The 288,358-nt window shown below is 35.9% G+C and overlaps 3 protein-coding genes and 1 long non-coding RNA gene across 7 annotated transcripts; 3 read left to right on the top strand and 1 right to left on the bottom strand.

Annotated features, from left to right (window-relative positions):
• Window positions 1-107,321: 107,321 nt before the first annotated feature.
• On the top strand, window positions 107,322-239,230 carry LOC138858218 (Na(+)/H(+) exchange regulatory cofactor NHE-RF1). Of its 4 annotated transcripts, XM_070112762.1 has the most exons (3): window positions 107,327-107,468; window positions 107,650-107,703; window positions 238,258-239,230. In XM_070112762.1, the coding sequence occupies exon 3, from the start codon at window positions 238,308-238,310 to the stop codon at window positions 239,052-239,054; it is 747 nt and encodes a 248-aa protein (XP_069968863.1). In that variant the 5' UTR covers window positions 107,327-107,468; window positions 107,650-107,703; window positions 238,258-238,307; the 3' UTR covers window positions 239,055-239,230. The 4 variants fall into 4 exon arrangements, with proteins under 4 accessions (XP_069968865.1, XP_069968863.1, XP_069968866.1 ...); XM_070112764.1 differs by lacking the exon at window positions 107,650-107,703 and having other exon boundaries at window positions 107,322-107,468; XM_070112765.1 differs by lacking the exons at window positions 107,327-107,468; window positions 107,650-107,703 and adding an exon at window positions 107,716-107,800.
• On the top strand, window positions 107,467-275,058 carry LOC106626301 (Na(+)/H(+) exchange regulatory cofactor NHE-RF1). The gene is given in 3 exon segments (XM_070112767.1): window positions 107,467-107,665; window positions 273,007-273,476; window positions 273,479-275,058. Coding segments are annotated over 2 exon segments (735 nt in total). The 5' UTR covers window positions 107,467-107,665; window positions 273,007-273,061; the 3' UTR covers window positions 273,799-275,058.
• Window positions 141,297-151,194, bottom strand: LOC138858027 (uncharacterized). Its single transcript, XR_011397305.1, has 3 exons — window positions 151,085-151,194; window positions 146,528-147,501; window positions 141,297-141,533 (listed from the first exon to the last, which is right to left on the bottom strand). It is a non-coding gene; the product is annotated as an uncharacterized lncRNA (long non-coding RNA).
• Window positions 166,686-167,369, top strand: LOC138858091 (uncharacterized protein PF3D7_1120000-like). Its single transcript, XM_070112557.1, has one exon. The coding sequence runs from the start codon at window positions 166,686-166,688 to the stop codon at window positions 167,367-167,369; it is 684 nt and encodes a 227-aa protein (XP_069968658.1).
• Window positions 275,059-288,358: the final 13,300 nt, after the last annotated feature.

The raw sequence follows: 288,358 nt of genomic DNA, 5'->3' as shown, positions 1-288,358 counted from the left end.
GGGGGATGAAACATAGTGCATCACCTAGAGCACAGTCGGTTCTTCCATTATCACCACCGGCCACTCGCCTACCACCTCCAGGAGCGTGGCAATCCTCTACAATACAAAACGGTAGTTTTGCCCTGCACACAGGTATTTTGCTACACTACTGCGACATCTAGTGGCCGGAGTATGTAAGCTAGGTGGGTCAAGCGAATTGCATCGTCTAAAGGGCACTCAGGGCTTCCATTTGTCTAGCGCCCGGAGTATGTAAGCTAGATGGGTCAAGAAAATTGCATCGTCTAAAGGACACTCAGGGCTTCCATTTGTCTAGCGCCGGGAGTTTGTAAGCTAAATGGGTCAAGCTAATTGCATCGTCTAAAGGACACTCAGGGTTTCCACTTGCATCATCGATCTCCGCCTGGCACCACTAGTGGCGTGGTAATTGATCTAAAAATACTTTGCAATTTTACGTCGCACCATTCGGTGGCCATTGGCGCCTAAATAGGGTGAACTAGATGACGCAAACTATTAGATTCATGTACCCGCACAGATGTACGTTAATTAGACACATCAATCACCTATATATAATATTTATGTTGAACAGCTGAGCAGCAATTAACAAAAAACAAACAATTTCTTTATGGTATCCATCATGTTTTTTTTCATTTCCGCTAAGGGGTTGGGGAGATGAAACAAAGTGGATCACCTAGAGCACAATCGGGGCTTCCTTTATCACCACCGCCCACCCGCCTACCACCACCAGGAGCATGGCAATCCTCTAGAATACAAAATGGTAGTTTTGCCCTGCACACAGGTATTTTACCACATTACTGTGACGTCTAGCGGCCGGAGTATGTAAGGTAGATGTGTCAAAGAAATTGCATCGTCTAGAGGACAACCAGGGCTTTCATTTGGCTAGCGCCCGGAATATGTAAGCTAGATGGATCAAACAAATAGCTTAGTTTAGAGGACACTCGGGGCTTCCATTTGCTTCATCAATCACCCGCCTAGCACTAATAGGGGCGTGGCAATTGACTTAAAAATACTTTGCAATTTTGCGTCTCACCATTTGGCGGCCATTAGCGCCTAAATAGGGTGAACTAGATGACGTCAACTATTAGATTCATGTAGTCGCACAGATGCACGTTAGTTAGAGACATCAAACAAATACATATGGTGAACAGAAAAATATTTTCAATAAGGTATCCTTCATGTTTTTTTTCATTCCAGATAAGGGAGTATGGAGGCGGGGAAGGATGAAACAAAGTTGATCACGTAGAGGACACTCGGAACTTCTATTATCACCATCAACCACCAGCCCACCACCAGCCTGCCACCACGAGGAGCGTGGCAATCCTCTAGAATACAGAATGGCCGTTCTGCATCGTCTAAAGGACACTCGGGGCTTCCACTTATATCATCAATCACCCGATTAGCACCACTAAGATCGTCGCAATTAACCTAAAAATATCATGTAGCCGCACAGATGCACGTTAGTAAGAGACATCAATCACCTATATATGTTGAACAGCTGAGTAGCAATAAATAAAAAAACACACACATTCGATTAGGTATCCATCAGGTTTTTTTTTATTTCCGCTAAGGGGGTGGGGGGGTTGAGACAAAGTGGATCACCTACAGGACACTCGGGGCTTCCCTTATCACCACCAGCCACCCGCCTACTACCTCCAGGAGCGTAGCAATCCCCTATGATACAAGATGGCCGTTTATCATCGTCTAAAGGACACTCGGGACTTCCACTTGCATCATCAATCACCCGCCTAGCACTAGTAGGAGCGGGGCAATTGACCTAAAAATATTTTGTATTTTTACGTGTCACCCTTTGACGGCCATTACCGCCTTAACACAATGAACTATACGACGAAACCTATTGAACTCATGTAGCCGCACAGATGCACGTTAATTAGAGCCATCAATAACCTATATATGTTGAACAGCTGAGTAGCAATTAATAAAAAACAAACAAATTTGATATGGTATACAAAAGGTAGAGCACACTCGGGGCTCCCATTATCACCACCAGCAACCCGCCTATTTTTATCTGCAATTTTACGTGTCACCATTTGGCGGCCATTAGCGTCTAAGCAGGGTGAACAAAATGACGCAAGCTATTATATTGATATAGCCGCACAGATGCACGTTAATTAGAGACATCAATCACCTATATATGTTGAACAGCTGAGTAGCAATCAACAAAAAACAAACATTTTCAATATCCATCATGTTTTTTTTCAATCCCGATAAGGGGGTGGGAGGGTTGAAACAAAGTGGATCACCTCCAGGACACTCGGGGCTTCCATAATCACCACCAGCCACACGCCTACCACCTCCAAGAGCATAGCAATCCTCTAGAACACAAAATGCCCTGCACACAGGTATTTTTCCACAATACTGCGACGTCTAGCGGCCGGAGTATGTAAGCTAGATGGGTCAAACAAACTGCATCGTCTAAAGGACACTCAGGGCTTCCATTTACATCATCAATCACCCGCTTAGCACCACTAGGGGCATTGTAATTGACCTAAAAATACTTTGCAATTTTAGGTGTCACCCTTTGACGGCCATGACCGCCCTAACACGGTGAACTATACGACGAAACCTATTGAACTCATGTAGCCGCACAGATGCACGTTAATTAGAGACATCAATTACCTATACATGTTGAACAGCTGAGTAGCAATTAATAAAAAAAACACACACATTCCATCAGGTTTTTTTTCATTCCCGGTAAGGAGGTGTGGGGATGAAACAAAGTAGATCACCTAGAGCACACTCGGGGCTTCCATTATCACCACCAGCCACCCGCCTACCACTTCCAGGAGCGTTCCAATTCTCTAGAATACAAAATGCCCTGCAAACAGATATTTTTCCACACTACTGCGACGTCTAGCAGTCGAAGTATGTAAGATAGATGGGTCAGACAAATTGCATCGTCTAGAGATAATTTAGGGCTTCCACTTGCATCATCAATCACCCGCTTACACCACCAGTGTCGTGGTAAATGACATAAAAATACTTTGCAATTTTACGTCTCACCATTTGGCGGCCATTACCACCTTAACAGGATGAACTAGATGACGCAAACTATTAGATTCATGTAGCCGCACAGATGCACGTTAGTTAGAAACATCATTCACCTATATACATATGTTAAACAGGTGAGTAGCAATTAACAAAAAACAAAAAATTCGATATGGTGTCAATCAGGTAGAGCAAACTCGGGGCTTCCATTATCATCACCAGCCACCCGCCTACCACCTCCAGGAGCATGGCAATCCTCTAGAATACAAAATAGCAGTTTTTGCCTGCACACGGGAATTTTTTCACTCTACTGCGACGTCTAGCAGCCGGAGTATGTAAGCTAGATGTGTCAAACAAATTGCATCGTCTAGAGAGCACTCCGGGCTTCCGTTTGATTCATCAATCACCCACCAAGCACTAATAGTGGCGTGGTAATTGACCTAAAAATACTTTGCAATTTGACGTTACACCGTTTGGCGGCCATTAGCGCCTAAATAGGGTGAACTAGATAACGTCAACTATTAGATTCATGTAGCCGCACAGATGCACGTTAATTAGAGACATCAATCACCTATATATGTTCAACTGCTGAGTAGCAATCAACAAAGAACAAACAATTTCAATATGGTATCCATCATGTTTTTTTTCATTCCCGCTAAAGGGGTGGGAGGGTTGAAACAAAGTGGATCACCTAGAGGACACTCGGGGCTTCCATTATCACCACCAGCCACCCGCCTACCACCTCCAAGAGCGTGGCAATCCTCTAGAATAAAAATGGCCGTTTATCATCGTCTAAAGGACACTCGGGGCTTCCACTTGCATCATCAATCACCCGCTTAGCACCCCTAGGGGCGTGGAAATTGACCTAAATACACTGTGCAATTTTACGTGTCACCCTTTGACGGCCATTACCGCCTTAACACGGGGAACTGTATGACGCAAACAATTGAATTCATGTAGCCGCACAGGTGCACGTTAATTAGAGACATTTATTACCTATATATGTTGAACAGCTGAGTAGCAATTAACAAAAAACACACGCATTCCAGTAGGTATCCATCAGGTTTTTTATTATTCCCGCTAAGGGGGTGGGGAAATGAAACAAAGTGGATCACCTAGAGCACACTCGGGGCTTCCATTATCACCACCCGCCACCCGCCTACCTCCTCCAGAAAATACTTTGCAATTTTATATGTCAACCTTTGACGGCCATAAGAGTCTAAATAGGGTGAACTAGATGACACCAGCTATTAGATTCATGTAGCACAGATGCACGTTAGTTAGAGAATCAATCACCTATATATGTTGAACAGCTGAGTAGCAATTAACAAAAAACACTCACGTTCGATTAGGTATCCATCAAGTTTTTTTTATTCCCGCTAAGGGGGTTGGGGGGATAAAACAAAGTTGATCACCTAGAGGACACTCGGGGCTTCCATAATCACTATCAGCCACCAGCCTACCATCATCAGGACCGTGGCAATCCTCTAAAATACAAAATAGCAGTTCTGCCCTGCACACAGGTATTTTTCCGCACTACTGCGACGTCAAGCGGCCGGCGTATGTAAGCTAGATGAATCAAACAAATTGCATCGTTTAAAAGACAACCAGGGCTTCTAATTGCATCACCGATCACCCGCTTAGCACCACTGGGTGCGTGGCAATTGACCTAAAAATACATTGCAATTTTACGTGTCACTCTTATCGGCCATTAGCGCCAAAACAGGCTAAACTATATGACGCAAGCTATTGAATTCATGTAGCCGCACAGCTGCACGTTAACTAGAGACATCAATTACCTATATATGTTGAACAGCTGAGTAGCAATCAACAAAAAACAAACACTTTCAATATGGTATCCATCTTGTTTTTTTCATTCCAGATAAGGGAGTATGGAGGCGGGGGGGATGAAATAAAGTGGATCACGTAATGCAAGCTAGATGTGTCAAACAAATTGCATCGTCCAGAGAACACTCAGGGCTTACATTTGTCTAGCGCTCGGAGTATGCAAGCTAGATGGGTCAAAAAAATTGCATCATCTAGAGGACACTCGTGGCTGCCATTTGCTTCATCAATCACCCGCTTAGCACTACTAGGGGCGTGGCAAGCTATTATATTAGATTAATGTAGCCGCACAGATGCACGTTAATTAGAGCCATCAATAACCTATATATGTTGAACAGCTGAGTAGTCATGAACAAAAAAAACACACACATTCGATTAGGTATCCATCAAGTTTTTTTTATTCCCGCTAAGGGGGTGGGGGAATGAGACAAAGTGGATCACCTAGAGCACACTCGGGACTTCCATTATCACCACCAGTAACCCGCCTACCACCTCCAGGAGCGTTGCAATCCTCTAGAATACAAAATGCCCTGCACACAGGTATTTTTCCACACTACTGCGACGTCTAGCGGCCGGAGTATGTAAGCTAAATGGGTCAAAATAATTGCTTCATTTGGAGGACACTCAGGGCTTCCACCTGCATCATCAATCACCCGCCTAGCACCACTAGGGGCGTGGCAATTGACCTAAAAATACTTTGCAATTTTACGTGAGACCCTTTGACGGCCATTACCGCCTTAACACGGTGAACTCTACGACACAAACTATTGAATTCATGTAGCCGCACAACTGCACGTTAATTAAATACATCAATAACCTATATATGTTGAACAGCTGAGTAGCCATTAATAAAAAAAACACACACATTCGATTAGGTATCCATCAAGTTTTTTTTATTCCCGCTAAGGGGGTTGGGGAATGAGACAAAGTGGATCACCTAGAGCACACTCGGGGCTTCCATTATCACCACCAGCCACCCGCCTACCACCTCCAGGAGCGTTGCGATTCTCTAGAATACAAAGTGGCCTGCACACAGATATTTTTCCACAATACTGCGGCTTCTAGCAGCCGAAGTATGTAAGCTAGATGGGTCAGACAAATTGCATCGTCTATAGAACAGTCAGGGCTTCCACTTGCATCATCAATCACCCGCCTAGCACCACTAGTGGCGTGGTAAATGACCTAAAATTACTTTGCAATTTTACGCCTCACCATTTGGCAGCCATTAGCGCCTAAAAAAGGTGAACTGGATGACGCAAACTATTAAATTCATGTAGCCGCTCAGATGCACGTTAGTTAGAGACATCAAACAACTTCATATGGTGAACAGTTGAGTAGCAATCAACAAAAAACAAAAAAATTTTAATATGGTATCCTTCATGTTTTTTTTCATTCCCGCTAAGGGGTAGGGGGGGGTTGAAACAAAGTGGATCACCTAGAGGACACTTGGGGCTTCCATTATTACCACCAGCCACCCTTCTACCACTTCCAGGAGCGCGGCAATCCTCTAGAATACAGAATGGCCGTTTTGCATCGTCTAAAGGACACTCGGGCTTCCTCTTACATCATCAATCACCCGCTTAGCACCACTAGGGTCGTGGCAATTAACCTAAAAATACTTTGCAATTTTACGTCTTGCTATTTGGTGGCCATTAGCGCCTAAAAAGTGCGAACAAGATGACGTCAACTATTAGATTCATGTAGCCGCACAGATGCACGTTAGTTAGAGACATCAAACAACTTCATATGGTGAACAGTTGAGTAGCAATCAACAACAAACAAAAAATTTAAATATGGTATCCTTCATGTTTTCTTTCATTCCCGCTAAGGGGGTAGGGGGGGGTTGAAACAAAGTGGATCACCTAGAGGACACTCGGGGTTTCCATTATTACCACCAGCCACCCTCCTACCACTTCCAGGAACGCTTCAATCCTGTAGAATACAGAATGGCCGTTTTGCATCGTCTAAAGGACACTCAGGGCTTCCCCTTACATCATCAATCACCCGCTTAGCACCACTAGGGTCGTGGCAGTTAACCTAAAAATACTTTGCAATTTTACGTCTTACTATTTGGTGGCCACTAGCGCCTAAAAAGTGCAAGCTAGATGACGTCAACTATTAGATTCATGTAGCCGCACAGATGCACGTTAGTTAGAGACATCAAACAACTACATATGGTGAACAGTTGAGTAGCAATCAACAAAAAACAAAAAAATTTTTATATTAAGCCGCACAGCTGCACGTTAACTAGAGACATCAATCACCTACATATGTTGAACAGCTGAGTAGCAATCAACAAAAAACAAACAATTGCAAATTAAATTATCCATCATGTTTTTTTTTCATTCCAGCTAAGGGGGTTGAAACAAAATTGATCACCTAGAGGACACTCGGGGCTTCCATTATCACCATCAGCCAACCGCCTACCACCCGCCTAGCACCACTAGGGGCGTGGCAATTGACCTAAAAATACCTTGCAATTTTATGTGTCACCCTTTGACGGCCATTAGAGCCTAAACAGGATGAACTAGATGACGCAAACTATTAGATTCATGTAGCCGCACAGCTGCACGTTAATTAGAGACATCAATCACCTATATATGTTGAACAGCTGAGTAACAATCAACAAAAAACAAAAAAATTCAAAACGGTATCCCTCTTGTCTTTTTTCATTCCAGATAAGGGAGTATGAAGGTGGGGGCGATAAAACAAAGTGGATCACCTAGCGGACACTCGGGGCTTCCATTATCACCATCAGCCACCCGCCTACCATTTCCAGGAACGTGGCAATCCTCTAGAATACAGAATGGCCGTTTATCATCGTCTAAAGGACACTCGGGGCTTCCACTTGCATCATCAATCACCCGCTTAGCACCCCTAGGGGCGTGGAAATTGACCAATACACTGTGCAATTTTACGTGTCACCCTTTGACGGCCATTACCGCCTTAACGCGGCGAACTGTATGACGCAAACAATTGAATTCATGTAGCCGCACAGGTGCACGTTAATTAGAGACATTTATCACCTATATATGTTGAACAGCTGAGTAGCAATTAACAAAAAACACACGCATTCCAGTAGGTATCCATCAGGTTTTTTATTATTCCCGCTAAGGGGGTGGGGAAATGAAACAAAGTGGATCACCTAGAGCACACTCGGGGCTTCCATTATCACCACCCGCCACCCGCCTACCTCCTCCAGAAAATATTTTGCAATTTTATATGTCAACCTTTGACGGCCATAAGAGTCTAAATAGGGTGAACTAGATGACACCAGCTATTAGATTCATGTAGCACAGATGCACGTTAGTTAGAGAATCAATCACCTATATATGTTGAACAGCTGAGCAGCAATTAACACAAAACACTCACATTCGATATGGTATCCATCTTGATTTTTTCATTCCAGATAAAGGGGTTGGGGGGATAAAACAAAGTTGATCACCTAGAGGACACTCGGGGCTTCCATAATCACTATCAGCCACCAGCCTACCATCATCAGGACCGTGGCAATCCTCTAAAATACAAAATAGCAGTTCTGCCCTGCACACAGGTATTTTTCCGCACTACTGCGACGTCAAGCGGCCGGCGTATGTAAGCTAGATGAATCAAACAAATTGCATCGTTTAAAAGACAACCAGGGCTTCTAATTGCATCACCGATCACCCGCTTAGCACCACTGGGTGCGTGGCAATTGACCTAAAAATACATTGCAATTTTACGTGTCACTCTTATCGGCCATTAGCGCCAAAACAGGCTAAACTATATGACGCAAGCTATTGAATTCATGTAGCCGCACAGCTGCATGTTAACTAGAGACATCAATTACCTATATATGTTGAACAGCTGAGTAGCAATCAACAAAAAACAAACACTTTCAATATGGTATCCATCTTGTTTTTTTCATTCCAGATAAGGGAGTATGGAGGCGGGGGGGATGAAATAAAGTGGATCACGTAATGCAAGCTAGATGTGTCAAACAAATTGCATCGTCCAGAGAACACTCAGGGCTTACATTTGTCTAGCGCTCGGAGTATGCAAGCTAGATGGGTCAAAAAAATTGCATCATCTAGAGGACACTCGTGGCTGCCATTTGCTTCATCAATCACCCGCTTAGCACTACTAGGGGCGTGGCAAGCTATTATATTAGATTCATGTAGCCGCAAAGATGCACGTTAATTAGAGCCATCAATAACCTATATATGTTGAACAGCTGAGTAGTCATTAACAAAAAAAACACACACATTCGATTAGGTATCCATCAAGTTTTTTTTTATTCCCGCTAAGGGGGTGGGGGAATGAGACAAAGTGGATCACCTAGAGCACACTCGGGACTTCCATTATCACCACCAGTAACCCGCCTACCACCTCCAGGAGCGTTGCAATCCTCTAGAATACAAAATGCCCTGCACACAGGTATTTTTCCACACTACTGCGACGTCTAGCGGTCGGAGTATGTAAGCTAAATGGGTCAAACTACTTGCTTCATCTGGAGGACACTCAGGGCTTCCACCTGCATCATCAATCACCCGCCTAGCACCACTAGGGGCGTGGCAATTGACCTAAAAATACTTTGCAATTTTACGTGAGACCCTTTGACGGCCATTACCGCCTTAACACGGTGAACTCTACGACACAAACTATTGAATTCATGTAGCCGCACAACTGCACGTTAATTAAATACATCAATAACCTATATATGTTGAACAGCTGAGTAGCCATTAATAAAAAAAACACACACATTCGATTAGGTATCCATCAAGTTTTTTTTATTCCCGCTAAGGGGGTGGGGGAATGAGACAAAGTGGATCACCTAGAGCACACTCGGGGCTTCCATTATCACCACCAGCCACCTGCCTACCACCTCCAGGAGCGTTGCAATTCTCTAGAATACAAAGTGGCCTGCACACAGATATTTTTCCACAATACTGCGACGTCTAGCAGCCGAAGTATGTAAGCTAGATGGGTCAGACAAATTGCATCGTCTATAGAACAGTCAGGGCTTCCACTTGCATCATCAATCACCCGCCTAGCACCACTAGTGGCATGGTAAATGACCTAAAATTACTTTGCAATTTTACGCCTCACCATTTGGCAGCCATTAGCGCCTAAACAAAGAAAAAAGATGACGCAAACTATTAGATTCATGTAGCCGCACAGATGCACGTTAGTTAGAGACATCAAACACCTATATATGGTGGACAGGTGAGTAGCAATCAACAAAAAAGAAACACTTTCAATACGGTATCCATCTTGTTTTTTTCATTCCCTCTAAGGGGGTGGGGGATGAAACAAAGTGGATCACCTAGAGCACACTCGAGGCTTCCATTATTACCACCAGCCACCCGCCTACCACCTCCAGGAGCGTGGCAGTCCTCTAGAATACAAAATGGCAGTTTTGCCCTGCACACAGGTATTTTCCACACTACTGCAATGCCTAGGGGCCGGAGTATGTAAGCTAGATGGGTCAAACAAGTCGCATCGTCAAAAAGACACTCAGGGCATCATCAATCACCCGCCTACCACCACTAGGGGCGTGCAAATTGACCTAAAAATACTTTGCAATTTTACGTCTTACTATTTGGCGGCCATAAGTGCGAACTAGATGACGTCAACTATTAGATTCATGTAGCCACACAGATGCACGTTAGTAAGAGACATCAAAGAACTACATATGGTGAACAGCTGAGTAGCAATCAACAAAAAACAAAAAATTTTAATTTGGTATCCTTCATGTTTTTTTTCATTCCAGCTAAGGGGGTGGGGGGGTTGAAACAAAATGGATCACCTAGAGGACACTGGGGGATTCCATTATCACCAGCAGCCACCCGCCTACCACCTCCAGGAGCGTGGCAATCCTCTAGAATAGAGAATGGCCGTTTTGCATCGTCTAAAGGACACTCGTGGTTTCCACTTACATCATCAATCACCCGCTTAGCACCACTAGGCTCGTGGCAATTAATGCTCGGAGTATGCAAGCTAGATGGGTCAAAAAAATTGCATCATCTAGAGGACACTCGTGGCTGCCATTTGCTTCATCAATCACCCGCTTAGCATTACTAGGGGCGTGGCAAGCTATTATATTAGATTCATGTAGCCGCACAGATGCACGTTAGTTAGAGACATCAATCACCTATATATGTTAAACAGCTGAGTAGCAATTAAAAAAAATACACACATTCGATATGGTATCCGTCTTATTTTTTTCATTCCAGATAAGGGGGTTGGGGGGATGAAACAAATATGATCACCTAGAGGACACTCGGGGCTTCCAAAATCACTATCAGCCACCAGCCTACCCTCACCAGGACCGTGGCAATCCTCTGGAATACAAAATAGCAGTTCTGCCCTGCACACAGGTATTTTTCCTCCCTACTGCGACGTCTAGCGGCCGGCGTATGTAAGCTAGATAGGTCAAACAAATTGAATCGTCTAGAGGACACCCAGGGCTTCCATTTGCATCATCAACCACTCACCTAGCACTACTAGGGGCGTGGCAGTTGACCTAAAAATACTTTGCAATTTTATGTGTCACCCTTTGACGGTCATTAGAGCCTAAACAAGATGAACTAGATGACGCAAACTATTAGATTCATATAGCCGCACAGATGCACGTTAATTAGAGACACCATTCACCTATATATTATATGTTGAACAGCTGAGTAGCAATTAACAAAAAACACACGCATTCAATTAGGTATCCATCAAACAAAGTGGATCACCTAAAGAACACTCGGGGCTTTCATTATCACCACCAGCCACCCGCCTACCACCTCCAGGAGCGTTGCAATTCCTTAGAATACAAAATGGCCTGCACACAGATATTTTTCCACAATACTGCGACGTTTAGCAGCCGAAGTATGTAAGCTAGATGGGTCAGACAAATTGCATCGTCTAGAGAACACTCAGGGCTTCCACTTGCATCATCAATCACCCGCTTAGCACCACTGGGTGCGTGGTAAATGACCTAAAAATACTTTGCAATTTTACGGCTCACCATTTGGCTGACATTAGCGCCTAAAAAGGGTGAACTAGATGACGCAAACTATTAAATTCATGTAGCCGCACAGATGCACGTTAATTAGAGACATCAATCATCTATATATGTTGAACAGCCGAGTAGCAATCAACAAAAAACAAAAAATTTTAATATGGTATTCATCATGTTTTTTTCCATTCCCGCTAAGGTTGTGGGGGGTTGAACAAAAGTGTATCACCTAGAGGACACTCGGGGCTTCCATTACTACCACAAGCCTTCCTCCTACCACTTCCAGGAGCGTGGCAATCCTCTAGAATACTGAATGGCCGTTTTGCATCGTCTAAAGGACACTCGGGGCTTCCACTTACATCATCAATCACCCGCTTAGCGCCACTAGGGTCGTGGCAGTTAACCTAAAAATACTTTGCAATTTTATGTGTCACCCTTTGACGGCCATTAGAGCCTAAATAGGGTGAACAAGATGACACCAACTATTAGATTCATGTAGCACAGATGCACGTTAGTTAGAGACATCAATCACCTATATATGTTAAACAGCTGAGTGGCAATTAACAAAAAATACACACATTCGATATGGTATACGTCTTATTTTTTTCATTCCAGATAAGGGGGTTGGGGGGATGAAACAAAGTTGATCACCTAGAGGACACTCGGGGCTTCCAAAATTACTATCAGCCACCAGCCTACCCTCACCAGGACCGTGGCAATCCTCTGGAATACAAAATGGCAGTTTTGCTCTGCACACAGGTATTTTTCCACACTACTGCGACGTCTAGCGGTCGGAGTATGTAAGCTAGAAGAGTCAAACAAACTGCACCGTCTAGAGGACACTCAGGGCTTCCACTTGCATCATCAATCACCCGCTTAGCACCACTGAGGGCGTGGCAATTGACCTAAAAATAATTTGCAATTTTAGGTGTCACCCTTATCGGCCATTAGCGCCTAAACAAGCTGAACTAGATGACGCAAACTAACGTATTCATGTAACCGCACAGGTGCACGTTAATTAGAGACATCATACACCTATATATGTTGAACAGCTGAGCAGCAATCAACAAAAAACAAACACTTTCAATATAGTATCCATCTTGTTTTTTTCAGCGGGGGCGATAAAACAAAGTGGATCACCTAGAGGACACTCAGGGGTTCCATTATCACCACCAGCCACTTGCCCTCCACCTCCAGGAGCGTGGCAATCCTCCAGAATACCAAATGTCAATTTTGCTCTGCACACAGGTATTTTTTCACACTACTGCGACGTCTAGCGCCCGAAATATGTAAGCTAGATGCATCAAACAAATTGCATCGTCTAGAGGAAACTCTGGGCTACTATTTGATTCTAGAATCACCATCCTAGCACTACTAGGGGCGTGGCAAAATACTTTGCAATTTTACGTGTCACTCTTATCGGCCATTAGCGCCTAAACAGGCTAAACTAGATGACGCAAACTAATGAATTCATGTAGCCGCACAGCTGCACGTTAATAAGAGACATCAATCACCTATATATGCTGAACAGCTTAGTAGCAATCAACAAAAAACAAACAATTACAAATTAAATTATTCATCATTTTTTTTTTCATTCCAGCTAAGGGAGTGGGGGGTTGAAACAAAGTTGATCACCTAGAGGAAACTCGGGGCTTCCATTATCACCATCAGCCACCCGCCTACCACCTCCAGGAGAGTGGCAATCCTCTGAAATACAAAATGGCAGTTTTGCCCTGCACACAGGTACTTTTCCACACTACTGAGACGTCCAGCGGCCGGAGTATGTAAGCTAGATGTGTCAAACAAATTGTGGCTGCCATTTGCTTCATCAATCACCCGCTTAGCACTACTAGGGGCGTGGCAAGTTATTATATTAGATTCATGTAGCCGCACAGATGCACGTTAATTAGAGACATCAATCACCTATATATGTTGAACAGCTGAGTAGCAATCAACAAAAAACAAAAAATTTCAATACGGTATCCGTCTTGTCTTTTTTTATTCCAGCTACAGGAGTATGGAGGTGAGGGGGATAAAGCAAAGTGGATCACCTAGAGGACATTGGGGCTCCCATTATCACCATCAGCCGTTATCCTACCACCACCAGGAGCGTGGCAATCCTCTAGAATACAAAATGTCCGTTCTGCCCTGCACACAGGTATTTTTGCACACTACTGCAATGCCTAGCGGCTGGAGTATGTAAGCTAGATGAGTCAACCAAGTCGCATCGTCTAAAGGACACTCAGGGCTTCCACTTGCATCATCAATCACACGCCTATCACCATTAGGGGCGTGGCAATTGACCAAAAATACTTTGCAATTTTACGTGTCACCATTATCGGCCATTAGTGTCTAAACAGGCTGAACTAGATGACGCAGACTATTAGATGCACGCACAGATGCACGTTAGTAAGAGACATCAATCACTTATATATGTTCAACAGGTGAGTAGCAATCAACAAAAAACAAAAAATTTCAATATGGTATCCGTCTTGCCTTTTTTCATTCCAGATAAAGGGGTATGGAGGTGAGGGGGATAAAGCAAATTGGATCACCTAGAGGACATTGGGGCTTCCATTATTATCATCAGCCACCAGCCTACCACCACCAGGAGCGTGGCAGTCCTCTAGAATACAAAATGGCAGTTTTGCCCTGCACACAGATGCTTTCCACACTACTGCAATGCCTAGCGGCTGGAGTATGTAAGCTAGATTTGTCAAACAAGTCGCATCGTAAAAAAGACACTCAGGGCATCATCAATCACCCGCCTAGCACCACTAGGGGCATGGCAATTGACCTAAAAATACTTTGCAATTTTACGTGTCACCTTTATCGGCCATTAGCGCCTAAACAGGCTGAACTAGATGACGCAAACTAATGAATTCATGTAGCCGCACAGCTGCACGTTAATAAGAGACATCAATCACCTACATATGCTGAAAAGCTGAGTAGCAAGCACCAAAAAACAAACAATTACAAATTAAATTATCCATCATGCCTTTTTTCATTCTAGCTAAGTAGGTCGGGGGGATGAAACAAAGTGGATCACCTAGAGGATACTCGGATCTTCCATTGTCACCACAAACCACCCGCCTACCACCACCAGGAACGTGGCAATCCTCTAGAATGCAAAATGGCAGTTTTGCCCTGCACACAGGTACTTTTCCACACTACTGCGACGTCTAGCGGTCGGAGTTTGTAAGCTAGATGGGTCAAACAAATTGCATCCTCTAGAGGACACTCAGGGCTTCCATTTGTATAGCGCCCGCAGTATGTTAGCTAGATGGGTTAAACAAAATGCATCGTCTAAAGGACACTCACGGCTTCCACTTTCATCACAAATCACCCGGTTAGAACCACTAGGGGCGTGGCAATTGATTTAAAAATACTTTGCAATTTTACGTGTCACTCTTTGGCGGCCATTAGCACCTAAACAGGGTGAACTAGATGACGCAAACTTATATATTCATGTAGCCGCATAGATGCACGTTAATTAGAGCTGCAATCACCTATATACATATATTGAACAGGTGAGTAGCAATCAACAAAATACAAAAAATTTTAATATGGTATCCATCTTTATACCTACAATATTATTATTATATATTATTAGGTGTGTGACGAAGTTTGTAACACCCAGTAGGAAACGTAGGAGACCCTTTAAAATATATGTATAAATGATCAGCAAAATGAGCTGAGTTGATTTAGCCATAACCGTCTGTCCGTCCGTCTGTATATATGCAAACTAGTTCCTTTAGTTTTTAAGCTATCGATCTGAAATTTTGTACCTGCCCTTTTCTCACTAAGAAGCTGCTCAATTGTCAGAACGGCCGATATCGGACCACCATAACATATAGCTGCCATACAAACTGAACAATCGGAAGCAAGTCCTTGTATGGGAAACTTTTTTATTTGACGTAATATCTTCACGAAATTTGGCATGAGTTATTTTCTATGGTAACGATGTAATTTCCGAAGATATTGTTTTGATCGGATGACTATAGCATTCAGCTGCCATACAAACTGAACGATCGGAATCAAGTCATTGTATGGAAAACTCTTTCATTTGACGAGGTATCTTCACGAAATTAGGCACGAGTTATTGTTTGAGGCAACAACGTAATCTCCGAAAAACTTGAACAGATCGGATGACTATAACGTATAGCTTCCATATTAACTGATAGATCGGAGTAAAGTCCTTGTATGGAAAACTCTTTCATTTCACGAGGTATCTTTCCGAAATTTGGCATGGATTATTATTTAGGGCAACAATGGAATCTCCGAAGAAATTTTATACATCGGATTACTACAACATATAGCTGCCATATAAACTGAACGATCGGAGTAAAGTGCTTGCATGAAAAACTTTTTCATTTGACGTGGTATCTTGACGAAATTTGGCTAGATGGTTCAAACAAATTGAATCGACTAACGCCTAGCACCACTAGGGGCGTGGCAGTTGACCTAAAAATACTTTGCAATTGTACGTGTTACCCTTTGGCGGCCATTAGAGCCTAAACAAGATGAACTAGACGACACAAACTATTTGATTCATGTAGCCGCACAGGTGCACGTTAATTGAAGACATCAATCACCAATATATGTTGAACAGGTGAATAGCAATTAACAAAAAACAAACACTTTCGATATTGTATCTGTTAACGATTCATCATAAATTCAATTAACTTGAGAGATTTATGCTATACAATTTGGCAGCACCATTCTCTAGGTACAATCTGGCATCTTCATTATCAGCTGACGCATTTTAGGTTCGGCATTTCTACCGTTGTTTGGGTCAGACCATTGTGAAGCACACAAGAACAACAGGAATCACCATTATCAGGTGATGCGTTTAGGCATATCTTACCATTCTCTAACTTTGTTATTTTCGTCGGCTCGCTTACATACTAATTTTCTATATAAGCATAAGTTAAGCATAAGATTAAGTTCAGTTGTTTGTCAAAGGAATTGGATGGTACTTGGAGCGTACCAAAGAAATAGTGAAAATAATAAAATAATAAGATCGTGGTTTTATTGTAGTGCAAATCCGCCATTAGAACATTGAGTGTTTAGTGCAATCCTAAACATATTTGGTGACTCCTGTGAGGATTGATATATAGCATTCACAGTGTTAAAGTGAATTTTGGAGTAATATGTCGGCATTAAACTTGCGTACATCAGCGCGCACCTCTATTTTGCGCATCTGGACGCAACTTCAAGCGGAAAACTACCATGTGTCGAAAGTGAACAGCTCTTGGGTAGTGCCTGACAGCATTTCTCTCGTTTTATGGACAACCATTTTGCACTCGTTTCCAGCGCACATGGAGGCGAGTTGGCAGAGCATGACGATTTGCTCGCTTCAACGAAGGAGATTTTCAACAACATTTGCATCAAATTAAAACGTAAAATGTCAACATCTAGCGAGATCCCCAATCAATTGTACAGTCAGGCTCCAGACGTGCGGTTCGATCCCGCTTCAATTCCAAGCTTTGACGGACAGCCGTCAAACTGGTTAGCGTTCAAGGATATGTTTGAGACACTAGTTCACAACAGAAGTGACTTACAGCCCACCTATAAACTGGGAAAACTGCGACAGTATGTGAAGGCAGAAAATGTTCCATTAGTAGGTGGCTTGTACACAGGTGTGTACAAAGAAGTCTGGGCTGAATTGAAACAACGTTATTACAACCCCTGTACTCTTTCGGAGCACAATGTAAATTTTGTAGATAGTGTTCGTAATTCGTTTAGAGCGCTAGAAATGATGAATGTGCCAGTAAAACAATGGGAAACTATAGCCGTACCATTGCTATTACCGAAACTACCGGTTGTTACCCGAACCGAGTAGAACATTGAGTGTTTAGTGCAATCCATATTGTTTTTTTCATTCCAGATAAGGGAGTATGGAGGCGGGGGGGGATGAAACAAAGTGGATCACGTAGAGGACACTCGGAACTTCCATTATTACATAAGCCACCAGCCTACCACCACCAGGAGTGTGGCAATCCTCTAGAATACAAAATGGCCGTTCATCATCGCCTAAAGGACACTCGGGGCTTCCACTTGCATCATCAATCACCCGCTTAGCACCACTAGGGGCGTGGAAATTGAGCGTAACAATCCTCTAGAATACAGAATGGCCGTTCTGCATCGTCTAAAGGACACTCGGGGCTTCCACTTACATCATCGATCACCCGCTTAGCACCACTAGGATCGTCGCAATTAACCTAAAAATACTTTGCAATTTTATGTGTCACCCTTTGACGGCCATTAGAGCCGAAATAGGGTGAACTAGATGACACCAACTATTAGATTCATGTAGCACAGATGCACGTTAGTTAGAGACATCAATCACCTATATATGTTAAACAGCTGAGTAGCAATTAACAAAAAATACACACATTCGATATGGTATCCGTCTTATTTTTTTCATTCCAGATAAGGGGGTTGGGGGGATAAAACAAAGTTGATCACCTAGAGGACACTCGGGGCTTCCAAAATCACTATCAGCCACCAGCCTACCATCACCAGGACCGTGGCAATCCTCTAGAATACAAAATAGCAGTTCTGCCCTGCACATAGGTATTTTTTCTCACTACTGCGAAGTCTAGCGGCCGGCGTATGTATGCTAGATAGGTCAAACAAATTGAATCGTCTAGAGGACACTCAGGGCTTCCATTTGCATCATCAATCACCCGCTTAGCACCACTGGGTGCGTGGTAAATGACCTAAAAATACTTTGCAATTTTACGTCTCACCTGCATACCACCTCCAGGAGCCTAGCAATCCTCTAGAATACAAATTGGCAGTTTTGCTCTGCACTGGTATTTTTCCACATTACTGCGACGTCTAGCGGTCGGAGTATATAAGCTAGATGGGTCAAAAAAACTGCATCGTCTAGAGGAAACTTAGGGCTTCCACTTGCATCATCAATCACCCGCTTAGCACCACTGAGGGCATGGCAATTGACCTAAAAATACTTTGCAATTTTACGTGTCACCCTTATCGGCCATTAGCGCCTAAACAGGCTGAACTAAATGACGCAAACTAACGAATTCATGTAGCCGCACATTAATTAGAGACATCAAACACCTATATATGTTGAACAGCTGAAATGCAATTAACAAAAAACAAACACTTTCAATATAGTATTCATCTTGTTTTTTTCATTCCAGATAAGGGAGTATGGGAGCGGGGGCGATATAACAAAGTGGATCACCTAGAGGACACTCAGGGGTTCCATTATCACCACCAGCCACTTGCCCTCCATCTCCAGGAGCGTGGCAATCCTCTAGAATACAAAATGCCAATTTTGCCCTGCACACAGGTATGTTTTCACACTACTGCGACGTCTAGCGCCCGAAATATGTAAGCTAGATGCATCAAACAAATTGCATCGTCTAGAGAACACTCAGGGCTTACATTTGTCTAGCGCTCGGAGTATGGAAGCTAGATGGGTCAAAAAAATTGCATCATCTAGAGGACACTCGTGGCTGCCATTTGCTTTACCAATCACCCGCTTAGCACTAGGGGCGTGGAAAGTTATTATATAAGATTCATGTAGCCGCACAGATGCACGTTAATTAGAGATATCAATCACCTATATATGTTGAACAGCTGAGTAGCAATCAACAAAAAACAAAAAATTTCAATACGGTATCCGTCTTGTCTTTTTTCATTCCAGCTAAAGGAGTATGGAGGTGAGGGGGATAAAACAAAGTGGATCACCTAGAGGACATTGGGGCTCCCATTATCACCACCAGCCACCATCCCACCACCACCAGGAGCGTGGCAATCCTCTAGAATACAAAATGTCCGTTCTGCCCTGCACACAGGTATTTTTGCACACTACTGCAATGCCTAGCGGGCGGAGTATGTAAGCTAGATGAGTCGAACAAGTCGCATCGTTTAAAGGACACTCAGGGCTTCAACTTGCATCATCAATCACCCGCCTAGCACCACTAGGGGCGTGGCAATTGACCTAAAAATACTTTGCAATTTTACGTGTCACCATTATCGGCCATTAGTGTCTAAACAGGCTGAACTAGATGACGCAAACTATTAGATTCATTTTGCCGCACAGATGCACATTAGTAAGAGACATCAATGGCTTATATATGTTGAAGAGGTGAGTAGCAATCAACAAAAAACAAAAAATTTCAATATGGTATCCGTCTTGTCTTTTTTCATTCCAGATAGAATACAAAATGGCAGTTTTGCCCTGCACACAGGTACTTTTCCACACTACTGCGACGTCCAGCGGCCGGAGTATGTAAGCTAGATGGGTCAAATAAATTGCATCTTTTAGAGGACACTCAGGTCTTCCATTTGTATAGCGCCCGCAGTATGTTAGCTAGATGGGTCAAACAAATTGCATCGTCTAAAGGACACTCACGGCTTCCACTTTCATCATAAATCACCCGGTTAGAACCACTAGGGGCGTAGCAATTGACTGAAAAACACTTTGCAATTTTACGTGTCACCCAGGGTGAACTAGATGACGCAAACTATGTGATTCATGTAGCCGCATAGGTGCACGTTAATCGGAGACATCAATCTCCTGTATATGTTGAACAGGTGAGTAACAATCAACAAAAAATAAACAATTTCAATATGGTGTAACGAAGCTTTTTACTGCCCCTGCTTCTTGTGATTTGCTGAGGTAAGCGCTTCCCTTGAATAGCTCTTATACGATAGCGTATTCTACTCTACCGCGCTCTGGGTGTGCTAAGCGGCTTAGGATGACTTACGTTTTGTGTCCTGTGGTGATGATGGCTTCGACGCCGATTCTACCGCTTCGTGAGTTGAGGCTCGTGTGTGCTACGACGACGACGCTCAGATGTTTTCTGCCGGCGCTCGTGTAGGCTTAGATGACGATGTGCTGCTACGTGTGTTGGCACTCGTGTGTGCTACGACGACGACGCCCGGATGTTTCTACCGGCGCTCGTGTAGGCTTAGGTGACGATGCGCTGCTACTCGTGTAAGCTTCGATGGCGATTCTGCCGCAGCTTGTGTAGGCTTCGACGGCGGTTCGGCTGCTACCCGTGTAGGCTTCAATCCCTATTCTGCCGCAGCTCGTGTAGGCTTCGACGGCGGTTCTGCTGCTACCGGTGTAGGCTTCGATCCCGATTCTGCCGCAGCTCGTGTGTAGCCGTGAAACGTAATACCGGACCACAGAAGACTGTTTTGGTGACCGAAAGTTAAGGGTTGAGTCGGTCAGAGGATCAACTCACTACCGATCTCACCCTAAACGAACTGCGTTCACAACTTAGGACACTACGACTAGCCAGAGGATCGACTCACTGCTAAGTCTAGTGTCACGCGTGTGATCGCTGTAACAGTCCTGTGCTGACACACTGATGATCGGCCTCCTTGCTTTCCGCCAAGCCGTGTGTTGCTTGCTCGCCCGTTCGCAACATGTTGTTTTAGGATGGCGTGTGTTGCTAGAAGTAACGTGGTTTTCCCGTTGCAGCCCAATACTTGTTGTGTTGTTTACGTGGCGTGGTTTAACTATTGTTTCGCAACATGTTGCTTTAGGATGGCGTGTGTTGCTAGAAGTGGCGTGGTTTAACTGTTGTGTATGAGAACTTGTATACTCGCAGTGTTGTATTTATTTACCAGGGTGCGTCGTCATGCGTTGTGTGGGCTAAATTCCGTACGAATATTTAGTTCTCACAATAGTATCCATCTTGTTTTTTTTCATTCCAGCTTTAGAGGTATGGGGGCGGGGGGATGAAACTAAGTGGATCACCTAGGGGACACTCGGGACTTCCACTATCACCATCAACCACCGGCCTACCACCATTAAGAGCGTGGCAGTCCTCTAGAATACAAAATGTATGTTCTGAATTGCACACAGGTATTTTTCCACCCTACTGCGACGTCTAGCGGCCGGAGTATGTAAGCTAGATGCGTCACACAAATTGCATTGTCTAGAGGATACTTAGGGCTTTCATTTGCATCATCATTCAGCCGCCTACCACCACTAGGGGCGTAACAATCCTCTAGAATACCAAGTAGCCGTTTTTCCCTGCACACAGGTATTTTTCCACCCTTCTGCGACTTCTAGCGGTCGGAGTATGTAAGCTAGATGAGTCAAACAAATTGCATCATCTAGGGCACACTGAGGGCTTCCATTTGCGACATGGTCTTGTCTTTTTTCATTCCAGCTAAAGGAGTATGGAGGTGAGGGGGATAAAACAAAGTGGATCACCTAGAGGACATTGGGGCTCCCATTATCACCACCAGCCACCATCCTACCACCACCAGGAGCGTGGCAATCCTCTAGAATACAAAATGTCCGTTCTGCCCTGCACACAGGTATTTTTGCACACTACTGCAATGCCTAGCGAGCGGAGTATGTAAGCTAGATGAGTCGAACAAGTCGCATCGTTTAAAGGACACTCAGGGCTTCAACTTGCATCATCAATCACCCGCCTAGCACCACTAGGGGCGTGGCAATTGACCTAAAAATACTTTGCAATTTTACGTGTCACCATTATCGGCCATTAGTGTCTAAACAGGCTGAACTAGATGACGCAAACTATTAGATTCATTTTGCCGCACAGATGCACATTAGTAAGAGACATCAATGGCTTATATATGTTGAAGAGGTGAGTAGCAATCAACAAAAAACAAAAAATTTCAATATGGTATCCGTCTTGTCTTTTTTCATTCCAGATAGAATACAAAATGGCAGTTTTGCCCTGCACACAGGTACTTTTCCACACTACTGCGACGTCCAGCGGCCGGAGTATGTAAGCTAGATGGGTCAAATAAATTTCATCTTTTAGAGGACACTCAGGTCTTCCATTTGTATAGCGCCCGCAGTATGTTAGCTAGATGGGTCAAACAAATTGCATCGTCTAAAGGACACTCACGGCTTCCACTTTCATCATAAATCACCCGGTTAGAACCACTAGGGGCGTAGCAATTGACTGAAAAACACTTTGCAATTTTACGTGTCACCCAGGGTGAACTAGATGACGCAAACTATGTGATTCATGTAGCCGCATAGGTGCACGTTAATCGGAGACATCAATCTCCTGTATATGTTGAACAGGTGAGTAACAATCAACAAAAATAAACAATTTCAATATAGTGTAACGAAGCTTTTTACTGCCCCTGCTTCTTGTGATTTGCTGAGGTAAGCGCTTCCCTTGAATAGCTCTTATACGATAGCGTATTCTACTCTACCGCGCTCTGGGTGTGCTAAGCGGCTTAGGATGACTTACGTTTTGTGTCCTGTGGTGATGATGGCTTCGACGCCGATTCTACCGCTTCGTGAGTTGAGGCTCGTGTGTGCTACGACGACGACGCTCAGATGTTTTCTGCCGGCGCTCGTGTAGGCTTAGATGACGATGTGCTGCTACGTGTGTTGGCACTCGTGTGTGCTACGACGACGACGCCCGGATGTTTCTGCCGGCGCTCGTGTAGGCTTAGGTGACGATGCGCTGCTACTCGTGTAAGCTTCGATGGCGATTCTGCCGCAGCTTGTGTAGGCTTCGACGGCGGTTCGGCTGCTACCCGTGTAGGCTTCAATCCCTATTCTGCCGCAGCTCGTGTAGGCTTCGACGGCGGTTCTGCTGCTACCGGTGTAGGCTTCGATCCCGATTCTGCCGCAGCTCGTGTGTAGCCGTGAAACGTAATACCGGACCACAGAAGACTGTTTTGGTGACCGAAAGTTAAGGGTTGAGTCGGTCAGAGGATCAACTCACTACCGATCTCACCCTAAACGAACTGCGTTCACAACTTGGGACACTACGACTAGCCAGAGGATCGACTCACTGCTAAGTCTAGTGTCACGCGTGTGATCGCTGTAACAGTCCTGTGCTGACACACTGATGATCGGCCTCCTTGCTTTCCGCCAAGCCGTGTGTTGCTTGCTCGCCCGTTCGCAACATGTTGTTTTAGGATGGCGTGTGTTGCTAGAAGTAACGTGGTTTTCCCGTTGCAGCCCAATACTTGTTGTGTTGTTTACGTGGCGTGGTTTAACTATTGTTTCGCAACATGTTGCTTTAGGATGGCGTGTGTTGCTAGAAGTGGCGTGGTTTAACTGTTGTGTATGAGAACTTGTATACTCGCAGTGTTGTATTTATTTACCAAGGTGCGTCGTCATGCGTTGTGTGGGCTAAATTCCGTACGAATATTTAGTTCTCACAATAGTATCCATCTTTTTTTTTTCATTCCAGCTTTAGAGGTATGGGGGCGGGGGGATGAAACTAAGTGGATCACCTAGGGGACACTCGGGACTTCCACTATCACCATCAACCACCGGCCTACCACCATTAAGAGCGTGGCAGTCCTCTAGAATACAAAATGTATGTTCTGAATTGCACACAGGTATTTTTCCACCCTACTGCGACGTCTAGCGGCCGGAGTATGTAAGCTAGATGCGTCACACAAATTGCATTGTCTAGAGGATACTTAGGGCTTTCATTTGCATCATCATTCAGCCGCCTACCACCACTAGGGGCGTAACAATCCTCTAGAATACCAAGTAGCCGTTTTTCCCTGCACACAGGTATTTTTCCACCCTTCTGCGACTTCTAGCGGTCGGAGTATGTAAGCTAGATGAGTCAAACAAATTGCATCATCTAGGGCACACTGAGGGCTTCCATTTGCGACATGGTCTTGTCTTTTTTCATTCCAGATAAAGGAGCATGGAGGTGAGGGGGATAAAGCAAAGTGGATCACCTAGAGGACATTGGGGCTTCCATTATTATCATCAGCCACCAGCCTACCACCACCAGGAGCGTGGCAGTCCTCTAGAATACAAAGTGGCAGTTTTACCCTGCTCACAGGTACTTTCCACACTACTGCAATGCCTAGCGGCCGGAGTATGTAAGCTAGATTGGTCAAACAAGTCGCATCGTAAAAAAGACACTCAGGGCATCATCAATCACCCTCTAAGCACCACTAGGGGCGTGGCAATTGACCTAAAAATACTTTGCAACTTTACGTGTCAAACTTGAACTAGATGACGCAAACTAATGAATTCATGTAGCCGCACAGCTGCACGTTAGTTAGAGACATCAATCACCTACATATGCTGAAAAGCTGAGTAGCAATCACCAAAAAACAAACAATTACAAATTGAATTATCCATCATGTTTTTTTTCATTCCAGCTAAGGGCTTATGGGGCGGGGGGATGAAACAAAGTGAATCACCTAGAGGATACTCGGATCTTCCATTGTCACCAACCACCACCAGGAGCGTGGCAATCCTCTAAAATACAAAATAGCTGTTTTGCCCTGCCCACAGATATTTTTACACACTACTGCGATGTCTAGCGGTCGGAGTATATAAATTAGATGGGTCAATCAAATTGCATCGTCTAGAGGACACTTAGGGCTTCCACTTGCATCTTCAATCACCCGCTTAGCACCACTTGGGGCGTGGCAATTGACCCAAAAATACTTTGCAATTTTACGTGTCATTCTTATCGGCCATTAGCGCCTAAACAGGCTGAACTAGATGACGCAAAGAGGGTGGGGTGTTGAAACAAAGTGGATCACCTAGGGGACACTCGGGGCTTCCATTATCACCACCAGCAACCTGCCTACCACCTCCAGGAAAGTGGCAATCCTCTAGAATACAAAATGGCAGTTTTGCCCTGCACACAGGTACTTTTCGACACTTCTGCGACGTCTAGCGGTCGGAGTTTGTAAGCTAGATGGGTCAAGCAAATTGCATCCTCTAGAGAACACTCAGGGCTTCCATTTGTATAGCGCCCGCAGTATGCTAGCTAGATGGGTCAAACAAATTGCATCGTCTAAAGGACACTCACGGCTTCCACTTTCATCATAAATCACCCGGTTAGAACTACTAGGGGCGTAGCAATTGACTGAAAAACACTTTGCAATTTTACGTGTCACCCTTTGGCGGCCCTTAGCGCGTAAACAGGGTGAACTAGATGACGAAAACTATGTGATTCATGTAGCCGCATAGGTGCACGTTAATCGGAGACATCAATCTCCAAGTAACTGAATTAAGATATGCTAAGATTCCAATTAATAAAACAAAAAATTTAAATAAAATTTAAGTTTATGAGTTTCAGGATTCGATCGTAAAGGCTCGCATTTGGATTGACCTTAACTCCTTCACGCTTACAACCTAAGCTACCAGAAATCTGGGAACGTGGCCGCGTAGCCATTGTTTTATTGTGATTCTTTGCCTATTATTATTAGTTTATTTTAGCCTCTTATAAAATTTTAAGGATTATTTTAAATTACAAAAATTATGATTTTTTGTGCAAATGTAAATCAGCATGCGCATAATTTATTTCAGAACATTCTTTGCGTCTATTTATAGCCTTTTCCTCGTTTCCCTCTTGTGAAAAGCTCAAATTAGAACTTCTTAACATCTGCGCCTTCTCTATTTACGAGTATTAGCATTCTCTGCACTTACCTCTTCTACTGGAATTACAACAGAAACGCTCAAAATTGCGGAAATACTTACCGCTTATTTTGCATCGGTTTCTTCAGGTGAACAATTTTCATGTAAATACTTTTCAGCGAAAAATCATGACCTCAAATCGGTATACTATAACTTTCATTTTCTTTTGCTTAACGTCGAAATTCGACTTCATTCGTGTGAGTAATCAGATAAACATAAATTAGATATAGCTGACAAAATTTTTCAAGAATTTTATTTTATTATTTTGCATCGGTTTCTTCAGATGAACAATTTTCATGTAAATACTTTTCAGCGAAAAATCATGACCTCAAATCGGTATACTATAACTTTCATTTTCTTTTGCTTAACGTCGAAATTCGACTTCATTCGTGTGAGTAATCAGATGAACATAAATTAGATATAGCTGACAAAATTTTTCAAGAATTTTTTAATTTGTTTTCAAATATACTCAGCGACTAGTTTTAATGTACATGGATTATTGCGTTTAACTGACTACGTAAGACGATTTGGCGCAATTAATAATTGCTCCGCATATAAATTTAAGAATTATATACAAACTTAAAAAAAAAACAAGTAAGGAAGGGCTAAGTTCGGATGTAACCGAACATTTTATACTCTCGCAAAGTCAAATGGTATACTCGTTTGAGATTTCATTGTGGATTGACTGATATTTTTGGTAGAAGGTCAACTATAGGCAATGGGGTCCATATTTTAGTACTTAGGGGTTTGAACAGTTTTGGTTCGATTTAGACAATTTTTGGCCGCAAGGTGGCAAACTTTAATTGCATTATTCACGCAAAGTTTTACCCCGATATAATCATTGTTACCTGATTTGCATAGTGGAAAGTGAAAGAATCAGATGGAATTGAAAATGGTGTTACATGGGAAGTAAGCGTGGTTGTAGTCCGATTTCGCCCATTTTCGCACTATGACATAGAAACATGAAAAGAACGTTATGTACCGAATTTGGTTGAAATCGGTTGAGCAGATCTCAAGATATGGGTGTTCACCTAAAAGTGGGCTGTGCCACGCCCACTGACTAATTTTGAACGCGGTTCCTATAAAGCCAATTTATACCATCTCAGAGATAAAATTTAATGTCTCTGGCGTGTTTAGTGCTTGATTTATCGCGCTTTTAGTAGTTTTTAACAGTACCGTTATACGGGGAGGGGCGGAGTTGCCACCCGATTTCAACTATTTTCACACCGTCAAAAGAAGTGCTAAAAACATTTGCTTCTAGTGAATTTTGTTAATATAGCATTAGCGGTTTAGGAGATATGCACATTAAACCTATTAGAGGCGGGACCACGCCCACTTTTAAAAAAAAAAGTTTTAACTGCAGATGCCCCTCCCTGATATGATCCTGTGTACCAAATAACAGTCTTGTATCTTATTGCGGAGCTTAGTATGGCAAGTTATTTGTTTTTGATTAATGGCGTTTTGTGGGCGTGGCAGTGGTCCGATTACGCCCATCTGCAATACCAACCGTCTCACGGTACCAAGAAACATGTCTACCAAGTTTCATAAAGATATCTTAATTTTTACTCGCTTGCACGGACGGACGGACGGACGGACAGTCACCCGGATTTCAACTCGTCTCTTCATCCTGATCATTTATATATATATAACCCCATATCTAACTCGATTAGTTTTAGGTGATACAAACAACCGTTAGGTGAACAAAACTATTATACTCTGTAGCAACAGGTTGCGAGAGTATAAAAATTATTAAAAAGCCAGATAAAATATTTGAGCAATTATAATGTAGATACAATGAGAAAAAAAATATGTTTGCAGCTTCCAGTAAAGTTTCGAAGTTTGGGATTTTGTTTATTACATTAAAAAAGATAAGATAGGTTTTGTTATTTAGATAAAACAGGGCCAATAAAAATTATTGGCGAATTAGATGAGATGTTTTTAATAAACCTTCTTTTATCTGAGACTATTGATTATTTTCCAGAGCCAGTTGCTTCTGCAGATTTAGGTATACTTCTAACTAAACTTTCGGAAAATGGGGTAGATTTAAGTAGTGTAGATATTAAACATATGAATATTTAAATACCTTTTGATAAGTTTCAATTAGTGTCAATAATTCATGAACTTTTCAGCCACGCAGGTAAGTTGAAAACATATTGTGTTTGCTTAATGAAAAATATACATATATATCTATTTCAGAAATTATCCACAACCTGGGCGTCAATGCTATCTTCTTTAAATTTATCTATTTTGGGCAATACAACATCCTATTAACAGAATAAAATGCCCCCTGGGTTTCATTAAGGTACCGCACATAATATCATCAACATATACTCGAATAAAGTAAAAGCAACCGGATGTTTGGATTTGGATTCTGCGATTAGTTAATTGGGGGATAAGGCAAGTTTTCGCCATAATTTACTAATTTTAGGCACGAAAATGCAATATTATAAGAAAAATACGTAAACTTAATTTTATTAAGATAGCTCACATATTGGCCCATATATGCGGTATGTAGTAAACCGAAAGTTCGAAAATATTTCGATAAGGACTAAGTGACATATTGACCCGATTCAATCCATTTTTGACATACAGGCAAAATATTAACAAAAAAAAAACTATCTCCGAATAGTAATATTATACCGTTATTACCGGCAAAAAGTTAACACCAGGCACTGGGGTCTCCTTACTCGCTAACTTATGGTCCGATTTTGACAATTTTTGGACTATAGTATATCTCAAAGGCACTGTTGGTGCAAAGTTTTGTAACTGTATATTCTTAGGTGCTTGATTTATGAACTTTTTAAGAATCGAATTGATTTATCGCACTTTTGGGTGATATAGCTTTGTTGATTTAGGAGATATATGCATTAAAATTATTAGTGGGCGGAGCCACTAATATTTGGCATTTTATTAAGTTACGAATATATTGTATGCCATAGACTCATTAAATTTTATTGTTATAATTTAGTTCGTGTCAGCTAAAATTTTATTAAAAACATCTTCAAATGAGATATATTTGATACTATAAACTTAACCGAAGAGGCTAAATATATTGAGATAATGTAGGAAACGTCAACCAAAGGATGGGAATTTTTTATATTAGGTGTTTAAACTCCCCCCTCAAAGTACAGCGCTCCACTTGGAAAAGAAATGTCACACCCTAATATTATATTACACACCACACCACACAGGACAACACAACACACCACAATACGGCACCTGTACACCACCTTATAACCAGAGACTGTTAATGAATACAGAAGGCGCCAATGTTAAGAAGTACTAATTTCCGCTTTTCACAAGAGGGAACATCTAAAAATACAACTTCGAACCTTAGAAATACACCACGCAATAACCGAAACGGGGAAAAGGCTATAAATAGACACAAAGAATGTTCTTAAATAAATTATGCACATGCTGATTTACATTTGTACAAAAAATTTTAATTTTTGTAGTTTAAAATAATCCTTTAAATTATATAAGAGACTTAAATAAAATAAAAAATTTTTAGATAAATTCTTCAACACATTTTTGTGCGTTGCATGAACAATATGTAGTAGGCAAAGAATGACAATAAAACAACGGCTAAGCGGCCGCGTTCCCAGTTTTCTGGTGGTTTAAGTTGTAAGCGTGAAGGAGTTAAGGTCAATTCGAATGCAAGCATTTACGATCGAATCCTGAAACTAATGAAACTTAAATTTAATTTAATTTTTTAGTTTTATTAATTGGAATCTTAGCATATCTCAACTCAGTTACTTAAATAGCATATTTTACTCACCAAAATAATTAGAATATTTCAGGAATATACCTTTGTTTATATGTTTAGGTTTATTGAATATTCCTTTATTAAAGCATATTTATACAAATGTGAAAATCACACATTCATTCATAAGTACACGTACACTTTTCCTTGCCTCGCACAAACAAAGACCTTTTCTTCACTTTTTGAACGATCGCAGGCAAGGAGGGGACAGGGGGTGCACTGCCACATAATTATATCAGATATTTCTTTATTAATCGAATTTATTTTAAAACATTTAAATAATTCTACATTTATGGGTACTTATATTTTTACGTAAATATTATATTATTATTTATTATTATGAAAATATTAGTATTATGAAAATAAGTCCTAAGATGTCAGATTCTCTAATGTGATATAAATTCTCCGTTGAAACACCTCTGTTCTCGGGGCGGATCAAAAAATTAAGTTCTGACAAAACGTTGAAAAAAACCAAATGACAACTTTGCCGTCAAACATGCATACTTACGAACTCGCATACATATTGTCGCCGATTATGTTGTCGCGTTTGCCCTTTTTGCAGTGCTTTGCTATTGAAAATTGACTTAAGCTCCTTTGAAACACTACGACTACCGATTGTGCATTTTTATAGCGTCGTATTTAGATAAAATGGGCTAAATCGAAAAACTATGAAAAAATGATAATAAGTAAACATATATAAGTACTATATGCAGTGTGCTAAGAACATATGTATAATATAAAAGTAATTAAAGATTTCTTATGAATAGCAATTTTGTATAAATTTTATAATATATTGTCATATATAATGAGTAATATGAAGTAAATTAAAAATATATTTCAAATCGCTAATAGAATGTTGTCAATTCTCCTTTCTAAAGGGAACTTATCTGAATTCTTCAATTTCTGATTTTTAGCATCGTCATGAGGAAGGAGCTTGTGGGCAACATGCAAATGCCAGGGGAATGGTAAGATCAAGTGCAAAATTAAAATTTAGCTGATTCTTCAATTTTATACCTAAGACATTAAAATTCAATTTTATTCATTTTATTTAAACTTCATTTTCGTGCATTTGCAGCCGGAATTCCATATGAAAACCAAATGTGGCTGATCAGGCGCACAGAAAAAAGAGCGTAGTGCAGAATTATTAACGATCTCATCTTTTTGTAGCATACGAAATATTATATATAAATAGCTATATGAAATGTTTTAAAAATATGGCGCGAACTTGTTCGAATCTTATTGGTCGCTGATGATGCGTCCGCGCTTTTCTTGCCGCTTACGCGAATGTTTGATTTGTAACAAAAGGCATATTAAGGAACATACATACATACATATGCACATATGGGTACATATATGCAAATATATTTGGACATGCGAATGAAGGAATGGCAATTTGAAAAATATTAATCTACAAATTGGTCATTTGAAACAAGTAAACGACGTTAGCTGATTCAGTCAACATATTAGACAGCTAGGTTAAAATAGTGTAGTGCTGATTGTATAGCACAGTTCCTTATTGCAAATTTACATCAAATATTTTGCCTAAGTTCAAACCCTATCACAGATGTAGTTCTATTCCTTTTTTAATTTTTATATACCATTTTTACTTAATTTACTTTAATTTAATTTTAATTTTTTCCTCATTATATAAATGTCCTTAAATGTCTATTATTTATTTTTGCTATTTAATTTTAATTAGTACGTACACATGGCAGAAAAAGTCTGCGTTCACCCACTCTATTTAAGCATTCACCAAAAAAATATATGCAACTTAAAAGTTTCTTTAACTTATTTTGAAGACAATTGTTTGGTGAGTGTATGGGTAAAATTTTGTAGAATTTTAGCTGCGTCGTTCTGAGTTAAAAGTGCGTTCACTTTATATATCGATGGTTAGTTGTATAAAAAGTACAAGGTTTTTAGATCAATTTTATTATAAATGATAAACGATAGTTAGCGCGGTTAATAACAAGTCTAAAACATATATAATCACAGGAGTTCTTCTTCTTTTTTAATATGCACCAAAAGCGAAAAGAAATAGATATCGGCGAAAGAAAAATCTTTGCTGGATTGTGGCAAAATGGCAAAAGTTATCGAGAAATCGCGAAAACTGTTTTAAGACAGTTCTCCTCAGTCCAGAGAGTAAAAAAAAAAATACAAGCAAACAAAATGTCATGAGTCCAAGCCACGTTCTGGACGTTAAAAAAAACTAACTGAAAGAGAAGAGCGCAATATAACTTCTCTTGTGAAGTGTAATCCACGACTGACAGCAAGCCAAATTTCAAAAGACGTAGAATTTAAATACCGGAAAAAAATTGTGAAGCTGTGGTTGCTCTATAATATTCCAAAAAAACTTCGTACACCCCCGAAATCACCTAACCTCAACCCAATTGAACACTAATTGGACCTACTAGAGAGAACAATTAGGCAGCGTGTTATCACCAGCAAAGAAATGCTTAAGTACACGCTTAAAGAAGTATGGGAAGCTATAAGTCCAGAAACAACAATTAGTTGGTTTAATTAAAAATCGCTTACTAGAAGTCATTAAAAGACGTGGATATCCAACTAGTTACTGATTTATTTACTTTTTAACCTTTAGCCTTTTATTCCTTTATTCTTGAAAGAAAATTATTTTGAATTCAATTACGTTATTGGTATGGTAGGTGTATGTAGGTATATATAAATGATCAGCGTGACGAGCTGAATCGATTTAGCCACGTCTGTCTATCTGTATGTCCGTCTGTATGTCTGTATATACGTGAACTAGTGCGTATTATAACATATAACTGCAGTACAAATCGAACGACCAAATCAAGTTCTTGTATGGAAAACTTATTTATTTGACAAGATATTTTTAAGAATTTAGCACGGATTATGGCCCCAGCAAACGGTGCAATCTCCGAAGAAATAGTTCAGATCGAGTCAGTATAGCATATAGCTTCCATACAAACTGCAAAGGAATTAACGCTTTTTCTTGTTTTTAATCATATTAAACATTCTGTAACAAGCAGAAATGTTGAACGTGATTCAAATACACATTTATGTACACATTTATTGATGCACAAATATTATCTTTTTATACATAATTTTGGGGCCTTACTGCCTACCGCATGCACAATTCTCTTGTATTTTTAGTATTCTGGACATTGAAATGCCCATTTATGTAACAATTTATTGATGCACCAGAGAACTTAGAAGATCGAGAAGATTCAGGTGCGTACATATGTGCATGCATAAATTACTAATTTTGTAGCAATTGAAATTATTAAAAAAGTAAAACATATATTTTTTGAATAATATTTTATCAATTTTTCATCATAAAATTCGTTTATATAACAAAAAACAATCACGAATATGTGAAGTGGCATTTGTATTTTTTGTTCAAAGTATTTCAATTGTCTCTTTATGTTGGTAGATACGTATTTCTGCCAGAGAACGTTGTTATAAATTTTCATTTCTGCTAAATAGCAGCGAATACCACAGAAAATGGTGAACTTCTTGTACTTGCAGAGAATGTTAATAAATAGAGAAAGCTCAAATGTTAGCTGTGCTAAAATGTAAATTATTAAAAGGAAACATCGAAAATACCCTAATTAGAAAATTAAATTACACCACGTCAAAAAGAAACCTTCCCCTCATGATAATCGAACTCAACAAACTACACCACTCTCAGTAGGAACCAAGCAAATTTTCAGCACTTTATAAGGGAACGGCAAATGTATGCATGCGCAGATGTTCTTTGAAATGCGTAGTAAAGAAAATTAGAATAAAAAAAATAATTAAAGAAATTTAAGAACTTTTATTTAACAAGGGAAAAATTAAAATAAAAGTAAATTAAAAAAAAGGTTAATAAAAATTAAGAAGTAAGGAAGGGCTAAGTATGGATGTAACCGAACATTTTATTCTCTCGCAAAGTCAAATACTCGTTTTAACAGGGGCATGAATAATTTCGGTAGCCAATTTTTGGTCACAAGGTGGCATAGTTTAAACACATTATTCACGCAAAATTTTACCCCGACATAATCATTGTTGCTTGATTTGCATAGTCCAAAGTGAAAGAATCAGATGGAATTTAAAATGGTGTTATATAGGAAATAGGAGTGGTTGTAATCCGATTTCGCCCATTTTCTCACTATTACATAAAAATGTGAGAATAATTTTTTGTACCGAATTTGGTTGAAATCGCTTAAGTAGATCCCAAGATATGGGTTTTCAATTATAAGTGGGCGGTGCCACGCTCACTGTCTAATTTTGAACGCGATTCCTATAAAGTTATCTCATACTATCGCAGAGATAAAATTTATCGTCACTGGCGTCTTTAGTGCTTGATTTATCGCTGTGCTATACAAGCAGCACCACAAACATCATTTAGACGTAGTAGTCTAATATGTTAACTGAAACAACTATCAGTTTTAAGTTGTTCCAATCGGCCAATTTGTATGTGAACACTCTCGAAATTGGCTTTCCTTCATGCTCATGTTCAACTACATGTACCCATATGTATGTACATATTATTATTACACCACGTTATCAAGGAATATTTACCACACTTTATGAGTGAACGCAACATGAGCTGTATACTCTGAAAGGAAACAAGTAAATGAAACTCATGATGGAACGGATTCTGTATGAAAGAATCTGATGAAAGAGATTGATCCTGATTAGTTATATTTTAACGGACATAATACAAATACAGCTACTATTTGATGAAAAATTGCGCAAAAGTACAAAAGAGAATGTCCAATAATTTCAAATAAGAAAAGTGAAAGGGAAATGGAATGGAATTTCAATGTTGGAATCAAATGCGCATATGTACCTGTGTATATATTTATATTTTTATAAATGAATATAAATAGTAGTAAAGTATTAAAATATAGCTTAAAAAATTATATAAATGAAAATAAACTTAAAGAGATAAATAAATTTTTCGGGATGTGGGTGGGAAATTGAATAAGATATTAAAATAAAAAATTCTAACTAGATCAGAAAAGCGAAATATTCTAATCCATTGATGGAGATCCCTCCACCTGTTGACTTAATGACATGAATGGAACTAAGATAATATTCAAATTGGGTAAGTACGATAACAGAGAAAAGGATATAGCAAAGAAGAGAAACAAAAATTCTAAACATTAGTTGTTAAGAAAAGTCCTTATTGTGGGGACTTGAAATGTGAAGTAATTTTAAAATAAATATTTAAAACATTTAAAAATGTCGCGAGTTCGCAAGTGTTATGTTGTGTGCGCGAGTGTAAAAACGACAACAAAAGAGCAATTTGTTTATTTGGCCGAAGAATAAACAAATTGCAATAAAGTGGTGCCGACATTTAGGCTTCGAAGGAAGTACAATAGCCCTCTCAAACATTTTAGTTAGCTTTTTGCATTTAGAGAATTATAGATTGGGGGGCTAAAAGATTAAAACAAGGAGCTGTTCCAACATTAAATCTTGGTAAGTTACAAATTTAAATATGTACATGTAATTGTTTGATGATATTGCTGGGGTGAAAGCATATGCATATACTTTTGTATGTGTGTCCTTATGTATGTATGTGTGTGTGGTATTGTTTGCTATTGGGGGTATTAATTTCGAATGAAATTTTGTGTATATTCACATAATATGGCTAAATCACCAAACATAATATGTTATTAGTAGAAATAAATAATATTATTTTTATACTCTCGCAACCTGTTGCTACAGAGTATAATAGTTTTGTTCACCTAACTGTTGTTTGTATCACCTAAAACTAATCAAGTTAGATATAGGGTTATGTATATATAAATGATCAGGATGAAGAGACGAGTTGAAATCCGGGTGACTGTCTGTCCGTCCGTCCGCTTGTCCGTCCGCCCGTGCAAGTTGTAACTTGAGTAAAAATTGAGATATCTTTATGAAACTTGGTAGACATGTTTCTTGGTACCGTGAGACGGTTGGTATTGCAGATGGGCGTAATCGAACCACTACCACGCCCACAAAACGCCATTAATCAAAAACAAATAAATTGCCATAACTAAGCTCTGCAATAAGATACAAGACTGTTATTTGGTACACAGGATCACATTAGGGAGAGGCATCTGCAGTTAAATTTTTTTTAAAAAAGTGGGCGTGGTCCCGCCTCTAATAGGTTTAATGTGCATATCTCCTAAACCGCTAATGCTATAATAACAAATTCACTGGAAGCAAATGTTTTTAGCACTTCTATTGACGGTGTGAAAATAGTTGAAATCGGGTGTCAACTCCGAGCACTCCCCATATAACGGTACTGTTAAAAACTACTAAAAGCGCGATAAATCAAGCACTAAACACGCCAGAGACATTAAATTTTATTTCTGGGATGGTATGAGATGACTTTATAGGAACCGCGTTCAAAATTAGACAGTGGGCGTGGCACAGCCCACTTTTAGGTGAAAACCCGTATCTTGAGATCTGCTCAAGCAATTTCAACAAAATTCGGTACATAGCGTTGTTTTCATATTTCTATGTTATTGTGCGAAAATGAGCGAAATCGGCCTACAACCACGCCTCTTTCCCATATATCACCATTTTCAATTCCATCTGATTCTTTCACTTTCCACTATGCATATCAAGCAACAATGATTATATCGGGGTAAAACTTTGCGTGAATAATACGTTTAAGGTATGCCACTATGTGACCAAAAATTGTCTAAACCGAACCAAAACTGTTCAAGCCCATAAGTACTAAATATGTGGACCCCAGTGCCTATAGTTGACCGTCTACTGAAAATATCAGTCAATCCACAAAGAAATCTCAAACGAGTGTACCATTTGACTTTGCGAGAGTATAAAATGTTCGGTTACATCCGAACTTAGCCCTTCCTTACTTGTTATTAATAGAATTATTATTTTAAATATATATTATATTTATGCATATATTACATATATTTTATATTAACATAATAGGAAGTTCTGATGATCCGGTACAATAATCGGTAAGGAAGAGTAGTGAAGACAAAACCTGCTGTGTTGAATGAAAAAAAATCCATCGGATGAAAAAAAATCCTGTTTTCATTCCCTGATGTTGAGATTGCCTTCAACAACCGGGGTTTAGCCTTCAAAATAAGTGCATCTTACTCCGACCGTAAAAAGTTATTTCTTTATGACCGTCATTTTGACGCCTTCATCGTCCTACAGACTCCTTCAGCCTATTAAACGTAATTATTCATATAGTAATCAGATAGGGGGGAAGATTAAAGCTTTGAGGAATTCGAATTATATTCGGATCTCGAGGAGAAGCGTAAGCCATACAATGTTTCCTTCACCCTCGATTCCTCAAATGTGACCGCGAATCTTGCGCTCGGATTGCGCGTTCTTATCAGCAGAAAGCTCATATGCAAAATGTACGCATAACTGCGCTCAGGCAGGAGAAAAAGATTTTAAATAAAAACTATTAGACTTAGAGAAAAGGGCAATTATTGCATCCAAAAATGCTACTGAGGATGCAATAAATTTTGCTAGAATGATCGTCAATACAAGCAATACCTATTCTGAAGATCAGAAAAATTTAGCGGAAAATATTAATTAAATGTCAACGAAGGCATATAATTTCTTGAGAGATGATCTTCAGTTTGCACTGTCACATAAAGAATCTCTACTACGATGGTGCCCAATTAGTTATGTTGCGGCAGGGATTAATCCTAGTGTTATAGGAAATTAAAAATCTCTTGTTGGGGAAATGTCCGAACATGAACGGATCTGCGCAATGCTATTCGACGAAATTGCAATTAAAAAAGATCTTGTTTATAATAAAATTAAGGATGTAACCGATGGTTTCGTTGACAAGGCGGACTGCAAAAGGGAATTACATGTTGCCGACAAATGCTGTTTTTCATGGTGAAAGCTATAGCAGCTAATTGGAAATACGTAATTTCCTACTATGTGGCAAAAGGAAGGCTGTCCGCAGTAGACTTCAACATAGCAGTCAGGCAAGGATTACTGGGTACGAATGAATATATAATATATCGAAATGCGCCAAAACGACACAAATGTTTGTGAAACTCATGAACGACTTGTTCGATGAGCTTGACTATAAGGTGCTCAACAGCAAGAATCCGTTCAAGTGTACCATTTGGCGAAACTGTAAGTACAGCGGTATTACGCTGGATACTCTATATACCGAAAACTTCTCTCCAAGTCCAGATTCGATCACTGTACAAAAGAGCTAGTTAAAACTCAAGGAGACTTTTAAATGTTTTAAATATTTATTTAAAATTACTTCACATTTCAAGTCCCCACAATAAGGACTTTTCTTAACAACTAATGTTTAGAATTTTTGTTTCTCTCTTTTGCTATATCCTTTTCTCTGTTATCGTACTTACCCAATTTGAATATTATCTTAGTTCCATTCATCTCATTAAGTCAACAGGTGGAGGGATCTCCATCAATGGATTCGAATATTTCGCTTTTCTGATCGAGTTAGAATTTTTTATTTTAATATCTTATTCAATTTCCCACCCACATCCCGAAAAATTTATTTATCTCTTTAAGTTTATTTTTATTTATATTATTTTTTAAGCTATATTTTAATACTTTATTACTATTTATATTCATTTATAAAAATATAAATATATACACAGGTATTATGTCCGTTAAAATATAACTAATCAGGTTCATTCTCTCTCATCAGATTCTTTCATACAGAATCATGAGTTTCATTTACTTGTTTCCTTTCAGAGTATACAGCTCTTGTTGCGTTCACTCATAAAGTGTGGTAAATATTCCTTGATAACGTGGTGTAATAATAATATGTACATACATATGGGTACATGTAGTTGAACATGACCATGAAGGAAAGCCAATTTCGAAAGTGTTCACATACAAATTGGCCGATTGAAACAACTTAAAACTGATAGTTGTTTCAGTTAACATATTAGACTACTACGTCTAAATGATGTTTGTGGTGCTGCTTGTATAGCACAGCGATAAATCAAGCACTAAAGACGCCAGTGACGTTAAATTTTATATCTGCGATAGTATGAGATGACTTTATAGGAATCGCGTTCAAAATCAGACAGTGAGCGTGGCACCGCCCACTTTTAATTGAAAACCCATATCTTGGGATCTACTTAAGCGATTTCAACCAAATTCGGTACATAAAATTATTCTCATATTTTTATGTAATAGTGAGAAAATGGGCGAAATCGGATTACAACCACTCCTATTTCCTTATAACACCATTTTAAATTCCATCTGATTCTTTCACTTTGGACTATGCAAATCAAGCAACAATGATTATGTCGGGGTAAAATTTTGCGTGAATAATGTGTTTAAACTATGCCACCTTGTGACCAAAAATTGGCTACCGAAATTGTTCATGCCCCTGTTAAAACGAGTATTTGACTTTGCGAGAGTATAAAATGTTCGGTTACATCCATACTTAGCCCTTCCTTACTTCTTAATTTTTATTAACTTTTTTATTAAATTTACTTTAATTTAATTTTTCCCTTGTTAAATAAAAGTTCTTAAATTTCTTTAATTATTTTTTTTATTCTAATTTTCTTTAATACGCATTTCAAAGAACATCTGCGCATGCATACATTTGCCGTTCCCTTATAAGGTGGTGAAAATTTGCTTGGTTCCTACTGAGAGTGGTGTAGTTTGTTGAGTTCGATTATCATGAGAGGAAGGTTTCTTTTTGACGTGGTGTAATTTAATTTTCTAATTAGGGTATTTTCGATGTTTCCTTTTAATAATTTACATTTTAGCACAGCTAACATTTGCGCTTTCTCTATTTATTAACATTCTCTGCAAGTACAAGAAGTTCACCATTTTCTGTGGTATTCGCTGCTATTTAGCAGAAATTAAAATTTATAACAACGTTCTCTGGCAGAAATACGTATCTACCAACATAAAGAGACAATTGAAATACTTTGAACAAAAAATACAAATGCCACTTCACATATTCGTGATTGTTTTTTGTTATATAAACGAATTTTATGATGAAAAATTGATAAAATATTATTCAAAAAATATATGTTTTACTTTTTTAATAATTTCAATTGCTACAAAATTAGTAATTTATGCATGCACATATGTACGCACCTGAATCTTCTCGATCTTTCTAAGTTCTCTGGTGCATCAATAAATTGTTACATAAATGGGCATTTCAATGTCCAGAATACTAAAAATACAAGAGAATTGTGCATGCGGTAGGCAGTAAGGCCCAAAAATTATGTATAAAAAGATAATATTTGTGCATCAATAAATGTGTACATAAATGTGTATTTGAATCACGTTCAACATTTCTGCTTGTTGCAGAATGTTTAATATGATTAAAAAGAAGAAAAAGCGTTAATTCCGTTGCAGTTTGTATGGAAGCTATATGCTATACTGACTCGATCTGAACTATTTCTTCGGAGATTGTACCGTTTGCTGGGGCCATAAGGTTATTGGGTACGAATGAATATATAATATATTGAAATGCGCCAAAACGACACAAATGTTTGTGAAACGCATGAACGACTTGTTTGATGAGCTTGACTGTAAGGTGCTCAACAGCAAGAATCCGTTCAAGTGTACCATTTGGCGAAACTGCAAGTACAGCGGTATTACGCTGGATACTCTACAAGTATATACCGAACACTTCTCCAAGTCCAGATTCGATCACTGTACAAAAGAGCTAGTAAAAACTCAGAGAGATTTAAATAAGCACTCCGAGTTTTTAATCCACTCCTAGAATTACAAAGAATGCACCGATCTGCGACTACTTCATCCGAGTGATAGGATTTATGAAATTTGTCGGATGCAGATAAAGTGATATAAAGAGCTTTTCGTAAAATATGTGCATGTACTTGGAGTTCGAGTGCTCATCGAGAATGCCATAGTGGATAGGATTAAAAACCTTTTTTCGGAATGGTTTTTAGAAGCTGGTGAATGCTTGGATCACCGACAACAACTGTTAAAGTTAGTAACAATGTTTTTTTTTTTTCAAAAATTGCGAAACGACTGGCTGAAGAAAAGCAGAAAGAAAACATTGAACGCCTAAAGGTTCGTAAATTAAAAAAAATTTTATAAGTAGAATATAGGGATTATGTTGCACTCAATTTAAACTAAAATTAAATTGATTGAAGGACATATGTACAAGGTGTGCTTTTTTGTGTAAGTTATAAAGCATATACATATTTAGTTCAAGTTTATAAAAATTTTATAAATTTTTCTTCCACAGACAGACGAACATCTAGCCTATTTTCAGGTTTTATTTTTTTTTTCTTTTCAGGGGTAAAAAATTAAATTTAGTATAGAACTTAGAAAGTAGTTTTGTATGTAGTTAAAATATATGTAGAAATTAATTATAATTAGTTTTAGTTGTAGTGTACGTTTACTAGTTTGTTGCACACGAGCGATAGTGTCGTAAGAGAATTTGTGGTTAAAAAGGAGGCGAGTTCGTAAATCGCAATTCAAAATAGCATTTTTTTTTTTTTGAAGTTAAACTTTTTTGCGCTCGTGGGGTTAATTCCAATATCGAATGAAACGAAAAAGTCACAGGAAATGTTAATGCAGAGAATGTTAATAAATAGAGAAGGCGCAAATGTTAGCTGTGCTGTAATGTAAATTATTAAAAGGGAACATCGAAACGCGCAAATTCGAAAATTAAATTATACCCCGTCAAAACGGAACCCTTTTGAAATTTTCATCACCTTATAAATGAACGGCTAATATGTGCATGCGCAGATGTTCTTTGGCATGCGTGTTAAGAAAAATTAGTATAACAAACAGAAAGAATAAATTTTGAAGAACATTTATAACTTGTATATAATAAGAGGAAAAATTAAATTTAAATTAAAATAAAGGATTTAAAAAACGTTTATAAATATTAAAAAAGAAATAAAGTAACAACTGTGATAGGATTTGAACTCAGGCAATAATTTTATGTAAATTTGCATTATTTGTATAGCACAAGCATCACCACGAACACTACACATTTGGTTTAGTCTAATCTTTGCACTCAAACTGCAATCGTCGTTTCTTTTTTCAAATGACTAATTTGTATGTATATATTTCATTGGCATGTTCAATTATATTTGCATATATGTACGCATATGTACATATGTATGTATGTCCCTCAATATGCTATTTGTAAAAAATTAAGCATTGGCGCATCGAAGACGCACCATCATCGACCTATATTTTTTAAATATTTCATATTACAACGTCAACAAATTCATTCATAAGGAACGCGCGTATGCGATCGTGCGATCGTTTATAACTCTGCACTGCACTCTTTTTTCTGTGCGCCTGGTCAACCAAATGTGGTTTTCATATGGAACGCCTACCACACATGTACGAAAAGGAGTGAATGAATAAATTTGGATGTCTTTAGTAAAATTGAAGAATCAGCAAAACTTCTAATTTACAATTGATGCTACCATTCTCCTCGCATTTGAAAACATGCCTACAAGCTGCTTCCTCACGACGATGCTAAAAATTAGAAATTGAAGATATTGTCTGATGTTCTCTTCAGAAAAGAGAATCGGTAACGGCCTATTAGCGATTTAAAGACTTTATTAACATTTATTTCATATTATGCAATGTATATGACATTATATTATAAAATTTATACAAAATTGCCATTCATATGAAATCTTATTAATTATTTATATATGTTCTAAGCAAACTCCATATAGTACTTATATAAGTTTACTTATTATCATTATTTCATAGTTTCGATTTAGTCCATTTTATCTAAATACGACGCTATGAAAATGCAGCCCAATCAGTAGTAGTAGTATTTTAAAAGAGCATAAGTCAATTTTCAAAAGCAAAGCACTGCAAAAAGGACAAACGCGACAACATAGCCGATCGACATTTTCGCAAAATTTTGGAGTCAAACAAATTTTGTCAACTCCGCGACGATCCGCAAAATTTTACCTAACGTAGAACTTAATTTAATTTAAAAATGAATAATAAGCCCAATGACTCAACAACCAGATCATGCAAGAAGACAATAGATGCCATTTTCTCTAGATATTTATATAATTTAATTTCATTTCATATTTTTCATACACTAAGCTTAACTTTCACCCCTGAAAAGAAAAAAAAGTAAAGCTGAAAATAAAAGAACATCTAACTGTGGAAGGAAAATTTATAAAATTTTAATAAACTTGAACTAAATATGTATATGCTTTATAACTTACACAAAAAAAACACCTTGTACATATGTCCTTCAATCAATTTAATTTTAGTTTAAATTTAGTGCAATATAATCCCTATATTCTATTTATAAATTTTTTTTTAATTTACGAACCTTTAGGCGTTCAATGTTTTCTTTCTGCTTTTCTTCAGCCAGTCGTTTCGCATTTTTTGAAAAGTAACACTGTTACTAAGGACTTTAACAGTTGTTGTCGGTGATCCAAGCATTCACCAACTTCTAAAAACCATTCCGAAAAAAGGTTTCATCCTATCCACTATGGCATTCTCGATGAGCACTGGAACTCCAAGTACATGCACATATTTTACGAAAAGCTCTTTATACCACTTTATCTGCATCCGACAAATTTCAAAAACTCTATCACTCGGATTAAGTAGTCGCAGATTGGTGCATTCTTTGTAATTCTAGGAGTGGATTAAAAACTCGGAGTGCTTATTTAAATCTCTCTGAGTTTTTACTAGCTCTTTTGTACAGTGATCGAATCTGGACTTGGAGAGAAGTGTTCGGTATATACTTGTAGAGTATCCAGCGTAATACCGCTGTACTTGCAGTTTCGCCAAATGGTACACTTGAACGGATTCTTGCTGTTGAGCACCTTACAGTCAAGCTCATCAAACGTTCATGCGTTTCACAAACGTTTGTGTCGTTTTGGCGCATTTTAATATATTATATATTCATTCGTACCCAATAATCCTTGCCTGACTGCCATGTTGAAGTCTACTGCGGACAGCCCTCCTTTTGCCACATAGTAGGAAATTACATATTTCTAATTAGCTGCTATAGCTTTCACCATGAAAAACAGCATTTGTCGGCAACATGTAATTCCCTTTTGCAGTCCGCCTTGTCAACGAAACCATCGGTTACATCTTTAATTTTATTATAAACAAGATCTCTTTTAATTGCAATTTCGTCGAATAGCATTGCGCAGATCCGTTCACGTTCGGACATTTCCCCAACAAGAGATTTTTAATTTCCTATACCACTAGGATTAATCCCTGCCGCAACATAACTAATTGGGCACCATCGTAGTAGAGATTCTTTATGTGACAGTGCAAACTGAAGATCATCTCTCAAGAAATTATATGCCTTCGTTGACATTTAATTAATATTTTCCGCTAAATTTTTCTGATCTTCAGAATAGGTATTGCTTGTATTGACGATCATTCTAGCAAAATTTATTGCATCCTCAGTAGCATTTTTGGATGCAATAATTGCCCTTTTCTCTAAGTCTAATAGTTTTTATTTAAAATCGTTTTCTCCTGCCTGAGCGCAGTTATGCGTACATATTGCATATGAGCTCTCTGCTGATAAGCCCGCGCAATCCGAGCGCAAGATTCGCGGTCACATTTGAGGAATCGAGGGTGAAGGAAACATTGTATGGCTTACGCTTCTCCTCGAGATCCGAATATAATTCGAATTCCTCAAAGCTTTAATCTTCCCCCCTATCTGATTACTATATGAATAATTACGTTTAATAGGCTGAAGGAGTCTGTAGGACGATGAAGGAGTCAAAATGACGGTCATAAAGAAATAACTTTTTACGGTCGGAGTAAGATGCACTTATTTTGAAGGCTAAACCCCGGTTGTTGAAGGCAATCTCATCATCAGGGAATGAAAAAAGGATTTTTTTTCATCCGATGGACATCCTTCAACACAGCAGGTTTTGCCTTCACTACTCTTCCTTACCGATTATTGTTGACACTGGGGTCCACATATTTAGTACTTAGGGGCTTGAACAGTTTTGGTTCGGTTTAGACAATTTTTGGTCACATAGTGGCATACTTTAAACGTATTATTCACGAAAAGTTTTACCCCGATATAATCATTGTTGCTTGATATGCATAGTGGAAAGTGAAAGAATCAGATGGAATTGAAAATGGTGATATATGGGAAAGAGGCGTGGTTGTAGTCCGATTTCGCTCATTTTCGCACAATAACATAGAAATATGAAAATAACGTTATGTACCGAATTTTGTTGAAATTGCTTAAGCAGATCTCAAGATATGGGTTTTCACCTAAAAGTGGGCTGTGCCACGCCCACTGTCTAATTTTGAACGCGGCTCCTATAAAGTCATCTCATACCATCCCAGAAATAAAATTTAATGTCTCGGGCGTGTTTAGTGCTTGATTTATCGCGCTTTTAGTAGTTTTTAACAGTACCGTTATATGGGGAGTGCTCGGAGTTGACACCCGATTTCAACTATTTTCACACCGTCAATAGAAGTGCTAAAAACATTTGCTTCCAGTGAATTTGTTATTATAGCATTAGCGGTTTAGGAGATATGCACATTAAACCTATTAGAGGCGGGACCACGCCCACTTTTTTAAAAAAAATTTAACTGCAGATGCCTCTCCCTAATGTGATCCTGTGTACCAAATAACAGTCTTGTATCTTATTGCAGAGCTTAGTTATGGCAATTTATTTGTTTTTGATTAATGGCGTTTTGTGGGCGTGGTAGTGGTTCGATTACGCCCATCTGCAATACCAACCGTCTCACGGTACCAAGAAACATGTCTACCAAGTTTCATAAAGATATCTCAATTTTTACTCAAGTTACAACTTGCACGGGCGGACGGACAGACGGACGGACGGACAGACAGTCACCCGGATTTCAACTCGTCTCTTCATCCTGATCATTTATGTATACATAACCCTATATCTAACTCGATTAGTTTTAGGTGATACAAATAACAGTTAGGTGAACAAAACTATTATACTCTGTAGCAACAGGTTGCGAGAGTATAAAAATAATATTATTTATTTCTACTAATAACATATTATGTTTGGTGATTTAGCCATATTATGTGAATATACACAAAATTTCATTCGAAATTAATACCCCCAATAGCAAACAATACCACACACACATACATACATAAGGACACACATACAAAAGTATATGCATATGCTTTCACCCCAGCAATATCATCAAACAATTACATGTACATATTTAAATTTGTAACTTACCAAGATTTAATGTTGGAACAGCTCCGTGTTTTAATCTTTTAGCCCCCCAATCTATAATTCTCTAAATGCATAGAGCTAACTAAAATGTTTGAGAGGGCTATTGTACTTCCTTCGAAGCCTAAATGTCGGCACCACTTTATTGCAATTTGTTTATTCTTCGGCCAAATAAACAAATTGCTCTTTTGTTGTCGTTTTTACACTCGCGCACACAACATAACACTTGCGAACTCGCGACATTTTTAAATGTTTTAAATATTTATTTTAAATTTACTTCACATTTCAAGTCCCCACAATAAGGACTTTTCTTAACAACTAATGTTTAGAATTTTTGTTTCTCTCTTTTGCTATATCCTTTTCTCTGTTATCGTACTTACCCAATTTGAATATTATCTTAGTTCCATTCATGTCATTAAGTCAACAGGTGGAGGGATCTCAATCAATGGATTAGAATATTTCGCTTTTCTGATCTATTTAGAATTTTTCATTTTAATATCTTATTCAATTTTCCACCTCCAGAATTTATTTATCTTTTTAAGTTTATTTTTATTATTATTTAAGCTATATTTTAATATTTTACTACTATTTATATTCATTTATAAAAGTATAAATATATACACAGGTACGTATGCGCATTTGATTCCAACATTGAAATTCCATTCCATTTCCCTTTCTAATTAGATGCAATTTCACACCAAATCATAACACTTTTCTTATTTGCAATTATTGGACATGCTCTTTTGTATTTTTGCGCAATTTTTCATCAAATAGTAGCTGGATTTCTATTTTGGCCGTTAAAATATGACTAATCAGGTTCATTCTCTTTCATCAGAATCCGTTCCATCATGAGTTTTATTTACTTGTTTCCTTTCAGAGAGCTGTATAGCCAGTTGCGTTCACTCATAAAGCGTGGTAAATATTCCTTGATAACGTAATGTAATAATAATATGTACATACATATGTGTACATGTATTTGAACATATGATGTAAGAGGAAAGGAAGGGAAAACACTTACCACCAAATAGGTAGTAAGAAATGCCCCCTGTACCAAGAAGCGTGTAAAAATAAAAAAATGTTAGTCATGCAACTAAATTTGAACTATTGCGAAGCTGCACAGGAGCTCCTTAAACAGACGGTATACGAACAGAAAGTGGACGTGGCCTTACTCAGTGAACAATACAAAAACATAAGTGACGAGACATGGATCTCCGATTGTACGAACAAAGCTGCCTTACGGGCATGTGGAGGAAAAGCTTTTCAAGACTAGCCGCTGTTAGGGAAAACTTTCTACACCCGAGCAAAAATCTGTGGGATCAACTTTTACAGTTGCTATATCCCACCAAGCGTATCTCAAAATGATTTTGAAAAAATATTGGATGAACTGGTGAGAGAAGCATTAACTACCACAATGAACGTAGTCGCAGGCGATTTCAATGGATGGGCGATGGAGTGGGGTAGCAAATCATGCGACGCTTCTATGTGCAGAAAGGAAAGTGGAGCCTATATAAAACCCGTATACTGATGGAGTAATGAAATCAACACCCTAAGAAGTGAATGCTATAAAGCGAGGAGCAGCTGCCAAAGGAATCGGGCATCAACGGAGCACACGGAACTACACGAACGCTACAAAAGGAAGCGCAAAGTCCTTAAAAAAGCGATGCTTACAAGATAGTAATGTCAAAATTCAAAGGCGGCAAGGGGCAAACACCGACTTGCCCCAAGCTATTGAAAACCGTCGTAGAAACCCTATTCCCAGCACAGTCACAAGAGAAACTACAGGCGCAAGTAGAGGGACATGTTGAAATAGATGTCACAACAGTCAACGACGTGGATGTGACTCAAGCGGCACAGACATTTGGTAGTGCTAAGGCATTCCAAACAAGGTCTTAAAGATTGCCATCAATCATAATGCGAAGCCATTCACAGAATTGCCTTAGGAAAGGTGTTTTCCAGAAAATTTGGAAACGGCAGCGACTTGTCTTGTTACAGAAGCCCACTAAAACAACCGCGCGAACCCAGCTCTTATCGAACTCTTTGCATGCTAGATATGCTTGGCAAGATACTAGAGCCGATTATCTGTGTACGATTAGAATCGCACTTTGAAAAATAACACCAGGGCCTCTCCGAAAATCAATTCGGATTTCGGAAGCGGAAGTCTACCGTTGACGCAATAAAAAAGGTCACTGATATCGCTACCAACGCAATCGAAGGAAACAGATGGATGTATAGCACAAAGGAGTACTGCGCAGTGGTAACATTCGATGTACAAAATGCGTTTAACTCGGCTTATTGGCCTCATATAATAAGCGCCCTGGAACGCAAGGCAACACCGGCTTACCTAGTGAAAATTGTAGCCAGCTACCTGTCAGATCGACAGTTGCTGTACGATACCGATGACGGACCGAAAAAATATACGGTATCGGGAGGAGTACCACAGGGTTCTGTGCTCGGCCCACTGTTGTTGAATGTACTGTGTTGTGCCGTCCTCTACCAAAGGAAGTGCAGACCATCGGATACGCGGATAACATCGCGGTAACAGTGGTAGCAAAGGAACTGGAACAAATCCAGAACTCATGTAATCAGACGGCATCAAAAATCAAAGATTGGCTCGCTGCAACAAACCTCCAACTTGCTGGACAAAAAACTGAAGCAGTTCTTATTACAAGCAGGAAGAAGCTGGAAGGCGTCACCCTTACTATCGACGGCTATAGCATCACGACTAAGCAGTCATTGAAGTGCCTAGGAGTACTTATTGACACTAAACTTAATTATAAGACGCACATTGATAAAATCTGTGCAAAAGCGGCTCATGTAGCGGCGGCACTAACGAGGATAATGGCCAACATCGGGGGACCACGAATAAGCGTGAGCTATTGGCCAAGGTGAGCCAATCTATATTGATGTACGCAGCGCCGAAGCGAAATCCGTAATTCGGCTCAGTGCCACTAGAGTCACCTGCGTATTTCGAACAGTATCTCAGCGGGGATCATAGCGGGTATCATAGCACCAGACATATTGGCCATGGAAAAAGAAAAACGAATTTACGATAGATCCAAAAATTTAGGAAGGCGACTAACGAATGCAGAGCGGAAAGATGAAAGGCAAATAAGCATCAATGGATGGCAGAAACGATGGGACACAGCAACGAAGGAAAGTTGGACCCACAGGCTTATTGGAAGCGTGCAAGCATGGATAGAAAGGAGACATGGATCAACGGATTTCTACCTGACGCAGCTTTTAACGGGGCACGGTTGTTTCAGAGAATATCTTTACAAATACGGCCATGATGATAGAACAAATTGTTCCTTCTGTGACAGTAGCGGAGACAACGCGCTGCACATCTTCTTCTCCTGCCCGAAGTTCGAAAAAGAAAGAACAAATTTGGAGACGTTAATAGCGGAGCGAGTGATGCCAGATAACATTGTGCGTCACATGATTAAGTCGAAACTGGTGTGGGATCGAGTGAGGATGTGGTCTGCGATAGTTCTGCAAGAACTTAGAAGAAAAGAGTGGCAACGGAGCGAAAGCAGAAGGATGAACGAGAGATAGGCCTGATAGCCGTGACTGACGAGCCGAATGGCTAAGCTTGACCTCACGATGTAATGCCTAACGGCAGTTCCGTGGGCCGTATACAAGCACTGATGATGGAGTTAAGGGTTTAGTACGTAGGCGCGTTGTTCTGCAAGTCTGGATGGACGTGGTCCCGAAAAAGGTGCACCCTTAGCAGACGAATCGTGCATGTCGTCCGCAACAACGACGATATTTTGGAAGTTTCCCCCTCCGAACACAAAACAAAAAAAAAATAATGTATTTGAGCATGTGCATGAAGGAAAGCTAATTTCGAGAGTGTTCACAAACAAAGTGGCCGATTGAAACAACTTAAAATTTTTTTTATTAAATGTTATTTTCACAACCTTTAAACTAAAAGTTAATACCACGATTTTAAAAGGGCGGTAGCGGAGATAGCGATTATACGGGGACGTTGCGCAAAAGAGATCGGAATTATTTCGAATGTTTAAGGTTGATGTGGCGCTCAGGCCCGTAGGCGAAAACGAATGTAAAGATAGTATGTTGTGTTGTCCTGTGTGGTGTCATCTGGTGTGGTGTATTGATGAGTATGGGGTGGGCATTATTAGGGGGCGCCAGTTTTTCCCGAGTAGAGTGGTGTACTTGGAGGAGGGATTTTTACTCATTTAAACATCCTGGGCCCCCTAGGCGAATATTTAGCCTAGTATTACACGTATTGATAATGAATACATCTGTGCTGTTGAATGTATTTCGGCGTACTGTTGATAGAGTAGCCGAGGGCGCGAATATTAGCTGTGAGAAGCAATTTTGGTTTTAATCAACTTAACAAGAACAAGTGGTTTTTCTTACGATTTGTATTTTGGTATAGACTTGAGATACGCAACTATATTCTGACAATTTTTTGGTTTTATAGTTGGCAATACAATAAGTAGTGATTGTATTTACGTTTGTTTTTTTCTTTTATCGATTTTTTATGCGAATTGTTTATGATTTGCCTTTTCTGTATTATCAGCAATTATTTGCAATCTCTTTATTATCGGCTTATGAGGATAGCGACTCCACGCCTGGCTCAGATATGGCCAGAACGGGTGCGCCTTTCAAACTTTTGAAGAGGGATCTTGCGAGAGTGAGATTTGTGATTTTCGCTCACTTTTTGAAGTGAGACTTACAACTTTAACAAGTGTTTCCCATAAACTACCCGTTTGATGAGCGCTTAGATAGTTGCGATAAGTGCGACCTTTACTTTTTGTAAATCTGGGTGCGTTACTGTATCACATTGTAAGTATGATGATCCCTTAACTTTATTTTTGAAGTTTTATACGTTATGAAAATGTTGACAACTATGAGGCACTCTAGTAAGAGAGGTGTCGATTTTTCGACTTCCTTAGGACAATTTTGTTATATGTTATGTTAAGTGCGATTTTGGCAAGTAGTAGCGCGCCACATAACTCAAGATTTTTGAAGCAGGATTTTTGTATCATTATTGGCAAGAGCCATCCTGCGGGGTCGAAAAGTTACATATTTGTATTTTTAAACCTGATCTTGTCAGAAGGGACTCTGACTAGGTGTTTTCTGTCAATTCGTTGAGTGTTGGAACATTGGGAATTTAGTGGTAGTCGTATGACGTACCGGCCATTATTTAATCGAGTAGTTGTGGCTTTGTGGAAGTCTTCACAATACTGATCTTTTGGGGTTGTAATTGATATGAGGGGGAGTTCTTCTAACTCCGAAAATTTTTTCAATTGTGAATTGAGGTATTCGTTTGAGATTTCCTCAACTTGAGTTGTCATTGTTGTAACTGGTTCCGTAACTAGACCACTTAGGATCCAACCGAAAATAGTATTTTGTGCCAATAGTGTGCTTGAAATTTTCTCAATACCTTCGAGTATTATCTGTGGTATGAGATCGCTGCCTAATAGAAGGTCTATTTGAGCGGGAGTCTTGCAGTTGGGATCTGCTAGCTTTAGGTGTAAAACCTTTTGCCAATGCTTGCTATTTATGGATAGCTTGGAAGCATATTTGTAAGTTGCGGTAAGACTATAGCTTCTGCTTGTATGTGCTTATCCGCTTGGGGGGAAATTAGGGTAATGGGGCAGATTTTATTTGAGTTTGGGACTACTCTTCCGCCCATTCCCGTAATTTCAAAATTGGCTAGTTTTGTTGGCAGTTGTAGCCTATTTTGAGCCCTAGACGCTATGAAAGATCGTTGTGATCCTTGGTCTATTAAGGCTCTAAGTTTAAACAGTTCTGCTCGGTGTTCGATGGAGACGACTGCTGTGGGTAGTAATACCCTATTTTGTATTTCGCGGTGTAGCGTTTGAGTGTTGTGCCTTTGAGCAGCATGATGTCATTTGGCAATTTTCGGTATTGTGGTTTTCGGGATTTGTAGTTGAAACTAAACCCGTGGTTCTTTTTATACTAATATATGCGCTCTTTTGGGGTGAGCTGGGAAATGTGCTGTAGTGAAGCATTGTGTGATGTCTTTAGTGACAATATAAACAATTGAATTTGCTTTTGCAATTTTTATACTTATGCGCATGTGACAAGCAATTTGTACATAATTTTTTTGACCTCACGAAATAGTTTCTTTCTTTAATTTTTAATTTTTTGAATTTCTCGCAAGATTCGTCATTAACTCGTGCATAGTTCGCAATGTATGATTGTTCTGTTCAGATGTGAACGAGTGCGTTTTGTACAAGCTTCTGTTTAATTTGTTTTTGCTACTAGCTTGGGGTCTATTGAAGCTTCTTTTTAGGTCGTGTTGTACAATTTTTGTTTTAATTAGCTTTTTGTCTACCCTTTCAGCGATTTCGTACTGGGTAGTAAGAAAGTCTTTCATTTGTTGCCACGTGGGGCATTTCTTTCGTGATGAGAGCGATTGCTCCCATAAAAGTAACGATTTTTTTGGTAATCCGGCGGTGCATATGTTTACCAGTATAGGGTCCCAGCTGTCTGTGGGAATATTTTGTGTCGATAGAACCGACAAACAATTAGAAACAGTGGATTGTAGTCTAACAAATTCTTCACTTGTTTCTTTTTGAATTTTAGGCAAGTTTATTAGTGTCGTTACTTATTTATCGACCAATATTCTTTCGTTTTCGAATCTTGATTTAAGAGCTTCCCAAGCCAAATTAAAATTGTCGTCATTTAGTGCGAACTGTTTGACTATGACGCCTGCTTGACCTTTTGTTTTGTATCGGAATTGATACAATTTATGCGCTTTTGATAATTTTGGATGGTTGATATATACGGTAGTGAACATGTCCCGGAAGGACGGCCATTCTTCATAACCTCCATAAAATATTTCTGTGTCACATGCGGGCACCTCGAGATGGATGCCTGAACTTGCCCCTTGACTTAGAATTTGTGGCAGCTCTACTCTCGGATGTGGAGTAGATGCAATCGCTTTTATTAGCTTTAATTGATCAGAAATCATATCTTTTGTTTCTTCGTACTGGTCTAAACAGTTTTCGTATAGTGCGTAAGCCGATGATTTAAAATCGTGTGGTAGATCTGAATTGTCATAATCTACTATGGCGTCATGAGCCGTTTGGAGACGAGTCCAAAAATTGTCAATATTTTTTTTTTATTTCCAATAACGATTCAGAGATGTCTTGAATCGGTGAAGATGAAAATCGAGTGCAGTATCGTGTTAATCTGTCACTCTCAGAAATGAATTTGGCAACCTGTTTTGTGCGTGTAGCTCCTACAGGTGTAGTTTGACTTTTGTCGCCATTAACCATGTTTGTTATGTTATTTATATAATGTTTCAATGAATTATTAATATATAACCTTTTATTTATTTTTTCAGTGTAAACTGAATTTACTTTTTGAATATATTGCTTTATTTAATTTAATTGATAAAAATCGCACTTTTAATTCAATAATATTTTTTATTTCCTTATGTTGATGTATTTAGGTACACCCTAATACACGGACTTGTTAGTATATATTTATGTGCTCGTGAAATTGAAAGCTCGTTGAAGAGATCAATACACTTTGTGCATGAGTATGCACGGATTGTTTGTGCGTATGTATGTATATTTTCTAATGCAATTGAGAGCTCGTTGAAGAGATCAATATGCTTTTAGTATTTTTTTTTCTACGCAATCCTGCTTGTTTGTTACAAGGGGTATTGCCGGATAATTGCCTATGAGGACTTTGAAAATATTATAAAATTGTATATACCAATATATATACACATATGTATGTATGTAAGTATGTTGTTGGTAATATATATTTTTTTTTTGTATTGTGTTTTTAATAATTTATTTCTTTTCTATTTATTTCTGAAATAATATGTAATTTTTCAATAATTTTATAAAATTTCCATATCGAATTGACCCAATGTATATAGGGTATATGTATAAGCATAGGCAGATTGTGTGCCGTATGTATGTATATGGTGAACATGCGTAATATTTTCGCGGTACGAATAAAGCGAGAACAGAGAATTGATAATGAGCAGGTAGTTTACCGTCTGTGCCATTTTAATGTGCAAATTTGTATTTGTCACGTATGTACCATATAGTTTGCAGTTTCTAAATTTCAATTTTTAATATTGTTTAAATGAGTTAAGCTCCCTCCTCCAAGTACACCACTCTACTCGGGAAAAACTGGCGCCCCCTAATAATGCCCACCCCATACTCATCAATACACCACACCAGATGACACCACACAGGACAACACAACATATTATCTTTACATTCGTTTTCGGCTATGGGCCTGAGCGCCACATCAACCTTAAACATTCGAAATAATTCCGATCTCTTTTGCGCAACGTCCCCGTATAATCGCTATCTCCGCTACCGCCCTTTTTAAAATCGTGGTATTAACTTTTAGTTCAAAGGTCGTGAAAATAACATTTAATAAAAAAAATAAACATTTTTAATTTAAACCTAAAAAGAGCGTTTTATTAAAAAAGGGAAATAACATGTCTTTCGTGAGTGCTAACATTGTAGCATAATTAATCATGGTCCTTCGAGCCATAGTGAGCGGCACTATGGATGAAAAAAAAAAAGTGCAGTGACAAAGTGAACAAAAAAAAAAAAAAAATATAAATATATACACAAGCTTTTGCTGCAGTGACCACAACAACAAAAAACAAAATAAAAATATACATATATACATATGCTTTTGGTGCATAATTAACAGTGCAGTGACCCAAAAAACATAAACAAAAAAAAAAACGGGCGCGAAACCAAAAGACAAAAGCAATAAACGGGCGCGAAACTTAAAAACACAGTATACACAATAACATAAATAAAAACAAAACAAACGGGCGCGAGTTTTTAAACAGAAAGCGCGGATAAACAAACAGCACAAGGAGGTAGCCAGCTGGAGCACAGGAATAGGAACAAAACGCCAAAGGCACAAAGGCAACATGCACACATACACCCTCCAAAAAATACCCTACAGAATCAAAGTGAGCGTATTTATTTCACTTTTATTTATTTGAGCACATACATATGTTTGTTCGGAAAATACAGTTTATCTTTAAATAAACTTTAAATTATATTTGTATCTACATACATATATTGTATATAACATTTTTTGCTTATATACGCTTACCATCGTATATTTAAATATACAAAATTCAACAAAAAAATTAATAAATAAATAAAACAAAACATACAAACATATTATATATGCATACCTTAGTGCAAAAATATATATGCTTTCATACATATACATTCATATTACGTACATATATTCGTATATACATATTGTTTATACATATAATTGCTAAGAGCTATATATACCATATATTGTATATTTATTTCATATATATTCGATTAATTATGCTACAATGTTAGCACTCACGAAAGACATGTTATTTCCCTTTTTTAATAAAACGCTCTTTTTAGGCTCGAAGGACCATGATTAATTGACGACCCAATTTATTGGAAAACTTCTCAATATATTTTAAATGTTATATTCCACTCACTATCGCTCTGAATATATTAGGGGAAATCTCTAAGTATTTATATTATTATTTATATGTATTTTCGCATAATTACAATATAATTCAGTAACACAATTATTATAAACTTGAAGTCGAAAAATATTCGGATTGCTTTGACGAAACGATGTGACGTGTCGGTCCAATCGCCGGTGTATCTGGAAACGCGGCCGGTGTATCGGATGCCTGCTCTAGTTAGACGCGTGCGGTGGGATGCTGTATCGAATGATGTTGATGTGGCGCTCAGGCCCGTAGACGATAAGAGAATATAATGGTATGTTGCGTTGTCCTGTGTGGTGTCATCTGGTGTGGGGTGAAATTCCTTGAGTGTTCACAGGTGTGGTGTGTTTCACTAGGGTGTGTCAGTTTTTCCCGAGTAGAGTGGTGCACTTGAAGGAGGGAGTTTAAACTCATTTAAACACTGATAGTTGTTTCAGATAAATCAAGCACTAAAGACGCCAGTGACGTTAAATTTTATCTCTGCGATAGTATCAGAAGACTTTATAGGAATCGCGTTCAAAATTAGAGAGTGAGCGTGGCACCGCCCACTTTTAGGTGAAAACCCATATCTTGGGATCTGCTTAACTGATTTCAACCAAATTCGGTACATAAAATTATTCTCATATTTTTATGTTTTAGTGCGAAAATGGCCGAAATCGGATTTCAACCACTCCTATTTTCTATATAACACCATTTTAAATTCCGTCTGATTCTTTCACTTTGCACTATGCAAATCAAGCAACAATGATTGTTTTGGGGTAAAACTTTGCGTGAATAATGTGTTTAAATTATGCCACCTTGTGACTAAAAATTATCTAAATCGAACCAAAATTGTTCTTGCCCCTGTTAAAACGAGTACTTGACTTTGCGAGAGTATAAAATGTTCGGTTACATCCGAACTTATTCCTTACTTGTTAATTTTAATTGACTTTTTTTATTAAATTTACTTTAATTTAATTTTAATTTATCCCTCGTTATATAAAAGTTCTTAAATTTCTTTATTTATTTTTTTTATTCTCATTTTCTTTAATACGCATTTCAAAGAACATCTGTGCATACATACATTTGCCGTTCCCTTATAAGGTGGTGAAAATTTGCTTGGTTCCTTCTGAGAATGGTGTAGTTTGTTGAGTTCGCTTATAAAGAGGGGTAGGTTTCTGTTTGACCTGGTGTTATTTAATTTTCTAATTAGGGCATTTTCGATGTTTCCTTTTAATAATTTACATTTTAGCACAGCTAACATGTGCGCCTACTCTATTTATTAACATTCCCTGTTTATATTGGGCTGGCAACTAAGTATTTACGGACTTCACTCATAGATGGCTTCAGTTGAGTTTTTAGGTTTGCTGGCGTAGTCCAAATGTAAAACACATATTGTCATTTGCTAGTTGGCAATTCAGCTGTCGATCAGTAGCAAAAAGTTTTTTGATCGGTTGCGTAGTTTTCGGTTGGCGTTCGTTGAACATTTTCGTCATATTTTGCTTTTTTTATTTTCGCAAAGGGAAGAACGCATCGCAAGCTCACAAAAAGTTATGTACTGTTTATGGCGACGAAGCCATAAAAGAACGGCCGTGTCAAAATTGGTTTGCCAAATTTCGTTCTGGTGATTTTTTACTCAAAGATGAAAAACGCTTTGGTCGTCCAGTTGAAGTTGATGACGACCTAATCAAAACAATAATCGATTCGGATCGATCACAGTACAACACGTGAGATTGCAGAGAAGCTTCAGGTATCACATACAGGCATTGAAAATCACTTAAAACAACTTGGCTATGTTCAAAAACTCTATAAATGGGTTCCTCACGAACTAAAAGAAACGATTTAACGCAACGCATTAACAGCTGCGATTTGGTAAAGAAACGTAATGGAAACTATCCATTTTTAAAACGAATAATAACTGGCGATGAAAAATTGGTTGTTTACAACAATATCGAGCGGAAAAGATCGTGAAGCAGGCCAGGTGAATCAGCTCAAACAACATCAAAAGCTGTTATTCATCAAAAAAAACACATCTTTGGTCACTCGACAAAAATTATTGGAGCCTGGTTGGGATGTTTTGCCACATCCACCATATATTCCTGACCTTGCACCATCGGATTACCTTTGTTTCGATCTTTACAAAACTCCTTGAAATGTCAATAATGATGATGATGTCAAATCGTACCTGATTCAGTTGTTTGCTAATAAAAACCAGATCAAAGAGCATCTTTGTTCGTTACTGATATGTCACTTAAACTGAAAAAAAATCGGATCAATACTCCCCTAGCCCCATGTACCGAATATAAGAATTTCAAACTTCTGGTCGGCTTTGAGCTATATACATTAGTCAATATGTAAGATATCGTAGGAAATTACATACATTTAGCATACATTTAGATTTCGTCATTCTAGTATACTTTATTGTGTATATGTCGGTAAGTAAGTGAGTTATCTTCATTAAATTGCATTAAAACACGTTCTGAAGTATACTTGAGTCCAGATCTTGCCCTAGTTGATGATTTCCTCATATACCCAATATATTGACCTTAGCCTCTTAAGTTGAGTTTATATCACATATATATCTCATATGATTTAACTTGGTTTATGTTAATAACGGATATTTTTTTTAGAGGTGTAGAACTTTGAATTGGCTCTATACAGATCACCATTGACTGTAACCAATGATTCCACCAGCCCATAAAGCGCACCAAACAGTCAGTTTTACTGAATGTAACGGTGTTTCGACATACACTTGATGATAAGTTTCACTCCAAATGCGGCAATTTTGTTTGCTGACGTAGCCATTCAACCAGAACCAGTCGACGATAAAATGAACGTAGTGCGCGATACGTATTCCGCTCAGAACCATTATTTTCGAAATAAAATTGCATTATTTGCAAGCATTGTTCAGGCGTGAGTCTATTCATGATGAATTGCCAAACCAAACTGAGAATAAATCACTTGACAGCTGTTAAATCGGTCGCCATCTTGAACGGTAATGCCAATTTAAAGTTCTATACCTCGAAAAAAACATTCGTTATATTAAATCTTTTAAGGCGCTGGCCCCTACCCATTTTTTAAAGATTTTCAAACCACAAAAGCTCCTTCCTAATACCATTTGTTATGCCAAATAACAGATTTGTATGTCAAATTGAGGCCTAATTATGGCGCTTTATACGCTTTTTGTGGGCGTGGCAGTGGTCCGATTCAGGCCATCTACAAGACTTCTTATGATGCCAAGAAACATGTGTACAAAGTTTTATGAAGATATCTTAATATTTACTCAAGTTACAGCATGCACGCGCATGACAGTCACGCGGATTTCAATTCGCCTCGTCATCCTGATCATTTATAAGTACAAACTTCTATTGCTATCTCAATAAGTTTCAGGTGTTACAAATAACCATTAAGTAAATAAAATTATTTTACTTTGTATTGTAGTAACATGTTGCGAGTACAAAAACTAAAAAAACCGCTTTTGAAGCACCGTGAAAGTTCGTGTCTAACCGAACATTTCATAATCTCGCAATTTGCAAGTATCGAAGCCGGGAAATACCTTCAGGTGTTGGCAAAACTTTATTTAAACAAGTAAGGAAGGGCTAAGTTGGATGTAACTGGACCTTTTAAGTTCTCGCAATTTGTAAATATTAAAGTCGGAGAAATACCTTCAGGTGTTGAAATACTTTATTGTCAAGCCTATGATCGTAAGAAGAAGATGAGCAAGAACAACATCAAACAAATAACAACAACAACCAACAAGGCAACATCAACAGCGAACAGACAAGGACAAGGCCATCAAATCAATCACCGGTGCAGGTCTGGGAGGTTCAGGGGCTAAACCGAAGTTCAGCTTCCTGCGGCAGCACAAACTGCAATACACGGATTGAGTTTCTCCTTGAATTTATAGTTAGAAGGAGTTTAAGCATTGTAAACGTGGGGTGCGAACCCACCTTTGTAATCAGTGTAAGAAGGGAGGTGCTTGACATCACTCTTGGTAACGAACTTATGACAGGGCTGATCGAGCAGAGACTGTCATCGGAACCCTCCATGTCAGATCACCGTATCATAAGATTCGCACTATGGGTAGAAATCAGGCAACTCCCTTCCAGGCGAATCCCTAGAAACATGGACTGGGCCACCTTTATGGATACGCTTGAATTAGTTGTCAATAGGAGGGACTGGAGAGCATATTGTCTACACTAAACCAGTCCAATATAGAGGCATATCACGGCAGCTGCCTCCTCAAGACGACCACCAAGAGCCGCAGCTGTTCCTGGGGGTCAAGTAGGCTCTTAGAACTAAGAAAAACGGTACGTAAGCTATTTAACAAGGCCAAGCGTACCGGGAACTGGGAGGACTACAAGTGCTGCCTAACTACTTACAACTAGGAGATTACGACAGCAAATCAGAATAGCTTCAGGAAGTTCTGCGAAAGCGTCTCCTCAACGCCAGAGGCTGCATAAGGCTCTGGCTAGAGGCAAGACGGACACAGTACTAACAATTAAAAGTTCGGACGGGACATATATATATCAAAATAGCTCTTCACTGCAGACTCCATAAGTGGGCTGTGGCCTCTTTCAAAAAATATAAGTCCCCGGGTGTGCATGGCATCCTTGCAACACTTCTGCAACAGTGAGAAAAGGTCCTACTGCCCCACCTTGTTCGGCTGATGAGGGATAGCCTAGCGCTGGTATATATCCCAGAACCTTGGCGCACTGCAAAGGTGATCTTCATACCCAAAGTAGGAAGGAAATACTATTCGTTGGCAAAATCCTTCAGACCAATCAGTCTAACTTCCTTCCTACTTAAGAGTATGAAAATGTCATTGATCACGAAATCGAAGGTGCTGCAGACTGCACCGCTACATGCAAAGCAGCATGCATACAGAGCAGGCAGATCAACCAATACTGATCTGTATCAGCTAACCTTAGAGATCCGAAGTTCGTTAGATGGGAGTGAGGTGTTCTTATGGGCCTTCCTAGACATCGAAGGTACTTTTGACAATACGTCTCACGAAAGCGTGTTAACGTACTGCGCACCAGGATAGCTGAAACCACAGTAAGCGATATCAGAATTCGTCTTGGCACAACAAGAAGTTGTCCACAGGGTGGAGTGCTATCCCCCTACTTTGGAGCCTTTTTGTGGACGATCTTCTGGAGCTGCTAACTTGCAATGGAATCCGCTATCAGGTATATGCGGACGATAATGTTACCTTAGCCAGGGGTAACTTCTTAGTGTATTGGGGATGGCTTAATCATTAACCCCTCTAAATCTACAATCATACCGTTTACCAGGCGACGGTTACTGCCATGTCTCAGAAACCTAGGCGGCAGGGAGCTGGAGATGGTTAAGACGGTCAAGTATCTAGGCGTCACGCTGGATTACAATCTACCTGAGCCAAAGATAGGAAAGCGCTCATGGTGTGCAATCGACTTGCTGGGAAATCATGGGGCTGCAACCCGAGCATTAGCAGATGGTTGTACACCATGAATGTGAGACCGATCATAACATATGGAGTGGTAGCCTGGGGTTCCAAATCATCGCGGACTTCGGTAGGACTTCAAATATCGAAGCTGGAATGACTTGCCTGCATCTGCGCGTCGGGGGCAATGCGTACGTGTTCGACTGCAGCAATGGAAGTAATGCTGGAACTCACATCGTTACATATAGTGATCGAACAGACGGCCAAACAGACTCTGCTTCAAGTGACAGCAGAATGATTTGGCAAAGGGAAGGTAATCTTGTCCCAACAGATGAAGGTCCTAACTCACGAAATGCCACTACCCCTTCTCCCAAGAGACCGCATAAACAGTAAGCTTCGCTAGGATGTTCAAAGTTACCCTTGGCAGTAAGGCGAAATTGAACGATTCTACGCTGGACCTACTGCTAAGGGATAGTACTATCAAGTGGTACACCGACGGCTCGAAAACGGCGGAGTCGCAGGACCACGCACCAAGCTCTCCATGGGAAGTTTTCCTGGCATTTTCCAGGCGGAAGTATATGCTATAAGTCGGTGTGTATAGATAAACCTCCAACGCAACTATCGCAATAAAACTATTGCCATACTTAGCAATAGTCAGGCAGCACTAAAAGCGATCTCCGCTAATGGGGTCAGATCGCTTCTAGTGCAGGAGTGCATAGAATGACTGAACAGCCTATCAAACCACAATAGAGTGCACCTAATTTGGGTGGCTGGTCACAGGGATATAGCCAGTCATGAACTGGCTGACGAGTTGGCCCGCTCTGCAGCCTCTACAAAAATGGTAGGACCAGAAACATGCGTAGCGGTTGGTCCACATACCATTAAAGAGCTGCTCTGTAAAGAGGAAAGAGCAGGCAGGGAGAGACATTGGAAACAACTCCAAGGAATGCGCTATGCCAGGTTGCTGAGGGGTTACGACCTAAGACAGTTTAAAACCGTAATCAATCTCCCGAGGAAAAAATTCCGGCTGCTTGCCGCACTCTACACCGGCCATTGTAAGCGCAATAAGCATCTATTCATGTGACATAGAGCTGGAAACCCTAGAACAACTGCTAGTGAACTGCACATCAGTCTGCAGACGCAGAATTAAGGCCCTGGGATCCATTTTTCCAAACAGGGATCGCATCGCTTCACTAGCACCTATAAGCATATTGGAGTTCATCAATATGCTGGGGCTGGTTTAGCCGTTGTTACTTAGAGGAGGGCACAATAGACCATAGGTCGCGGTGCATACCTCTGTCCATATCTATCTATCTATTTATAACGAACTGTAAATTGGCAAAAGAGATCGCAGTAGCAAGGGGCACCTGTGGGCTGAAATTTTAAAAAAATGGGAGTGGCCTCGCACTCTAAGAAGTTTAATGTACATATCTCCCAAAAATATATTGATATAATAACCAAATTCGCTCAGTAAAAATCGCTTAAGAACCACTGTAAAAATGGATGAGATCGGATGGCTCCTCATATAACTACTAAAAGCATCATTAATGTATTACGTATTACTAAATACGCTAGAGACATGCACTTTTACATCCGAGTAGGTACGAAAGGACTTTATAGGACCCGGGGTCAAAATTAGCCGGTGGGCGTGACACCGCCTACATTTAAGTGGAACTTCATATCTCGGGACCCGCTTGACCGATTTTAACCAAATTTGGTAGCGGGTATTATTAGGTGTAATAAAAAAATCCATTATTTTTGCATGAAATTTAATGTTTTAATTATTTCGTTTCGTATCCAGCCTTATTAATATGGTTCCAAACGGGTTTTTGCGCAATGTTTAGGTCCTGGACAATCGTAATCGATGTTTAGACTCGGCGACATTTGGTCTTCCAAAGGGTGGTGCATTTTTGACATCGAAATTACCGGAACGGAATCGCCGAAACCAAAATTGCGCATGATTGGCTGTTACAGTATCAGGACCATAAACGCTATTCACATTTTCAGCCGCCTGGCTTGCGTTTTCGCCCTTAACGAAGAAAACTGAAAAATATATCTATTTTCTCTTTGCTAGTGTCTATCTTTGAGTCGCGCTCAATCATAACTGAATCAACGAATCACAAAACTGTTAGAAAACCCGATCGGACTTGTTCAACGCGAGTGCAGATAAATAACATCATCTATTTTACTACATCTAATTCTTGTAATATGGCGTAGTATGAAAATGGACGATATTAGACCACAGCCACGCCTACTTCTCATATTACACATTTTTAAATTCTATTTGATTTTTTCATTTTCCACTATACAAGTTAAGCATCCATGAATGTATCGGGATAAAACTTTGCACGAATACTGACTTTGCAGTGTGCCAGCTTATGACCAAAAATTATCTAAATGGAAACAAAACTGTTCAAGCCCCCGGGTTCCGAACATATGAGGTTTTTACAAAAGTCAGTTGACAACATATCCTAAAGCTTTCTTACAAATTCCGCATGCAGCAAAAACACGTTTGCATAGATCTTTGTGAAGAATTTATTACAGCAGATATTCAATTATGGAAGTTAACACATCCACAATTAATTCAGTTTTTGAAAACTTACACAACTTTCAAGTCAGTTTTGAGGAAGAACTACATACATATGTCCATGATGTATATTAATCGAAAATTGGTGACATTAAGCGTTAGTTGAGAAACCACTTTCCGTGAGTATCATTCAATGAATGAATCGACTGACGTACGAGGCCGCTTTGGAGGAAATATTTATGGGGAGATTTTACATAAAGATAAAGATATGATAAAATCCGGAAAATATTTATAAAATCGGGTTTGCGTGTTGAAACTTTTAAGAACATGTATCCTTCTACTACAGCCAATATTAACAAGAAGGGGCTAACAAGATTATATATAATGATAGATTAAATAGGTGTATATTTTGAGCAATTCTTAAAGATCTAAAATCTTAATCATAAAGATTGAAAGCGAAGAAAGTAATAGCTTCAATTCAATTTAAGCCTCAGATAGCCTGTATTAATGCAACATATTCTTTCTTGTCTGAAGTAATAACTAAATTGGAAGGAAAAAATCATTATCTGAACAAGTCCAACTGACTGAGAATCCTGTTACAACTATTCAAGACAGGGTGAAGTTAATCGAAAAATCAAAGAGATATTAGATAACATTCTAAAAAAAAATAAAAGCTTTAAAGAATTTAGAGAAATATCGAGTGTGCTAAGTTCAAGTAGTCAAATGGACGCAAGAGTGAGCTCCGAATGAACTATGTTATCTTGCTTCAAAAACGCCCCAATCACAAGTGTTGACGTAGAAAGAACGTTTTCTTTTAATAAAACATTTCTGCAGCCAAATATGGAGTGCTTAAATTTTTAAATTTTTAAAGAACATTAAATTATATTTGCTAACAAAGTCTTGAACAAAACAAATTTAAAAATATGTTCAAAATATAAATTTGTATATAATTGGATTTTTAAAATTATTAATTAAAGTTCTTAAATTTTACTTTTAATGCACATTTAACCCTTTTAGAAGCTTCATTAAATCTTTTTTTGGCACTAAACAATTTATATTGTATATCTCATTGTTGATTTTAAACTTATAAAAGAATGCGATATAAATAAATGTTATAAAGAAGCAGAAAATAAGAGAAATTTTCTTACATAATTTGTTTGTTTATAGAGCATATTATTGATTTTTGAGTGCATATTGTATTTTTTGTGCATTAAAATCCTAATGATAAATGTTGTGAGTTTAAGAAAGCTTGATTTCAAAATAAATACTTAGGAAACAAAACAAAATGTGGTGAAGAAACTATGTTGCTATTCACATATGTTGAATAACGAATATTCAACTGGTATTCCAAGTTTTTATAATCTCGTGAAATGTTGAACAGTTTTTATACTCTCGCAACCTGTTGCTACAGAGTGTAATAGTTTTGTTCACCTAACGGTTGTTTGTATCACCTAAAACTAATCGAGTTAGATATAGGGTTATGTATATATAAATGATCAGGATGAAGGGATGAGTTGAAATCCGGGTGACTGTCTGTCCGTCCGTCCGTCCGTCTGTCCGTCCGCCCGTGCAAGCTGTAACTTGAGTAAAAATTGAGATATCTTTATGAAACTTGGTAGACATATTTCCTGGTACCGTGAGACGGTTGGTATTGCAGATGGGCGTAATCGGACCACTGCCACGCCCACAAAACGCCATTAATCAAAAACAAATAAATTGCCATAACTAAATTCGACAATAAGATACAAGACTCTTATTTGGTATACAGGATAACAATAGTGAGGGGCATCTGCAGTTAAAATTTTTTTTCAAAGTGGGCGCGGTCCCGCCCCTAATAGGTTTAATGTGTATATCTCCTAAACCGCTTATGCTATAATAACAAAATTCACTGGAAGCAAATGCTTTTAGAACCTTTACTTACAGTGTAAAAGTGAGTGAAATCGGATGGCAACTCCGCCCACTCTCCATATAACGGTACTGTTAAAAACTACTAAAAGCGCGATAAATCAAGCACTGAACACGCCAGAGACATTAAATTTTATCTCTGGGATTGTATCAGATGACTTTATAGGAACCGCGTGCAAAATTAGTCAGTGGGCGTGGCACCGCCCACTTTTAGGTGAAAACTCATATCTTGGGATCTGCTCAACCGATTTCAAGCAAATTCGGTGCATAACGTTCTTTTCATATTTCTATGTTATAGTTATAGCGAAAATGGGCGAAATCGGCTACAACCACGCCTATTTTCCATTTAACACCATTTTCAATTCCATCTGATTCTTTCACTTTCCACTATGCATATCAAGCAACAATGACTATATCGGGGGAAAACTTTGCGTGAATAATACGTTTAAAGTATGCCACCTTGTGACCAAAAATTTTCTAAATCGAACCAAAACTGTTCAAGCCCCTAAGTACTAAATATGTGGACCCCAGTGCCTATAATTGACCTTCTACCGAAAATATCAGTCAATCCACAAAGAAATCTCAAACGTGTATACCATTTGACTTTGCGAGAGTATAAAATGTTCGGTTACATCCGAACTTAGTCCTTTCTTACTTGTTATATATATATTTACATCCAAATAATCACGGAATGAGAAAAATTGATTTTAGGGCGTCTGTCTGTCCGTTTGTCCAACTGTGCAAGCAATAACTTAATTAAGAATTGAGAAATCCTGTTTAGTACACATATTCGTTGGAACTCTGAAGTGGTTAGTATTTATGGTAAGATGGGTAAAATCTAACCACTGCCACGATCACAAAGTGCTGTTAATAAAAGACAAAATAATGTGTAATAACTATGTCATAAAATAATCTAAACATTTTAAATTTGTTACAAAGGAATACAGCGCGAAGAGGCATTTGTGGTATGCAAGTTTTAGGACCACCTTCACCCCAAATAGGTCATATACATATTTCCAAAACTATTAAAGCTATATTACCCAAGCGTGAATAAAATATTTTCTGTCAGCATTTCGTCATATTGTGCGACTATGTTGAAGTCGAATAATAACCATGCCTATACCCTTTAAACAATTATGTTGTGAACAACTGAAAGTGCGATAACTATGTAACAAAAAACTTCAGAAGCATTAAATTTAAGTGTAATTATGGCACAGCAAAGTTTCATGTGAATCGATATATCAAATTAAGGTATGGGCACCGCCCACTTCTAAGATAAATGAATAACTCATCAACTGCTCGACCAATTCAGACCTCGTCATTCTGTTAATTTATATATATGAGTTAACAACAATTATATTGACAAATTTGCTAACAACAATAACGACAATATTGTCAAAATGCAAACTCAGTGTGATTACCAAATTCATACAAAATGCAAGTACAGCGATTGCGTAATTTCCTGCACGCGCCGAATTGCCGGTATTGTTAATTTGTCCCCATAACTAGTGGAAAAATATGTTGTCGGTTCTTATTTAATTTTAATAAAGAAATGTTGGAAAAACCTTAAAGCCAATTTTGTTATTCATTATTTTAATCATCTCCGTAAAGTAAAAATTAACTTATATGCAGCTCCATATCTATCTCGATTATTTTTAGGTGATACAAAGCTGTTATACTCCCTGTTGCAACGTGTTGGAAGATTATAATTACGGGAGAAAAACGAGGGTGAATATATATACCTCCAGATAAGAAGAAAATAGTAGAGATATGTGCTAAACACTTCAAAGAGTTTTTGAATGCTGGCGGGTTTAATTTTTGCACGGATTTGAACATAATGCGTCCGGGCAACGCATTGACTGACTGTCCCAATGAGCAACCGCCTGCAATAGAAGAAATGCGCCTCGAAAGGATAATATAACAGCCGAACTCATAAAAAACGCAAGCATCTTGTTCATTGAATAAATTCATCACCTGACGACATTGATATGGAACAGTGAATCGCTGACAGAATATTGGAATACAGCATAAATAATCCCGTTTCTCAGGAAAGGTGATAAAACAAACTGCAAAAATTACCGCGGGATTTTCCTTCTCAACACGGTACCAAAAGATTTGCAATTATTGTGAACAGAACAGTCATAACCCATGCAGAAAAATTTCCCCTGAATATCACCACCGATTTAGATACCGAAGGTCAAGGGTGGACCAAATTTCTTCCCTCAAACAGTTCATAGAGTAATGCTATGAGCACAGTATGGGTGTACATATGATATTTACTGATTTTAAACAAGCATCGATAGCATTAATAAAATGACTATGCCCGCCTCATTTGAGAAATGCAAAATACCAGAAAACTTATTAGGATTGTAATGACGTGTTTACGCAAAGCTATCAAAAGTAATGATACAAAACAGTAAGGCCGAATCCTTCAGAATTAAGTCTAGAGTAAGACAAGGAGTTGCGCTATCACCCACCATATTCTGTATAATACTGTGATGTTCCGTTGATGAAATAAGTGACGCAAAAAGAACATAAAAGAACAAACAGAACTACGAAGATACTTGAATACTCGGACGACACCGCTATTGTCAGCAAAAACATCCATCCAGCCCTGTTTAAAACTTTCGCTGATATTGAAATAGAAGCTGGTCAAATTGTTCTCAAAATCAAGTAAGATAAAACTTAATATCAGATGATATCTATGAGACGAAACCATCATTCAACCAGTATTCTGATACAGATCAGAATCATGGACTTTACTGGAAAAGAAAATAACCAAACTGCAAATCTTAAGAAAAATTTTGGAGCATTAAGAGATAATGACGAGTGGCATATAAGGTGGAACCATGAGCAAGACCAATTTACAAAAGGTGAAAATGTTATATGCTTTATCAAAGCGCATCGACTAAGATGGCTTGAATCTTCTTAATAAAATTCAGAGAACATAGAACATACCAGGTAAAATATGGTAATACCAAAACTGAATAAAATCGGGTCGGGATGTATTGACCCCCCCTTGTACCTTATATAAGAATTTCAATATTCTGATTGGTACGGTGTTAAGTATAAACATACGATTTCGGTTATTGTGTAAGATATTTTAAGAAAATTAAGTTAACGTATAACACTGAATATACCATAGTTTAATGCCGAATATGTCTGAAATCGGGCCACGCATTACCCCAGCTTCCTTATACTACTTATGACTAGGGTCGCCAGTGATCGAAATTCGTTTGTTTGTTAATAGTATTTAAATTGTATTGAAGAATTTGAACAAAATATGAACAAAATCAAAAGAAAGTTATAGAAAAATAATTTTAAAAAAATTAAATTTTTTAATTCATTCTCGTGAAATGATTGAAATCACTGACCAGAGTTCAAAACCTGGTTATGTTAAAAATAACGTAGTCCATGGAAGTTATACATAAGTGATAAAAGCGAACACTGCTCAAACGCAATTGCTCCAAAAAGAGACACAATTTATGGCAACAATGCAAAACATGATTGAAGGTCTAATTAAAGTACAAAACTAAATGCTGCAAACTTTTTAAAGTAAAAAATGGGCTATCTAAATATTTGTATTTGAAATGCTAACATTGTTAACCAGCACAAACTGGAGATCATTACATTTCTAAATGAAAAAAGCTATACATGTTATGTTATTATCCTAAATACATCTAACAAATAAGAACAATTTTTTATACCTGATTTTAGACTCTATGCTACAAATCACCCAGATGGAAAGTGCATGGTGGAACAGCAGTGTTGGTTAGAAATCGATTAAACCGCCATGCTTTAGAACCTCATGCTATAGCCCAGTTACAAGCTACAACAATATTTTTTAACCAGAAAAAATGTTAGCTTCGGTTTTACCGAAGCTATAATACCCTTTACAAATAGAAGGTTCCTAACAAGAACTTGATTCCGATTTGATCTGATCTAAACAATTTCTTTGGAGATTACATTGTTGCTTTAAATAATAATCCATGCCAAATTTGGTGAAGATACCTCTTCAAATAAAAGAGCTTTCTATACAAGAACTTGATTTCGATTGTTCAGTTTGGATGGTATCTACTATATGCTATAGTAGTTCCGACAAATTAGAAGCTTCTTAGTGAGAAAAGGACAGGTGCAAGATTTCAGATCGATAGCTTAAACTAAACGACTAGTTCGTATTTATAGAGACAGACGGATATGGTTAAATCAACTGAGCTCATCATGCTGAACATTTATGTATATAAAGGTTGCTTTTTTGTCTTTTGAATTTCGCGGCTATGTACAAAGCGCTACAGAGCTCGTATCTGGCAACACTATACATAATTTTAAAGGTCTTGACATAACCTACAAAACAACGCTATGCATGATTAGTTTGGATATTGCGTTCAACAGTTATAGACGTGTAAACATGGAGTTCACTAACGCCGAAATTCGCGCTATTTTAAAGTTTTCCTTCGTTAAAGGCAAATCCGCTAGAGAAACGTTCCGTGAGATTAATGGTGTTTTGGGGGATGGTACTCTATCACTTCGAACCGCGGAGGAATGGTTTCGACGATTCAGAGCCGGTGAAAACGACACCATGGATAAGCCAGCCGGCGGAAGACCTGTGACGACAAATACCGATCAAATCATGGAATACATCGAGTTAGACCGGCAAATGGCATCTCGTGACATCGCCCAGGAGATGGGAGTTAGTCACCAAACCATTTTGAACCATCTGCAGAAGGCTGGATACAAAAAAAAGTTTGATGTTTGGGTGCCGCATAATTTGACGCAAAAAAACCTTCTGGACCGAATCAACGCCTGCGATATGCTGCTGAAACGGAACGAACTCGTCCCATTCTTGAAGCGGATGGTGACTGGCGACGAAAAATGGATCACATACGACAATATCAAGCGAAAACGGTCGTGGTCGAAGGCCGGTGAATCGTCCCAAACAGTGGCCAAGCCGGGATTGACGGCCAGGAAGGTTTTGCTGTGTGTTTGGTGGGATGGGAAGGGAATCATCCACTATGAGCTGCTCCCATATGGCCAGACGCTTAATTCTACCATCTACTGCGAACAACTGGACCGCTTGAAGCAGGCGATCGACCAGAAGCATCCAGAATTGGCCAACAGGAAGGGTGTAGTGTTCCACCAGGACAACGCCAGACCACACACTTCGTTGATGACTCGTCAGAAGCTACGGGAGCTCGGATGGGAGGTTTTATCGCATCCACCATATAGCCCGGACGTAGCGCCAAGTGATTACCACCTGTTCCTGTCCATGGCGAATGCCCTTGGTGGTGTGAAGTTGAACTCAAAAGAGGCTTGTGAAAAGTGGCTGTCCGAATTCTTCGCAAATAAGGAGGGGGGCTTCTACGAGGAAGGTATTATGAAGTTGCCGTCCAGATGGAAACAGATCATCGAACAAAACGGCGCATAATTTAACTAAATCCGATCACTGTAACACTTTTTATAAAGCATTGAATGAAGAGCAAAAAAGCGGTAGGGAGATATTTGACAACCTTATATTTTAAAGGGTCTCCGACGTTTTCTTTAGGGTGTTACAAATTTCGTGGCAAACTTTATATACCCTATTCAGGGTAAAAAAATCGAAGTAGTGACCTAAACCTGACTGCTATATGCTGCCCACCTCGTTTTAAAATTAGATATTGGCAATTTAAAGACTTTTTTGGCTCACTAGCAAATATATTTCTAGCAAGTGGTGATTACAATGCTAAGCATATGTATTAAGGCTCACGTTCAATTACTCCGAAAGGAATACAGCTGTATTACCCTATTATGAATAGGCGTAATAATCTTGACATACCATATCTCCTGGTAAGCCGACATATTGGCCCAGTGGTTCAAACAAAATTCCAGATTTCATTGATTTTGCTGTAATTAAAAATATAAATAGATCGCTTATAACTGTTGATACACGTACAGACTTATATTCTGATTATTCTATTGTGCTAATAAGACTGCGCGAACAACTCTTGATTGTATCACCAAAAGTGGGTTTAACAAATAGAAGAACGAACTGGTTAAAATATAAAAAAAAAATCTATCAGAAGCATCATTAATATTGATTACAGAATAAACTCTGAAAAAGATATTGACCAAATCATTAGCGAATTGGATGAAATAATAACTAAAGCAGCTGTTTTAGAAACACCAAACCAAACTAACAAGCCGTCTGGTCTCAGAAGAATCACAAATGTTGGAATAGAAACGCTTGTAACTTAAAAAAGGCGAGCTAGACGTGAATGGCAGGTATATCGCTCTCCTTTTACTCAGCTGCAATTGAAAGATGCAGTACGTAATTTAGAAAAAGCGCTGACAACAAGCAAACCTCCCTTTGGAAAGCTCAAAATACATTAAGCCGCCAGATCATCATATAGATAAACCCGGGAAAGACTTAACACAGACGTCTCCTTACATACCAATAATCCTCCTACCTGGCCTTTCCAAAATATTTGAAAAAGTGTTACTATCAAAGATGTCTCCTTTTCTCCATGATAATAATACAATTCTAACGCACCAATTCGGGTTTCGTGCAAAGCATGGCACAGAAGAGCAAGTAAATAGAATTACTAACGAAATTAGAAAGGTTTTCGAGTACAGGGAGTATTGTTCAACAATACTCCTTGATGTAGCTTAGGCATTCGATAAGGTGTGACATGAAGGCTTTTGAAATAAAATATTCCCTTTTGAAATATATAAATTATTGAAGCCTTATTTAAAAAATAGGAGATTTACTGTTAAAGTTGCTAATTTCATATCAGATGAAAGACCGATAAGGGCTGGTATACCTCAAGGGAGTTTTCTAGGTCCAACTCTAGATATCTTGTATGCAGCAGACATTCCAACTGTCAATAACGTAATGTCATAGACTTTTGCGGATGACACTGCTCTAGTATGGCGTAATAAATGTACTAATAAGTACTACAAGGGCCTTTGGTTGATTTCTGGGATAGTAATTAAGGGCAGTGCTACCAACTTTACAAAAAAAAAGTGCTAAAAAATACTCAGCGGGGGCAGTTTAAATGACAATTTCCGTAAACTTTCTGGTCACAAGGTATATCCAGTAAAATAACTAGCATGAAATTAAAAGCAGCAAATTTAAACTGGCTTTTAAATAAAACTTCCAAGATTAGCCTTGACAATAAAGTTTTGTTATAAAACGCGGTAATAAAGCCGATTTGGATGTATGGTATTCAACTGTGGGTTATAACCTGTGCAACTAATATTGATATAATACAGAGGCTCCAGTCAAAAATCCTTAGAGCTATAACGAGTTCAACATGGTACATTCGAAATGAAAACATCTAGGCTCAACTAGAACCTTGAGCTCGCTTAGTTTTAATTAGATTTAAGATTTTATTACTTATTGAATGAACAATCAAATCAAATCGGCCAATTTGAATTTGTCGTCATATGTGGCCACGTATGCACCTGCGAAAGGATGCCAAAAAAATTAGAGTAAATATTGGTGTATTGTTTGAATGAAATTCCGATGAAGTCTCGAACTGATGCTTCATTTTAAAATCTTTTCAACAAAGAAATTATCTTGCCTTCTGTTGCGTACATTTCTTCAGGTGATATCGGAAAGTTATCTAAATAGGAATCAGCAGTTACGTAAAACAGCACCTTCTTCTGAAGAAATTCAACATTCTTTCGCAATTTATCGCGTTGATCCTTCAATTGATCGCATTCAATCTTCAATTGATCGCAGTTATTATTAAACAAATATTCTTCTTCAAAAAGATCAAAAATATCGAGAACAGCAAATTCTGGCATTGATTGTAGGTGTAGGCAAACTAACAACCGCACATGTAACATTATGTGTTACCAAAATATAATATGTTTTTTTTTTCACAAATAATACCTAAAATTTATTGTGCGTTAAGAATGTAATTGTAACGGAATTCAGTGTTGCAACACGCAAAATCCAAACACAATTAAAAGTGGAAAAAATCGCAACCACAAATCCACCGAAAACGATATACATTTTTCCGATATATGTATTTGCAACTTATACAGAACAGCGACGAAATGTACGATTGTGTTAAGTGTGACGCGTAAAGGAGAAATAACATCGACCAATGAAATGGTGCCACCGCGGTTGTAGTTTTTGTAGTCGCTAAATTTTCACCAAAAACAACGTTCTGCACGTCTCCTCCTTTCTAACGGTTAAAACGGCATCCATATATGTCAACGGCAACACAGTCAAAAAGGGAACACAAACTTTTTTTTAGCGTTATTCTATATAGATTTTCGTTATTTTAGCAGAATTTATGCCTAATATGTTAGTCAGTGTAAAGATTTCTTCACAAAATAACGTGTAAACATGTTCTCGAGTACACCTTTTTCTGTTTTTACACGGTTTTGATTTAACATGGTTTGGAAATACATTTTTTTTAAATTTTTTATCTTATTGAATCTAGCGCAATCAAAATTTTTTTTGTGTAAATTATATGTCAGATTTAATTTTTGTAAAATATCACAAATGTTGGGGAATTCCCTTTCTGTGGATACAAGCAAACTTTAGATGTGTAATATTTAGTGAACTATCAATGCAATCAGACGTGCTTGGTAAATATGTTTTTTTTATCAACAAATTTTTTTTTTGAACGTTACATTAAATTAAATTTAAGGCTTAAAATAAAAGAAATAAAAAAAAATTTTAAATTTTTTCATTTAATTTACATTACTTTTAAGCGCAGAGTTTATATCTGTTTTGTCGTCAATAACTATGCATGTATAAATCCACATTATATATGTGATTTAATAAAATAAACATTAATACTTGTTTTTAAAAAGTCCTTGTTCTTTACAATTTTAATAGGTTTAGAGATAAGAAACCAATCATCGAATTTTGCATATTTTGCATTAATATTTTTTACACGTTTTTTTCGGGAACCAATCCACTGTATAAAAACATAATAAGAATAACGTTAATGAAGTCTGAATGGAAATCAAAATTTTACTTCCATCTGACTTCAAAGTTTTTATGTCGGTTAATATGTGTGATGTTTCTTAAAAATAATAAGGTTCTGCGTCGAATGTGAATGAAATCGGTCTTAAAGTTGGTCTAAACCTCATATCCCTAGTATACGGATTTCTGATTCTCTGGTTTATGTTTTTCTCATATACCCCATATACTGAATTTAGCCCCTTTTATTGAGTATATATTATATACATATATCATATTTAAGTTAATAAGCTTGATTATGATATAAACATTTTTGTCAATCAAAATGTAGTGATGAAAATAAGTGAGTCAATAAGCAATAATATAAATTCGTAAGATACTAAATTTTATTGGCATCCTCTCGGTTTCTCCGATTAGTGCAAGTTGAATTCTTATACACTTGCAACATGTTGCTACAGAGTATAATAGTTTTGCTCACTTACTTGTCAGAGATAAAGAGATGTCCAACTCGTCTCTCACTGGAAATGAGAGCGCAATTGATAAACGTCAAAGCCTACTGAACTCAAGCAACTGTCAAAGTTGTTAGATCACTAACAAAAATTGGAAAACAATGAAAATGAAAGAAAACGCGAAATTGAAATATATGTGATGATATCTTTTATGATGTCATGCTAAGTGGTATTGATTTTCAATTGAAAATTTTTAAAAACATTTATTAATGGAGAGCTAATACATTTGCTCTTTTGATTACGCATTCAAAGTTCAAAAATCTATTGTTTAATATATCACAAAATCACAAAAAAAGAGTATAAAAAGTTTCTGCATATGTTTAACGGATACATGTATAATAATATTTAATCTTAATAAATGATGGGTATTTTAATTTAAATTCCCAAAAATTATTATTTTGTCCGATCTGGCTACAATGGAAAATGTTATAAAAAACGCTAATTTTGAGGCGCTCTCACACTGGAAAGAGTTGGGCATCCCATTATCCCTGATACTTGTATACTGTGTGATTAAGTATGTATATACTGTATGAGTGAAGTGAAATAAAGAAGTTGTGTTAACTAATCAGATGCATCTATGAACACACTCCACGTATAAGATGACAACGAAAATAACAATTGATTAATAGATTTTTATCTGTTTCAATATCAAGTGAAAGAGGTGAAGTACAAATGGCGCTATTCTATAACACCAACTCTTACCGCGAAAGGGATAAATTTTTAAATTTAAAATCTTACGCAATACAAAGTTCACTACCCTCCCTGCCCATGGTAAGAAGTTATAAGATTCACTCAGCACCCCTCCTTCCCTAAACGCCTTACATAATTTATTAATGCCCCTTATGCTTATCTCAGCGCCATCTACCATTCGCAACTGCAACACAAATATATTATATTTTTGAATATCTGACAGCAGCGCTGTCTGCCGGAATTCTATGTAAAACGTTCTAAAATCAACAACAATTTAAAATATAAATAAATTCATTGTTAAAACATTATCTAGTTGATCGAATTGTGAATCTAAACCATCCTCGACGCCCATTGAACTCACACAAAAAAAAAACATCAAAATTAGTCCAGCCGTCTAGTAGGAGTTCAGTGACATACACACGCACAGAAGAAATATATATTTAAAGATATTAATGATCAGGATGACTAGACGAGTTGAATTCCGAGTGACTGTCTGTCCGTGGAAGCGGTAACTTTATTAAAGATTTAGATATTGTAATGAAACTTGGTACACGTATTCCTTGGCACCTAAGGGATGTTTTTATTGCAGATAGACGAAATTCGACCATTACCACGCCCACAAATCCACTAAAAGTGCGATAATTTACTGCATACATTCGCCAAATGCATTAAATGGCACAACTAAGATGGTATGGAAAGGATATATAGAAGCAGTTGTAAAAATTGGACAAGTTGTGTGGCACCCCCCACCTTTAGGTGAAATCCAGGAACTACCAGATCAACTTCAACCAAATTTGGTGTGTGAGGTAACCCAAACATTCCTATTATGCACTGCGGAAATAGAAATCGGATGACAAAAGCGCCTACTTCCAATGCAACAAGCTTCTAAATTCCATCTGATTCTTTCACTTTGCAGTATGCAAATCCAACATTTATGAAATTATCAGAATAAAACCTTAAACAAATAGTGCCCTTAGAGCATGGAAACTAGACATTTTGTGGCCATTTTGAAACACTCTTCAGGACTTTCAAAAACGTGTTCTGCGCTTGAAATCTCGTCATGAAATTGTTTACTCTTTCAGATGCATGTGTTTGGCTCTCTTTCAGCACAGTATCAATGCTCAAATTTGATGCAACAGTTTTAAATTCAGACAGCAGTAACGGCCAGCAATATTTCAAATCAATAAGATGCACGCTCATGCTTAGCAATAGTGGAACAAATGTGGCAGCTAACAACTGTGCTGATGTAAGTGCCACAGCACAGAGGATAAGACCAGATAAAAGCGTACATTTAAATTAAACTAAAGAAAGGAGCGCTTCCTCGTTTAACAAAGACAAAGAAAAAGAGAAGGGCAGACCTAAATGGCGGGTCAGCCTCCAAAAATGTATTTTCAGCGCGCATTCCCAGTTCTAGTGAGTAAAGTCTTATGAAACACTACCGACAACCACGAAAAATCCTCTGATAATTCCACCAGTCATGAAAGTTCGCGTTTGAGGCGCTTTACGCTAACTAATGTATATTATTTTTACAAGTTCAAGGAATTCCAGGCGGTATGTTTTATCGTTTTCAACTATTTTTTCGTGATCAGATTGCCCCGGGTGCACCCCCTGGTAGCACCACTACCTCAAGGTAATTCATTTTACGTCCAACAATTGTAATGTCGAACTATAACTTCTGCCAAAAATAGATAAAATCGTGTCAACACTTTCATTACTATACCATAGTTTACTTCGCGTGAGTTAAAATTGTATTAAATTCATCTTCAAATGAGATATTATATATGGAATATAAACTCAACTGAAGAAGAAGTTAAATTTAATACAATGCGTTGATATAAAAACGTCAACCAAAGTATCGCAATTCATTATTTTAGGGATGTAAGGTTTGGACCTAAATCTAGACCAATACCATTAATTTTCCCACACAAGTTTTAGAAAAAACTTGTTCATTCAATTTTATTAAAGTCTCACACATTTTTTCGGGGGGAAAATGGGAAACACAGACTATATTAGGGCCAGAGAAAGGGATGGGCTGATTGAGTTATTTTGGCATTGTTGAGGTACACTTGAGAGCATATGTTCAAGCAATTTAAAAAATATATAACTCACTCGTTGAACGCTATGTTCGCCATAAGGTTTGTTAGAATAACGAAAATCAATATATGTGGTATTTGAGAGTTGGGGTATTTTGTAGACTAAATTCACATATTTTCGGCATTAAACTATGATATACAAAATTTTTCATTAAACTGTAGTATATCCAATATTTCACGTTCAGTTAATTTTGCTAAGATTCTTACATATTGACTGATATACCGGAAGTTTGAAAATTTTATATTCGGTATATGAGAAATAGGTATATGGGCAATACAACATCCTTTTAACAGAATAAAATGCCCCCTGGGTTTCATTAAGGTACAGCACATAATATCATCAACATATACTCGAATAGAATAAAAGCAACCGGATGTTTGGATTTGGATTCTGCGATTAGTTATTTGGGGGATAAGGCAAGTTTTCGCCATAATTTACTAATTTTAGGCACGAAAATGAAATATTATAAGAAAAATACGTTCACTTAATTTTATTAAGATAGCTCACATATTGGCCCATATATGCGGTATGTAGTAAACCGAAAGTTCGAAAATATTTCGATAAGGTATATGGGGACTAAGTGACATATTGGGATGTAGAGCAGGTTCGCCTCCGCGTGGTGCATCCTGGGTAACGCCAAATGACCTGCGGCCTTTACGGCCTTGAAACTCCTGATCTGACCTTTGCTCGACCTGGACATAGCTTTGACAATTAGATGGATTCGGTTGAACCCTGTCCCGTTAAAACCATGGCAGGCCTCGGAGTACGTTCCCCTCCCGTCATCATTAAGTTGGTGTGGTAGGTGTTTGTTGAGATGACTCCTTCTTTGCGCTGGTCGGCTCTGAACGCATTGCCTCATAAGGGCGTGCGTCAACCCTCGCCTTGGCCTCGTAACTGAGACAACCTTGGGACCATAAAAGGCGACTACCTTTCTAGGAGACGGATAGCGGCGACCCAACAATACAAAATGCAGACAAACATAACCACTAAGGACGAGGGGGGAAGCGGGTCAAAACCGACCTCCGCTGTAGTGGACGGTTCCCTGGGGGGGACACTTTCACCGAAGGGGACGAAATCGTCCCCGGTTAAGGGTGAGAAAGGTAATCCAGGGGGTGCCTGGCTTACCGTCACGGGAAGCGGTAAGGTAGGGGAAGTCGGCAGGAGTCTGCCGACGGCAACCCGGGGTAGGGCGGAAGTGCGAGGCGGAATCGCCAGCACTAGCAGAGGAACCTCTGCTAAGTTCATGGGGGTCACGGGGTCCTCGGCGAGCGCTAAGGGCCCGGTGGGGAAGCGAGTGACTGCAGCTAAAAAGCTGAAGTCTGATCGTTGACTGGCTGCCAAGATTTTGGAGCGCTACGGTGACAAGCAGGCTGATCAGAAATCTGACCAGCATGCTAGCACACTGGAGTGGGCCAAAAAGGTGCTGAGCGACGTGGGCGACGGTAAAGTGGGGCCGAGCGGGCCCCAAACCTCAATAAAGCGGCAAAGATCGCAGGAGGGGGAATCCTCCCTCGGCAAAAAGCCTCGGGTCGGACCCGCACCTATGTTTAGCGAAATCGCTAAACTCGCAAGCTCAGTGGAGCTTGGGGTGTACGACCGAAGCAGAGGAGATGGAGCCATCTCCCATGACGAGTGGAAGCGGGTAGCGGCTGCTATCTCCGCTGTTTTCATGAAGGTGGTCAGGGGAAGCCCTGGACCACCCCCTAGATGTGAAATCGCTGGGTGGAACCTCGGCATTCACAAACTCATTAGGTGTGCCGACGAGCGGTAAGCTATGGCTTCGAGAGAGTCGTTCTCAAGACGCTTCCAACAGAAGCCAGGGCTGATGGCCATCTGCATCCTGCGGGGGTGGAAGAGAGTGGGAAAGTTCCCCTCTCGAAAATGGACGTCGACCCTGGCCTCTGGGACGCGGTGAGCACGGGGGGCGGATCGTCAAGTGATGGCGGATCCGTCTTCAGTCTCGAGCATCTGTTCGAGGAGGCGATATGGACGATGGTGCGGAACTCGCACTGCTGGAGAGGAGTTTGGAGGATGAAGATCCTCCAAATTAACCTCCAGCACTCAAAGGCGGCCTCCGCCGATCTAGTGCTTCGTCTAGGAAGGGACGAAGCCGACATTGTCCTTATCCAGGAACCGTGGCTGAGTAGCTATGGGATATCTGGACTAAGGACAAATAGCCATAAGCTCCTGGCGGCAAGCACCACAGGTAGAACCAGAGCCTGCCTGTTGGTCAGAAATGAACTTAACGTTTTTCTTTTACCTAATTTCAGCAACGAGGACGTCGTCACCGCTAGGCTGGAGGACAGTGCTAGGGAAATCTGGCTTGTCTCAGCCTACATGCCGCACGACGACGAGGTGAAACCACCTCCGAACTTGCTGAGGATGGCTCTGGCAGAGGCCAGACGCAAAGGAGCCGCGGTTATTATAGGCTCGGATGCCAACTCAAGGCACACCGTCTGGGGGAGCTCGGACACAAACGCAAGAGGTGAGTCATTTTTTGATTTTATTTGTGATGTAGACCTTTTTATCTGTAATAGGGAAACTGCCCTACTTTTGAGACAGCTAGCAGGGCGGAAGTCCTTGATGTCACGCTAACTTCTAGGGAAATTGCTCCCTTGATCTCGAAATGGAGAGTTCTAGACGACCACTCCTTTTCTGATCATAAATATATTGGGTTCAGCTTGGACGCCTCGCGCCCGAAGCATAGAATCTACAGAAACTTCAGGAATACCAATTGGGTTCTGTATTGCAGGAAGCTTCGATCAGCTCTCTCAACCGCGCCTGACAGGGATTCGATCCTATCTGCGGACGCGATTGAGGAGCTCGTCGAGGTTTTCAGCTCTGTTAGCAGATCTGCTCTTTAAAGCTCCTGTCCTCTGAAAACTCAGAAAAGTAGAGGGAAACCCCCTTGGTGGACTTCGGAGCTAACGGAGATCAGATCTTCGAGTAGACGACTCTTCAATAAAGCCCGTAAAAGTGGCTCTAGCGACGACTGGGCGTTGTACAAGGCCGGATTGGCCATTTATAAGTCCGACTTGAAGAAAGCCAAGAGGGCTTCGTGGAAAGCCTTCGGCGACAGTGTAGAGGGTTGTCACGAGTCCTCAAGGCTTAGACGCATTCTTGCGAAAAATCCTACTCCGGCGGGGTATCTAAGAAATGCTGATAGCGGGTGGACTACGAGTAGCGTGGAGTCGCTGAGGTTACTCCTAGATGCTCATTTTCCACGAAATCGCTTTGCTGAAGAAGTGCCACTGGGGGAGCTTCAGGAAGGCTGTACAGCCTTCTTGGACCTTCTGGATGAGCGTCATCTTACCTGGGCGCTGAAATATTTTAAGCCCTTCAAGTCCCCGGGTCCTGATGGCATCATACCGGCGCAACTACAGCGAACGGTTAAGGTGTCATGTAGCTGGCTGGCCCCTATCTACGCGAACTGTGTTAGATTGGGCCATGTCCCGAAGGCCTGGAGACAGGTTAAGGTTGCGTTCATTCCGAAGGCCGGTAAAAGCTCTCATGTCGGTGCAAAAGATTTCAGACCCATCAGCCTATCCTCGTTTTTGTTGAAAACGCTGGAGAGACTTATGGATCTGTACATCAGGTGCAGAATACCGAGGGGTAAACTGTTACGAGCGCAGCATGCCTATATCAAGGGCAGGTCGGTCGACACTGCTTTGCGTGATGTAGTGTCATGGCTGGAGACAGCGCTATTGCAAAAGGAATTTGGTGTGGGCACCTTTCTCGACATCGAGGGGGCCTTCAATAACGTGCGGCCAGAGGCAGTGGTTAAAGCCCTCGAAAAGATTGAAGTGGAATCGAACCTCAAACACCTCATTTTCAGTCTTCTTTGCGACAGAACGGTCGTAGCGGAGTGGGGTAGTGCCAAGTCAACCAGAAAGGTAAATAAGGGAACTCCGCAAGGAGGAGTACTCTCCCCTCTGCTCTGGATCTTGGTGGTAAACGACCTACTTATAGAACTCGAGGAGCAAGGCTGTCGAGTGATAGCCTATGCTGATGATGTGGTTCTTATGGTTAAAGGTAAATTCCTGAATACCGTCTATGAGCTCATCGAAGGGTACCTAAACGTGGTATCCAACTGGGCAAACAGAAGCGGCCTAGCCGTCAACCCAAGTAAAACCGAAATGGTTTTATTCACTAAGAGGTATAAGATCCCAAATGTGCCTCTCCCCTCCTTCGGAGGTTCACGTCTTCAACCTTTTGATAAGGTGAAATACCTAGGGCTCATCCTGGATAGAAAGCTTTCTTGGATGTCGAACATCGAGGAGAGAGTCAAGAAGGCATCGGTCGCCTTATACTGCTGCAGGGGAGCTATAGGGAAAAGGTGGGGACTCTCACCAAAGGTGGTGTTCTGGCTCTACGAAACCGTAGTCAAGCCAATACTGTTCTATGGTGTGTTCGTCTGGTGGAAGGCGCTCAAAAAGACTACCCTGGCTAAAAAGCTTGAGCGAGTCCAAAGAGCGGCGCTCATCGGAATCTCCGGTGCACTGCGAACCACACCAACGATAGCTCTCAACGCTATATTAAATATAGCACCCGTGGACATTGCCGGTAGGTGCATTGCTGCGAGGTGTGCTATTAGGCTCAGAGAAGCTGGGCTTGTGAAGAGGTCCGAACAAGGACACGTCGCAATTCTCTCCTCCCTCACCTGCATTCCTGAAAATTTGGATCACTGCGTCACAGCGGCCTCTCGAGGCGGCTTTTTCTCTGCTCATATCCTGACGAGGGAGATGTGGAGGGGAAGAAGCCGCTGGAGAAGAGACGCGGTGGGTTTTTTCCCGGATGGGTCGAAGCTAGGAGGGAAAGTTGGAGGGGGGGTTTTCTGTAAAGAGCTCTCCGCCAATCTTTACTTCAGGCTACCGGACCACTGTAGCGTTTTTCAGGCGGAAGTGGCCGCGATCAAGGTGGCGGTAGAAGTACTGTTACGTAGTGTAGCTTCGTTTAGAGAGGTGAGCATTCACTCCGACAGCAGAGCGGCAATACAAGCCCTGAGTGCGCGAACCGTGCATTCAAAGCTAGTCAAGGAGTGTCTGTCCTCGCTAGAATTAGCATCAGGCTACTTCAATATCAGGCTCGTTTGGGTGCCTGGTCACAGCGGAATCGCAGGGAATTGCAAGGCCGATGAGCTGGCCAGGGGGGGTACCCTTGCCCCGCTCACATCGGAATGGGATCGAGTTGGTTCTCCACTAACGTCTTGCATTCTCGCTCTGGACCAATGGACCTTGCAGGAGCTCAGCAGACGCTGGTCGGCGACCAGCTCCTGCGCGACTGCGCGATCCTTCTGGCCGAGAGTTCACCTCGCCGCCATGGTAGGAGTTCTCACTGGGCACTGTCCAATGGGAACTCATGCGGTGCGGCTTAGAATACTACCCGATGGCAGTTGTCAAAGCTGTATGGAGGTGAAGTGGAAACATCCCGGCACTTTCTCCTCCATTGTCCGGCTTTTGCTAGGTTGAGATTGAAACATCTCGGCAATTATACTTTTGGCGGTCCAGAAGATCTGGCCGAAACAGATATTGGCCGCCTCAACAAGTTTGACATAGGCACAAAGCGCTTTGTCGACATGTAAGGGTCTATTGATCCGGCTCATAGGAGTTTTGGGTACCACAACGGACCGGCGTTTAAGCTGTCCAAGTGTGATCCTTTTTAGGATCGACCCGCTAACCTAACCTAACATATTGACCCGATTCAATCCATTTTTGACATACAGGCAAAATATTAACAAAAAAAAAAAACTATCTCCGAATAGTAATATTATACCGTTATTACCGGCAAAAAGTTAACACCAGGCACTGGGGCCTCCTTACTCGCTAACTTATGGTCCGATTTTGACAATTTTTGCACTATAGTATATCTCAAAGGCACTGTTTGTGCAAAGTTTTGTAACTGTATATTCTTAGGTGCTTGATTTATGAACTTTTTAAGAATCGAATTGATTTATCGCACTTTTGGGTGATATAGCTTTGTTGATTTAGGAGACATATGCATTAAAATTATTAGTGGGCGGAGCCACGCCCACTTTTAAACAATTTTTTCAACCACAGATTCCTCTTTCCAATGCAATTCTCCGGTCAAAATTACAGATATATATCTTAATTTAGTGCTTAGTTATTAGATTTTCAATCAATGGCGTTTTGTGGGGGTGGTAGTGGTTCGATTACGCCCATCTGTAAAACCAATCTTCTAATATTTGGCATTTTATTAAGTTAGGAATATATTGTAGGTCATAGACTCATTAAATTTTATTGTTATAAGTTAGTTCGTGTCAGCTAAAATTTTATTAAAAACATCTTCAAATGAGATATATTTGATACTATAAACTTAACCGAAGAGGCTAAATTTAATATATTGAGATAATGTACGAAACGTCAACCAAAGGATGGGAATTTTTTATATTAGGTGTTTAAACTCCCCCCTCAAAGTACACCGCTCCACTTGGAAAAGAAATGTCACACCCTAATATTATATTACACACCACACAACACACCACAATACGGCACCTGTACACCACCTCATAACCAGAGACTGTTAAGGAATAGAGAAGGCGCAAATGTTAAGAAGTACTAATTTCCGCTTTTCACAAGAGGGAACATCGAAAAATACAACTTCGAACCTTAGAAATACACCACGCAATAACCGAAACGGGGAAAAGGCTATAAATAGACACAAAGAATGTTCTTAAATAAATTATGCACATGCTGATTTACATTTGTACAAAAAATTATAATTTTTGTAATTTAAAATAATCCTTTAAATTATATAAGAGACTTAAATAAAATAAAAAATTAATAGATAAATTCTTCAACACATTTTTGTGCGTTGCATGAACAATATGTAGTACGCAAAGAATGACAATAAAACAATGGCTAAGCGGCCGCTTTCCCAATTTTCTGGTGGTTTAAGTTGTAAGCGTGAAGGAGTTAAGGTCAATTCGAATGCAAGCATTTACGATCGAATCCTGAAACTCATGAAAATTAAATTTAATATAAGTTTTTAGTTTTATTAATTGGAATCTTAGCATATCTCAATTCAGTTACTTAAATAGCATATTTTACTCATCGAAATTATTAGAATATATCAGGAATATATGTTTATATGTTTATATGTTTAAGTTTGTTGAATATTCCTTTATTGAAGCGTATTTATACAAATGTGAAAATCACACATTCATTCATAAGTACACGTACACTTTTCCTTGCCTCGCACAAACAAAGACCTTTTCTTCACTTTTTGAACGATCGTAGGCATTTCAGATATATTTTTATTAATCGAATTTATTTTAAAAACATTTAAATAAGTATGAATTTATGGGAATTTATATTTTTACGTAAATATTATAATATGATAGAAATCCTCAGTTGAAACGCCTCTGTCCTCGTGGCGAAGCGAAAAATTGAGTTCTGACAAAACGTTGAAAAAACCAAATGACAACTTTGCCGACAAACATACATACATACAAGCTCGCACACATATTGACGATGAATTTTGCGCATCGTCGCGGAGTTGACAAAATTTGTTTGAATCGACAATTTTGCGACAATGTCGGTCGGTTATGTTGTCGCGTTTGCCCTTTTTACAGTGCTATGCTATTGAAAGTTTACTTATGCTCTTTTGAAACACTACGCCTACCGATTGGGCTGCATTTTCATAGCGTCGTATTTAGATAAAATGGGCTAAATCGAAAAACTATAATATAATGCCATTAAGTAAACAAATAAAAGTACTATATGCATTGTGCTTAGAACATATAAAAGTAATTAAAGATTTCATCAGAATGGCAATTTTACATAAATTTTATAACATAATGTCATATATAATGAATGAAATAATTAAAATAATATTTCAAGTCGCTAATAGGCCATGTTGTCAATTCTCCTTTCTGAAGGGAACATCAGACAAATTCTTCAATTTCTGATCGTTAGCATCTTTTGAGGAAGCAGCTTGCGGGCAACATACAAATGCGAGGGAATGGATGGTAGGATTTTCAATGGAACAAATTGTAAAATTTGAAATTTTGGCTGATTCTTCAATTTTTTCTGAACCCATTCAACAAATTCAATATACGCATTTGAGGTAAAAATTCCACATGAAAACCAAAGGTGGTTGACCAGGCACACAAAAAAACATTACGCGAATGTTTGATTTTTAACAAAACGCATATTGAGGGACATACATACATATGTGCATATGTGTACATATATGCAAATATATTTGGACATGCGTATGATGGAACGGACATTTTTATAGTCTACAGTGCTTACCCCCAGGCTAAGCAAAAAAAGAATGTTTTCGCTCTACCCTAGTGTAGATATACCAACACTACAAAAACATAAAGATATCTATATACATATATAAAACAAAGTCGGGTTTGTTGCAATACTTATAACTCGAGATCGGCCAATAGTAGAACACTAAACGAACATGAAAAAAGATATGCCACCATAGAAAAAGAACTATTAGCAATAGTTTGGATAGTAAATTACTTTAGACCTTTCGTTTATGGCAGAAAATTCGAATTGGAAACAGATCATCAACCGCTGGTTTGGTTTAAGCCCAAATACAATGACAAAAATGGCTTTTAAAATTGAGCGAATATGACTTTAATATAAGTTATGTCAAAGGTAAACAAAATAAAGTAGCTTTTGAGCAGAATATACGTGAATACTGGCGAAATCAATGCAATATCTGATAACACAACTCATAACAATACCAATCAGGGTCCCTCAATAGAAGAAGACGGCATTAGTACCAATATACATTCGCAAGTCGAGGAGCAAAACGACCATTTCCCCATCCTAGATACAGTAGAAAGTCGTTTCCACACACAAATAATACTTACGCAACACCAAAGTCAGGAAATAAAAATCATAAATTTAAAACTCAAAATTTTCTTAAATCAAGAAGATATAGATGGAAATAATATGGCAGATATATTTAGAAGATTCCTAAGAAACGGAAAAGTAGTGAATATACCAGAATTACCAGATAGCGAATATAATATAACAAGGTTCAGCAGAAATTACTAGAACTCTTCCCAGCATTCATAAAATTTTACAATTGTTCGTACCAAGCTTTAGACTTAGATACCGAACGAGAAACCTATAAGTGGATAGCGAACTACCACAAAAAGGAAAGAGGACACCTCAGAATAGTAGAAAACTATGAAGGGCTGAAGAGAGCAATATACTATAAGGATCTGAAGAAACTGATTCAAAAATATATTAACAACTGTGACATATAATATATAGTAGAGCAAAATATAACAGAAGGCCGATTAAACCAAAATTTAAGTATACAGAGACCCAAGTGAATGCAATCAGATAGTTCACGTAGACATTTATATTAACAAACAAGTAAGGAAGGGCTAAGTTCGGATGTAACCGAACATTTTATACTCTCGCAAAGTCAAATGGTATACTCGTTTGAGATTTCTTTGTGGATTGACTGATATTTTCGGTAGAAGGTCAACTATAGGCACTGGGGTCCACATATTTAGTACTTAGGGGTTTGAACAGTTTTGGTTCGATTTAGACAATTTTTGGCCGCAGGGTGGCATACTTTAATTGCATTATTCACGCAAAGTTTTACCCCGATATAGTCATTGTTACCTGATTTGCATAGTGGAAAGTGAAAGAATCAGATGGCATTGAAAATGGTGTTACATGGGAAGTAAGCGTGATTGTAGTCCGATTTCGCCCATTTTCGCACTACAACATAGACACATGAAAAGAACGATATGTACCGAATTTGGTTAAAATCGGTTGAGCAGATCTCAAGATATGGGTTTTCACCTAAAAGTGGGCTGTGCCACGCCCACTGACTAATTTTGAACGCGTTTCCTATAAAGCCAATTTATACCATCTCAGAGATAAGATTTAATGTCTCTGGCGTGTTTAGTGCTTGATTAATCGCGCTTTTAGTAGTTTTTAACAGTACCGTTATATGGGGAGTGGGCGGAGTTGCCACCCGATTTCAACTATTTTCACACCGTCAATAGAAGTGCTAAAAACATTTGCTTCTAGTGAATTTTGTTATTATAGCATTAACGGTTTAGGAGATATGCACATTAAACCTATTAGAGGCGGGACCACGCCTACTTTTTTAAAAAAAGTTTTAACTGCAGATGCCCCTCCCTAATGTGATCTTGTGTACCAAATAGCAGTCTTGTATCTTATTGCAGAGCTTAGTTATGGCAAGTTATTTGTTTTTGATTAACGGCGTTTTGTGGGCGTGGCAGTGGTCCGATTACGCCCATCTGCAATACCAACCGTCTCACGGTACCAAGGAACATGTCTACCAAGTTTCATAAAGATATCTCAATTTTTACTCAAGTTAGAGCTTGCACGGACGGACGGACAGACAGTCACCCGGATTTCAACTCGTCTCTTCATCCTGATCATCATTTATATATATGTAACCCTATATCTAACTCGATTAATTTTAGGTGATACAAACAACCGTTAGGTGAACAAAACTATTATACTCTGTAGCAACAGGTTGCGAGAGTATAAAAACACAGTTTCCTAACGTTCATTGACAAATTTTCTAAACACGCTGTAACTGTACATGGATGATCGAAATCATATCACCATAATAGAAAAACTACGGCTATATTTTTCTCTAAACGGAAAGCCAAGAAAGTTTATAATGGACAACGAATTCAACTCAGTAAACAATAAGGATTTTTTAATCGAGGTACACTATACAAAACCAAATAGCCATAGAGGGAACGCCGACATTGCAAGGTTTCACAATTCTCCAGGCGAAAAGATGAGAATTTTAGAAATAGAAGAACCCAGACTGACAACTCAAGAGAAAATGTACAAAAGCTTAGAATGGTACATTACTTTCACACAACTATAAAATGCAAACCAACCGAGGTTATAGATGGAAAAGTAAGCAAAGAAAATATTCAAAAACTTATAGAAGACACGAATAAACGTATAATTGATAATAGAAACAAAATAAGAGAAGATTACAATCAAACAGATGAAGAAGGATATGTTAAGAACTACAGAGCACTGAGGCATAAAAATAAACCCAAATACAGGAAATTACACTTAAATAATATACACCCAGCAAATATAAAAAGACCAACTAAATTTTCAGGTACTCTGGACATTAATGCTTTTCACACTAATAACACCACCACAAACAATTAAGGCTACACTCATCGTGGAAAAAATCGAAAGCAACGAACGCTACACAGAAATCTTTTTAGAAAACATAAATTTAATTCATGATTACAACACAATATTACACATCATAGACCTATTCGAAATAAAAAGTATCATAAACACCTAAATTTTACATACACATACATTTTAACATACAACGAAAACTACGTCTACCATCTGCATAATGAACTGAACACACTTATTTACAACATGCAAACACTCGTAACACATAGAAACAAAAAGGGATTGGCAATATAGTAGGAACAGGAATGAAATGGTTATATGTCACAATGGATAACCAGGGCAGATTGGAAATAGAGGAACATCTTAAAGTAATAGACGAAAACAATCATAGAGCCATTTCTAACTTAAATAGAATTATAGAAATAAAGAACTTTTTCAATAAAACATTTACAGCCATTAAAAAGACAATAAAAGACGATAGAAAAAAAATTAAAGCTAGTATAAATGGACTAGGCGTAGAATATAGACGCTTGGAGAAACAACTCATTTATTTCGATTTATTGTTAAAAGTAAGAATCTTAAAAGACAAAATTGATCAATTGCAAAATAATATTGCCGCTTCTAGGCTCAATATAATGAATGAAAATATTTTATTGTAACAAAAGAAGAAATTATAAAATACGATATAGACATGTTTAAATTACAAAATATGAAGTTATACTTGTACACAGCGCAGTATAAGAATAGTAAAATAATTTTTGTTATTCAAATACCTAATGAAATATAATAAATGACAAGTGTTAGTGTTCAGTGTGTATGCTAAGAAACAGTTGTGAAAGTATAAGAAATTATAAAACAGAGTTAATTGCAATAAAAGACTTATTATTTTTATTTAAAAATTATGGAAAAACATTCATTAACAGTACATGTGGTCAAAGAACTCTGAATATATCAGGCCACAATTTAATAATATTTAACAATTGAAATATAAAAATAAATGAAAATATTTTTCCAAAAACGAGAATTTAATTGGAAGAACATTTTATAATATCTACTAATTTCAAAGTTAATAACGTTAAAACCTAACTGACATTCGAAGAATTAATTGTGAAACAAATTAAAAAGAAGAAATACACATAAGCTAATAATTTGGACAACATTCGCTACTACCATCATTATCGTTGCAATAACTTTTGACGTAATAATTTACTTTTACATTTTTTAAAATCGTAAAGTCTGAAATGAATATACTTATGAAAAATCAGAAGAGTCTCCAATCAAGAGGGGGAGGGGTTACGTCCCCGCAACGTTCCAAAACCAAAATAGTAATGATGACAAACTACAAGTTTGTTGGAGTCAATGACTCAATTGTACCAATAATTCCGATTTCATCAGAATGGAATTTGCATTACCAAATCTCATATTTAGCTAAGTAAGCATTATTGTAGAATACAAGCAATAATTTAAATAGCAAAAAGGGAGAATGTAAAATAAAGTATAACCATTAACAAAAAACTAATAATTGTTTTTTTTTTGGTTGACGCCGGTACATTCAACTTAGTTCGCACTGCACTTTATGATCTATTATCTTTTCTGCTAGGGATACTTGTAATTTTCTCCCTTTGTTTGCCAGGGATATCACTAGACACACTCACTGCACATTAGGACCGATTATCCTATCGGCTAGGGATACTTGTAATTTTCTACCTTTATTTGAAGAGGATATCACTGACGCGTGCCCCACACGTTAGGCGCCAATTAACTTCCCTGGGTGGGGAAGTATTAAAAAATCTGTTTTACCCGCGAACGCGCGGAAGAAATTAGATTTCTGATTCCTTCGGTTGCGGAATAAAAATTTTCTTTATTTTTAGCTTATTTTTATTTAAAAATTTTTTCTTATTTATTTAAAGCTACTTCGCAATAATGAGTGAATCTTAGAACAAAGAAAATGTCAATTACAATTTTAGTTTATACAGCATACACTTAAGCCAGAATAAAGAATGTCAATAAATAGAGAAGGCGCAAATGTTAGCTGTGCTAAAACGTAACTTATTAAAAGAGAACATAAAAAATACCCAAATTCGAAAATAAAAATACACCACGTCAAAAAGCAACCTTCGCCACCCTATAAGGAAATGGCAAATGCATGTATGCGCAGATCGTATACGTAAATGCAAATAAATTTAATAAAAAAAAATATATAAAAATCATAACAAATCTGTGAAAGGGTTTGAACTCAGGCAAAATATTTGATGTAAATATGCAATAAAGAACTGTGCTATACAAGCAGCACCACAAATACTATTTTAACCTAATCTATTGTGTTAACGGAAATAGCTATCGTCGTTTACTTGTTTAAAATTACCAATTTGTATGTGAATATATTGCAAATTGCTGTTTCATCATTCGCATGTCCAAATATATTTGCATATATGTACACATATGCACATATGTATGTATGTCCCTCAATATGCGTTTTGTTAAAAATTTATATGAAATCATTAATTACTTTTATATGTTCTAAGCACACTGCATATAGTACTTTTATTTGTTTACTTAATGGCATTATATCATAGTTTTTCGATTTAGCCCAGTTTATCTAAATACGACGCTATGAAAATGCAGCCCAATCGGTAGGCGTAGTGTAGAGCATAAGTAAACTTTCAATAGCAAAGCACTGCAAAAAGGGCAAACGCGACAACAAAATTGTCGATTCAATATATATGCGAGCTTGTATGTATGTATGTTTGTCGGCAAAGTTGTCATTGGGTTTTTTCAACGTTTTGTCAGAACTCAATTTTTCGCTTCGCCACGAGGACAGAGGCGTTTCAACTGAGGATTTCTATCATATTATAAAATTCACGTAAAAATATAAATACCCATAAATTCATACTTATTTAAATGTTTTTAAAATAAATTCGATTAATAAAAATATATCTGAAATAATTATGTGGCAGTGCGCCCCCTGACCCCTCCTTGCCTGCGATCGTTCAATCGTATGTATGTTTGTCGGCAAAGTTGTCATTGGGTTTTTTCAACGTTTTGTCAGAACTCAATTTTTTGCTTCGCCACGAGGACAGAGGCGTTTCAACAGAGGATTTCTATCATATTATAATATTTACGTAAAAATATAAATACCCATAAATTCATACTTATTTAAATGTTTTTAAAATAAATTCGATTAATAAAAATATGTCTGAAATAATTATGTGGCAGTGCGCCCCCTGACCCCTCTTTGCCTGCGATCGTTCAAGTTGTTTCGTTTTAGCTGTTCTCGCAAAACACAAAAAGTGAAAAAAAGGTCTTTATTTGTGCGATGCAAGGAGAAGCAAGCATCAGCTTACGTGTTTTTATGAATGTATGTGTGATTTTCACATTTGTATAAAAACGCGGACAACGAATTCAACTCAGTAAACAATAAGGATTTTTTAATCGAGGTACACTATACAAAACCAAATAGCCATAGAGGGAACGCCGACATTGCAAGGTTTCACAATTCTCCAGGCGAAAAGATGAGAATTTTAGAAATAGAAGAACCCAGACTGACAACTCAAGAGAAAATGTACAAAAGCTTAGAATGGTACATTACTTTCACACAACTATAAAATGCAAACCAACCGAGGTTATAGATGGAAAAGTAAGCAAAGAAAATATTCAAAAACTTATAGAAGACACGAATAAACGTATAATTGATAATAGAAACAAAATAAGAGAAGATTACAATCAAACAGATGAAGAAGGATATGTTAAGAACTACAGAGCACTGAGGCATAAAAATGAACCCAAATACAGGAAATTACACTTAAATAATATACACCCAGCAAATATAAAAAGACCAACTAAATTTTCAGGTACTCTGGACATTAATGCTTTTCACACTAATAACACCACCACAAACAATTAAGGCTACACTCATCGTGGAAAAAATCGAAAGCAACGAACGCTACACAGAAATCTTTTTAGAAAACATAAATTTAATTCATGATTACAACACAATATTACACATCATAGACCTATTCGAAATAAAAAGTATCATAAACACCTAAATTTTACATACACATACATTTTAACATACAACGAAAACTACGTCTACCATCTGCATAATGAACTGAACACACTTATTTACAACATGCAAACACTCGTAACACATAGAAACAAAAAGGGATTGGCAATATAGTAGGAACAGGAATGAAATGGTTATATGTCACAATGGATAACCAGGGCAGATTGGAAATAGAGGAACATCTTAAAGTAATAGACGAAAACAATCATAGAGCCATTTCTAACTTAAATAGAATTATAGAAATAAAGAACTTTTTCAATAAAACATTTACAGCCATTAAAAAGACAATAAAAGACGATAGAAAAAAAATTAAAGCTAGTATAAATGGACTAGGCGTAGAATATAGACGCTTGGAGAAACAACTCATTTATTTCGATTTATTGTTAAAAGTAAGAATCTTAAAAGACAAAATTGATCAATTGCAAAATAATATTGCCGCTTCTAGGCTCAATATAATGAATGAAAATATTTTATTGTAACAAAAGAAGAAATTATAAAATACGATATAGACATGTTTAAATTACAAAATATGAAGTTATACTTGTACACAGCGCAGTATAAGAATAGTAAAATAATTTTTGTTATTCAAATACCTAATGAAATATAATAAATGACAAGTGTTAGTGTTCAGTGTGTATGCTAAGAAACAGTTGTGAAAGTATAAGAAATTATAAAACAGAGTTAATTGCAATAAAAGACTTATTATTTTTATTTAAAAATTATGGAAAAACATTCATTAACAGTACATGTGGTCAAAGAACTCTGAATATATCAGGCCACAATTTAATAATATTTAACAATTGAAATATAAAAATAAATGAAAATATTTTTCCAAAAACGAGAATTTAATTGGAAGAACATTTTATAATATCTACTAATTTCAAAGTTAATAACGTTAAAACCTAACTGACATTCGAAGAATTAATTGTGAAACAAATTAAAAAGAAGAAATACACATAAGCTAATAATTTGGACAACATTCGCTACTACCATCATTATCGTTGCAATAACTTTTGACGTAATAATTTACTTTTACATTTTTTAAAATCGTAAAGTCTGAAATGAATATACTTATGAAAAATCAGAAGAGTCTCCAATCAAGAGGGGGAGGGGTTACGTCCCCGCAACGTTCCAAAACCAAAATAGTAATGATGACAAACTACAAGTTTGTTGGAGTCAATGACTCAATTGTACCAATAATTCCGATTTCATCAGAATGGAATTTGCATTACCAAATCTCATATTTAGCTAAGTAAGCATTATTGTAGAATACAAGCAATAATTTAAATAGCAAAAAGGGAGAATGTAAAATAAAGTATAACCATTAACAAAAAACTAATAATTGTTTTTTTTTTGGTTGACGCCGGTACATTCAACTTAGTTCGCACTGCACTTTATGATCTATTATCTTTTCTGCTAGGGATACTTGTAATTTTCTCCCTTTGTTTGCCAGGGATATCACTAGACACACTCACTGCACATTAGGACCGATTATCCTATCGGCTAGGGATACTTGTAATTTTCTACCTTTATTTGAAGAGGATATCACTGACGCGTGCCCCACACGTTAGGCGCCAATTAACTTCCCTGGGTGGGGAAGTATTAAAAAATCTGTTTTACCCGCGAACGCGCGGAAGAAATTAGATTTCTGATTCCTTCGGTTGCGGAATAAAAATTTTCTTTATTTTTAGCTTATTTTTATTTAAAAATTTTTTCTTATTTATTTAAAGCTACTTCGCAATAATGAGTGAATCTTAGAACAAAGAAAATGTCAATTACAATTTTAGTTTATACAGCATACACTTAAGCCAGAATAAAGAATGTCAATAAATAGAGAAGGCGCAAATGTTAGCTGTGCTAAAACGTAACTTATTAAAAGAGAACATAAAAAATACCCAAATTCGAAAATAAAAATACACCACGTCAAAAAGCAACCTTCGCCACCCTATAAGGAAATGGCAAATGCATGTATGCGCAGATCGTATACGTAAATGCAAATAAATTTAATAAAAAAAAATATATAAAAATCATAACAAATCTGTGAAAGGGTTTGAACTCAGGCAAAATATTTGATGTAAATATGCAATAAAGAACTGTGCTATACAAGCAGCACCACAAATACTATTTTAACCTAATCTATTGTGTTAACGGAAATAGCTATCGTCGTTTACTTGTTTAAAATTACCAATTTGTATGTGAATATATTGCAAATTGCTGTTTCATCATTCGCATGTCCAAATATATTTGCATATATGTACACATATGCACATATGTATGTATGTCCCTCAATATGCGTTTTGTTAAAAATTTATATGAAATCATTAATTACTTTTATATGTTCTAAGCACACTGCATATAGTACTTTTATTTGTTTACTTAATGGCATTATATCATAGTTTTTCGATTTAGCCCAGTTTATCTAAATACGACGCTATGAAAATGCAGCCCAATCGGTAGGCGTAGTGTAGAGCATAAGTAAACTTTCAATAGCAAAGCACTGCAAAAAGGGCAAACGCGACAACAAAATTGTCGATTCAATATATATGCGAGCTTGTATGTATGTATGTTTGTCGGCAAAGTTGTCATTGGGTTTTTTCAACGTTTTGTCAGAACTCAATTTTTCGCTTCGCCACGAGGACAGAGGCGTTTCAACTGAGGATTTCTATCATATTATAAAATTCACGTAAAAATATAAATACCCATAAATTCATACTTATTTAAATGTTTTTAAAATAAATTCGATTAATAAAAATATATCTGAAATAATTATGTGGCAGTGCGCCCCCTGACCCCTCCTTGCCTGCGATCGTTCAATCGTATGTATGTTTGTCGGCAAAGTTGTCATTGGGTTTTTTCAACGTTTTGTCAGAACTCAATTTTTTGCTTCGCCACGAGGACAGAGGCGTTTCAACAGAGGATTTCTATCATATTATAATATTTACGTAAAAATATAAATACCCATAAATTCATACTTATTTAAATGTTTTTAAAATAAATTCGATTAATAAAAATATGTCTGAAATAATTATGTGGCAGTGCGCCCCCTGACCCCTCTTTGCCTGCGATCGTTCAATATTCTAATTATTTCGGTGAGTAAAATATGCTATTAAGTAACTGAGTTGAGATATGCTACGATTCCAATTAATAAAACTAAAAAATTAAATTAAATTTAAGTTTCATGAGTTTCAGGATTCGATCGTAAATGCTTGCATTCGAATTGACCTTAACTCCTTCACGCTTACAACTTAAACCACCAGAAAACTGGGAACGCGGCCGCTTAGCCATTATTTTATTGTCATTCTTTGCCTACTACATATTGTTCATGCAACGCACAAAAATATATTGAAGAATTTATCTATTAATTTTTTATTTTATTTAAGTCTCTTATATAATTTAAAGGATTATTTTAAATTACAAAAATTATAATTTTTTGTACAAATGTAAATCAGCATGTGCATAATTTATTTAAGAACATTCTTTGTGTCTATTTATAGCCTTTTCCCCATTTCGGTTATTGCGTGGTGTATTTCTAAGATTCGAAGTTGTATTTTTCGATGTTCCCTCTTGTGAAAAGCTGAAATTAGTACTTCTTAACATTAGCGCCTTCTCTAATCATTAACATTCTCTGCTAAAACCAGGCACAACTGGAAACGGACGAAAAGGAATTGACAATAATGGAACACACACACGTATATTACATATATTATCTTTTCGGAAGCCCCTGAGGGAGCATAAAATGAGTCGTATCGTTTCCATTTCCTTTATTTCATCATGCATTTATGTATGTTTAAGGTTACAGTTTATTTGTAAAAATAAAAGTATATGAATAAAAAACAAAAAAAAAATTAAATTAAAATAAACAAATAAAAACAAAACTGTTTAAAATGTTCATATACCAAACTGTTTTGAGTTACGGCTTTATTTTACGGGAAAGGCCAAAAACAGTTTGGTAAGATATATGTATAATTGAAAAATAAATTCCTTATATGCTTATCTTTGTGTATTCAAACTCAATAATTTAACAAATATAAAATCCTATTGAATAAATTGATACTAATTTGCACAAAGCCTTTAACACTTATTTCCGAATAAAGCAAGGAAAATGTGATGAAAAAGGTTTACAAATTTAAAATTTATTAAAATCTTTTAATACAAGTAACTTGAACTTTAACAAATTAAATTAAATATTCCGCAGAGAAAAAGTCGAAAAAAACGATGTTCACTTCGCAGGTTAACGATGACGGCGGACGATCGAAAAGTTGCACACAGGAGCTTTCGTATCAAAAATGTTGACTTGGCGCTCAGGCCTGTGGACGAAACGAATGATATATAGCGAATGAGAATGGTATGTTGTGTTGTCCTGCGTGGTGTCATCTGGTGCGGTGTCATCTGGTGTGGGGTGAAATTCCTTGAGTGTGGTGAGTTTCATTAAGGTGTGTCAGTTTTTCCCGAGTAGAGCGGTGCACTTGGAGGAGGGAGTTAAAACTCATTTAAACATCCTGGGCCCCCTAGGCGAATATTTTGCCTAGTATTACACGTATATGCTTATATTGCATGTATTTCGGCGTACTGCTGGTTGAGTAGCCGAGGGCGCGGCATACATGGTGATAAAGTTATATCCATATATACCTGTATGGGCAAAACGCATATTCGGTATGCATTTTGCTGTGCGTGCAAAAGATATATAACTTAATTTTGCGGGTTTTGAGGTTGTATGTGCTTTTCATACTTATTGAATTGCGGTTGTTTCTTTTATAATTTTATTATCTGTATTGTTTGTTTAAAATTTCTTTACCATCGGTTTATTACGGTTAGCGACTCCACGCCTGGCTCAGATATGGCCAGAATGAATGCTCCTTTTAAACCTTGAAAAGGGATCTTGCGAGAGTGAGATTTGTGATTTTCACTCACTTTTTTGAAGTGAGATATACAACTTTTACAAGTGTTTCCCATAAACTACCCGTTTGATGAGCGCTTAGATAGTTGCGATAAGTGCGGCATTTGCTTTTTGTAAGTCTGGGTGCGACACTGTGTCACATTATAAATATGGTGATCCCTTAACTTTATTTTTGAAGTTTTATACATTATAAAAATGTTGTCAACTATCAGGCACTATAGAGGTGTCGATTTTTCGGCTTTCTTAGGACAATTTTGTTATATGTTATGTTAAGTGCAATTTTAGCAAGTAGTAGCGCGCCACATAACTCAAGATTTTTGAAGCAGGATTTTTGTATCATTATTGGCTGGAGCCATCCTGCGGAGTCGAAAAGTTACATATTTGTGTTTTTAAACCTGATCTTTTCAGAAAGGACTCTGACTTGATTTTTTCTGCCAATTTGTGGAGTGTTGGAACGTTGGGAATTTAGTGGTCGTCGTATGACGAACCGGCCATTATTTGGTCGAGTAGTTGTGGCTTTGTAGAAGTCTTTACAATACTGATCTTCGGGGGTTGTAATTGATATCAGGGGGCGTTTTTCTAACTCCCGAAGTTTCCTTAATTGTGAATGAAGGTATTCTTTAGAGTATTCGTCAACTTGAGTTGTTGTTGTGGAAACTAGTTCTGTAACTAGTCCACTTAGGATCCAGCCGAAAATAGTATTTTGTGCCAATATTTTGTTTGAAATTTTCTCAACACCCTCGAGTATTATCTGAGGTATGAGATCGCTGCTTAATAGAATGTCTATTTGAGCGGGGGTGTTGCAGTTGGGATCTGCTAGCTTTAGGTGTGAAACCTTTTGCCAATGCTTGCTATTTATGTGATAGCTTGGAAGCATATTTGTAAGTTGCGGTAAGACTATAGCTTCTGCTTGTATGTGCTTATCCGCTTGGGGGGAAATTAGGGTAATGGGGCAGATTTTATTTGAGTTTTGGACTACTCTTCTGCCCATTCCCGTGATTTCAAAATTGGCTAGTTTTGTTGGCAGTTGTAGCCTATTTTGAGCCCTAGACGCTATGAAAGATCGTTGTGATCCTTGGTCTATTAAGGCCCTAAGTTTAAACAGTTCTCCTTGGTGTTCGATGGAGATGACTGCTGTGGGTAGTAATACCCTATTTTGTATTTCGCTGTGTAGCGTATGAGTTTTTTGTGCCTTTGAGCAACATGGTGTCTTTTGGCAATTTTTGGGATTTCGGTTTTTGGGAGTTGTTGTTACCACTAAACCTGTGGTTATTTTTGCATAAGCGCTTCTTTGGGGTGATATGGCAAATTTGAAGCATTGAGTGGTGTCTTTTGTGACAATATAAGCAATTGAACTTGCTTTTGCAATTTTTATACTTATGCGCATGTGACAAGCAATTTGTAGAAAGTCTTTTTGATCTGACCAAATTATTTCGTTCGTTAACTTTTAAGTTTTTAAACTTCTCGCAAGATTGTAGTTTATGCCCTCTCGTGTATAGTTCACATGACGTATGATTATTTTGTTCGGATGTGAACGATTGAGATTTGTAAAAGCTTCTGTTTAATTTATTTTTGCTACTAGCTTGGGGTCTATTGAAGCTTCTTTTTTGGTCGTGTTGTACATTTTTTGTTTTAATTAGCTTTTTGTCTACCCTTTCAGCGATTTCGTACTGGGTCTTTCATTTGTAGCCACGTGGGGCATTTCTTTCGTGATGAGAGCGATTGCTCCCATAAAAGTAACGATTTTTCTGGTAATGCGGCAGTGCATATGTTTACCAGTATAGGGTCCCAGCTGTCTGTGGGAATATTTTGTGTCGATAAAACCGACAAACAGTTTGAAACAGTGGATTGTAGTCTTATAAACTCTTCACTGGTTTCTTTTTGAATCTTAGGCAAGGTTATTAGTGTCGTTACTTGGTTATCGACCAATATTCTTTCATTTTCATATCTTGCTTTTAGAGCTTCCCAAGCCAAATTGAAATTGTCGTCATTCAGTGCGAACTGTTTGACTATTACGCCTGCTTGACCTTGCGTTTTGTATCGGAGGTGATACAATTTTTGCGCTTCTGATAATTTTGGATGGTTGATGTAAACGGCACCTCGAGATGGATGCCTGAACTTGCCTCTTGATTTTGTACTTGTGGCAGCTCTACTCTCGGATGTGGAGTAGGTGCAATAGCTTTTATTAGCTTTAATTGATCAGAAATCATAGCTTTTGTTTCTTCGTACTGGTCTAAGCAGTTTACGTATAGTGCGTAAGCCGACGATTTAAAATCGTGTGGTAGATCTGAATTGTCATAATCTACTATGGCGTCATGAGCCGTTTGGAGACGAGTCCAAAAATTAGCAATATTATATAAAAATCGAGTGCAGTATCGTGTTAATCTGTCACTCTCAGAAATGAATTTGGTGGCACACATATTTTTGCCTTTTATTTGCTTTGTGGTAACCTGTCTTGCGCGTGTACCTTCTGCAGGTGTAATTTGTAATTGTAATTAATTAAAATTGTCTCAGTGTTAACTGATTTAAACGCAGCAATAAATGATAATTAATACCGAATACTCTTTTACGTATACTTGTATACGAGTTTTTTTCGGACTAGATAAATATTTAAATGCGAAATAAATTTTTTAATTTGTAAATTATTTTAAATATTTTGTTGTGAGTGTAATTTAAATTCTCTTAATTTTATTATTAAGAATCGCTCTTTTAATTTAACAATATTTTTTATGTCCTTATTGTTGATGTATTTAGGTACACCCTAATACACGGACTTGTTAGTATATATTTATGTGCTCGTGAAATTGAAAGCTCGTTGAAGAGATCAATACACTTTGTACATAAGTATGCACGGATTGTTTGTGCGTATGTATGTATATTTTCTAATGCAATTGAGAGCTCGTTGTAGAGATCAATTTGCTTTTACTTTTGTGTACGCAATCCTGCTTGTTTGTTACAAGGGGTATTGCGGGATGTATGCCAATTGTGGACTTTGAAAATATGTACAATTATAATTGTATTTAATATGTATATATATTTAAATATTATTTTTGTTTGTGTGCAATTGAGAGCTCGTTAGAGAGATCAATGCGTTTTTGTTTGATTCGCAATCCTGCTTGCTTGTGTTTTAACAAGATCAAGAGGTTTTGCTTGAATAGATGTACATATGCGTATGTATATATATTTATATATATATATATTTTTTTTTTTTTAAGAGTTTGTTTGTTTTTTTGTTTGCTTTTTAATAAAAAATAAAATTAAGGAAATTTTATTTCACTTTGTTTATTCATTCGCAATTTAAAAATCACCTTTTAGTGAATGTTTAAAATTTTAATAATTTAATATTACCCAATGTTGAGTATGGTATAAGAATATAGGTAGATTGTATGCCGTATGTATGTATAAACTGGGCTTCTATATTTTGCAATAGAAAGAGAGCGCGAAAAAGGAATTGATAATGTGCAGGTATTCTCCGTATGCACATATATGGATGTAAATATGTACTTGGTTTTTGAAAATATATAAATATGTCGTTTGTATTTATTTTGTTTCTTCTTCTTTGTCTTTAAAATTTTTGTTATATGTTTGTGCCTTTGCTTACTTATTTAAGGCAATCCTGCTTACTGTTTTTGTTAAAACTAAGGGGTATTGCCGGAAAATATTTGCAAGTAAATACTTGAATTCTGTTTTTGTTTTTTTGTGTTTGTGAAATATGTGTGTTTGAAAACACAAAGGTAAGCTTATAGGCATACAATAATTATTTACATAATATATATTTGGATATATAAGTATATTGTACCAAACTGGTTTTAATGTCAGCGGTATTTCGATTTGTACCGTGATCTATACCAGTTTGGTAATCTTATTTTATATTAGTGTATAAAATAATAAGTGAAATAAATACGCTCACTTTGGTTTTCCTCAAGGGGCTTTTGGAGGGCGTATATATGTATATACAAGTTACGTGCTTGTGCGTTTGTCCCAGTGTCTGTCTTCTTCGGCATCCAGCTGGCTAGCTCCTTATGCGTGTTTGTTGTTTGTATTTTTGTGGATAAATTTGCTAGCGCCCGAATATGTGTTTTTGTTTAGATTTTGTTGTATGGTGCATTAGTTTCGCGCTCAATTTATGTATGCTTTTAGTTTATTTCAGTTTTCGCGCTCGATTTGTGTTGTATTAGTTAGTTGTTTAAGATGTTTAGCAAATTTTGCACTGTTTTTTTTTTTTTTTTTTTTTTTTTTTATAGTAGGGGGAAGCATCAAAAGCCGAAGTGCGGAACTTTAATCCGCTAAACCTAACCTACTCCCATCTTATATCTCTCCCACGGAACCACCGGATTAAGTATTACTTCATGGGAGAGAAAAGGACATTTAAGTCTCCTCTACGGCACGGACTGACTGACTCCTAATCTGTTGCAAGTATCTCAGTTTTGTCATAATTAGAGCTGCCGCTTCGCTGACAGCTTTCCATTTTTCAGAACACTGACACATATGTGTTGTCAGAGTTTCCACCGTTACACTACCGCCGAGAGTAGATTTTAACTTTTCCCTAATATTTAAAAAGCGGGGGCACTGAAAAAATACGTGTTCAGAGTCTTCTATGCACTCTGTACACGTCGGACAATACGGGCTAACATCATGATTTATTTGGAATAGATACTTTCTAAAGCATCCGTGCCCCCTCAGTATTTGGGTAAGGTGGAAATTCAGGTCCCCATGTCGTCTGTCTATCCACGAATGAATGTCCGGAATCAGTCTATGAGTCCATCGTCCTTTAGATGAGGTTTGCCACCGTTGCTGCCACATTGTTAGGCTCTTGGTTCTCTCCTCTTTTTTTACTCCTGAAGACAACGCTGACAGCTGGTACAGTCGCGCGAATTCGTCCCCCTGGATGTCAATAGGCGGCATGCTGGCTAGTACTTCAGCAGCATCACTTGATATCGTTCGGAAAGCACTTATTACTCGGATTGCAGAAAGCCTATGTACTGCGCTTATTTGTCTAGCATATGATTTTATGTCTAGCGCTTGTATCCATATTGGTGCTGCATACAATATTACTGAACTCATTGCTTTTGATATTAAAAACCGCCGGCTGGAGCGCACGCAGCCTCTATTGGCCATCATTCTAGATAGCGCATTATACATTTTGTTTGCTTTGCCGGAAGTATACACCAGGTGTTCTTTAAATTTTAATTTGGAGTCTAGTATTACTCCCAGATACTTCAGCTGCGGCTGTGAAGTAATCTCGCACCCCCCTATGGTGAGTGATAACCTTTCTTCCACCTTCCTTGTGCTTATGAGCAAGACTTCCGTTTTTTGCTCAGCCAGCTCTAAGCTCATGGTAGCAAACCATTGGCGCAGACCGTTTATGCAATCGTTGCATTTGAGCCTGAGGTCATCTAGGTGTTTAGCCACTGCTACCACTATGAGAATTTTGCACTGTATATTTATGTATTTGTTATTTTCACCGCACTTATTTTTGTCACAGCACTTCAACCTTTTCGATAAGTTATATATGTATGTTTATGTTTATTTTGTTTGGTTCGTATTTGGTTACTGTGTATATGTAACTAAATTTTTTTTTTTTTTTTTAATGTTTTTTCACTCCATAGGGCCTCTTACTATGGCTCGAAGGACCATGAATAAATTGATACTAATTTGCACAAAGCCTTTAACACTTATTTCCGAATAAAGCAAGGAAAATGTGATGAAAAAGGTTTACAAATTTAAAATTTATTAAAATCTTTTAATACAAGTAACTTGAACTTTAACAAATTAAATTAAATATTCCGCAGAGAAAAAGTCGAAAAAAAACGATGTTCACTTCGCAGGTTAACGATGACGGCGGACGATCGAAAAGTTGCACACAGGAGCTTTCGTATCAAAAATGTTGACTTGGCGCTCAGGCCTGTGGACGAAACGAATGATATATAGCGAATGAGAATGGTATGTTGTGTTGTCCTGTGTGGTGTCATCTGGTGCGGTGTCATCTGGTGTGGGTTGAAATTCCTTGAGTGTTCACAGGTGTGGTGAGTTTCATTAAGGTGTGTCAGTTTTTCCCGAGTAGAGCGGTGCACTTGGAGGAGGGAGTTAAAACTCATTTAAACACCTATGAAATTCATGTATTTACTTGAACAGATTCCCGGCAATACCTCTTATGCTCAATAAAGCAGTAAGCAGGATTGCTACAAATAAGTAAGCAAAGGCATAATTAAAATTAAATTACAAAAATTTTAATTTGGCTTTGGAAGCTCTAAAATCTAGATATGAAAACAAAAGAATATTAGTCGATAAACAAGTAACGACACTAATAAATTTGCTTAAAATTCAAATGTAAAAAGGTGAAGAATTTATTAAACTACTATTCACTATTCCAAGTTGTTTGTCGGTTCTATCAACACAATAAATTTCTATCAGCAGAATAAATTAGACGGCGAACGAAAGAAGTCGTGCAAACAATTAATTAGTAATATCATTAACTTTAACTGGCGCCTTCTGCCCTTTGCTTTTTTATATCATGCTCATCAAGCTCAGCTTCAATGTTAATGAGTGAACCGATTTCCTAAAGTCCGCATTACGGTTGACGCCAGTGGGAGAGGTAATCGGTTAGTGACTCAATGTTACACCACAGTGTTGTTGCTGCGTAACTCACTGATATTACTCCAACCAATAAGCCACTCATAGTAAAAAGAGAATTTCAGAATTTCGCATATCACCATAACTTGTACAAATTGCTTGTCATATGCGCTTACTCATAAAAGCTGCAAAAGAAAATTCAATTGCATCTACTGTCAAAAAAGACTGTAGAGAGAATGCTGTGTTGAAAAAATTCCGAATACCCTTCTAGGTCAAAACACTATTTTCGGTTGAATGGTAAGTGGACAAGGTACTGAAACAGTTTACACATGAACAACTCAAAATGACGAACATTTCAAAGAATACTTTGATTCACAATTAAGGAAATTTCACACATAAAGCTAGCAGATCCCAACTGCAACAGCCTATCTCAAATAGACATTCTACCTTTTAGGTCATGTCCAGATTCCTTACACCGCAAATAATACTTGAAGGTGTTGAAAAAATTCCGAATACCTTTCTAGGTCAAAACACAATTTTCGGTTGGATGGTAAGTGGACAAGGTACTGAAAAAGTTTACACATGAAAAACTTAAGTTGACGAACATTTCAAAGAATACTTTGATTCACAATTAAGAAAATTTTGAGAGTTAGAGAACTCCTTCCCATATCAAATACAAACCTAGAAGATCAGTATTGTGAAGACTTCTATGAAGCCAGAACAACCCTATCTGATAATAGTCGGTATGTCGTCCGACTATCACTAAGGCCACAATTAGAAATGGAAATATGTGGCGCAATACTACTTGCCAAATTTGTGCAAACGCACTTAAATATAACATACAACATAAGTCCATAGAAAAAAACATTCTCAAATTTTTAGAATAGCACAAAAATAAAGTTAAGGGATCACCATACTCCCCATGCAATAAAGTGAATAATCGCATTTATCTAAGGGTGCTTTTTGGGATATAATTATAAAAGCTTCAAATTCAAAATGTTGAAAATGTGTATAAAATTTGAAATTAATCGGTCAAGTAGTTTTGAAATGACAGTGAACACGGACTTTGAAAAAGTCGTTTTGAGAAAAACGCGTCTTAAGTTTATGAACTATTGGTTGGAGCTTTAGAGGCCAGGAGATTAATAAAACAATAACTTTAAGAGTATTGCTTCTATCGATATAAAATTTTAAGGACATATTCTTGAAATGGAAAAAAATATCGATGTTCGAATGTAAAAACCCTACCCCCCCTAAACATGCAGTACGAAGGTCCAAGAGGAGGGAACTTGAGAATAATGAAACCCTTGGAGAAAATGAAGCAAAGGTTTTATTGGACTGGTTGTCGTCAATCAACTATGGAGAGGATTACCAAATTTGCTGAATGCATTGTAGCTAAAGGGTCAAGGTCCAGGAGTCATGTCCAGATGAAATAGTACAATTCGGGTGCGCCAGTTGAGCAAATTGTCGTGAATGAAGATGGTCCATTTTCCACCAATTATTTAGGAAATAGTCATGTTTGGTAGTCAAGAACCATTTCAACGAATGGCCAGAATTATACATAATTTCTAATCAAGAGGCTGAACCATTTTCGGACGCATTTACCAACATGTGGGGAACGAGATTCGGTGTTTCAATGGAGTTACGTTCTGATCAAGAATGGAATCTCGAGTCAGCTTTTAGGTGGAGGGCAGTGTGACAAACACGGATGATAGAACAAAATCGAAACGACGATAAATTTCCAGTAGCAACTACACAGCGAATTCGTAGTTCCCAGAATATTCTGGAGGCGAAGTTTTGTTAAAGATCTACTATATAAGGGCTGCCAGATTGTGATCCAGTTCTAATTAAAGCGTTGCCGTGTAAAAAGCAATTTAGATTGTGTATAGCATTAATTTGGGACTTTTATTTAACAATTCAGTGATCGAACTCAAGAGTGAGTTATGGGTAGACAATTTATCGAGAAATCCGTTACAATATTCTCGCATAATTTAATTCACATATTGTGTGGGAATGCGCATGTATGCGATAAAAACTGAACCGGAACAAAATTTTATATACTCGTATTGAAAAGATCAACCGAAGATCTTATTAAAAAATACTTATATTGGCAGCTGTTTTCGGTATAAAATCTACTAAAAGATCGAATATCGCTATATGCTATATTTTTAATAAGGGCTGAACAAAATTTTTCCTACTCTTAGCACCACGACACAGTATTATCAGGAAAATACCTCCCTTTAATGTCATTAATATATTTCACATATTGACCGATATTTTCGGTATAGAGTCATTCATAGGTACTGCGGTTCGAAGGTTCGGTTTCAAAAGTTGTAGTCCGATTTTGACCAGGGTCGAACGACATGTACCTTTTAAAAAATTTAAGTTTTTAGTAAGCTATTGCACTTTACACTTTTCGGGTTAACAGTATTTTGTGGGCGTGTCAATGATTAAATTCCGCCCATCTGTAATAACTGAGTATTGCTATTTTCACGTCATCAAGATTTATTTTACCTATGTACCAATGTACTATATAAGTAATTGGGTTCTTAAAACACAAAAATTATGATTTACTTGATTAAAGAAATAAGTCGCAAATCTATAAAACTAAATCTTAAATATTAATATATGTGAAATTCAATTCATTTTGGGACAATTAATGTTATATTTATTTACTTTAACTGTACTATAACTCTTTAACTGTTTTAGTATTATTTATAATGGAGTAAAACCTTTCCATCAATACATCACTGTGAAGCAATTATATGAAATTTATTATTTTATGTATCTACCACCGTAATGACAAATTAACAGACTAATGTGGTAGAATACGAACACTGCTATTCTTAACTATTCTACTCTCTGAGATCATTACCAACCTATACTAAAAGAGTAACATGGTCCGCCTTAAACAATTGATTTCCCCTTTGCATTTTCAGTATCGAGTTGTTGTTCAGTATGCACAAACTAAATTCGGAGGTGTTAAGGAATTAAGCGCTAGTACATTTTATTCAAGTCGATGTGAAGTGTGAAATGATTAACATTGTTCGAATTTTTCACGTATAATTGAATTTCATTTAACGATATGTGTTGTTTTAAATAAACAAACGGTGAGATTTTTAGAAGTAATAAGATAGGCTTTTACAAAACATTCAAATTGCTAAATAAAAACTGGTTTATCTTATATAAACACATATATTAATAGTATGATTGCATTGAAACTTGTTTATACGATCATTCGCTGACCTGATGAGTAGAACTATACAAAAAGCTTTCTCATTTTGATTGCAGTCGGTGTTAACGAACAGTAAGCAAAATATATAACTACAACTTTATAAGTTAGACGTGAGTACTATTAAGCAGTTACTTATATAAAATAACGTATTACTCATAAGTGTTAACTTAATATATTGGTCATATAATAGCTCGTTACTACATTTTGGTGAATATCTGAGATATTTGTATTATATTAAAATTAATCGAACTATCTCCAATCACTACATTTAATATACTATTATTTTCATTACCATGTCACATAACGCTAAACGAATTATTCTCCCTTAAAGTGGCAAAACAAACCACGATCCGTAGTTGCGCGAGTGGGATTTTCTTGTGTGTGGGCTTGTGGCAAACGAATGTTGGCGAGAATTTTCGATTTTTTACGATCAGTGTGCACACAAGTATGCCGTGTATGAGCTTGTATGCACACAAGTGCTCATTTCAAAAACAAAATGTGACAAAATTAAAGTAAAATTGAAGGGGGAAATTTTATTTGGGATAATTTATTGTCAGTACAGTCAAATACATAAATTTATATGCGCATTTTAAAAAGTACAATTTAATTATTAGCTTGATTCTGACACATGATTACTCAATGAAGGACGAACGTAGGATCTGCATCTCTCGTATGGCAAAAATATGTCTTCTGTGATTATATATATATAGTAGGTATATGAGGGAAAAGGCAACCAAAAGTTTTAAGATCAGTATATTAAGCATATGGGGTTAAGTAAAGTACTTGTATTGAAGCACTTGCATCGATTTTTCTTACCAAAGCTGTTTGTGAGAGGAAAAGACGTCCTCTGATATCTCATAGATTGGCCGATATATCAAGTAAAAAATCAGACATAGGCATATTCAGTATCATTCAGCATTTACTATAATATGCATATGGGGATTAAATGAAGTATTGAAACACTTGCATCGTATTTTGTCATCAGAGTTGTTTGCGCGAGAAAATTGGACCCTCCAAAATACATTAAGATATCTCTTAAATTGGCCGATATTTCAAGTAAAAAGTCAGACATAGGCTTATTCAGCATCTAGAGTATTGAAAAGGTAGAGTCCGGTTTCGAACATTTTTAGATAACCTTATCCTAGATTTAAGCATTATGCTACCAAAGCTTTTAAATAGATGGTCAAAAAAAGATCGCATCATTGATGTAATTTCATTTGTTGTCATTGTTGATATTGTTTATAGATTTGTGTAAAACTTTGTCAGTGTATTCAGCAAGGTTTGACAGTTCATTATGTCACGTTTCATTATAGTACAACTCTTGGAAACTTTCCAAGAATATTACGCATATTCATGTTCTCCGGTGACTACTGTACGAGGTCTTCGCGCAAAACATGGTCGTTTCAGATGCTTCCCATTTCTTGCTTCGTCAACAATCAAATCCTCGTGTGGTTAAGAAAATGCAATTGCATCGCCAAAAATTGACCGTTCGGTGCGGATTGTGGTATAATGGCATCATCGGGGCTTATTTCATTCGAAATGAGGCAGGAAATACGATTACCATCAATAGCGAACGTTATAACACAATGTTGACCAACTTTTTTTTCCGGAATTTGACGAAATCATTGCGGACGGTCTCTATTTCCAACAAGACGGTGTGCCACCACATGTTTTACGTCTAAACATGGACACACTGCGTGCAAAGTGTGACGACTCGTTAATTTCGAGAAATGGCTGAGTAAAATGGCCGCCAAGATCATGCGATTAACACCTCTAGATTATTTCCTTAGGGGTATGTTAAATCAAGAGTTTACGCCAATCAACCAGCAACGCTCGAAGAGCTCGAAGACAACATTGAGAAAGTCGACAAGACAGATGTACAATGTGCTTTGCAATATCCACACGACCTGATATATTACATTCTGTATGTAAATTATCACAGCGCAATATGGATCCACAAGCAGAATATGAAGATGAAGTTAAGCATGTACTCCGTAACTTGAAGAAGACATCAGGCTAGAAGTTGCATTTTCATCCCACTGGTATGACAGTGATCGTAAGTCATATTCAGGGTATGTTTCTGTAACAGCTGGAGCTTTTTTCGTAGCAATCGCAGAAGTAGGGCATGGTAGCACTTAGTAACACACAGGCTGAGTATATAGCGCTTTGTACAGCAGCGAATGAAGCAGCCTACATCAACAAATTGTTAGACGAAATAGGTTTCAAACAGTCCGGCCCAATGATACTGAACATCGATAACTTGAGCGTGTAACAGCTGATAAAGAATAGAAGATAGATATCAGATATCATGCTATTCGATAAATGTATAGAAACAATGAAATCGATATCAACTATGTATCCACAAATAACATGATGGCAAATATTTTGACTAAGAATTTAACTAAGATGAAACATGTTAAATGCTCAAAAGAAATGAATTTTTTTTTGAATATACCTATAGCAAAATGTAAAGGAGTGTCAGCAATATGAATTACTAATTGCGTGGCAACACTTCTCTTCACTATTTTGAATCATTTTGTTATCTCTCTTCTTTTGTGTCTTTATCCTTTATTAAACCAAAATTGTTTAAAAACAATACTTTTCAAAAACCCGGACAGGGTTGCAAATATGAAATGCATTAAAAAAGGAATTGGATGAAATTTTTTTGATGTTTTCATCCCAAATACGGGATCAAAAATATGTAATCACGCATACCGGATTAAAAATTAATAAAAACAAATTTTATTCCCCCGTACCGGATTAAAAAAGACATTTTTTTAATCAAAAAAACCGAACTAAAATTTATTTTTAATTTTTAAACCCAACTACCTGACTGAAGAAAAATAAAGTTTAGGTCCCCAGCATATAATTAAGACATAAAAAAATATTTTGTTTTCAAATTAACATTTTTTTTATTTTTTAATCCGGTATAAGGAACTAAATTTTTTTATATTTTTTAATCTGCTATGCGGGAAATTAAAACATTAAATTTAACTTTATCACAATTCGGGAAGAATATTTTTGTGATGACGACATGCCCCTATGCCAAAAATGGATTATATCATATACTTTCCTTAGCCCTCATATACAATACTTAATATAAATATTTTGATACTTTCGGTTGACTAAATACCGCATCTATCGGTCTATTTTTAAGAAATCTTAATGGATTTCAGAAGGAATCTCTTTCTAATAACAGTGTATTCTCTAGCCTAAAATGGATGAAATCAGGTAATTGGCAACAATACTTTTCCTAGTCCTCACATACCCAATATACGGATTTGCAAACATCCGCTTGATTTTATTCCTTATATATTGGTCAATCTGTAAGGATTATTAATGAAATTTATAGAGCCTCTATTTCTGATAAGGATATGTGGGCGTAACAAAATTATACAAAGTCGTGTAAAAATATTCGCTAGCCCCATATATATATCTTATACAAGAAAGTTTATAAGAATTATTAAGTTATTTCAAACTTCTGGTTGGCTTTATAAAATTAAATAAAAGTATTATGTAATATTGGATATACAATAGTTTAATGCCGAAAATGTGTGATATCGATCCACTAATTACCCTAGCCCCATTTACTGCATATAATGCTTTTCATTAGTGCAGAATGAAATTAATATTCCCCATCTTTTTGTATCTCATTTGCGTTAATTTGCCTGGTTCTTAATATTAATATTTCGTACATGCAAAATGTAGATGTAGTAATGAAACTAAGAGAGTCTACGACTTATATTATATATATGTTGGTAAGATACCAAATTTTACTGTTATTCATTCACGATTTCGTCGAATAATGCAAGTCGAATTGTCTCGCAACAATTTAACACTCTAGCAACATGTTGCTACAAAGTAGAATAGTTCACCTAACGGGTGTTTGTATCACCTAAAGCTATTCGAGATAGATGTAGGGTTATTCAAATATAAATAATCAGGATTACGAGATGAGTTTAAATCCGGATGTCTGTTTGTCCGTCAATCTGTCTGTCTGTGCAAGCTTGACTTAGGTATCGTAATGAAACTTTCCTTGCCAAAAAGGGGAGAACGGGCTCGTAGATGGGCGTAATCGGACCACTGCCACGCACAAAAAACGCCATTAAACGAAAATTTATAAAGTGCCATAACTACGCACTAAAATAAGTTATAAAACTGTAATTTGGTGCAGGGGATCGCAGTAGCAAGGTACATCTGTAAGCTAAAAATTGGCAGAACCCGCCCACTAAGAGATTAAATGCACAATATCCTAAACCACTTAAGATACAATAACCAAATTCGCTCAGGACAAATCCCTTGAGCACTCCTACCTAACGTAAACTGTATTAGGACCCCGCTCACTCCCCATATAACGGGTCTGTTTAAAACTATTAAAAGAATTATAAATCAATAAATAAATACGCCAAAGACTAGAGTAAAAATAAGAAAATTGGGGTGGCACCGCCCATATTTACGTGAAAACTCATATCTCAGGGCCGTGCAAGCGATAACTTGAGATAACGTAATGAAATTAGTTACACAGATTCCTTTGCGAAGATATGAGAACGAGTTCGTAGATGGCGTAACACCGCCCACATTTACGTGAAAACTCATATCTCAGGACCTACCCAACTCATAGCGACCAAATTTGGCATGTAATATTACCTCATTTCTACAGTGCGAAAATGGGTGAAATCAACTTTAAATTCCATATGATTCTTTCATTTTACAGTATATAAATCAAGTACCAATGAGTATATCGAGATAAAACTTTGCACGAATAGTGCCTGCAAGATATGCTAACTCAAGTCGAAAAGTTGTCAAAATCGGACCACAACTGTTGATGGTATAATATTATGCATTTACCAAAGTAGCTTGTGTTCATAAAAAAATTGGGTGCTAGTGTTTAAAATGCCAAAACCGGTAAAAGTTCACTTTTTAGAAGTGTTGTTAAGCCACCTCCAGTAGTCCAGAAAGTTTATGTAAAATAATATATTAGCATCGGAATATACTTTGCCTATGACAAAGCAAATCTAACTACCTATTGCTTCTAAATTTGCAAGTTATGACTGCGCTTACTCCAGCAGGTTATGACTGCGCGTTGTGTAGGTGCCGCGTTTGTTTTGACTTTAGTCTCTTTCGCGTCGCCGTCGCTGAGATGAGCCAGTTGTAGTTTGAGCTTTTTACGTGAACTTTTTCAAAATGTCTGAAGTACAGAAACGTGATTGTGTTAACCCCGCGGACAGTATTTGCTATATATGTGGCCAGTTTATCCCTAAATCATAGAAGAAGTAATAACTAAAAGGACAAACATAGCTTATCACAAATATTTCAGATGTGCTAGTGGCAATCAAAATCGGGAACTTGTGTTGCAAATCTAAGTAACTGGTAATGATTTGTCGAGAACTAACTAACCATTTCAACAACTGCTACTTTTGTATGACAAAAGTATCTGGTTTTTTCGAGGACAAATAAGCATAATATTGCATATCCAGAGATTCCTTAGCAACAAAGCCTGATCCTCACGGGGAAGGCTTACCAGCTCGCCTAGGAAATTGGGAAGAAGATTTGGGATATGATTATGAAGGAGAACTGAACAGTGCCGAAAAAACGGACGCTGCCTGTTCTCCTGAAAACAACGAAATAAGGACCCCATTTAATCGAACAAACTGAATAAAACGACCTAGCAAGAGACCTTCACCTTACCATGCTGAGCTATTGGATTCAAGACTACAACAGTGGAAGTTAATGGTATCAGGAACGAAAGTAACCATCTTTAGAGCCCGGAACTAGGAGCTATTCTCGTTTTTCACTACGCAGAATAAAATTTGATTTAGTATAAATGTATTTTGGACCCATTGTAGTAAATAAAACCCGTTATTTTTCAAATAACTTTTTTTTTCAACTTACAGTATAAATTTTACGAAATTTTCAGAGAAAAAAACAAGTAACGAAGTGCTAAGTTCGGGTGTAACCGGACATTTTATACTCTTGCAACTTGCAAGAATCAAAGCTCGGAAAATTCCTTCAGGTGCTGGCAAAACTTTATATCACAAAAAGTTCCGAAAGAATTAAACATCCATTATTCGATGAAATCGTACATAAATAGCAAAAAAAAGTTGGTGAATATACCACTTATAATGAAGGCCACAAACTAAGACTTAGTTTTACTGCTATATTTTCGTTCACGTCAGCTAAAATTATATAAAATACATCTTCAAATGAGATAGTATATGTATGTGATATTAACTCGGCCGAAGAGGCTAAATGTAATGTTTTGAGATGATGTGGATTTGTTAGGGATACAAGGTTTAGATCAAGTTATAGACCAATTTCAACCCATTAATTCAGCGCTAAACCAAATAATATTTAAGAAAACTTGTCCATTTAATTTCACTAAAATATCACACATTTTGACCAACCTTAATTATTAAATATAGGTGTAAAGACGGAAATCACTTTATAGGGAATAATGGGAATAGAGAAAGGGACGGCCTTAAATGCATTATTTTTACATTGCTCAATTATACTCGAGAACACATTTTGAAGCAATTTTATATATAAATAATACTCACTGTAAATCATATTCGGTATAAAACTTGTTAGAATAACGTAACTCATTATAAGTATTAGTACATGGGAGTTGGGGGTAGTATTGACCCGATTTGATAAATTTTTGCAAATACCACACATCACTAACATGCCACAAACTAACTAATCATGGGTTTATAGTCATCACGTTATCACAAAAAATCTTTGATGCACTTTGTAGAATAAGCAAAAATCGAAGACGAACCAATACGTTCTCTTCTCTCTTTCGCATGCTGGCCACGGATATATCTCAGATGGTCCATCCGTTGAATTAAATTTTTGATGACTCGCTCGATCATTTCGACTCGTAACTGGCGAATGACATGCGTGATATTTTGCTCCAAGGCCTGTATCTAAGCGGAATTATCCTCATAGACTTTAGATTTAACATATTCCCACAGATAAAGGTCCATTGTTGTGATATCACACGGTCTCGGTGGCCAATCGACCGGCCCAATACGCTCACAGAAGTGTTCTTTCAATAAATCAATTGATGGATGCGATATGTGAGAAGTGACACTGTCTTGTTGAAATCAAATGTCGCTGAGATCACGAGCTTCAATTTCAGGCATCAAATAATCGATTATCATGGCGCGATAACGGTTGCCATTGAAGGTTACGTTCTCAACGGTACCATTTTTGAAGAAATATTGTCCGATGATTCTACCGGCCCTCAAACCACACCAAACCGTTGTATTTTCTGAATGAAATGTCAGCTCTTGAATCTCTTCGGGTTGCTCTACGTCCCAAATGCAGCAATTTTGCTTGTTTACATACTGATTAAGCCAGGAATGGTCCTCATCGCTGAACAAAATTTAGCTTGAAAACGTTGGATCTTCTTAGAACTTTTCAGGAGTGTATAGTTTGAAGCGATGTCACTTGGGAAGGTCGAGCGACTTCAGTTCTTGCACAAGCTGAATTTTGTACGATTTTAATTTAAGATCTCCACGTAAAATGCGACAAGCCGTTCCATACGTCAGTTCGAGTTGCTGCGAACGGCACCGAATCGACTCTCCACGGTCTTCGTGCCCACTCTCAGCTACGGCCGATATTGTATCTAAACTGCATGCTGAGCGTAGTCTATTCGGTCGAATATTGAATGCTGGGTCTCAAGGTGGGTGATGGTGTTACGAATAGTACGCTCAGTGGCCGATTATGTTGACAGTAAGTTTAGCTTTGTTTACAGAAGGTGAATTTTCGTAATAAAGTTAAACAATTTGTAAACGCTGTTCAGGCGTAAGACTTTCCATGATGAAATACCAAACAATACTGAACAAAAAAAAAACATCACATCGTGACGCGACTCACGCGTGATCTGTCAAAAAAGGCAGTTGGTAGGAAACATTTGTTGTGAGCGAGCCTTAATTTTTTTTCTGTTTGGTTGGCAGGACATTTGTCAAATATATTCAATAACCTTACAGTGATTGAACAAACAACGTCATATTTTATCATTGTGTCGAAAATGTCAAATTTTGTACTGGAAAGTGATGACTTGCCGAAAGCATTAACTTTTTATTTCCATTTGAAGAAAGTGCTACGGGGTCGCTTCGAATGCTTGTCGAGGCATATGGTGATCATGCTGTATAAGAGGCAACATGCAAATTTTTACGGTTCAGAGATAATGATGTAAAAAGCAATGGTCAATATTTTGAATAATTTTTTTTACTTTCTCATTCAAAATTAGTATTTCATTAAAAAAAACCACGCTAGGACTGCTTAAGGGATTTGTCCTGAGAATTTGGTTATGTGAGCTTGAATGGATTAAGATATATGTATATTAAACCTCTTAGAGGGCTGGGTAACGCCCATTTTTTCAAAATTTTTAGCATAAAGGTGCCCCTTGCTAGTGTAAGACTTAACTTAAACTTCTACATATCTTAATTTAGTGCTGAGTTATGGCAATTTAAAGGTTTTCGTTTAATGGTGCTATGTGGGCGTGGCAGTGACCTAATTACGCCCATCTACGATCTCGTCCTTTCTTTTTGCGAGGAAACACGTGTACCACGTTTCATTACGATATCTCAATTTCTACTCAAGTTAAAGCTTGCACAGATAGACGGACGGATGGACGAAAGGACAGGCAGACATCTGGATATCAACTCGTCTTGTCATCCTGCTCATTTATAAAATATATAATCCCATATCTATCTCAATTGGTTTTAGGTAATACAAACAACTTTTAGGTGAACAAAATTTTTATACTCTGTAGTAACATGTTGCAAGAGCATAGAAACACATGTATTCTGTAAGAGGAAATCTGTACATGATAGAAAATTTTTGAACTCAAACTCATAATCAGGGCAGCTCTAATATCCTTAGACCTCTTAGCACATCAGTCGCAAATTTTTCCTTCAAGGTGGCAACACTTCAAGCTCTTAAGCTGTACTTTTTTGGCTCTGAACTTTTCTGTTTTTATTTTATAAATTCTTCAAGTTTAATAGATTTTTTTTTACTGATTTAATACAATTTTTAGTGATTTAACTCCGAGTTGCAAGATAAGTATAAAATGCTCCTAAGTTTTGTGCAGTATTAAAAAGTTTAAACTTTCGAATTTTCGGTACCGAGTCAGCTTTTTGTTTCATTTTGTTTTATTTTATTCTATTTTCTCTCATTATTGATCTCATTAACTTCTTTATTCACAGCTGTGTTGCGTTTAGCTTTTTATTTGTTACAGTGCTTCTAAAACTGCTCGCTATATTGCTTTTTAAAACTGTCTTGGTTTTACACTTTGATAAAAAAATTGCTATTATTTTTGCGTTTGTTCTTAATTGAGTTTATTATTATTAATATTTTATTAACACACTAATTTATTATAATCTATTGAATTTTGTTCTACTTACTCTTTTATTTTATCTTCATTCTTGTTGTTTATTATGTCTTGTAACTTTCCCAATTGTAACATTAAAGGCGAGTCAGATCGCTACGTTTCATGCTGGCTTTGTGATGGGCTTGCTCATATTAATTGTGCTGGACTGATAATGAGACACGCAATGGCTTTAACGAAATCAGTCGAGATCTTGTAACCCTCACTGAAAAATTTAGGCACTATGAAAAATTGTTCAAATCTTTTAAGTACCTGAATGATTCTCATGAATCATTTAAACCTGCTCCTAAGCGTAAGCGTCCTTCCGAGTTCTTAGTTCTTCTGTACAGAAAAGAACGTCTCCTCCCAATGCCCTAATAAATCTCTCTTCTTCTTGCCCTCAAGGTGATAAGCCGTCAACTTCCAAAGAGCTCAATTCCCCAAAAGCTCTATCTAATCGTAATAAGTGTCTCACAATTTCAGAGGCCCCCCCTAATAACTTAGTAGCATCAGTTAATAATTTGATAGTTATTCCATCTCAAAAGTCTATACTTATTTCGGGACTTGCCAAAGATACCTTGGTGGAGAACATTAAATCTTACATTTCGGCACGTTTAAAAATCGATGATATCAATATCCGTAAATTTAAGTTCAATTATGATAGGAGTATATCATCGTTTAAAATAGACGTATCTCTTGAAACATTCAAAAATATCTTACATAGTTCATTCTGGCCACCTGGGGCTTTTGTACGCGAATTTAAAACTAAACTTAGAAGTCAAACTGAGGAAAACATTGTTAAATTACCAAAAGCAACCACCGATATAAAAAACTGATTGGTAGAAGTTCTCTAAGCATTTATTATCAAAATGTTAGGGGTCTTTATACAAAATTAACCGACTTGTATTTGAACAGTTCCAATTTTAATTTCCATATAATTGGATTTACAGAAACTTGGTTAAAACCTCACATTTTTGATAATGAGCTTTTAAACAGCGAATTTCAAATTTTTAGATGTGCTCGACTGAACAGAATCGGTGGAGGTACTCTATTTGCCGTGCATTCCTCTATCCCATCTGAAAATGTTCTTGTTTCAGAGACCGACTCATTTGAATTTAAATGTATTAGAGTCTACGTTAATAGTTGCTTTATTTATTTAACCCTATCTTATATACCATCCCATTCGGACTTATCTGTATACATATGCTGCATGTATATATATATATGCTTCTTTAATAAATAGTGCTACCTCGGTGGCAAATAATGCAGATTCAATAATTGTATTAGGTGATTTCAATTTACCGTGTGCTTCGCGGAAAGCTTTCGATGACTATATCGTACCGATTTGCAATCGGTTATGTTTTCATGAGTTTTTCGAAAAATTGTCCGAGTTGGGTCTGAACCAAATTAATTTAATTCCGAAAAAAATTGGTAAATGCTTAGATTTAGTATACGTTGATACCTCTTCAAAGTGTTCCGTTATTCAGAGTAATCCTCTTGTTCTACCAGAGGACTCATATCATCCTGCTTTGGAAATATCTGTCGAAATCTCAGGCAATGTATGGGATAATAATCATCAAACTTCGTGCTTTTGTACTCGGTTTAACTTTGCAAAAGCTAATTTTAACAAGTAAGGAAGGGCTAAGTTCGGATGTAACCGAACATTTTATACTCTCGCAAAGTCAAATGGTACACTCATTTGAGATTTCTTTGTGGATTGACTGATATTTTCGGTAGAAGGTCAACTATAGGCACTGGGGTCCACATATTTAGTACTTAAGGGCTTGAACAGTTTTGGTTCGGTTTAGACAATTTTTGGTCACATGGTGGCATACTTTAAACGTATTATTCACGCAAAGTTTTACCCCGATATAATCATTGTTGCTAGACATGCATAGTGGAAAGTGAAAGAATCAGATGGAATTGAAAATGGTGATATATGGGAAATAGGCGTGGTTGTAGTCCGATGTCGCACCATATCATAGAAATATGAAAATAACGTTATGTACCGAATTTTGTTGAAATTGGTTAAGCAGATCTCAAGATATGGGTTTTCACCTAAAAGTGGGCTGTGCCACGCCCACTGTCTAATTTTGAACGCGGTTCCTATAACGTCATCTCATACCATCCCAGAGATAAAATTTAATGTCTCTGGCGTGTTCAGTGCTTGATTTATCGCGCTTTTAGTAGTTTTTAACAGTACCGTTATATGGGGAGTGGGCGGAGTTGCCACTGGATTTCAACTATTTTCACACCGTCAATAGAAGTGCTAAAAAAATTTACTTCCAGTGAATTTTGTTATTATAGCATCAGCGGTTTAGGAGATATAACTGCAGATGCCTCTCCCTAATGTGATCCTGTGTACCAAATAAGAGTCTTGTATCTTGTTGTGGAGCTTAGTTATGGCAATTTATTTGTTTTTGATTAATGGCGTTTTGTGGGCGTGGCAGTAGTCCGATTACGCCCATCTGCAATACCAACCGTCTCACGGTACCAAGAAACATGTCTACCAAGTTTCATAAAGATATCTCAATTTTTACTCAAGTTACAACTTGCACGGGCGGACGGACAGACGGACGGACAAGCGGACGGACGGACAGACAGTCACCCGGATTTCAACTCGTCTCTTCATCCTTTATATATATATAACCCTATATCTAACTCGATTAGTTTTAGGATACAAACAACCATTAGGTGAACAAAACTATTCTACTCTGTAGCAACAGGTATAGAGTATAAAAAGTTAAATACAGAACTTTCTACAATAACATTGCCTTATTATAATAGTGACATTGAATTGAGTGTCTCTCATTTTAATAACATAATTATGAAATTATTTGAAAAGTATGTTCCAATAGTAATTGTTAATAAAAGTAAAAGTATAAGTCCGTGGTTTTTGAAAGAGTTATATAAATTGAAAAACAGAAAAACTTGAGCCTTTAAACATTTTAAAAAAACTGGTTCACTTGTCGACTATTCTAAATATTCTCTATTGCGTCGACAATATTTTGACCTAAAAAAAATGTTATAATAATTACTTAAATAAAGTAACAAAGAATATTGTAAGTAATCCAAAATCGTTTTATGATTTCGTCAACTCCAAACGCAGGATTTCCAAATTTCCGTCCGCGATGAAATACAAATCTATCATTTCAAGTGACAATGATATTATATCCAATATATTTGCAGAATTTTTCAAGTCAAACTACTGTAATAATTCTTCCAAAACTTTTTCTTATCAGCACGTGCTGTGTTCGAATACTTTAATTAACGCTCCAATTATTTCTGAAGAAGACGTCCTACTTAATTTAAATAAGTTAAAACCATCTTTTAGTTATGGCCCAGACATAATACCCCCATGCTTTCTAAATAATAGTGCCAAACATATTTACTTGCCTTTGACAAGGATATTTAATTCCTCTCTTAAACACGGTATATTTCCTTCAATATGGAAACACTCATTTATAATTTCTTTGCATAAAAGTGGATTTAGATCCAACATTGAAAACTATAGAGGTATCGCAAAACTATCAGTTATACCTAAACTTTTTGAAGCTATCATCACTGACCATATAACCTTTTGGATTTCTCCGTTAATTTCCTCATCTCAGCATGGATTTCGTAAAGGGAAATCGACTCTAACAAACTTACTTGAATTTGTAAACCATGTATCATTGGGTTTTAGGGAACATAAGCATACGGATGTTATATACACAGACTTAAGCAAAGCTTTCGATAAAGTAAACCTCTCGATTCTCATACATAAACTTGATCTGCTGTGCTTTCAGCCAAGATTCCTTCAATGGGTATCTTTCTATCTTTATAATAGAACACAAAGAGTGATATTTGAGAGACACCTTCAGATACAATTAATGTTTCTTCAGGTAGTCATCTTGGCCCGATTCTGTTCTTGTTGTTTATTAACGATATCTCTTCATTAATAGAATTCTCAAAAATTTTATTATACGCTGATGACGTACAGCTTTTTAAATCATACACTTCAATTGAGGAAAGGTGTCTGTTGCAAACTTAGACTTAAACAATTTGGTTGCATGTTGTGATAGAAATGATTTGCCATTGAATCTCAATAAACGTAAGATGATGTGCTTTTTCCGTAGATCTGTGCACCACTCTTTTTATGTAATAAAACACCATATTCTAGAGCAAGTTTTTAACTATGTTGATTTGGGAGTTAATATGGACCCTAAGCTTAATTTTAGTCTTCATATGGATACCATGGTCTTGAAAGCAAAAGCTGTCCTCAGTTTTGTCAAACGTTGGTCTAAAGAATTTAGAGATCCGTATATTACTAAAACACTTTATACAAATTTGGTTAGACCTATATTGGAATATGGCTCTGTTTTATGGAACCCTAGCTACCAAATCCATTCTGACCAGTTAGAGTCTGTTCAAAAACAATTTTTACTTTTCGCCTTAGCGCATTTCCGATGGGATTCTAGAGTAAGTCTACCTCCATACACTAGTACCTACCAACACTTTCTAGTCGTAGGGAAATGCTTGGCATAATATTATTAGTGAAAATTTTGAAAGGAACAGTTTGTAGTTCTTTTCTCCTGTCTGAAATTAAATTTAATATCCCGGTTCGCCTTTCGAGGCAGTTTAGACCTTTACTGCTAAAATTGTGTAGATCAAATTTGGCACTAAACGAGCCATTCCGCCGTATATGTCATGATTTTAATTCTCATTCCAGCACATTTGACTTATCTGACTCACTTTTCAAAATTAAAAAGACTTTATTATTTTCTTTTAATAAATGAAAAGGTAACAATTTATTATATTGTAACTTTAAATCTTGGCTCTTGAAATTTTTGTTTCTGTAGCTGAGCAGTTTTAGATCGCAACACTTAAAAAACTCTCTTGCCTTTTCTGACTCGAATAATTCCGCACGTATTTGGATTGCGCCCCTCGCGTCGGTTGGGCGGGAGGAGGGTAATCGTTGGGTTATTATTTGTATGTCTGTGTTTTAAAAATGGGTTGAATTGGGTCAATAATTTCCCTATCCGCCATATGCCTAATACAAAGATTTTTGAACTTTGGTTTATTTTATACCGCATATATCGGCCAATATGTGAGTTATTTTAATAAAATTGAGACAGGTTTTTTTCTAAAAACAGTACATCTTTGTGCTAAAATGCATAAAGACGGGGAAAACTTTCCCTAACCCCCATATAACTAATATCATTAATTTCGAGCATCCGGCTGACTTTACTCCATATATATTGATGATGGTACGTGTACCCTAATAAAACTCAGGGAGCATTATTAGTACTAGGGTCGCCAGTGGTTGAAATCCGTCCAATAGAAAATACAATTTATTAACAATACTAACAGTATTTACATTTTATTGAAGAGTTTGAACAAAATGTGAACAAAATCTAAGGGCAGTTGTAGAAAACAATTTACAAAAATAAATTTAAAACAAGTAAGGTAGGGCTAAGTTCAGATGTAACCGAACATTTAATACTCTCGCAAAGTCAAATGGTATACTCGTTTAAGATTTCTGTATACATTTTAATAATTAGAAGTAGGAACTGTTGCCAATTAGAGCAATTTGTAAACTAAATTTACTGAAATTATGAGAAATCGTTCATGTGTTTTGTTGTATACCCTTATATTTTATTTTATATAGAATGCATTACAACTGTATTGAAGAGTATGAAAAGATATTGTTTTTTGACAATGAATAAAATTTTACACAAAAACATGCTACTATCGAGAGTTTCATTTATTTATTTTATTGTATAAACTTCAATTACGTATCTTACACATTGTGGTCCACATATTAAGTCCCTAGGAGCTTGAACAGTTTTAGTTCGATTTAGACAATTTTTAGTCATAAGGTGGCACAATTTAAACTCATTATTCAAAGTTTTACCCCGATACAATCATTGTTACTTGATTTGCAAGTGGAAAGTGAAAGAATCAGATGGAATTTAAAATGGTGATATATGGGAAATAGCAGTGGTTGTAATTCGAATTTTCGCACTATAATATAGAAATATGAGAAATATATTATGTATTGGATTTAGTTGAAATCGGGTAAGCAGATCCCAAGATATGGGTTTTTACCTAAAAGTGGGCGGGGCCACGTCCACTGTCTAATTTTTAACGCGATTCCTATAAAATCTTCTCATACCATCCCAGAGATACAATTTAATGTCTCTGGTGTGTTTAGTGTTCCAAGTTTCATAAAGATATATACATTTTTACTCAAGTTACAGCTTGCACAGGCGGACGAACAGCCAGACAGTCGCCCGGATTTCAATTCGTCTCTTCATCCTGACCATTTATATATATTTAACCCTATATCTAACTCGATTAGTTTTAGTTGTTACAAACAATCGTTAGGTGAACAAAACTGTTATTCTCTGCAGCAACATTTTGCGAGAGTATAAAAAATTAAAATTTTTTATTGGAATTCATTCTCGTGCAAAATCATTTGTTCTGTTTCGGGTTGTTTTCTTAATTTTTCCTTGAATGAAAAATTGAATCAAATCGGCAAATTTGAATTTGTCTCAATAATAACTTGTATAAAATATTAATGAATTGTTTGGATGAAATTCCGATAAAGTCTCGAACTGATGTTCAGTGGTGAATAATTTTCAACAAAGAAATTATCTTGTTCTAATATTACATTTATTGTTCAGGTGATGTAGGAAAGTTATCTGCATAGGAATCAGCAATTTCGTAGAAGAGCACCATCTTCTGAAGAAATTCAACATTCTGACTCAATTTATCGCGTTGATCCTTCAATTGATCTCATTTAGCCTTCAATTACTCGCAGTTATTATTGTTAAGTAAAAATTTATCTTCAAAAGGATTAAAAATGTCGAGATCAGCTAATTCTGGCATTATTGTAGGTGTAGGCAAGCCAAGTGACGTACATGCAACATTATGTGTTAACAAAATAGAGTTGTAGTTTTTATTTCACAAACAATGCTTGATATTCAATGTGCGTTAAAAATGTAATTGTAACAGAATTCAGTGTTGCAACACGCGTCCCAACGAATTAGATTAACGAGAGAAAATAAAGTTATAGAAACTGATTTTACAAAAAATTCAACAGATTTGAAAAGCATTTATTTTTAAAATATAAAGAAGGATCCTACTGAAATATGTATAATATTTGCTACAGGGGATTATGGCTTTCACACCAAGTGCGTAAGGTTAATTTCGAAACAAGTGCTCTCTACACACGTATTAAATTCGTACATTTCAAAAAATTTTGAATTAACTGTAGCAATATGGACCTTTTTAATTTTTGTTTAAATGTTATTTTAATATCTGAATTTATCAATCGAACATTGGATGAGTGATTTAATTAAAAACTTTCTCTTAATAAACGCATAAACGTTGAAACTCTAAATATCATAAACAGGGTTTTGTCCAATGTCAGGGAATACCGCGGGTGGAGTAACAGCTCCCAGCGAAGTACTTTGATTGTATCCTGAACCGATTTTGCTTTGTGTGCAGGTGCATTGTCGTGTAAGAAAATTACTTTGGCGTGTCTTCTGGCCCATTCGGGTTGTTTTTCGACCAATGCATGGTTCAAGTTGATCATTTGCCGTCTGTAAAGATTAGTATTATATTAACAGTTTCACCAAGTTTTAAAATCTCATGATATATCATACGGTTCTGATCACACCAAACATAGAGTTTAGTGTTTTTGCAGATGATGTTGATGGTTGTTCCGCATTAACCCATGATTTTCTTCGTTTAGGATTCTTAAAATAAATCAATTTTTATCGCCAGTCACAATTAGAAGCAAAACTGATTTTCTTTCTTGTCTTTGAAGAAAAATTTAACAGGTTTTTTCCGTTTTTTTATTTGTTTTTCATTCATTCATGTGGCATTCATTTTCCACACTATGGATCTTTCCCATAACTTTCAAACGGTCTGAAATTGTTTGTTGTGCAACATTTAACATGGCTGCCATTTGCTTTTGACTCAAAGTATCATCTTCATCCAATATTGCCATTTGTATTTTAACGCTCACCTTACACCGATACATCTAGTATATTTGGTTAACCCCTAAGGTATATATATAACAAATTCAATGGTTTCCAACCCTGGAACCCGCAATATATAATTGGCCGTGCGAAAAGCACGGATTTCCTGGTAGTTAATCTGATGCTAATTTGTACTAAAAACCCACTCACCACTTTCACTTTGTGATCGAATAAACCGCAAAAATATGAAGACGAAAAAAGATGGTTTTCAACAGTAAGTTTAATTTATGTTATACAATCGTTTGGTTTTCAACTGTAATGAATTTATTTAACACAATAGTTTTCCACAATTAAATGTTACTAATAAGTTCAAAAACGGTGTATATTTCCGGGGTGGCGCGGAAAAGACTCGGCTGATGCAGTTGCGACGGCGATCGATCGAAAAAAGGCCATATTCAGTCGTCGATCCCTTTTGTTGGTAGGGTAGAGTGGTGAGATCGTGGGTGTTGGTGGTGTGGTGTGTGTTGGTATCCCTCGGTGAGTTGTGTGAAGTTGTATGTAATGGTGTGTGGTGTTTTCGGGAGTGGATGGTATTGTTGTGGTGTGTTGGAATGTATCAGTGTTGCTTGTGAAGTGGTGTGTGGTGCGTGTACAGGGATGTTCGCTGGGAAGGCTTATAGTTCATTTAGCCATCTCGGCCCCCCTAGGCGAATGTTTGGCCTAGAAGTCGTTGCAGCTACCTACAACGTTGCTCAATCCCGTAGAGCGGCGGTATTGCGGCCTAGAGTGCCGTCGCATCATCGGTGCTTCGTTTCGGTGACTCCTAAATCGGGACACAGGAGGGGCTGCTGGTCGTCGGTGCTGTATCGCCCGAGTCGATGGGGGTTGTCTACTTAGAGGGCGGCTGCGCGGGGCAGGCAGCCGACCGATGTCACGTCTCGCGTTGCGATGGAGCAACGTATGATGCAGCCTGCCGCATATTTGCCATTGTGTGCCGCTGTCAAGCAATTGAGACAATGCCCATGAGCTTGGGCAATCTGCTGGCGTTGCTTCGGTTGCATGCCCCTAAAAATGTTGCAGTGTTGCAGTCGGTGAGGGCGGTGGCAAATGATGCACCGGACGCGCAGCGGTTCCATGTTTGGTGTTGGTGATGGTCACGCGTCACTTCGAGGAGCAGCTGTAGGAGCGGTTGCAGTTACAGATCGGGGCGCTGGAGTAACCCCAGGTCGCGGCACATTGATAGCCGACCGAAAAGCAATTGTTGGCATTATATCTGCGGTTAGTAGAAAGCACAGCTTCACGAGCGGTTTGGCTAGCGTTCCGCTTTGGGTACGGAGATCAACTACTTTTATATGACCGTCGGAGCCGTAATGTAGCTTTTCTATGCGACCAAGACGCCATTCGGTAGGGGGTAGACAATCATCATGAATAATGACACAATCTCCAAGCTTTGGCACTTGTTCAGGAGTCTTCCAACGATATCTTTTAATGAGATCCTTTATGTACTCTTCTTTCCATCGGCGGCTAAAGTCATGATGGAGAATTTTAATTCTTTCCCAGCGATTTGATATGGATAGCGACTCCACGCCTGGCTCAGGTATAGCCAGAATGGGTGTTCCTTTGACAAAGTGCCCTGGAGTTAAGGCTGTGAAATCTGCGGGATCTTGCGAGAGGGTGGTGAGAGGCCGTGAATTTAGAACGGCTTTAATTCGAATTAATAATGTAGTGAATTCTTCATAATTGAATTTGTAATTTCCAGCCACCTTTTTTAAGTGGGATTTAAAGCTTTTTACAGCTGATTCCTATAAACCACCCATATGAGGAGCGCTTGGGGGGTTAAACTGCCAGTTAATATCTTGTGGTGCGTACTTTTTGATGATCTCAGGCGAGACTTGTTGGCTAAAGACCACAAAATCCGTGGCTCTATGAGCGCCGATAAAGGTTTTGCCATTGTCGCTCATAAGCTTTGACGGAAAACCGCGTCGTCCGACGAAGCGAGCAAATGCCGCGAGAAAAGCCTCCTTTGTCAGATTCGTACATAGCTCGAGGTGCACTGCTTTTGTCGTAAAACAGACAAAGACAGCCACTTAGCCTTTCATGAGGGCGGGAGACCTTAACATGGATGCCTTTATCTGAAACGGCCCAGCAAAGTCGACACCTGTAATGGTGAAAGGCAGAGCGAAGTTACAGCGTTCCAGTGGAAGTGCTGCCATAATCTACGTTCGCATCTTCTGTCACGTCGTCACTGTATCGCATTGGGAGTGTAATGAAGTTACTCCCTTATGTTCAATTTTGAGTCGCTCTATGAACTTGAGCATGTAAGCGATTACCCTGAGGGCTCGGGGATACGGGGGTCGATTTTTCGACTTTCTGGGGCAATTATATTGCGCATGGGCGATTGTGGCCAAGAATCAGGAGATTCCGTTAACCATCGGGGGCCATTCCACCAGAGGGCGGTGGTAACAAGGTGCAGGGGTTTGCACCCCCTTGTACCTAGATCAGCAGGATTGTCAACACTGGTTACATGTCGCCAAGTGGCTGATCCTACTAGGTCAAGTATTTGAGACGTTCGGTTGGAAATATACGTCTTCCATGCATGTGGTGGTTTTTCTAGCCAGGCTAGTACAATTTCGGAATCGGACCATAGATATAATTTATATTGAGCCATGTTTAAATGCGTTTGTACGATGGACACGAGTTTGGCTAGTAGTAGCGCTCCACATAATTCAATTCGTGGTAGACTTATTGTTTTTAAAGGAGCCACTTTTGCTTTTGCTATTAGTAAGTGGCATGTGGTCGAAGTGTCGCTTTGTGTGCGAACATATATAGTTGCGCAATATGCCTTTTCAGAAGCGTCACAGAAGCCGTGTAGTTCGACTTTGTGCTCTGGGGCATAATTTACCCATCGTGGGACTTATGTCTGTGCGATATCATTTGGATTGCTCGCAAACTGCGACCACTTTTCTAAACGAAGTGGTTTTACTTGTTCGTCCCAGTCGGTTCCATCTAACCATAATTCTTGTATTAGGATTTTGGCTTGTATCATAATTGGCGAAAGCCATCCTGCGGGGTCGAAAAGTTTTGTCACAGAAGATAGAATTTGTCGCTTCGTTATGGCGGATAATGCAGATATTGACTCTTTAGTGTATGAAAACTGGTCAGATATTGCATCCCATTGTATCCCCAAAGTTTTTATTGTACTTTCCTTTTCGAATTTAAGGAAATTAGTGTCCAACAGATTTTCTTTAGGTATGTCCTTTAATATATTAGGGTGGTTCGCCGTTATCTTTTTCAACGGAAACCCTGCGGTTTTGAGGTCTTTTACCACTTGTGATAGTGACTCGTATGCTTGTGGAAGACTGTGACTTCCAGACAAGATATCGTCTACATATGTTTGTGTTTTTAACACCTGGGTTGCCAGAGAAAATTCTGACTTGGTGTTTTCTGCCAATTCGTGCAATGTTCGAATGGCTAGATAAAGAGCACAGTTGACGCCAAAGGTAAATGTTTTCAATTTATAGTCGCGGAATGGACTATTGGGAGATTTTCGGAAAATAATTCGCTGAAAATCTTGATCGTCTTTATGTACTACTATTTGTCTATACATTCTTTCGACGTCTCCGTTAAATACGTATTTAAATATACGCCAATTTAAAATGAGTAGCATTAAATCTGGTTGGAGCGTGGGTCCCGTAAATAGGATATCATTTAGGGAATTCCCCGAGCTGGTGGATCTTGATGCATTAAAGACAACTCTTACCTTAGTTGTTTTTTTGTCTGGCTTTACTACTGCGTGATGAGGCAAGTAAAATGAATAATATTTGCCATTTATGATTTTTTCGCATGGCCTTACTTCCTCCATGTGGTCCAAATGGAGGTATTCTTCTAACACTCCTTCGTATTCTGGCTTAAGCTCACCTTTTTTAAGTAAGTTTTTTCCCATACTTAAAAACTGCTGTATTGCAGAGGTGCGAGAGTGACCTAAGGCGACTGTGTTAGGAAATTGTTGTTTTAGTGGTAGTCGTACGACGTACCGACCATTATCTGATCTAGTAGTTGTGGCTTTGTAAAAGTCTTCACAATACTGATCTTCAGGGGTTGTGATTGATATGGGGGGAGTTCTTCTAACTCCCAAAATTTTTTCAATTGTGAATTGAGGTATTCGTTTGAGATTTCCTCAACCTGAGTGGTCATGGTGGTAACTAGTTCCGAAACTAGCCCACTTAGGATCCACCCAAAAGTAGTGTTTTGTGCCAGAAGTGTATTTGAAATTTTCTCAATACCTTCGAGTATTATCTGTGGTATGAGATCGCTGCCTAATAGAAGATCTATTTGAGCAGGAGTGTTGCAGTTGGGATCTGCTAGATTTAGGTGTGATAGCTTGGAAGCAAATTTGTAAGTTGCGGTAAGACTATAGCTTCTGCTTGTATGTGCTTATCCGCTTGGGGGGAAATTAAGGTAATAGGGCAGATTTTATTTGAGTTTTGGACTACTCTTCCGCCCATTCCCGTGATTTCAAAATTGGCTAGTTTTGTTGGCAGTTGTAGCCTATTAACTGTTTGACTATGACGCCTGCTTGACCTTTTGTTTTGTATCGGAGGTGATACAATTTTTGCGCATTTGTTAATTTTGGGTGGTTTATGTAAACGGCTGTAAACATGTCCCGAAAGGACGGCCATTGCTGATAACCACCATGAAAGATTTCTGTATCACATGCGGGCACCTTGAGATGGATGCCTGAACTTGCCTCATAACTTTGTACTTGTGGCAGCTCTACTCGCTGATGTGGAGTATGTGCAATTGCTTTTATTAGCTTCAGCTGATCGAAAATCATTGCTTTAGTTTCTTTGAACTGATCTAAGCAGTTTTCGTATTTGGCGTAAGCCGAAGATTTGAAATTTTCTGGTAGATCTGAGTCGTCAGATTCTACAATTGCGTCATGTGCAGCTTGGAGACGTCACCAAAAATTGTCAAGATTGTTTTTTTTGATTTCTAATACCGATTCAGAATTGTCCGAAGATGAGAATCAAGTGCCGTATCTTATTAAACTGTCACTTTCCGAAATGAATTTTGTGTAAGAAATGTCTCTACCCCTTTTTTGATTTGTAGCACCTTGCTTTGAGCGTGTAGCTTCTGCAGGTGTACATGGACTTTTTTCGTCCGAAATCATTTTTGGTACTTTTAGAGACTGTGTTGTTTTTGAATCTTTTGAGTCTGAGCTCATTTAAAAATTGTATGAAATAAATTAACAATTCCTCAGTGTCGACGGATGGATAATTCAGGAAATATCTTCGTATATATAAATGTGTGAACGAAAGCTCTTTTTAGTGAATAGAGTTTTTCACTTCGAACAAAATTAATATTAATTTAAGTATATATGTATAACCGTAAAAAATTTTTTTTGTTAATTAGCGTTCTTAATTTTAAGTAAATAACTGAAATACCTGGATTTAGTTGTTATAGATACCAAATAATTCGCATTTATTTAAAATTTAATTTTATTTACCAATTTATTGAAAATTTTTTTATCAATTTTTTTTTATACCTATATGCCAAAGTGGACTTTTGAATATAAAATATAAATTTAGTTTGAACCAATATGTATGTATATTGTTCAAAATTCTGTATTTTTTATATAATATAGTATGATTTTTATTAAATAATCCGCGTTTTATTTACCGAACCGTATTTACGCGAAATGTTCCGATTGGTTTTCTAATAGTTGTACCGGAGCGGATTGTATACTCAATGTAATGTAAAAAAGCGAATTATGTGTAATCGTAAAAGAGCGCGAGAGAGAAATTGGCAATAGCAGGTAATGGCGCAATTTTCCGTAAGCACTGTATGTAAGGTTTTAATTGCATATATAAATGATGTATAGGATATATACATATGAATGTAAAAATACGATATGTAATATACGATATTAATATTTAATATTTAAAATACATATGTATGTATACGTAATTATGCACGCTGTATATAATTTTATTTATAATATGTAATTGTTATATATACGTTAGAAGTAAATGTAAGTACTCCTTTTGTACGTATATATATATTTTTTTTTCTCTTTTTTTTTCGTTTAACTTCGTTTATTGTATATATGTATGTATATTTATTTTGCATTTTATGCTTTAAGTTTGACTTTACCTCTGCTCACATATTTTACGCAATCCTGCTTACTGCTTAATTAAGCGTAAGGGGTATTGCCGGAAAATTTTTTAAGTATTAAAATACTTAAATTTTTAGTTTTTAATTGTATATTGTGTTTGAATACACGAAGGTAAGCATGTACAGGTAGTCAATTATTATATATTATGTATGAAATGTATGTGTATGAATGTAAATATATATTACAATAAACGGTTTTTCGTAAGTTGAACCCGCAATTTAAACCGGACCAACTTGCCAGCTGTTACTAAAATATTGAACGGTTTTTTTTTATTATTACAGTTTGTTTGTACAAAATATAAACTGTAAATTGAAATAAATATACATATGTAAGTGCATAAATATTAGAAAAGGAATCGAAATGGGTCACTTTGACTTCCTCCAAGGGCTTTTGGGGAATATATGAAATTGCGTGTATATACAATAGTTAGGTGTATGTACGTCTATGTGTGCTTCTGTGTTTCTTTCCAATTCCTTTGCCCTCTGTTGTTTCTGATTTTGTGTGTTAGGTGTTGCCTTTGTGTATTTCCTTTTTGTTCATTCGCGCCCGTATGTGATATTATATTTGTATATACTTGTAGGATTAAGTTTGGTTTAAGGATCGCGCCCGCTATGACTTTGGGATTATTTTCGCGCCCGTTTTGTGTTTATTGTTGTTATTTGTGTGTAAACTGAGTTTTTATCTCCTGTTTTTTGTTTTTTTGTCACACCACTTTTAAGTCTTAATTATTTTTTGTTTGTTTCTTCATATGCACACATGGGCTATTTTTTTTTCTCAAGGAAAACACGGTGTATATATGTATATATATACCTTTCTGTATATATGTTTGCAAGCATATATGTTTAGTACACTGCACAGCACTTTGGATGTTTTTTTTTTTTTTTTGTTTTAACACTCTTAAAAACTACTAAAAGCGCGCTAAATCAAGCACTAACTAAGCCAGAGACATTAAATTTTATTTCTGGGATGGTATAAGAAGATTTAATAGGAACCACGTTCAAAATTAGATAGTGAGCGTGGCACCGCCCACTTTTAGGTGAAAATCCATATCTTGGGATCTGCTTACCCGATTTCAACTAAATTCGGTACATAATATTATTTTCATATTTCTATGTTATGGTACGAAAATGGGCGAAATCGGATTGCAACCACGCCTATTTCCCATATAACATAATTTCAAATTCCATCTGATTTGTAAACTTATGGTTCAGCTGCACAATTCCAGGCTTAGTAGCATAGATAACGACAAATAACGACTCGTCGTTTATTAGATGATCACTTGCGCCGGAATAGGAGAATTTATCCGTCACTGAAGTATTTGTTTTACCATTCTTTATAAATGAAAAATCGTGTTGCAATGTTACGATTTGTGCTTGTTTACTTATTTCTTTTTTTTCTTTTGCTATTATTTTATAATTGTAATATAACTTTTTTACATTTGCTCTAGAATTGGTACTATTTTGGACAAAAGCCTTTAAAACTTTTCTGCTTGTCTCGTTATTATTATTTGTATTTTTTTCTCATGGTCCAGTATTCCTTTTTTAATCAAAGCTATTGTCTGGTTTTCATCTGATAAAGCTTTTACTGATGTGACCTCATCTTCAAAAGCATGGTTAACAGCAAATGCGACATCTTATCCATTACGACTATTCCTGCACCTAGTAATTCACTCACTAACTCATCGAAAACATTGAAATGGCACAATGGTGGCATCTCATTCAATAGTTCATATCAAAGCTACGAGGTGTGTGAACGAGGAAAATATGAATTTTGAATTTTTTTTTTAAGTACTTATTTATTTATCAATATCTATTTTGTGCCCTTCAAAGTAATCCCCTTCGCATATAATACACTTGTGCCAACACTTTTTCCAATCCACGAAGCACTTCTGAAATGCGCTTTTCGGTATGGCCATTAGCTCTTTCTTCGATTCTGACTTGATCTCATTAATTGTGGCAGAACGCTTTCCTTTCATTGGTTTTTTAGGGAAAGGAAAAGGTCGCAGGGAGCCAAATCTGGCGAATACGGTGGTTGAGGCATGATTACGGTTATGTTTTTAGCCAAAAAGTGAAACAAACTTCGCTGCCACACGTTTCATGCCCAAAACATTCGAGAAAATTGAATGGCATGATCCAATTGATATGCCAATATCCTCTGCAACTTCCCTAATAGTGATTCGACGATTTTCAAGAATAATTTTTTTTACAGTTTCTATATGTTCTTCGTTTGTTGACGTGGTCGCTCCTCCAGGATGCTCATCGTCATCAACATCTTCTTTGCCTTCTTTAAAGCGCTTGTACCACTTATGAACACTGTTTTGAGACAAAGTGGACTCACCGAATTCCACAGTCAACATTTTAAGTGCCTTGAAGGACTTTATTCAATTTTTAACGCAAAATTTAATGCATATTCTTTTGTCCATTTCTTTCAAAATTCAAACGGGTAGATTAAAATTATTTGTCTTTTCATCCTGATCAGTTTAATATACATAACTCTATATCGACATCGACTACTTAGTTGTTTCTGACAATCGTTAACTGAACAAAACTTTTTACTGTGTAACTAACTCTAACTCTGACTTTTTTCGTATACATATGTATGTATACATATGTGGGGACACCCTTGGTAAAAGAATCTTTAAATGTATTTAACTTATGCCTTCACAGGCTTATATTAAGTTCATTTATATTAGTACAACTAAGGGCTAAGTTATTCTAACATTCATTCTACTTCACATTAGGAATCGTATTTTATAATTTTCAATTGTGTAGCTAGTCCACAGTTTTAGTCCAAAAAAGATAACACAATTTAGTTGAGCCGGCCAAAATTAATCTTATTCGAAAAAATATATTATACATATAGGTATATACGTAGTATAAAAGAAAGTCGTGTTAGTTACACTATTTATACAATAACTCAAGCACGGCTGAACCGATTTGGCTGAAAAAAGGTGGAAAGGTAGCTTAGAATAGGACGAACATAGGACACTTTTTATGTTAAAAGTAAATACAATTTATGTATACAAAAATTATATTTCAAATAATAAGCATGTGTTCATGCATGTAAGAATCATTTTATTGTTTTATTACTTGAAAGCAAATACTAATAACAGCACATAGCTAATGCAAGAGTAAAGAGTTTTCGTATTCACATATGGATTATACTGATAGTTGCTACCGAATAAGGAGTTTGTTTTCTTTGACACACCACCTGGAACCGGTAAGACATTTTTTATATCACAACAGAAAGTTGCATTGACAGTTGCATCGCCAAGGCATTGTGGCTTCTTTACTAGATTATGGGCGGACGAGGTACAGGCATTCATAACAAATCAAACACAACATCTGACATAAAAAAATAACGGAATAGCTGCTGTGTTGATAAAAAGTTTCATTATAATGTGAGATGAGTAACAATGGTTCGTTAATATTCTCGAAGCATTGCACAGAACAATGCTATATTCAATCACTTCATTCTTCGCTTTTCTCAAGTCAGTGGGATGTTTAAGCAATCGTTCTTATGGTGAAGTGTTAAAACACTTCAATTGGCCATAAATATGTACGAACAATGGCAAATTGATCCACCCTCAGAAAAAATACAATTCTAGATATTGGGAATGGTGGCATCAGAGAATGTTAATAAATAGAGAAGACGCATATTTAAATTATTAAAAGAGAACATCGAAAATACCCAAACTCGAAAATAAAATTACACCGCTTCAAAAAGGAAGCTTACCCTCTTTATAGGCGAACTCAGCAAACTACACCACTCTAAGAAGGAACCAAGCGAATTTTCACCACCTCATAAGGGAACGGCAAACGTATGTATGCGCAGATGTTCTTTGGCATGCGTATTAAGGAAAATTCGAATAACCAAAATAAAAAATAGAAATTTAAGAACATGTATATAATGAGGGAAAAATTAAAATTAAATTAATGTAAATTTAATAAAAAAGGTATATAAGAAATAAAAAGAGAAATTGAACTTCCTCTGTGATAGGGTTTGAACTCCGGCAAAATATTTGATCCAAATTTGCGATGAGGAACTGTGCTATACAAATAGCATCACAAATACTATTTTAACTTAGCTGTCTAATGTGTTAACTGAAACAGCTATCGTCGTTTACTTGTTTCAAATGACCAATTTGTATGTGAATATTTTTCAAATTGCCGTTTCTTCACTCACATGCCCAAATATATTTGCATATATGTACACATATATGCATATGTATGTATATCCCTCAATATGAGTTTTGTTAAAAATCAAACATTCGCCTATTTTTTTGTGTGCGTCTGGTCAACCACATTTGGTTTTCATATGGAATTTTTACCGCAAATGCGTACATTGAATTTGTTGAATAGGTTCAGTAAAATTGAAGAATCAGTCAAAATTTTTAAATTTTACAATTTCTTCCATTAAAAATCCAACCATCCATTACCTCGCATTTGTATGTTGCCCACAAGCTGCTTCCTCACGACGATGCTAACGATCAGAAATTGAAGAATTTGTCTGATGTTATCCTCAGAAAGGAGAATTGACAACATGGCCTATTAGCGACTTGAAATATTATTTTAATTATTTCATTAATTATATATGACATTATGTTATAAAATTTTTATAAAATTGCCATTCAAATGAAATCTTTAATTACTTTTATATGTTCTAAGCACACTGCATATAGTACTTTTATTTGTTTACATAATAGCATTATATTATAGTTTTTCGATTTAGCCCATTTTATCTAAATACGACGCTATGAAAATGCAGCCCAATCGTTAGGCGTAGTGTTTCAAAAGAGCATAAGTAAACTTTCATTAGCAAGGCACTGCAAAAAGCAAAAACGCGACAACAAAACCGACCGACATTGTCGCAAATTGTCGATTCGAACATATGTTGTCAACTCCGCGACGATGCGCAAAATTCATCGTCAATATGTGTGCGAGCTTGTATGTATGTATGTTTGTCGGCAAAGTCGTCATGTCGTTTTTTTCAACGTTTTGTCAGAACTCAATTTTTTGCTTCGCCACAAGGGCAGAGGCGTTTCAACGGAGGATTTCTATCATATTATAATATTTACGTAAAAATATAAATACCCATAAATTTATACTTATTTAAATGTTTTTAAAATAAATTCGATTAATAAAAATATATCTCAAGTAATTATGTGACAGTGCACCCCCTGACCCCTCCTTGCCAGCGATCGTTCAACTTGTTTCGTTCTAGCTGTTCTCGCAAAACGCAAAAAGTGAAGAAAACTACTTATGAATGTATGTGTGATTTTCACATTTGTATAAATACGCTTCAACAAGGGAATATTGAATAAACCTAAACATATAAACATATATTCTTGAAATATTCTAATTATTTCGGTTCGTAAAATATGCTATTAAGTAACTTTGTTGAGATATGCTAAGATTTCAATTAATAAAACAAAAAAATTAAATAAAATTAAGTTTCATGAGTTTCAGGATTCGATGGTAAATGCTTACAACCTAAGCCACCAGAAAACTGGGAACGCGGCCGCTTAGCCATTGTTTTATTGTCATTCTTTGCCCACTACATATTGTTCATGCAACGCACAAAAATGTGTTGAAGAATTTATCTATTAATTACTTATTTTATTTAAGCCTCTTATATAATTTGAAGGATTATTTTAAATTACAAAAATTTGATTTTTTGTGCAAATGTAAATCATCATGTGCATAATTTATTTAAGAAGAGTTTTTGTGTCTATTCATAGCTTTTTCCTCGGCCATTGCGTGGTGTATTTCTAAGGTTCGAAGTTGTATTTTTCGATGTTCCCTCTTGTGAAAAGCATAAATTGGTACTTCTTAACATTTGCGCCTTCTCTATTCATTAACATTCTCTGACATAAGATAAAAAACGCTAAGCTAAGAACGCCAGTTAGATTTTGACTATCACCTCGTCCAGACCTGTTTTAATAAACCAATATTCCACATATATCGGCTACATTTATAGATGTGATCAATAATGTATTAATTAATTAAATCAGTCCCCCATGGGGGTCAATGTAATTATTTTGGGTTATTTTGGACTTTCAGACCCTGTACTTTGTATAACGTCGATATGTTAAATATATTAGTGACATGTTGTATCAAGTAAATGTGTACATTATTCCCCGATTAAACGATAATAATAATTCTTTCAAGATCTTTCCAGTGACCTACTGTATCCATTATAATGATTTGCATATTCCTGGTTAACTTGTCTATCTGATTGTACGTCCGTAACTTGAGTAAAATTTGTGATATCTTGATGAAACGTGGTACACGAATATCTTAGAACTCAAAGGGCGTTCCTATTGCAGATGGATGGAATCGGACTATTGCCAAGTCCACAAAATGGCGCTAAGCGAAACTATATAAAGGTCTATAACTAAGCTCCAAGTTAAGGTACGAAACCGGTGGATATGCGGGGTGAAAATATTTAAGAAGTGGGCGTGGTCCCACCCTCTTAATATGTTTAATGAGCATATCTCACAAGTGATCTCACTAGATCTATTGCAAACAAATTTGCTGCAAGAAAGTCATTCGGACATTTCTTTATACACTGTGAAAATCTCCATACAATGGTTATGTTGAAAACTACTAAAATACCGATAACTCAATAAATAATTTCGCCAGAAACATTCAGGTTTACACCCAAGATGATACGGAAAAGATTAATAGGAATTGGTTTCAAAAGTGGACAATGGGCGTTGCACCGCCTACTTTTAGATTAAATTTTATATCCCTCAGGAAATAATAAACTAATTTCAACCAAATTCAGTGAAAACCTCTTCTTAATAATAGTGTGCCTTTGAGTCTACACAACGTAAAATCCGGTCCATACTTAAATTAGTATTCGGACTTCCTGTTTGCTTTATACCGTATATACGGGTCAACATAAAGGATTCCTTAAGAAAGTTTCAAGAGCGTCTGTCTTAAAATATTGTAAACTTTTGCCTAAAATGAATAAAATCGGGTCAATACTATCGCTAAACCCCATATACCGAATATTCAAATTTTAAACTTTCGATTGAATTTATAGCGTATATGTATACCATTCAATAAGTAAAATGTGGTAGAAACATTAAGTGAACGTTATATTATATATTGGATATGTTAAAGTTTAGTTCTAAAAATATGTGAAACTACCCCAAATTCTATACTGCAGCTGGTTAAAACAAAACTAATATTTTATTAAATAAGTTCCTAAATAAGACGCCTCTATGACTCTCTATACTCTCCAAGTATGAGCTCTTAATTGTAACGGGAATTTATCATCAGACAGAAAAGTTCATATTTCGTTTCCAACAAATTGGAAAATATTACATCTCGTTTCATAGATTTTGTAGGAAATTGAACGCTCTATAAATGGTCTGTTTTGTAAACCTAGCTGTCTTAAATATATTAACAGTGAATGTTAGATTATTTTAAGGCCAAAATTTGTTTTTCGTATGAATTTTAAACCTCAATGAAAAATAATAATTTTAAATTGCAAGACTCATAGTTTGCAGGAAATTTACTTTTGTTCTCCTAACGATTGTTTGTATCACCGCAAAATAATCCAGTTAGATATAGGCTTATATAACGGGTGATTCAAATATAGGTTCTTTTTTCAATAAGCTTTTATTGACAGATCACGCATGAGTCGTGTCAAGCTGACATATCATTTTTGTTCAGTATTGCTTGGCTTTTCATCATGGAAAGATTTACACCTGAACAACGTTTACAAATTGTAAATAATGGGCTTCGCGCACTTCGCTCAACATAATCGGCATACTGAGCGTACTATTCGCAACACCATCACCATTTTGAGACCCAGTATTTATTATAGGATAATATTCGACCGACTAGACTACGCACGCAGTGAAGAGTTGATTCGGCGACGATCGCAGCAACTCGGACTGACGTATGGAACGACTTGGCGCATTTTACGTGGAGATCTTACATTAAAAGCGTACAAAATACAGCTTGTGAACTGAAGCCGCTCGACCTTCCCAAGCGACATCACTTCGCTCTATGCACTCTTCAAAAGTTCTAAAAAGATCCGACGTTTTCGAGCTAAATTTTTTTCAGCAATGAGAACCATTCCCTTAATGAGTATGTAAACAAGCATAATTGCCGCATTTGGGACGAAGAGCAACCCGAAGAGATTCAATAGCTGCCATTTGATTCAGAAAAAACCACGGTTTAGTGTGGTTTGTGGGCCGGTGGATTCATCGGTGCTTATTTCTTCAAAAATGATGCCGGTGAGATCGTAAACGTCAATGGTGACGGTTGTCGCGCCATGATAACCGACCATTTGATGGCTGACATTGAAGCTCGTGATCTAGGCGCCATTTGATTTCAACAAGCCGCGCCACTTCCCACACATCGCATTAATCAATGGATAATTTAAGATAATTTCACGTTTTGGGCCGGTCGGTTGGCCACCAAGATGGTGTGATATCATACCGTTAGACTTTTTCCTGTGAGGATATATAAAGTTTTAATTCTATGAGGACAATCCTGCTTCGATGCAGGCCTTGGAGCAAAACAACACACGTGTCATTCGCCAGTTACCAGTCGAAATGCTCAAACAAGTCAGCGACTCAACGGATGGACTATCAGAGGCGTATCCGCGTCCAACATTTGAAAGAGGTAATCCTCAAAAAATAAAAGCCGATGAATGTTCTTTCGCGTGATAATAAACACTCTCCTTTGAATTTGAACTTTCTGTGTTTTTTTCTTTAAAAAAGTAGGGAACCGTAAAATGGATCACCCTATATATGGAATATAAATAATCAGGATGACGAGGTGAGTTGAAATCCGGATGTCTATCCGTCCGTCCTAAATGAAATTTGGTACATGTGTTCCTCGGCAAAATAGTGAGGACGAGTTTGTAGATGGACGTAATCAGACTACTGCCACACCCACAAAACGCCATTAATCAAAAACTTATTAAATACCATCACTATGCACTAAATTGAGATATAAACCTATAATTGAGTACAGGGTGTCACAATAGCAGGGGCACCTGTGGGCCAAAAATTTTGAAAGCAATGGGCTTTACCCCGCCCTTTATTAGGCTTAATATACATATCTCCTAAACAACTATATCTAAAATAACCAAAATTTTCTACTCTACAAAAATGGTCTGAATAATGTTTCGATTAGGTAGGTAATATAAATATCTCCTAAACAACTATAGCTAAAATAACCAAAATTTTCTACTCTACAAAAATGGTCTGAATAATGTTTCGATTAGGTAGGGGTTCACGAGATAAACAAAATAGGTAAGGAAGGGCTAAAATCGGTTGTGACCGAACATTTCATACTCTTGCAACTTGTAAGGAACATAGGCGGAGGAACACCTACAGGTTTTGGCAAAACCTTATATTAAACTCCATGACATGATTTCTTCTATTTAAGAAAATAGAATACACTGTTAGAAAGAGATTCTTTCTGAATTTCATTCAGATTCCTAACGTATTGATCGATAGGTGCGGAATAGAGTGAACCGGACATTCAAAAATATTTATGTCAGGTATATGGGGGCTAAGGGAAGTGTTGGTACCAGTTAAAGCACGATTTCGGCAATTTTTGGACGTGAGATGAAATATCTAGAGGGTACTATTTGTGCAAAGTTTTATTCTGATAAATTTATTATTTGACTTGTATATGTTCTATAAAGGGAAATAATCAGACGGAATTAAAAAGTTTGTTACATATGAATTAAGTTTGGTTGTCTTCCGATGTCGCAATGTCTAATAGGAATGTTTGGGTAATCTCACGCACCAAATTTTGTTGAAAGTGGTCGAGCAGTTTCTGAGATATAGGATTGCACTTAGAGGTGGGCGGTGCCATTTTAAGCCCACAGATCTCGCTGGCTACTGCGATCTCCTATACCAAATTACAATTTTGTATCTTAATTTGCGGCTTAGTTATGGCATTTTAAGGGGTTTCATTTAATGGCGTTTTGTGGGGGCCGCAATGATCCGATTCCGCCCATCTGCAATGCTAAGAAATATGTGTAACAAGTTTGGTCAAGATATCTCAGTTTTTACTTAAGTTATCGCTTGCACGGACAGACCGGATTTTAATTCTTCTCGTCATCCTGATCATATACATACAGTAACGAGCTAAACTCCAACAAGTTAAAGACGCTTTTATTTTAACTAAGTATATTTCATCAGTTATAATTAAAACTTATGTTTTTATTTTTGAAATGTTGTGTGTGAACATCATATTTTACCTGTACTGTAAAGGTGCCAAGCTCATACAACAATAAAAGTAACTAAAATGTTACAGTTATGCTCGCGCGTCATGTGAGAATTTATTACCGCTATTTTTTAGAATTGCGATAAGCACGCGGTAATTTTTTTGTTTGTTAAGTGATAATTGAGTTGTGAAGTAACAAATGTGTCCATGCAGCCTGAAAATACGTAGAAAATTTTGAAATTATTAAAGGAGGAGCAATCTGTGCGTAAAATTGCAATAGAATGCAGGGTTCGTCATATGACCGTGCATAGGTTTAAACGAAAATATTTGAAAACCACGTCTAACAACAAAGGTGATCGTGGCAAAAAAAATACGGACCGACAATATCGCCATCAGGCACCTATGAGCATTTGACTGAGGAAGATTGGGATATGGTAAGTTTAAAATCAAAAAAAAATTTTAATTATAAAAATATTCACTTTACTTTTAATTCCAAAGGTAATACGGTCTGATGAGACGAAAATAAATCGTTATCAGTCTGATGGACGTTCATGGTACTGTACACGGGACCCTAACACGATTAAACCAAACCATATTTTCCAAACTGTAAGGCATGGTGGCGGGTCAATCATGGTTTGCGGGTGTTTCACCAAAAATGGTGTAGGTCGTCTGGTACGTATTGATGGAGTCATACGTAAATAGCAGTCTCTGACCATTTTACAACAAAATTTGCCGACAGTCATCGAAGATTTGTGTATTGCTGCTGAAAAAGTTATCTTTCAGCCAGACAATTGACCGAAACACACGCCTCGCCTTGTACAAGATTGGATAAAACGTCAAAAATGTTCGACCCTTAAATGGCAACCGGAGTGATGTCAACGCGCAGCTAGCGAAGTACCCTAATCCTCATAAGGGGATTAATGAGGTGTGGAAGCGGATTCAAGAAGTTTGGAATGCAATACCCCGCATTTTGTATCGAAATATACAAAAAGTATGCCTATCCAATTGAACGCTTTAAAAAAAGCTAAGGGGTTTTAGAGCAAGTATTAATTTTATATAGGTCTATGTTTTAATATCACATTGAGTCCAAAACTGTAACATTGAGTTTTTTTTTGCATTATTACTTTTAAACATATTGAATCGTTATTTAATTACCATGTTTAGTTACTACTTGTATAATAAAGCTAAGGCTAAAATTAATTGAAAACATAAATGGAATCATTAAAGTCGGTGTTTATTTTGGTTTTTGGCGTCATTTTAGAATGGATCACTGGGGATTTTTACAGTATTGAACGTCATTGTATAGGTATACAACTCGATATCTATCTCTATTAGTTTCAGGTGATACAAACAACCGTTAGGCGAACAAAACTATTGTACTTTGTAGCTACATGTTGAATACTTTTGGTACAGCAGTAAATTTCCTATAAGACTAAAAAAAAAAAAAAACGGCTATAAAATTCAAAGAAAGAACACATTTTCCGTAAAATTGTCAAATTTCAATCGTTAATATCTTTTAAGCGGTAAGGTCTACGAAATAGACCCTTTCATAGAGCATTAAATTTCCTGCAAAATTACGACGAAATTTTTTTTCAAGCAAATGGAAGAGAGATATAAATTCTTTTATCTGATAATAAGAAACAAATAGAAAACCGTTAAGCGAGCGACCTTTCTGTTACAATTAAGAGCTTATACTTGGAAAGCATTTCATACCATATATATCTGTCAATGTGGGGGTTATTTTAATGACACTGACAGAGCGTCTTTTTCTAATAACAGTGTATCTTTGTGCTTTAAATGGATGAAATCGGGGGAAAACTTGCTTTAGCCCCCATAAAACTGATATTCGGGATTTTGGAACGGTTGGTCCATATATATGTTATTGTTTATATATTTAAAAAAATGTTGGAAAATAAGTTTTTCAAGTAAACTATTTCTCTGCCACCAATATATCCTATGATATTTTAAGAAACTTAAGTGGAAACGTTTTTCTGAAAGTTGTAAAATTATATCAACGCTTTCGCGCTCAAAATAAATGAAATTTTTCTTGGTCTAAACTTCATATCTGTAATATAAATAATTAATTAAAATTCTTTGGTTGACGTGCTTCACATCAACTCGGTTGAATTTATATCACATATATCTCATTTAAAGATGATTTTTGTATAATTTTCGCTAACGGGAAGTATTCTATAGTAACAAATCTAAGTGAGTCTATGAGTTTAAAATAAGCGATAAGATATCAAATTTGATTGTAATCCATTTACGATTTCATCGAGCACAGAATTTGAACCCTCTCACCAAATTTTTTTTATATAAAGTTTTGTGAACTCCTGAAGGTATTTCCGCGGTTTTAATCCTGGCAAGCTGCAAGAGTATGAAATTACCGGTTACACCCGAACTTGGCACTTCTTTACTTGTTTGTTTTTATTTTTTATTGTTATACTCTCGCAACCTGTTGCTACAGACTACTTGTATAATAGTTTTGTTCACCTAACAGTTGTTTGTATCACCTAAAACTAATCGAGTTAGATATAGCGTTATATGTACAGCACCCCGCTAACCCATTAGAAACAAGGAAAATTATTCATATAATTTTGCGTTCAGAGCCAAATAAACCAAAAATTATTACGATATGTGAATGCAAATTTTTGTAGAATATTTATTTGAAATATTCTGTTTTCATACAATTGAGAACAACCTCAATTTTTTTAGTACTTTTAATAGCGCCACACAATTCATCTCTGATGAACCAGAAATCACAAATGCTAAACTCCAAGTGAAGTTAACATTTAAATGTGATTTCGTATATAAGTCCCGCTAATTGCAACGGTATATTTTTTTTATTTTTGGCACGGAGTAATATGTAGTGCACAACCTACTTAATGCTTCAGCAGTGGAAAAAATTCAAATTATTCGTCTAGCAACTTTCCCCAGTACGTTATTCGTAAATTTTTATATATATTTACCATGTTTCTAATAGGTTGGCGGGCTACTGTATATATATAATAAAGATGAAGAGACGAGTTGAAATCCGGGTGACTGTCTGTCCGTCTGTGAAAGCTGTAACTTGAGTAAGTATTGAGATATCTTTACGCAACTTGGTACACATGTTTTTGGTACCGTAAGACAGTTAGTATTGCAGATGGGCGTAATCGAACCACTGCCACGCCCACAAAACGCCATTAATCAAAAACAAATAAATTGTCATAACTAAGCTCCGCAATAAGATACAAGACTGTTATTTGGTACAAAGGATCACATTAGGGAGGGGCATCTGCAGTTAAATTTTTTTTAAGTGGGCGTGGTCCCGCCCCTAATAAGTTTAATGTGCATATCTCCTAAACCGCTAAAGATATAATAACAATCTACACTGAGAACAAATATTCTTAGCACTTCTATCGACAGTGTGAAAATAGGTGAAATCGGGTGACAACCCCGCCCACTCCCCATATATCGGTACTGTTAAAAACTACAAAACGCGCGTTAAATCCAGCCCTAAACACGCCAGAGACATAAAATTGTATCTCTGGGATGGTATGATATAACTTTATAGGAAAATGATTAGACAGAGGGAGTGGCACCGCCCACTTTCAGGTGAAAATCCATATCTTGGGATGTGCTTAACCGATTTCATCCAAATTCGGTACATAACATTTTTCTCATATTCGTATGTTATAGTACGAAAATGGGCGAAATCTGATTACAACCACGCTTATTTCCCATGTAGCACAATTTTAAATTCCATCTGATTCTTTCACTTTTCACTATGCATATCAAGCAACAATGATTGTATCGGGGTGAAACTTTGCGTGAATAATTCGTTTAAAGTATGCCACCTTGTTACTAAAAATTGTCTAAATCGAACCAAAACTGTTCAAGCCCCTAGGTACTGAATATGTGGACCCCAGTGCCGATAGTTGACTTTTTACCGAAAATATCGGTTAATGTGTAAGATATATAATTGAAATTCATATAATAATATAAATAAATGAAACACTCGATATTAATATGTCTTTGAATCGGATTAACACTTCATTTATTATAAAATTTTGCCAACACCTGAGTAATTTACCGGGCTTTGATCCTTGCAAGTTGAGAGAGTATAAAATGTTCGGTTATACCCGGACTTAGAACTTCCTTACTTGTTTTCTATATAATCAAAAACAGAGTAGCAGAGTAATGAAATTATGTGCAGCCAGCATTTCCGAAATTTGCCTAATTGTAAATATTTGCGTAACATTCATTCTAACGCTTGCAACACCTAACAAAAGTGTAAAAACTTCTTAAATTTATTAACTTGTATATTATTTAGGAAATTTTAAACCACATGCGAGGAACCAAGCCGCGAATAAAAAGATGATTTTAAGTTCTACCATGTTATCCATAATTAGACTTAAAGTAAATAAGTGAAAAAGTATCAAAAAAGTGAGAGTAATGTGGAGTGAGGCTACCGAGACGGATCTAAAGAGTTTCGGCGAGAAAAAATGCCACAGCTTCGATCGGTTGGTCGAAATCCGCTGTTTTATAAATCTCCAACGGCAGTGAGGACAGTCTAGATTAGTGAATGATTAAATGCAATTTAATCACTTCAAATTTTTGGTGGTAACATGGTATAAGGTATACACATAAATGAGTGTACTGTTATAGTATATCTTTATGTCAAAAATGAAGTGAATTGGGTCAATACGTAACGATATGTCGTAACAATAAAATCGGATTAAACTTCCGGTTGGCTTTATACCATATATATCGGTTAATACGTAAGGTATGTTAGGAAATTTAAGTGAAAATATAACACTTTAGTTTAACACCGAAAATGTGTGAAATTGGTCCATGAAATTCCCCATTAGCTCATATGTGTTTCGTTATATCAGCAGACTTTGTGCCAAATATAACGGTGAATGTGTGAACTATCTTCTTTGGCATGAAGCCAATCATATATAAAATATCGGCCAATATTTAAGATGTCTAAGTAAAATTAATTGAGCGGAACTCAATAGTTTTAAATTTAGCCTCCTCGATTGACTTTTCTTAAGCTACATTAGATGTCATGGACTCACTAAATTTTATTACTATATTTTCCCGAAAGCGAAAATTATATTAAAATCATCCTCAAAATGAGATATGTTATATGTGACATGATATTGCAATTCATTCACGATTTCGTCGAATAATGATTGGTGTTTTTTTCGCTTGCGCACTCACCTTTTAGCACTTGTTTGTACTTTCAGTCACCAATTTATTAAAACAAAACGGATACGGTCGGTACGGCTTATAAAAAATACGGGCGGAAAATTGTGACGTCTCGATGGCTCGATTTTACGCTTACGAAAAAGAAGCCCTCTGGTGCAGTGTTACCTTTTGAGTGTTGGGAATTGTGGTGTGATGTGATGTGTATGTGTGTGTGGTCTGAGTGGTGTGATATCTGCGTGGTGTGATGTCTGCAGGGGTGGTGTGTGTTAGTGGGTCGAGTCTTCTTGTGGATCATGTTGATGTGGTGTGTTGGCGCTCAGTGGCGCGATGGAGGGGAGGCGTAACTCATCTAGCCATCCCGCCCCTCTGGGCGAATTCTAGCCTAACAACCGCTGTAGTTGCTGCAACGTGCCAACAACGCTGCTGAGGCCAGTGGAGCGGCGGTATGTTGGACTGGGCTGCCGACGCCGCGTTGATGCCTCCTGTCGGCTCGGTCTGGATGGAGGTGGAGCTGCCTGTCTTCGGAGGTGATCCGGATGGCTGCTCTGCTGCGATCTGCTGCTTGGGGCGCGTTGGCGCCCGACGGCCCGCTTTGGGGTGCGGTGCAGCATGGTGTGGTGCTGTCTATTGCACAGTTTGCAAAACGTAACCGACGTACATTCCGGAGTCGTATGGACCATAGCCAAACATTTGAGGCAGTGCCCATGAGCTTGGACAACCTGCTGACGTTGGAGGGGCTGCATACTTTGAAAAATGCTGTAGTGTTGCAGCCGGTGTGTGCGTCGACACAGTAGGCATCGGCTGCGTTGAGGTACCGTTGCTAGTGCTGATGAAGGTGGTAGTGGTCGCGAACCATTACGGGGAGCTTTTGCAGGAACGATTGCCGCTGCGGTTCGTGGTGTTGCAGTTGCCCCAGGGCGCGACACATTGATGGCGGACCTCACAGCTGGCGTTGGTGTTGCTGCCATATCTACTTCCATTTTTATCTGTAAGAAGAAGTTGGAATGGTTATACATTTGTGGCATGTAAATTTATGGCGAATGTGCCACTGTATGTGGCAGGAATGGATCGTCAACTTGATCGATCATTGCGGTTAGAATGTTTAGAATGATTGGTTTACAACGGTTTTGTCTTTTGCGGGTTTATCGGTTAGTTATATGACTAATTCATTTGCGTCGCGGTAATATCGGCGGATTGTTCGTTATTTGCGAGAGGAGATCAACTACTCGTATATAACCGTCGGAACCGTAATATAGTTTTTCTATGCAGCCAAGCCGCCATTCTGTGGGGGTAGACAATTCGTGTATGATAACACAGTCTCCAAGCTTTGGTGCGGCTGAAATCATGATGAAGAATTTACGACGAAGCGAGCAAATGCCGCGAGAAAAGCCTCCTTAGTCAGGTTCGTACATAGCTCGAGGTGCACTGCTTTTGTCGTAAAACAGACAAAGACAGCCACATAGCCTTTCATTATGGTGGGCGACCTTAGCATGGACGCCTTTATTTAAAAAGGCCCAGCAAAATCGACACCTGTGACCTGTGAAAGGCAGAGCGAAGTTACAGCGTTCCGGTCGAAGTGCTGCCATAATCTGCGTTCGCTACTTCTGCTTATGCAGAGTGCAGATCTTGCACATGAAAATGCATTTTTTTATTTGGGGCTTAAGTCGGGGAATATAGAACTCTTGGCGGACTATATGTTGCATTAGGTGATGTTCTGCGTGGAGCATAAGTAAGTAGATATAATTAAAGTAGAGTGGCAAGTCGAGATTTCTCTGGTATGAGTAGAGGGTGGCGTTCATTATACGTGAGGCTTGAATTGGCAAGCCGACCATTCGCACGAAGCAGACCTTTCGTGTCCAGGAATGGGTTAAGAACTAAAAGGGAACTCCTTTTGTCAACTAGTTTTGATTCTCTTAATAGTGTTATATCGCGGCTGAAGTAGCGCATTTGAGTTGACGCGATTAGAGCGACCTTTGCCTTTTGCAATTCTAGGTGCGTCAATGTATCGCATATTCTGAGGGAACTCCCTTAACTTAAATTTTAAGTCGCTCTATGACCTTTAACATATAGGCGATTACTCTGAGGGCGGGCTCGGCAGAACGATGAGAGGTGCTCAAGGGTGTCAGTATCCTCCACTTACGTGTGAAAGGAGTCGTTTTTCGACTTTCTGGGGCTATTATATTGCGCATGGGCGATTGTCGCCAATAATCGGGAGATTCTGTTAACCATCGGGGACCATTCCACTAGAGGGTGGTGGTGGTAAGGTGCAGCGGTTTGCACCCGCTTGTACCGAGATCGGCAGGATTGTCAGCACTGGTTACGTGTCGCCAAGTGGCTGATCCCACTAGGTCAAGTATTTAAGACGTTCGTATTGGGTAGTTAGGAAATCTTTCATTTGTTGCCACGTGGGGCAATTTGTTCGTAATGACAGCGATTGCTCCCATAGAAGTAATGATTTTTCTGGTAATGGTAAATAATGCACTGCGCATATGTTTACCAGTATAGGGTCCCAGCTTTCTGTGGGAATATTTTGTGTCGATAGAACCGACAAGCAATTAGAAACAGTGGATTGAAGTTTGATAAATTCTTCACTTGTTTCCTTTTGAATTTTTGGCAAGTTCATTAATATCGATATTTGTTTATCGACCAATATTCTTTCGTTTTCGAATCTTGATTTAAGAGCTTCCCAAGCCAAATTGAAATTATCGTCATTAAGTGCGAACTGTTTTACTACTACGCCTGCTTGACCTTTTGTTTTGTATCGAAGGTGATACAATTTTTGTGCGTTTGATAATTTTGGGTGGTTCATGTAAACGGCTGTAAACATGTCCTGGAAGGACGGCCATTGTTCATAACCACCATGAAATATTTCTGTGTCACATGCGGGCACCTTGAGATGGATGCCTGAACTTGCCTCTTGACTTTGTACTTGTGGCAGCTCTACTCGCTGATGTGGAGTAGGTGCAATTACTTTTATTAGCTTTAGTTGATCAGAAATCATTGCTTTAGTTTGTACGAACTGGTCTAAACAGTTTTCATATTTGGCGTAAGCCGAGGACTTAAAGTTTTCTGGTAAATCTGAGTCGTCAGATTCTACTATGGCGTCATATGAAGCTTGGAGACGTATCCAAAAATTGTCGAGATTTTCCTTTTTGATTTCTAATGTCGATTCAGAATTATCTTGAATCGGAGAAGAAGAAAATCGAGTGTATCTTATTAAACTGTCACTCTCAGCAATGAATTTACCGTATGTAATGTCTTTCTACTTTTTTTGCTTTGTAGCACCTTGCTTTGAGCGTGTCGCTTCTGCAGGTGTACATGGACTTCTTTCGTCAGAAATCATTTTTGGAACTTTTAGCAACTGAGTCGTTTTAGAATCTTTCGAGTCTGAGCTCATTTAAAAGATGTGCCGAAATAAAATAAAATATGTTCAATGTAAGAAATATATGTAGGTATATGTTTGAAACCTCTTTTAAGAAAATAAGAGTTTTTTTTTTTTGAAATTAACAAATTAATGACGTTTTTAAACTCGTATGAGTAACTTAACGCTTTTAAGATAATAAGAGTTTTTATTTAATGAAATGAATATATTACACGTATTTCGTGTTTTATCGCTGTTTTTTTAAATTTAATATTATTTAATTGATTAATATTAAACGCAAATGTTTTTTTATTTTTAATTTTATTTGTATGTATTATGCGTCCGTAATTCCTATAAGGTATACCTAAAAGCGGATCAGCTGATACATATGTACTTGACGTTATGCGCAATTGAGAGTTCGTCTTAGAGATCAATGCACTTTGTACATATGTACATATGTATTTATGTAATATATTATGTTTAAATATTTTTGCGCAATCTTGCTTGTTTTTGTTGGTCAAAGAACAAGGGGTATGTGCGAGTATGTGCCAATGTGGACTTAGAATATTATATGTATATATGTAATCCTACTTGTTTTTGTTTAACAAAGAACAAGGGGTATTGCGGAATATTTGCCAATGTGGACTTTGAAGCGAAGTACTTATGTATGTTTGTATACCTTCGCGTGTATATATGTACGCAGTGCGAAAAGACCGCGAAAAGGAAAAAATTTACCGCAGGTATTCTTGTAAAATGTATGTATATACAAGTATGTATGGATATCACGTAATATATTTGTGCGAAATGTATGTACGCAGTGCGAAAAGACCGCGAGAAGTAGAATAATTTACCGCAGATATTCGAGTGAAATGTATGTATATATAGCAATTATTAGTATTATATGTATGTTTGTATGTTTTCATACATATATTAATGCTGCAAACGGAGGTTTTCTCCTAATATAGTATCTATATATTTATATATGTAAAATATAATATGTATATGTATGTATCATAAATTGCATTGGCCTTTATATATTAGTCACTTCACAGCACTTATTTTGTTTCTCACTTAAGTTATATATTATATTATATATATTCTTTTTTTTCGATTTTATAGGCTTTTTTGTTTTTTTTTTTGTTCACTCCATAGTGCCGCTCACTATGACTCGAAGGACCAATAAATAATTGTTTCGCTTGCGCACTCACCTTTTTGCACTTGTTTGTACTTTCAGTCATATACGGGCGGAAAATTGTGACGTCTCGATGGCTCGATTTGCTAACGAAAAATAAGCCCTCTGGTGCAGTGTTACCTTTTGAGTCTTGGGTTGTGTAGAGTTGTGGTGTGATGTTATGTGTATGTGTGGGTGGTCTGAGTGGTGTGATGTCTGCAGGGGTGGTGTATGTTTGTGTGTGTTAGTGGGTGGAGTCTTCTTGTGGATCGTGTTGATGTGGTGTGCTGGCGCTCAGTGGCGTGTATAGAGGGAGGAGGCGTAACTCATCTAGCCAATGAAGTTTGGCAACACATTGAGATTATGAAATGTTCTGTTACAGCCGAAATTAGCCATTCATTACTTGTTTTTATTTTCGGTTAAATTTTAGTAGTCTACCAATAGTTGTAATCGGTCGAACTTTATATCGCTATATGCGGACTATCTTTTCTTGAGTCTACTTTATGTAATTCACGACCAAAAATAAATTAGGCCGGCTTTAACGGACTTTCTCATAACAACCACATTTCAGAGATATTGCTTTTAAAGGAATCTGTGTATTTGGTATATTAAGGTCTGGTGGCGTTGACCCATGTTGGGGGCGCTAAGTTTTGCTAAGAATAAGTCGATGGTATTAGAAATGGCATTATATGGAGAGTCGCATGGTGTTTTCATAGTTGTTTCACCTATAGGTGGTACCATACTTATTGTCAAAATCGTAGTAATAGGTGCCAAGCTGCTAAGTCATCTTTGTCGTCGAATATAGCGCTTTTGGCTTTATTCCTATATGTAAATTTATTGAGTTGATGGGGAAAACCTTAACCAAAGGATCGGGATTCATCATATTAAGGAAATGATTTTTGAACTAAGTCCTAGACCAATTGCATTCATATTTATCGCTAAGCTACATAATTTTTAAGTAAACTTGTCCACTAAATTTTATTAAAACATCATACATTTCGAAAATCGGAAATTGCTATGGAGGGTATATTGAAGGCAGAGAAAACTCTGGACTGATTGCATTAACTTTTGACTTTGCTCAGGTATACTTAAGAACATATTTTCAAGTAAATTTATAGATATATAACTCACACACTGACCGACATATTCGGCACAAAGTTCGTTAGTATAAAATATATTAAAATCATTATATGTAGTACTCGTATACATATATGAGAGTTCGGGTAATTCGTAGACCAATTTAGTATACTATTTTCGGCATGAAACTATAGTATATCTAATAGAATACGTTCAGTTAATTTTGCATAGATTTCTAACATATTGACCGATATATACGGTATAAATCCAACCGTAAATTTAAACATTTTATATTGGGTATATGGAAGCTACAGGTAGTAAAGTATTTACTCTATTTTATCTATTTTAGGCACAAAATATACTGTTATTAGAAAAATACGCTTTCACAATTCCATTAAGATAATTCACATATTGGGCGATATACTTGTAGTATGCGGTATAATGTCAATTGGAAATTCGGAAATCTGTATATTAGGTATATGTGACATACATGCATATTATTACTAGGAAGGGACTCTCTCCCAGTTTAAATTATATATCTTACAAATTGACAGATATTTTCGGTAAAAGGCAAGTAAAGTCGGTAAAGTAAGTAAAGTTAAAGTAGGCGCTTGGGCCCACTTATACGTTATCTAGGGCTTGCACAATGTAGTGCGATTTTAACAATTTTTGGTCATAAGATGGCACACCCTACGAGCACTATGTTTTCAAAAGTTGATCCCGATATTTTCATTGGTGTTTGTTTTGTATTCTGGATCAGTTGGACAATAAAACTGTTTTATATGGAAAGTAGTCATGGTTTTTATTTAAATTTGCCCATTTTCACACGATATTATATAATGTAATGTACCGAATGTGGTTGAAATTGGTCAAGTAGTTCAGGAGATATGTGATTTCACCTAGGGTAAATGGTGCCATGCATATCGTCCAATTTTGACACAGATTCCTATTTAACCGTCTTGTACCATTTCTGTCTCTGTCGGGTTTTGATTCATCGACATTTTAGTAGTTCTTGACACAACCGTTATTTGGGGGTCAGCGGGGTTATAAATCGATTTCGTCTATTTCAATACTGTTGGAAGGGATGAACAAATTTGTTTTGAGTGTATTTTCTGGATTTGGGTTTTAGTGGTTTGGAAAAATGAATACTAAATGTATTTTGGGCGGAGTCACGCATGCATTCAACAATCAACAAAAATACATATACAATTGCAAATGAAATGGGTGCACTCAAAAAACATATTTGGACATACTTGTAAATTTTTACAATTGAAAACTGGCTAAATGAGTTCAGCTTCCCGCCCTAATGCAGTCAACAACACCGCACAACACACTACTCACACGACAACACAACACACCACTTACAAGACAACACTGCCACACCACACCTGTAAACATCAGTACACCCACACACCACGCGCCAAGGCAACCTTGTTGGAAGCAGCAGCATAAACCCACACACAGCAGAATAACTCTACACACCAACATAAACAAAAGGAGGGAGGGCGATCGCGCCGAGCTTCTTTTTTCTCGCAAGCGCTAGGAGAGAAGTCGTTTTTTGAAGTTCCGCCTATTTTCCACGGTCGTATATCTCGATTGTACTTAAATAAATTATCTTTTCCAAGTGAAGTTATAATTTTGGATTTATTGTTAAAAATATGAATATAAATATATTACAATGTAAATTGCGTTAAAACGTTTGCGACAGGAAAAAAAAGCCAAAAAAAAACAAGTAAGGAAGGCCTAAGTCCGGATGTAACCGAACATTTTATACTCTCGCAAAGTCAAATGGTATACTCGTTTGAGATTTCTTTGTGGATTGACTTATATTTTCGGCAGAAGGTCAACTATAGGCACTGGGGTCCACATATTTAGTACTAAGGGGCTTGAAAAGTTTTGGTTCGGTTTAGACAATTTTTGGTCACAAGGTGGCATACTTAAAACGTATTATTCACGCAAAGTTTTACCCCGATATAATCATTGTTGCTTGATATGCATAGTGGGAAGTGAAAGAATCAGATGGAATTGAAAATGGTGTTATATGGGAAATAGGCGTGGTTGTAGTCCGATTTTGCCCATTTTCGCACTATAATATAGAAATATGAAAATAACGTTATATACCGAATTTTGTTGAAATTGGTTAAGCAGATCTCAAGATATGGGTTTTCACCTAAAAGTGATCTGTGCCACGCCCACTGTCTAATTTTGAACGCGGTTCCTATAAGGTCATCTCATACCATCCCAGAGATAAAACTTAATGTCTCTGGCGTGTTTAGTGCTTGATTTATCGCGCTTTTAGTAGTTTTTAACAGTACCGTTATATGGGGAGTGGGCGGAGTTGAAACCCGATTTCAATTTTTTTCACATCGTCAATATAAGTACTAAAAATATTTGCTTCCAGTGAATTTTGTTATTATAGCATTAGCGGTTTAGGAGATATGCACATTAAATCTATTAGAAGCTGGACCACGCCCACTTAAAAAAAAAAAACAAATTTAACTGCAGATGCCCCTTCCTAATGTGATCCTGTGTACCAAATAACAGTGTTGTATCTTATTGCGGAGCTTAGTTATGGCAAGTTATTTGTTTTTGATTAATGGCGTTTTGTGGGCGTGGCAGTGGTCCGATTACGCCCATCTGCAATACTAACCGTCTCACGGTACCAAGAAACATGTCTACCAAGTTTCATAAAGATATCTCAATTTTTACTCAAATTACAGCTTACACGGACGGACGGACAGACAGTCACCCGGATTTCAACTCGTCTCTTCATCCTGATCATTTATATATATATATCCCTATATCTAACGCGATTAAGTTTATGTGATACAAACAACCGTTATGTGAACAAAACTATTATACTCTGTAGCAACAGGTTGCGAGAGTATAAAAAAGATTACCGGAACATAAAAACCGGCGTGAAGTGCATTTACAAAAAATAAAAAATACATATACATATGTACATATAACAAGTGCAGTTATAGAAAGCGCTAGCAGAGAAGTCGTTTTTTGAAGTTCCGCCTATTTTCCACGGTCGTATATCTCGATTGTACTTAAATAAATTATCTTATCCAAGTGAAGTTATAATTTTTGATTTATTGTTAAAAATATGAATATAAATATATTACAATGTAAATTGCGTTAAAACGTTTGCGACAGGAAAAACTTGTGTAATATTTTTGTTTTTTTTAAATACGTGAGCGTTTGGTGGAACGAAAAGGTGAGAACAAAGTTAAAAAGGGTGAACAAAAAGAAACTCGTATCACATAAATTATTGTATATCACAAACAAATACATACAAGTCCATGCATTTAGTTGTTCACTTAACAACTAGCCTATATTGCATGACAATATAAAATACACGGTACACATATACACATACATTTAATTATATAAGTTAGATTTAAAAATGGTATATAAGAACAAGAAAATCCAAAATTGTTCTTTGAGCCAGATTACGAGCACAGCCAAAAAAAATTTTAAAAAATACTGGCAGTATAAACCAAAAAGAACACGAATATACATACAGGCAGTAAAGAAAGCCCTTGTAACAGGCAATTTTAAAAACGAACAAATATGGTAGGGCTAAGTTCGGGTGTAACCGAACATTTCATACTCTTGCAACTTGCTAGGGTCAAATCCAGGGAAATACCTTCAATTAATTAATTTAATAAATATATAACTCATACTCTGCCGACATATTCAGCGTAGGGTTTGTTAGAATAACGAAAATCATTATATGTACGTTATGAAACCAACCGAAAGTTTGAAAATCTTATATTATATTATGTATATGAGAGATAGGGATAGTATTGAACCGCTTTTATTCATTTTTGCCATTACCACAGAAAAAGAGGATCTCTGAGTTTCATTAAAATATCTCACATCCCATCACCAATATAAAGTCAACGGGATGTTTAAAACCCTGATATTATTGTAGTTATATAGCGGCTAGGACATATTTTCACCCGATTTTACCCATTTCAACCACAAAAAAAAACATTTTCATAAGAAAAACACGCTTTTTTTTAATTTCTTTAAGATAACTCACACATTGACCGATTATTGAGGCATGAAGTCAGCTGGATGTTTTGTATTAGGTATATGGGAAATAAGGGAATTATTGATCCGATTCAACCCATTTTTGGCACACGGGCATAGTAATATCCGACAAAGATTCTCTCTGAGTTTCTAAAATATATCGCACAGACTAGCTCATATTTTCGATAAAATTTTCGTAATAGGAACTTGGGTCCATATATTCGGTACTTAAGGGCTTGAATAATTTTGGTTCAATTTGGATAAATATTAATCATAAGATGGCCACCTTCAGAGTCAGTATTCGTGCAAAGTTTCATTAAGATACAATCATTGGAGCTTAAGTTGTATACTGGAAAATGAAAGAATCAGATGGAATTTAAATTGTGTTATATAGGAAGTATGCGTGGGAATAGTCTGAGTTTGTTCATTGTCGCACTGCAACATAGGAATATCAGAGTGAAGCCTAAACCTAATTTGGTTGAAATCGGTAGAGCAGGTCCCGAGATATGGGTTTCCGAATGTGCGCGGTGCCACGCTTATCGTCAAATTTTGACAACGGTTCCTATTAGGCTCTCTCCTATGATTTCGTTTGTAAAATTTTATGTTTCTGTCGAATTAATTTATTGATTTATCGTGATTTAAGTAGTTTTAAACGGAACCGTTACCAGGGGAGTGGGCGGGGTTATCCCCCGATTTAATTTATTTTTACAGCGTGGGCAGGTGTAATTAAGGAATTTGTTCTGACTAAATTTGATTATAATAGCTGGAATGGTTTATGAGATATGTACAAGTATGTACATTAAGCCTCTTAGAGGGAGGGGCCTCGCCAATTTATTCTCAATTTTCAGCGTACAGGTGCCCCTGCTACTGTGATCCCTTGTGCCAAATTCATATAAGTATAAGTGCTTAGTATGGCACTTTATAAGTTTTCGTTTACTAACGTTTTGTGGCCGTGGCCGTAGTCCGATTACGTCAATCTGTGAACTCGTCGCCAAGGAACACGTGTACAAAGTTTCATTACGATATCTCATTTTTACTTAAGTTGTATTGGGGCAAAATGAGTAAAAATATGCTATAACAAATCGATGCCATCTTAACACAAAATTTCTAATGCGCCTACTTTTTATACTCTTGCAACTTGTTGCTACAGACTATAATAGTTTTGCTCACCTAACGGTTGTTTGTATCACCTAAAACTAATCGAGTATTCGATAATATCGAGAGATATAGGGTTATATATATATAAATAATCAGGATGAAGAGACGAGTTAAAATCCGGGTGACTGTCTGTCCGTCCGTCCGTCCGTGCAAGCTCCAACTTGAGTAAAAATTGAAATATCTTTATGAAACTTAGTAGACATGCTTCTTGGTACCGTGAGATGATTGGTATTGCAGATGGGCCTAATCGGACCACTGCCACGCCCACAAAACGCCATTAATCAAAAACAAATAAATTGCCATAACTAAGCTCCGCAATAAGATACAAGACTGTTATTTGGTACAAAGGATCACATTAGGGAGGGGCATCTGCAGTTAAATTTTCTTTTTTTTAAAAACCGCTAAAGCTATAATAACAAAATTCACTGAGAGCAAATGGTTTTAGCACCTCTATTGACGGTGTGAAAATGGGTGAAATAGGGTGAAAAGCCGTTCCACTCCCCATATAACGGTACTATTAAAAAATACTAAAAGCGCGATAAACCAAGCACTAAACACGCCAGAGACATTCAATTTTGTCTCTGGGATGGTATGAGATGACTTTATAGGAACCGCATTCAAAATTAGTCAGTGGGCGTGGCACCGCCCACTTTTAGGTGAAAACCCATATCTATGGTTCTGCTCAACCGATTTCATCCAAATTCGGTACATAACATTCATATTTCTATGATATAGTGCGAAAATGGGCGAAATCGGACTACAACCACGCCTATTTCCCATATAATACAATTTTCAATTTCATCTGATTCTGTCACTTTCCACTATACATATCAAGCAACAATGACTATATCAGGGTAAGACTTTGCGTGAATAATACGTTTAAAGTATGCCACCTTGTGACCAAAAATTGTCTAAATCGAACCAAAACTGTTCAAGCCCCTAAGTACTAAATATGTGGACCCCAGTGTCTATAGTTGACCTTCTACCGAAAATATCAGTCAATCCACAAAGAAATCTCAAACGAGTATACCATTTGACTTTTAGAGAGTATCGGTTACATCTGAACTTAGCCCTTCCTTACTTGTTTCATTTTAATGTTCTTATGACTTTCCACAAAAAATATGTGAATGCATAGAAATCCGGGCCATATTAATCATACTTGATGTTGTGGGGACTAATTTCACTAATTTTTGCTACAGTATAAATAATGAGTATATATGCGATAAAAACCCAGCCGGAACGAAATTTAATATACTCGCATTGAAAAGATCAACCGAAAATGCGGAGAGCATTATATTTGGGTTAAATGGCTAAATAATTCTGCTCAAACATAACTATGCATAACCTTTTCAATTTATTGAGTATGTACCAACATAGATGGTATAAAGTCTATCGGAATTTCTCAAATCATTATATTGGATGCATTGTTTTAGAGGTTTAGAGGGGTGGAGTTAAAATAAATAATGCTTCAGAATACATTTGCACGAGATTTTATTAAAAAATATATATTGGCAACTGTATTCGGTATAAAATCTACCAGAAGAACGAAAGTCCGTAATTGCTGTATATGAGGCATAGATAAATCAAGGCCCGATTTTCGGCATTAAACAAAGATTCAAGAATATACGCGAAATTTAATAAAAACATTATAATACATATAATATGTTGATATATGGTATATTTTATAGGTATATTTTGACTAAGGGCTGAACAGCGTTTAATAGAATGTTTGGATAACCTCACACATCAAATTTGTTTGAAATCGGTGAAATATTTCCAAGATATAGGATTAAAGGTGCCACGCCCATTGTCCAATTTTTACAACTGCTCCTATAATGACCTTGCTTACCAACATGTTTGTAAAATTTAATACTTGTAATGCATTTGTTTAGTCAGTTAAGCACTTTTAGTGGTTTTCAACATAACCGATATATAGTTAGCTGTCGTGATTATTATCTGATTTTACCCATTTCCACAGAATTTGAAGATGTGTTAAAACAAGTTCTTTTCACCAAGTTTGGTTAATATTTTGTAGCTTAAGCGGATTGGAAGATATGTATATTAAGCCATTTATTAGGCGGGGTCACGCCCACTTTTAAAAAAAATTGTAGCCCACAAGTTCCTGGCTACTGCGATCTACTGTACTAAATTACCGCTTTGCATCTTAATTAAGTGCTTAGGTTAGGTTAGGTTTGGAGGTCGATCCCTAGAAGGATCCCAATTGGACAGCTTAAGACGCCGGTCCGTTGTGATACCTACAAAACTCCTATAATCTGGATCAAAAGAGCCTTACAAGTCGACGAAACGCTTTGTGCTTACAACAAACTTGTTAAGACGGCCAATATCCATTTTGGCTAAGTCTTCAGGTCCGCCAAAAGTGTGACTGCCGAGATATTTCATCTCAGCCTAGCGGAAGCCGGACATTGGAGAAGAAAGTGCCGGGATCATTCCACCTCGCTCTCCTCCATGCAACTTTGGCAACTAGCATCTGGTAGTACTCTAAGCCGTACCGCATAAGTGCCCATTGGACAGTGTCCAGTGAGAACTCCTACCATAGCGGCGAGATGCACTTTGCTCAGAGCAAGAAGTTCCCCCGACCTCTTGCGCTCCACTCTTGGCCAGAAGGATCTCGCGGTCGCACAGGAGTTAGTCGTCGACCAGCATCTGCTAGGTGCACGCGTGGTCCATTGATCCAAAACTAGAGCGCAAGACGCTAACGGAGATCCAAACGAGCCTGATGTTGAAATAGCCAGATGCTATATCTAGTGAGGACAGACACTCCTCAAAGCTAGTTTTGCCGCCCTGCTATCGGAGTGCATGATCACTTCTACAAACAAGGCTGCACTACGCAGCAGTACTTCAACCCCCACCTTGATAGCAGCCACTTCCGCCTGAAAAACACTACAGTGGTCCAGTAGCCTGAAGCTAAGACTGACTGAGAGCTCCTTGCAGAAAACCCCCCCTCCAACCTTCCCTCCTAGCCTCGATCCATCCGTGAAAAAGCTCACCGCGATTCTTCTCCAGCGGCTTCTTCGCATCCACATGTCCCTCGTTGGAATATGGGCGGAGAAGGAGCCGCCTCAATTTTTCCGGAATGCAGCTGAAGGAGGAAAGAATTTCGGAGCCTTAGAGCACACTTCGCAGCAATGCACCTACCGGCAATGTTTAAAATAGCATTAAAAGCTATTATAGGTGTGGTCCGCAGTGCACCGGAGATTCCGATGAGCGCCGCTCCTTGGACCCGCTCAAACTTTTTAGCTAGTGTGGACCTTTCGAGCGCCCTTCACCAGACGAACTCCTTCTTAACTCTCTCCTCAATGTTTGGCCTCCAGGAAAGTTTTCTATCGAGGATAAGCCCCACTCCGCTGCGCCGTCAAACTCTGGTCGCACATTGTTGAAGGCCCCCTCGATGTCGAGAAAGGTGTCCACAGAAAATTCCTTGTGCTTGAGAGCTATCTCCAGCCATGACACTACAACATGCAAAGCAGTGTCGACCGACCTGCCTTTGATATAGGCATGCTGCTGATCGAAACTTCCTGCAGTACAGGACCCAGTATGTTTTTCTGAAATTTCTATAGGTTTTGAGCTCTGGGAGTGAGGCTTTCAAGCTGAAACCAATATTTTTATCATCGGAGAAGGAATGGTCGTCTAGAACCCTCCATTCCGAAATCAAGAGAGCAATTTCCCTAGAGGCTAGCGTAACGTCAAGGACTTCCGCCCTGCTAACAGTCCCAAAGTTGGGGCTGTTCCCCCTATTACATATAGAAAGGTCTACACTACAAATAAAATCAAAAAGTGACGCACCTCTTGCGTTGATGTCCGAGCTTCCTCAGACGGTGTGCCTTGAATTAGCATCCGAGCCTATTAAGACTCCAACTCCTTTGCGTCTGGCCTCTGCCAGAGCCCTTCTCAGTAGGTACGAAAGTGGCTCCACCTTGTCGTCGTGCGGCATGTAGGCTGAGACAAGCCAGAGTTCTCTAGCACTGTCCTCCATTCTAGCAGCGACGACATCTTCGTTGCTGAAATTAGGCAAAAGAAAAACGTTAAGTTCGTTTCTGATCAACAAGCAGCCTTTGGTTCTACCTGTGCTGTTTGCCGCCAGGAGATTGTGGCTTTTTGTCCTTAAACAAGAGATACCGTTGCTGCTCAGCCACGGTTCCTGAATAAGGACAACGTAGGCTTCGTCCCGTCCTAGACTAAGCAATAGATCGGCGGAGGCCGCCTTTGAGTGCTGGAGGTTAATTTGGAGGATCCTCATCCACTAAACTCCTTTCCAGCAGTGCGAGTTCCGCACCATCATCCATACTATCGACCCCAGCCTCCTCGAACCGGCGCTCAAGACTGAAGACGGATCCACCATCGCCTGACAATCCGCCTCCCGTGCTCACCACATCCGAGAGGATGGGGTCGATGTCCATTTTCTAGTGGGTCGCTCTCCCACTTTCTTACACCTCAGCTGGAGGCAGCGGGCCATCAGCCCTGCCTTCAGTTGGGAGAAACCTAAGGACGACCCTCTCGAAGCCATAGCTTGTGGCCCCCTTTGCAATGCTGAGAGGAGCGAGGGACTCCTTTTTTAGTAGTATCAGCGCTCACCGATATGGTTCCTAACCACCTTCCAGTCTTGGGTGGGAAGAGATGGATTGCAGTACCGCAATATCTCTTCAATTTCGGTCGGGGTAGAGGGTTCGGCCGGAAGCCAGACACGAGCACGAGGTAGCATCGGAAGATCCGATTGGGCCACTGCCTCGAGCCTTGCTCCCTTCCAGACTTCCCCCACCCTGGCTACCGCCTCCTTATAAAGGAATACCGACCGTTCGTCGGCACACCTTATAAGATGGTGTAAGCCGAGATTCCACCCAGCACTTTCACATCTTGGGGGTGGTCCAGGGCTTCCCCTGACCATCTTCATTAACACAGCGGAGATAGCAGCCGCTACCCACTTCCACTCATCATGAGAGATGGTTCCAACTTCCTTTGCTGCTGTCGTACACCCCGAGCTCTATTGAGCTGGCGAGTTTAGCGATTTCGCTGAACATCGATGCGGCTCCGACCCGAGGCTTCTTGCCGAGGGAGGATTCCCGCTCCTGCGACCTCTGTCGCTTCATCGAGGTGTGGGGTTCGCTTCCCCTGACCATCTTCATTAACACAGCGGAGATAGCAGCCGCTACCCACTTCCACTCATCATGAGAGATGGTTCCAACTTCCTTTGCTGCTGTCGTACACCCCGAGCTCTATTGAGCTGGCGAGTTTAGCGATTTCGCTGAACATCGATGCGGCTCCGACCCGAGGCTTCTTGCCGAGGGAGGATTCCCGCTCCTGCGACCTCTGTCGCTTCATCGAGGTGTGGGGTTCGCTCGGCCCCACTTTCCCGTCATTAACGTCGCTTAGCACCCTTTTGGCCCACTTAAGTGTGCTAACATGCTGATCAGATTTCTGGTCAGCCTGCTTGCCACCATAGCGCTCCAAAATCTTGGCAGCCAGCCGACGGGCCGATTTCAGCTTTTTAACTGTGGTCACGCGCTTCCCCCCGGAACCCTTAGCGTTCGCTGAGGACCCGCGTCCTCCATGAACTTAACAGAGGTTCCTCTGCTAGTGCTGGCGATTCCGCCGCGCACCTTCGCCCTGCCAAAAGCGTCAGTCGGCAGATTCCTACCCACTCCCCCCGCCTTACCGCCCCTGGTGACGGTAAGTCAGGCACCCGCAGAATTTTTCTCCTCACTCTTTAGCGGGGACGGTTTCGTCCCAATAGGTGAGGATGTCCCCCCAGGGAACTATCCACTTTTGAAGAGGTCGGTTTCGACCTGCCTTCTCCCTCGTTATTGGTTGTATAGTTTTCGGTATTCATTTTGATTGGGTCCCCACTCAGAGCCGCTATCCGTCTCCTGGAAAGGTCGTCGCCTATAAATGGTCCCAAGGTTGTCTCGGTTACGAGGCCAAGGCGAGGGTTGACGTACGCCTTTATGAGGCAGTGCGTTCAGAGCCGACCAGCGCAAGAAGGAGTCATCTCAACAAACACCTACCACACCAACTTAATGATGACAGAAGAGGAACGTACTCTGAGGCCTGCCATGGTTTAAACGGGACGGAGGCGGCCTTGGCATTAGCCCATCAGCCATTTCTGCAGGGTGTCACCCCTGCATACTCAGGTGACAGAATACCACGACCACCAGCCCAGGGTTCAAACCGATCCATCTAAGAGTCCAAACTATGTCCGTGTCGAGCAAAGGTCAAATCTGTAGGAGTTCTAGAAAAGGCCGTAAAGGCCGCAGGTCATTTTGCGTTACCCAGGATAAACCGCGTGGAGGCGAACCTGCTCTACACCCTAATTAAGTGCTTAGTTATTTATAGATTTTAGTTTAATGGTGCCAGGGTGCTCGCTTAGGTGCCAAGGAACACATGTACCAAGTTTCATTACGATATCTTAATTTTGACTCAAGTTACAGCTTGCACAGACGGATAGTCAGCCGGAATTTAACTCTTATTTTCATCCTAGTCATTTATTTATATAACTATATATTATTTTCATCCTAGTCATTTATTTATATACCAGTATCTATCTCAAAATTACAAAAAGTAAACGGGTGTATATTTCCGCATTTTACATTGATCACATAAGCCGTATTAGTAAAAAACGAAACGCAGTGTCCTAATTGTTATCCAAAGAGATCTAGCTAAAGCAAAGTCAACCAGGCGATCAATTCATTTACCTCAGACGATTTCTTTGGAGAATACTAAACGGTCAAATATTTCTATACGAGAAGTGTTACGGATAAAATCAATATGAGAATAAAGTCCTTCCGACTGTGCAAGCGATAATTTGCTTTACCACTACTAAGATATCTTAATGAAACTTGACAAAAAAGTGAGGACAAGTTCGGAGATGGACGACATCGACATCACTACCGCCAACTCCCATATATGGTACTACTTATAATGATTTTCTTTATCTTAACAAGTTTTATGCTGATCAGTGAGTGTCTTTTATATACAAAATCGTTTCAAAATATTGTCTCGAGTATACCTGAGCCATGTAAAAATTAATGCAATGAGCCCGTTCCTTTCTCTGTCCCAATATACCTCATAAAATTATTTCCACCTGTATTCAAACCGTTCAGGTTGGTCAATATATAATATTTTAATGAATTTAAACGGAAAAGTTTTCTTAAAAGTTATGTGGTTTAGCATTGAATTTGAATGGACTTGGTCTAGATCTTGGTCTATATCTCATATCCCTAATATAATGAATTCCGATCTTCTGGTTGACGTTTTCTACATCAATTCAATATTTATAAAATTTAGTCTCTTCGGTTGTTTATATGACATGTATCTCATTTGAAGATGTTTTTTATGTATTTTTAGCTGACGCGAATTCAAATACAGCAATTAAATTAAGTCTAAGGCATGTATTGACCCGATTTAAACTATATTTGGGAATATCACATAAACCCCGCCCACTCCCGATATAACGGATCTGTTAAAATCTACTAAAATCGCTTTATAGGAGTCAGGTTAAAAATTACTCGGAAACCGATTCTTATGAAAATTGGCATACACTTTCTTTGCAGTGTTAGCTTCTATGTATACCATCAAATTGCCACAAAAAATTTCAAAAACTACCCTTTTTGACCCAAAAAATGTCGGAAAAAGAGTCAACTTTTTTGTTTTTTTTTGGTATAACTAGAACATGTTTCGTGAACAAGCTCCATACTTTTTTTTTATTTCAGATAGCTGAAACTGCAGCTGAAAATCCTGCCAATTGTTGCCTTTTGCCGCGAGAGCCTTAAAAGATCGATAAATCGGATTTTCATATTTTAATATGTACTTAATAAACATGCTGAGTCCATTATCATTCATTTATTTTTTCCAATTCAAATAAGCCTCCAATAATTGGCCTAAATTCCGGCGTTTTCATATATCGCCCCCTTAATATGTCACATACTAATATAATAACATGCTCCCTGAACTTCCTACCTCTGGAGGAGGAAAAAAAAAGACTTTTATTGAGTGTGAACAAATTATTTTTAATTTTATTTTGGATTTTCAACTTTTATACTCTTACAACATGTTGCTACAGATAATAAAACTCAGCACGTAACTAATAATAACCCCGCCCACTCCTCATATAAGGGTTCTGGTAAAAGCATAGAAACATAAAATTATAAGTGCCGCTATAAAGTTTTAACGATGGGTGAGGCAGCGCCCACAGTAAGGTGTAAAAACATATCTCCAGACCCGCTCCACTGATTTCAAACAATTTGGGTAGGTAGCATTATTCTGACATTGCTTTGTCGCATTGCGAAGATGAGCGAAATCGGACTACAACCAATCATACTTCTTATATAGCACATTTTTTAAATTCCAGCTGTTTGTTTCACTTTCCACTATACAAATTAATCACCAATTAATGTATCTGGATAAAACTGTTTACTGCCTTTGAAGTGTGTCAGCCTATGACCAAAAATTATCCAAATCGGATCAGAAGTATTCAGACCGTCAAATACCGAATATATGAACCCCAGTTCCTATTGGGAACTTTTTATCGAAATATTCATCAATCTGCGAGATATATTATAGAAACTCAGAGAGAATTCTTATCTGACAACAATATGCCCGCGTGCCAAAAATCGGATCAAGAATTCCCTTAGTTCCCATATACCTTATAGAAAAATGTTCGAACTTCCGGCTGACTGCATACCACAAATATCGGTCAATATGTGAGTTGTTTGAGTTATGAGCGATAATTAATATAAAGATTTTCGTTATTCTTACAAACCCTATGCTGAATGTGTCGGTCAGTGTATTAATTATATATTTATAAAATTGCTTGAAAAGGACGAGTTTGTAGATGGGCGCAATCGGACTGCTGCCACACCCACAAAACGACATTTAACGAAAACCTATTAAGTGTCATAACTAAACACTTCATTAAGACATATGTACTTGTACTTGTAGAACTGTAATTTGGCACAGGAGATCGCAGTAGCAAGAGGCACCTGTGGGCTACAAATTTTTAAAAAATTGACGTGCCCCCGCTCTCCAAGAGGTTTAATGTACATACTTATCTTCTAAACCATTTACAATAACCAAATTCGCTCAAAACAAATAGGCGCCCTACTACTAAAACTAGACTTAGAGTAGAGAGAGTGTTAGTGGGAGGTTGTGTGAAAAATCTATCCTAATTACTAAACATAATTTAATAGTAAAAGAGTCCTTATAAATTAAAATTTTACAGTCTACATAATCTGAAATTAGTGGAGCTCTTCCTGATAATTAAAGAAAGCCAACAAGGCGTAAAATCTAAGACTTAAAGTGAAAAAGAAAGAAACTTAACACACAAAAGGTAAAGCAGATACATAACAGCTATGGGTAATCCAGAGGTCACAAAAACACCCAGCCGCACGGCGGGAAACTCAAAACAAAAGACCACAGGCATTAAACAAACAACGAAAATCGACATGTACACAATAAACACTAGAAGTACGAGTCAGGCTGGAACTAACAAAAATGATGCCACAGGTATTGAAAAATCGCTCAGTGTAATCATGGGAGAACTACAGAAAATAAATGACAACATGGCGAAAAATAAAGAAGAAATTAAAACGGAGTTTAAAAAAGAAATTGATGAGCTGAAGAAAAACATTGAGGACAAAGATAAAAAGTGGGAGGCAGAAAAAAACCATTTGTGGGAACACATTGACCTGATGGAAGATAAAATTAAAAAATTGACAGAAGGTGTGCCGGAAAAACTATCGGAAGACGAAAACAATCAATTGAAAGAGGAAAAAGAGAAAATTCAACAGCAGCAGGCAAGAATTATCGCCGAAATTGAGAAAATGGAGCAGCTAAAGCAAAAACAGCTGAAGATTGAAAAGAAAAACAACATCGTCATTAAAGGTCTAATAGACACAGATGATGATCCGAAGCAAACGACTGTAAGGTTTATAGAAGAAAAGTTTAGAGTGAAGGTAGATGCTGCGGACATGTGGCTACAAGGTAAAGATAAAAAGGTGGTGATTGTGAAATTGAAAAAATGGGAAACCAAATAGGAAATCATGAAGAATAAAAAAGTGCTAGTAAATACGAAGATTTTCATAGAAAACGATCTCACGCGTGAAGAAAGAGAAGTGCAGAGGAGAATAGCTCAAGAAGCGAAAGAAATAAGAAAAAACAATCATTCTGTTAAAGTAGGATATAGAAAAATGTGTGTCGACGGAAAATGGCTCTCGTGGCAACAATTAAAAAGTAATATGGAAAAGAAGGATTTTTAATAGACAGGGCCAATAAAACAGGAGGCGATGAGTTCAAAGTGGTGTTTTGGAATGTTGCAGGCTTAGGTAAAAAAAATGCGGATTTTTGGAGTTTTCTTAGACAATATGATGTAATCGGTTTAACTGAAACATGGGTAGAAAGTAAGGGATGGGAAAAATTAGCTAAAAGACTTCCAAAAGAGTACGAGTGGAAGTGTAAAGCAGCGAAAAGAGAAAAAAAGAAAGGGAGAGCTAGTGGTGGTATAATAACTGGGGTAGAAAAGACATTGTAGTTGAAGATAATAATTTTGAGTTTGAAGGGGCGGTGAAAAATGTTGTCAAAATAGTGGATGATAAGTGGGTAATATGGACAGTCTACAATCAAGGTAAAATTTAAAAATTGCTAAAAAACATATGTGAGGAATCAGAACAGGGGAAAATAATGGTAGGTGGTGATCTCAATGCAAGAACAGGTCACAAAGGTAGCTTATACGCAGGACCCGATGAAGAGGATATACAAAGACAATCAAAAGACAACAAGTGCAATGCAGAAGGTGAGCTACTAATTAGTATTATAGAAGAAGAAGGGTGGTGTGTGCTGAATGGAAACACAAATGGTGATGAAGACGGAAGTTTCACATTTCTTGCCGAATCAGGACAGTCTGTGATTGACTACGTAATAATAGGTGTTGAAGACTTAGTACAGGTAAAAGAATTTAGAGTATTGGATAGAGTTGAATCAGACCACATGCCCATAATGTGTAAATTGAAGAGTAAACTAGCCCACAAAAGCAAAAAAGAATCAACAGAATCTAGAGAAAAAATTGTGTGGGATGATGACAGTAAAATGAAATTCCAACTTGCTACTACAAATAATGTATTCAGTGAAGATACTTCCATCCATAGAAACTGGGAAGAATTGAAAGAAGTTATCAACAAAAATATGTGTAAGAAAGCATGGAAAAGAAAGATAGGTGAAATTCAGCCGAAAAAATGGTGGGATAAAGAATGCAAGCGCAAGAAAAGAAAGGTCAAAATTAAGTTAATAAAATGGAGGCACGGCCAAGCAACAAAAGAAGATTACTTGAAAGAAAGAAAGGAGTTCCGAAAACTATGCTTTGATAAAGAAAGTAAAATGAAAGAAAACGAGATTGCAGAAATAAAAAACGCAAATACTGAAAAGAAGGTGTGGCAGTACATCAATAAATATAGGAAGTCTAGGTCGGAAATTAGCAAAGACATCCCCATGGAAAAATGGTGTAAACATTTTATACTCGTGCTGAATGGAGAACAAGCAAATACGGTAGGCGACTGGAATAGAGAAGAAGACAAAGATGAAGAAAAGGAAGAAGATTTAACAGATGAGGAAATAACAAAGCAAATAAGAAAACTAAAGAGGAAAAAAGCTACTGGTGAAGATGGTATCCCAAATGAAGCATGGATCTTTGCACAAGGTAATACCCAACAAGAGATATGCAACCTAATGAAAAGGATATGGCATGGAGAAGGAATACCTGAAGATTTATTTCCTAAGTTAATATGTCTTCTTCCTTTTTATAATTTTTATCAACTTGTTTTCTTTTAAGTTGATCACTGCATTAATTTCTTTCAGAAATTTGTATCCAATTAAAAAGTCTGCTTCTAAATTTTTGATTTCGTAAAAAATTTGTCTTTTACCAAATAGAGTAACAAAATTATTGAATAATTATGCTATAATGTTAGCACTCAACATTGACATTATTACTTCCCGTTTCTTAAACAAACGCCTGTTTAAGGTTTAAATTGAAATATTCTTTATTTTTTTTTTATTGAATGTTTCACAAGTTTTTTATTGGTTTAACACTTTTTTGATAAAAATTAATACTACGATTTTAAACTCAGAAAGTTTTGACGGTTGGTAGCGGAGATAGCGATTTCATACATTTACGTTGCGCAAAGAGATCGGAATTATTTCGAATGTGGTGAATTGAAGATCCAATCCCTCTTTTTGTTGATTGTGTGGGGTGTCATCGTGTATGGTGGTAACTTCTGTGCTGACATCGTGTGCAGTGTGGTCGTTTATGTTGTGAGTGCGTGTTGTGTTCCAAGGTGTGGTGTGTTGTATTAGGGTGTGACATTATTTACCCTGAAGAAGCGGTGTAGTTGGAAGGGGAGTTTATAGTCATTTAAACATCCTGGGCCCCCTAGGCGAATATTTTGCCTAGTAGTACAGATATGCTGTAAATGTCCCAGGTATCACGGCGTACTGCAATTGGAGTAGCCGAGGGCGCGGTATGGTAGATCCATATTTACCTGTACGTGTAGGATGGAATCTTGATTTTGAAATGCGTATTATGTTTTTTGATTTGGAAGTTAGTGCGTTAAGCAAGCAACGTTGTTTTGCATTTATTCGATTTGTTGTTGTGACGACGTATTATGATGGTATAATTTTGTTTATTCATTTTATTGCTGGTTATCTACTATTACTTTATTATCGGCTTATAGGATGGCGACTCCACGCCTAGCTCAGATATGACCAGAATGGGTGCTCCTTTGAAACCTTTGAAGAGGGATCTTGCGAGCGTAAGATTTGTGATTTACGGCTACTTTTTAAGTGGATTTGTACACGTATTACAAGTATTTCCCATAAACCACCAATACGAAGGGGGCTTAGATATATGCGATTAGAGCGACCTTTGCTTGTTGTACGGCTTGGTGCGTCATTGTATCGCATTGGGAGCATGCTGATCGCCTAACTTTATTTTTAAATTGTTTTATAATTTTGAAAAAGTAAGCTACTAGAGCACAATTTGTTATGTGTCGATTTTTTCGACTTTTTCGAGACAATTTGGGTATATGTATGTTAAAGTGCGTATGCACTAATTTGGCAAGTAGGAGGGCACAACATATCTCAAGCTTTTTGAATCAGGATTTTTGTATCATTATTGGCAAGAGCCATCCTGCGGGGTCGAAAAGTTACATATTTGTGTTTTTAAAAACTGATCTTGTCAGAAGGGACTCTGACTTTGTTTTTTCGGCCAATTCTTGGAGTGTTGGAACATTGTGAATTTAGTGGTAGTCGTATGACGTACCGACCATTATTTGATCGAGTAGTTGTTGCTTTGTAGAAGTCTTTACAATACTGATCTTCTGGGGTTTTAATTGATATGAGGGGGCATGTTTCTAACTAACGAAATTTCCTTGATTGTGAATTAAGGTGTTCTTTTGAATTTTCGTCAACTTGAGTTGTTGATGTGGAAACTGGTTCAGTAACTAGTCCACTTAGAATCCAACCGAATATAGTATTTTGGGCTAGAAGGGTCGTTGAAATTTTTTCAACACCTTCAAGCATTATTTGCGGTATAAGGTCGCTGCCTATTAGAATATCTATGTTAGCGGGGGTGTTGCAGTTGGGATCTGCTAGCTTTAAGTGTGAAACCTTTTGCCAATGCTTGCTATTTATGTGATAGCATGGAAGCATATTTGTTAGTTGCGGTAAGATTATAGCTTCTGCTTGTATGTGCTTATCCGCTTGGGGGGAAATTAGGGTAATGGGTCAGATTTTATTTGAGTTTTGGACTACTCTTCTGCCCATTCCCGTGATTTCAAAATTGGCTTGGTTTGTTGGCAGTTGTAGCCTATTTTGAGCCCTAGACGCTATAAAGGATCGTTGTGATCCTTGGTCTATTAAGGCCCTAAGTTTAAACAGCTCTCCTTGGTGTTAGATGGAGACGACTGCTGTTGGTAGTAGTACTCTACTTTGAATTTCGCTGTGTAGCGTTTGGGTGTTTAATGCCTTTGAGCAGCATGGTGCTTCTTGGCAATTTTCGGGATTTCGCACTTCGGGATTTGCTGTTGCAACTAAACCCGTGGCTCTTTTTGTATTTGCGCTGTTCGGGGGTGAGCTGGAAAATGTGTTGTAATGCAGCATTGAATGATGTCGTTTATGACAATAAACGCAATTAAATTTGCTTTTGCAATTTTTATACTTATGCGCATGTGACAAGCAATTTGTACAAAGTCTTTTTGATCTGACAAAATTATTTCGTTCGTCAACTTTTAAGTTTTTAAACTTCTCGCATGATTGTAGTTTATGCCCTCTTGTTCATAGTTCGCAAGACGTATGATTGTTCTGTTCGGATGTGACCGATTGCGTTTTGTATAAGCTTCTGTTTAATTTGTTTTTGCTACTAGCTTGGGATCTATTGACGCTTCTATTAAGGTCGTTTTGATAGTTTTGGGTTTTAATAATTTTTGTGTCTACCCTTTCAGCGATTTCATACTGGATAGTTAGAAAATCTTTCATTTGTTGCCACGTTGGGCATTTCTTTCGTGATGAGAGCGATTGCTCCCACAAAAGTAACGATTTTTCTGGTAAAGTGGCGGTGCATATATTTACCAGTATTGGGTCCCAGCTGTCTGTGGGAATATTTTGTGTCGATAGAACCGACAAACAATTTGAAACAGTGGATAGTAGTTTAACAAATTCTTGTTTCTTTTTTAATTTTAGGCAAGTTTATTAGTGTCGTTACTTGTTTATCGACCAATATTCTTTCATTTTCATATCTAGATGTTAGAGCTTCCCAAGCCAAATTAAAATTGTCGTCATTTAGTGCGAACTGTTTTACTATTGCGCCTGCTTGACCTTTAGTTTTGTATCGGAGGTGATACAATTTTTGCGCTCTGATAATTTTGGATGGTTGATGTAAACGGCAGTGAACATGTCCCGGAAGGACGGCCATTCTTCATAACCTCCATAAAATATTTCTGTGTCACATGCGGGCAGCTCAAGATGGATGCCTGAACTTGCCTCTTGACTTTGAATTTGTCTCAGCTCTACTCTCGAATGTGGAGTAGGTGCAATCGCTTTTATGAGCTTTAATTGATCAAAAATCATAGCTTTTGTTTCTTCGTACTGGTCTAAGCAGTTTCCGTATAGTGCGTAAGCCGATGATTTAAAATCGTGTGGTAGATGTGAATCGTCATAATCTACTATGGCGTCATGAGCCGTTTGGAGACGAGTCCAAAAATTGTCAATATTTTGTTTTTTTATTTCCAATAACGATTCAAAGATGTCTTGAATCGGTGAAGATGAAAATCGAGTGCAGTATCGTGTTAATCTGTCACTCTCGGAAATGAATTTGGCAACACAAATATTTTTGCCTTTTATGTGCTTTGTGGTAACCTGTCTTGCGCGTGTAGCTTCTGCAGGTGTAATTTGATTTTTATCGTCATTAACCATTTTTGTTTTGTTATTTATTACTATATGTGTCAAAGTTAATTAAAATTTTCTCAGTGTAAACTGATTTAAATGCAGCAATAAATGATAATTAATACCGAATACTATTTTACGTATATACGATTTTTTTCGGTCTAGATAAATATTTACTTGCGAAATAATTTTTTAATTTGTATTTTATTTTAAATATATATTTGTGAGCGTAATTTAAATTTTCTTAATTAAGTTATTAAGAATGGCACTTTTAATTTAATAATACTTATTATGTCCTTATGTTGATGTATTTAGGTACACCCTAATACACGGACTTGTTATTATATATTTATGTGCTCGTGAAATTGAGGGCTCGTTGAAGAGATCAAAACACTTTGTACATAAGTATGCACGGATTGTTTGTGCGTATGTCTGTTTATTTTCTAATGCAATTGAGAGCTCGTTCAAGAGATCAATGTGCTGTTTTTTTTTTGTATGCAATCCTGCTTGTTTGTTACAAGGGGTATTGCCGGATAATTGCCTATGAGGACTTTGAATATATGTAAAATTGTAAATATATATGTAACATATGAACGTAAGTATGTTGTTGGAAAAAATGTTTTTTTTTGTTTTTAATACTTTTAATTTTTAATAAATTCGTTTATCATATATTTGTTTTATCGCCGTTTGATTATATTCGATATTTATGATAATTGTTTCTTTTTTGAAATGAATATTAAATAACTTTATTAGGTCCCAAAGTAGGGTATAAAGTTACAGATATATTAATCGCCGTTTGTGTATATAAATGTGTATATATACGTATGTATGTAGGCTCGCACAGCGAAGAGAGCGCCAAAGCAAAGTAAATAATGTGCAGGTATTTGACCGTATGCACTTTGTAAATATATTTTTGTATGTATATATGTTTATTAAAAATATATATTTAACGATATATAGAGATGTGATATATAAGCGTTATTTCGATATGCATACATGTATGTTTGTTTGTTGTGTTTTTATTTGTTTCTCTGTCTTGTTTTAGATTTTCTATTTTGTCTTTGCTTACTTATTATGTGCAATCCTGCTTATTGCTTTATTAAACATAAGGGGTATTACTGGATTAATGTGCAAGTGTATACTTGAATTGGTTTTTTTTTTTGGTTCTTGATGGTGTGTTTGAACACACGAAGGTAAGCTATTAATTGGGCAATAAGTTAAGATCCATTTTTTTTTTTGTTTAAATATATAAGTATGTATTTGAAATACACTCGGAATTGTGTCAGTTTGGTAACTGTTTTTTTATGCTGTTAAAACGGATTTTCTGTTACAGGTTTTATGTTATAATATATAAAACTGAAATTTTTACATACATATACGCATAAAATGAGATATGTAAATGAAATAAATACGCTCACTTTGTAGGGTATACGGTTTTTACATATACATATATTTATTTATATTTCCTTTTGTGCCAATTCGTGTGTTTATTCTCCAGCTGCTTACTGGTATGCTTTGTTGTTGTTTTTTGTTTAAAAATTCGCGCCCGTTTGTTCTATTTATGTTTTGTGCTAAGGCGTCGCGGCCGGTTGTGTGAATTTTTGTTTGTTTAAAATGTTTATATGTTTGTTGAAATACATATATATATACATTAGCACTGTATCTTTGGTGAGGTTTGTGTTACATTTTAAAATTTAATAATTGTTATTTTGTCACTGCACCATTTTTAACATTTTTTGACTTAAATTGCAAATTTTGTTACTTTTTTGTTGTACCACTGCACTGCTCTTTGTTACTTGTTTGTAATAATTATTAATTGTGTTTCTTAACACAGTTTTGTAAAAATCCGAAGGTGCCTTTCGGTAAGGCTCGAAGGACCATGAATAATTATGCTATAATGTTAGCACTCAACATTGACATTATTACTTCCCGTTTCTTTCACAAACGCCTTTTTAAGGTTTAAATTTAAATATTCTTTATTTTTTTTTATTGAATGTTTCACAAGTTTTTTATTGGTTTAACATTTTTTTGATAAAAATTAATACTACGATTTTAAACTCAGAAAGTTTTGACGGTTGGTAGCGGAGATAGCGATTTCATACATTTACGTTGCGCAAAGAGATCGGAATTATTTCGAATGTGGTGAATTGAAGATCCAATCATTCTTATTGTTGATTGTGTGGGGTGTCATCGTGTATGGTGGTAACTTCTGTGCTGACATCGTGTGCAGTGTGGTCGTTTATGTTGTGAGTGCGTGTTGTGTTCCAAGGTGTGGTGTGTTGTATTAGGGTGTGACATTATTTACCCTGAAGAAGCGGTGTAGTTGGAAGGGGAGTTTATAGTCATTTAAACAATTATAATAACGTATTATCGAAAATCCATTAATTGTTTTTACTCTTTTATATACAATATATTTAATTCGTTTTTATTCTCATAAATTAATTATTTTATATAGCAACTTGTTGCTCCCGTATCTACTAGTATTTTAAAGTTTTGGACATAAACCCTGTAATGTAAGAATATATATGGCAGAGTTAGTTTTGATCTAAAAAATTATCATCCTTAATATTTTTTAACCTTTGTGTTTTATTTGGTGGTTGATTACATAGTTGTGCGCTGGCATATGGTCGTTTATCTGTAGTATTTATTCTTGTATTATGTACGTTATTATTTACGTTTTAATGTGGTCGGTTTTGGATTCGAGTACTTGGATCGACATCCATTGGGATAGGTCTTGCCTGAATGTTTTGTTGTAAGGGCATTTGATTGTAGCCTCTTTGAAATTGGGTTTGTGGAAACCATAAATTATTATTGAAATTTCCGTTACTGATGTTAGTACGTTGTCTGTAATCATTCGGATTTTTCCCGAATTGTGATAGCAACAAGATTCTATTTCTCACTATTTAGAGCAATTTTTTATTATTTTAGTTTTTGTGTGTTTTAAATATGGGCAAGTTTCAGTTCTATGGTTGCCCTTGCAATGATTATAATAGTACAGCCTTTCGTATTTTAGTGTACTTGAATTATTTCCCATTAAAAACATTTTCTTCTAGAAAAGGATGCTTTTTATTTTTAGTACTGTTTACTAATATATTAGTCTTTCTTTTTCGCATACCCTCATCATAGCTATTGTTTCAGATACTATTGTATCTTTATTGTAATAGTCCTCAACTGTTGATACTTTGTTTTTTCCTATGTATTTAAAAACTGCCCTCATGCATTTTATTTTATATTTTTTAGATGGGTCATCTTTTAGTAAATTATTTTTGGAAGGATTTTCGGTTTTCCCTAAGTTTCGAACTATTTTTACTAATTTATCAACATCCAAACCTACTGGTAATGTCCCTGACATATTTCTAATAAGCATATAACAATTAATGTGCTTTTGCATTTCTTATCTTGTTTGTTTCTACCTTTTTTAAAAAAATCTTTTTTTAAATTTTATTCCTTTATGTTGTCTGAGGCGTCTGTCATAAGTCAAAGTTTTAGAATACAGTTAATATATATATATTTTTTTTTTGCCGTTATTACCTTCGGCTCGATTTGTGGAATCTTCCTGTTCCCTTGTTTTTTTAATAGTACATTTTTTGATCCTTTCTAGGAAAGGAAACTCTTTAATTCTAGAGGGTCTGGAGTTCAGAATCGCAGAAATGAGTTTATGTTATAAACCGGAAGGTCCCCTTGCGGTGGTGAATCGCGGTTTCAAAATATTTGTTATATGGTCGAGCCTTCATTTACAAGATGCTTTTTTTATCATTTTTGATTATTTTTAGGAAAAGAAACTCTTTTATTCTGAAAGGTCTGGAGTTCAGAAAGCATGACTTAGGCTTAAAATAATTTATATTACTGGGATTGTTTCACAAAATTTATATACAATTTTATTGTAATAAATTAAGTATATCATAAATTTATTAAAGTATTAACTTACTACTTTTCGTTATTTTCTAAAGGGGTTGGTTGATTACTGTTTTAATTCCTTTGCCAGTATTGATTGCTGTTTAGCTTCCCTGGTCGTTTTGTTTTTAATTAATTGTATCCCTCGTTGGCAACGCTTCGGCTTAGCGTGCAATGCCTTAATTCTTCTTTTTTGTGTTATTCTGTTTGTTCTAGTTTTTTCGTTATTGTAAATCATTTATTCACTTGTGGAATTTAGTAATTTTAATGTTGTTGTAAAACATTTATTCACTTGTCGGATTTAGTAACTTTAAAGTTTTGTAAAACATTTATTCACTTGTGGAACTTAGTAATTTTAGTGTTGTTGTAAAAAATTTATTCACTTGTAGAATTTACGAATTTTAATGTTATTGTAAAACATTTTTTCACTTGTGGAATTTAGTAATTTTTGTGTTGTAAAACATTTATTTATTTGTGGAATTTCGTAGTTTTAAAGTTTTTGTAAAACATTTATTCACTTGTGGAATTTAGTAGCTTTGAAGTTTTGTAAAACATTTATTCAATTGTGGAATTTAGAAATTTTAGTGTTGTTGTAGAATTCGTATTTGTTTTTTTTTTTACTTTTCTCCTCCTGAGAGGATACTTGATTGTTAGATTTGCGGTTCCGATACGCGTCACTGTGATTGTCCCTTCGGCAAGGGAGACTTGTTATTTTCTCCCTCTTTTTTGCCTAGGATATCACTTAACAAATGTAACACATGCCCCACATTGTTGGGCGCCAATTAACTTCCTTCGTTTTGGAAGTATTAAAAAATATAGTTTTCCGCAAACGAGCGGAAGAAATCAAATATGATAGTTTGAGTGATCCTGATGGATATCTAGTCTCTTTATTTCGATTTACTCTTATTAAAATTTTCTTATTTGCTTAATTCTTACAATAAATGTCAGTTACAATATTTGCTTATTCAGTAATTGGTTTTATTGTTTAGATTTTATGGGTGGTCTTAGCTTAATGAAAAAGAATATTGGTTACTTAAATAAGCAAAGATGCTTATTAAGAAGCTGTATAATTGCTAAGTGCAAAGATACAGTTTTGTTTATAATTAGCGTAAAGCTACTGTGTGGAGGCTGCCGTTAACTTGTACGTAGATATGTACACTCATTACTTCATATGAAATCTTCATTGACACGGTCAACCAATGACCGAAGCTCACGTTTTTTGCTCTCATGTCAAAGAGTCAATCTGTCGAAGGACTGACGCGACGACAAAGCGTCACCACATTGTGTTGTTGGAGGAAATTCCGAGATGTTTCGATAAAATAAACGAACGAAATGTTTTTTTCTTTGCGAATCCACTTCCAGGAGCTCTGTCCAAAGATTTAGTTGCGTCATATAATTTATAAAACATCAGAATGGACACATGGCTAAATCCTATCCTTTTTGCGATCGCCCTGTTCCATTAAATCAGTTATAGTCAATCGGGCGTGTTGATTTTGTATTATATTTTTCATCTCATCCAAATGTAAAATTGCAGGGTTTAAAATTCCTATTTTTGCCATAGCTATCGTATGAACCATATTTTGTAGTTCGGTTATTAAAAATTAATATTTCATTTTCATTAAAAGTTTAACATATGAATTTTCGTTTACATTTTTAATTGTTTCTGTTGATTGACTGATCATTTTAAAAATTTCAGAGTTTGTTGTGTATTGTTTATTGTTATTGTCAATTAGTTCGTTTAACTTATTATTTAATAACACTAAATCGTCTTGATCCTAATTCATTTATACCTCTTTTATATCTTGTATCTTTATTTTGTATTTTCTCTAATAAAGTTTCGATAATTTCAATGTCTGGTTCTGTATCTAAATCATTAATATATGCTACCTCATTTTCATTATTTCCTTGTAAATTATTATATCTGTATTTTTTATTACTATAACATTTGTCTGAATTTATAACTTCTCTAAAATAAGTTAAATTATTAATATGAAAAATGTCGCCATAGTCATTATATTCGTCATTGTTTGAAAAATTAATATTAGAAATATTAAGGGTATCATTTTCTGAAAATATATATTCAAGGTTTAATATTATCTTTATGTACTATTCTACTTCTGTAGTTAATTGTAACCTTATTCCCTAAATCTTCTTTTATTACTTGTTTCTTATATCTAGGTTTCTCCCCTATTATTTTCTTTTAAGTATATTACATACTCATATGTTCCTCCTTTGATTCCATATCTTGCGAAAGGGATAAGGGTATTTTTTATTGTTATTTTCAATTATTGTCGTGATTTCTGCTTTTATATTCGAAATGATAAATTCAGTTTATTGAAAAATGTATTCCATTTATATTATTTATGCCGGTATTTTCTTCGGCTGGCGCTTCAGAGAATTTTTCCTCCAAGGTAATTTTGTGTAGATAATTTTCTTTATTGTCGGTAAGCACATCGACTGGCGTTGTAGAACTTTTATGTTCCACATTATATTTTTTATTTTTATGTATTATATATTGATTGTGCTGGTATAAATCTTCAGCTGGCGTTTTAGGAGTCTCTGCTCCCAAAGTAATTATATTTCTTATAATGTTTTCATCTTTTAAATTTCCTTTACTCTTATGTAGCTCAGATTTATTTCCTAAGTTAATATGTCTTCTTCCTTTTTATAATTTTTATCAACTTGTTTTCTTTTAAGTTGATCACTGCATTAATTTCTTTCAGAAATTTGTATCCAATTAAAAAGTCTGCTTCTAAATTTTTGATTTCGTAAAAAATTTGTCATTCACCAAATAGAGTAATAAAATTATAATAACGTATTATCGAAAATCCATTAATTGTTTTTACTCTTTTATATACAATATATTTAATTCGTTTTTATTCTCATAAATTAATGATTTTATATAGCAACTTGTTGCTCCCGTATCTACTAGTATTTTAAAGTTTTGGACATAAACCCTGTAATGTAAGAAAATATATGGCAGAGTTAGTTTTGATCTAAAAAATTATCATCTTTAATATTTTTTATCCTTTGTGTTTTATTTGGTGGTTGATTACATAGTTGTGCGCTGGCATATGGTCGTTTATCTGTAGTATTTATTCTTGTATTATGTACGTTATTATTTACGTTTTAATGTGGTCGGTTTTGGATTCGAGTACTTGGATCGACATCCATTGGGATAGGTCTTGCCTGAATGTTTTGTTGTAAGGGCATTTGATTGTAGCCTCTTTGAAATTGGGTTTGTGGAAACCATAAATTATTATTGAAATTTCCGTTACTGATGTTAGTACGTTGTCTGTAATCACTCGGATTTTTCCCGAATTGTGATGCGAAAATTGCTCGCATATTATTTGATTCTAATTCTTGTGCTTTTGCCAACGCATTTGGCAAATCACTTGGTGATAGTGAAAATAATATATTGGCTAAATTTCAATTTAGATCTGTTATAAATATACGCAACGCATCCCATCTATTTTTTGCGATTAATTCTTTAGTTACGGCACTATCCGATCCGTAAGTCATTATCGTTTTATTAATTAGTAAAGTTAATTTTTCATTAACCTTATTATAGTATTCAATAATTAAATGCATCGTAAAATGCTCATCTTCTGTTCGATTATATAAGCTGCTGGCTTGTCCGCGTAAGCAACATAGAGTCGTGCCAAAATGGCATCGAAATTAAAAACCGTTCCGTGATTGGATAAAATGTCGTTAGCATCGTTTGTAATTTTATTTCTTAGTATAGTTAATGCAGCAAAATATCTATGGCTGCCCCTTACATATGAGCTCATTGCGTTATTGGCTGATTCTCTCCAGCTAACGTATTTAGTTTGTTTTCCGTTAAGTTCTGGTAGTGACTTGACCACCTCAGGTGACTCATCACAATTTATATGTGGATCGATCACTTCTATTTTATAATCAGTAGTTGACTGTGTTAAATCCTGTAGTTGCATTCCCAACTCCTCTACTTCCAATCTAAGAGAATCATTTGTTGCAGTTATTAGTCTAGCAACAAGATTCTATTTCTCACTATTTAGAGCAATTTTTTATTATTTTAGTTTTTGTGTGTTTTAAATATGGGCAAGTTTCAGTTCTATGGTTGCCCTTGCAATGATTATAATAGTACAGCCTTTCGTATTTTAGTGTACTTGAATTATTTCCCATTAAAAACATTTTCTTCTAGAAAAGGATGCTTTTTATTTTTAGTACTGTTTACTAATATATTAGTCTTTCTTTTTCGCATACCCTCATCATAGCTATTGTTTCAGATACTATTGTATCTTTATTGTAATAGTCCTCAACTGTTGCTACTTTGTTTTTTCCTATGTATTTAAAAACTGCCCTCATGCATTTTATTTTATATTTTTTAGATGGGTCATCTTTTAGTAAATTATTTTTGAAAGGATTTTCGGTTTTCCCTAAGTTTCGAACTATTTTTACTAATTTATCAACATCCAAACCTACTGGTAATGTCCCTGACATATTTCTAATAAGCATATAACAATTAATGTGCTTTTGCATTTCTTATCTTGTTTGTTTCTACCTTTTTTAAAAAAATCTTTTTTTAAATTTTATTCCTTTATGTTGTCTGAGGCGTCTGTCATAAGTCAAAGTTTTAGAATACAGTTTATATATATATATTTTTTTTTTGCCGTTATTACCTTCGGCTCGATTTGTGGAATCTTCCTGTTCCCTTGTTTTTTTAATAATACATTTTTTGATCCTTCCTAGGAAAGGAAACTCTTTAATTCTAGAGGGTCTGGAGTTCAGAATCGCAGAAATGAGTTTATGTTATAAACCGGAAGGTCCCCCTTGCGGTGGTGAATCGCGGTTTCAAAATATTTTGTTATATGGCTTGTCGAGCCTTCATTTACAAGATGCTTTTTTTTATCATTTTTGATTATTTCTAGGAAAGGAAACTCTTTTATTCTGAAAGGTCTGGAGTTCCGAATCGCAGAATTGAGTTTATCTTATAAACCGGAGGGTTCCCTTGCGGTGGTGAATCGCGGTTTCAAAATATTTGTTATATGGTCGAGCCTTCATTTACAACATGTTTTTTTTTTTATAAATTTGAGTACTTGTAAGTTTCAGATTTACAATGCTACTGTGAGCATGACTTAGGCTTAAAATAATTTATATTACTGGGATTGTTTCACAAAATTTATATACAATTTTATTGTTATAAATTAAGTATATCATAAATTTATTAAAGTATTAACTTACTACTTTTCGTTATTTTCTAAAGGGGTTGGTTGATTACTGTTTTAATTCCTTTGCCAGTATTGATTGCTGTTTAGCTTCCCTGGTCGTTTTGTTTTTAATTAATTGTATCCCTCGTTGGCAACGCTTCGGCTTAGCGTGCAATGCCTTAATTCTTCTTTTTTGTGTTATTCTGTTTGTTCTAGTTTTTTCGTTATTGTAAATCATTTATTCACTTGTGGAATTTAGTAATTTTAATGTTGTTGTAAAACATTTATTCACTTGTCGGATTTAGTAACTTTAAAGTTTTGAAAAACATTTATTCACTTGTGGAACTTAGTAATTTTAGTGTTGTTGTAAAAAATTTATTCACTTGTAGAATTTAGGAATTTTAATGTTATTGTAAAACATTTTTTCACTTGTGGAATTTAGTAATTTTAGTGTTGTAAAACATTTATTCATTTGTGGAATTTCGTAGTTTTAAAGTTTTTGTAAAACATTTATTCACTTGTGGAATTTAGTAGCTTTGAAGTTTTATAAAACATTTATTCAATTGTGGAATTTAGAAATTTTAGTGTTGTTGTAGAATTCGTAGTTGTTTTTTTTTTTTACTTTTCTCCTCCTGAGAGGATACTTGATTGTTAGATTTGCGGTTCCGATACGCGTCACTGTGATTGTCCCTTCGGCAAGGGAGACTTGTTATTTTCTCCCTCTTTTTTGCCTAGGATATCACTTAACAAATGTAACACATGCCCCACATTGTTGGGCGCCAATTAGCTTCCTTCGTTTTGGAAGAATTAAAAAATATAGTTTTCCGCAAACGAGCGGAAGAAATCAAATATGATAGTTTGAGTGATCCTGATGGATATCTAGTCTCTTTATTTCGATTTACTCTTATTAAAATTTTCTTATTTGCTTAATTCTTACAATATATGTCAGTTACAATATTTGCTTATTCAGTAATTGGTTTTATTGTTTACATTTTATGGGTGGTCTTAGCTTAATGAAAAAGAATATTGGTTACTTAAATAAGCAAAGATGCTTATTAAGAAGCTGTATAATTGCTAAGTGCAAAGATACAGTTTTGTTTATAATTAGCGTAAAGCTACTGTGTGGAGGCTGCCGTTAACGAAATGTTTTTTTCTTTGCGAATCCACTTCCAGGAGCTCTGTCCAAAGATTTAGTTGCGTCATATAATTTATAAAACATCAGAATGGACACATGGCTAAATCCTATCCTTTTTGCGATCGCCCTGTTCCATTAAATCAGTTATAGTCAATCGGGCGTGTTGATTTTGTATTATATTTTTCATCTCATCCAAATGTAAAATTGCAGGGTTTAAAATTCCTATTTTTGCCATAGCTATCGTTTGAACCATATTTTGTAGTTCGGTTATTAAAAATTAATATTTCATTTTCATTAAAAGTTTAACATATGAATTTTCGTTTACATTTTTAATTGTTTCTGTTGATTGACTGATCATTTTAAAAATTTCAGAGTTTGTTGTGTATTGTTTATTGTTATTGTCAATTAGTTCGTTTAACTTATTATTTAATAACACTAAATCGTCTTGATCCTAATTCATTTATACCTCTTTTATATCTTGTATCTTTATTTTGTATTTTCTCTAATAAAGTTTCGATAATTTCAATGTCTGGTTCTGTATCTAAATCATTAATATATGCTACCTCATTTTCATTATTTCCTTGTAAATTATTATATCTGTATTTTTTATTACTATAACATTTGTCTGAATTTATAACTTCTCTAAAATAAGTTAAATTATTAATATGAAAAATGTCGCCATAGTCATTATATTCGTCATTGTTTGAAAAATTAATATTAGAAATATTAAGGGTATCATTTTCTAAAAATATATATTTAAGGTTTAATATTATCTTTATGTACTATTCTACTTCTGTAGTTAATTGTAACCTTATTCCCTAAATCTTCTTTTATTACTTGTTTCTTATATCTAGGTTTCTCCCCTATTATTTTCTTTTAAGTATATTACATACTCATATGTTCCTCCTTTGATTCCATATCTTGCGAAAGGGATAAGGGTATTTTTTATTGTTATTTTCAATTATTGTCGTGATTTCTGCTTTTATATTCGAAACGATAAATTCAGTTTATTGAAAAATGTATTCCATTTATATTATTTATGCCGGTATTTTCTTCGGCTGGCGCTTCAGAGAATTTTTCCTCCAAAGTAATTTTGTGTAGATAATTTTCTTTATTGTCGGTAAGCACATCGACTGGCGTTGTAGAACTTTTATGTTCCACATTATATTTTTTATTTTTATGTATTATATATTGATTGTGCTGGTATAAATCTTCAGCTGGCGTTTTAGGAGTCTCTGCTCCCAAAGTAATTATATTTCTTATAATGTTTTCATCTTTTAAATTTCCTTTACTCTTATGTGGCTCAGATTTATTTCCTAAGTTAATATGTCTTCTTCCTTTTTATAATTTTTATTAACTTGTTTTCTTTTAAGTTGATCACTGCATTAATTTCTTTCAGAAATTTGTATCCAATTAAAAAGTCTGCTTCTAAATTTTTGATTTCGTAAAAAATTTGTCATTCACCAAATAGAGTAATAAAATTATAATAACGTATTATCGAAAATCCATTAATTGTTTTTACTCTTTTATATACAATATATTTAATTCGTTTTTATTCTCATAAATTAATGATTTTATATAGCAACTTGTTGCTCCCGTATCTACTAGTATTTTAAAGTTTTGGACATAAACCCTGTAATGTAAGAAAATATATGGCAGAGTTAGTTTTGATCTAAAAAATTATCATCTTTAATATTTTTTATCCTTTGTGTTTTATTTGGTGGTTGATTACATAGTTGTGCGCTGGCATATGGTCGTTTATCTGTAGTATTTATTCTTGTATTATGTACGTTATTATTTACGTTTTAATGTGGTCGGTTTTGGATTCGAGTACTTGGATCGACATCCATTGGGATAGGTCTTGCCTGAATGTTTTGTTGTAAGGGCATTTGATTGTAGCCTCTTTGAAATTGGGTTTGTGGAAACCATAAATTATTATTGAAATTTCCGTTACTGATGTTAGTACGTTGTCTGTAATCACTCGGATTTTTCCCGAATTGTGATGCGAAAATTGCTCGCATTTATTTGATTCTAATTCTTGTGCTTTTGCCAACGCATTTGGCAAATCACTTGGTGATAGTGAAAATAATATATTGGCTAAATTTCAATTTAGATCTGTTATAAATATACGCAACGCATCCCATCTATTTTTTGCGATTAATTCTTTAGTTACGGCACTATCCGATCCGTAAGTCATTATCGTTTTATTAATTAGTAAAGTTAATTTTTCATTAACCTTATTATAGTATTCAATAATTAAATGCATCGTAAAATGCTCATCTTCTGTTCGATTATATAAGCTGCTGGCTTGTCCGCGTAAGCAACATAGAGTCGTGCCAAAATGGCATCGAAATTAAAAACCGTTCCGTGATTGGATAAAATGTCGTTAGCATCGTTTGTAATTTTATTTCTTAGTATAGTTAATGCAGCAAAATATCTATGGCTGCCCCTTACATATGAGCTCATTGCGTTATTGGCTGATTCTCTCCAGCTAACGTATTTAGTTTGTTTTCCGTTAAGTTCTGGTAGTGACTTGACCACCTCAGGTGACTCATCACAATTTATATGTGGATCGATCACTTCTATTTTATAATCAGTAGTTGACTGTGTTAAATCCTGTAGTTGCATTCCCAACTCCTCTACTTCCAATCTAAGAGAATCATTTGTTGCAGTTATTAGTCTAGCAACAAGATTCTATTTCTCACTATTTAGAGCAATTTTTTATTATTTTAGTTTTTGTGTGTTTTAAATATGGGCAAGTTTCAGTTCTATGGTTGCCCTTGCAATGATTATAATAGTACAGCCTTTCGTATTTTAGTGTACTTGAATTATTTCCCATTAAAAACATTTTCTTCTAGAAAAGGATGCTTTTTATTTTTAGTACTGTTTACTAATATATTAGTCTTTCTTTTTCGCATACCCTCATCATAGCTATTGTTTCAGATACTATTGTATCTTTATTGTAATAGTCCTCAACTGTTGCTACTTTGTTTTTTCCTATGTATTTAAAAACTGCCCTCATGCATTTTATTTTATATTTTTTAGATGGGTCATCTTTTAGTAAATTATTTTTGAAAGGATTTTCGGTTTTCCCTAAGTTTCGAACTATTTTTACTAATTTATCAACATCCAAACCTACTGGTAATGTCCCTGACATATTTCTAATAAGCATATAACAATTAATGTGCTTTTGCATTTCTTATCTTGTTTGTTTCTACCTTTTTTAAAAAAATCTTTTTTTAAATTTTATTCCTTTATGTTGTCTGAGGCGTCTGTCATAAGTCAAAGTTTTAGAATACAGTTTATATATATATATTTTTTTTTTGCCGTTATTACCTTCGGCTCGATTTGTGGAATCTTCCTGTTCCCTTGTTTTTTTAATAATACATTTTTTGATCCTTCCTAGGAAAGGAAACTCTTTAATTCTAGAGGGTCTGGAGTTCAGAATCGCAGAAATGAGTTTATGTTATAAACCGGAAGGTCCCCCTTGCGGTGGTGAATCGCGGTTTCAAAATATTTTGTTATATGGCTTGTCGAGCCTTCATTTACAAGATGCTTTTTTTATCATTTTTGATTATTTCTAGGAAAGGAAACTCTTTTATTCTGAAAGGTCTGGAGTTCCGAATCGCAGAATTGAGTTTATCTTATAAACCGGAGGGTTCCCTTGCGGTGGTGAATCGCGGTTTCAAAATATTTGTTATATGGTCGAGCCTTCATTTACAACATGTTTTTTTTTTTATAAATTTGAGTACTTGTAAGTTTCAGATTTACAATGCTACTGTGAGCATGACTTAGGCTTAAAATAATTTATATTACTGGGATTGTTTCACAAAATTTATATACAATTTTATTGTTATAAATTAAGTATATCATAAATTTATTAAAGTATTAACTTACTACTTTTCGTTATTTTCTAAAGGGGTTGGTTGATTACTGTTTTAATTCCTTTGCCAGTATTGATTGCTGTTTAGCTTCCCTGGTCGTTTTGTTTTTAATTAATTGTATCCCTCGTTGGCAACGCTTCGGCTTAGCGTGCAATGCCTTAATTCTTCTTTTTTGTGTTATTCTGTTTGTTCTAGTTTTTTCGTTATTGTAAATCATTTATTCACTTGTGGAATTTAGTAATTTTAATGTTGTTGTAAAACATTTATTCACTTGTCGGATTTAGTAACTTTAAAGTTTTGAAAAACATTTATTCACTTGTGGAACTTAGTAATTTTAGTGTTGTTGTAAAAAATTTATTCACTTGTAGAATTTAGGAATTTTAATGTTATTGTAAAACATTTTTTCACTTGTGGAATTTAGTAATTTTAGTGTTGTAAAACATTTATTCATTTGTGGAATTTCGTAGTTTTAAAGTTTTTGTAAAACATTTATTCACTTGTGGAATTTAGTAGCTTTGAAGTTTTGTAAAACATTTATTCAATTGTGGAATTTAGAAATTTTAGTGTTGTTGTAGAATTCGTAGTTGTTTTTTTTTTTACTTTTCTCCTCCTGAGAGGATACTTGATTGTTAGATTTGCGGTTCCGATACGCGTCACTGTGATTGTCCCTTCGGCAAGGGAGACTTGTTATTTTCTCCCTCTTTTTTGCCTAGGATATCACTTAACAAATGTAACACATGCCCCACATTGTTGGGCGCCAATTAACTTCCTTCGTTTTGGAAGAATTAAAAAATATAGTTTTCCGCAAACGAGCGGAAGAAATCAAATATGATAGTTTGAGTGATCCTGATGGATATCTAGTCTCTTTATTTCGATTTACTCTTATTAAAATTTTCTTATTTGCTTAATTCTTACAATAAATGTCAGTTACAATATTTGCTTATTCAGTAATTGGTTTTATTGTTTACATTTTATGGGTGGTCTTAGCTTAATGAAAAAGAATATTGGTTACTTAAATAAGCAAAGATGCTTATTAAGAAGCTGTATAATTGCTAAGTGCAAAGATACAGTTTTGTTTATAATTAGCGTAAAGCTACTGTGTGGAGGCTGCCGTTAACTTGTACGTAGATATGTACACTCATTACTTCATATGAAATCGTCATTGACACGGTCAACCAATGACCGAAGCTCACGTTTTTTGCTCTCATGTCAAAGAGTCAATCTGTCGAAGGACTGACGCGACGACAAAGCGTCACCACATTGTGTTGTTGGTAGAAATTCCGAGATGTTTAGATAAAATAAACGAACGAAATGTTTTTTTCTTTGCGAATCCACTTCCAGGAGCTCTGTCCAAAGATTTAATTGCGTCATATAATTTATAAAACATCAGAATGGACACATGGCTAAATCCTATCCTTTTTGCGATCGCCCTGTTCCATTAAATCAGTTATAGTCAATCGGGCGTGTTGATTTTGTATTATATTTTTCATCTCATCCAAATGTAAAATTGCAGGGTTTAAAATTCCTATTTTTGCCATAGCTATCGTATGAACCATATTTTGTAGTTCGGTTATTAAAAATTAATATTTCATTTTCATTAAAAGTTTAACATATGAATTTTCGTTTACATTTTTAATTGATTCTGTTGATTGACTGATCATTTTAAAAATTTCAGAGTTTGTTGTGTATTGTTTATTGTTATTGTCAATTAGTTCGTTTAACTTATTATTTAATAACACTAAATCGTCTTGATCCTAATTCATTTATACCTCTTTTATATCTTGTATCTTTATTTTGTATTTTCTCTAATAAAGTTTCGATAATTTCAATGTCTGGTTCTGTATCTAAATCATTAATATATGCTACCTCATTTTCACTATTTCCTTGTAAATTATTATATCTGTATTTTTTATTACTATAACATTTGTCTGAATTTATAACTTCTCTAAAATAAGTTAAATTAGTAATGTGAAAAATGTCGCCATAGTCATTATATTCGTCATTGTTTGAAAAATTAATATTAGAAATATTAAGGGTATCATTTTCTGAAAATATATATTCAAGGTTTAATATTATCTTTATGTACTATTCTACTTCTGTAGTTAATTGTAACCTTATTCCCTAAATCTTCTTTTATTACTTGTTTCTTATATCTAGGTTTCTCCCCTATTATTTTCTTTTAAGTATATTACATACTCATATGTTCCTCCTTTGATTCCATATCTTGCGAAAGGGATAAGGGTATTTTTTATTGTTATTTTCAATTATTGTCGTGATTTCTGCTTTTATATTCGAAACGATAAATTCAGTTTATTGAAAAATGTATTCCATTTATATTATTTATGCCGGTATTTTCTTCGGCTGGCGCTTCAGAGAATTTTTCCTCCAAAGTAATTTTGTGTAGATAATTTTCTTTATTGTCGGTAAGCACATCGACTGGCGTTGTAGAACTTTTATGTTCCACATTATATTTTTTATTTTTATGTATAATATATTGATTGTGCTGGTATAAATCTTCAGCTGGCGTTTTAGGAGTCTCTGCTCCCAAAGTAATTATATTTCTTATAATGTTTTCATCTTTTAAATTTCCTTTACTCTTATGTGGCTCAGATTTATTTCCTAAGTTAATATGTCTTCTTCCTTTTTATAATTTTTATCAACTTGTTTTCTTTTAAGTTGATCACTGCATTAATTTCTTTCAGAAATTTGTATCCAATTAAAAAGTCTGCTTCTAAATTTTTGATTTCGTAAAAAATTTGTCATTCACCAAATAGAGTAATAAAATTATAATAACGTATTATCGAAAATCCATTAATTGTTTTTACTCTTTTATATACAATATATTTAATTCGTTTTTATTCTCATAAATTAATGATTTTATATAGCAACTTGTTGCTCCCGTATCTACTAGTATTTTAAAGTTTTGGACATAAACCCTGTAATGTAAGAAAATATATGGCAGAGTTAGTTTTGATCTAAAAAATTATCATCTTTAATATTTTTTATCCTTTGTGTTTTATTTGGTGGTTGATTACATAGTTGTGCGCTGGCATATGGTCGTTTATCTGTAGTATTTATTCTTGTATTATGTACGTTATTATTTACGTTTTAATGTGGTCGGTTTTGGATTCGAGTACTTGGATCGACATCCATTGGGATAGGTCTTGCCTGAATGTTTTGTTGTAAGGGCATTTGATTGTAGCCTCTTTGAAATTGGGTTTGTGGAAACCATAAATTATTATTGAAATTTCCGTTACTGATGTTAGTACGTTGCCTGTAATCACTCGGATTTTTCCCGAATTGTGATGCGAAAATTGCTCGCATATTATTTGATTCTAATTCTTGTGCTTTTGCCAACGCATTTGGCAAATCACTTGGTGATAGTGAAAATAATATATTGGCTAAATTTCAATTTAGATCTGTTATAAATATACGCAACGCATCCCATCTATTTTTTGCGATTAATTCTTTAGTTACGGCACTATCCGATCCGTAAGTCATTATCGTTTTATTAATTAGTAAAGTTAATTTTTCATTAACCTTATTATAGTATTCAATAATTAAATGCATCGTAAAATGCTCATCTTCTGTTCGATTATATAAGCTGCTGGCTCGTCCGCGTAAGCAACATAGAGTTGTGCCAAAATGGCATCGAAATTAAAAACCGTTCCGTGATTGGATAAAATGTCGTTAGCATCGTTTGTAATTTTATTTCTTAGTATAGTTAATGCAGCAAAATATCTATGGCTGCCCCTTACATATAAGCTCATTGCGTTTTTGGCTGATTCTCTCCAGATAACGTATTTAGTTTGTTTTCCATTAAGTTCTGGTAGTGACTTGACCACCTCAGGTGACTCATCACAATTTATATGTGGATCGATCACTTCTATTTTATAATCAGTAGTTGACTGTGTTAAATCCTGTAGTTGCCTTCCCAACTCCTCTACCTCCAATCTAAGAGAATCATTTGTTGCAGTTATTAGTCTAGCAACAAGATTCTATTTCTCACTATTTAGAGCAATTTTTTATTATTTTAGTTTTTGTGTGTTTTAAATATGGGCAAGTTTCAGTTCTATGGTTGCCCTTGCAATGATTATAATAGTACAGCCTTTCGTATTTTAGTGTACTTGAATTATTTCCCATTAAAAACATTTTCTTCTATAAAAGGATGCTTTTTATTTTTAGTACTGTTTACTAATATATTAGTCTTACTTTTTCGCATACCCCCATCATAGCTATTGTTTCAGATACTATTGTATCTTTATTGTAATAGTCCTCAACTGTTGCTACTTTGTTTTTTCCTATGTATTTAAAAACTGCCCTCATGCATTTTATTTTATATTTTTTAGATGGGTCATCTTTTAGTAAATTATTTTTGGAAGGATTTTCGGGTTTCCCTAAGTTTCGAACTATTTTTACTAATTTATCCAAACCTACTGGTAATGTCCCTGACATATTTCTAATAAGCATATAACAATTAATGTGCTTTTGCATTTCTTATCTTGTTTGTTTCTACCTTTTTTAAAAAAATCTTTTTTTAAATTTTATTCCTTTATGTTGTCTGAGGCGTCTGTCATAAGTCAAAGTTTTAGAATACAGTTTATATATATATATATTTTTTTTGCCGTTATTACCTTCGGCTCGATTTGTGGAATCTTCCTGTTCCCTTGTTTTTTTAATAATACATTTTTTGATCCTTTCTAGGAAAGGAAACTCTTTAATTCTAGAGGGTCTGGAGTTCAGAATCGCAGAAATGAGTTTATGTTATAAACCGGAAGGTCCCCCTTGCGGTGGTGAATCGCGGTTTCAAAATATTTTGTTATATGGCTTGTCGAGCCTTCATTTACAAGATGCTTTTTTTGATCATTTTTGATTATTTCTAGGAAAGGAAACTCTTTTATTCTGAAAGGTCTGGAGTTCAGAATCGCAGAATTGAGTTTATCTTATAAACCGGAGGGTTTCCCTTGCGGTGGTGAATCGCGGTTTCAAAATTTTTGTTATATGGTCGAGCCTTCATTTAAAACATGTTTTTTTTTATAAATTTGAGTACTTGTAAGTTTCAGATTTACAATGCTACTGTGAGCATGACTTAGGCTTAGAATAATTTATATTACTGGGATTGTTTCACAAAATTTATATACAATTTTATTGTTATAAATTAAGTATATCATAAATTTATTAAAGTATTAACTTACTACTTTTCGTTATTTTCTAAAGGGGTTGGTTGATTACTGTTTTAATTCCTTTGCCAGTATTGATTGCTGTTTAGCTTCCCTGGTCGTTTTGTTTTTAATTAATTGTATCCCTCGTTGGCAACGCTTCGGCTTAGCGTGCAATGCCTTAATTCTTCTTTTTTGTGTTATTCTGTTTGTTCTAGTTATTTTGTTATTGTAAATCATTTATTCACTTGTGGAATTTAGTAATTTTAATGTTGTTGTAAAACATTTATTCACTTGTCGGATTTAGTAACTTCAAAGTTTTGAAAAACATTTATTCACTTGTGGAACTTAGTAATTTTAGTGTTGTTGTAAAAAATTTATTCACTTGTAGAATTTAGGAATTTTAATGTTATTGTAAAACATTTTTTCACTTGTGGAATTTAGTAATTTTAGTGTTGTAAAACATTTATTCATTTGTGGAATTTCGTAGTTTTAAAGTTTTTGTAAAACATTTATTCACTTGTGGAATTTAGTAGCTTTGAAGTTTTGTAAAACATTTATTCAATTGTGGAATTTAGAAATTTTAGTGTTGTTGTAGAATTCGTAGTTGTTTTTTTTTTTACTTTTCTCCTCCCGAGAGGATACTTGATTGTTAGATTTGCGGTTCCGATACGCGTCACTGTGATTGTCCCTTCGGCAAGGGAGACTTGTTATTTTCTCCCTCTTTTTTGCCTAGGATATCACTTAACAAATGTAACACATGCCCCACATTGTTGGGCGCCAATTGACTTCCTTCGTTTTGGAAGAATTAAAAAATATAGTTTTCCGCAAACGAGCGGAAGAAATCAAATATGATAGTTTGAGTGATCCTGATGGATATCTAGTCTCTTTATTTCGATTTACTCTTTTAAAATTTTCTTATTTGCTTAATTCTTACAATAAATGTCAGTTACAATATTTGCTTACTCAGTAATTGGTGTTATTGTTTACATTTTATGGGTGGTCTTAGCTTAATGAAAAAGAATATTAGTTACTTAAATAAGCAAAGATGCTTATTAAGAAGCTGTATAATTGCTAAGTGCAAAGATACAGTTTTGTTTATAATTAGCGTAAAGCTACTGTGTGGAGGCTGCCGTTAACTTGTACGTAGATATGTACACTCATTACTTCATATGAAATCTCCATTGACACGGTCAACCAATGACCGAAGCTCACGTTTTTTGCTCTCATGTCAAAGAGTCAATCTGTCGAAGGACTGACGCAACGACAAAGCGTCACCACATTGTGTTGTTGGTAGAAATTCCGAGATGTTTCGATAAAATAAACGAACGAAATGTTTTTTTCTTTGCGAATCCACTTCCAGGAGCTCTGTCCAAAGATTTAATTGCGTCATATAATTTATAAAACATCAGAATGGACACATGGCTAAATCCTATCCTTTTTGCGATCGCCCTGTTCCATTAAATCAGTTATAGTCAATCGGGCGTGTTGATTTTGTATTATATTTTTCATCTCATCCAAATGTAAAATTGCAGGGTTTAAAATTCCTATTTTTGCCATAGCTATCGTATGAACCATATTTTGTAGTTCGGTTATTAAAAATTAATATTTCATTTTCATTAAAAGTTTAACATATGAATTTTCGTTTACATTTTTAATTGATTCTGTTGATTGACTGATCATTTTAAAAATTTCAGAGTTTGTTGTGTATTGTTTATTGTTATTGTCAATTAGTTCGTTTAACTTATTATTTAATAACACTAAATCGTCTTGATCCTAATTCATTTATACCTCTTTTATATCTTGTATCTTTATTTTGTATTTTCTCTAATGAAGTTTCGATAATTTCAATGTCTGGTTCTGTATCTAAATCATTAATATATGCTACCTCATTTTCATTATTTCCTTGTAAATTATTATATCTGTATTTTTTATTACTATAACATTTGTCTGAATTTATAACTTCTCTAAAATAAGTTAAATTAGTAATGTGAAAAATGTCGCCATAGTCATTATATTCGTCATTGTTTGAAAAATTAATATTAGAAATATTAAGGGTATCATTTTCTGAAAATATATATTCAAGGTTTAATATTATCTTTATGTACTATTCTACTTCTGTAGTTAATTGTAACCTTATTCCCTAAATCTTCTTTTATTACTTGTTTCTTATATCTAGGTTTCTCCCCTATTATTTTCTTTTAAGTATATTACATACTCATATGTTCCTCCTTTGATTCCATATCTTGCGAAAGGGATAAGGGTATTTTTTATTGTTATTTTCAATTATTGTCGTGATTTCTGCTTTTATATTCGAAACGATAAATTCAGTTTATTGAAAAATGTATTCCATTTATATTATTTATGCCGGTATTTTCTTCGGCTGGCGCTTCAGAGAATTTTTCCTCCAAAGTAATTTTGTGTAGATAATTTTCTTTATTGTCGGTAAGCACATCGACTGGCGTTGTAGAACTTTTATGTTCCACATTATATTTTTTATTTTTATGTATTATATATTGATTGTGCTGGTATAAACCTTCAGCTGGCGTTTTAGGAGTCTCTGCTCCCAAAGTAATTATATTTCTTATAATGTTTTCATCTTTTAAATTTCCTTTACTCTTATGTGGCTCAGATTTATTTCCTAAGTTAATATGTCTTCTTCCTTTTTATAATTTTTATCAACTTGTTTTCTTTTAAGTTGATCACTGCATTAATTTCTTTCAGAAATTTGTATCCAATTAAAAAGTCTGCTTCTAAATTTTTGATTTCGTAAAAAATTTGTCATTCACCAAATAGAGTAATAAAATTATAATAACGTATTATCGAAAATCCATTAATTGTTTTTACTCTTTTATATACAATATATTTAATTCGTTTTTATTCTCATAAATTAATGATTTTATATAGCAACTTGTTGCTCCCGTATCTACTAGTATTTTAAAGTTTTGGACATAAACCCTGTAATGTAAGAAAATATATGGCAGAGTTAGTTTTGATCTAAAAAATTATCATCTTTAATATTTTTTATCCTTTGTGTTTTATTTGGTGGTTGATTACATAGTTGTGCGCTGGCATATGGTCGTTTATCTGTAGTATTTATTCTTGTATTATGTACGTTAATATTAGAAATATTAAGGGTATCATTTTCTGAAAATATATATTCAAGGTTTAATATTATCTTTATGTACTATTCTACTTCTGTAGTTAATTGTAACCTTATTCCCTAAATCTTCTTTTATTACTTGTTTCTTATATCTAGGTTTCTCCCCTATTATTTTCTTTTAAGTATATTACATACTCATATGTTCCTCCTTTGATTCCATATCTTGCGAAAGGGATAAGGGTATTTTTTATTGTTATTTTCAATTATTGTCGTGATTTCTGCTTTTATATTCGAAACGATAAATTCAGTTTATTGAAAAATGTATTCCATTTATATTATTTATGCCGGTATTTTCTTCGGCTGGCGCTTCAGAGAATTTTTCCTCCAAAGTAATTTTGTGTAGATAATTTTCTTTATTATCGGTAAGCACATCGACTGGCGTTGTAGAACTTTTATGTTCCACATTATATTTTTTATATTTATGTATTATATATTGATTGTGCTGGTATAAATCTTCAGCTGGCGTTTTAGGAGTCTCTGCTCCCAAAGTAAATATATTTTCTATAATGTTTTCATCTTTTAAATTTCCTTTACTCTTATGTGGCTCAGATTTATTTCCTATGTTAATATGTCTTCTTCCTTTTTATAATTTTTAACAACTTGTTTTCTTTTAAGTTGATCACTGCATTAATTTCTTTCAGAAATTTGTCATTCACCAAATAGAGTAATAAAATTATAATAACGTATTATCGAAAATCCATTAATTGTTTTTACTCTTTTATATACAATATATTTAATTCGTTTTTATTCTCATAAATTAATGATTTTATATGCTCCCGTATCTACTCGTAGTTTTAAAGTTTTTGTAAAACATTTATTCACTTGTGGAATTTAGTAGCTTTGAAGTTTTGTAAAACATTTATTCAATTGTGGAATTTAGAAATTTTAGTGTTGTTGTAGAATTCGTAGTTGTTTTTTTTTTTACTTTTCTCCTCCTGAGAGGATACTTGATTGTTAGATTTGCGGTTCCGATACGCGTCACTGTGATTGTCCCTTCGGCAAGGGAGACTTGTTATTTTCTCCCTCTTTTTTGCCTAGGATATCACTTAACAAATGTAACACATGCCCCACATTGTTGGGCGCCAATTGACTTCCTTCGTTTTGGAAGAATTAAAAAATATAGTTTTCCGCAAACGAGCGGAAGAAATCAAATATGATAGTTTGAGTGATCCTGATGGATATCTAGTCTCTTTATTTCGATTTACTCTTTTAAAATTTTCTTATTTGCTTAATTCTTACAATAAATGTCAGTTACAATATTTGCTTACTCAGTAATTGGTGTTATTGTTTACATTTTATGGGTGGTCTTAGCTTAATGAAAAAGAATATTAGTTACTTAAATAAGCAAAGATGCTTATTAAGAAGCTGTATAATTGCTAAGTGCAAAGATACAGTTTTGTTTATAATTAGCGTAAAGCTACTGTGTGGAGGCTGCCGTTAACTTGTACGTAGATATGTACACTCATTACTTCATATGAAATCTCCATTGACACGGTCAACCAATGACCGAAGCTCACGTTTTTTGCTCTCATGTCAAAGAGTCAATCTGTCGAAGGACTGACGCGACGACAAAGCGTCACCACATTGTGTTGTTGGTAGAAATTCCGAGATGTTTCGATAAAATAAACGAACGAAATGTTTTTTTCTTTGCGAATCCACTTCCAGGAGCTCTGTCCAAAGATTTAGTTGCGTCATATAATTTATAAAACATCAGAATGGACACATGGCTAAATCCTATCCTTTTTGCGATCGCCCTCGTGCTGTAATTTTCTTCTTTTGAAGTAAAAATCACACTTTTTTTGAGGACTTGTCAGCTTCTTTATACTTGCGGTAATGAAACATATATTTGCCATAAAGCAAATAAAACTAAAAATCGCAAGCAACTGTAACTAACGGAATCGTCAACAGTTACTCAGACGAATTCCAAAGAAGTACGTAACACATAAGAGGAGCAAAAGCTGGATAATATTTTAAAAAAAATGTACTTGGAATACAGCAATATAAAACTTTCAACGGTGATAAAATTTTATTGGCCGCTACTCTACTTACATATAGAGCAGTGCGCGCACATGTTTTTATTGATAAGTGATAATATCAAAGATTCTATTTCTCAATGTGTACATAACATAGAATGGAAATGAACTCCATATTGATGTATATATGTACATATATAAATGATTAATTCTGTAACAATTGAAATTAGAAGATTATTAAAAAAGTAAAATATATTTTTTTTGCATTATCTTTCGCATTTTATCATGCCGCATTTGTGCAAAACAAAATCGTATTTTATCAATTTTTCATCATAAAAATCGTTAATGTGACAAAAAATAATCATGCATTTGTGAAGCGGCATTTGTATTTTTTTTCAAAGTATTTCATTTTTCTCTTTGTGTTGGTAGATACGTATTTTGCCAGAGAACGTAGTTATAAATTCTCATTTCTGTTAATAACAGCAAATACTACAGAAAATGGTGAGCTCCCTGACTGGAATTTTTCTGTTAGCCGTCCAATCGAGCATCATACAAAATTCAATTTGCAACTTCTCGTTCTTCTAAGTTCTCTGCTCTAACTATACCAGAGAACGTAAATGAATCTCTGACTATACATAAGTCGCAAGGTGTAATTTTTGACGAAATAGTATATGAGTATAGTAAAGCATATTCTCAGGAGCTCGTTTATGTTGCGCTCTCTCGGGTGACTTATATTGAAAAATTGTATATTACGACAAAAAACGATAGCAATCGAAAGCAAAAATTCAAAAGACTGTCTTTAAATAGTGTTCAGACGATAGCTCAAAGTGTCTTAGATTTCATTAGTAATAGTAATAGCATTTCAATATTGACTTTTAATTGCCAAGGTGTAAATAGTCACAAATACGATTTACAAGATTCAGTTACGAGACAATCAAATGTGTTATTTGTTACCGAAACTTGCATGACGCATGATAATCCGATTAAAATACCTCATTTCAATTGTATTGTTCAATTCAAACGAGATACTGTTCCAAAAGGTAGGGTTGCTATTTACCAAAATAATAATAATGTTACCAATATTATGACTCCGAATATTGAAATAAATATTGCACACGATAGCTATGTTAATGTTAGGCACTCATTTGTTGGAGATATTTGTGCGTGCTTATGCAAACTTAGAAATGGCCTACATATAGTCATGGTATCAATTCACATTTCTCCGAATCCAAAATTGGACGAGGTAGAAATTTAATTCATCGCACTTTACTTGAGTACACTGAAGAAGGGACGAAAATACTTGGTACAAATGATAATAAATTTCCACTTATCTTGGCTGGCGATTCCATCATCAACTTCGCTGATAAAAAATCAGAGCGGTTGACATCTTTATTTGAGAAAAATTTAATTTTAAAATGAACAATAATCCCCAAGAATCAACAACAAAATATGAGACCACCATTGACGCGGTATTTTCTAGATATTTCAGTTACCATAAACCTATAGTGTCAATGATAAAAATTCCTGAATAACCTACATGTATTGTAAGATAATAAAAAAATATTTTAAACAATATCAACTTCTCATTTATTCAATAAAAGAAAAAAAAATAATAATAATAAAAATATTTTTTTCTTATCGGTCACCACGCTCAAAAAGTGTAACTTAAATTAATATCACAGAAAAAATTTAAGTAATATCAAAGAAAAAATAATACTGCATAAACAATAAATAAATAATTATAATTATTGTATAAGTTGATAAAAAAAATGCTATGCAATAGCTTTACCGCGGCAGGTCCCGAGTGCCTCACGTACTTTTTTTATCTTAATTCGTGGCTTATTTATAGCATTGTATAGGTTTTGATTTGAAGCGCTGATGCGACAGGCACGCATCAAAATTGGCTGGGTTTACTGTACACCGCGACTCAAAGAGCTGCTTCCGCTGCTTTGGACCAGGACCCCTATTTTGGGACTGCAAAGGACCCGATAGAAGAGGGCAAGGCATCTGCATAAAATGCGGCCAACCAGGTCACAAACTGAAAGAGTGCACAAAGCCTTCATTATGCTGCCTCTGTACAGAAGCCAAACACCAACCAGTTGACCATATACCGGGCTTTGCAAAATGCGTAGTATACCTGAATAAGTGAATATCTTACAGGCCAATATGCCCAGATTCAAGACTGCTGACGCACTATTCTTCCAGATGGTGGTGGTGAACGGCTATGATTTAATCATCATAAGCGAACAATATAGAAAGATAGAGAGTGGAACCTGGCTAGAAGATAGCAGCTCAACCGCCGCTATATGGCTACCCCCTAGAAGTAAAATCACCATCACAGGTAAAGGGAACAGCAACGGTTTCGTCTGGGTCAGTTGCGACCTTTTCACAGTAATAAGCTGCTACCTGACGCCAAGCGATAGCATACACGAATTCCAGGAAAAGCTTAACGACATTGAAGATACCGCTAAGTCCATAGAGGGCCATTTAATTGTCGCCGGAGACTTTAACTGGAAAGCCATAGAGTGGGGTAGTGGTGGACAGAAAATATCGCCCAACTTAGACGCACATGTCTTCGCGCTCGCAGGTCGTACACGAGATCCAGGCGCAGAGAAGCCGCATTCCAGGAAGCCGAGCAATATCAAGCGGCGAAAAATGAACTTAAGCATGCTATCGATGAGAGTAAAAAGAAGAAATGGGAGGAACTACGCGAGGATGTTAACAAAAACCCCTGGGGACTCGGGTATAAAATAGTAATGAAAAAACGAGGAGTACGAGCTAAACCATCTAACTTAAATGCTGTCAAAATGGACCACATCGTAAGCGCACTATTTCCCACACATGAAAAAAGGCCTAGCGATTCAGAACAGACCATAAGACCTTCCCAAATCCCCCAGTTCACACTCGAAGAGCTGCAACTGGCAGCAGGCAAGCTCAAGACTAATAAATCACCCGGCCCGGATGGAATCCCAGCATAAATTCTTAAAATAATCGCTGCAGAGCGACCGGCAGTACTTCTAAATATGTACAACGCCTGCCTCGAAGCTGGAATATTCCCTGAACTTTGGAAAAAACAACGGCTGGTCCTACTCAGTAAGGGAAAAGGAGATCCAAACTTGCCATCAGCATACCGTCCACTATGCATGCTCGACACAGCGGGAAAGCTTTATGAATGGCTACTTAAGCCCAGACTTGAAGCGGCCATCAACGAAGCCGGAGGACTCTCCTCTAGACAACATAGATTTAGACCCGGCAGGTCAACTTTAGTAGCTATCAGATGCATCACTGAAAGTGTAGAAGCCGCACAGCGCAGATGCCATGAGTACAAAAGAATAGTTTTGCTGGCGACCTTAGATGTCCGAAACGCCTTCAACATCGCTAGATGAGTGGACATGATCGACGCTCTCGAAAAACTACTACTACTACTACCTCAGCAAGAGAAAATTGTCGTACCAAATTAGAGGGGGGCCACGACAGATAGCGGTTACGTCAGGAGCAGCACAAGGATCCATTTTAGGCCCAGACTTATGGAACAGCAGCTACGACGCCATACTAAAACTCGACATGCCAGACGAATCATACCTAATTGGGTACGCGGACGACATTGCAGCAGTAATTACCTCTTGAAATAAGTATGCAAACGACCACGGATATTCTAAAGAGACAAAAAGTAGTAAACTATCTAGGCGTCAGACTGGACCCCAGATTAACTTTCTGGGTACAAATCCAGCACGCCTTAGGAAAGGTAGCGAAAGTCAGCTCCCAACTCAGCACACTAATGACCAACATAGGGAGGCCCAGCCAAGAAAAGAGAAAGCTCCTAATGTCCACGACCATTAGCGTTCTATTATACGGAGCAGAGATTTGGGCAGATGTGCTAAAAAAGGAAAACCAGCGTAAGGTATTGGCCAAAGTACACCGCACCGCAGCTATCAGAGTTGCACCAGCGTACTGAACAGTGTCGGGCGATGCAATATTAGTTATCAGCTGTAATAGCCCAATTGACCTCCTGGCATACGAAAGAAAAAAGCTGTGGGAGCTAAAGGAAACATCTGAGAATAATAAAAGGGCAATCGAACAAATAAAGAAAAATGTAAACCAATGGAAAAGCCGGAAATTTGGAGAAGTCGACTTCTACATGACACAACTGCTATCAGGTCACTTAACACTATTTACAACAGTTTCCAAAATTGGGATGTGATCTTAAAAGTCTTTAGATTGTGAGTGAATGGTATCTAAATCGTTCGAAGTTGAGAACCGTAAAAGCATCTTTGATATAAATTTCGTTTGTTTCTGCGTAAATTCTGCAAATGAAGTCCGCTATTAGATTTTCTTTTCCTCTAATGTTTCACACAATTATATTAAATTCGCTTAGTTTCTTTCTTGTGAATAAAAGCCATCACAAGGGTTGATGATCTGAAAGGATTTGAAACTAGGTACCAATGATCCGGTATGGTCTAAAATAATTCGTAGCCCAAACGGCAACAAGTAGTTCTCGTACAATAGCCGAATAATGTTTTTCATGATCGCTTAAAGTTCTACTCGCATAACATATGGAAGACCATTCTGTTGTAAAACTGCACCAAGAGCATCGGAACTTGCTTCTACGACAAGCTGGAAATCTTCCTTAAAATCCAGGTACTCAAGTACCGGCGTCTCCGTAATTATTTTCTTTAGTTTTTTTCGAATGAGTTTATATAATTTGAATCGTTTATGTTTAATTTAACCCCGCTTTACAAGTATCTTATCATGGTGTAAGCTATCTTAGAAATATCTTTATATATAGGTATATATATCTTATGGGCGTGTGTACGTCACTGGACTTCTCCTAAACGGCTTTACCGATTTTAATGAAATTTTATTAATTGTCTTCTGGTTGATTGGAGAATGGTTCGAATGTTCAATTCGGTCCTATTTAAATAGTTCATTTAATTAATTTTTAATTTATAAAAGATTTGTTAGTTATAGTTGACATCACTGAAAGAGCAAACCAAATACCATGTATATGTACACAATTTATTTTCTTATGTATTACACCTGTTACTCTTTACTATTGTTATTTTTACATACTCAGTACAGTTTTTGTTCACTTCAATAAAACATTTCGGTTCGAACGAACGTCTTTGTGTTAAATGTTCTAACAAAGGTTATTGTCGATATAATTAATATAGTGTATTTTTTTTTGTAATTGTTTTATTGAAAATAAAAATGAACGTATCGATTTTAAATATTTATTTAACAAGTAAGGAAGGGCTAAGTTCGGATGTAACCGAACATTTTATACTCTCGCAAAGTCAAATGGTATACTCGTTTGAGATTTCTTTGTGGATTGACTGATATTTTCGGTAGAAGGTCAACTCTAGGCACTGGGGTTCACATATTTAGTACTTAGGGGTTTGAAGGTGGCATACTTTAATTGCATTATTCACGCAAAGTTTTACCCCGATATAATCATTGTTACCTGATTTGCATAGTGGAAAGTGAAAGAATCAGATGGAATTGAAAATGGTGTTACATGGGAAGTAAGCGTGGTTGTAGTCCGATTTCGCCCATTTTCGCACTATGACATAGAAACATGAAAAGAACGTTATGCAATGAATTTGGTTGAAATCGGTTGAGCAGATCTCATGATATGGGTTTTCACCTAAAAGTGGGCTGTGCCACGCCCACTGTCTAATTTTGAACGCGGTTCCTATAAAGTCATCTTATACCATCTCAGAGATAAAATTTAATGTCTCTGGCGTGTTTAGTGCTTGATTAATCGCGCTTTTAGTAGTTTTTAACAGTACCGTTATATGGGGAGTGGGCGGAGTTGCCACCCGATTTCAACTATTTTCACACCGTCAATAGAAGTGCTAAAAACATTTGCTTCTAGTGTATTTTGTTATTATAGCATTAGCGGTTTAGGAGATATGCACATTAAACCTATTAGAGGCGGGACCACGCCCACTTTTTTAAAAAAAGTTTTAACTGCAGATGCCCCTCCCTAATGTGATCCTGTGTACCAAATAACAGTCTTGTATCTTATTGCGGAGCTTAGTTATGGCAAGTTATTTGTTTTTGATTAATGGCGTTTTGTGGGCGTAGCAGTGGTCCGATTACGCCCATCTGCAATACCAACCGTCTCACGGTACCAAGAAACATGTCTACTAAGTTTCATAAAGATATCTCAATTTTTACTCAAGTTAGAGCTTGCACGGACGGACGGACGGATAGACAGTCACCCGGATTTCAACTCGTCTCTTCATCCTGATCATTTATATATATATAACCCTATATCTAACTCGATTAGTTTTAGGTGATACAAACAACCGTTTGGTGAACAAAACTATTATACTCTGTAGCAACAGGTTGCGAGAGTATAAAAATTATTACTGAACTGTTCTTCTAAGGAAAATTTTGCCTGTTATTACAATATCAATAATTCATATAATCAATGCATTTCGAAAAAATTGCAATTCCTTAGATTTAGACCCAAAGTCGGTTTTTTTTGTGCAAATTGTAAATTACGACTTCAATAAAGTACCGGCTATACTGCTGAAAAATATAAAATTTTACTGATCTGCGCTGAGGAAAAATTTGCATGTTATAACAATATTAACAAATTCATACAATCTAAGCATTTCGAAAAAATTGCACCTTCTTAGATTTTGACTCAAAGTCGATTTTCTTCCAAATTGTATATTAACGACTTCAATAAGGTACCGTTTATTCTGAAAACTAAAAAATTTTACTGAACTGCTCTTCTAAGGAAAAATTTGTATGTTATTACAATATTAACGAATTCATATAATCAATGCATTCCGTAAAAATTGCACCTTCTTAGATTGAGACTCAAAGTCGATTTTCTTGCTAATTGGATATTAAGAACTTCAATAAGGTACCGCTTATTCTGAAAATCATAAATATTGCTGATCTGCTCTTCTGAGGAAAAATTTGCATGTTATTACAATATTAACGAATTCATATAATCAATGCATTTCGAAAAAAATTGCACATTCCTAGATTTAGACCCAAAGTCGGTTTCTTTTTGTAAAAATTGTATATAACGACTTCAATAAGGTACCGGCTATACCGCTGAAAAATATAAAATTTTACTGATCTGCGCTAAGGAAAAATTTGCATGTTATAACAATATTAACAAATTCATCAATCTAAGCATTTCGTAAAAATTGCACTTTTTTAGATAAGACTCAACTCGATTTTCTTGCTAATTGGATATTAAGAACTTCAATAAGGTACCGCTTATTCTGAAAATCATAAATATTACTGAACTGCTCTTCTGAGGAAAAATTTGCATGTTATTACAATATTAACGAATTCACATAATCAATGCATTTCGAAAAAAATTGCACATTCCTAGATTTAGACTCAAAGTCGATTTTCATGCAAATTGTTTATTAACGCCTTTAATAAGGAACCGCTTTTTCTGTAAAACATAAATATTACTGATCTGCTCTTCTAAGGAAAATTTTACATGTTATTACAATATTAACAAATTCTTAGATTTAGACACATTCCTAGATTTAGACTCAAAGTCGATTTTCATGCAAATTGTTTATTAACGACTTTAATAAGGAACCGCTTTTTCTGTAAACCATAAATATTACTGATCTGCTCTTCTAAGGAAAATTTTACATGTTATTACAATATTAACAAGTTCATATGATCAAAGCATTTCGAAAAAATTGCACTTTCCTAGATTTAGACTCAAAGTCGATTTTCATGCAAATTGTTTATTAACGACTTTAATAAGGAACCGCTTTTTCTGTAAAACATAAATTTTACTGATCTGCTCTTCTAAGGAAAATTTTGCATGTTTTTACAATATCAACAAATTTATATAATCAGTGCATTTTCAAAAAATTGCACTTCCTTAGATCTAGACTTAAAGTCGAGTTTCTTGCAAATTGGTTATTAAAGACTGTAATAAGGAACCGCTTTTTCGGTAAAACTAAAAATTATTACTGAACTGCTCTTCTAAGGAAAAATTTGCATGTTATTACAATATTAACAAATTCATATGATCAAAGCATTTCGAAAAAATTGCACTATCCTAGATTTAGACTCAAAGTCGATTTTCATGCAAATTGTTTATTAACGACTTTAATAAGGAACCGCTTTTTCTGTAAAACATAAATTTTACTGATCTGCTCTTCTAAGGAAAATTTTGCATGTTATTACAATATCAACAAATTTATATAATCAATGCATTTTCAAAAAATTGCACTTCCTTAGATTTAGACTTAAAGTCAAGTTTCTTGCAAATTGTTTATTAAAAACTGAAATAAGGAACCGCTTTTTCTGTAAAACTAAAAATTATTACTGAACTGCTCTTCTAAGGAAAAATTTGCATGTTATTACAATATTAACAAATTCATATGATCAAAGCATTTCGAAAAAATTGCACTATCCTAGATTTAGACTCAAAGTCGATTTTCATGCAAATTGTTTATTAACGACTTTAATAAGGAACCGGTTTTTCTGTAAAACAAAACATAAATTTTACTGATCTGCTCTTCTAAGGAAAATTTTGCATGTTATTACAATATCAACAAATTTATATAATCAATGCATTTTCAAAAAATTGCACTTTCCTAGATTTAGACTCAAAGTTGATTTTCATGCAAATTGTTTATTAACGACTTTAATAAGTAACCGCTTTTTCTGTAAAACATAAATTTTACTGATCTGCTCTTCTAAGAAAAAATTTACATGTTATTACAATATTAACAACTTCATATAATCAAAGCATTTCGAAAAAATTGCACTTCCTTAGATTTAGAACTCAAAATCGATTTTCTTGCAAATTGTATACTAACGACCTCAAAAAGTATCGCTTTTAATGAAAAACATAAATTTTACTGTTCTGTGCTAAAGAAAAGATGCATGTTATAACAATATTAACAAATTCATGTAATCAACGGATTTCGAAAAAATTGCACTTTCTTAGATTTTGACTCAAAGTCGATTTTCTTCCAAATTGTTTATTAACGACTTTAATAAGGAATCGCTTTTTCTGTAAAACATAAATTTTACTGATCTGCTCTTCTAAGGAAAATTTTGCCTGTTATTACAATAATAAATAATTCATATAATTAATGCATTTTGAAAAAATAGCACTTCCTTAGATTTAGACCCGAAGTCGGGGTGTTTTTTTTGCAAATTGTATATAATCGACTGCAGTAAGGTACCGCTTATTCTGAAAAACGTAAATTTTACTGATCTGCTCTTCTAGGGAAAATTTTGCCTGTTATTACAATAATAAATAATTCATATAATTAATGCATTTCGAAAAAATTGCACTTCCTTATATTTAGAACTCAAAATCGATTTTCTTGCAATTTGTATACTAACGACCTCAAAAAGTATCGCTTATAATGAAAAACATAAATTTTACTGTTCTGTGCTAAAGAAAAATCCGCATGTTATAACAATATTAACAAATTCATGTAATCAACGGATTTCGAAAAAATTGCACCTTCTTAGATTTAGACTCAAAGTCGATTTTCTTCCAAATTGTTTATTAACGACTTTAATAAGGAACCGCTTTTTCTGTAAATCATAAATATTTCTGATCTGCTCTTCTGATTAAAAATTTGTATGTTATTACAATATTAACAAATTCATCAATCTAAGCATTTCGTAAAAATTGCACTGTCTTAGATAAGACTCAACTCGATTTTTTTGCTAATTGGATATTAAGGACTTCAATAAGGTACCGCTTATTCTGAAAATCATAAATATTGCTGATCTGCTCTTCTGAGTAAAAATTTGCAGGTTATTACAATATTAACAAATTCATATAATCACTGGATTTCGAAAAAATTGCACTATCTTAGATTTAGACTCAAAGTCGATTTTCTTCCAAATTGTCTATCGACTTCAATAATGTACCGCTTATTCTGAAAACTAAAAATTATTACTGAACTGTTCTGCTAAGAAAAAATTTGTATGTTATTACAATATTAACAAATTCATAAAATCAATGCATTTCGAAAAAATTGCAATTTCTTAGATTTAGACCCAAAGTCGGTGTTTTTTGTGCAAATTGTATATAACGACTTCAATAAGGTACCGGCTATACCGCTGAAAAATATAAAATTTTACTGATCTGCGCTAAGGAAAAATATGCATGTTATAACAATATTAACAAATTCATCAATCTAAGCATTTCGTAAAAATTGCACTTTCTTAGATAAGACTCAACTCGATTTTCTTGCTAATTGGATACTAAGGACTTCAATAAGGTACCGCTTATTCTGAAAATCATAAATATTGCTGATCTGCTCTTCTGAGGAAAAATTTGCATGTTATTACAATATTAACAAATTCATATAATCAATTAATTTCCAAAAAATTGCACTTCCTTATATTTAGAAATCGATTTTCTTGCAAATTGTATATTAACGGTTTCAATAAGGTACCGCTTATTCTGAAAACTAAAAAATTTTACTAAACTGCTCTTCTAAGGAAAAATTTGTATTATATTACAATATTAACAAATTCATATAATGAATGCATTTAGAAACAAGTAAGGAAGGGCTAAGTTCGGAAGTAACCGAACATTTTATACTCTCGCAAAGTCAAATGGTATACTCGTTTGAGATTTCTTTATGGATTGACTGATATTTTCGGTAGAAGGTCAACTATAGGCACTGGGGTTCACATATTTAGTACTTAGGGGTTTGAACAGTTTTGGTTCGATTTAGACAATTTTTGGCCGCAAGGTGGCATACTTTAATTGCATTATTCACGCAAAGTTTTACCCTTATATAATCATTGTTACCTGATTTGCATAGTGGAAAGTGAAAGAATCAGATGGAATTGAAAGTGGTGTTACATGGGAAGTAAGCGTAGTTGTAGTCCGATTTCCCCCATTTTCGCACTATGACATAGAAACATGAAAAGAACGTTATGCAATGAATTTGGTTGAAATCGGTTGGGCAGATCTCAAGATATGGGTTTTCATCTAAAAGTGGGCTGTGCCACGCCCACTGTCTAATTTTGAACGCGGTTCCTATAAAGTCGTCTTATACCATCTCAGAGATAAAATTTAATGTCTCTGGCGTGTTTAGTGCTTGATTAATCGCGCTTTTAGTAGTTTTTAACAGTACCGTTATATGGGGAGTGGGCGGAGTTGCCACCCGATTTCAACTATTTTCACACCGTCAAAAGAAGTGCTAAAAACATTTGCTTCTAGTGTATTTTGTTATTATAGCATTAGCGGTTTAGGAGATATGCACATTAAACCTATTAGAGGCGGGACCACGCCCACTTTTTTAAAAAAAGTTTTAACTGCAGATGCCCCTCCCTAATGTGATCCTGTGTACCAAATAACATATAAAAATATTGTATCTTATAGCGGAGCTTAGTTATGGCAAGTTATTTGTTTTTGATTAATGGCGTTTTGTGGGCGTGGCAGTGGTCCGATTACGCCCATCTGCAATACCAACCGTCTCACGGTACCAAGAAACATGTCTACCAAGTTTCATAAAGATATCTCAATTTTTACTCAAGTTAGAGCTTGCACGGACGGACGGACAGACAGTCACCCGGATTTCAACTCGTCTCTTCATCCTGATCATTTATATATAATATATAGGTGATACAAACAACCGTTAGGTGAACAAAACTATTATACTCTGTAGCAACAAGTTGCGAGAGTATACAAATTAAATGGTGAAAATTGTGACAGCTGGGCTATGCAATTGAAAGGCCTCCTAATTGCCATTGATTATTGGTAAACAGTCATGTCATCTGTACCAGAGGATACATCTGCAGAAGTTAAGATTAAGTGATTGGCAAACGATCAAAAAGCGCTGCCAACAATTGCGTTGTGTTTGAAACCGTCGGAACTGATTCATGTGAAAAATTGTGTACATGTTGCAGGAGCATGGATTAAGATAAAAGATAACATATCGTGCAAAAAAACCATCAAGAAAAGTTAATTTATTTAAAAGTCTGTTTCGATTTCAAATTAAAAAGTTTCAGCAGTTCAAATTAATAATTTTTGTAGCATCACGGAAAGTCTGAAAAAATGGACATTGCTGTACCAGAGGATCTCCTATGTGATTTGTTGTTGTGCAGTTTGCCAGACGATTTGGAGAGCTTTGTTGTATTGTATTTGTATTGAAAGTATTTGAGTATTGATTGTCGCGATGATTTACCGTAATTAGGTCAACTGAAGGTGAAAATATTGGAAGAGGAGCAGCGTCGTGGAAGTTGGGTAGACAGTAATGGAGCCGAAAAAGTGGGAAGGGAAACTATAGGTCTTTCCAATTAGAGTGATATGATTTAAAAAAAAAACGGACTTTAGTTATTAAGCAAAAACATTTAAATTATGTTTTTTATTTAATGTGAAGTACAATCGATACAATTAAGTTCGGAATATAACATGATTCAAACGGCCTCGAGGACTTCTTTTGCAGAGAAAAATTCGATGAACCCAATTTTCGACTACTTTTTCCACTAAATCAAGTCGTATGTCATTAATAGCACGTACAATATTGACTTGTAAAGTTTGGGTCTGGTTTATTGCTAAGAACCAGTGACTTTGAATAACTCCACAAGAAGTAGTCTAATGGTGTTGTGGTAATGTGGCATGTAGTCCCATCTGGTTGGAACCAGATGTTGTCAAGATCAACTTCTTCCAATCGCGGCATAAAAAGTTGGTTATCATCGATCTATACCGCTCTCCATTGAGAGTAACGGTGTCACCAGCTTAATTTCGAAATAAGTACGGACCGATGATTAAACCAGACCAAAAACCACATTAAAGTGTCAATTTAGGTCAGACTTTTTCAACCTTTTTTTGTCACCGGCACACTTTTAGTTTCAGTAAACTTTCACGGCACACCAATAAAAAATTCGGTAGGCGTAGGTATAAGGCCTCTAGCCTTGATTCATGTTATGCTACCGAATTAGGTTAAGCCTGTCAAGGTAATGTACTGAGATAAAATTGTCGACAAACATACTCGAAGCTCTTCTTCAACAGATAGCAGACGTTCGCGATTTTTACTTTTTATATTTGTCAATGCTGAAAAACCTTGTTCGCATAGGTAAGATGTCGAAAACGGCAAAAGGGCAATGAGAGCTTTTTTACTTAATTCTGGATATTCTGCTGAAATGTGTAACCAGAACTTATTTACATTCAACTCCTGTAATTTTAATAGCAAAGTGCGGTCATTTTTTAACTCACAAAACTGTTCTTTTTCTTCCAATTCAAAACCAACCAAGCTACTGAGTGAAACATTGAACGGGTCTCTCACCCAATCAAAAATTTCAACCTCTATGTTGGGAAAGTATTTGTTTATATTTTTTTCTAACAATTCTAATGAATCCCTTATCAATGACCTCATTGTAGAATCCACATTTCTTGACGCTGTATGCGGGAACATGGACAGAGTGCCCTGACAAATATGATTTTTCCATAGCGTTAATTTTTCTGCGAAACCTTTTATTTTATCCGATGACGTCAGAATATTCTCATTTCGTCCCTGCATACCTGCATTTAATTTGTTAAGATGTTCGAATAAATCTGCCAAGTACGCCAATTTTGTGCACCATGTATCGTCGCTGAATAAATTAACAAACTCTGATGACTCCAATGTGAGGAATATTAATAACTTTTCCTTAAGTTCATACACGCGGGACAAAATACGTTCTCTTGAGAGCCATCTTACCTTGGTGTGAAGAAGCAACGTGTAGTGGGCTGCATCCATGTCTTGGCAAATTTGTTTAAATAATCTAGATTTCAACGGACGACTCTTAATGAAATGTATAACCCTTACTACATCTTCCAAAACAGTTTTGAAATCATTCGGTAGAGTTTTTGATACCAATGCTTCCCTATGAATAAAGCAGTAGGTCAGTACAATATTTGGATTTCTTTCTTGCACCAAAGTAACAAACCCTTTTACAGAACCAGTCATTGAAGGTGCTCCGTCGGTACATATTCCAATACAATCGGGCCATGATAAATCAGAGAATTTCAAATATGCATTCAAAACATTAAATATGTCTTCGCCTCTTGTTGTTTCGGGCAGTTCTTTGCAACGAAAAAAGTTTTCAATAAAGTCATCTTCAACGACCGTACGTATAAATGCCAGCAGCTGGGCCTTCCCACTTATGTATCAACTTGTAAGGCGAATGTACGAACAATTCGTAGTTTTTCTATTACTTGTGCTTCAATATCTTCTGACATGTGTTCTATGCGCTTGCTGATGGTGTTATCTGACAGAGGAATTTTCAACACCTCCTTTTCAGCTTCAACCCCAAATAAAGTCTTCACAATCTGACGACATGCTGGCAAAACTAAATTTTCTGCTATAGTATGTGGTTTAATTTTTTTTGCTATAAGCTCCGCCACGTGATAGCTTGCCTCTTGACACTTGTCAGATATAGTCATTGTCTTGTAAGACTTGTACATTGCTGCGCTTGAGATTTCAGCAAACGTTGAAAGTACCGTAAGTCCTTGTCCAAGAGATGAGAATGTTTTGTAGAGAGGTGTCTCTTTAATTTGCTAGGGACCATTGCTTTATTGGATAATTTTTGGCCGCAAACAAGACAAGAAGGGTTTGGTTCGCCTTTGTCTCCTGTCCAAGTAAACCCCAACTTTAAATAGTCTTCATGGCATTGCCGTTTAGTATTCATAACTTTTTGTTTTTTAACGACGGGTTGACTCGATGACGTTTGATCATCAGTTGACATATGGGTTACGAATTTATCCATGTTGAAGGTCTCGTTAGAACCCAAATATACACACACTAAACACAGCGAGTTTAATATAATACAGCGAGACCAACAAAGAACAAGTGACACGAGTACAAGACTGCGCGAAAGCACGACAAGTGGACGAATGAATGAAACAAAACAAGGACAAGCAGCGGCCGGCCGGCGGACGCCGCTTCACCCGCCTGCGCCCCCCCGCGTTCTTCCGTATCCTTCGCTCTGTTACTCAAGCTCTACGCGTCTTATGTTTTTCGAAATATTTTTTTATGACTGCAATTAAGCATCGTCGCGGCACACTTAAAAATTACGCGGCACACCGGTAGGTGATTTAGGTGAATGCAATGGTTGTTCATAAATAATTGGTGAGTTTTCTTCGCACCAAAATCGACAGTTTTGGTTATTTGTCGTACCACACACTATAACGATAACCATAACGTCCAAAAATAGCAAAAGCGCACGAAAAATCACAATTGGGAACGATTATTTTGATAATAAAATTTAATAAGTTTTTAACGTTGTTCTTGCGTATATCTTTCCATGATGAAATTGTAAACTTTAGTGAATACAATGCAGAAATATTACAGATCGTGGTACAATATATTAGAAAAGGCCGAAAAGACACTTAAAAATCATATAATGCTTTGTGGAAAACCCGATAGAAGAAGAAGTTCTTATGCGACAGCCGGAGATGTTTGTAGATAAAGCTAATCCACATAAAGTATGTAGGCTCAAAAAAGCGTTGTATGGGCTAAAACAAGCAGATTGGGAATGAAGACGTAAAATCGACGACATTTTACGGAGCATTGGGTTTGAAAGAAGTTTCACCGACGGTTGCGTATATCATCGTATAAAAGCTGATATCATTGCCATTATTGTATTATACGTTGAAGACATGTTGGTTACATGCTCTTTAGAAAATCTGATAGAAGGCATAGTATCCGATTTCAATGCAAATGTGGAAGCCATAAATCGAGGCCCAATCCAGCATTTTTTAGGCAAAGCAATTTTGACTAATTTTAGATTCGGAAATATAAGCTTCACCAATCGCGTTTTACAAAGCAGCTATTGAAGGAATGGGGTATGTTCGATTGTAAATCGTCATAAATGCCGTTGCCATGTGGAACAGTCTTGAATAAGTCCGTAAATAAAAACTGCAGTGAAGTTTTTGACATACAGACATTACAGAGTTTCATTGGATCATTGACTTACTCAGCCATGATATCTTGACCTGATATCGCTCACACTGAGTCAAAATTGTCTCAATTCAATTCACATCCCTACAATGATCATTTCATAGCAGCAAAGCAATTACTTCGTTATCTAAAAAGCACGACGAAAGGTATATTGCCCTACTCTTCCAATAATGACTCTTCAGTTTGTTTCACAGATGCCGATTTGGGGTCCGATTCTACGGATCGAAGATCATATAGTGGCTATGCCTTCTGTACTGGAAGTCCGGTAGCGTGGGACACAAAGAAACAAGCAGTAGTATCATTGGGTTCAAGAGAAGCAGAATATGTAACCATGTTCCAGGGATACAAGGAAGTTGCCTTCTTAAGGAGTCTATTAAAATAAATTGGCTTTCTTTCATAAGTAAATTCTGCTACTAAATTTTTCTCGGACAACCAAGGTGCGCAATTTGCAGTGAAAAACCCAATACTCTACAAAAGGAGTGTTAAGTAACTAATAAGTTAATTTTACCTTCACTCACCGTTGGCAAAATTATTAAAAAGGGGAGTCGATTTAGGCGGGTGCTCGGGAAGTTGATGTGGCGCTCAGGCCCGTAGACGATAAGCGAATTGGATGTAGCGCGCAGGATTGTGGTTGGCGGAAAAACGAATAAAGACAGCAAGCAGGAACCGTGTTGACTGACGTGTATATTCGAATGAAGTGTTTGCGATGATCCCGTCCTTTTTGTTAGTGTTCTCAAAAGTTGAGTGTGGTGTGGTGCGTCTGTGAGTGTTTTCAGGTGTGGTGCGTTACATTAGGGTGCGCCAATTTTTTGCGGAGTGTGGTGTGTTTATTTACTGAGGCTTAGCTCATTTAAACATCCTGGCCCCCCTAGGCTAATATTTTGCCTAGTATTACCCATATTGGCTGTAGATGTTGGAAGTATTTCGGAATGCTGCTGGTAGAGTAGCCGAGGGCGCAGAATATTAAGTGTAAGATTTTGGTTTAAATCGATTTTAAAGTACCATAGGTATTAATGCTTAATGTAAGCAAATTTATTTTGCGTGTTTATTGATTCACTATTTTGACGACTTGTTATTATAGTAATAGTATATGAGTTTTTGTGTTTATAATTTTTATTGGCGGTTATTTACTATTTATTTATTATGACTAAGTAAGGATAGCGACTCCACACCTGGCTCAGATATGGCCAGAATAGGTGCTCCTTTGAAAACATTTGAAGAGGGATCTTGCGAGAGTAAGATTTATGATTTTTACCCACTTTTTTGAAGTGTGATTTGCAACTTTTAAAAGTGTTTGCCATAAACTACCCATGTGATGAGCGCTTAGATAGATGGGATAAGTGCGACCTTTGTTTTTTGTAAGATGAGGCACTGTATCGCATTGGGAGTATGGTAATCCCTAAACTTTATTGTTGAATTGTATTTGGGAATGTGGGTAATTATTCTGAGTGCTCGGGGGAACGGTCAATCGCTCAAATATGTGAGTATCATCCAATTATGTGTATTGTGTCGCGCATGGACGAGTGTACGTGCAATTGGATACATGTTTTCTAAGCATAGAGTGTTTTTTCCAATCAGGCTAGAATAATTTCCTAATCGTAGTATCGAGATAATTTATATTTTGCCATGTTGAAATGCGTGTGGTAGAATACACAGTACTTTTTTGGCATTGCCACATAGCTCAATCAGAGAACTTAGAACAATGAGAAGGTGCAAATTGAATTTTGTATGATGCTCGATTGGTTGGTTGAAAATTTGAGATCAATGAGTTCACCACTTTCTGTATAGTTTTGCTGTTATTTAACAGAAATGAGAATTTTTAACAACGTTCTCTGACAAAATACGTATCTACCAATATAAAGAGAAAAATGAAATGAAATGAATGAGAAAACAAGAAATACAAATGCCACTTCACATATGCATGATTATTTTTTGCCATATAAACGATTTTTATGATGAAAAATTGATAAATTATTATTTTTTTGCACAAACATTTTTGCTACATTGATAAAATGTGAAAGATTATGCAAAAAATGATATTTTACTATTTTCATAATTTTCTAATTTCAATTTTTACAGAATTAATAATTTATGTATGTACATCAATATGTTATATTATATAATATAATAATATATTATCAATTATCAATAAATACATGTGAGCGCACTGCTCTATATGTAAGTATGTATGTACAAATATGCATATGACCGCGCAAAATAAGTAATGCATACACAAATCTACATACATTTAAGCGTACAAATGTAAGTACGTCAGCCAATAAGAAAAATACAAACATTGTTGTACAAAAACAACAATTGTCTCAAATAGCATCAGCACCAGAAATCAATATGGCAGCCAAATTGACAAATCCTAAATTTGTAGTAAATCACACACCAACAACATTTTCATTCATGAACGCTGGCGCACAAGCAATAAGCTAAGTCGTTTCATTCATAAAAGCAAACGCCTTACACATCTCCCCGAGCATGCGTTTGCCTACAAGCGTCTTTTCGCGACGATGGCAAAAGCTAAAAATCATAAATTGAACAAATTTCTGATATTCCCTCTAGAAGGGAAAAGTGACAACCCCTCAAATATGAGTATTAAAATATTTTAGAATAAAAGTGACAACATAGTAAATTTGTCGATTTACAATTCAAGAAACTTTTTAAGAAAAATATTCAATATTCCTCTGATTTATGTATACAGTAAACCCCGGTTAAGTATCACTCCTCCAATCCATCTTATCTGTGTCTTGCTGCATCTCACTTTTTTTTTCTTAATTTTTTAAAGAAAACGGTAATTTTTTTTAAATACATAGAAATAATTTTTTTCGGTACCACTCGCTTAAGTACCACAATCGCTTATGTACTACAAAGCACAAAAAATCTGCATCTTTGGTTTTGGCACTTAACCGGGATTGACTGTATTTGTCAAAGAATTTACGTAAGTACGTTGGAATTTTTTGTACACACATTGACTTTGCACTTGCCCATATGCGATGTATGTTTGTAAGAGTGTGTATGGCACATCTCGGATTTTCTACCAACAACACAATGTTCTGACGCTTTGTCGTCGCGTCAGTTCTTCGACAGATTGACTCTTTGACATAAAAGCAAAAAATGTGTGAACGGAGATTTCACATGAAGTAATGAGTGTACATATCTACATAAAAATACATACAAATGTGTAAACGACATAATATATGTATGTCCTGTTACATATGTTTACACATGCATTTGAAAAGAAAAATTGAAGCATGAATGTGAAATACCGACGGCAAAACACAATTCTGTACTTTTATGACTCCATAATGGTGTCAAGTACAATTAATGAATTATTTTAAGAAATATATCAAAATACTTTATTAGTAATAATTTAAAAGTATTTTGATATATTTCTCATAATAAAATGAATTAACATAAAATAATTTAAAAAATAATAAATAATAGTTCAATAAAAGGAATATGTTTCAAATAGCATATCAATATTCCCAGTTTGGCATGAATATAATATCTCTTCAATATTCGCCGTTTGGTTATGTTAAGAGAGCGTATGTTTACAGATTCACAGCTGTTATAAAAGCAAAAAATGTTATTTGTTTCTCGTGCATCTGTGGTGAACTCCTTGATAAATTCCTACAAATTGTTCGCTGTCGAACCTGCACCTTCTCATTGTTTTAAGTTCTCTGGCTCAATTTGAATTGGTGCGCAGTATGGATTTTCTGAGGCGTCGCCGAAGCAATCTGGTTTGCGTTGGTAATTTGGGAATAGTTCGCTCAACCAGAGAACTTAAAACAATGAGAAGGTGCAGGTTCGACAGCGAACAATTTGTAGGAATTTATCAAGGAGTTCACCACATATGCACGAGAAACAAATAACATTTCTCGCTTTTATAACAGCGGTGAATCTGTAAACATACGCTCTCTTAACATAACCAAACGGCGAATATTGAAGAGATATTATATTCATGCCAAACTGGGAATATTGATATGCTATTTGAAACATATTCCTTTTATTGAACTATTATTTATTATTTTTTAAATTATTTTATGTTAATTCATTTTATTATGAGAAATATATCAAAATACTTTTAAATTATTACTAATAAAGTATTTTGATATATTTCTTAAAATATTTCATTAATTGTACTTGACACAATTATGGAGTCATAAAAGTACAGAATTGTGTTTTGCCGTTGGTATTTCACATTCATGCTTCAATTTTTCTTTTCAAATGCACGTGTAAACATATGTAACAGGACATACATATATTATGTCGTTTACACATTTGTATGTATTTTTATGTAGATATGTACACTCATTACTTCATGTGAAATCTCCGTTGACACATTTTTTGCTTTTATGTCAAAGAGTCAATCTGTCGAAGAACTGACGCGACGACAAAGCGTCACAACATTGTGTTATGGGCAAGTGCAAAGTCAATGTGTGTACAAAAAATTCGAACGTACTTACGTAAATTCTTTGACAAATACAGTCAATCCCGGTTAAGTGCCAAAACCAAAGATGCAGATTTTTTATTAGATTAGATTAGATATTAGATTATTTCTATGTATTTAAAAAAAAATTACCGTTTCCTTTAAAAAATTAAGAAAAAAAAAGTGAGATGCAGCAAGACACCGGCAGATAAGAGGGATTGGAGGAGTGATACTTAACCGGGGTTTACTGTATACATAAATCAGAGGAATATTAAATATTTTCTTTAAAAAGTTTCTTGAATTGTAAATCGACAAATTTACTATGTTGTCACTTTTATTCTAAAATATTTTAATACTCATATTTGAGGGGTTTCCCTTCTAGAGGGAATATCAGAAATTTGTTCAATTTATGATTTTTAGCTTTTGCCATCGTCGCGAAAAGACGCTTGTAGGCAAACGCATGCTCGGGGAGATGTGTAAGGCGTTTGCTTTTATGAATGAAACGACTTAGCTTATTGCTTGTGCGCCAGCGTTCATGAATGAAAATGTTGTTGGTGTGTGATTTACTACAAATTTAGGATTTGTCAATTTGGCTGCCATATTGATTTCTGGTGCTGATGCTATTTGAGACAATTGTTGTTTTTGTACAACAATGTTTGTATTTTTCCTATTGGCTGACGTACTTACATTTGTACGCTTAAATGTATGTAGATTTGTGTATGCATTACTTATTTTGCGCGGTCATATGCATATTTGTACATACATACTTACATATAGAGCAGTGCGCTCACATGTATTTATTGATAATTGATAATATATTATTATATTATATAATATAACATATTGATGTACATACATAAATTATTAATTCTGTAAAAATTGAAATTAGAAAATTATGAAAATAGTAAAATATCATTTTTTGCATAATCTTTCACATTTTATCAATGTAGCATTTGTGCAAAAAAATAATAATTTATCAATTTTTCATCATAAAAATCGTTTATATGGCAAAAAATAATCATGCATATGTGAAGTGGAGTTCACCACTTTCTGTATAGTTTTGCTGTTATTTAACGAAACGAGAATTTTTAACAAAGTTCTCTGACAAAATACGTATCTACCAATATAAAGAGAAAAATGAAATGAAATGAATGAGAAAACAAGAAATACAAATGCCCGTTTGGTTATGTTAAGAGAGCGTATGTGTACAGATTCACCGCTGTTATAAAATCGAAAAATGTTATTTGTTTCTCGTGCCTCTGTGGTGAACTCCTTGATAAATTCCTACAAATTGTTCGCTGTCGAACCTGCACCTTCTCATTGTTTTAAGTTCTCTGGCTCAACATGGTATTTGTAGCTGCAAAATTGCGGTAAAATTGTGTGTAAAGGGGGATCAGTTTTCTAAGCGAATATGTTTCGCTAGTTCGTCCCAGTTGGTTCCGTCTAGCCATAATTTTTTAATCAGCACTTTTATCATTATTGGCGAAAGCCATCCTGCGGAGTCGAAATTTCGCCACAGAGGATAAAATTTGCCTCTTTGTTATTGGGGATAATGCAGGTATTGAATCAGTAGGATATTAAAACTAGACAGATTCATTGGATCCTCTGTATTTTTGTTGTACTGTCCTTTTTAAATTTAAGGAAATTGGTGTACAAAAAATTATCTTTTGGAATAGGTATTATTATATTTGGGTGATATGTTTGGATTACATATATTGGTGTTTCGAACATTGGCAGAGGAAACACTGAATTTGTTTTTTGTACCATTATGTAGTGGCAATTGTGGCTTTATTGGTAGTTGTATGACGTACCGGCCATTATTTGATCGAGTAGTTGTGGCTTTGTAGAAGTCTTCACAATACTGATCTTCTGGAGTCGTTATGAGAGGGCGTTTTTCTAACTCCCGAAATTTCCTTAATTGTGAATTAAGCGATTCTTTGGAATGTTTGTCAACTTGAGTTGTTGATGTGGAAACTGGTTCTGTAACTAGTCCACTTAGGACCCAACCGAAAATAGTATTTTGTGCCAATAGTGTGCTTGAAATTTTCTCAATACCTTCGAGTATTATCTGTGGTATGAGATCGCTGCCTAATAGAAGGTCTATTTGAGCGGGAGTGTTGCAGTTGAGATCTGCTAGCTTTAGGTGTGAAACCTTTTGCCAATGCTTGCTATTTATGTGATAGCTTGGAAGCATATTTGTAAGTTGCGGTAAGACTATAGCTTCTGCTTGTATGTGCTTATCCGCTTGGGGGGAAATTAGGGTAATGGGGCAGATTTTATTTGAGTTTTGGACTACTCTTCCGCCCATTCCCGTGATTTCAAAATTGGCTAGTTTTGTTGGCAGTTGTAGCCTATTTTGAGCCCTAGACGCTATGAAAGATTGTTGTGATCCTTGGTCTATTAAGGCTCTAAGTTTAAACAGCTCTCCTCGGTGTTCGATGGAGACGACTGCTGTGGGTAGTAGTACTCTACTTTGAATTTCGCTACGTAGCGTTTGGGTTTTTAATGCCTTTGAGCAGCATGGTGCTTCTTGGCAATTTTCGGGATTTCGCACTTCGGGATTTGCTGTTGCAACTAAACCCGTGGCTTTTTTCATATTTGCGCTGTTGGGGGATGAGCTGGAAAATGTGCTGTAATGCAGCATTGAATGATGTCGTTTATGACAATATAAGCAATTGAATTTGCTTTTGCAATTTTTATACTTATGCGCATGTGACAAGCAATTTGTACAAAGTCTTTTTGATCTGACAAAATTATTTCGTTCGTCAACTTTTAAGTTTTTAAACTTCTCGCATGATTGTAGTTTATGCCCTCTTGTTCATAGTTCGCAAGACGTATGATTGTTCTATTCGGATGTGACCGATTGCGTTTTGTATAAGCTTCTGTTTAATTTGTTTTTGCTACTAGCTTGGGATCTATTGACGCTTCTATTAAGGTCGTTTTGATAGTTTTGGGTTTTAATAATTTTTGTGTCTACCCTTTCAGCGATTTCATACTGGATAGTTAGAAAATCTTTCATTTGTTGCCACGTTGGGCATTTCTTTCGTGATGAGAGCGATTGCTCCCACAAAAGTAACGATTTTTCTGGTAAAGTGGCGGTGCATATATTTACCAGTATTGGGTCCCAGCTGTCTGTGGGAATATTTTGTGTCGATAGAACCGACAAACAATTTGAAACAGTGGATAGTAGTTTAACAAATTCTTGTTTCTTTTTTAATTTTAGGCAAGTTTATTAGTGTCGTTACTTGTTTATCGACCAATATTCTTTCATTTTCATATCTAGATGTTAGAGCTTCCCAAGCCAAATTAAAATTGTCGTCATTTAGTGCGAACTGTTTTACTATTGCGCCTGCTTGACCTTTAGTTTTGTATCGGAGATGATACAATTTTTGCGCTTTTGATAATTTTGGATGGTTGATGTAAACGGCAGTGAACATGTCCTGGAAGGACGGCCATTCTTCATAACCTCCATAAAATATTTCTGTGTCACATGCGGGCACCTCGAGATGGATGCCTGAACTTGCCTCTTGACTTAGAATTTGTGGCAGCTCTACTCTCGGATGTGGAGTAGGTGCAATCGCTTTTATTAGCTTTAATTGATCAGAAATCATAGCTTTTGTTTCTTCGTACTGGTCTAAGCAGTTTTCGTATAGTGCGTAATCGATGATTTAAAATCGTGTGGTAGATCTGAATTGCCATAATCTACAATGGCGTCATGAGCCGTTTGGAGGCGAGTCCAAAAATTGTCAATATTTTGTTTTTTTATTTCCAATAACGATTCAGAGATGTCTTGAATCGGTGAAGATGAAAATCGAGTGCAGTATCGTGTTAATCTGTCACTCTCGGAAATGAATTTGGCAACACAAATATTTTTGCTTTTTATGTGCTTTGTGGTAACCTGTCTTGCGCGTGTAGCTTCTGCAGGTGTAATTTGATTTTTATCGTCATTAACCATTTTTGTTTTGTTATTTATTACTATATGTGTCAAAGTTAATTAAAATTTTCTCAGTGTAAACTGATTTAAATGGAGCAATAAATGATAATTAATACCGAATACTATTTTACGTATATACGATTTTTTCTCGGACTAGATAAATATTTACTTGCGAAATAATTTTTTAATTTGTATTATATTTTAAATATATATTTGTGAGCGTAATTTAAATTTTCTTAATTTAGTTATTAAGAATGGCACTTTTAATTTAATAATACTTATTATGTCCTTATGTTGATGTATTTAGGTACACCCTAATACACGGACTTGTTAGTATATATTTATGTGCTCGTGAAATTGAGAGCTCGTTGAAGAGATCAATACACTTTGTACATAAGTGCCGTTTCAGACAGGGACTCAAAAGAGTCGCATTTTTTTCAAATTTTCTTTTGGTGTCGCTCTGGGCATTCACACGGCCAAAAAGAGTCCAGCAACTCGAGTCTAGTTTTTCTGCATTCCTTTTCACAAAATGTTCGTAAATATTTGTGCGGTTCAACTGCGCAACACCGCGCAACACTGCGTGCTGCGTATTTCATTTGTATGTTGAGATGATGGTCACACATTTTGCTTGCAATGAATTACCATGAATATGGTAGAACAATATGCATAATACAAGTACCTACCCGCTAAATAGTTTCAAAAAAATACTAAAGACGGGAATTCCCTAATCCACAAGAATGTATTGAATATCCGCTACTAATATTTTCAAGGCCAAATTTATAATAGGAATTTCCTAATCTTTAAGTATTAAAAACTCATAATTTCTTTACTCCGTATTAAAAATTCATAATTTCTTTACTCCATAATCTATATCTTAATTTTCTCCTTATTTACAATTTGTCATAATATTTCTATTATTCTATGCATACGTATTTGCATATTACATACAAAAATAGATAACAGAACTCAAATTTGCGATCGAATTCATTTGAAACCGAGCGCTCTTGCAACCATTCAAAGGATTTGAAAGTGAAAAGGAATGCTGAAAAGGGTAGCAGCGAGCTGTTACGAACAAGAACACAAAGCGTGCCACCCGAACACGAGTGGCACGGTCCCTTCGTCTTTCCTCGTCGTCCCCTCACCCACAATAAACTGGTATGAGACTCTTTTGCGTCCCAATGTGAAACGGCACTAAGTATGCACGGATTGTTTGAGCGTATGTATGTATATTCTCTAATGCAATTGAGAGCTCGTTGAAGAGATCAATGTGCTTTTAGTTTTTTATGTACGCAATCCTGCTTGTTTGTTACAAGGGGTATTGCGGGATGTATGCCAATGTGGACTTTGAAAATATGTTTATTTTTGTTTTTAATAAATTGTTTATTATATTAAAATTTTTAATATCTACAAGCAATTGTAGTAGTGTTAATTTTACCACAACGTTTATTGTTTTATTTTTTATGTAATTTTACAACTTTTTATATTGTAAATTTTCAATATGTAATTGACCCAATTTATATAGGGTATATAAGCATATGCATAGATTATATGCCGTATGTATAAATATGTATGTTCAAGGAGAGCGCGAAAGCGAAGTGAATAATGTGCAGGTATGTTCCCGTATGCACTTTGTATTTATGTACAATTATGTTTTGGTATGTAAATATGTATATCAAAAATATATATAGGTATAAGATGTAAGCAAATATGCATATGCTTTTGTTTGTTTTCTTCTTTTTGTTTTTTATATTAGAATTTTGATTTATACTTGTGCCTTTGCTTACTTAGTTTATGCAATCCTGCTTATTGTTAATAAGGGGTGTTGCGGGAGAAATGTGCAAGTATATACTTGAATTTGTTTTTTGTGTTTGTTAATTTGTGTGAATACACAAAGGTAAGCTTGTAGTTAGGCAATAAGGTAATATTAATTATACTCTCGCAACCTGTTGCTACAGAGTATAATAGTTTTGTTCACCTAACGGTTGTTTGTATCACCTAAAATTAATCGAGTTAGATATAGGGTTATATATATATAAATGATCAGGATGAAGAGACGAGTTGAAATCCGGGTGACTGTCTGTCCGTCCGTCCGTCTGTCCGTCCGTCCGTGCAAGCTCTAACTTGAGTAAAAATTGAGATATCTTTATGAAACTTGGTAGACATGTTTCATGGTACCGTGAGACGGTTGGTATTGCAGATGGGCGTAATCGGACCACTGCCACGCCCACAAAACGCCATTAATCAAAAACAAATAACTTGCCATAACTAAGCTCCGCAATAAGATACAAGACTGTTATATGGTACACAGGATCACATTAGGGAGGGGCATCTGCAGTTAAATTTTTTTTTTTAAAGTGGGCGTGGTCCCGCCTCTAATAGGTTTAATGTGCATTTCTCCTAAACCGCTAATGCTTTAATAACAAAATTCACTGGAAGCAAATGTTTTTAGCACTTCTATTGACGGTGTTGAAATAGTTGAAATCGGGTGGCAACTCCGCCCACTCCCCATATAACGGTACTGTTTAAAACTACTAAAAGCGCGATAAATCAAGCACTAAACACGCCAGAGACATTAAATTTTATCTCTGAGATGGTATAAGACGACTTTATAGGAACCGCGTTCAAAATTAGACAGTGGGCGTGGCACAGCCCACTTTTAGATGAAAACCCATATCTTGAGATCTGCCCAACCGATTTCAACCAAATTCATTGCATAACGTTCTTTTCATGTTTCTATGTCATAGTGCGAAAATGGGGGAAATCGGACTACAACCACGCTTACTTCCCATGTAACACCACTTTCAATTCCATCTGATTCTTTCACTTTCCACTATGCAAATCAGGTAACAATGATTATATCGGCGTAAAACTTTGCGTGAATAATACGTTTAAAGTATGCCACCTTCTGACCAAACATTTTCTAAATCGAACCAAAACTGTTCAAGCCCCTAAGTACTAAATATGTTGACCCCAGTGCCTATAGTTGACCTTCTACCGAAAATATCAGTCAATCCACAAAGAAATCTCAAACGAGTATACCATTTGACTTTGCGAGAGTATAAAATGTTCGGTTACATCCGAACATAGCCCTTCCTTACTTGTTTTTGTTTTTGTTTTAATATATAAGTATGTTTTGTGAAATATATGTTATACCAGACTGTGTTCGGTTTTTCCCGCAAAAAAAAACTCGAAACTAAGACAGTTTGGTAACCGTTTTTTTTGGTAAACGTATTTGTTATTAAAGGTTCTATATATATAAAACTGTAATTTTTACATACATATATGCACGATAAAATAAAATAATAGGAAACGATACGACTCACTTTATGCTCCCTCAAGGGTTTTTTGAGGGGATAATATATATGTATGTACGTGTGTGTATTCCTTTGTTGTCAATTCCTTTTTCTCCGCTTCCAGTTGAGCTTGGTTTTAGTGATTGTTGTTTTTGTTTATTATCGTTTGTTTTAAATTCGCGCCCGTTTAAGTTGTTTTTATTTATGTTGTTGTATTTAGGTGCTTTAGTATTTCGCGCCCGTTTGTGTGAACTTTTGTTTGTTTAAACCCTTTTGTATTTGTTATTGTCTTTATGTTTTGGGCTACACGCACTTTTTCTTTATATAATATGTATATAAATATGTATATATACGAGAATGGATATTTTTCCAGCACTGCATTGCGCTTTGGTTATTTATATATATATATATTTTTTTTTTTGAGTCACTGCACTCTTCCTTAGTAGTTTTGTAAATGTTTATGTATATTATTTTGTTTTTGACTACACTTCACTTCACTGTATCTTTGGTAGGTCTGTGTTTAAACTTTTTGTTTTTTGTCACCAAATTTTATGTCTTGGACGTAAATTATAGTGCCTTTCGTTTAGGCTCGAAGGACCATGTTTAAGTAACTAATAAGTTAATTTTACCTTCACTCACCGTTGGCAAAATTATTAAAAAGGGGAGTCGATTTAGGCGGGTGCTCGGGAAGTTGATGTGGCGCTCAGGCCCGTAGACGATAAGCGAATTGGATGTAGCGCCCAGGATTGTGGTTGGCGGAAAAACGAATAAAGACAGCAAGCAGGAACCGTGTTGACTGACGTGTATATTCGAATGAAGTGTGTGCGATGATCCCGTCCTTTTTGTTAAGTTGCTGTGTGGGGTGTCATCATGTGTAGTGTTCTCAAAAGTTGAGTGTGGTGTGGTGCGTCTGTGAGTGTTTTCAGGTGTGGTGCGTTACATTAGGGTGCGCCAATTTTTTGCGGAGTGTGGTGTGTTTATTTACTGAGGCTTAGCTCATTTAAACAAGGAGGAAACATATGGATGTAAAGTTCCACTACGTACGAGAGAAATTCAACAACAGAGAAATTGACATTCAAAATATCTCGACTGCAGAAAATATAGCTGATATTTTCACGAAATCTCCCCCAAAAGAGAAACATAAACGTTGTTATAAATTGCTTAACATAAGGTTCTGTTAAATACCTATGTAATTAAAGATTGTTATTCTCATTCATATGTAATTAATGATATGAATTCAAATGTTAAATGAATATTATTCTTTTTTTTAAGGTAATTTGGTTTGAGTCGGAGTATGTCAGTTAACATCACTGAAAGAGCAAACCCAATACCATGTATTTGTAAATAAGGGTGCTTTTTTTAAACTTTTTTTTCAATTCCATGGTGAAAGTTTTTTGGAAATACCAAAAAACAAATTCCCTGAAAGTTTGAGCTCTTATTAATATTAAGTACTAGACCAAGGCCTGTAAAGATTTTCCATCTAAAATACACCTAAAACTTGATTTGTTTTCTTTTTAATTTTATAACTCAGCGGCATTTGATGGAATTATCTCACCCGTCATTAGGTACTCCTCAGAATTGAACGTTCTACAAAAGGCTCCATTGCGGTAAAGTTATAACTTGCACTTGAGGGGTAGTACGGCCCCAAACCTAATTTTTCCATGAAATTCACGTTTTTTTTGGATTTATCTCGTAAACAACACTAGCTACAGAAAACTTGTAACTAACAAACTTTTAGGAAATTTAATTTCTAATTTTTGGCACCAATAATATTAATACCCTTTGAGATACAGATATTTTAAGTTGAAGTGTCGAAGACTTTTTTTTTAATATTCCCTTGATATGCCATTTGAAATATATTCCCTTTTATTCAACTATTATTAATTATTTTTTTAAAAATATTTAATGTTAATTAGTTTTTACTTTGTTGTGAGTTATTAATAATAATTTAAAAGTATTTTGATATATTTCTAAAAATAATTCAATATATAATAATTCTGTCGGCATTTTCATATCATATGTATATGTAAAGAAATATGAAAGAAAAATATTTGTAAATTTGTCTACAAACAACATATGTATGTAGATATGTACACTCATTACTTCATATGAAATCTCCGTTGACACGGTCAACCAATGACCGAAGCTCACGTTTTTTGCTCTCATGTCAAAGAGTCAATCTGTCGAAGGACTGACGCGACGACAAAGCGTCACCACATTGTGTTGTTGGTAGAAATTCCGAGATGTTTCGAAAAAATAAACGAACGCTCGCCGATTGCTATCGCTTCCCTTGCCGCTCTAACAGCTTTGCCTACAAATCAATGTAAATATGTACATATGTTTAAATATGAACATGCATACACATTGACACAGATTTTTGCGAGTCACGGAAAAATATCTCTCTATTATATATAAAAGTTTTCTGCTGCTGTCGAGAATCAACTAACATAAGAGCGAGCTAGCTCGCGCTCGGCGGGAGCGGACGTAGGCGAGCGAGCGAAGCGATCGTCCCGGAGCGCAGCGGAGGCCGCCTAGTAATATTATATTTTAGAATTGTAAAATATTTTGAATCGACAAAAGCGCTGTTACCACTTTTGTTACGCTTTTCTGTGTTTTGTGGGTTTGCAGGGTTGTCACTTTTCCCTTTGCTCGGGGAGATGTGTAAGGCGTTTGTTTTTATGAATGAAACGCCTTAGCTTATTGCATGTTCATTAATGAAAATATTATTACTGCTGCTCATGCTATTTAAGGCAATTGTTGTTTTTGCTTGTTTTTTTACTTACATTTATACGCTTATATTATATGTATATAAATTTGTGTTTCGTTACTTATTTTGCAAGGTCATACGCATATTTGTATATACATACTTACATATAGAGCAGTGCGCGCACATGTTTTTATTGATAAGTGATAATACCAAAGATTCTATTTCTCAATGTGTACATACCATAGAATGGAAATGAACTCCATATTGATGTACATATGTACATACATAAATTATTAATTTTGTAACAATTGAAATTAGAAGATTATCAAAAAAGTAAAATATATGTGCCAAAAAAATCGTATTTTATTAATTTTCCATCATAAAAATCGTCAATATGTCAAAAAATAATCATGCATTTGTGAAGCGGCATTTGTATTTTTTGTTCGAAGTATTTAATTTTTCTCTTTATGTTGTATTTTGCCAGAGAACGTTGTTATAAATTCTCTTTTCTGTTAAATAACAGCAAATACTACAGAAAATGGTGAACTCCCTGACCGGAATTTTTCAGCTCTGTTAGCCGTCCAATCGAGAATCATACAAAATTCAATTTGTACCTTCTCGTTCTTTTAAGTTCTCTGGTCCAGGCGTTGATGAAGGTATATGTTAAGACGGAGGTTGGGAAGAGAGTGAGAAGGAGGCAATAACATCTTCGTGTCCACATATGTGTGTTATTGCCCAACCTCGTAGGAAACGATATTTGTAATGTTAGTCTGTTTATTAATTTTTTTTTATGTTGTTCGTATTAGTTCGATTTACTTGTGTTGGGTTTTTTTCAAACCATGTTTTTTGGATTTGAAGTATAACTAAATTCCTGTGCATGTTCCAATTTTTTTGTGTATGTATGTAGTGGCAATGTTTTCATAAAATAATCCAATCCACCCAAACAGCTTAGCATGCAAATTAACTTCCTTTGTTTAGGAAGTGTTAAAAAATATAGTTTTCCGCAAACGCGCGGAAGAAATCAAATATGATAGTTTGAGTGATTCTGATGGATAACTGATCTCTTTATATCAATTTATTCTTATTTATACAATTTTCTTATTTGCTTAATTCTCTAAGTGTCAGTTACTATATTCGCTTATTCAGTAATTAGTTTATTGTTTACATTTTGTGGGTGGTCTTAGCTAATGAAAAATAATATTGGTGGCAAAGATGCTTATTAAGAAGCTGCATGATTGCTAAGTGCAAAAATACAGTTTTGTTTATAACTAGCGTAAAGCTACTGTGTGGAGGCTGCCGTTAACTTCCAGCCCATATGACGTTTAATTGCCGCCTGAACATTAGCGAATATACAGTTCATTACAATATGTCATTACTATTCAGCTCTTCGCGCATGATAAAACCGTAAATATTTTTTAATCAATCACTTAATTGGCAATAATGTTGTCAATAGATAAAAGTATATATTAACAAAAAAAAAAAATACCCTTCACAAATACAAAGGTTCCTTACAAGTAATTGATTCCGATCGTTCAATTTGTATGGCAGCTATATGATATAGTGATCTGATCTCTTCTTTGGAGAGTACATTGTTGCCTTAAATAATAACTCGTGACGAATTTCGCAAAGATACCTCGTCAAATGAAAAAGTTTTCCATGCAAGCACTTTACTCGGATCCTTCTGTTAATATGGCAGCTATTTGCTATAGTCATCCGATCTATACAATTTCTTCAGAGATTGCATTAGTGCCTTAAATAAGAATACATGCCAAATTTTGTAAGATACCTCGTCAAATGAAAGATTTTTCCATACAAACCCTTGATTCCGATCGTTAAGTTTGTATGACAGCTATATGATATATTGATCTGATCTCTTCTTTGAAGAATACATTGTTGCCTTTTATAATAATAATACCCAACGATTACCCTCCTCATGCCCAACCGACGCGAGGGGTGCAAGCAAAATTTTCAACAGCTAAGATTTATAGTTACAATAAAATAAATTGTTACATTTTCATTCATTAAGAGTAAATAATAAAGTCTTTTTAATTTTAAAAAGTGAGTCAGATAAGTCAAATGTGCTGGAGTGAGAATTAAAATCATGACATATACGGCGGAATGGCTCGTTTAGTTCAAAATTTGATCTACAGGATTTTAACAGTAAAGGTCTAAACTGCCTCGAAAAGCGAATCGGGATATTAAATTTAATTTCAAACAGGAGAAAAGAACTGCAAACTGTTCCATTCAAGATTTTCGCTAAGAATATTATGCCAAGCATTTCCCTACGACTAGAAAGTGTAGGTAGATTAATAAGTTTTAAGCGACTAGTGTATGGAGGTAGACTTTCCCTAGAATCCCATCGGAAATGCGCCAAGGCGAAAAGTAAAAATTGTTTTTGAACATACTCTAACTTGTCAGAATGGATTTGGTAGTTAGAGTTCCATACAACAGAGACATATTCCAATATAGGTCTAACCAAAGTTGTATAAAGTGTTTTAGTAATATACGGTTCTCTAAATTCTCTAGACCAACGTTTAACAAAACTGAGCACAGCTTTTGCTTTCAAGACCATGGTATCAATATGAAGGAAAATTAAGATTAGGGTCCATATTAACTCCCAAATCAACATAGTTAAAAACTTGCTCTAGAATATGGTGTTTTATTACATAAGAAGAGGGGTGCACAGATCTACGGGAAAAGCGTCTTACATATATTCAGATTCAGTGGCAAATCATTTCTATCACACCATGCAACCATATTGTTTAGTCTAAGTTTGCAACAGACACCTTTCCTCAATTGAAGTGTATGATTTAAAAAGCTTTACGTCGTCAGCGTATAATAAAATTTTTGAGAATTCAATTATCGAGATATCGTTAATAAACAACAAGAACAGAATCGAGCCAAGATGACTACCTTGCGGAACACCTGAAGAGTCATTAATTGTATCTGAAGGTGTATCCTCTAATATCACTCTTTGTGTTCTATTATAAAGATAGGAAGCTACCCATTGAAGAAATCTTGGCTGAAAGCCCAGCAGATCAAGTTAATGTATGAGAATCAAGAGGTTTACTTTATCGAAAGCTTTGCTAAAGTCTGTGTATATAACATCCGTATGCTTATGTTCCCTAAAACCCAATGATACATGGTTTACAAATTCAAGCAAATTTGTTAGAGTCGATTTCCCTTTACGAAATCCATGCTGAGATGAGGAAATTAACGGAGAAATCGAAAAGGTTATATGGTCAGTGATGATAGCTTCAAAAAGTTTAGGTATAACTGATAGTTTTGCGATACCTCTATAGTTTTCAATGTTGGATCTAAGTCCACTTTTATGCAAAGGAATTATAAATGACTGTTTCCATATTGAAGGAAATATACCGTGTTTAAGAGAGGAATTAAATATCCTTGTCAAAGGCAAGTAAATATGTTTGGCACTATTTTTTAGGAAGCATGAGGGTATCATGTCTGGGCCGCAACTAAAAGATGGTTTTAACTTATTTAATTTAAGTAGAACGTCTTCTTCAGAAATAATTGGAGCGTTAATTAAAGTATTCGAACACAGCACGTGCTGAAAAGAAAAAGTTTTGGAAGAATTATTACAGTAGTTCGACTTGAAAAATTCTGCAAACATATTGGATATAATAACAATGTCAGTAGAAATGATAGATTTGTATTTCAATTAAATAATAACTCGTGCCGAATTCCGTGAAGATACCTCGTCATATAAAAAAGTTTCCCATACAATTACTTGATTCCGAGTGTTTAGTTTGTATGGCAGCTATATGCTATAGTAGTCGGATATCGGCCGTTCCGAGAAATTAGCGGCTTCTTAGTGAGGAAAGGACAGGTGCAAAATTTCAGCTTAAAATCTGAGGGACCAGTTTGTATATATACAGACTGACGGACAGACAGACGGATATGGCTAAATCGTCTCAGCTCATCATGCTGATCATTTATGTATATATTTCATAGGGTCTCTGAAGTTTCCTTTTGGGTGTTTCAAACTTCGTGGCAAACTTAATATACCCTATTCAGGGTATAAAAAGCGACCAAAATATTTTCCCTCAACATTTTTCTTTTAATTTCATTAAACCTTTTTCACTATGAATGCGTCACAAGATGGCGGTTTGCGTAATATTGCATTCTATCACTCTTAGGTCGATGACGTATGCTGTTTTCGTAAACTTTTGTACTCTAATGCTTCAGTTAGTGACCGACGCAAAACCGTCGACCGACTATCGACCGAGACCGTAATATATAAATGAACACTCACCACCGCTTCTACCGTCCGTAATGTGGAATATCCGCGAATATTGGTTTTTTAAGTAGAAACGAGTCAGTTCTCTTACAACGCCAGTGTCAATATTTTGTGGTAATTAAAAAATAAAATTGAATATATTGGAAATATTCTTAAACTAACTTAACATCACAGTCGAATACAATTATTTATAAATATGTAGACTTTTTTTTAACAGTTGGACATTAGTTTTGATCTTTTACAATAAGACAAATTATAACTGAAAAGCTAAATATAAGGTTGTCAAATATGCTTTTTTGCTCTTCATTCAATGCTTCATAAAAAGTGTAACAGTGATCGGATTTAGTTAAATTATGCGCCGTTTTGTTCGATGATCTGTTTCCATCTAGACGGCAACTTCATAATACCTTCCTCGTAGAAGCCCCCCTCCTTATTTGCGAAGAATTCGGACAGCCACTTTTCACAAGCCTCTTTTGAGTTCAACTTCACACCACCAAGGGCATTCGCCATGGACAGGAACAGGTGGTAATCACTTGGCGCTACGACCGGGCTATATGGTGGATGCGATAAAACCTCCCATCCGAGCTCCCGTAGCTTCTGACGAGTCATCAACGAAGTGTGTGGTCTGGCGTTGTCCTGGTGGAACACTACACCCTTCCTGTTGGCCAATTCTGGACGCTTCTGGTCGATCGCCTGCTTCAAGCGGTCCAGTTGTTCGCAGTAGATGGTAGAATTAAGCGTCTGGCCATATGGGAGCAGCTCATAGTGGATGATTCCCTTTCAATCCCACCAAACACACAGCAAAACCTTCCTGGCCGTCAATCCCGGCTTGGCCACTGTTTGGGACGATTCACCGGCCTTCGACCACGACCGTTTTCACTTGATATTGTCGTATGTGATCCATTTTTCGTCGCCAGTCGCCAACCGCTTCAAGAATGGGACGAGTTCGTTCCGTTTCAGCAGCATATCGCAGGCGTTGATTCGGTCCAGAAGGTTTTTTTGCGTCAAATTATGCGGCACCCAAACATCAAACTTTTTTTTGTATTCAGCCTTCTGCAGATGGTTCAAAATGGTTTGGTGACTAACTTCCATCTCCTGGGCGACGTCACGAGATGCCATATGCCGGTCTAACTCGATGTATTCCATGATTTGATCGGTATTTGTCGTCACAGGTCTTCCGCCGGCTGGCTTATCCATGGTGTCGTTTTCACCGGCTCTGAACCGTCGAAACCATTCCTCCGCGGTTCAAAGTGATAGAGTACCATCCCCCAAAACACCGTTAATCTCACGGAATGTTTCTCTAGCGGATTTGCCTTTAACGAAGGAAAACTTTAAAATAGCGCGAATTTTGGCGTTAGTGAACTCTATGTTTACACGTCTATAACTGTTGAACGCAATATCCAAACTAATCATGCAAAGCGTTGTTTTGTAGGTTATGTCAAGACCTTTCAAATTATGTATAGTGTTGCCAGATACGAGCTCTGTAGCGCTTTGTACATAGCCGCGAAATTCAAAAGACAAAAAAGCGGAAGGGAGATATTTGACAACCTTATATATGCAAAACCATCTATATAAATGTTGCCATTGCTCAAATGAAAACCAAAGGGAACAACTGATTTCTACGTTGTCGCCACGGGTATAACATTTGACAAATTTCGTTTGATACAGACGGAAAGTACGGAAGAGCGGCACGTTGGTCACTAATTCCACCATAATGCTTTTAACACAAAGACGACTGCACGACAGCGAAATTTTCTTTTTTGTCATTTTTGTCTACAAGAAAATTTCGCCAGTTTTTTGAACATTTTAAAGACGGCAGCGACATACCAAACAGCTAATGTAGACAATTTCGTGGCTACCGTACTAAAACCTTCCACTGCATTGAAATTTAATTATTTTGTTCAAAGTGAATTTTTTTTGCCAAAACTAAGTAAATAGGTGGATTTTTTTTTAATGATCAATTGTTATTGTTTTTTATGCTTCTGTTGGTAAGATAGTGTTAGACTTGTTAGAGCTTTGAATAATTTCACATATTATTATATATTAGTGGCAACACTACCGCTGCCCTTTGACGTCAGCAATATTAGAAATGGTTTTAATTTAGTAACAGCGACAACTGTAAGCCAGCCTGCCGTGACGTTGCCTTGTAATCCTGCCCATATGAACTTGTGTATGCTAAAATTTGACAGATGCTGCTTGTCGCTTGTCGTCGTCTATGAGTTCAGCGTTTGAGAACCGAACGACTATGAAGTGATGTATGTAAATATGTGCCAATATGTGTTTAGCTGCTCACAGCAAATCAAAAGCGAGGCGAAAATTTGAAGCAGTGTCGTAATGCGATCTTGTAAGATCACTCTAATGCGGCCAAAGAAGTATTCACTTCAAAAATTAGAGAAAAGCATTAACGAAGCCACCATTTTGAATGGCAAGTTTCGAGGCTAACATGTACAAGTAGTACTGTAACGAGTCTCTATTTTAACGCACTCAATTTCTAATTAGATTGACAATCGCAATGGCGATGAATAAGATTTTGTACACCATGCTTTTCCAACGAAAAACTTTATGTGGCATGTTCGCGCGTGAGCAAACAATACAGTTTCTTTGTATTAGCTATAGACACACTGGCCGAAAATATTGTAGACTCCATTGCGTTGAGTCTAATCTTTGTTTATTTTTATTTGAAATAATTAGTAGAAGAAATATGAACTATTTTCGATGTGCATTTAGGTAGCTATCGAAAATTGTAATTTAATATATTATAATTAAATCTTTTTATTTAATTTAACACACTTATAGTGTTAGTAACCTTTAAAAACAATTTCCTAAAAATAACGTATATGGCAAATCAACGTTTGCCGGGTCAGCTAGTTTGGTTTATATAAAAATGAATATATCATCGACATACCTACATTCATTTAATTTAAATAATATTATTCTTTTAAATAAACTTAGTAGATACAGCACTTAAAGTAACGCACTGACTTGGATCCACTCATACTTAAGTGGCACGCAATTTCAAGTCAATATTGATGGGCATCTATCCACCAAGCATGATGTGATCACAGAAGTGCCCCACGGACCAGACCTGAGTCCAACTCTCTTTAATATTTTTGTAATGGATATTAGTGATAACTTTCAGTCTGAATATCTGCATTCCAGCTAACTTTAACGTGAACAACGAGACAATAAGCCAAGTTGAACACCAAAAATATAGAAATAAATACCTTCAGGTGTTGACAAAACTTTTTACTAAACAATTAAGGAAGTGCTAAATTCGGGTGTAACCGAAAATAATATACTCTTGCAACTTTCAAGAATCAAAGCCCAGGAAATTCCTTCAGGTGCTGACAAACTTTATATTAAAATATCTTACAAAAGAATTAAACATTCATTATTTGATGAAATCGTGAATAAAATACAATCAAATCAAATTTGGTATCTTTTTGACTTATATTGAAGGCAATAAACTTCGACTCACTTTTATTGTTATATTTTAGTTCTCGTAAATTATAATAAAACAATTAACGAAAGGCTAAGTGCAAGGATTAGAGCCCGGGAAATTTCTTCAGGTGTTGGCAAAACTTTATATCACAAAATGTCGCGAAAGAATTAAACATCCATTATTCGATAAAATTTCGTGATTATAAAACTTATATTGAAGACCATAAACTAAGACTTAGTTTTGTTGCTATATTTTTTTTCGCGTCAGCTAAAATTATATTAAAAACACCTTGAAAGATCTACCTACATATCAACTCCACCGAAGAGGCCAAATTTCATATGTATACATATATTGAGTTAATGTGGAAGACGTCAACATTGCTTTAATTTTGACATTGCTTAGGTATACTTAAGAACACATTTTGAAGCTACTTAATATAAAATAATACACACTGACCGACAAAGAGGGCATTAAACTTGTTAGAATAACAAAAATCATTGTAAGCGGTTTTTTCCATTTTCGGCGCATAGATCCACTAATATAAGCAAAACACGTTCTCTCATTTCCATTGAGATAGCTCACATATTGGCAGATATATGCGGTATAAAGTCAACCAGAAGTTCGAAAATCTTTATATTAAGTATATGGGGGCTAAAGGAAGTATGAACCCGACTCCACTATTTTTTGATATAAAGACATACTATTATAAGGAAAGGATCCTCACTAAATTTAATTATATATCTCACACATAGGGGCTTGAACAATTTTGTTTCGACTTGGACAATTTTGTTCACAAAGAGACATACTTTAAAGTCATTATTCGTGCAAAGTTTTTTCCCGATACATTTATTGGTGCTTGATTTGCATCCTAAAAAGTGAAAGAATCAAACGGAATTTAAAATTATATTGTATGGAAAGTGGGCGTGATTATAGTCTAATTTCCCCCTTTACACACTGTAATATAGAAATATCAGAGGAATGTTACATACCGAGTTTGATTGAAATCGGTCTAGCGACATATAGATGGCGCCACTACAGTTTATTTTGTTTCTTTTTTACTGTTTACTTTGGAACGCACCTTGTATAATGGTACTGTTAAAAACTACCAAAAGCGCGATAAATCAAGCACTAAACAAGCCAGAGACATTAAATTTTTATCTCTGGGATGGTATGAGATAACTTTCAAAATTAGTCAGTGGGCGTGGCACCGCCACCTTTTAGGTGAAACCCCATATCTTGGGATCTGCTTACTCATTTCAACCAAATTCGGTACATAACGTTCTTTTCATATTTCTATATTATAGTGCGAAAATGGGCGAAATAGCACTACAACCACGCCTATTTCCCATATAACACCATTTTCACTACCATCTCATTCCTTCAGATTCCACTATGCATATCAAGCAACAATGATTATATCGGGGTAAAACTTTGGGTGAATAATACGTTTAAAGTATGCCACCTTGTAACCAAAAATTGTCTGAATCGAACCAAAACTGTTCAAGCCCCTCAGTAGTAAATATATGGACCCCAGTGCCTATAGTTGACCTTCTATCGAATATACCTTCTATAGGATATGCACATTAAACCTATTAGAGGCGGGACCACGCCCACTTTTTAAAAAGAGTTTTAACTGCAGATGCCCCTCCCTAATGTGATCCTGTGTACCAAATAACAGTCTTGTATCTCATTGCCGAGCTTAGTTATGGCAAGTTATTTGTTTTTGATTAGTGGCGTTTTGTGTGCGTGGCAGTGGTCCGATTACGCCCATCTGCAATACCAGCCGTCTCACGGTACCAAGAAACATGTCTACCAAGTTTCATAAAGATATCTCAATTTTTACTCAAGTTAGAGCTTGCACGGACGGACAGACGGACGGACGGACGGACAGACAGTCACCCGGATCTCAACTCGTCTCTTCATCCTGATCATTTATATATACATAACCCTATATCTAACTCGATTAGTTTTAGGTGATACAAACAACCGTTAGGTGAACAAAACTATTATACTTTAAATATATTTCTGTGATAAAAATATTGATACTTAATATTTGATTCACCTTAACACCCATATAGGAGTGCTATGCCGAATAATTAAAGAGACGTAATTTCCTCCCACATGAAAATTTGTGACCTGATTTTAAATATATTTCTGTGATAAATAAAAAAAATCAGCTATCAGTAAGTCGAGGGAAACCTAGTCAGCTGGTGCCTTTAAATAGTCAGTAAATGCTTCTGGCTAACTTCTACGTAACGACCTTCAAAGTATCTGCTGACGGTTTTTCCACCGAGATACAGCCAACTGACGTATACAAGTATCTTGTATACTTATCAATAGTTACATATCAGCTATCATCAGGTAAATTTTTATTTGAAAGGATATCACTGAAAGTGAAGATTTTTTTTCCATGATCGAGACATCAGCTGACGTACAATCCGCTATGTTATAGCTAGCTGACTATTTTTTTTTGTTGAGTTATTAGGTTAGCTATAATTTGATAAATTTTTAGCCGAGAGGAAATCAGTGAATGTATTTTTTTTTCTTCAAGCGTGGGAGGCTGCACACACTCATCCCCCCAACCGAGCCTCAGCTGACGTTCACGAGGCTTTATGGTTCGATTTTCTTATGCGTATCACCAATTATCTCTCGAGTAGAAATAATAATTAACCAAATTTGTACCTGGCTCTCGGACTATATGTCTCTACGTCTAAAATAGGTTAAATCGGATCAATAATTCCGTTAGCCTCCATTTACATAATAGAAAGGTGTTCGACTTTCCGGCTGACTTTATACCTCATATACCGGTCAATACATTAATTATCTTAATGACTTGCAAGAGTCTGAAATGTTCTGTTTCAGCCGAACTTAGCCCTTCCTTACTTGTTTTGTAAATAATTGAAACGGAGAGCAGTATTGTCATAGTACATAATGTCCTGCTTTTAGCAAGGAAATTTACAGAATTAATTATTGCTCTCTTTTACCTGAACTAACTCTTTAAGGACTCAAATTCCTAATTTTAAATTAAAAACAATATGCATTAAATTAAAAACATATTAGGTATTAATAGCATTGACTATTTTTATTTCTTATTGTTACAGACCTTTCACTTGTTCGAGTATCTTATCAACTGTGTTATATGTAAAAAGAAATGCATCGCAATGAATATAACGAAAATCGTGATGCGAATTACCCAGAACTATTTTCCACTAAGGTTTGTCATATTGTGAAACGTTCGGATTTTGAAGGATATGGATTTAATTTGCATTCAGAGAGATTAAAGCCCGGACAATATGTGGGGAAAGTTGATATGAATTCTCCGGCAGAAGTATCGGGATTAAGAGAAGGTTATCGTATCATTGAAGTTAATGGTGTAGATATAAGTCAAGAGTCTCACAAGCATGTAGTGCAGCGAATTAAGGCCATTTCACATGAAGTGAGATTATTAATAGTTGATGTCCACTCTAATAAAGAACTTACAGCTGAAAAGTCATCACCATTGCCAAAGTCTTTCAATGAAAAAATAATTTCAAAAGAAATGGAAGTTGCAAGACAGAAAACCCCTGGAATTAGTTCTAATGCAAGCAATGTGGATTTGATTATGAGGAAGCCTGTTGCCAATTATGATACAAACACAACACAGAAACACAATAACGACAATAACGAAAAACATAACCATACCACCGTATACAAATTCAATGAAATGCATTTGGGGAAGCATGATGAAACACTTTCACAATTAGGTATAAAGGTTTCTCGTACAGCATCAAGTGGTGGACTAGAACTTCCAATGACCGCAGCAGAAATGAGGGCTAAACTTTTATCTAAAAAAAAATATGATCCAAAAAATGAAATTGTTGATTTGAAGAAAAAGTTTGAGATAATACAGAAGCTATAAATTTTTGATGTTTAAATAAAAACAATAATTTAATTGTTACAAATGTCTTACAACAAGAAATATCAATGTTATTTGTAAATCATTGAACATATTAAAAATACTGTCCAATTGTTGATATAATAGAGGTCTTTTATTTGACCTTCATGTGCCAATAAATCTAACGTTGACAAATAAAATCTATTTATTTATCTATTTATTCCAGGATACAAAGTACATATTACATACAAGTATGCACCTATAGAGGTGTTTCAAAACACCTGTATATAGGCCTGGTAATATTAGTTTATTATAATTAAGTACTAATCTATCAATAACAAATGTCATTTATAGTTGAAAAACAAGAGAAAACATAGTATTTTTAAATATTAGTGTCTACAATCCACTCAATTATTTTCTTTTTGCTTGCTTTATTTTTAATATTTTTAATAACACTGCGCGTTACCAGGTTAGCACACTTTTGTCAGCCTAATATATTTTGTGTGTTTTTTGTTAAAAGCGTGCAATTACTTTATTGTTTTCTGATTTTTACGTATTTGCATCAACAGGCACTGATAAAGAAAACATGCGATAAGAATGAATAATTTTTGCTATTTTCTGTTCTTTTTAATCGAAGTGTGTACTTTATTTTTGCGTCATCAGATAAGCACATGCATTTTGATTTGCATTTATCTTCTGAGTTTGAATTGTTCAAGTGTTATATTGTCTTTTATATGGGTAAAGGGGAATCGCTCTCGGTTCAAGGAAAAGCAATATTCGAAGCTTATCAACAGTCCCAGCGTTTAATAATTAAAATAAGAAAATAAATGGGCAGAAATCAAAAAATTATCTACAATTTCTTGCGTAATTAGTCGTAGTATGGTCGAAATAATAAAGAAATGTAAAGTGATTTCCGATGTTGACAAGAGAACAATTTGGAGATAAGCCTCCGATCTCCATGCATCGACCGCCAAGATTCGGGCGAATGCTAGTGCTAAAAAAAATTGGTAGGATTCCTACCCCACTAGGTGAAAGGAAAATATTTACATACACACATATATATGCGTGACCGCAGTGATCGCAAGTGTATATTTTGTGGTTTTGTAGTATTGAGAAAGCGCTCGCGTTTTAACTAAAAGTAGTGTGGGACTTTTTTTCGTATAGTAAAAGTGCATGAGAATCTTTTTATAGCACATATTGTTGATGTTTTTAATTTAAGTGCAAGTTTGTATGTATATTTTTGAAACCACATAAATAAAGCGTATGAGAAATTTCTGAAACCACATTTTGTTGATATTTTTAATTTTAGGTCCATGAGAATTTTTTGAAACCACATAAATTAAGCTTAACGAACGTATAAAAAGCCATCATTAAAAACATATTTCATTATTTTGTTTTGTTCTTAACGAACGTATAAAAAGCCTACCATTAAAAATATATTTCATTATTAAGAATTTTCATAATGTTTGTGACAGTAGATGGTCAAGGCTTCAAAGCATATAATAATAGATTTATTGTTAAGGATATAGCTGTGGTCTTCAACAATGAAGAATTTCAGTGTTTCCACATCAAGGATCCATTTGAATTTTCAGGATAATCAACGGCAAGCTAATTGGTTGGTATTAAATCACCATAATTTATTATGGTACTATGGAAGTGATAGTTTTAAAGCTGTAAAAAACTATTTGGCATCAGCATTAAAAAACCTAAAAGTTTATGTAAAGGGAGAAGAAAAGAAATTGTGGATAGCGGAGTTTCTCCAAAAGCCGGTTTTTAACATTGAAGAGGAGAGTACAGAGTGTAATGGAATGAATATTTCTAGATTATACAATTTACACCCAGATGCTGTGCGTTGTCAGTTTCATTTTCACAACGATGATTGTAATGTGAAAACAAAATGGACTACAAATTCGTTGTGCCTTAAAAACAGAATATATTTTGATTAAGTACATACTGGATAGTAATTTAAATTATAATAAGTAAATAAAATAGAATTCGAAATTTTAAGCTTAGTGATTTAATTTTAAAGGCTAAGAAGAAGAAAAGTAAGTATATAAATACATATTTTTTCAAATATCAACCTCATTTTAAATTGTCGTGAACAAAGGGATATAAAACAATAGAATTTCAATTTTATATTTCATTAATACTTGTTTTCAAAGCAAATAAAGGACTTGTAATAAACCAAAACTCAAAAAGTATTCAATTTAATTTAACATTACCAAATAGTAATGATATGTTACAAGTGAATATTTCATTATTATTACTTAAAGTGAGCCTCTTTTAACCCATTATGAAAAAGAAATTGAAGTGTTGTCAACATCATGAACCCCCATTATAGAGATAACACAACCATCTCCAACCCCTACAACAATCACACCATCGTCTATAGTTGACTTTACAACTGAAGGGAAGCCCATGAGAATTTTTACTTTAAATGAAGCTATAGAGGCATTTCGTAGAGAGATTATTGAAAAGAAATCTGATATTGGAGGAATCATTGAGACAAAACAAGCATTTTATCGACATTTCAAATTGGAATATGATAATTTTGACATACCGATTCGTTGTACTTATGATAGTAGATATATTGAAAAACTGTTGAGTATCAAGTGCTTTGAATATCGTGAAATTAAAACTGAACGAAATCTGAGTAATGGTGACATTGAAAAGGTTCTAGCTCAGGATAATCCATATAAAAGACCAAATATAGAAATAATTGATGTTAAAAACTATAGACAAACATATAATATGGTCATTGTATAACGTATGTTAGTCGTATGTACATGGGAAAAAAGATGTAATTGATTAATTTAATAAAAAAAACAAGTAAGGAAGGGCTAAGTTCGGATGTAACCGAACATTTTATACTCTCGCAAAGTCAAATAGTATACTCGTTTGAGATTTCTTTGTGGATTGACTGATATTTTCGGTAGAAGGTCAACTATAGGCACTGGGGTCCGCATATTTAGTACTTAGGGGCTTAAACAATTTTGGTTCGATTTAGACAATTTTTGGCCACTATTTGGCACACTTTAATCGCATTATTCACGCAAAGTTTTATCCCGATACAGTGCAATTTTTTCGGTTATATTAATTTGTCAATTCTGCAATAGCAATATAATTTTACTTACGCGCAAATCAGTAAAATTGATGTTTTTCGGCTTATGCGGTACAGTGCTCAAGTGATTAACATACAATTTACAAGAAAATCGACTTTGAGTCTAAACCTAAGAAAGTGCAACTTTTTCGGTAATATGAATATGTCAATTCTGCAATAGCTATATAATTTTACTTTCGCGCAACTTAGTAAAATTGATGTTTTTCGGCTTATGCGGTACAGTGCTCAAGTGATTAGCATACAATTTACAAGAAAATCGACTTTGAGTCTAAACCTAAATAAGTGCAATTTTTTCGGTTATATTAATTTGTCAATTCTGCAATAGCAATATAATTTTTCTTTCGCGCAAATCAGTACAATTGATGTTTTTCGGCTTATGCGGTACAGTGCTCACGCAATTAACATACAATTTTGAAGAAAATCGACTTTAAGTCTAAACCTAAGAAAGTGCAATTTTTTCGGTTATATTAATTTGTCAATTCTGCAATAGCAATATAATTTTACTTACGCGCAAATCAGTAAAATTGATGTTTTTCGGCTTATGCGGTACAGTGCTCAAGTGATTAACATACAATTTACAAGTAAATCGACTTTGAGTCTAAACCTAAGAAAGTGGAATTTTTTCGGTTATATTAATTTGTTAATCCTGCATTAACATTATAATTTTACTTTCGCGCAAATCAGTAAAATTGATGTTTTTCGGCTTATGCGGTACAGTGCTCAAGTGCTTAACATACAATTTACAAGAAAATCGACTTTAAGTCTAAACCTAAGAAAGTGCAATTTTTTCGGTCATTGTTGCCTGATTTGCATAGTGGAAAGTGAAAGAATCAGATGAAATTTAAAATGATGTTATATGGGAAGTAGGCGTGGTTGTAGTCCGATTTCGCCCATTTTTGTGCTATGAGATAAAAACATGAAAAGAACGTTACGCACCGAATTTGGTTGAAATCGGTTAAGCAGATCTCAAGATATGGGTTTTCACCTAAACGTGGGCTGTGCCACGCCCACTGTCTAATTTTGAACGCGGTTCCTATAAAGTCATCTTATACCATCTCAGAGATAAAATTTAATGTCTCTGGCGTGTTTAGTGCTGGATTTATCGCGCTTTTAGTAGTTTTTATACTCTCGCAACCTGTTGCTACAGAGTATAATAGTTTTGTTCACCTAACGGTTGTTTGTATCACCTAAAACTAATGGAGTTAGATATAGGCTTATATACATATATATAAATGATCAGGATGAAGAGACGAGTTGATCCGGGTGCCTGTCTGTCCATCCGTCTGTGCAAGCTGCAACTTGAGTAAAAATTGAGATGTCTTTATGAAACTTGGTACACATGTTTCTTGGTACCGTAAGACAGTTGGCATTACAGAGAGGCATAATCGGACCACTGCCAAATAAATTGCCATAACTTAGCTCCGTAATAAGATACAACACTGTTATTTGCTACACATCACATTAGGGAGGGGCATTTGCAGCTAATTTTTTTTTATAGTAAGCTTAGTCCCTCCCCCTAATAAGTTTAATGTGCGTATTTCCTATACCACTGAAGCTATAATAACAAAATTAACGGAAAGCAAATCCTTTATCTACAGTGTGAAAATGGGTGAAATCTGGTGACAACCCCGCCCACACCTCATATAACGGTACTGTTAAAAACTACTAAATGCGTGATAAATCAAGCACTAAACACGCTAGAGACATTAAATTTTATCTCAGGGATGGTATGAGATAACTTTATAGGAACCGCGTAAAAAATTAGACATTGGGCTTGTCACCGCCCACTTTTAGGTGAAAATCCATATCTAGGGATCTGCTTAACCGATTTCAACCAAATTAGGTACACGAAATTATTCTTACGTTATAGTGCGAAAATGGGCGAAATCTGATTACAACCACTCCTATTTCCTATATAACACCATTTTAAATTCCACTTGATTCTTTCACTTACACTATCCAAATCAAGCAACAATGATTGTATCGGGGTAAAACTTTGCCTGAATGATGCGTTTAAAGTATGTCAGCTTGTGACCAAAAATTGTGTAAATTGAACCAAAACTGTTTAAGCCCCTAGGTACTGAATGTATGGACCCTAGTACCTATAGTTGACTTTTTACCGTAAATATCGGTCAATGTGTAAGATATATTATTGAAATTCATATAATAGAATAAATAAATGAAACTATCGATAATAAAATGTCTTTGTGGCAAAAATGGGTTGAATCGGATCAATAGTTCCTATAGTCCTCATATACCTAATATAAATATTTTTGAACTTCCGCGTCACTTTATACCGCTTATGTAAGTTATCTCAATGAAAATGAGAGAGCGTTTTTTACTCATAACAAGGTATTTTTGTGCTTAAAATGGATGAAATCGGGTGAAAATTTTACTTAGCCCCCATGTAACTAATACAAGTATCAGGATTTTCGAACATTCGTCTGACTCTTCGCCATTCGATTGGTGATGGTATGTAAGGTACCATAACGAAACAATGGGAGCATTTTATTAGACTGTGGCATGTTAGTAGTATGTGGTATTGGCAAAAATTGATTAAATCGGGTTAATACTACCCTCAAATTCCATATACTACTTGTAATGCTTTTCGTTATTCTAATCAGTTTTATGCCGTATATGTCGGTCAGTGAGTATTAATATTTTTTTTTTTTATAAAATTGCTTCAAAATATGTTTTCGAGTATAGCTGAGCAATGTCAAAATTAATATCTTTCTCCATCCCCAATATATATTATATATGATTTCCGTCTTTCCACCTGACTTTAAACCGTTCCGCTTGATCAAAATGTGATATTTTAAAGAAATTTAGTGGATAAGATTTCTTAAAAATTATGTGGTTTGACGCTGAATTAGAATGAAATTAGTATATACTAAGTCTAAACCTCACACCTTCATATAATGAGTTCCGATTCTCTTGTTGACGTTTACCACATAAGCTTATAATATAAAATTAGTTTATGGCCTTTAATATAAGTCAAGAAGATACCAAATTTGATTGTAATTTAATCACGATATCATTTAATAATGGAAGTTTAATTCTTTCTCAACATTTTTTAAATATAAGGTTTGAAGGTATTTTATGGCCTTTGATTCTTGCGAATTGCCTAGCTCCAACATATTTTATGTAAAAAACTAAGACTTCCGTTTGACGGTCTACGAATTTTCCAAGCTCACATGTACTACTTATGGTATAATTTTTTTCGTCAATTTAATAAGTTAATGAAACTAAATGGACAGTTTTTCTTAAAAATAATGTATAATATATCGCTGCATATGAATGAAATTGGTCTAGACCTTTGTTTAAACCGTATAACCCTAATATACTGATTTCCGGTCCTCTGGTACAACAGCAACCTCATATACCCCACATATTAAATCTAGCCCCTTTGGTTCAGTTTATATCACATATATCATGTTTGAGTTAAATAACTTCTTTTTATTAAAGCTAACATTTCGGAGAAAAAAATTGTATTGACACTAAATAAATCTATGATCAATAACATAAGTTACTAAGATACCAAATAATAATCGAATAATGAATGTTGATTTCTTTCGCAACATATTTATACTTTCGCAACATGTTGCAACAGAGTATAGTTTTGTTCACCAAACGGTTGTTTGCATCACCTAAAACTAATCGAGATAGATACAATTTTTATATATATATATTTCTTCTAATGTTTGGTGATAATCAGTGGTTAGGTATATCTTCTCAGCCATCATGTTGAACTTATTACAAAATATACAAGACAACAATGTAAACAAGTTTCTTAGAGTGCTGGAATTTGTATAGAGCAATAAAAACTTTCGAGAAAAAATCGCATGAAATAAATATTAGTAATGTAGTATCAAAAGGGCTAAATATCCTTTTTATGTGGTTATAGATAAACTGTGACCCCATCGGTTTACATGCTACTGTCTATTATTTCAGTTTTGCGACACATTTTAGTATGAAGGTCATAAGGTGAACTGTATACGTAAGAAAATTACATTTTTACCCAGCGCCGCTGGCAGCTTATGAAAGGTTTAGATATTAAGACAGAAAGAAGAAAATCTATATACCTGCTCTACATATGTGTATACCATACTTAATTATAAGTAAGTTATTGTTAATTTAGCCTTCATGGGCAGACCCTTCAAAATTGGTACCATAGATCCCCCATTTTTAAAAAGCGTTAAACAAAAGCAATTTACGAAGGGTTTTCCGAGCACTTAATTTCAATACAATGAAATAAACTACTAATTTCTAAAATTTAAATATAACTAAATATTATGTATTATTATGTTAGTGAATATCTATGTAATATATAGGTATACAAAAGTACGTAAGCTGTGAGTAAAAAATATACCATCACAAAACTATTATACTCTGTAGCAACATGTTGCAAGAGTATAAAAAATATCAGTACACTGTGTTTGTAGTTTCAGTTACACTAGATTTTTTACCAGCAAAGTGCTTTATTCAAACTAGTCTTAGTGTATTAGTTATATAGTTTAAAGTATTATTATATACAGCGAAGAGCAAACACATATACATATGTGCACCAGTATACCATAGTACCTATACACCGAACAGGAAAGGAGTCATAGCAAGGATTCAATTACAGTGAAAGAGAGCAGCACCTAGGATCCAACTTTTTTACGAAATACTCGAGGTCGTAGGTCTCGTCGAGAAAGTCCCGAGGTAGGTTTAATTAACAAAGTAGGAACACTAGGGATCATAGAGAACTTCGCGCAAGAAATCCTGAGTATAGGAATTTAGAGCGCATTCGTGATCAAATGCAAAGGGAGCATGCAAGAAATAATCCTGAAATGAGAAGAGAGGAGCGTGATAGAGAAACACAACGTCAACAGCTTAGAAGGAGGGTATGAGGGAAGAAATTTTGAATCAGAGACGTCTTTGACAAAGTCATGTTCGCCTTCGTAGAGATAACCCGCTCAATAGGCAAATTGAAAACCAAAGGCAGTCCCAACGAATCCGATTAACGACAGAAAATAATGTTATAGAAGCTGATAATAGTGGCAATTTAATAGATTTCAAAAACATTTATTTTTAAAATATAAAAAAGGGGCCTACTGAAATATGTATTTGCTGCGGCGGATTAAGGTTTTCACACCAAGTTCGCAAATTAAATTTCGAAACTATTGCGCAAGGTCTGCTGCATCCGCCTTCTTTTTAATGCAAAAATTTCCTTCAGAAAATGGAACTTACAATTTTTGTGCTACTTGCAAAAATGCGATTGTTAAAAAGAACGTTCCAAAAATATGTTTAGCTAACGGTCTAGACTTTCCTGAAATACCGGATTGTTTGAAAGAACGTCTCCTAATAAATTTCTGTTAACAATATTGTGACATCGCTACCAAGGTCCTTTGATGAGGCTTTGCAATTCTTATTAAATACCCCTCTGTATCGTGAGCGCAATATACATATTAATGAAAACCGCTAAATCCAGGCGGTCAAGAAACCATTTTGGACAATATTCCTGTAGACAACTTGGAATATAACCGTTTAGTTATAGCGCCAGGTAAAGGTCGAAGACCAATTGACATAATTCAAGATAATAATTCAGAAGAGTTGTCATTTGAAACAATATATGTTGGGCAGACACGTACGTGCTCTGAAACATATAGCAAGATAATACGTTCTGAAATTCGCCGTTTTGAGGAAGAGCGTGTACTATTCCAAAATTGTTCTCTGATTACAAAAAATTAGAACTGCTTCAAATTAAGAATAGTACATCCATTTGCCTTAGAAAGTTTTCAGGTCGCAACCGAGTTACGGCCCAAAATCTATTAAACGAAAACTTTGTTCAATACTTGATTCAACACGATGATGGTCAAAAGGTTTTGAAAGACGTTAGATCCTCACCTGCGCATTGGGAAGCTGAGAAGAAAAAGGCAATCGCTATGATTCGCCAATTTGGGCATCTTCTTCCTTCTTTATCACTTTATCGGCTGCAGAATCTCAGTGGCTTTTAGTGTGTTGATCATCCTTTCTAAAACTGTTGATTCTAAAGATATTTCAGAAGGGGAAGCCAATAGTTTAACAACCCAAGATAGATATCGCTTAACTCGGTCAGACGCGGTTACTTGTGCTAGATATTTTGACTACCGCTATCGACAAATTCTTAAGCTTTTTAAAGATAACGACGGCATTTTTGGAGAGCATAATCGATTGATTTCAATAAACCTCTACCACTTATGCACGAGTGTGGATTATAATTGAACAATTTCGTGATAATATAGGTATTTAAATGATTTTGTCCCCTTAATTTGATTATTTGGGTTATAATTATGTTTGCGAGCACTTGTATCTAATAAAATCTGTCGATATGTCTTTAAATCACACTTTTTATATTGTTGTGGGTTTTTATGAAATATTTACTCAAACAGACCTGGTGTCATTTTCTTTTTATTCTTTCCGATCTGTATAACATCTTTAGAATTAAGTTTTAATGGTTTGAGTGCAAATCGCCATCAACCATTTGAATCTCTATTCGGACCATACAATGTATCAAGCATTTTAAGATCTTTAAGCAATTTTATGTTTTGAAATAGTAAATGGGGAGGAGTAAGCTTAACCCGTTTAAAGTCTTCATTTAGTTGATTTTCAGACTGACGTTTTACAAATTTATGTCTTTCCCACAGTTCAGGATCTTCTTCGATTCTTCTTAAAATATCATTTTCAGTTGCAGAAGTATTATTATTAAACGTTTCAGCTTGATTTTGACTTTCTACTACCTTGTTTAGTAATTGTTCATCGTTTGGTTTACTTGGCATATACGATGCTGGCCTCATTCATAAAATTTATTTTTTGTTTAAAGCTAACAACCTTATCTAATTTTTGTTTTTTATCAAAACATTGTTCATTAATGATATCAATAGCTTTACGCCTTTCAGGTTTATTATCTATATTTAATTTGATTTTGATAACATTGCTTTATGTAGCTGCTTTTAGTAATTCAGCATCATGTGGTTTACTTGGAATATACGATGCTGGCCTGTCGGGGTCATTCATAAAATTTATTTTTTGTTTAACAACCTTATCCAATATTTGGTTTTTATCAAAGCATTCTTCAATAATGATATTAATAGGATTTCGCTTTTTAAAATTTTGTTTCCGAGAACTATCTGCAGGATATTCTAAATCAAGATTATTAGCATTCGTATAATTGTCAACAGTTGGCAATATATCAACTTTCATGTCTTAACTTTATTTTACACTTACCGCCTCCCAAATTTGATCTTTACCATTATAATTAGTAACATTATATTTATTAGAGTTTTTAAAATTATCAATTAATTCACTTAATGGTTTTGAAATGGGTTTAAATGCATCCTCCAACAAGTTTATTCTATCCAATTCTCCCAATTTCATTCTTTCACGCCACTTATCACTAACAACATGTGCGCGCACTGCTCTATACATGTTTTTTTTTTGTATAGATACGACAAAGGGTATAAATCTTCGAAAGTTATTGATAGCCCGTACCTTAAACGATGCCCGATTCACTGTACAATATAAAGTGTATAGCGCATACGTGCTAAATCACCCCCTTGCTCTCAGACCTGTGTTTCCCCGGAACTACCGTTAGGCTTTCATTCGCAAGGCAGGTATTATACACAATAATGCTTCTTTATTTCTATTCCCTTATGGGGTCGTCTCGGTCTTTCAGCTACTTCATCTTCTCGGGCCTTTTGCATAATATACGATGTTATGCCGCATACTGTATCGTAGCCATTTTGGGAGGATAGCATATGACGCACAACATCAGTGGAACGTATTGGTAGAGGTTTCCCTATTTTCCCTAGTTTCTCAGTTAGTCTTCGTCTTTCATTTCGGAAACGGACACATTTTACCACGAGGTAATCTGCCGTTTCAATGTAATTTTCGCAGTATATGCAGTAAGGTGATTCAACGTGCTTGTATTTATATAAATATGCTCTGAAGCAGCCGTGGCCAGATAAAAACTGTGTGAGGTAATAATTCACCTCGCCGTGTTCGCGCATAATCCACTCTTGGTTATTGGGTATCCAGGAGTGGGTCCACCTTCCCTTACTTGACGTATTCTCTACCTGAGATAACACTTATTGTATCATCTGATACCGTTCTAAACGCACAGCACGTTCTTAGTGATGCTAGTCTGTGTGTTGAGACCAATCCTCTCATATAAGAAATATATTTGGTTGCTGGTAGCCAAATTGGTGCCGCATACAAAATTATTGAGTTACTAACATATGTCAGTAGCTTTCTCACCTGCTGTCTAGGGCCCCGCGTATTGGGCATTATCCTAGCGACTGCCGACACAGACCGCGCCGCTTTGTTATGGGTGGCGATTAGGTGCTGTTTGAATGAGAGTCTGTGGTCCAGGATCACTCCCAAAGCGTTCTCTAGCCAGTTTTTAACATGGCTTATGGCATCACTGCAATTTCATTTAGAGTTTTCGCTACGACTATGACCGCAATATCGCCCGCGTATTCTACTATATTTACTGTGTCCGGCACCGCTACTCTTAGAATTCCGTCATACATTATGTGCCACACGACAGGACCAAGAACAGACCCCTGCGGGACACCGCCAGTAACTTTGTACTTGTATGTTTCGGGACCGTGTTCGGTATCATAAACCAGAACTCTGTTTTCGAAATAGCTCGTAACAATTCAATAAAGGTAATCCGGGACCTTTAGCTCTTTCAGGGTCCTTATAATTAGCGTTCATTTGGCGAATTGAAGGCGTCCCTTATGTCGAGGGTAATGACAACGCAGTTTTGCTTATCACCCCATCGCCATCTACTCCCTTCCAGTGCTTTTTTGCTAGTTTTGTGACAGTGTCTATGGATCCACGGTGCTTCGTCCTTTCCGGAAACCAAACTGCATTGGGTCCAATCCACAGTCTCCTTCGGTGAATTTCTCAAGCCGTTTACATATTATGGATTCCAGGACCTTTCCTACCGTATTGAGCATGCAGAGAGGGCGATATGATGAGGGTTCTTCCGGAGGTTTGTCACCCTCTAGCCGTTGCCGCTTCCAGTCTTGGGGAAAAATCCCTTCCCTCAAACAACTTGTATACGCTTAACGAAACAATTCGGGTTTTCTTTTTGTGAGGTGCTTGATAACGAAATTGGGTATTCCGTCCAGGCCAGGTGCTTTTCCTTCCTTTATTCTTGTCACAGCATGTTTCAGTTCCTCATGGGACACCTCCGGGATTTCATCCATGTTTATACCAAAAACTGGCACTCACATTGGTTCACATCTTGAAAACAGGGCACTAACTATCTCGCGTAGGATGATGGGAGATATAGAGGGTCTTCTTGATCTTCCCAGTTTCCTCATCTTTATCTGGTAAGCTTTTCCCCAAGGCTCATTTTCTACTTGTGACAGGAGCAGGTTAAAAGCGTTTTTCTTACTCTTCACAATTTTTTTATGTAGTTCTTTACGCTTTTTCCGGAAGTTGACAAGGAGTTCCTCAAAGTCATGTCTTCCTCTAGCCCGTTGTTGCCTACGTCAAAACCTGAAGCATTCAGTTCTCAGATGAGCGATTTCTTCGGACCACCAGTACGAGGGGCTTTATTTACCCTGTTTTTCTTTCGTGGCATTGCGGCATGGCAGACCATTGTACGGGATTTGGTTATGTTCTTCGTTTGGCTCTGTGCATCACCTCGTGTGTCTTCATTGATTTGCCCAATGGCATATTCAAGCATTTCTAGATCGCAAGCTTTTATCTTCTAACGTTTTGTCATATTTTTGGGCATCGTACTACTGGGACTTTGCCTATGTCGCGGATTTATATCGAACGTTATGGCTTGGTGGTCACTATGAGTTTATATTCCGGAGACTTGCCATGATATCTGTGAAACTATGGATGAATTTACAAAGATGAGGTCGATATAAGACGACGCCCTGTCTTTAATAAAAGTTGGTTTGCGTCCTTTGTTAAGAAGTACTTGGTCGAGATTTGCGAATAATGATAGTAGAGCTACACCCCTCGCATTTGTAACTGTACTTCCCCATTCGACCGCCCATGCATTAAAATCGCCGGCTACCACGGATTTTCTACTAACAACACAATGTTTGACGTCGTGTCAGTCCTTTGACACATTGATTCTTTGACATGAAAGCAAAAAACGTGAGATTTCGCATGAAGTGTACATTTTTACATACATACATATGTGGCAGGTGGACAGATATACAAACAGTATGCGTTCTTTCATATTTGTTTGGATACACATAATTATATACATACCTATATTTACAAGGTGTAATATATATGAGCATATGTGCGACCGCTTGGTCTTTTCAGATGTTATCAAAGCTTTTAATGACCAAAGCAAATAAATACATATGCATATGTGCTATATACTTATGTCATGTGATACCAAATATTATATATACAAGTATAACTAGAATATCTATAAATTATATGCAGAGTCGTTTGCGCATTGTAAATAAACGAATCTGTAAGCGTACATTTCTTAACATTGGAATTTGCATTATTTTTCTAATATAACAGTGAAAATACTCAATTTTGCTATATTTATACTCTCGCAACCTGTTGCTACAGAGTATAAAACAGTTTTGTTCACCTAACGGTTGGTTGTATCACCTAAAACTAATGGAGTTAGATATAGGCTTATATACATATATATAAATGATCAGGATGAAGAGACGAGTTGATCCGGGTGCCTGTCTGTCCATCCGTCTGTGCAAGCTACAACTTGAGTAAAAATTGAGATGTCTTTATGAAACTTGGTACACATGTTTCTTGGTACCGTAAGACAGTTGGCATTACAGATAGGCATAATCGGACCACTGCCAAATAAATTGCCATAACTTAGCTCCGTAATAAGATACAACACTGTTATTTGCTACACATCACATTAGGGAGGGGCATTTGCAGCTAATTTTTTTTTATAGTACGCATGGTCCCTCCCCCTAATAAGTTTAATGTGCGTATTTCCTATACCACTGAAGCTATAATAACAAAATTAACGGAAAGCAAATCCTTTATCTACAGTGTGAAAATGGGTGAAATCTGGTGACAACCCCGCCCACACCTCATATAACGGTACTGTTAAAAACTACTAAATGCGTGATAAATCAAGCACTAAACACGCTAGAGACATTAAATTTTATCTCAGGGATGGTATGAGATAACTTTATAGGAACCGCGTAAAAAATTAGACATTGGGCTTGTCACCGCCCACTTTTAGGTGAAAATCCATATCTAGGGATCTGCTTAACCGATTTCAACCAAATTAGGTACACGAAATTATTCTTACGTTATAGTGCGAAAATGGGCGAAATCTGATTACAACCACTCCTATTTCCTATATAACACCATTTTAAATTCCACTTGATTCTTTCACTTACACTATCCAAATCAAGCAACAATGATTGTATCGGGGTAAAACTTTGCCTGAATGATGCGTTTAAAGTATGTCAGCTTGTGACCAAAAATTGTGTAAATTGAACCAAAACTGTTTAAGCCCCTAGGTACTGAATGTATGGACCCTAGTACCTATAGTTGACTTTTTACCGTAAATATCGGTCAATGTGTAAGATATATTATTGAAATTCATATAATAGAATAAATAAATGAAACTATCGATAATAAAATGTCTTTGTGGCAAAAATGGGTTGAATCGGATCAATAGTTCCTATAGTCCTCATATACCTAATATAAATATTTTTGAACTTCCGCGTCACTTTATACCGCTTATGTAAGTTATCTCAATGAAAATGAGAGAGCGTTTTTTACTCATAACAAGGTATTTTTGTGCTTAAAATGGATGAAATCGGGTGAAAATTTTACTTAGCCCCCATGTAACTAATACAAGTATCAGGATTTTCGAACATTCGTCTGACTTTTCGCCATTCGATTGGTGATGGTATGTAAGGTACCATAACGAAACAATGGGAGCATTTTATTAGACTGTGGCATGTTAGTAGTATGTGGTATTGGCAAAAATTGATTAAATCGGGTTAATACTACTCTCAAATTCCATATACTACTTGTAATGCTTTTCGTTATTCTAATCAGTTTTATGCCGTATATGTCGGTCAGTGAGTATTAATATTTTTTTTTTTATAAAATTGCTTCAAAATATGTTTTCGAGTATAGCTGAGCAATGTCAAAATTAATATCTTTCTCTATCCCCAATATATATTATATATGATTTCCGTCTTTCCACCTGACTTTAAACCGTTCCGGTTGATCAAAATGTGATATTTTAAAGAAATTTAGTGGATAAGATTTCGTAAAAATTATGTGGTTTGACGCTGAATTAGAATGAAATTAGTATATACTAAGTCTAAACCTCACACCTTCATATAATGAGTTCCGATTCTCTTGTTGACGTTTACCACATAAGCTTATAATATAAAATTAGTTTATGGCCTTTAATATAAGTCAAGAAGATACCAAATTTGATTGTAATTTAATCACGATATCATTTAATAATGGAAGTTTAATTCTTTCTCAACATTTTTTAAATATAAGGTTTGAAGGTATTTTATGGCCTTTGATTCTTGCGAATTGCCTAGCTCCAACATATTTTATGTAAAAAACTAAGACTTCCGTTTGACGGTCTACGAATTTTCCTAGCTCACATGTACTACTTATGGTATAATTTTTTTCGTCAATTTAATAAGTTAATGAAATTAAATGGACAGTTTTTCTTAAAAATAATGTATAATATATCGCTGCATATGAATGAAATTGGTCTAGACCTTTGTTTAAACCGTATAACACTAATATACTGATTTCCGCTCCTCTGGTACAACAGCAACCTCATATACCCCACATATTAAATCTAGCCCCTTTGGTTCAGTTTATATCACATATATCATGTTGGAGTTAAATAACTTCTTTTTATTAAAGCTAACATTTCGGAGAAAAAAATTGTATTGACACTAAATAAATCTATGGTCAATAACATAAGTTACTAAGATACCAAATAATAATCGAATAATGAATGTTGATTTCTTTCGCAACATATTTATACTTTCGCAACATGTTGCAACAGAGTATAGTTTTGTTCACCAAACGGTTGTTTGCATCACCTAAAACTAATCGAGATAGATAAAATTTTTATATATGTATATTTCTTCTAATGTTTGGTGATAATCAGTGGTTAGGTATATCTTCTCAGCCATCATGTTGAACTTATTACAAAATATACAAGACAACAATGTAAACAAGTTTCTTAGAGTGCTGGAATTTGTATAGAGCAATAAAAACTTTCGAGAAAAAATCGCATAAAATAAATATTAGTAATGTGGTATCAAAAGGGCTAAATATCCTTTTTATGTGGTTATAGATAAACTGCGACCCCATCGGTTTACATGCTACTGTCTATTATTTCAGTTTCGCGACACATTTTAGTATGAAGGTCATAAGGTGAACTGTATACGTAAGAAGATTACATTTTTACCCAGCGCCGCTGGCAGCTTATGAAAGGTTTAGATATTAAGACAGAAAGAAGAAAATCTACATACCTGCTCTACATATGTGTATACGATACTTAATTATAAGTAAGTTATTGTTAATTTAGCCTTCATGGGCAGACCCTTCAAAATTGGTACCATAGATCCCCCTTTTTTAAAAAGCGTTAAACAAAAGCAATTTACGAAGGGTTTTCCCAGCCCTTAATTTCAATACAATGAAATAAACTACTAATTTCTAAAATTTAAATATAACTAAATATTATGTATTATTATGTTAGTGAATATCTATGTAATATATAGGTATACAAAAGTACGTAAGCTGTGAGTAAAAAATATACCATCACAAAACTATTATACTCTGTAGCAACAGGTTGCAGGAGTATAAAAAAATATTAATACTCACTGACCGACATATTCGGCATAAAACTGGTTAGAATAACGAAAAGCATTATAAGTAGTATATGGAATTTGAGGGCAGTATTAACCCGATTTTATTAATTTTTTCCAATACCACATACTACTAACATGCCACAGACTAATAAAATGCTCCCACTGTTTCATTAAGGTACCTCACATACCATCACCAATCAAATGGAGTAAAGTCAGACGAATGTTCGAAAATCCTGATATTAGTTACATGGGGGCTAAGGAAAATTTTCACCCGATTTGATCTTGTTATGAGTAAAACACGCTCTCTCATTTTCATTGAGATGACTCACATATGCGGTATAAAGTCACGCGGAAGTTCAAAAATATGTATATTAGATATGTGAGGGCTACAAGAACTATTGATCCGATTCCACCCATTTCTGAAACAAAGACAAACTATTATCGATAATTTCATTTATTTATTCTATTATATGAATTTCAATTATATATCTTACACAATGGCCGATATTTACGGTAAAAAGTCAACTATAGGTACTGGGGTCCACATATTCAGTACCTAGGGGCTTAAACAGTTTTGGTTCGATTTAGAGACTTTTTGGTCACAAGGTGGCATACTTTCAACGTATTATTCACGCAAAGTTTTACGCCGATATAATCATTGTTGCTTGACTTGCATAGTGGAAAGTGAAAGCATCAGATGGAATTTAAAATGATGTCATATGGAAAATAGGCGTGGTTGTAATCCGATTTCGCCTATTTTCGCACTATGACATAGAAACATGAAAAGAACGTTACGCACCGAATTTGGTTGAAATCGGTTAAGCAGATCTCATGATATGGGTTTTCACCTAAAAGTGGGCTGTGCCACGCCCACTGTCTAATTTTGAACACGGTTCCTATGAAGTCATCTTATACCATCTCAGAGATAAAATTTAATGTCTCTGGCGTGTTTAGTGCTGGATTTATCGCGCTTTTAGTAGTTTTTAACAGTACCGTTATATGGGGAGTGGGCGAAGTTGCCACCCGATTTCAACTATTTTCACACCGTCAATAGAAGTGCTAAAAACATTTACTTCCAGTGAATTTTGTTATTATAGCATTAGCGGCTTAGGAGATATGCACATTAAACCTATTAGAGGCAGGACCACGCCCACTTTATAAAAAAAAGTTCTAACTGCAGATGCCCCTTCCTAATATGATCCTGTGTAATAAATAACAGTCTTGTATCCTATTGCCGAGCTTAGTTATGGCAAGTTATTTGTTTTTGATTAATGGCGTTTTGTGGGCGTGGCAGTGGTCCGATTACGCCCATCTGCAATACCAACCGTCTCACAATACCAAGAAACATGTCTACCAAGTTTCATAAAGATATCTCAATTTTTACTCAAGGTAGAGCTTGCACGGACGGACGGACGGACAGACGGACGGACGGACGGACGGACATACAGTCACCCGGATTTCAACTCGTCTCTTCATCCTGATCATTTATATATATATAACCCTATATCTAACTCGATTAGTTTTAGGTGACACAAACAACCGTTAGGTGAACAAAACTATTATACTCTGTAGCAACAGGTTGCGAGAGTATAAAAATACCCTTCACAAATACAAAGGTTCCTTACAAGAACTTGATTCCGATCGTTCAATTTGTATGGCAGCTATATGATATAGTGATCTGATCTCTTCTTTGGAGAGTACATTGTTGCCTTAAATAATAACTCGTGACGAATTTCGCAAAGATACCTCGTCAAATGAAAAAGTTTTCCATGCAAGCACTTTACTCGGATCCTTCTGTTAATATGGCAGCTATTTGCTATAGTCATCCGATCTATACAATTTCTTCAGAGATTGCATTAGTGCCTTAAATAAGAATACATGCCAAATTTTGTAAGATACCTCGTCAAATGAAAGAGTTTTCCATACAAACCTTTGATTCCGATCGGTGAGTTTGTATGACAGCTATATGATATATTGATCTGATCTCTTCTTTGAAGAATACATTGTTGCCTTTTATAATAATAATAACCCAACGATTACTCTCCTCATGCCAACCGACGCGAGGGGCGCAAGCAAAATTTTCAACAGCTAAGATTTATAGTTACAATAAAATAAATTGTTACATTTTCATTCATTAAGAGTAAACAATAAAGTCTTTTTAATTTTAAAAAGTGAGTCAGATAAGTCAAATGTGCTGGAGTGAGAATTAAAATCATGACATATACGGCGGAATGGCTCGTTTAGTTCAAAACTTGATCTACAGGATTTTAACAGTAAAGGTCTAAACTGCCTCGAAAAGCGAATCGGGATATTAAATTTAATTTCAGACAGGAGAAAAGAACTGCAAACTGTTCCATTCAAGATTTTCACTAAGAATATTATGCCAAGCATTTCCCTACGACTAGAAAGTGTAGGTAGATTAATAAGTTTTAAGCGACTAGTGTATGGAGGTAGACTTTCCCTAGAATCCCATCGGAAATGCGCTAAGGCGAAAAGTAAAAATTGTTTTTGAACATACTCTAACTTGTCAGAATGGATTTGGTAGTTAGAGTTCCATATAACAGAGACATATTCCAATATAGGTCTTACCAAAGTTGTATAAAGTGTTTTAGTAATATACGGTTCTCTAAATTCTTTAGACCAACGTTTAACAAAACTGAGCACAGCTTTTGCTTTCAAGACCATGGTATCAATATGAAGAAAAATTAAGATTAGGGTCCATATTAACTCCCAAATCAACATAGTTAAAAACTTGCTCTAGAATATGGTGTTTTATTACATAAGAAGAGGGGTGCACACATCTACGGGAAAAGCACATCGTCTTACATTTATTCAGATTCAGTGGCAAATCATTTCTATCACACCATGCAACCATATTGTTTAGTCTAAGTTTGTAACAGACACCTTTCCTCAATTGAAGTGTATGATTTAAAAAGCTTTACGTCGTCAGCGTATAATAAAATTTTTGAGATTTCAATTATCGAGATATCGTTAATAAACAACAAGAACAGAATCGAGCCAAGATGACTACCTTGCGGAGCACCTGAAGAATCATTACATGTATCTGAAGGTGTATCCTCTAATATCACTCTTTATTTTTTTATTTATTTATTTATTTATTTATTTCCCAATTAAATATACAGTTGAACTACATATTAAACCCTATAGAGACAAAAAACAATTGCCTGTTGATAGGGTAGGGAAAAGATAAGCCTAGGCCTATCGTACATGTATAATATTACTATAAGTATATGAATATATGAATGTATAAATGTATAATGTCACTCCCTTTTGAGTGTTTTAAATAGTTTTTCATTTTTAGTTTCTTATAATTAAAACTTTATTTTAAATGACTCTGTGTATCCAATAACCACTGTTTCAATTTAAATTTATTCGGCTTATTTATAACATTGAGGTTCTTATATTCAGTCGGCATTAGATTGTAATATTTCAAAGCTACATAATACGAATTTTTACTATATATTGTTTTGTTGACTTTACACAGTTTTATATTTTTATGCCTTGATCTTCCCTCATAGTTGATATACAATATTTTACATGCATTATAGAAGTACAATAAACTATTTATTACAAAGGTTTGTTTAATGTTTAAAGGTGAATTTTGTCCTAAGTCAAGTTTTTTTAGTATTCTTTGTTGCATGGCAAGAGTGGCTGAATTACATTTCTGTAAGCACCCCCCCACGCTATGATGCCATAGTTTATTATGCTTTCAAATAATGCATGGTATAACATTTTTAAGGTCTTACTTTCCATGATTTGTTTTAATTTATGAATTATAAATTCGAAATATCTGACTTTTTTAATTACTTCTTTTACATGCATATCCCATTTCATTAGGTAATCGATGTTTATTCCTAGATACTTATAACTGTTCACTCTTTTTATTTCTTTGTTGTTTATATTTAATATTAATTTATCTGGGATATTACGTTTGTTACCACAGAAAGTTATATATACTGTTTTATCAACGTTCAGAGATAGTTGATTATTTCTTAGCCATTTACAAATATTTGATAATCTAATATTCATCTTTGTTTTAACATCATCCCAGTTTTTATCAGTACATAATATAGCAGTGTCGTCCGCATATGAAATGATTGACCCTTTTTCTACATATTTAAATATATCATTAATATACAATACAAAAAATAGTGGACCTAAGATTGTACCTTGAGGCACACCTATTTTTAAATATTTATCACTACTTACACTATCTCTATATCTAGTTACTTGAGTTCTTTCACTCAGATAATCTTTTATTAAGTCAAGTGCTATCCCTCTTATACCATACTTTTCTAATTTACCTAGTAGTATCTTGTGGTTCACTGTGTCGAACGCTTTGGCTAGGTCTAGGAAAGCTATTGCAGTTTTATTATTTTTATTAAAATTTTCATATATGTAGTTAGTAATATAAGAGTGAGCATCTGCTGTACTTTTGTTCTTTAGGAAACCGTATTGCTTATCTGAGAAAATATTGCACTTCTCCATGAAATCGTATATTCTTTTATGCATCAGCTTTTCGAACAGTTTAGCTATATTAGATATCAAAGAGATCGGTCTATAGTTACTAGGATTATCCTTTTTACCTGCTTTGAAAATCGGTACTATCAGCGCTGATTTCAGGGCTTTTGGCCAAATTCCTTTAGAAATACATAGATTAAAAATGTATTCGAGAGGCTGACTAACCCAGAGATCTAAGTTTTTTATTATCTTAATACTAATCTCATCTCTTCCACCCGCTTTGTCTTTCATTTTATTTATAGCTTTTAAGATTTCATTCACAGTTATCGGTTGTATAAAAATCGATTTACTATTATGTGGAATGCTATTTGACGCATTGTTTATTATATTTTTATCTAACCCTATATTATTAGCTAATTTGATGCCTACTTCACTAAAAAATTCATTCAATGTATTTGCAATATCTTCCGTAGTCGTTACTATTTTATCGTTTACATTTAGACATTCAATTTTAGTCTCAGTTTTTTCATTTCTAGCTAACTTTATATTTAAGTATTGCCACAGTTTTTTACTATTATGCATATTTGAGCTTATTAAATTTTTTTCATATTTTATTTTAGCACATTTAATGACGTTGTTTAGCATTTTACAATATTGATTATATTCTTTTTTAGTATTTACGTTATTCTTATCTAACTTCCATATATTATATAAAGTTTCTTTTTTATTACAAGATATAATTATACCCTTCGTTATCCAGTTTTTTCTTGGAATATCGTCTTTCTTTTTGTTTTTGCCGCTATTTTTTACTATAGCTTTATTTGTTAAATTCTTTATTTCATGTATCAATGTTTCCAAGGCTTGATTTGGATCCTGTATTTCTAATATATTTGTCAAATCAGTACTATGACTTAGTGTATTTAGTTTTTTATAATCTATAGTCTTCTTGTAATTAGTTTTTCTTTTTTCGCTTTTCCAATCTATTGATATCAGGATTGGATAATGGTCTGTAAAGATATTCGTATATGTATAAGATTTTATATTCATTATTGACGATTTAACAAATATATTGTCTATACAGGAGCCTTCCATGTTTTTAGAACTAGGTCTGGTAATTCCACTAAAGTAAGGAATATAACCTGCTTCTAATAGATTTGTTAAAAATGTAGTAGAATTATTATCAGATTTCAGTATATCAATATTAAAATCTCCAACTATACAGTGGTTTTTTATTTTTTTACTACGGACTAAATAATTGTAGAAATCTTTAATAAAATTTTCTTTTGTTATATCATGACTTCTGTATAATCCTGATATTTTAATATATGAATCGTTTACAGTTTTAATAGTAGTTGTTAGTATTTTACAGGATCCTATCTCCTCTGTCTTAGTTTCTTGCATCAGAGACGATTTTACGTAGATAACCACTCCATCGGCTTTGTTGATACTTCCTTTATTATAGTATGTTTTATACATGTCTATGTTATATAAATGATGGAACTCTAGATTCCATGTTTCAGAGCATACAATTACATCTGGTTTAATATCCATATTTTTAATCAACACTTCAACATTACTATGGTTAGATTTTAACCCTCTGACATTTAGGTGTATTATATGCATATCACTTGGCAACAATATTTTATTCAACTCTTGCACACTATTCACTTGTCTTTCTATATTATTTGCTCCTTTATATTCACTAAATTCTTCCATTTAAGTCGCTCAATAAAAATTATTTCCTGATTGCGCTTGAGGATAAAATAAGTACTTGACCCGGTATTTTACCTAGATATTTAGGTATTTTTGGTAAAGTAGGGTAATCTGTTTCTTTCATGAGTTTTTGAATTTTATGCTTGATATACTCACAGCCTGATGTATCATTTGGGTGATGATTTGTGCATTTGTTTTGCTTATACTTCTTATTATAGAAGTCACAATTTAGACATTTCAGTGTATTTGAATTACAGGCACTTGTTAGGTGGTCACCAGCACATTTTAGACACTTAGGTTCATTTTTGCATTTTTTGCTGTTGTGGTTGATCTGTCCACATTTGAAACATAGGCTTATGTTAACCATGTCATACACCTTACAACATTGGAAACCGACAAATAATTTGTAATTATTTTTGACAATGTTTTCATAAATCCCAGGGGAGACTTCCATTATTATATTTCTCTGTTTTCTAGCGTTTCTGTAGTCAGATATTAAGGAGAAACTATCACTAAGCATAAATGAATTTCTGTTTTTTATGTCCTCTTCTATTTCTTGTATACTCATGTCATTTTGTACATCATGTATTTTCACTCTAGGTAGATTGACTGTTTTTGCATTTATATTATAGTCCTTATCCATTTTTTCACTTAATAGAGTAGTAGTTCTTGTTACATCTATTTTATTTTGGCATTTAATCGTTACTTCTCCATTCTTGTTAGCAAAAATTTTTTTAATTGGAACTGCAATATCAACTAGAATCTTATTTCTTACATGTTCCATAGTTTTAGTATTATTATTATTTTTGGCTTTTACAATGATATCAGGAATAACCTCTCTAGTGCTGCTCTTATCTGTTTTAACTTTATCAGCATAACTGGTTACATCTTGGTGCATTATATTATTATTTTTGCATGCAAGTAATTCCTGTAGAAGCGTGTAGAAGTTGTGTTCTATTATAAAGATAGGAAGCTACTCATTGAAGAAATCCCAGCAGATCAAGTTTATGTATGAGAATCGAGAGGTTTACTTTATCGAAAGCTTTGCTAAAGTCTGTGTATATAACATCCGTATGCTTATGTTCCCTAAAACCCAATGATACATGGTTTACAAATTCAAGCAAATTTGTTAGAGTCGATTTCCCTTTACGAAATCCATGCTGAGATGTGGAAATTAACGGAGAAATCGAAAAGGTTATATGGTCAGTGATGATAGCTTCAAAAAGTTTAGGTATAACTGATAGTTTTGCGATACCTCTATAGTTTTCAATGTTGGATCTAAGTCCACTTTTATGCAAAGGAATTATAAATGACTGTTTCCATATTGAAGGAAATATACCGTGTTTAAGAGAGGAATTAAATATCCTTGTCAAAGGCAAGTAAATATGTTTGGCACTATTTTTTAGGAAGCATGAGGGTATCATGTCTGGGCCGCAATTAAAAGATGGTTTTAACCCATTTAATTTAAGTAGAACGTCTTCTTCAGAAATAATTGGAGCGTTAATTAAAGTATTCGAACACAGCACGTGCTTTGTGAAAATACCTCGTCAAATAAAAAAGTTTCCCATACAAGTACTTGATTCAGATTGTTTAGTTTGTATGGCAGCTATATGCTATAGTGGTCGGATATCAGCCGTTCCGAGAAATGAGCGGCTTCTTAGTGAGGAAAGGACAGGTGCAAAATTTCAGGACGGACAGACAGACGGATATGGCTAAATCGTCTCAGCTCATCATGCTGATCATTTATGTATATATTTCATAGGGTCTATGAAGTTTCCTTTTGGGTGTTTCAAACTTCGTGGCAATCTTAATAACCCTATTCAGGGTATAAAAAGCGACCAAAATATAATATTTTCCCTCAACATTTTTCTTTTAATTTCATTAAACCTTTTTCACTATGAACTAATAAAATAAGTATATTTTTTGAATTTTTTTACAATTTACATGCTGTTCTATGCTTCTTCTTAACTCAAAAGAATTGCGTCACAAGATGGCGGTTTGCGTAATATTGCATTCTATCACTCTTAGGTCGATGACGTATGCTGTTTTCGTAAACTTTTGTACTCTAATGCTTCAGTTAGTGACCGACGCAAAACCGTCGACCGACTATCGACCGAGACCGTAATATATAAATGAACACTCACCACCGCTTCTACCGTCCGTAATGTGGAATATCCGCGAATATTGGTTTTTTAAGTAGAAACGAGTCAGTTCTCTTACAACGCCAGTGTCAATATTTTGTGGTAATTAAAAAATAAAATTGAATATATTGGAAATATTCTTAAACTAACTTAACATCACAGTCGAATACAATTATTTATAAATATGTAGACTTTTTTTTAACAGTTGGACATTAGTTTTGATCTTTTACAATAAGACAAATTATAACTGAAAAGCTAAATATAAGGTTGTCAAATATGCTTTTTTGCTCTTCATTCAATGCTTTATAAAAAGTGTTACAGTAATCGGATTTAGTTAAAATATGCGCCGTTTTGTTCGGTGATCTGTTTCCATCTAGACGGCAACTTCATAATACCTTCCTCGTAGAAGCCCCCCTCCTTATTTGCGAAGAATTCGGACAGCCACTTTTCACAAGCCTCTTTTGAGTTCAACTTCACACCACCAAGGGCATTCGCCATGGACAGGAACAGGTAGTAATCACTTGGCGCTACGTCCGGGCTATATGGTGGATGCGATAAAACCTCCCATCCGAGCTCCCGTAGCTTCTGACGAGTCATCAACGAAGTGTGTGGTCTGGCGTTGTCCTGGTGGAACACTACACCCTTCCTGTTGGCCAATTCTGGACGCTTCTGGTCGATCGCCTGCTTCAAGCGGTCCAGTTGTTCGCAGTAGATGGTAGAATTAAGCGTCTGGCCATATGGGAGCAGCTCATAGTGGATGATTCCCTTCCAATCCCACCAAACACACAGCAAAACCTTCCTGGCCGTCAATCTCGGCTTGGCCAGTGTTTGGGACGATTCACCGGCCTTCGACCACGACCGTTTTCACTTGATATTGTCGTATGTGATCCATTTTTCGTCGCCAGTCACCATCCGCTTCAAGAATGGGACGAGTTCATTCCGTTGCAGCAGCATATCGCAGGCGTTGATTCGGTCCAGAAGGTTTTTTTGCGTCAAATTATGCGGCACCCAAACATCAAACATTTTAAAATAGCGCGAATTTCGGCGTTAGTGAACTCCATGTTTACACGTCTATAACTGTTGAACGCAATATCCAAACTAATTAAATGTAGGTTATGTCAAGACCTTTCAAATTATGTATAGTGTTGCCAGATACGAGCTCTGTAGCGCTTTGTACATAGCCGCGAAATTCAAAAGACAAAAAAGCGGAAGGGAGATATTTGACAACCTTATATATGCAAAACCATCTATATAAATGTTGCCATTGCTCAAATGAAAACCAAAGGGAACAACTGATTTCTACGTTGTCGCCACGGGTATAACATTTGACAAATTGCGTTTGATACAGACGGAAAGTACGGAAGAGCGGCACGTTGGTCACTAATTCCACCATAATGCTTTTAACACAAAGACGACTGCACGACAGCGAAATTTTCTTTTTTGTCATTTTTGTCTACAAGAACATTTGTCTACAAGAAAATTTCGCCAGTTTTTTGAACATTTTAAAGACGGCAGCGACATACCAAACAGCTAATGTAGACAATTTCGTGGCTACCGTACTAAAACCTTCCACTGCATTGAAATTTAATTATTTTGTTCAAAGTGAATTTTTTTTTGCCAAAACTAAGTAAATAGGTGGATTTTTTTTTTAATGATCAATTGTTATTGTTTTTTATGCTTCTGTTGGTAAGATAGTGTTAGACTTGTTAGAGCTTTGAATAATTTCACATATTATTATATATTAGTGACAACACTACCGCTGCCCATTGACGTCAGCAATATTAGAAATGGTTTTAATTTAGTAACAGCGACAACTGTAAGCCAGCCTGCCGTGACGTTGTCTTGTAATCCTGCCCATATGAACTTGTGTATGCTAAAATTTGACAGATGCTGCTTGTCGCTTGTCGTCGTCTATGAGTTCAGCGTTTGAGAACCGAACGACTATGAAGTGATGTATGTAAATATGTGCCAATATGTGTTTAGCTGCTCACAGCAAATCAAAAGCGAGGCGAAAATTTGAAGCAGTGTCGTAATGCGATCTTGTAAGATCACTCTAATGCGGCCAAAGAAGTATTCACTTCAAAAATTAAAGAAAAGCATTAACGAAGCCACCATTTTGAATGGCAAGTTTCGAGGCTAACATGTACAAGTAGTACTGTAACGAGTCTCTATGATTCTTACAGATGTGCCAATTGAATTTTAACGCACTCAATTTCTAATTAGATTGACAATCGCAATGGCGATGAATAAGATTTTGTACACCATGCTTTTCCAACGAAAAACTTTATGTGGCATGTTCGCGCGTGAGCAAACAATACAGTTTCTTTGTATTAGCTATAGACACACTGGCCGAAAATATTGTAGACTCCATTGCGTTGAGTCTAATCTTTGTTTATTTTTATTTGAAATAATTAGTAGAAGAAATATGAACTATTTTCGATGTGCATTTAGGTAGCTATCGAAAATTGTAATTTAATATATTATAATTAAATCTTTTTATTTAATTTAACACACTTATAGTGTTAGTAACCTTTAAAAACAATTTCCTAAAAATAACGTATATGGCAAATCAACGTTTGCCGGGTCAGCTAGTTTGGTTTATATAAAAATGAATATATCATCGACATACCTACATTCATTTAATTTAAATAATATTATTCTTTTAAATAAACTTAGTAGATACAGCACTTAAAGTAACGCACTGACTTGGATCCACTCATACTTAAGTGGCACGCAATTTCAAGTCAATATTGATGGGCATCTATCCACCAAGCATGATGTGATCACAGAAGTGCCCCACGGACCAGACCTGAGTCCAACTCTCTTTAATATTTTTGTAATGGATATTAGTGATAACTTTCAGTCTGAATATCTGCATTCCAGCTAACTTTAACGTGAACAACGAGACAATAAGCCAAGTTGAACACCAAAAAGATAGAAATAAATACCTTCAGGTGTTGACAAAACTTTTTACTAAACAATTAAGGAAGTGCTACATTCGGGTGTAACCGAAAATAATATACTCTTGCAACTTTCAAGAATCAAAGCCCAGGAAATTCCTTCAGGTGCTGACAAACTTTATATTAAAATATCTTACAAAAGAATTAAACATTCATTATTTGATGAAATCGTGAATAAAATACAATCAAATCAAATTTGGTATCTTTTTGACTTATATTGAAGGCAATAAACTTCGACTCACTTTTATTGTTATATTTTAGTTCTCGTAAGCTAAAATTATAATAAAACAATTAACGAAAGGCTAAGTGCAAGGATTAGAGCCCGGGAAATTTCTTCAGGTGTTGGCAAAACTTTATATCACAAAATGTCGCGAAAGAATTAAACATCCATTATTCCATGAAATTTCGTGATTATAAAACTTATATTGAAGACCATAAACTAAGACTTAGTTTTATTGCTATATTTTTTTTTCGCGTCAGCTAAAATTATATTAAAAACACCTTGAAAGATCTACCTACATATCAACTCCACCGAAGAGGCCAAATTTCATATGTATACATATATTGAGTTAATGTGGAAGACGTCAACATTGGTTTAATTTTGACATTGCTTAGGTATACTTAAGAACACATTTTGAAGCTAATAATAAAGAAAATAATACACACTGACCAACAAAGAGGGCATTAAACTTGTTAGAATAACAAAAATCATTGTAAGTGGTATATGGGAGTTGGGAGTTGCATTGACCCGATTTTTTTAAATTTTTGGCAATAATGCACACTACTAACCTAAATGCTCCCAAGGTTTCATAAAGGTACCTCATATACCATTACCAATCATATGGAGTAAAGTCTGCTGGAGATTTGAAAATCCTGATATTATTTATATGGGCCTTGGTCAAGTTTTCACCCGGTTTTTTCCATTTTAGGCGCATAGATCCACTAATATAAGCAAAACACGTTCATTCATTTCCATTGAGATAACTCACATATTGGCAAATATATGCGGTATAAAGTCAACCAGAAGTTCGAAAATCTTTAGATTATATTAAGTATATGGGGGCTAAAGGAAGTATGATAAGGAAAGGATCCTCACTGAATTTCAATTATATATCTCACACATAGGGGCTTGAACAGTTTTGTTTCGATTTGGACAATTTTTTTCGCAAAGAGACATACTTTAAAGTCATTATTCGTGCAAAGTTTTATCCCGATACATTTATTGGTGCTTGATTTGCATCCTAAAAAGTGAAAGAATCAAATGGAATTTAAAATTATATTGTATGGAAAGTGGGCGTGATTATAGTCTAATTCCCCCCTTTACACACTGTAATATAGAAATATCAGAGGAATGTTACATACCGAGTTTGATTGAAATCGGTCTAGCAAGTTCCGAGATATGTGATTTCACCAAAAAGTAGGTGGTGCCACGACCAATTTTTACCGCGACTCCTATAAAGTCATATCATACCATCACTGGAGTAAAATTAAATGTCTCTGGCATATGCAGTCATTAATTTATAACGCTTTAAATAGCTTTTCATAGTACCGTATATGAGTTGGCGGGACTATCATCAGATTTCGTACATTTTTAAAGTATTGGTAGGGGTACTTAAAGGATTTGTCAACAGCGAATTTGGTTATGTTAACTCCTCATCCTGATCATTTATGTATATAAATCTAACACTATATTTAACTCCATTTGTTAGAGGTGATATAAACAAACATTAGGTAAGCAAAACTGTTATACTTGTACTTTGTAGCAACAAATAAAATAAAGAAGCAATGATAATAAACAATATTGTTTTATTGGTTTATGACTAGGATGGCAACTCGTTATTCAGTTTTTAATTATAAGTCAAAAATGTGGCCCACCTCATATTAGAGGTTCTAGTCTAACCACAGGTGTCTTCGATTCGCCAAGCACTGGAGAGGAGCGAATCGAACAAACTATACGAGATGGTCAAACCAACGGGCAGCACGTGTAGGGCAACCCTGCACTAACATGCCTTCTGACGCATCCGCAATAGTGTTTTAACTGTTTCTTTGTGAATAAATTCTTTTTCTGCGTTAAACAACTTTTTATTTTATTTATTTTTTCTGTAAAATACCATAATTGATCTCAAAGGCGCAGTTATGCCTACATAGCACAGCATATAGCAAATTAGAACCGTACATAAAGAATCTGTTTAATACGATCTGCATGTATTTGATTATCGAACGCAGGACATAACATAGAAATCAACTGAATTTTTATTTCTGTGCTGTGCGACAGTTCAGACAGAGGCATCGCTGGTCTAATTTTCCCCTTTTCTCGTTAACTCTGTTATGGCATACAATTTGCCATTTTTATACTCTTGCAACTTGTTGCTACAGAGTATAATAGTTTTATTCACCTAACGGTTGTTTGTATCACCTAAAACTAATCGAGTTAGATATAGGGTTATATATTATATATAAATGATCAGGATGAAGAGACGAGTTGAAATCGGGGTGACTGTCCGTCCGTCCGCCTGTGCAAGCTGTAACTTGAGTAAAAATTGAGATATCTTTATCAAGCTTTGTAGACATGTTTTTGGGTACCGCGAGACGGTTGGTATCGCAGATGGGCGTAATTGGACTACTGCCACGCCCACAAAACGCCATTAATTAAAAATAAATAAATTGCCATCACTAAGCTCCACAAAAAGATATTTACAAGACTCTTATGTGGTATACAGTATCACATTAGGGAAGGGCATCTGCAGTTTACATTTTTTTAAAGTGGGCGTGGTCCCGCCCCCTGATAAGTTTAATGTGCATATTTCCAATACCACTGAAGCTATACTAACAAAATTAACGGAAAGCAAATGTTTTTAGCCCCTCTACCTACAGTGTGAAAACGAGTGAAATCAGGTGACAACCCCGCCCACTCCCTTTACAGGATGCGTTCCAAAGTAAACAGGACTTTTATAAAAAAAAACAGAACAAATGGTTTTACCCTCAAAATCAATTAATTTTATTCAAAATAGTCTCCTTCTGCTTTAGTACAGCTTTTTGCACGATCCAAAAGCATGTCGAACGAATGTCACGTCTGCATAACGCTTTCCTTTCATCGGCAAATGCATTTTTTCGAAAACGTAGAAGTCGCACGGTGCCATATCATGTGAATACGGGGAGTGGTTGACTGTTAAAATGTGATTTTTGTTCAAATAATCGGCCACAAGCGTCGATCGATGAGACGGCGCATTATAGTGCAACAAACGCCAACTTCCATCTTCGCGATATTCGGGCCGAACACGTCGAATACGGCACACCAAACGCTTCGAAACTCCAAGGTACCGCATTAACGTTTTGGCCGGTTGGAACAAATTCTTTGTGGACAATACCCTTGGAATAATAAAAGCAAATCAGCATTGTCTTCACTTTTGACTCCACCAGGCGCGATTTTTTGGGTTTCGGCTCATTTCTGATTTATGTCCTCACGACCACTTTGAAAACGTTGTCGCGTCGCTATAAACTTGTTTCATCATTTGAAACGTTTCGGTAAAAGTTTTACCAATTTTAAAACAAAATTTAATGTTGGCTCTTTGTTCGAAGCTCATTTTCGCACCGATGACAAAAACATACTGACACTTAAAACGCAATAACTTCACTTTCAATAGATGAAATGTCATGAAATTTTTACTGGGGGTAGATAAAGGATAGCAGACTCTGTCGCACTAGTCGACATATAGATGGCGCCGCTACAGTTTATTTTGTTTCGTTTTTACTGTTTACTTTGGAACGCACCTTGTATAACGGTACTGTTAAAAACTACCAAAAGCGCGATAAATCAAGCACTAAACAAGCCAAAACTTTAATGTCTAATTTTTATCTCTGGGATGGTATGAGATAACTTTCAAAATTAGTCAGTGGGCGTGGCACCGCCACCTTTTAGGTGAACCCCATATCTTGGGATCTGCTTACTCATTTCAACTAAATTCGGTACAAAACGTTCATTTCATATTTCTATGTTATAGTGCGAAAATGGGCGAAACAGCACTACAACCACGCCTATTTCCCATATAACACCATTTTCAATTCCATCTGATTCTTTCACTTTCCACTATGCATATCAAGCAACAATGACTATATCGGGGTAAGACTTTGCGTGAATAATACGTTTAAAGTATGCCACCTTGTGACCAAAAATTGTCTAAATCGAACCAAAACTGTTCCCCTAAGTAGTAAATATGTGGACCCCAGTGCCTATAGTTGATCTTCTACCGAAAATATCAGTCAATATACAAACAAATCTCAAACGAGTATACCATTTGACTTTCCGAGAGTATAAAATGTTCGGTTACATCCGAACTTAGCCCTTCCTTACTTGTTTTTTTTTTTTTTGTTCATACAGATGATGACGATGAAAATATTACAGCAGACAGCTCCGACAGCGACTCGGAAAATGAATCAGAGAGAGATGACAGTGACTCAAGCTAAAGCGAAAACGAAAATGATTAAACAACATTGTCATTCATATTATAATTTTCTTATAATAAATATATTTTACTAAGTAACTAGTTAATTTGTACTGAGCGAATTGATTATTCAAATATTGGAATATATATAAAATTATTTGATTACATACGAATAAATTTAAAAAAATATTGATACGGAGAATTTGATTCACCTTATTGGAGTGCTATGCCGAATAATTAAAGAGACGTAATTTCCTCCCACATGAAAATTTGTGACCTGATTTTAAATATATTTCTGTGATAAATAAAAAAAATCAGCTATCAGTAAGTCGAGGGAAACCTAGTCAGCTGGTGCCTTTAAATAGTCAGTAAATGCTTCTGGCTAACTTCTACGTAACGACCTTCAAAGTATCTGCTGACGGTTTTTCCACCGAGATACAGCCAACTGACGTATACAAGTATCTTGTATACTTATCAATAGTTACATATCAGCTATCATCAGGTAAATTTTTATTTGAAAGGATATCACTGAAAGTGAAGATTTTTTTTCCATGATCGAGACATCAGCTGACGTACAATCCGCTATGTTATAGCCAGCTGACTATTTTTTTTGTTGAGTTATTAGGTTAGCTATAATTTGATAAATTTTTAGCCGAGAGGAAATCAGTGAATGTATTTTTTTTCTTCAAGCGTGGGAGGCTGCACACACTCATCCCCCCAACCGAGCCTCAGCTGACGTTCACGAGGCTTTATGGTTCGATTTTCTGATGCGTATCACCAATTATCTCTCGAGAAGAAATAATTAACCAAATTTGTACCTGGCTCGCGGACTATTTGTCTCTACGTCTAAAATAGGTTAAATCGGATCAATAATTCCCTTAGCCTCCATTTACATAATAGAAAGGTGTTCGACTTTTCGGCTGACTTTATACCTCATATACCTGTGAATACATTAATTATCTTAATGACTTGCAAGAGTCTGAAATTTTCCGTTTCAGCCAAACTTAGCCCTTCCTTACTTGTTTTGTAAATAATTGAAACCTTTCGCTCAATGGTAGTTACAACGGAGAGCAGTCTTGTCATAGTACATAATGTCCTGCTTTTAGCAAGGAAATTTACAGAATTAATTATTGCTCTCGTTTACCTGAACTAACTCTTTAAGGACTCAAATTCCTAATTTTAACTTAAAAACAATATGCATTAAATTAAAAACATATTAGGTATTAATAGCATTGACTATTTTTATTTCTTATTGTTACAGACCTTTCACTTGTTCGAGTATCTTATCAACTCTGTTATATGTGACGTAAAAAGAAATGCATCGCAAAGAATATAACGAAAATCGTGATGCGAATTACCCAGAACTATTTTCCACTAAGGTTTATCATATTGTGAAACGTTCGGATTTTGAAGGATATGGATTTAATTTGCATTCAGAGAGATTAAAGCCCGGACAATATGTGGGGAAAGTTGATATGAATTCTCCGGCAGAAGTATCGGGATTAAGAGAAGGTTATCGTATCATTGAAGTTAATGGTGTAGATATAAGTCAAGAGTCTCACAAGCACGTAGTGCAGCGAATTAAGGCCATTTCACATGAAGTGAGATTATTAATAGTTGATGTCCACTCTAATAAAGAACTTACAGCTGAAAAGTCATCACCATTGCCAAAGTCTTTCAATGAAAAAATAATTTCAAAGAAATGGAAGTTGCAAGACAGAAAACACCTGGAATTAGTTCTAATGCAAGCAATGTGGATTTGATTATGAGGAAGCCTGTTGCCAATTATGATACAAACACAACACAGAAACACAATAACGAAAAACATAACCATACCACCGTATACAAATTCAATGAAATGCATTTGGGGAAGCATGATGAAACACTTTCACAATTAGGTATAAAGGTTTCTCGTACAGCATCAAGTGGTGGACTAGAACTTCCAATGACCGCAGCAGAAATGAGGGCTAAACTTTTATCTAAAAAAAAATATGATCCAAAAAATGAAATTGTTGATTTGAAGAAAAAGTTTGAGATAATACAGAAGCTATAAATTTTTGATGTTTAAATAAAAACAATAATTTAATTGTTACAAATGTCTTACAACAAGAAATATCAATGTTATTTGTAAATCATTGAACATATTAAAAATACTGTCCAATTGTTGATATAATAGAGGTCTTTTATTTGACCTTCATATGCCAATAAATCTAACCTTGACAAATAAAATCTATTTATTTATCTATTTATTCCAGGATACAAAGTACATATTACATACAAGTATGCACCTATAGAGGTGTTTCAAAACACCTGTATATAGGCCTGGTAATATTAGTTTATTATAATTAAGTACTAATCTATAAATAACAAATGTCATTTATAGTTGAAAAACAAGAGAAAACATAGTATTTTTAAATATTAGTGTCTACAATCCACTCAATTATTTTCTTTTTGCTTGCTTTATTTTTAATATTTTTAATAACACTGCGCGTTACCAGGTTAGCACACTTTTGTCAGTCTAATATATTTTGTGTTTTTTTGTTAAAAGCGTGCAATTACTTTATTGTTTTCTGATTTTTACGTATTTGCATCAACAGTCACTGATAAAGAAAACATGCGATAAGAATGAATAATTTTTGCTATTTTCTGTTTTTTTTAATCGAAGTGTGTACGTTATTTTTGCGTCATTAGATAAGCACATGCATTTTGATTTGCATTTATCTTCTGAGTTTGAATTGTTCAAGTGTTGTATTGTCTTTTATATGGGTAAAGGGGAATCGCTCTCGGTTCAAGGAAAAGCAATATTCGAAGCTTATCAACAGTCCCAGCTTTTAATAATTAAAATAAGAAAATAAATGGGCAGAAATCAAAAAATTATCTACAATTTCTTGCGTAATTAGTCGTAGTATAGTCGAAATAATAAAGAAATGTAAAGTGATTTCCGATGTTGACAAGAGAGCAATTTGGAGATAAGCCTCCGATCTCCATGCATCGACCGCCAAGATTCGGGCGAATGCTAGTGCTAAAAAGAATTGGTAGGATTCCTACCCCACTAGGTGAAAGGAAAATATTTACATACACACATATATATGCGTGACCGCAGTGATCGCAAGTGTATATTTTGCGGTTTTGTAGTATTGAGAAAGCGCTCGCGTTTTAACTAAGAGTAGTGTGGGACTTTTTTTCGTATAGTAAAAGTGCATGAGAATTTTTTTATAGCACATATTGTTGATGTTTTTAATTTAAGTGCAAGTTTGTATGTATATTTTTGAAACCACATAAATAAAGCGTATGAGAAATTTCTGAAACCACATTTTGTTGATATTTTTAATTTTAGGTCCATGAGAATTTTTTGAAACCACATAAATTAAGCTTAACGAACGTATAAAAAGCCATCATTAAAAACATATTTCATTATTTTGTTTTGTTCTTAACGAACGTATAAAAAGCCTACCATTAAAAATATATTTCATGATTAAGAATTTTCATAATGTTTGTGACAGTAGATGGTCAAGGCTTCAAAGCATATAATAATAGATTTATTGTTAAGGAAATAGCTGTGGTCTTCAACAATGACGAATTTCAGTGTTTCGACATCAAGGCTCCATTTGAATTTTCAGGATAATCAACGGTAAGCTAATTGGTTGGTATTATATCACCATAATTTATTATGGTACTATGGAAGTGATAGTTTTAAAGCTGTAAAAAACTATTTGGCATCAGCATTAAAAAACCTTAAAGTTTATGTAAAGGGAGAAGAAAAGAAATTGTGGGTAGCGGAGTTCCTCCAAAAGCCGGTTTTTAACATTGAAGAGGAGAGTACAGAGTGTAATGGAATGAATATTTCTAGATTATACAATTTACACCCATATGCTGTGCGTTGTCAGTTTCATTTTCACAACGATGATTGTAATGTGAAAACAGAATGGACTACAAATTCGTTGTGCCTTAAAAACAGAATATATTTTGTTTAAGTACATACTGGATAGTAATTTAAATTATAATAAGTAAATAAAATAGAATTCAAAATTTTAAGCTTAGTGATTTAATTTTAAAGGCTAAGAAGAAGAAAAGTAAGTATACAAATACATATTTTTTCAAATATCAACCTCATTTTAAATTGTCGTGGACAAAGGGATATAAAACAATAGAATTTCAATTTTATATTTCATTAATACTTGTTTTCAAAGCAAATAAAGGACTTGTAATAAACCAAAACTCAAAAAGTATTCAATTTAATTTAACATTACCAAATAGTAATGATATGTTACAAGTGAATATTTCATTATTATTACTTAAAGTGAGCCTCTTTTAACCCATTATGAAAAAGAAATTGAAGTGTTGTCAACAACGTCGTCATCGTCTTCATCATGAACCCCCATTATAGAGATAACACAACCATCTCCAACCCCTACAACAATCACACCATCGTCTATAGTTGACTTTACAACTGAAGGGAAGCCCATGAGAATTTTTACTTTAGATGAAGCTATAGACGCATTTCGTATAGAGATTATTGAAAAGAAATCTGATATTGGAGGAATCATTGAGACAAAACAAGCATTTTATCGACATTTCAAATTGGAATATGATAATTTTGACACACCGATTCGTTGTACTTATGATAGTAGATATATTGAAAAACTGTTGAGTATCAAGTGCTTTGAATATCGTGAAATTAAAACTGAACGAAATCTGAGTAATGGTGACATTGAAAAGGTTCTAGCTCAGGATAATTCATATAAAAGACCAAATATAGAAATAATTGATGTTAAAAGCTATAGACAAACATATAATATGGTCATTGTATAACGTATGTTAGTCGTATGTATATGGGAAAAAAGATGTAATTGACTAATTTAATAAAAAATTTACTTCTACACCTGTTGTATTTAAGTTATGGAACAAGCAACTACTATAATCAATTTATGAACCAAAATCAAAATATAAGCAGCTTTAGATATTTTGAAAGTAGTAAACAGGCTAGTAGTGAATACAATATTCCAAACACTTCGTTATGTTTAAAAATAAATGTAACAATTGAATTGATAGATAATAATCTTCCTGAGCAGAACACATCATTATTAAAAATAACTTACTCCGATCAAAGAAATGAGTCGTATAGTGCGAAAAGAAGTGTATACACCATACTCGATGCTATTGACGCTTTTAAAAAAGATTTAGTTGAGAAGGAAAAGATAATTGGAGGTATTCTTGAGAGTTCAGGCGTTTTCCATCGACATTTTAACTTAGTCTACGATAAGTGCGAAATTCGAATTAAAAGCTCCTATTATAGCAATTATGTAAAGCGTACTCTAAATATCTATTGCTTTGAATTTTCGGAAAACAATACGGAGAAATTACATAAACGAGAAGCATTAAATGCGCGCGCTTCATACAATACTTGTATAAACCCAACAATAATTAATGTTGATCGTTATTATCAAACATTGCATATGAAAGTTCAGTTATCCAAGACATGCCATCGACAGCAGTAGATATATGTAGTTTCATAAAAAACTTTGTACATATTTTGCCTAACGAACAGAAAAAAAGACTTTTGGATATTCATTTAAAAATCGAGTATAGAGATAAATTAAGTAAAATACAGAATCACCAGCATACAGCCTACAACATTATGGACACTTATATTAAAATTTATAACCAATTTCGCTGTAAAGATTGTAAATAAATTCCATCTGAAAATACCTCTACATATATTTGTAAACAAAAACACCTCTTCAAATAAAAAGAATTTCTATTTTATTTTTAAATTTAACTTATTTCATATTTTAAGGTTAAGAATGTGGTATATGTGGTTTCATAAAACTCTCACTCATTTTTATACTCTCGCAACTTGCTGCTACAGAGTATAATAGTTTTGTTCACCTAACGGTTGTTTGTATCACCTAAAACTAATCGAGTATTCGATAATATCGAGAGATATAGGGTTATATATATATAAATGATCAGGATGAAGAGACGAGTTGAAATCCGGGTGACTGTCCGTCCGTCCGGCTGTGCAAGCTGTAACTTGAGTAAAAATTGAGATGTCTTTATGAAACTAGGTATACATGTTTTTTGGTACCGTAAGACGACTGGTGTTCCAGATGGGCGTAATTGGACTACTGCCACGCCCACAAAACGCCATTAATCAAAAACAAATAAATTGCTATAGCTAAACTCCACAACAAAATACAAGACTCTTATTTTAAATACAGGATCGCATTAGGGAGGGGCATCTGCAGTTAAATTTTTTTAAGTGGCCGGGGTCCTGCCCCTAATAAGTTTAATGTGCATATCTCTTATACCGCTAAAGCTATAATAACAAAATTCACTGAGTGCAAATGCTTTTAGCATCTCTATCGACGGTGTGAAAGTGGGTGAAATCGGGTGACAACCCCGCCCACTCCCCATATAACGGTACTGTTAAAAACTACTAAAAGCGCGATAAATCAAGCCATTAAATTCCATCTGATTTTTTTCACTTTCCAGTATGCAAATCATGCAACAATGATTATATCGGCGTAAAACTTTGCGTGAATAATACGCTTAAAGTATGCCAAATTGAACCAAAACTGTTCAATCCCCTAGGTACTGAATATGTGGACCCCAGTGCCTACAGTTGACTTTTAACCGAAAATATCGGTCAACATAGAACAAGGCGGCAAGGTCTACAAAGAAATCTAAAACGAGTATACCATTTGACTTTGCGAGAGTACAAAATGTTCGGTTACATCCGAACATAGCCCTTGTTAAATACATGTTTATATATAATTTTCTAACCTCATCAATTATATTAAATTTTGGTTTATGAAAAACTTTTAAATTTTTGTATGCGGTGTTCAATAAATGTTGTTCATTTGAGGAATCTACCTCATCTGGGTTCATTCTGATGGTCCTGTGCATAGTATTATTATAATCATTGACTAAATTTTTATAGATGTCAATCCATTTCTATTCAAAACTCTTTCCTCATCATTTCTTTAAATGTTCAATTGAATCGCTCTTTTTTGCTTGTAATAATCTCTTAAAATTAGTATTATAAAATTCCCATCATCTGTTTGTAGGTTTTTCGGTATTCGGTTACTTGAGTTTAAAATCATAGCCATTGCATTTGTTACATTTTCTTTAGTTTAATTTTTAACTGCTTCGACCCAAGTTTTTTTGGAAAATGTATCGATTACAGTTAAAAGTTATTGATATTGATTATTACTATTTAAATACTGAGTCATTACCACCAAGTCAGCATGCCATAAATCATCGATTCCTTTAATAATAACACGTCTTCGTTTAAAACTTTTTCTAGCTTGCTTATGTAATTCTTCTACAATAGCTCTTTTATTATTCATTTTGCTAATCCTTTTATAGTAGGAAACTTTTTTTTTAGCACTTCAGCGTCTTTTTCAGTAGGATGTTGTTTCTACACAACGAAACGTATCAAATAATCCTCAATAGTTAATAAATAGTTATTTATATTATGTAATTCTTCCCCACATGCACGTTTTATTCGTTGGTCTATTAGATCCTCAAGAATTGATACAACATTTTTACTACTATTATTCAGAGTTACATTTATTTCTCTGATTTGATATTCCAATTTGTTATTCATCTTCTTTCATGTTTCTAAAAGGAATACTTTCGAAATGGCATCATCGTCTTCTATAGAAGCAGCTAGATTAATTATTCTTTTCTTGTTTAATTAAGATTTTTGTTTCGGTCTAGAATTGTTTTCTCTTTTGAACTAAAATTGTTAAATGAGGAATGACCAAATTTATTTATACTCATATTATTTAATAATATTTGCTTCTCGCAAGTCTTCAATAATTGACATAATCTCGTTTTGATGGTTGTTATGACCGACACTTGTTGAAGATAAAAGCAATCTCAATCTATCCACCAACTCATTAGGATTATCTCAATATTGATAAATATTTTTGGGGAAATCGATTGATTTCAATAAACCTCTACCACTTATGCACGAGTGTGGATTATAATTGAACAATTTCGTGATAATATAGGTATCTAAATGATTTTGTTCCCTTAATTTGATTATTTGGGTTATAATTATGTTTGCGAGCACTTGTATCTAATAAAATCTGTCGATATGTCTTTAAATCACACTTTTTATATTGTTGTGGGTTTTTATGAAATATTTACTCAAACAGACCTGGTGTCATTTTCTTTTTATTCTTTCCGATCTGTATAACATCTTTAGAATTAAGTTTTAATGGTTTGAGTGCAAATCGCCATCAACCATTTGAATCTCTATTCGGACCATACAATGTATCAAGCATTTTAAGATCTTTAAGCAATTTTATGTTTTGAAATAGTAAATGGGGAGGAGTAAGCTTAACCCGTTTAAAGTCTTCATTTAGTTGATTTTCAGACTGACGTTTTACAAATTTATGTCTTTCCCACAGTTCAGGATCTTCTTCGATTCTTCTTAAAATATCATTTTCAGTTGGAGAAGTATTATTATTAAACGTTTCAGCTTGATTTTGACTTTCTACTACCTTGTTTAGTAATTGTTCATCGTTTGGTTTACTTGGCATATACGATGCTGGCCTCATTCATAAAATTTATTTTTTGTTTAAAGCTAACAACCTTATCTAATTTTTGTTTTTTATCAAAACATTGTTCATTAATGATATCAATAGCTTTACGGCTTTCAGGTTTATTATCTATATTTAATTTGATTTTGATAACATTGCTTTATGTAGCTGCTTTTAGTAATTCATCATCATGTGGTTTACTTGGAATATACGATGCTGGCCTGTCGGGGTCATTCATAAAATTTATTTTTTGTTTAACAACCTTATCCAATATTTGGTTTTTATCAAAGCATTCTTCAATAATGATATTAATAGGATTTCGCTTTTTAAAATTTTGTTTCCGAGAACTATCTGCAGGATATTCTAAATCAAGATTATTAGCATTCGTATAATTGTCAACAGTTGGCAATATATCAACTTTCATGTCTTAACTTTATTTTACACTTACCGCCTCCCAAATTTGATCTTTACCATTATAATTAGTAACATTATATTTATTTGAGTTTTTAAAATTATCAATTAATTCACTTAATGGTTTTGAAATGGGTTTAAATGCATCCTCCAACAAGTTTATTCTATCCAATTCTCCCAATTTCATTCTTTCACGCCACTTATCACTAACAACATGTGCGCGCACTGCTCTATTATTATTTTTTTTTTTATGGATACGGCAAAGGGTGTAAATCTTCGAAAGTTATTGATAGCCCGTACCTTAAACGATGCCCGATTCACTGTACAATATAAAGTGTATAGCGCATACGTGCTAAATCACCCCCTTGCTCTCAGACCTGTGTTTCCCCGGAACTACCGTTAGGCTTTCATTCGCAAGGCAGGTATTATACACAATAATGCTTCTTTATTTCTATTCCCTTATGGGGTCGTCTCGGTCTTTCAGCTACTTCATCTTCTCGGGCCGTTTGCATAATATACGATATTATGCCGCATACTGTATCGTAGCCATTTTGGGAGGATAGCATATGACGCACAACATCAGTGGAACGTATTGGTAGAGGTTTCCCTATTTTCCCTAGTTTCTCAGTTATTCTTCGTCTTTCATTTCGGAAACGGACACATTTTACTACGAGGTGATCTGCCGTTTTAATGTAATTTTCGCAGTATATGCAGTAAGGTGATTCAACGTGTTTGTATTTATATAAATATGCTCTGAAGCAGCCGTGGCCAGATAAAAACTGTGTGAGGTAATAATTCACCTCGCCGTGTTCGCGCATAATCCACTCTTGGCTATTGGGTATCAAGGAGTGGGTCCACCTTCCCTTACTTGACGTATTCCACCTTTTCTGCCATTGAGCGAGGCACTGCTCGTCGATTTTTCCTAGTTCTTGAGCATACTGGTTGGATGTTTTAACGTGTCGAATGTCACGCACTAATGAACAACGCAAAGCTGCTATGTCTATGGGTAGTCTACCTGAGATAACACTTATTGTATCATCTAATACCGTTCTAAACGCACAACACGTTCTTAGTGATGCTAGTCTGTGTGTTGAGACCAATCCTCTCATATAAGAAATATATTTGGTTGCTGGTAGCCAAATTGGTGCCGCATACAAAATTATTGAGTTACTAACACATGTCAGTAGCTTTCTCACCTGCTGTCTAGGGCCCCGCGTATTGGGCATTATCCTAGCGACTGCCGACACAGACCGCGCCGCTTTGTTATGGGTGGCGATTAGGTGCTGTTTGAATGAGAGTCTGTGGTCCAGGATCACTCCCAAAGCGTTCTCTAGCCAGTTTTTAACATGGCTTATGGCATCACTGCAATTGTTCTTCGCTTCATTTAGAGTTTTCGCTACGACTACGACCGCAATATCGTCCGCGTATCCTACTATTTTTACTGTGTCCGGCACCGCTACTCTTAGAACTCCGTCATATATTATGTGCCACACGACAGGACCAAGAACAGACCCCTGCGGGACACCGCCAGTAACTTTGTACTTGTATGTTTCGGAACCTTATCCAATATTTGGTTTTTATCAAAGCATTCTTCAATAATGATATTAATAGGATTTCGCTTTTTAAAATTTTGTTTCCGAGAACTATCTGCAGGATATTCTAAATCAAGATTATTAGCATTCGTATAATTGTCAACAGTTGGCAATATATCAACTTTCATGTCTTAACTTTATTTTACACTTACCGCCTCCCAAATTTGATCTTTACCATTATAATTAGTAACATTATATTTATTTGAGTTTTTAAAATTATCAATTAATTCACTTAATGGTTTTGAAATGGGTTTAAATGCATCCTCCAACAAGTTTATTCTATCCAATTCTCCCAATTTCATTCTTTCACGCCACTTATCACTAACAACATGTGCGCGCACTGCTCTATTATTATTTTTTTTTTTATGGATACGGCAAAGGGTGTAAATCTTCGAAAGTTATTGATAGCCCGTACCTTAAACGATGACCGATTCACTGTACAATATAAAGTGTATAGCGCATACGTGCTAAATCACCCCCTTGCTCTCAGACCTGTGTTTCCCCGAAACTACCGTTAGGCTTTCATTCGCAAGGCAGGTATTATACACAATAATGCTTCTTTATTTCTATTCCCTTATGGGGTCGTCTCGGTCTTTCAGCTACTTCATCTTCTCGGGCCGTTTGCATAATATACGATATTATGCCGCATACTGTATCGTAGCCATTTTGGGAGGATAGCATATGACGCACAACATCAGTGGAACGTATTGGTAGAGGTTTCCCTATTTTCCCTAGTTTCTCAGTTATTCTTCGTCTTTCATTTCGGAAACGGACACATTTTACTACGAGGTGATCTGCCGTTTTAATGTAATTTTCGCAGTATATGCAGTAAGGTGATTCAACGTGTTTGTATTTATATAAATATGCTCTGAAGCAGCCGTGGCCAGATAAAAACTGTGTGAGGTAATAATTCACCTCGCCGTGTTCGCGCATAATCCACTCTTGGCTATTGGGTATCAAGGAGTGGGTCCACCTTCCCTTACTTGACGTATTCCACCTTTTCTGCCATTGAGCGAGGCACTGCTCGTCGATTTTTCCTAGCTCTTGAGCATACTGGTTGGATGTTTTAACGTGTCGAATGTCACGCACTAATGAACAACGCAAAGCTGCTATGTCTATGGGTAGTCTACCTGAGATAACACTTATTGTATCATCTAATACCGTTCTAAACGCACAACACGTTCTTAGTGATGCTAGTCTGTGTGTTGAGACCAATCCTCTCATATAAGAACTATATTTGGATGCTGGTAGCCAAATTGGTGCCGCATACAAAATTATTGAGTTACTAACACATGTCAGTAGCTTTCTCACCTGCTGTCTAGGGCCCCGCGTATTGGGCATTATCCTAGCGACTGCCGACACAGACCGCGCCGCTTTGTTATGGGTGGCGATTAGGTGCTGTTTGAATGAGAGTCTGTGGTCCAGGATCACTCCCAAAGCGTTCTCTAGCCAGTTTTTAACATGGCTTATGGCATCACTGCAATTGTTCTTCGCTTCATTTAGAGTTTTCGCTACGACTATGACCGCAATATCGTCCGCGTATCCTACTATTTTTACTGTGTCCGGCACCGCTACTCTTAGAACTCCGTCATATATTATGTGCCACACGACAGGACCAAGAACAGACCCCTGCGGGACACCGCCAGTAACTTTGTACTTGTATGTTTCGGGACCGTGTTCGGTATCATAAACCAGAACTCTGTTTTCGAAATAGCTCGTAACAATTCGACAAAGGGAATTCGGGACCTTTAGCTCTTTTAGGGCCCTTATAATTAGCGTTCATTTGGCCGAGTTGAAGGCGTTCTTTATGTCGAGGGTAATGACAACGCAGTATTGCTTATCACCCCATCGCCATCTACTCCCTTCCAGTGCTTTTTTTGCTAGTTTTGTGACAGTGTTTATGGATCCACGGTGCTTTGTCCTTTCCGGAGACCAAACTGCATTGGGTCCAATCCACAGTCTCCTTCGGTGAATTTCTCAAGCCGTTTACATATTATGGATTCCAGGACCTTTCCTGCCGTATTGAGCATGCAGAGAGGGCGATATGATGAGGGTTCTTCCGGAGGTTTGTCACCCTCTAGCCGTTGCCGCTTCCAGTCTTGGGGAAAAATCCCTTCCCTCAAACAACTTGTATACGCTTAACGAAACAATTCGGGTTTTCTTTTTGTGAGGTGCTTGATAACGAAATTGGGTATTCCGTCCAGGCCAGGTGCTTTTCCTTCCTTTATTCTTGTCACAGCATGTTTCAGTTTCTCATGGGACACCTCCGGGATTTCATCCATGTTTATACCAAAAACTGGCACTCACATTGGTTCACATCTTGAAAACAGGGCACTAACTATCTCGCGTAGGATGATGGGAGATATAGAGGGTCTTCTTGATCTTCCCAGTTTCCTCATCTTTATCTGGTAAGCTTTTCCCCAAGGCTCATTTTCTACTTGTGACAGGAGCAGGTTAAAAGCGTTTTTCTTACTCTTCACAATTTTTTTATGTAGTTCTTTCCGCTTTTTCCGGAAGTTGACAAGGAGTTCCTCAAAGTCATGTCTTCCTCTAGCCCGTTGTTGCCTACGTCAAAACCTGAAGCATTCAGTTCTCAGATGAGCGATTTCTTCGGACCACCAGTACGAGGGGCTTTATTTACCCTGTTTTTCTTTCGTGGCATTGCGGCATGGCAGACCATTGTACGGGATTTGGTTATGTTCTTCGTTTGGCTCTGTGCATCACCTCGTGTGTCTTCATTGATTGTCATATTTTTGGGCATCGTACTACTGGGACTTTGCCTATGTCGCGGATTTATATCGAACGTTATGGCTTGGTGGTCACTATGAGTTTATATTCCGGAGACTTGCCATGATATCTGTGAAACTATGGATGAACTTACAAAGATGAGGTCGATATAAGACGACGCCCTGTCTTTAATAAAAGTTGGTTTGCGTCCTTTGTTAAGAAGTACTAGGTCGAGATTTGCGAATAATGATAGTAGAGCTACACCCCTCGCATTTGTAACTGTACTTCCCCATTCGACCGCCCATGCATTAAAATCGCCGGCTACCACGGATTTTCTACCAACAACACAATGTTTGACGTCGCGTCAGTCCTTTGACATATTGATTCTTTGACATGAAAGCAAAAAACGTGAGATTTCGCATGAAGTGTACATATTTACATACATACATATGTTGCAGGTGGACAGATATACAAACAGTATGCGTTCTTTCATATTTGTTTGGATGTACACATAATTATATACATACCTATATTTACAAGGTGTAATATATATGAGCATATGTGCGACCGCTTGGTCTTTTCAGATGTTATCAAAGCTTTTAATGACCAAAGCAAATAAATACATATGCATATGTGCTATATACTTATGTCATGTGATACCAAATATTATATATCCAAGTATAACTAGAATATCTATAAATTATATGCAGAGTCGTTTGCGCATTGTAAATAAACGAATCTGTTAGCGTACATTTCTTAACATTGGAATTTGCATTATTTTTCTAATTTAACAGTGAAAATACTCAATTTTGCTATTTTTATATTCTCGCAACCTGTTGCTACAGAGTATAAAACAGTTTTGTTCACCTAACGGTTGTTTGTATCACCTAAAACTAATGGAGTTAGATATAGGGTTATATACATATATATAAATGATCAGGATGAAGAGACGAGTTGATCCGGGTGCCTGTCTGTCCATCCGTCTGTGCAAGCTGCAACTTGAGTAAAAATTGAGATGTCTTTATGAAACTTGGTACACATGTTTCTTGGTACCGTAAGACAGTTGGCATTACAGATAGGCATAATCGGACCACAGCCAAATAAATTGCCATAACTTAGCTCCGTAATAAGATACAACACTGTTATTTGCTACACATCACATTAGGGAGGGGCATTTGCAGCTAATTTTTTTTTATAGTAAGCTTGGTCCCTCCCCCTAATAAGTTTAATGTGCGTATTTCCTATACCACTGAAGCTATAATAACAAAATTAACGGAAAGCAAATCCTTTATCTACAGTGTTAAAATGGGTGAAATCTGGTGGCAACTCCGCCCACTCCCCATATAACGGTACTGTTAAAAACTACTAAAAGCGCGATAAATCCAGCACTAAACACGCCAGAGACATTAAATTTTATCTCTGAGATGGTATAAGATGACTTTATAGGAACCGCGTTCAAAATTAGACAGTGGGCTTGTCACCGCCCACTTTTAGGTGAAAATCCATATCTAGGGATCTGCTTAACCGATTTCAACCAAATTAGGTACACGAAATTATTCTTACGTTATAGTGCGAAAATGGGCGAAATCTGATTACAACCACTCCTATTTCCTATATAATACCATTTTAAATTCCACTTGATTCTTTCACTTACACTATCCAAATCAAGCAACAATGATTGTATCGGGGTAAAACTTTGCCTGAATGATGCGTTTAAAGTATGTCAGCTTGTGACCAAAAATTGTGTAAATTGAACCAAAACTGTTTAAGCCCCTAGGTACTGAATGTATGGACCCTAGACCTATAGTTGACTTTTTACCGTAAATATCGGTCAATGTGTAAGATATATTATTGAAATTCATATAATAGAATAAATAAATGAAACTATCGATAATAGAATGTCTTTGTGGCAAAAATGGGTTGAATCGGATCAATAGTTCCTATAGTCCTCATATACCTAATATAAATATTTTTGAACTTCCGCGTCACTTTATACCGCTTATGTAAGTTATCTCAATGAAAATGAGAGAGCGTTTTTTACTCATAACAAGGTATTTTTGTGCTTAAAATGGATGAAATCGGGTGAAAATTTTACTTAGCCCCCATGTAACTAATACAAGTATCAGGATTTTCGAACATTCGTCTGACTTTTCGCCATTCGATTGGTGATGGTATGTAAGGTACCATAACGAAACAATGGGAGCATTTTATTAGACTGTGGCATGTTAGTAGTATGTGGTATTGGCAAAAATTGATTAAATCGGGTTAATACTACTCTCAAATTCCATATACTACTTGTAATGCTTTTCGTTATTCTAATCAGTTTTATGCCGTATATGTCGGTCAGTGAGTATTAATATTTTTATAAAATTGCTTCAAAATATGTTTTCGAGTATAGCTGAGCAATGTCAAAATTAATATCTTTCTCTATCCCCAATATATATTATATATGATTTCCGTCTTTCCACCTGACTTTAAACCGTTCCGGTTGATCAAAATGTGATATTTTAAAGAAATTTAGTGGATAAGATTTCTTAAAAATTATGTGGTTTGACGCTGAATTAGAATGAAATTAGTATATACTAAGTCTAAACCTCACACCTTCATATAATGAGTTCCGATTCTCTTGTTGACGTTTACCACATAAGCTTATAATATAAAATTAGTTTATGGCCTTTAATATAAGTCAAGAAGATACCAAATTTGATTGTAATTTAATCACGATATCATTTAATAATGGAAGTTTAATTCTTTCTCAACATTTTTTAAATATAAGGTTTGAAGGTATTTTATGGCCTTTGATTCTTGCGAATTGCCTAGCTCCAACATATTTTATGTAAAAAACTAAGACTTCCGTTTGACGGTCTACGAATTTTGATAGCTCACATGTACTACTTATGGTATAATTTTTTTCGTCAATTTAATAAGTTAATGAAATTAAATGGACAGTTTTTCTTAAAAATAATGTATAATATATCGCTGCATATGAATGAAATTGGTCTAGACCTTTGTTTAAACCGTATAACCCTAATATACTGATTTCCGCTCATCTGGTACAACAGCAACCTCATATACCCCACATATTAAATCTAGCCCCTTTGGTTCAGTTTATATCACATATATCATGTTGGAGTTAAATAACTTCTTTTTATTAAAGCTAACATTTCGGAGAAAAAAATTGTATTGACACTAAATAAATCTATGATCAATAACATAAGTTACTAAGATACCAAATAATAATCGAATAATGAATGTTGATTTCTTTCGCAACATATTTATACTTTCGCAACATGTTGTAACAGAGTATAGTTTTGTTCACCAAACGGTT

This window comes from Bactrocera oleae, chromosome X (assembly GCF_042242935.1).
Source record: "Bactrocera oleae isolate idBacOlea1 chromosome X, idBacOlea1, whole genome shotgun sequence".
NCBI lineage: Eukaryota > Metazoa > Arthropoda > Insecta > Diptera > Tephritidae > Bactrocera > Bactrocera oleae.
The sequence above is the reverse complement of the archived record's forward strand: the minus strand, read 5'-3'. Positions and strand labels throughout refer to the sequence as shown.

Coding starts and splice junctions, on each gene's coding strand:
- LOC138858091 (XM_070112557.1), top strand. CDS start 166,686: ATGGGTAATCCAGAGGTCACAAAAACACCCAGCCGCACGGCGGGAAAC.
- LOC138858218 (XM_070112764.1), top strand. CDS start 238,308: ATGCATCGCAATGAATATAACGAAAATCGTGATGCGAATTACCCAGAA.